At 33.1% G+C, this 242966-nt stretch overlaps 16 protein-coding genes and 1 long non-coding RNA gene across 23 annotated transcripts; 9 read left to right on the plus strand and 8 right to left on the minus strand.

Annotated features, from left to right (window-relative positions):
* The first annotated feature begins 19608 nt into the window (after positions 1-19608).
* On the plus strand, positions 19609-20595 carry LOC149484075 (uncharacterized). Its single transcript, XM_089701547.1, has one exon. It carries the CDS (start codon positions 19696-19698, stop codon positions 20494-20496), a length of 801 nt encoding a protein of 266 aa, XP_089557673.1. The 5' UTR covers positions 19609-19695; the 3' UTR covers positions 20497-20595.
* A 2168-nt stretch (positions 20596-22763) lies between these two features.
* LOC149484076 (uncharacterized) lies at positions 22764-23805 on the minus strand. The gene has a single exon (XM_089701546.1). It carries the CDS (start codon positions 23712-23714, stop codon positions 22854-22856), a length of 861 nt encoding a protein of 286 aa, XP_089557672.1. The 5' UTR covers positions 23715-23805; the 3' UTR covers positions 22764-22853.
* A 2706-nt stretch (positions 23806-26511) lies between these two features.
* On the minus strand, positions 26512-27206 carry LOC149484077 (uncharacterized). The gene has a single exon (XM_089702054.1). The coding sequence runs from the start codon at positions 27130-27132 to the stop codon at positions 26572-26574; it is 561 nt and encodes a 186-aa protein (XP_089558180.1). The 5' UTR covers positions 27133-27206; the 3' UTR covers positions 26512-26571.
* Positions 27207-34953: 7747 nt separating this feature from the next.
* Positions 34954-42204, plus strand: LOC149484078 (uncharacterized). Its single transcript, XM_089701550.1, is given in 7 exon segments — positions 34954-35114; positions 36123-36476; positions 36564-37739; positions 37969-38330; positions 39483-39972; positions 41004-41296; positions 41418-42204. Coding segments are annotated over 6 exon segments (3282 nt in total). The 5' UTR covers positions 34954-35114; positions 36123-36125; the 3' UTR covers positions 42028-42204.
* Positions 42205-42417: 213 nt separating this feature from the next.
* On the plus strand, positions 42418-46282 carry LOC149484079 (IQ domain-containing protein K-like). The gene is made up of 5 exons (XM_089701551.1): positions 42418-43023; positions 43902-44041; positions 44387-44481; positions 44884-45013; positions 46163-46282. Exons 1-5 carry the CDS (start codon positions 42774-42776, stop codon positions 46253-46255), a joined length of 708 nt encoding a protein of 235 aa, XP_089557677.1. The 5' UTR covers positions 42418-42773; the 3' UTR covers positions 46256-46282.
* Positions 46277-47993, minus strand: mRpS34 (mitochondrial ribosomal protein S34). Its single transcript, XM_089701548.1, has 3 exons — positions 47674-47993; positions 47352-47600; positions 46277-46775 (listed from the first exon to the last, which is right to left on the minus strand). Exons 1-3 carry the CDS (start codon positions 47854-47856, stop codon positions 46617-46619), a joined length of 591 nt encoding a protein of 196 aa, XP_089557674.1. The 5' UTR covers positions 47857-47993; the 3' UTR covers positions 46277-46616.
* A 4345-nt stretch (positions 47994-52338) lies between these two features.
* On the minus strand, positions 52339-112669 carry Pdk1 (Phosphoinositide-dependent kinase 1). Of its 2 annotated transcripts, XM_089701581.1 has the most exons (6): positions 112438-112669; positions 109761-109844; positions 55588-55846; positions 54527-55477; positions 53994-54271; positions 52339-53897 (listed from the first exon to the last, which is right to left on the minus strand). In XM_089701581.1, the coding sequence occupies exons 3-6, from the start codon at positions 55769-55771 to the stop codon at positions 53793-53795; spliced, it is 1518 nt and encodes a 505-aa protein (XP_089557707.1). In that variant the 5' UTR covers positions 55772-55846; positions 109761-109844; positions 112438-112669; the 3' UTR covers positions 52339-53792. The 2 variants fall into 2 exon arrangements, with proteins under 2 accessions (XP_089557707.1, XP_089557706.1); XM_089701580.1 differs by lacking the exons at positions 109761-109844; positions 112438-112669 and adding an exon at positions 57478-57927.
* On the plus strand, positions 60228-63786 carry LOC149484082 (uncharacterized). Its single transcript, XM_089701609.1, has 2 exons — positions 60228-60454; positions 61825-63786. The coding sequence occupies exons 1-2, from the start codon at positions 60363-60365 to the stop codon at positions 62255-62257; spliced, it is 525 nt and encodes a 174-aa protein (XP_089557735.1). The 5' UTR covers positions 60228-60362; the 3' UTR covers positions 62258-63786.
* Positions 87379-88568, plus strand: LOC149484083 (uncharacterized). The gene is made up of 3 exons (XR_016316450.1): positions 87379-87632; positions 87759-87820; positions 87895-88568. It is a non-coding gene; the product is annotated as an uncharacterized LOC149484083 (long non-coding RNA).
* Positions 112670-115009: 2340 nt separating the features above from the next.
* Positions 115010-123757, minus strand: LOC149484084 (uncharacterized). 3 transcript variants are annotated; one of them, XM_089701552.1, is made up of 7 exons: positions 123630-123757; positions 123450-123547; positions 119814-121269; positions 119491-119719; positions 119075-119233; positions 118512-118994; positions 115010-118172 (listed from the first exon to the last, which is right to left on the minus strand). In XM_089701552.1, exons 2-7 carry the CDS (start codon positions 123482-123484, stop codon positions 118042-118044), a joined length of 2493 nt encoding a protein of 830 aa, XP_089557678.1. In that variant the 5' UTR covers positions 123485-123547; positions 123630-123757; the 3' UTR covers positions 115010-118041. The 3 variants fall into 3 exon arrangements, with proteins under 3 accessions (XP_089557678.1, XP_089557679.1, XP_089557680.1); XM_089701553.1 differs by having other exon boundaries at positions 123626-123733; XM_089701554.1 differs by lacking the exon at positions 115010-118172 and adding an exon at positions 118240-118280 and having other exon boundaries at positions 118470-118994.
* Positions 123758-125685: 1928 nt separating this feature from the next.
* On the plus strand, positions 125686-138849 carry anchor (integral membrane protein GPR155 homolog anchor). 3 transcript variants are annotated; one of them, XR_016316377.1, is made up of 16 exons: positions 125686-125866; positions 126301-126401; positions 126684-126973; positions 127060-127361; positions 127456-127577; positions 127765-127930; positions 130693-130920; positions 131141-131293; positions 132276-132447; positions 133591-133749; positions 135242-135377; positions 135957-136140; positions 137115-137290; positions 137552-137677; positions 137968-138475; positions 138518-138849. XR_016316377.1 is itself a non-coding variant. In XM_089701555.1 (15 exons), exons 2-15 carry the CDS (start codon positions 126313-126315, stop codon positions 138158-138160), a joined length of 2496 nt encoding a protein of 831 aa, XP_089557681.1. In that variant the 5' UTR covers positions 125686-125866; positions 126301-126312; the 3' UTR covers positions 138161-138849. The 3 variants fall into 3 exon arrangements, 2 of the variants coding, with proteins under 2 accessions (XP_089557681.1, XP_089557682.1); XM_089701555.1 differs by having other exon boundaries at positions 137968-138849; XM_089701556.1 differs by having other exon boundaries at positions 135960-136140; positions 137968-138849.
* A 3389-nt stretch (positions 138850-142238) lies between these two features.
* On the minus strand, positions 142239-143511 carry Polr3H (RNA polymerase III subunit H). Its single transcript, XM_089702056.1, has 4 exons — positions 143340-143511; positions 143076-143259; positions 142770-142910; positions 142239-142465 (listed from the first exon to the last, which is right to left on the minus strand). Exons 1-4 carry the CDS (start codon positions 143448-143450, stop codon positions 142257-142259), a joined length of 645 nt encoding a protein of 214 aa, XP_089558182.1. The 5' UTR covers positions 143451-143511; the 3' UTR covers positions 142239-142256.
* A 3589-nt stretch (positions 143512-147100) lies between these two features.
* LOC149484087 (ecto-NOX disulfide-thiol exchanger 2-like) lies at positions 147101-156235 on the plus strand. The gene is made up of 10 exons (XM_089701576.1): positions 147101-147295; positions 147372-147506; positions 147633-148252; positions 148448-148675; positions 148796-148979; positions 150083-150189; positions 150791-150913; positions 150995-151141; positions 151651-151788; positions 155960-156235. Exons 1-10 carry the CDS (start codon positions 147289-147291, stop codon positions 156140-156142), a joined length of 1872 nt encoding a protein of 623 aa, XP_089557702.1. The 5' UTR covers positions 147101-147288; the 3' UTR covers positions 156143-156235.
* A 132-nt stretch (positions 156236-156367) lies between these two features.
* Dnai2 (dynein, axonemal, intermediate chain 2) lies at positions 156368-160551 on the minus strand. The gene is made up of 11 exons (XM_089701912.1): positions 160337-160551; positions 159832-159979; positions 159394-159646; positions 158987-159096; positions 158592-158743; positions 158275-158409; positions 158124-158205; positions 157851-158029; positions 157328-157460; positions 156980-157084; positions 156368-156745 (listed from the first exon to the last, which is right to left on the minus strand). Exons 1-11 carry the CDS (start codon positions 160549-160551, stop codon positions 156542-156544), a joined length of 1716 nt encoding a protein of 571 aa, XP_089558038.1. The 3' UTR covers positions 156368-156541.
* A 284-nt stretch (positions 160552-160835) lies between these two features.
* hdm (meiosis specific with OB domains hold'em) lies at positions 160836-164114 on the minus strand. Its single transcript, XM_089702057.1, has 9 exons — positions 163761-164114; positions 163623-163684; positions 163332-163485; positions 163148-163228; positions 162777-162870; positions 162156-162322; positions 161510-161669; positions 161299-161401; positions 160836-161028 (listed from the first exon to the last, which is right to left on the minus strand). The coding sequence occupies exons 1-9, from the start codon at positions 164005-164007 to the stop codon at positions 160870-160872; spliced, it is 1227 nt and encodes a 408-aa protein (XP_089558183.1). The 5' UTR covers positions 164008-164114; the 3' UTR covers positions 160836-160869.
* A 1363-nt stretch (positions 164115-165477) lies between these two features.
* On the plus strand, positions 165478-167973 carry PolD2 (DNA polymerase delta subunit 2). Of its 2 annotated transcripts, none has more exons than XM_089701557.1 (8): positions 165478-166070; positions 166165-166286; positions 166437-166530; positions 166643-166794; positions 167050-167226; positions 167315-167386; positions 167481-167717; positions 167801-167973. In XM_089701557.1, exons 1-8 carry the CDS (start codon positions 165715-165717, stop codon positions 167911-167913), a joined length of 1323 nt encoding a protein of 440 aa, XP_089557683.1. In that variant the 5' UTR covers positions 165478-165714; the 3' UTR covers positions 167914-167973. The 2 variants fall into 2 exon arrangements, with proteins under 2 accessions (XP_089557683.1, XP_089557684.1); XM_089701558.1 differs by having other exon boundaries at positions 167481-167529.
* Positions 167974-168838: 865 nt separating this feature from the next.
* Positions 168839-198492, plus strand: crc (bZIP transcription factor crc). Its single transcript, XM_089701559.1, has 5 exons — positions 168839-168998; positions 172104-172203; positions 174245-174369; positions 186867-187037; positions 197295-198492. The coding sequence occupies exons 3-5, from the start codon at positions 174264-174266 to the stop codon at positions 198023-198025; spliced, it is 1008 nt and encodes a 335-aa protein (XP_089557685.1). The 5' UTR covers positions 168839-168998; positions 172104-172203; positions 174245-174263; the 3' UTR covers positions 198026-198492.
* Positions 198493-242966: the final 44474 nt, after the last annotated feature.

A 242966-nucleotide genomic window follows, 5' to 3' on the forward strand; every position in this document is an offset into this window, starting at 1 on the left:
AGTTATGTGGTTATACTAGATATAGTATTTTAATATTATCTGTGTGGAATATAGATTTGTCAATTTATTGCACGCCTCATAAGCGAAGCGTTGAGGTGGGTACTACTGTCACTTCGCGCAAAACATCTGATTTTTCAAACTTAAAATGTCTTTATGTATCATATACATTGCACTTGTAAGATAATACATACACACACATATTAAGAAAAAACACTATTTTTAACGTTCATGATATTTTTGATGTCATTTTTGTTATTTAAACTAGTTAAAAAACAGTTTAAAAAAGTTCTGTCTTGGACGTCCGTGTGTCTGTATGTGCGGATCCTTTTTCTTGTTAACACGATAGCGACCGAAATACTTTACTAATCGAGTCTTTTTTTTTTCTCTTACGCTTGAGTATGCTCAGGAATCAAGAACCCTTTCATTTTTCAGGGTCTGATTCGATGTGGTTTAATTGTTATTAAATAAACAAAAATAATAATTAATAAATATTTATTAAAAAAAAATTATGAGGCGTGCACTTTTGGATTTTCCAAATTATTCTTCTAATTTTTTCTGAATCTGAATTAAGTCATTCTTATCCCTCTCTTTCACGTTCACATAATTGTCCATCACTTTTTAGTGCATTTACACATTCGTCACTGGACGAAAGAATACCCGAGTCGGAAGGCGAATAGCGAGTGCACTTCATTACACGATACACACATATGCGTGTCCGTTATTCGCCTCGCTATTGCATGTGTCAATGTGTGTGCATGTGTAATGCGGTAAAGAAAATAAAATACATATTAATGATATCTATTATTCGCTTTAACGTGAATGGCCTATACCTAATCGTTTACTCGTTAAGAATCCCTCTCAAATCCCATATTATATGTATTTTGATCAGAAAGCAATAAACCTTTTACTTTACAACCCCAAAAGCAATTGCTTATTCACAAAAACTCGAAGCACCGCAGCTGCAAAGGTCGGTCACCGAACTTTGTAATAAGACACTAGTCCTTGTATAGCCGACCTACATTATTTCGCCAAATTAGATAGATGATTCTGAGACTTTGACATATTACTTGGGGGTCCCGTGAAAAATTAATAAACTACAGCCAATTTTCTAATTGTACTTCTTTAGTTATAACGCGTGGACTTATTGTTTATACACTTTTGAGGTTTAAACGTAAATCTTAGAGAGAGCATGGACTTGCAGAGCTTTAATTAACCTTGATATGACATATTTGCACTGTGACTTGTCACTATATAACTATAAAGTGTTTATTTTTTTATTTTAAATTGAAAGAGATAAAAAATTATTGTTACTACGGTCTACAACCCCTCACAAGTCACAACCTAGCGAATCAAGAAAATCGATTTAATTGGATGCGTTTGAATTTAATTTTAAATTTAATATGTAATTCCATATGAAAGATGTAAAAAGCCTATCGTTTACAGGCGGATAAAACAAGGCCTTGTTTTATTCTTCAAAGAATTCATTCCATTTCGAAATTCCACATTATCCAGAAATCTTTCTCAGTTTTAGTCACGTGCTTGTAGAATTACGAAATGGAGAATTTACTATTATTTTAATATCACGCGGACAAACGCCTGACTCAAATGAACTTGAGACATGAAATTTTGAGACTCGCGAAAAATAATATTAAACTCTAGACATAGGTATGGAATACGCGGTTTTAGCATACTTACAAGGTCTAATTTAATAGATACGCAATGTACTGATTTATTACCATTTTTGGGATACCAAGAAATTCGAAAATTTGTAGATGCACAATAATTTCAGATAGGTATACCTATCTTATTATAGTATACTAGCAAACCGGGCGAACTCCGTTTCTCCACCAGAGACACCTTTTCTTTGCTATAAACCTCACGCAGCCCGAGACCTTTCCAATGAATGCAAAACCGTGGAAATCGGTTCATGCATTCTAGAGTTATAGCGTCAAATTTTAAACCAGAAGGTTTTTACCATTTTAAAACTTTTTATGTAATAAAACGTTTACTTTAAATGTAATAAAACGCAATCACAGTTACAATTCATTTATATCTTGTCCAACAACAATATATATATTTAATCACGTTACAAGAGTTATTTTCCTTGCGCTTTAATATGAAACATTTAAAATATTTACAATATATTTATATTCATTCTATTTGTAAGTATAGTTAGTAGTAGTTCTATATTTTATAAGTATGATCGCCTCCTTGGTACAGTGATTGCGTAGTACCGAGGGGTCCTGGCCCCTGGGTATATAATATATATACTTGTATATTATTATAATATTATCTGTGGTACTGTAACAATAACGTATGCATTTTTTATATTGTAAAAAAAGAGTAGGTAAGTATTCTTATTAATCGAAACCTTTTGTTTCATTTCAATTGTGTGTAATAAAATAAATAAAGAACTTAAGGACTTAGGTACTCAATCCTTTATTTAACCAAGTGCTCATTTGGCTTTAGGTATTATTAATTAAAAATAAGCAGAGAAGTCAACAAAGAAGCACAGTAGTGAAACCTTTGTCGTTTATTTCCTTGATATACCAGTGCACGTATGTAGACCATTCGTTAATATATAATTCAAAATATCCATATTCATACAAAGTATACTTAAAAATAATATACGCAACTTAAATATGTATATAGTATTAAGTACAAATATTTTGTACTTATTTGGAATCTCTCAATCCTTAGACAATATCGCAGTTTGGTGGAAAGTAAAACTAGGTATATCAAATTAGGTGTACAAAAACATTACGGTAATCAAGAAAATTAATTTTACTATGCACAATTATATAAACTTCAAGTAATTAAATTATTTCTCCTTCATGTTTTACCATCATTGATAAAAAAAAATAAACTTTAAAGATTGAGTAGGTATATAAAGCTTCGTATATTAGAAGCTTCTTCCTTCTTCCAGTTTATGACAATATTACAATTATTTAGCATTTTTATTAGAACTTACAAGAGAAACAACGCAATTCCTCAATCGGGTCACAAAGGTTATTGACTTTGTTTATAAAATTTAACGTCATCTAATTTAGGTACTGTGTACTTGAATGTTCTTGATTGTATGGATGAGTAGAATGCTTTTAGTGGCAGATTTAGCAGTAGAATTTCCGAGAAATGTTGTTGTGTTTTGGAAGAAAGTAAACTGACTGTAATATCCTATATCCCTAACTCTTCCAACTTTGTACAAAGCTTCATTCAAAAGTTCCTATTATTAGTACCCACTACCTACAACTGAAAATCTAATTGACCACAGATGTGTAAATCCGTCAATAACACCTTTAAACCCACGCACCAGTTGTTGTTGTTGTTATATAAACCATTGTTAACTACTTCTATTTCTGTACTCCTTTACTATCAGCACTTGAGCGCTGTAACAACCACGTAAATTATGAAGGCGCGAAATCCAAAGTTCAAAAAAATCCCAGTGTTGCCAATCTTGGTCCGGATTCATATATTTAACATAGTGGAAGTTAAGATTTTTTTATCTCGGCTAAATTTGATCTTTAATAAATTTTCAATTACATAATACATTTCAATGTAAATAAATAAATAAATAAATAATTCCTTTATTTAACAAGACAGGATTATTACAATATGGTGTATTAATTCACAATATTAATTAATTTAATAATTTGATATTAATATTATTATGAGATCATTGTTTCCCGCACTAGGCGAAGCCTGTCCTGCGGGACCAAAAAACGATTAACAATATAATATAATTTATAACAGAGCGGCATGTTAGTTATAACATAGTTAGTACGTTAGTTATACATAACATAGTAGTATGTTAGTTATACATAAATGCATTATATTCAAAAAAGCCTATGATATTACATTTGCAAATAATTATCTTCTACATATACGTCATTAGGTACATATATTAACCAGAAATCGCAAACTACCAGTAGCTATGTTCAATTTCCATTTAAATAAATAACATACACGCGTAAAGACTGGCTTAATAAATTAAAAAAAAGTTAAACTGATTATTATTTCCGCTATTGAATTACGCCAAAGTATTTCAAGGTTATCGGCCACTTATAAGGTAACAAAAACTAGTGCAAAAACTAACTTTATCATAAAATAACACGCAAATAACTTCCTTCAAATGTACTTTAACAATAACGAGAATCAATATTCTCATAATTATAAAAAAAAATTGATCGTAAAAGTAAATTAAGCTTAAACTTTTATACATAGAGTAGAATGTCATTCGATTTACGGCGTAGAGTATTAATTATTATGTAAAGAAAAAGAACATAATGTATAATATTATTTCTGTACCTTGTTGTTCTGCAAGATTTAAAAATATAAGTAATCATATTTGTAAAACTCGAAGTTGTAAAAAGTAAAATTTCGAAGAGTTTTCAATCAATATTCGATTGTTTGAATTGTGTTTTATGAACTCATGTTCACAGTCCTAGCTCTATAATAGAGTCCACCTTTGAAATAATAATAATTAATAATATTATACCTAAGTAATAAGAATAATGGGTAGCAGATGGAAGGGAAACAGTATCAGTAATTACCTATACATAATATAGGCAAGTCGTTTTTTCGTAAAATTTTGAGAAGGGCTGTTCTAAATGTTATCGTAAGCAGGTGGTAATATTTAATGTATATTATTATATGTAGTAAGTCTTTAAGGAATTTCCAGAACAAACCTTATGTTTATTTGACGCGGGAAGTAAATTGATAAATAAGCAGTTCGGTCAGACAGTTGTAGGTTGCCTTGATCTAGTAAAACTAGTTTCTGGACCCGGTATTATATACTTAAACATTTTCTCTAGTAAAATATTTTATACATATGTATTATTCGAAAGGTTTCATTGTTATAATAACTGTTATTTATTTTTAAAGTGTTCCTCAGTGTATAGTATAAAACAAATCGCTTCCCGCTGTGTCTAGTTTTATAGAAAGCTTGCATATACATATATGTAATAGGGTCTATATAATGAGGTGATTTTTAACTATTGTTTTTCGTTTAATACTATTGTTAACATTAAATCGTATCTATAAATATATTTTTTTACAATTATAGTCATCTAAAAATGTCTACGTAAAAGAAAACGTAGTAAATATATGAACTAATTTCACAATACTAGATAAGACATAGTAACTATAAAAACTGTATAATATAGAGGTTAAAATACCGACTAACTATGAACGTGGGTATTAAAATTTAGAATTGAATGGCTAAGCCAATTCAGTATGTGTCCATTAAACAAGCGAGAAGCTATAAACTTAAAACTTAAATTTAATAATTATAATATGTTTGTATGAAATATATTTTATAATGGTTTTACAACAACGTTTGAATAAATAACGTTTATTAAAGTGAAACTTTTATTACATCGTCTCAAACTTTTTGGTCCGTGTAGCGCATGTCGCGTGTATCGCGGCTGCCGAGTAGGTATACCTACTCGGCAGCCGACCATCGCGCGACTTGCGCTACACAAAGCAGTGTTCGGAACCGTTCGAACAGTTTCACTTTTACCGTGGTTTCATAAAACCACACAACATTTTTAGCATAGAAAATTAATCGTTTTTGAAAATTTTATCTGAAGGCTTCTTGTAATTGTTACTTCTTTAAGATGCAAATTGCAAATTGCAATGAATAATAAATTATAATTTTGCATTTAACACGCACCCAAGAGAGAATAGACGAATAAACTTACTATAAATAATAGCTAAAACATCTTTACTTATGTATTATAATTTTTGAAAATCACTAGTAAATTACGTAACTAAAAATAAAAAAATGTCGGACTGCTTTGTTAATTACTACCTGTTATAATAAGTGATCAAAAAATAAAGAGAAAGAAGTGTCGAAAAGGTAACTAAGTTGAATGATAACGTATCTCTAAATTATTTATCTAAATAACAATAACATTATAGTAAGTGTCATTCTCATTATGAAATGTTTTAAATGTATCAGAAATATTATATTTTAATGTCGTTGAAGTCTAAAATATATCGTGATGCTTATAAACACAATCACATCACATCTCATTTCATAATTTAGTCTGATTTACAGTTACAGTACAATTAATGTTTTCAATTCCATTCAAAAAAATAATAAATGTTAAAAATCGTAAACATATGAATAAGTCTCTACGTGAAAGGAAGTCAATGTGATATTATTGACATCAATCAAATAATATCAGTTCATTCCCCTATCGTTGAGACTTGAGACATGATAAATAAAATACGAAACCAATATTGTTTTTCATGTAAATGCGTTTTTCTTTTGTTTCCCATTTTTACCAAGATACAAGTAGATACTGTAAATAAAATAAAAAATTGAATAAATAAATAGAGTAGCTGTGTGACTTCGTCCGCGAGAAATTATAAAAATAGCCCAAGCTACTCTTTATTGCATCAGTTTATAATTCAAAATCCTAAAGTTCCATAGAGTAAACAGACAAAAATTGTAAAAAAAAATTACATAGAGACATTTCATATTTATTTACTTACCTTTGTCTCTGTAGTTTTAAACAAGGAAATTTTTACTAAATTCACAATAAACATACCGTGCCATAATAAATAAATAAAAAAATACGTAGGTATTTATGTAGTAAAAAACGCACTAGAGAATCTATGCATAGAGTTGAGTATTATGAGATGTGCTTTATTTAACACATAAAATTACATCATATTTTTACGTAGATAATGAAAGTTAAGATTTTATTTTTATAACCATATAACTATTTGTGTATATCTATACTAAGTACTATTTTATATAATTCGTATAATCGCTTTTTTCACAGCTCCAAAATTACATGGCTACCGAATATTAGTCATGCATTTTGGGAACTATTTATAGTAAATTGATATGATTATATAAATCTCCACATTTAGATTTGTTTACATAGATATTACATAGATATTGTATAATAAGCTTATTAGCGGAATAGATATGGACACTTTCCGTCTCATACATTGAAATTCGTACGCCAATTATTATTTTAAAATATTTTCTTTCATGCTATGATCTTTGCCATAATTATATACACTTTTCATTATACGTATTCAGCTACATAATAATATAATTATAGCATTTAGTTAAATAATTAATACAATGTTGCTTGTTCTATTGAAGTTAGTCAGTTAAACACTAGATGGCGTTGTTTGATTTGAATGAACATTATTTATTGGAATGCTCTCGTAGGTAGCTGCATATCTGATTGTTCTAATTTGCCTAGTTCGTGGCATTGTGACTTTGTCTTAGCTAATACTAACCTTATATAAATACCTAATAAAATGACGAAAAAGGGAACTCGTATTTGTATTTTGCACTACGAGAATTTATTCATCTCTACCAGATGTCCATGATATTGACAAATGTGGAAAAGTTCATGGTGTGCTTTAATCAGAATTAATATTGTGTTATTAAGATTTTATATCATTACTTATTGTGTATATATAATATTAAATATATAAATACATAATTATTAAAGCCTCGTTTATATTGGCAAATAAGGATGTTCTCACAATGAATCATTTAATCCTAAAATACTCAGGTCTGTTGCAACTTTGCTTGGAATGCTCTCGTAGGTAGCTGCATATCTGATTGTTCTAATTTGCCTAGTTCGTGGCATTGTGACTTTGTCCAGCTAATACTAACCTAATATAAATACCTAATAATCACGACTCGTATGGTAAAAGGCACATTATAATGTATTTTCCGTAAATGAGTTCGCGTCAAGTGTACCGTTTCCTAGTTAGGCATAAACCATGTGAATAATATTTGTATTACAATAATATCACCTGTGTGATTAGGTATGTATATTAAATTAATTGGTATATACTTTTACATATCATTATAATTCGTTTCGTTTCGTTTTACATATCATTATAATTCATCATATTAATGTCGAAAAAAATGCATGACGAATAAATTGTTCAAATACTGTATTCCATAATGATGTTCCAAGGATGTTCTTTTTAAATTTTTCAATATCTCATTTTTTTAATTAACTCAATGACGTTAAATGTGTTAATTTTGTAACATACGAATAATGTGGCCTGGTGAAAATAATCAAATGATTGCATCAAAAGGAACAATCAAGATTAGGTAACTTATACCTTGACCTTCATTACAGTGTTTAATGTTTAATCATATGCAATCAAGAAACTTTATCTAAGCCATATTTTTTAAATAAGCATAAAGTTTAGATACAGGATATATAAAAAAACCACCTCTTCGCAATTTTCTTATCCTTCTGGGACAAACAGGAACGCTCGCTGAAAATTAATCTTCCTATAATAATATAAGAATAGTTCCTTTCCTGTTTTTTTTACTTATAATAGAATTTTATATGTTAGTCGTTGATGTTGAAATAAATATAATAAAAATGTCTAATTTTTCATTGAATAGGATAGCACAATACAAAAATATTTTAATTTGGACATAACCACATTGTTTTATTATCTTATATTTGGTATGTAGATAACAAGGATGAAATAAAATAACTTTCCAGAGTATAAAAATGATATTATTTCTTAATTTTTCGGGCATGGAAATAATATATGTAATAAATAAATAATACTTAATAGTAATAAATAATACTTATGTTCACGTTCTACCGGAAAACGGTCGTATATTTCATATTATACCGCTTCCTTTCCTATATTTAGGATGAGATAGTAGTAATATAAGCTAGATAGAATGAGGTTGAGAAATTTTTTTTAATAATAACTTCCTTCTGATCAAGTAATTTTTATAATCATATAAACTGAACATTGAGATTTTAAAGAAATATACCGGTAGAACCTCCTCCTTTTTTTGAAGTCGGTTATATTGATAATTTAATTTGTTAAATTGTATTCTCTCTATTTAGATTCTTGTTATTAATAAACAATCAACTTTATATTCAAGGTTTCAGTGTCTAAACATATTTCTACATAGTTTACGTCCATAAAAAGGAAAACAAATTGTCTGTTTACTTTGATCTTTCTATTTGACATCCAGGCCAATGAACCCCGTAATATATTATGCGGGTACAGTAGGAAATTTCGTGAGACAGGGCTTAGGTGAGACATATAGGGATTTCCGAGATCAGCATACGTAATGTAGTGTAAATGTGCTTTTATCTTGCGGGAATTAATGTACCGATAAAACTAGTTGGTACTTAAATACTTACGTAGCCTGTACGTTAATGAAAAAAGCCGTACTAATTTTAGGATTTTTTCAAACTTTAACTCAAACTATTATTTATTTAACATTTACCACTGATTCGGAAAGCATTATCTATGGATATAAACTGAAAATAAACTCCATCAGCTATATAATAAGCTCTTTTTAAATACTATCCATACTACTACATAATAATTAAAATATAAACAAGATGCTTCGTTCATTAGTTGCCAATAATTTATGAATGTAACTTTTCCTTAACCAAATGTCATCCAAAATAATGCACCAGATAGAATCTAGCAATCCAATTCATATGTTTTAAACAATACATTAGCCACCGCTCACCTTATAATTTTGGGTAAGGCAACACACATCCATTAAAGTTTAACTGTATACCAAAAGTACACTTACGCGTGAGCATTTATATTTCATTGTGCGCCTGTATCACGCTCTCAGGCTATTTCGTGATAACATAAAGATTGAAGCACTAAAACAATTGCAACACAGATCTAGGTCATTCAGATATGTGCAGTCTCCTTCGACTTGAAATGTATCTCTCATAGACATCAGACCTTTCTTTTATATCTATAAATCGAAGTGTATGTGGATTTTTATATGGCACGGCTTTATTATGATAGATTGTTATTTTATTAGTAGATACTTATTCGAAGAAAGTACTATGTTGTAATATGTATATCAATTAATTATTTAAATTAATAAAAAATACTCTTTTGAATCTTTAAAATGTATTAAACCTAATTATTTATAAAATAAGGTTATTTAATAGTTACATTTTGTTAATAGCCCTTATAAATTAAAAATAACGGCTTCATTAAAGCTGAGACTCATTTGAATTTGAACGTTGGTTTTTATTACACTATCGAGGTGCAATCATTGGACACTTTAAAATAAAGTTCAGCCATAATTATCCCTCCATCAAATTTAACTAGAATGGTATGAAATAGGTAACTATTAACTACTATTATATGTAATAATAGATACGAATGCAAATTAAGTGAATTGTACATTACTGGCCGATGTCGAATCAAGCTCTGTCCTCTAAGGACGATAACTGGTTCTTTGACCAACACTTTCAGTTTAGACTTACTAAAACTATTTATTAATGTGTTTCCAGGTATATAACAATAAAAAAAACCATTGTTAATTAAACAGAATTTTTTAAAATTGCAGACTATTAATTGTAGAAAAATCTAGGACGATTACAAAAAATTACGTTACACTCGGCCAAATTTTCACAACATATGCGTTGGAGGTGTTTCGAATATCACAAAAATGTCACGTAGTTGGCTTCACAACCATAGATAAGACTTTGGCTCCAACCCAGACAACCTACTTATTAAAATTACCCAAACTTGCGAAGACAAATTCTCTTCTACTTGAGTGACTTTATAGTTTAATACGATCTTGAAAGAACATAACTTTACAGTGGATTAGTATAATACAACCAAATAATCTGAAAGTTATAAATTCCGAGTAAGTTATTTGGACCAAATACCTGTCTCGTCCCATCCTTCGCTTGAAGATAATTTGATAATATAACTGCGTAAAGAGTAGGAAATTTTGAAAATGCTTTTTTTTCTTAGTATAATATTTCTTACCGACCTGTTAATTTTCAGTCTATAAGCGTGAGACTGAATCCATGAACTAGGTCAACGGGAATAGTAAGGATAATTAGTATGTATATGATGTGTTTTGAAAGAGAATGTGACAACAAGACAAAATATTTTTTCATAATTAATTGCAACGATGAGAAATGTCGCAAAATCGATCTTGAGAACTCATACGCGTTTTAAAACCTAAGCAAAAAAATGTGTAATTACACTTCAAATATAACGAAAAAACTTTATGATCAGTATGTATAACAACGTGTTAATAGGATGGGGCTGTAAATTTAAATTAAGATTTAATCAAAATAGCAATTTAACACATCGTAATTTTTTATTGCTAATAACGTAATCGTTCTAGGTAACGTTTGCTCTACAAACTGGGTGTGTGGGTCAAAAACAAAATGCTTAATCTTGACACATTAATTGTATTTCGCATTGCCTAACCTGGAGAATATAAATAATGAAAATTATTTTGTTATACTCTGCTATTATGTAAAATAACTAAATGTTTCTGAACGTATTAAGAAAAATTTCAGGAAAGGCGTATCTAATGTTTTCATAAAGACTATATTCCCAAAAATAAACTCTACCTGTCAATACATCAAAGAGTTTTAGTCTGACTCCGTGAGATAGGTATGCTAGACTTAGAATAAATATACTTCATTTATTATGTTATTTAAAACTTCAACTAATTAATGATGTGATGTGCAAGCTTCTAAATTAATGAATTCGTATAGGCAAGAGCATTAGCTATTTTTTTGCTAAATCGAATTATAATATAATTTAATTATTATTTTTATTTAATTGTTATTCGTACGTATATTTCATCGCAAAATTGTTAACATCTGTGGCAAAAGTAAAAACAAGTAGGTGTAGGTAATAATCTATAGATAATAATTACAGAAAAAACATTCAATAATAATTTATTTTTTGCCATATATATGCATTCTCACGCATAAAACTTGATTAATATCCTTAGTTCACCATTTATGTCAAGTAATTAAATAACAACGGGTAACCTTAGAATTCATTTCATTGGATTCATATCACAAAAGAAACTTGTATTGCTTCAAATTAATCATTAATGGTGAATTACTTTCAAATAAAACTTCAAATCTCTTGTCCTACTATGCTATGCTATGCTACTAATATTATAAGCTAGCTTTCCGCCCGCGGCTTCGCCTTCTTTGTCTAAAACATAATAAATTATATAAACCTTCCTCTTGAATCACTCTATCTATTAAAAAGTTTGTGAGGATAGATGTATGTGTATGTATGTTTATTACTCTTTCTCGCAAATATTACTGAACCGATTAAAATAAAATTAAGCACATATGAAGAGGGTAACTCGGATTAACACATAGGATAGGTTTTATCCCGGAAATCCCACGGGAACGGGAACTACGCGGGTTTTTCTTTAATAACGCGGGTGAAGCCACGGGCGGAAAGCTAGTCATGAATAAAAACACAAAATATGTTATGTAATAAGTACATAAAACTAGGGGAGATAATTGCATCAATCAAATAGGTTTTATTGAAACCAAGTTCAAAGTAATTCCTTTCAAATGCTGAACGCTAATCACACAATTCATGCTTAAATCATTTACAAATTAAAGTTATTCATGTTATTTCATAACTTTCACAAACGTAGGTAATTCTTAGAATTTGATGAATACTCTATTAAACATTAGGTACACACATTTTTTTACTCATAAATCGTACAGTGTCCAAAAATAGCAATTGGTAACGTCGGAGATAAAATGAAGAATATTGGTTTTTATTTTAATTGTAAAGTAAAAAAAATATCCAATTTTTTTTTCAAAATAAGTAAGTTAAATAATAGCTATTTTTTTCCACAACTAATTTATTCAATAAATAAATTTACTAGTGCACTACTAATCAGTGTATCATGTTTCAAATTAGTTGAACGTATTTCCAGTGTTTAAGCTCGCATTATACGCCATGCTTTTATAACACAGCACTCACTTGTGCCAATGTCACGTATTGTAATAATTATAGCAAGGCCACGTAACATTCTAACTTCTATACAACGAACCTTCGATCCATTCGACCGTAATAATAATCGACAAATAAATTAACGTGGAACTTATTAAGTGGATATCTCTTCATATAATATCAATACGCTTCCAACATTGGGAACTTTTACGAAAACTGGAACGTGTAAGGTATTATAATATAATGTTGTAATAATTATAACATAATGTTTATGTATCTTTGTTTACTTGCAAAAAATACGAGTAAAGTGAATCTCACTATATTCTAGGAATTTGTTATTTCTATCTTACGTTCTAATTTTAATCATTAAGCTTGCTAAAAGCTGCATATAAAGTGGTTGCTATGAATCTAATTTTGACATAGGTCAGATCTGAAACTAGGCCAAGTCACGATGAAGATGTAGCACCCTCGGTCAATAACCTTAAAACCTTTATAGAAGGTAAAACTTTACACAACATTCGAGTTGATCTCTTTTAATAATTAGGAAAACTCAACATACAAGTTTTTACAGTGGGAAAATATTTTTCCCTTAAAAACACTTCTGGATTTGATGAAACTATGACTGGAATATAATGAAATAAAATTAAAAACGTAGGTATTGTACTTTTATTCAAGTAAAGATAGCAAATATTTTTTAATTTACGCCATCAGTATTAGCCTTAGGTACATTAATATCTACTGTTTATTTTTCTCTATTGATTCTAAAGTCATATCTTTTTGTTTCTCGTATGTTTTTTCTTCAAATTGCAGGCTATTCTATGTACCGTATTACGTTGTAATAATGCATATGCAATTAATTGATTAGCATAATATGACGTAACATTCACCTCACACTACAAATTACTTACACGTAGGTTACATGTAATTATTATGAATCATAAGTCTCTGTCACTGCTGCTTTTTTTCTTGAAATATAACACTACCGTAAATGGAAACTGCCCTTTTAAATGTATTTTTATAATACATTTGAATAAATAAATATTAATGTGACACACTAACAATAAAATAACACGTAAATAACTAAAGAGCGGATATTTTACATGTACGGTGTTACAATTTAAATATCGCATTCGTAAAACTGACCTTAAACATAGAGGTTATTTTTAGGAAAGGCAGTAGATAGCGCTTTATTTATAGCAATATTTGTTTTAAATAGGTTATTTTTAAACGCAGAGACAATGAAAGAGGTATTCTTTCCATTTCAGAGATCTTGTTACAGATCTTTTAAACTTAGCAAAAATATGTAGATAAGTGAAAAAAAATTCATACTAATATTATAAAGCTGAGGAGTTTGTTTGTTTGTTTGAACGCGCTAATCTCAGGAACTGCTAGTCCGATTTGAAAAATTCTTTCGGTTTAAGATAGCCAATTTATCGAGGAAGACTATAGGCTTTAAATCATCACGCTAAGACCAATTGTGAGCGGATAAAGAGCGGAGCAATGCGGGAAAAACAGCGGGGCACACCTAGTTCTTGATAATTGCAACCGTATCGTAGTTGCTTATAGCTGTGACGAAATATCAGGAAACATGCTTTAGAGTTTAGAATAAAACCTGTTATTAAGCTTTATACAACTGCTATAAGGCTCTTTTCGATTTTGCATTGAATGTTTAGGAGGCGGAATTCGACACAATTGTTGATATATTTTATCCCACTTTAGTGTACTTATCGTAAAACTGTTATTCGCGACTACAAAAACAATCTTTAGATAAACTACTGTAGTGTTTATCGAGTAATTTAGACAATACTTGCATCAAACTTGCAATTTCTACGAACCATGAGCATGTTTGACTTGGCACCTAGGAATACTAATTATTGACAAAATACCTCTCCCACACTTAATTATTGTTTCCAATATGAAGCAGCCAACGCATTTGTAACCATCCGTCATAAGCATCGCCCGCTTTGTCTAAAGCCTAATAAATTATATACTAAAACCTTCCCCTATAATCACTCTATCTTTAAAAAAACTGGATCAAAATCCGTTACGTAGTTTTAAATATTTCAGCATACATACACAGAAAGCGACTTTGTTTTATATGTACTAGCTATGTAGTGATGCTAATTTTCACTTTTAGTCTTCAGAGCGTGGGTCCGAACTAGTCTTATGTACGTAGCTACATCATCAATGCTAAGTTTTAGAATTATAGTTTTGTTAGCATTGTAGTTGTATCAGCATTCAGCTATGTACATTTACCGGGAGACCTATGTACAATTTAAAGATTTATAAACAGACTGTAACTCTTCCTAGAACATGTCTTTATGGGAGGGTCACGTCGTTTTGTTAATTAACTATTGAAACAAAAAAAGTTTTATTGCAGTGGCTCAAGATCTGTTGCTAAATGCTAAAAATAACACACTTTACAAAATAAACGTTCAAGTAGTAAAAAATTAAATGAGAAGTTTTATACAGAAATTAAAGTATATAAATAAATACATATATAATAAATACATTGTACATACTTTTTGGTAGCAAATATATAAAACATAACTAGATAATTATTCTATGCAGATTAGTCCTTTCATGTATTACAGATTATATTCTAAAGCTTTGTTACAATAGGTAGATTTAGATACAGGTCAACGTACTGATCTGAGTTCATCAATTTACCTTAAGGTAATGTATACACAATCTTTCTTAGACAAAACCGTCCCAACTTTACCGAAAGGAAATGTCTCCCAGAAAGCCTTTGATACTTTATCTCCGCATCAAACAAAGGTTAAAAATTGATGAAAAGCAATTTACATAGCGAGCGTTGAACTCATCTGACAATCTCCATTACAGAACAATGCAGAAATAGGAAATTAAAGTCTTTAAAACTGTTGTCAAAAACACAATACGTATCTGAACATCGCAAATCCTCGTTGTTCTCATTTCTCAATCTATATTTGGAAGTCAATCTTTTATTCATTTTAGTAATCGGAGCAAGGCTTGTACTTTTACCACGCGAAGCCATATACAGCATACAAAGGAATTAAATAGACCTCTGTTAAGAATAAATTGACCTGGTTTAGCCAAAACTGTGCTTTTGTTACATTTTATTATTCAAGCCACTTCCTTGATTGAAGAAATTATATATGTTATTAAGAACAACATAAAAAATTACACAATTGAGTATTTGAATTAAAAATTTTTTTGTGATAAATGGAAAGATTATATATTAGTTTTATAGCAAAACTGTTTTTATTTTTATTTTTTTGCAATAATTCAAAAGTTATTTCAAAATAAAAATTAGTCTTTGAATCCAGTACCGAAGACACGTCGGCAACTCCCGAAGCGTCACCCAAGCGCGTGTGACGTCATAATGTTAATTTTCACTCATTGCAGTTGATAGAACAATAAATATAGTTTGAAATACTTAACAGGATAATAAGGTAAATTTATGAAATTATTGTATTGTTACCGGGTTTTTATAAGTATACAAAATTTAAATTAAATCCGTCGGTTTATAGTGGGTCTAAATCGAATCGAAAGGAGAATTGGTTACATACAAACATATGTTTTAAGCTGATCCTGGCGATCCTTATCAGGATAAATTTATGATATTATTGTATTGTCATCGGACCTTGATAAGTGTTCAAAATTTGAACAAAATCCGTCGGTTTTAAGTGGGTCAAAATCGAGTCGAAACTTCGAAAGGATTCTGTTACATACAAACATACAGGTGAAGCTAATAAAAGCGTGTTAATACAGTGTTTTGATCTATTTAATTTTGTTGTCATTATTAAATTACATATTAAATATATTAATTGTTAATTATATTACTTAAATTTATATTAAAAATGGCGAACCTCAAAAGTTATCGTTTTGTACCATTATGTACGAATACTACAAAGGCAACTCCTGACAAAAATCGGTGATCATAAATATATCAACATCTATTCTTGATGATTCTTATTTTTTTCGTAACTAACTAACTAATTCGGAACCAACTAACAAATCGTATTTTAGCAATAAACTTTCAATATTATTGTCTAGTCACGTGTAATAGCCGTAAACGGTACTGCATAGCTATAACATTATGACGTCACAACTGTGGTGACCAGTCATGGCGCGTTTGTAGTCACGTGATTCTAATTCAAATTTCATCAATTTTTAATTGCTTATAATTAACGGAAAAAAATTTTTTTGAAGTTATTTGTATTAAATATCAATATTATTAATAATAAAGTTTCAAAATACATAAAAAAAATCAATATTTTTTTTTAATTCAAATACTCAATTGTTTCTGTTTGAAACTTTGAGACTAAAAGACTTTAAGACTTTGCTAAGAATGTTTGAGACGATTTTTTTTCTGCTTTATTGTCTATTTCAAATTCTATCCATATTTTATTTTATCTTTCAGTATTATACCTATTATATGTGCTGGGACACGAACGTCCTATATAGTGTTGGATTAATAAAATAATGAAGACGTTGATGATGAGAAAACACCGACGTAGATTACCTATTAATTATTATGAAATCACATTTAACTCTTGCTAAAGTTTAACAAGTTCACGGCTATAACATGAGGTATGGTGCTAAACATTTATGTGATATCAATACATCTAATAAATAATTGGTCTCGAATAAAAATTTATTAGTTTACCTTTATTTGGATATCTTAAGTTTTACGATATAAATGTGCAATCCTGCATTAAAAGCCTATAAACGATATCGACCAATAAACAATTTATCTCATAAAAAGTTATTAGTTTTAATAAATATGGTAATATTTTTTATGGTTGTAATGTTCGATAAACCATAATGATTTAAGCCTGCATCCATCAATTAGGCCATGATCTTATCGAAGGTTGTCATTTGTAGAGGATTAACATGAAAGTAATGGTACCTACTCTTTATATTTAGTAGTCTAAATAAAAAAATGTGTTATTTCTACTTTTATATGATCTTCTGAAATTAAGCCAAAATTAGTTCATAAGCGTAAAGTTCTTCCGTCTAGAGTTTTTTTATTTTTATTTTCAACATTATATTAATTGAATTCAATGTTTTACTTTAAGTCTTTAAGTCCATTCTGAGTAAAGTATGAAATTTAAACAATGCTTCGGGTCATATAACATGTAATAATTTAATGTCTGCTTTTTTGCCTTTCTGTGGCAATCACGTAAAAAACATGAAATTGATTGACTAGTTCGATATTGCAAATAACCTCGAGCTATAAATGTAAATATTACGGAACTAAAGTTCACACTACGATGTTAATGTATAAGTTTCTTATTATTATACCTGTTGTATAAGTAGTCTACTTCCTTCCTATATTATAATAGGTAATTAAAATCATATATTTAATTTCCTACAAATTTTTATTTTATAATTTTTAGCATATTTTGGCAGTTGCTATACAATTCGAGCCTTCATTTTTTACTTTTAGACTGCATGTCTAGTCGTTAACCTTCATATGCCAAAGAAATTGACTTACAAAGTACGCGATACCAGTTAATATGTAACCGAACATTGTATGAATGAATGTAAACAACATTACCATATTGTCTAGCTCAACATACGCTTGATAAACAGGTTCTCGGAAGCATGTGCCGACGTCATACAGTCGAATCCTGAACCGCCCACAATCAAATAACAAATTAAGTCCGGGTTGTGTCCGTTTTTTAAGGACATTATGAGCCTTCAGTGTACAAAAAATAATTTGGAATAATAGAAAATCATATGATTATTAGAATGATTAATCTTTAAAATGTGTGTAAATAAATAACAATGTATTTTTTATTTTAATTCTTTGTGTTTGATTTTACGATTGAAAATATATTTCGTTTGCATACATGTAGATTAAAACTATTAAAATAGGATTAGGAGTATGAGGTGTTATAGATGTCATACTCTTAATTATAGTGGTTTATTTTTATTTTTTAACCATTAATCAACAAGTGCGATAAGAAATCATTGTAATTATAATATTATTTTGTAAAATACGAGCCTAGTGTAAAATCGAAAAATAAATAATTCATTATAGCAAGATGATGGGATGTGACAGAGAGAGGGTATCTGTTTTTTTTTTTTTAATCAGAGCTTTTTTCAATTAATAATTGCAACAAATGACTAACCTATTACCTAGCATACTTTTAGTCGTAAATTATTATAAAGCTCTACATTTTAAATATGTCAGGCCTGCAAAGCCACTATTGCTTTATTATTGGTTTTGCTTTATTTAATATAACTTCATGATAATAATTAATAACTCCGTTCTAAGTACAAGTGTGTAACTATGAGTTTTTAGAATCGCAGGAATTTAACTCCGTAGGCTAGATAACAATCGCCTTACGTACCCGGAACTAAATAGTGTTATTATTCTTTATGTCACGGATACCAATAAGCTTGAGTGTCCGCGCGGCCGAAGCTTTTCTTTGTGTACCTAGACCGCTACTGTCGAACTGAACAAGGCTGCCTTTCTATTCACATTCTCCGCCGATAAACGAATTATGGGTCTGGACTGGAACTAAATTACAAAATCAGTACGAATTATGAAATAGAGTATAGTAGAATTTCGAGTTTTATTAAAGGGAAAATATATTTATGAACATTGCTTAATCAAAACAATAAAAAATACTCTAAAATTTAACAAAATATTTTGTTAACGCTAGTTACCTAAGTGATGCTATCTTCACATGCTTGAGGTCTACAACTGTTGCGCACTACATACTACGACCACGAAATTCTTTCGTTATGACCGCCACATGCAACGAGGTCACACATTTTATTGACACCTGACATTGTTCTAACATTACCGTCCAATTACCCACTGAAATCGCCTTACTTTTTAATTATATCCGGCCCGTATAAATATGGCTGAGGGCGAGTCGAATTTATCAGTCGGCCGTGCACGGTTTGAAGTGATCTACTTAGTTCGTCAGACAAACACAGACCACGTTCGCAATGCAATCGCTGGTGGTGTTCTTCGCTCTTGCCGCAGTGGCATGTGCCTCCTACGTCCCGTTGGCGCAGCCCCCGCACCACCCCGCCGTGGTGTTGGACCCTCATGGACGGCCTCTGGATACCGCCGCAGTGATCAACGCTCGTGCCATCCACCTGCAAGCTAAAGCCCTGGAGCCACATGCGGCCATTGCTGTCGCCCCCGTCGCTCACTCGTACGTGGCCCCCGTCGCCCACTCGTACGTGGCCCCTGCTGTGGTCGCCGCCCCCGCCTCCGCCGTCTCCCACCAATCCCGTGTTGATGTGCGCACCAGCCCCGCCGTCGTCTCCGTGCACGCTGCTCCCCTTGTGGCTGCTCACGGTGCCCTCGCCGCTCCTCTGTTGGGACACTCCGCCCTCGGTCTCGCCGGTCACGGACACTACCTGCACAAGCGCTCCCTCGGACACATCGCCTACAGCGCGCCCATCGCCGTCCACGCTCCCTCCGCCGTGTCCCACCAGTCCCGTGTGGACGTAGTGTCCAGCCCCGCCATCGTGTCGCACGCCGTGGCCGCTCCCGTGGTTGCCCACGCCGTCGCCGCCCCAGTTGCCATCGCTCCCGCCGCCGTCTCCCACCAGTCCCGCGTTGACGTGCGCTCCAGCCCCGCTGTGTACGCCGCCGCCCCCGTCGCCCACTCCGCCGTGTACGCCGCTGCCGCTCCCCTAGCGCACTCCGCCGTCTACGCCGCTGCCGCTCCTCTGGCGCACTCCGCTGTATACGCCGCCCCCGCCCACGCTGCTGGCCATTGGGCTCATGCCTGGTAAAAGCGAAACTGACGAACTCCTAAGCTAATGTGTATAATAATACTCAAACGATATTTATAAATTTATAAATAAAAGTAAAAAAATAATAATTTAAATATATTTGTGTGGTTTTATTATAGATAAATAATAATGTTAATTCATGTATCATATGATATTCACCGTAAACCAAAAAAAAACATTTAGGCCTGCATAGAATGAATGAAATTGCAACAATGAAATATATTTTTTTAGCAACAGAATTTGCGCTTATCCACTTTAACGAAGAATCATAACATATATTTATTATAACAGCTTTATGCCTGTGTCTTCGCCCGCTTTGTCTAAAACCTAATAAATGATATACTAAAATCATTAAAATTTTGAATAAAGAATGAGTTTTTCTGAGGTCAGGCTTATTTAATGGGATGGGAGTGTTTAATGTAAAATTTTCGATATTGCACGCCTCATAAGCGAAGCGTTGAGGTGGGTACTACTGTCACTTCGCGCAAAACATCTGATTTTTCAAACTTAAAATGTCTTTATGTATCATACATTGCACTTGTAAGATAATACATACACACACATATTAAGAAAAAACACTATTTTTAACGTTCATGATATTTTTGATGTCATTTTTGTTATTTAAACTAGTTAAAAAACAGTTTAAAAAAGTTCTGTCTTGGACGTCCGTGTGTCTGTATGTGCGGATCCTTTTTCTTGTTAACACGATAGCGACCGAAATACTTTACTAATCGAGTCTTTTTTTTTCTCTTACGCTTGAGTATGCTCAGGAATAGAACCCTTTCATTTTTCAGGGTCTAGGAAAAAGTACTTTTGATATCAGTTTAAAGTTTTTTGATATTAGTTAATGTTAGTGAAGTTAATGTAAAGGCTACCACTACAAATCCTAAGATTTTCGAGAAAACTTAAAATTTACCGTGGTAACCGTAAATTTTTTGGCTTTTACGTTAACATAGTATAATCATTTATACGTTTCACGTCGTTAATTTTTAACTGCATCATTAACTTATAATTGTCTTAAACGAATGATCAAAATTTTTAATTCATGTAAACTTTTACAAGTGATAATATGTAGAGTAACTTTTTAAACTGCTTTCGATTCAAAAGGTCGTTACTTAACTTTGTTAAGTTCATTTGCAGAATTAAATTTAACAACTGCCAGGGCAGTCTTCATTTGTAACTTAAATATTCCTTTGATTTTACATCATCGAGGTATTCATGTAGTGTGTAATAACCCTTATTAATCAAATGTAGATTGAATATAATATGATTTAAAAAATTTTCATTGAAAGTTTTAACAAATAAACTTTGCAAATAATTTTTACAACAAGAACCTCTAGACAAATGGCAGAAACATTAAAGAATAGAACCCGACCTTCGCATGTTACAGTGAAACGGAAAGTTATATCATAAACTTTTTATCATTAATTTTGACCAAAATTGTAGATCTTAAAATTATATATAAAAAGAAAATAATACTCCTTTATGTGAAAAATTACCGATAGTTCAAAAGTTATCGTCGTACGCACCTTTCCTCCTAAATCACTTGACATCTAAGATGAAAGCATCTTAGCGAAATTTTAGTGTTGTCCAGCGTTGTCTACTTTTTTTTTATATATTCAGTAGGCTCCAAAAGTATTGGCCTGATTTTTACTAATAGAAAACTACATTATTAAGAAGCAAAATAGGTTAGGCTATATTTTAAATCGTTTTGATGCTGGCCGGGTGGAGTCAGGACGACCTGCTAGTTCACCGTCTAAAGATAATATATATTTAGACTTTGTCTCTACTTTCTCTCTATCTCTCTACTCTCTACTGTCTCTCTTTAGATTTTTAAGATAAATACACGACAATTACAATTATTTTTTGGCCTTAAAAATTAAGAAGGTAACGTCAGTACATAATACAATCTCTCATGACAGATTACAAACTGATTAATATAAAATTGTAAATTTTTAAGATATGTATATTAAAAATGAATAAAGCGAATGAATAAATGCAAACGATTACTGACTTACTTGATGTTGTTGATTTTTTTGCCTTTTTTTACATTAACTTAAAAAAAGAACTGACCTCATTTATGTAAACCATTACCACCCTAAACTAATAGCTACTTTTATATCAAGCTTTATCATACTACCATTGAACAAAATCCGTTGCGACGTTGTGGCGACGTTGATCAGTAAGTTAATTCATTTTAAATTCCTAAAATAACACCAACTTAGGTACATTCAAAGTTTATATTGTAATAAAATAAAAGTCATACATGTTTTGATTTATTTTTATTTTTATATAATTTTATAAATATTGTTTGAGTATTATAACACATTAGATTAGGAGTTCGTCAGTTTTCGCTTTTACCAGGCATGAGCCCAATGGCCGGCAGCGTGGGCGGGGGCGGCGTACACAGCGGAGTGCGCCAGAGGAGCGGCAGCAGCGTAGACGGCAGAGTGCGCCAAGGGAGCGGCAGCGGCGTAGACGGTGGAGTGAGCTAGGGGAGCGGCAGCGGCGTACACGGCGGTGTGGGCGACGGGGGCGGCGGCGTACACAGCGGGGCTGGTGCGCACGTCAACGCGGGACTGGTGGGAGACGGCGGCGGGAGCGATGGCGACTGGGGCGGCGACGGCGTGGGCGACCACGGGAGCGGCCACGGCGTGCGACACAATGGCGGGGCTGGACACTACGTCCACACGGGACTGGTGGGACACGGCGGAGGGAGCGTGGACGGCGATGGGCGCGCTGTAGGCGATGTGTCCAAGGGAGCGCTTGTGCAGGTAGTGTCCGTGACCGGCGAGACCGAGGGCGGAGTGTCCCAACAGAGGAGCGGCGAGGGCACCGTGAGTAGCCACAAGGGGAGCAGCGTGCACGGAGACGACGGCGGGGCTGGTGCGCACATCAACACGGGATTGGTGGGAGACGGCGGAGGCGGGGGCGGCAACCACAGCAGGGGCCACATACGAGTGGGCGACGGGGGCCACGACGGAGTGAACGACTGGGGCCACGACGGAGTGAGCGACGGGGGCGACAGCGATGGCCGCATGTGGCTCCAGGGCTTTAGCTTGCAGGTGGATGGCACGAGCGTTGATCACTTCGGCGGTATCCAGAGGCCTTCCATGAGGGTCCAACACCACGGCGGGGTGGTGCGGGGGCTGCGCCAACGGGACGTAGGAGGCACATGCCACTGCGGCAAGGGCGAAGAACACCACCAGCGATTGCATTGCGAACGTGGTCTGTGTTTGTCTGACGAACTAAGTAGATCACTTCAAACCGAGCACGGTCGACTGATACCTTGGACTCGCTAGCAGTGGTTTTTATACAATCACCACGTAATTAAAAGGTTTTCAGCGAGTAATTGGGCGGTAGTGTTAGAACAATGTCAAATGTGAATAAAATGTATGACCTCGTTACGTATGGCGGTCATAACGAAAGAATTTCGTAGTCGTCATGTGTAGTGCGTAGTTATATTATTTATGTCTACGTGTGTGAAAATCTTAAATCAGTTAATTACTTTTTAAATTATTGTCGAGCCAATTTAATAGGCAACATTTGACGTCTATCAATTTTATCTTCATAGGGTGGTAACCTGCTTAAAAACATCGATTAAAGTGAATTAATCGATACGGACTTGAAACATTTGTCAATCGAACTTGAAACACATGTCAATAATTTATGATCATTTTTTCGATTTTTATTCCCAAGTAATCAATGCATTCGATTCTAGATGTCAGATTTCGATTTTTAGAGTAACGTCTCTGGTATTTAAAAAGAAAAAAGGTTTATTGACACAAAATTGTAGCGACGTCAGTTCTTTAAATCATAACTTGTTTATTATGTTTAGAATGGTTTATCAGTAAAATCAAATCCTAAAATTACTTGTATCGGTCATTATTATTATAAATATGTAATCGTAATTGAAAAATGTTAAGCAAATGTGCAGTTCTAACAAAACGAAATATCATGTTATTCAATGACGTCGTTACTAGGTTACGTTGTTGAATTTTGTGGAACTGTCAAATGTTGCCTATTAAAATGGCTCTACTATAACTTATATGCTACATACGAATGAATATTTAAAACATCACACAATCGGCTAAGTATCTGCATGTTCAAATATTATTCTATTTAATTACATATTTTAATTAAACATTTATATATACAATAAATTCAGGATTCAGTCCAGGATTTTTCCAGTAAACCCATCTTTAATAGATTTTTTAATAGACTACATTTATTATAAAATTGGTCTCATTCTATTATCACGCCGGTGAAAGTCGACCTATATTCGGATCTTAGACCACAATATCGATTAAACAATTTAAAAAAAAAACAGACTTTTTTTTATTTTACTTCATACATTCAGTTTCAATATTATTGGTTAATTTAAGATGTAGAGAACAAAAAAAAGTAAAAAAGTTATCACTTCTGAATATAGGAACTATCAAATAGATTAAAAAATACGTCTGAGGAAGGAATAGGTAATTAAAATAATTAATAATTTTAAGATGTAAAAAGTAATGTAAAAAGTTGAACCTAAATGTTCTATAAAATAAAAGCTCCGTTTATGCAGAGCTTTTTTTTTTTAAACAACAAATTGTTTCTGATCTTTAATTAAAAATAAATGTAAAGAAAATTATTACATAATTATGTATTATTAAAATAATAAGCTCCACAAGTTGAACCTAAGTTAAAAAACTTAAAAGCATCATAATAGATAGTGAAAGGACAAAGTCAATTGTCATATGAAAGTAAACGGCCTTGTCTCTCGACACTTTTATACTTTGTAAAATCATGAACCATATACCATATTTTAAAAAGTGCTAAATCTCGTGTTTCTTAAGGGCCCTTAGTAGGTGAAAACGGCAAAATGGACTGTTATCTATGTGCTATAATTGAAAATATTGAAGTTTTATCGCACTGAAATTTCTAATATGTTAATACATATCTGTAATCAGAACAAATGTGTGATGGGATGACTGTTTCTAAAACCCGATTGGTGATAAAATTTTGCTCGATACAAAAATCCTGAAGTTACCTCTAAAATATCATATAAATGCATGAGTAATAATTCGTATAAAATCACAAATACATAGGTATTTACCTTCTCGATTTCGTGTCTTTTTTAGATTTAGAAAATACTAAATATTTTCATTCAATTTTTGATATATATATAAAAATGAATCGCAAAATGTGTTGGTAAGCGCATAACTCGAGAACGGCTGAACCGATTTCGATAATTCTTTTTTTATTATATTCCTTGAAGTACGAGGATGGTTTTTATGTAGAGAAAACGTAAATATGTACCACGGGCGAAGCCGGGGCGGACCGCTAGTTTTTGATAAAAATGTGAATGGCACTTACGATTTTTAGTTTCGAGCACGTTGATTCTATACTAAACGCGGATCCCCTCACCCCTCACCAAAGCGAGAATAGCTGAATTTTCGCTGACCGCCTAACCCCTCTTATCCTACTAAAAAAAGGGGTGTCATGTATTCGAGACGTTTGGACAACAGTTGCAACTTATTATTACAAATCAATATTTCCTCTATATATACATTATGATATGATTTGTTTATTTCCTCGTTAACAGGAAGAATATGTAACTAATTTAATAATTAATTTTGTTTAAATTTTATTCATATTACACCTTTTGAATATATTCACAATATAATTAAATGTATTTGTAAGTATACTAAGAATAAAATATAAACTTTAATAGTTTACAAAATAAGAAAAACTTTGAAAATAGTGAATCCAGAATAAGAAAATTTGCTTAAATTTTGATTTCCTCGTAAGGGGTACTGGATAAGACCTTAAATTGAAAACTTGTCAAAACTGTTATTGAAATAAATTAGAAAAGCCTTTGAAAAACAAACATACAAAATACGTTTTATTTATTAGATTTTTTTATATTTAAACATTTACAGTGTACAATAGGTACTAGAAATTTATAAAAACGTTTATGATTATTGTTATATGTACTGTAAACGGTGTAACGAATAAATAATAAAATATGTATTGCGTTTAAAACTTTATTTCCATCATAAAAAACCGGTCGTGTGTTCATAGATCATTAAATTACCAAGTGGTGTAAACAGATGGGTACACTGAATGAGCGGTAATCACTGGAGTGCCCACCTGTTCAGTGTAAACAGTTGGAGAAGACTTCACCACCACGTGTTGGGCGACGGGCGTCAGGTAAGCGGTGTGGGCGACACTCGGCACAGACTCCACCACTGTTGGTGCTACCACAGCTTGCGTCACTTGTTGGGAAACAACAGCTGGGTAGGATTTTACATCAACACGTGACTGTTGAGATACAGCACTTCCACCGACGTAATTAGTCGTCGCTGGGACAACGCTCACTGGAGCGGATACCACAGTAGGGACTGACTTGACTACGACAGGCGATGAAACGTAAGATTTCACAACTGCGGGTGTTGATTTAACATCTACGCGGGATTGGTGGGACACAGCAGCTGGCACGCTGTATACCGGAGAAACAACAGAAACGGCAGGCTGAACTTCGGTGTAAACTGGCCCGGAGACTAGAGATGGAGATGACTTAAGAAGAACACTGTAGTGCGGTGCGGCTACGCACGCAGCAAATAAAGCACTTAACACCACCAACGATCTCATTGTGAACGAGGTCTGTGTATAAGTATTGAACAACTGTGAGAACAGTCACTGGACTAATTTCGATTGAGATGTCTCCTAATATTTATAGTAATATGCCAAAAGCATTAATTACAACTATTTAGGCACATCGGAAGCTAATGCTGACGTCCTTGATAGATGTTGTATTTTTAGTATTCTGCAAGCTAAATTAAAAATTTATATTGATTCGGAACAATTTATACAGCTTTATAAACAACAACACAAACAATGGTAAATAAAGTGTGTGAAAATATTATTTACTTAGCTTTATTGAATATTCATAACATTAGTAAGTATGTAGACAGTAGAAAATATATCAATAAAAAGTACCTATTGTGTGTTCAGTTAGAGTTGATTAGAGTATGTAACACAGCTTATGAATGGCATTGTATGTAATGTCTGGGAATTTTTCTTAATATCCTTACAGATTTTAATATTTCAATAGCACGTTATCACTTGTTAATCTTGCAGTTGCTAATAAGTGTACAAAATATTGTGAAACGTAAGCCAAATATGCGCAAACATAAGTTAATGTTTCTCAAATTTAATAATAAAAGTATCGCAATTAATGAAACTTAATGGCAATTAACGTTTAAATATTTGTATGTACGGGATTATTGCGTAAAGCAATAAAGTCACGCTTGACTATTTTCACGCAGCAAGTAATATAAATAAAGAGTAAATTATAGCTTGTTGTATAATTATAAGAACACTTGACATTTATTTATTGCTAAGAATCTAGTTTTTTAAGGGCAGTGGTTCCGAATATCCGCCATTAAATATTCAGCTGAGAATAAAATTAGGTGAATTCTCTGGTGAATTAATCTATGCTTCCATACTAATAATATAACGAGTTTGTAAGAATGCGCTATTCTCAAAAAGTACTCAACCGTTTTATAAAATTATTCCGTGGTAGTTGTATACGTAGTATATTATTATTAGTCTGTGGTGGTAGGAAGCGTGCGTGATGCCTGAGAGCTGTAGGCTATATTTGTATCACAGGCAAAGCCGGAGCGGACCGCTAGTTTATAAATTAAAATTATACAAAATATTATGTTATTGATACATGGAGACCACAGTTAATAAAGTATACTTAACTAAAATACCACGCTGAGGAAAAGTTATCCTTAAAGCCTAAATTCTTCCTTATTCAGATATGTACGTGTTTCCGTGTATGTACATATAAATAAGTCCAAACTAGCTTTTGCTCGCAGCTTTTTATAATAGCTAATACCTAAACTAAACCGTTATTGAATCCACCTGGAGACACTCAAAAAAATTCATTTTAATCGGTCCAACCATTTCGGAAGAGTAATAAAGGATAAATCCAGTTCTGCTGCATCCTCCCATAATGACCCTGAAAGAACTTAACATGTACAATGTACTTGTCATGTTCATTGTAGTTACATGTTTCGTTTCCGTATTCCGATCAAGTTTTAATAATATCGTCACCAATGTCAATGTAATCCCCGGGGGTTAATCCGACCTTTCGAAAAATCAATTTTAAATTGATTTAACACTATCATTATTAAATTATTATTTTAAGAACAGTGCCACCTATTGAACTGTTAACGTACTTCGACGCTTGTTAAAATCATTATTCGTTTTGTATAAAATAATAGTTCCAGTATGCAAAAAAGTTTCTTTTCATTTACTCTAGATGTCACTATTCTAAAACTTAATTATAAAATACCAAAGACCCAACTATTCGATTGCATTTTTAACCGACTTCAAAAAAAAGGAGGAGGTTATCAATTCGGCCGGTATGTTTTTTTTTTTTTTTTTTTTTTTTATGTATGTACACCGATTACTCCGTGGTTTCTGAACCGATTTACGTGATTCTTTTTTTGTTCGATGCGGGATGGTGTCGAATTGGTCCCATAAAAATTTTATTCGGATAGGCCCAGTAGTTTTTATTTTATGAGCATTTTTGTCTGTATTTGTAAATGTTGCAAGTGCAAGTTTGAAGTCGGTTGTTTTTAACGCAGTTATTGACTTGTTATTATTTGCAAAGTGATAGGCAATATAATAACTGAGATGAGAAAACTGTACGATTTTTTCATACAATACATTCTTGGACACATTTGATACTCATATATTATGTATGCTTGATATTCAGTATACATATTAGTCAAAACTACTGATATTATAAGATTACATAATTTTAAGATATTTACATTGATTACACTTTACAATCCAAATAGGATTTCATGGATAATAAGTAATAAAAAACTGTAGCGCTAATTATTTTATGTTAAATTCTCTCCCTCTCATACCTCTATATATTTTATAAATAATTTTCTGCGTTTTAGTTAGTTTGACTTGCTATAAATGATATAATAAATTACAAGTTTCAATACCATGTAACATTGTTACATGTAAATTGTACACGTTAGGACTTCAACTGTGTCTCTACATTAAACCTACATAGTACATTATGTAACATATGTATTTGTGATTTAAATTGTGTAGGAGTTTTACAAAAAACTTATAGTATGATATGTTAAATTTCTAGTCATTATCAAAAGTATTGGATAGTGCAGAAGCTGAATTATAAAATTCCCAACTCGGGCAAAGTTAGAAGTGGCAGCTAGTCACAAATTATGCATAATTTATATTGATTTGGACGATAACAGTAACACCTTATTTATCTATATTTCCCTTATGCTTGGGCGTCTCTTCCTCAGTCGATTTTCATCCATAAATCAAACGTGAATTTTAATAATTATTTTCATTGCATTCCGTCAATAGTCAATTACGGCCATTGTTTTGTTTATGCTCTTCTAGCTTTCGCCCACGACTTAGCTCGCATTGTTTCGCCATAATAAATTAAATAGACATCATATACATTGTTATCCTTATGTAAACTATCTTTATATTAAAGCGATGTGTACTCTACGATATGAAAGAAATTATCCAGACTGGTTATACAATCAAACTTCTATATAAAATCAATGATAAACAATCTATATTTATGCTCTATGATTAATTGACTACATTTATACATTTACACAGGAAAACTTCAAATTATGTTCCATCATTGGTATACTAAAAACTTCGTGATTAAATGACCGGTCCGGTTAAACCCGTCATTACAATCCAGGCCAGACCAGAATCCTTGACGGGAACCTTAGGGAAGCCCAGCGTTACGTGCGGCTCGCACAATCGACCAAAAGTAGGACATCGAATTAATCGGCACAGAGACATCCGAGAGTCGCATTGGTTTTCTTTTTTTTTTGATATCGACTGGATGTTTTTGTTTAATGGCACTTAGATCGTATCACAAATTAAATATATTTGTTCGTGTGTTTAGTTTTATGAAGAAAAATTTATAAAAAGGACGTAATTTTTAGATTATGGGTCTGATAAGACCAGTTAAGCAAAGGTCATATTTTATAAAAGGTAAACGAATTTGAAAAAAAAAATCTTTTAGTATCTTGTATTTCTAATTATGCACTATCGTTAAATCATATTTCTTGGTGGTATAATCGTTTAGATTGATTTCGTGTCCTTTCGAAATAAGCATAAATTTATAATTTTCTTAATAATATTTCAATCAATATGTATGAGCTACTCCGCGTCTTTCTTGTTCCACAAAAAATACTCGGCTGACCTCCGCAGCAAGTTGCAATAGGCGCAGTTCGGAAAACCCGAGGCTTAATTTGCAATAGTATTTTTCTACTAAATTATTACTACAAATAACGAATTAATTGATTAGGCAAAAGGAAAATATTCGTTATCAATTATACTTCTTAAATAAATTCCTGAAACTGATTTCACAAAAAAACCTTATAACTTATTCAAAAAATTCCTTCACTAAAGAGCTACATCATTGTTACATAATACCGCTATCCAAAATCAACTCAGCGCTCATCTTGTTTTTAATTAAGTAACGGTTCACTGAAAAAAGGAAAAGTATAGAAGAGTTGAACACTGCTTTACAATGGAGCCGTCAAAAACGTAAACTAACATGACCGCTGGATGCGGTCAGCCGTTACATAACTACGGCGTCAACGCTCTCAATCCTCGACGAACCAAAACAAATGAATATATCACATACTAAATAAGCAAAACCTTATTTGTATACTTGTATTATACAGTAAAGATGTCAATAAGCACAAACATCAGAATAGATGATGTATTTTTTGTTAGTTTACACACAATTACCTATACTGACGCAGCTTTATTTTACGAAAAAAGTATTGTTATATACATATTTATCTAAAAAATATTGTATCTAAGAGCCAGCATTTTGTATACCATGGTGCGTCTTATGGTCACTCGAACCTATTTGTTTACAAGTTCCAGCCGCCGTAAGCATACATTCTGAATAGTGAATACATACCACATGGTACATAAACTAATAACCTAATTAAGTGTACCAACTATCGACGCAGTAACTGAGCTAGTCATCATTTCGAGCAGAAAGCATGGAATGAAATGATACCTAATAATACATAATTATGCGTTGCGTAACTTCATATATGGAAGAGCGAACTACGACTATTTCCTTTATTACTAGTGTATTTATTTTGTCGTAAAGTTATAAAGCATTATTGAAACATAGTATGGGTTTGTTTAAGGGTGAAAGGTAAAAGGAACATAATGATTTATTTTTGCACTACCTAAAATTTTCGACAAATGTAGAGTGTGCAAGGTTTCAAATAGGTACATAATAATTTATCAAAGAGAAAGATGGGTGAAAAGTTTAAATGTTATTTCATATTCATCTATCTACACGATGATGTTTTGACGGTTTATATACTAATTTTTTTTCCATTTAAAGCATACAGTCAGAAAAATACAAATATGTAAGGAAAAATCAAAAATGGTATAGTTAAATGTTATTAATTTATAGTTAAATGTTAATTTGTCAATTTTAGGGAATTGTCAATTGAAGTAGGAAATAAAATAAAATTAAATTAAAATAAACGAAATAAAATCATTGGTCGTATTTAATAATTTTTCATATTTTAAAATATCAGAATATTGTTATTATTGTCCTGCATATGAACACCTACATATGACTGTACCACAATTTTGCAATGGCATCCAAAATGCGCATCACGCGCGACCTTGTGACGTCACACATTATTCATGTTTATTATTGAACAAGACCCAACTTATAACCATAAGTATTGTACAAGACTTGGTGTTAAGAGTCATGGATGGAATGGTTCAGCGAACTGTTGCGCAAGCAGCAGCGTCAGCGTGTATTGCGCCCGCGCAGGTCCGGTTTCTGTTGCACTGGAAAGCCCGTCTTGTGCAAGTCTTCTAGCGTGTAATGCCAAATAAATCCTGGTTATGACCCTATTTTTTAACTTAAGTGGAACGCATGAGACTTAATCGTGTTTGCTATTGTGATACAAAATGTTTTATTAATGCTGTAGGAATTATTTCAAAATCTATGATGAGTTGGTACACTACCACATTGCTGTCATATAAATATGTATTATGATATAAATAAGTGATTGAATTCAATTTATATTATTTATTAGCATTATGAAGTAAATGGAGTAGATTTATTTAATACTAAATATGTTTATTAAATTAATCATGTACAGTGAAGAGAAGAAGCGAAAGAATATCATGCATCTATTATATAATATAATAAAATTTTATCTTCATCTTATTAATTGTACTACATTATTTGTTTACAAACGTTAGCAATGAGTCAGTGCTACGTCTATGCTAGTTTATGACGAATAGATATTCTAATTAGGCGCACGCGTTGAACTCTTTTCTTAGCAAATACCTAAATTGTGTCGTTGTAAACATATCGATTAAACTAAATAAAAAAACTGTATGTTTAAAATAGATATCAATAAAATTTGTTTAAAATTAACCAAAACTTAATGGGTTGAATAAAATGATTGGATAATATGGTTGTTTTATTACAATAAAAATATTTTTTTCTTTTATCAAAGTGCAATCGTATTTCGTTTACCAAAATGTTATAAACAATTTAAATAACGGACATTTTAAATAAATACGATGAACGAGACAGGAATTGGAAGAAAACTATTGATATGCATCAATATATAATGTAGATATGAATTTGACATTAGGTATTTTGAAATGCTTTTTTTTAATGAAAAATAAGAACTAATAATAGGCGAAGGCTAATAAAAAGGAGGAATTAACAGTATGAGTTACATATTATATGAGATGTTTTACACATAACTATAATATTTTAATACTTATATGTTTCCTATATGATACCTATCATGTTTTTGCTATTGTTTTCGCTATTGTTTGACATCGCTCTAATTATAGATAACCTTAGAAGGAGGATTAAGTAATCAATAATGTGTTACGAATATTATGTATTCTAAACAATATGTAACTTCACCTACATATCTTATATATATTCTATCCATAGTATATAAAAGGAATTGTCATATAGAGAGAAAGTAGGCCAAGACAATTATAACCAATTAGGGTGGTACATAAAGCAACAGCTACTCAATGTATTAGATAACAATATGCTACCATTTAAGGTCTATGTTTTTAAGTTTTTATCTATATGCTATCTGCTTTATTGCATACCTTCTATGTTTATCTACTACGTCCTATATTTTAATATATATAAATCTCGTGTCACAATGTTAGACCTCAATGGACTCCTAAACCACTTAACAGATTATAATAAAATTCACACACTATGTGCAGTTCGATCCAACTTGAGAGATAGGATAGTTTAAACATGTAGGTACCACGGGCGAAGCCGGGGCGGACCACTTTATATAGGTACATGTTATTTATAACTTTAAACTAAGTAGGTGTATTTAATTGTGAATAATTAAATATCTAGAATTTAAAAGCATCTGACACAGAGTGTACATGCTATTTTCTTGTTTATAAATTTACATTCAAACTAATGTATGTTTTCGAAATTAATCATAAAAATTGGATGAGTGAATGACGGAAGTTATTAGCACATTAGAAGATGAATCTGGCACTTTACGTTTATATACATTAGTTACCTACGAACAGAGCAATCATTGTTGTTGAATAATCATTTGAAAATCAAAGTAAACTTATTATAATAAGTTAAATGACCTCAAGAGCATCAATTTCACATAATTGAACATGATTTCAATTGTCAATTGTATTTTATGATCTCTTCAAATATCTAAAGAATGTGTAAAATAAAGCGACTTATAAAGATTCCCATAAACTGGTATTAGTTTTAGATTTTTATACTGTTATTGTTTCTACTCGTATACACATTCATAATTCATATAAAGACTCATTGTACCCACTGATGTGCTTTTATTTAAAGTAAGATTATTATAGAAGGTTTAGACTAAAGTAGTTAAGTTTATTTTAGTTAATATAATTGAACAAATTTACGTCGTGAAAACTGAAATACAAAATAAAATCTCTTTTTTTACTGATTTAAATGATTCAAATCGAAAACATTATAACTCTTCAAGTACCCAAAATTCAATACAGGAATACCTAGTGTATGAAAATTTTGGCATTAAAATATGTCACTATTTTTGGGATATTTTACCACTTTAACATCTTCGAAGAAAACTTTTCCATCAAAATATGTATTCAAATTGACATCCGCTAACCTCACCTTTGTGGATATCCCTATTGCTTAACGTCTAGTCGGAACTCATGAATGAAGCAAAGGGTTGATCAATGACAACTACGTCAAGCCCCGTACCACGATGCTCCTATTGGGGTTAACGATACTCGATTGTCGAATTTAAAGTCGCAATTTGCAAAGATCAAGTCATATTTGGGCAGCAATTTATGTGTTGTGGTACAGGCCTGAGTCGATCATCTTACAAAATCGGAGCGCGTGCATCTTTGCGTTGGTCGAAGTATAAAGCGTTGTGGTGGTAGATAAAGCAGTCATTCGAACGCAAACTAAGCAACAGTGAAGGAGTGAAAACGAAGTAAAAATTAATATAAGTGTAATAATATAAAGTGATACAAAATAATAAAATGTAAGTTACAGTGTTTGTGTATAATAAAAATTAAAAATAATAGTAAAAAGATGTGTTCGTTGATTAAATAAAAATGAAATTATTTGTTTAATATTATTATCAAATAAGAGATAATTATTGTGCACATAAAAATAAAAATAATAACGGAAATAACAAAAACATCAAAATAAAAAAGATCGAATAAGTACCAAAGTGTTAAAAGTTGTGTGCGAGCGATGTCAACTTTGTTTTTTTAATTAAAGCAAAAAATGCATGTAAGCTAAATATAAAATTCGGTAGGAAAATTTAAATTAACGGATTTAAGCAATGCGCTTTCACTTTCTTAAAGACCATAACGCTGCAAGTTACAATAGCAGGATGTGTTTATTCGATGTACATAAGATAGAAAACTTTAGATAAAGTGTAGATCTTTGAAAGCAGTTCTCATAATTAACATATTATGCTTTCTTACGCTTCTAATGATTCAACAGTAGTTAATGTTTACTAGTATTAAATAATAGTTTAAGAAATATACTGCAAGGGATTACGTAAAGAATACGGAACCGCACTTTAAATTACATCACAACGATTACGAGAAATTTTAACGCATTGGCAGAGATTGGGACGTGCTACTTTTACCAATGAAGCGTGTACCGGTTTTCGTTGACATTGACACAATTTGAGCTTTCTTTCATAATACCAACATCTACTATTAGGTAGCCGTAGCTCTTGTGAAGTTTTAAATATAAACCCAGCGACATGTACAACAAAAAAGTTTTAAAAGCCTATCTTACTAAGTTGTGAGCATTTTATTATATCTATTACTTAATGTTTAGAGCACACGAGAGAGTGCTTTCGCAGAGCTGCGCTTGTCTGTACAATCGTAACGGAGCATTGACGCTATGGAAGCTTATATAATCATTGTCCGCGAAAGTAAAAGTGATTCTCCACCTACCAGTTTCGTCATCGTATTTACTTCACATGTATTATGTTTCGTAGCAAAGTCTTAATATTTCTTTTTATTTTCAGACAATGCGGTGGTTTAGTATATGTTGCGTTCTGCTATTTGCTATAGCTAGCACATCAGCTGATTGGTCATGGAATGACGAAAAGTCGGACAAAGCTATAGAAAATGAGCCTAAATCATCAGATTTGTTGGAAGGTGAAGAGATGACTCAAGCAGAAGACAAAAAATCGAATAACGACGGATCCGTGCTCGACGATATCGTCGATGAACTCGTAAACAGCAAGCAAGGAAGAAGTTTGGGTGGTTTCGATGACGTCTACAGCGATCCTACTATAAAGGAAGCATTAGATGCAGGAGACGACAGTGAAGCAAGAAACTTAATCAAAGGAAGACTTTGCACTCTGGGACTTATACAAGTAAGAAATCAGTTTTCAAATTTGTATTTATAAATCAATGATCAATAGTCGTATAAAATTCCTAATTCAATATATTTCGTTTTACAGTGTGAAGATGACGATTCACAAGAGAAACGCACTTACTTATCTCCAGATCAACTTATATACGCCCAACCCGTAGATATTAAACCTATTGGAAAACCAGTGGCTTCTATTCCAATCCGTGGACCACCTAGAGCATACGGACCAGCAAAACCAATGCCATATAGACCTTATCCTCAGAAGGTTCCACCTAAGAGGCAAGGATATCCAGGAAACCGTCCCGGTTTTTCCGAAAAATATGGAACTGCCAGTAATAGTTTCCAATTTTCTCAAAACAATGGCTCTTACGGTCAAGATTTTAACTATGTCACTAAACCTCCAAGCTATGGTAATGAAGGACCCTACTCGTTCGAAAATCCTAAGCCAATCTATAATAAAATACCCTCCACACAACAATCAAATACAAAAACTGAAGCTGTAGTTCAACAACATGTTCATCATCACTACGTTCACGATGACTCAAGCAAGGATCCTAAAGTAATTATAAAACCAGTAGCTATACCAGTAGGATCAGTTGGTCACCTTGCGTCACAGATCCATAATCAAGAATCAAGTGATATTATAACATCTTCAGGAGCTGATTTCAGTGGATTTAATAATGGTGGATTTAAACCGATGACTGGTGGTTTTGTTCAAAGTAAACCAGTATACGAAAGCGATACCATTTATGGTTCTCAGTTTGGACAAAATAACTTCAACAAAGGAAGCTCCAATATTGCGAGTCAAGGTCTCCCGAACCAGTATTCCGAGTCCGCATTTGATGATCAAAAATATGGAAATTCTTTAGGCTCATATGCTTCTCAAAACAACCAGTTTTATAAGAAAGAACTTAACGTTGGTTCCAGTAATAATGTATATAACCATGGTCCGGCAACATTTGGTCAAAATAATCAATATCAAGAAAATTATCATGCCGGTAAAGCTCAAGGCTTTGAATGTGTCTGTGTAAATTATGATCAATGTCCTAGTCAAGAAATTATTGGTCGCAGAGATGATTTATACTTACCTATTGATCCCCGTAACAAGGGCAGTGAAATATTAGCCGAAGAATCAGACAACACCAATTCAACAAGTGAAGTGTTGTCAACAACGCCTAGCCAAAACGTTACTGAAGTCAAGAGTGTCTCTAAACGCGAAGCCAAGTCTGATAAAAATGAAACACCAGCCAAAGAAATAGAGCCGGTAAGCTTTTACAAACTTAATAATTTATCAGTATAAATAATTAATCAATCTCTATATCCTGTAAACATTCTCTACCTTTTCCTATAACCATACATTACATGAGGTGAAAACTGGGGTAACAATCATTTGACTATTATAATTCATTCAAAAAACAATAAACTAAAATAGACACTGACACATAACAATATTTTCAAAAGAATATTTTTTATTCAAATCATTGTTACTGCAGCGCCTCCTTGGACTCGCTGGCTATGGCGGAAATGGTGGTAATAACAACAAACAAGTGCAGCCCACGTTTGGGGTCTCCTTTGGGTTGCCTCAGCCTTCTCACAGTTATCCTGTCAATCCTTTTAATCCAAATCCTTTACAAAACCCTTACGGACCTGCTCTAAATTCAGGTGGCATAAACCTTGGTTTACTCTCCGTAAATCCATTGTTAGCTGTACAAGTGACAAAGAACGATTACGGGGAGAAAATAGTAAAACCGTTTGTCAACTTGCACGTAACACCAAATGAACATGTCGTCAATAAACTTGGACATTTGTTTCATGAAAAAAAATTATATCTTTTAAACAAACATGAACATTATCACCATTAATAATAATAATAATAATAAACTCTTTATTGTACACCAAATAAAAACAATACAAAAGAATAACAGCAAATAGGATTATTGTACAATAGGCGGTCTTATCACTAACAAGTGATTTCTACCAGACAACCTGTGATCAAGGAAATGCTGGAAGATTATAATTTTGGAGGTGTAAAACAAAGCAAGCATTACTTTATTAAATAAGTACCTATAGATAATATAATAAATAACATATAGATAATATAAAATAAACATACATACATAATATAATAAAACATACATACATAAAAATATATATATATATATAAATATATTTAGTATGTGCGAGTTAGAAATATAAATACAAAAGACGTTACAGCGAAAGATAATAATTTTTAACCAATCTATCAAAGGAAGATATTGTTTGGGCGTGTTTTATTGTATTAGGTAAAGCATTCCAAAGGTTTATAGCACGTACTGTGAAAGAGGAATGATAGAAATCTGAATGATGAGATGGAATCAAAAGAGAGAGATTATATGCAGATCTCAACACAAGGCTATTGGAACAAAGAAATTTAAATCTCTCCTTTAGGTAGATTGGTGTTCTAACATCAAATAGAATGCAGTAAAGCAGATGAAGAATGCGTGCATTCCGGCGAAGGCGTATAGGTAACCATTTCAGTTTGGTACGGAAAGAGGATACATGATCATATTTACGCAAACCGAATATGAACCTTATGCAGAGGTTTTGAACACGTTCAAGAGCATCTAATTGATTTTCATTAAGGTCAGGATAGGCGCTGTCACAGTAATCAAGTATAGGGTGAAGCAATGATTGTACTAGCTCAACCTTAGTGGGAATTGGTAGGACATTACGTAAACGTCTAAGTGAAGCGGAAGAGCTAAAAACTTTTTTACGCAATTCCTGTAGCTGTTGTGACCAGGAAAGTGTTTGGTCCAGATATATGCCAAGGTTTTTAACAGTGGAGCTGTATGGAATAACGATCCCATCAACAGTAATCTTAGGAATACCAACCCAGTCAATTTTGTTAATGAAGTGACGACTTCCTATTATAATGGTTTGAGTTTTAACCGGGTTGATATTTAAACCATGTGTTTTGCTCCATTGGATTATTGAAGACAGGTCTTTGTTGGTTTCACGTATATAATACCCATTATAATAATCCGCATTATAACCACAATGTTCATAATCCCTACCCTCGACCACCATATCAGTTCCCACCGCACTACAACCCACATTATAGTCAGCCTCCTGTATATTCACCTCATTATTCTCACTATCCTAATCACTATGGGATAAATTCTTATAATTCGTTAAGAACCCCTTCCTCTAATGATGATTATTACGATGATGATAATGTTAATAATTACGACAATGACTACAATGAAGGCGATCATTACGGCCATGAACGGTCTGCTAATGTAAGCCAAAACATAGATAAAAATAATTATGCCAATCGCTTTGCCTATTCCCGATCCCTAAATATTCCAAATAACTCTCACGGGGCAAGCCGGGGAGAACAAACAGTCCGGTTTCCTGAAAGTCGGAAAAGAAGAGACGTAAAGACGGAAAATAATAAGCCTGAATTTATACAATAGATCAAGAGCCCACGACGGCCAGACTTTCCTTTCTTTCGGAAAGTTGAAAGTTTCTCTGTATATGTCTCCTATACAGATAAGAACGACCAGCGACTATCAAGTTTGGGTTGTGGTTACTTTGGCAGGAAACAGGTAGTGAAGGTGTATAAAATAGTACCTAACTTTCATTATAGTCTAAATGCTAAATTTTATATATGTTACTTGGGGACCTATAAAAAGACATTACCTTAAGAACCAGACAGTTTTCATGGTTCTTACATCTAGCCAGACACATTTAAAAAATAACTAACATATCATCAAATTCACATAACTACCTAAAAGCGTAACAAATATGAAATAACCCACTAAAACATTAGTTAACTATAATTATTAAAAAAATAAAAGTATAATATATAAGTAATAAAGTTATTACTTATCTTTTACGGGGGTTTATGTTGATGAAATTTCACGTATCTCGATGACACAATAAAAAAGTCATCGGGATACGTGAAATTCCATCAACATAAGTCTAAGTAAAAGATAAGTAATAACTTAATTACTTATATATTATACTTTTATTTTTTTTAATAATTATAGTTAACTAATGTTTTTAGTGGGTTATTTCATATTTGTTACGCTTTTAGGTAGTTATGTGAATTTGATGATATGTTAGTTATTTTTTAAATGTGTCTGGCTAGATGTAAGAACCATGAAAACTGTCTGGCTCTTAAGGTAATGTCTTTTTATAGGTCCCCAAGTAACATATATAAAATTTAGCTTTTCAACTATAATGAAAGTTAGGTACAATTTTATACACCCTTACTACCTGTTTCCTGCCAAAGTAACCACAACCCAGACTTGATAATCGCTAGTCGTTCTTATCTGTATCGGAGACATATACAGAGAAACTTTCAACTTTCCGAAAGAAAGGAAAGTCTGGCCGTCGTGGGCTCTTATATTACAAGAGGTAAAAACCTCCATATAAAAATTTAAAGTATTTAATAGTCCTTGGTGATTAAAATAAAGTCTCACAATGTATAATAATGTCGATAATGGAAGAAGTGTTTTTAAATTTTACATTATTTTATTTATAGCGCCAAGGATACTTCGGCCACAATCAAATTCAACAATGCAGTCAAAATCAAGTTTGCTGCCGCCGGCCTCTTCGTCCCCAAGCTTCAAATCGTGGCCAATGTGGAATTCGACACTCCCAGGGAATCAATGGCAGAATCAAAACACCTGCATATGTAGATGGAGATAGTGAATTTGGAGAATATCCATGGCAAGCGGCTATCCTCAAAAAAGATCCTAAAGAATCAGTTTACGTTTGCGGTGGTACCTTGATTGATGGTCTTCACATCATGACTGCTGCTCATTGCATTAAATCGTAAGTATTATTTTAATATCCCTTTACCTTTACGAGTTATTATGAAAATAAAACATAAATATATTTTTAAAATTGCACATCGGTACACTTTCAATTAATTGTTATTTTTTATTTATTATAGATACAAAGGATTCGATCTACGAGTGCGCCTTGGTGAATGGGACGTTAACCACGACGTAGAATTCTATCCTTATATCGAAAGGGACGTGATTTCTGTTCACGTGCATCCTCAATACTACGCCGGTACTTTAGACAACGACTTAGCAATCTTAAAATTAGATCACCCAGTTGAATGGACTAAATTCCCTCATATTAGCCCAGCATGTCTGCCAGACAAATACACAGACTTCTCAGGACAACGCTGCTGGACCACCGGATGGGGTAAAGATGCGTTTGGCTCAAATGGAAAGTACCAGAACATTCTTAAAGAGGTCGACGTGCCTGTCCTCCCTCACGGTCTGTGCCAACAGCAATTAAGACAAACACGATTAGGATACAATTATGAGTTGAACCCCGGATTTGTCTGCGCGGGAGGTGAAGAAGGCAAAGACGCTTGCAAAGGTGATGGTGGTGGTCCCCTTGTCTGTGAACGAGGAGGCACATGGCAGTTGGTGGGAGTAGTATCTTGGGGTATTGGTTGCGGCCAACCAGGTGTGCCAGGAGTATACGTCAAAGTTGCACACTATTTAGACTGGATCTCACAGATCACTGGAAAGTTTTCGCATTATTAAGTCATAATCGAATTAAGACTTTTTGATATTTATATGAATATTTAAAGGAAGGTCGTTATTTATTTAAGAATGTTAATTTATTATTTTTCTTTGAACGGTAATGTTCAGAGGTTTAAGTAAATGCTTGTGCAGTTTATTGTAATACACATTTGAATAAAAAAAAATAAACATATCAAATTATTTTTCTTATTTTTCCGCAACATATACTACATTTTTTGAATTTCATTTGTTTACATCTCTTCTAATCTGTTTTACACAAACAAACATTTTCCCAATAATATTTGCAAATGCAAGAGACATACAATATTCTTTATCGCTAATCTTTCACAGAAAACATTGTTTTAACCCTTTGAGTCCCTATTATAAATAAATATTATAATATTTTAACAGATGTAATTTGAAAAGTTATTGGTAGGAGACATCATAAAGGTTTAGGTTTGATTTTTATTTATGAAATAATTTATATCGAAAAGGCTATTTAGGACCTTTAAATTTTCTCAACAATATTTTTCATGCAAACGATGCTTTTCAAAAGATACGTGGTGCTATTTAAATTTCAAATATTGCAAAGAGTACGCATACAAAATTGAGTTGTTGTTAAACCTGTGAGTTAAACACTCAAATATCCTGAAGTGTCAATGCCATAATTTATATGACAATTATTCCATAATAAAACGACAATTGCGTTATAATTTATTTAAAAAAATAATCATAACACTCTACACTCAGTTATATAAATTGTTAAAATGGCTGGTAGAGGAACTGATCGTAAAAAAGCTAAAGATAAATCGTCAGCTAATGAAAACAGTGATAACTTAGCTGCTTTTACGTTACCCGATTCGCTACCATGCTCTGAGATTGAATTTGCTGTAATTTTAAGAAAAAACAACAGAGCTAATTGGAAAAAAATTGTAGAAGAAAGGGAAGAAGAGCTTAAAGAACTTGAACGATACAAAGAAAGTAAAACAGAACCAATACCTAAATCACCTTTTCTCAGTTAGTAAAGTTTAATTTATTTCATCAGTTACGTCTTAATAATATGAATATTCAAAGAAAATCATAAAAATGTATCTGAACAAAGACAATGATTTATGTATTTTTTCTATTCATCTCATTGTTTGCTAGGTTACGCTTAGGGCACACAGAAACTGCTACATGAAATTTAATGGTGTGTTGAATATTCACGTGTTTAGCAATTACTTTCTAGATGGTATGGTATAACAAGTACCGTAGACAAATCATAATATACAATTTCAATTTTCATATCTCTGCACAGTGTGGAAGATATGAATATAAATGAAATTCTGAAAGTGCCACATTATTGATAATTGGAGAAAAACAAAATTATAAGGCGCCTTCTAAGACACGTAGAGTAGATATTTATTCATCGGTTCAGTATTTAATATTTATTGATAGGCGATGGAATGAATTACATTCATCAATACGCTAGTTACCTACTCTTCAATAATTTATACCACGATGCACTGGTATTTATTGGCGGAAGACCGTATTATACTTTACATGAAACAGGTACCTGAGTCAGAGTATATCACAGTCGTATAAAAATTAAAAATACAAACAAAGCTCCTTTGCCGATTATAAACTACTAGCTTACCGCCCATGGCTTCGCCCGCGGTTACAAAGAAAAACCCGCGTAAATTCCGTTCCCGTGGGATTTTCAGGGTAAAACCTATCCTATGTGTTAATCCAAGTTACTCTCTATATGTGTGCTAAATTTTATTGTTCAGTACTATTTGCGTGAAAGAGTAACAAACACACATACACATTCGCATTTACACCTCACAAACTTTCGCATTTATAATATTATTACTTATTAGTAGGATAAAATAAGAAACATATTTTCGAAATTTTAGGAACGGAAAGCGATTACATTAAAAATGAAGTATTTGTCTATTTAATTCCCGCTTTGGAAGAAACGTTAAACAAGGCAAAAATGTGGGACGCATTGAGAATTCAGAAGTGCTTCTTTAATGGAATAGACCACATTGTAGAAGTATAGTACCTAACAGTTTATCTATTGATTACTAATATTTAACCAATGTTGCCAACAATTTTAAACAATTAGCCTAAAATGAACTTATAAGTACATCACATCACATTAATAATAAAACTTTGAAATCCCAGGTTTGAGAAAAAATCTCATGCTATTTTGAATTCTGAATATTGACATTGACATCGATCATTAAGCTAAGTAAATAAGTAGGTACTTCTTCCAAGCGTTTTTTTATAATAATAGGTACATTTACATATAGATGTAACATATAAATTTTACGTATAGGTAAGTAGTTGAATATAAACACATATATGTATATACATATAATAATATATCCTCTTCCAGTATTTATGGAATAACAATCCACGCTATCCAAATCGAAAAACAAGAAAAATGCATTTATTCAACATGCCATGGGTTCGAGAGTATCTTCAAAAACAGTACGTTAATTTGAAATTATGTAATAATTTATTTTGTATTTTATATCAGCGCCTTTTCATTGCAATACGCAAAAACTATCTTCATAATTTTTTCCTGCAGAGTTACAGCAAATTCAATTCATTTTCATTGAAATAATTGCTTTGTTTATTTACATAATATCATAAAAATACTTAATATAAGCTAATGCTTATATTTTAATTATATTCTAATCGCATTAATATGCAATGTAATAATATTTAGCTTCTTAGTCATCGCTTATTTTTATACACTTCTAAAAACTCTATAAGCATTTATCTGCAATAAAACTATGTGATAAATTATCTACAATATAGTCTTAGTCTAGTTCTATTGTGCGAAATAATATTATTTTATAATAAATAATCGTCCAAACTCATACTTAGCCCACGGCCGTATTATCCCAAGTCGTGGCTATGGCCTGAAGACTATGCAGCCACTCTAATACAAAAGAGTGTCCGTCAGTACTTTGTGCAAAGGGAGGAAGAAGTTCAAGAAATGAGAGAATTTTGGAAGGTGAGTTATCTTTTTAACACGTTTTTATTAGCATGACGTATGTTTGTATGTAAGCAACATGTTTGTATGTAACCCACTTCAATCGAAAGGAAAAACTTTAAGGATCAGTTAAAATACAATAATTTAATTAGTTTAAGAAAGTTTCTAAATTTTTAAACTATATTCATCATTTATTATAGCTAAAAGTATTTGTATTCATGTTATAAATTGTATATGAACAAGACACCTCTTCACTACATAGTATAAAGCAAAGTCGCTTTCTCTGTCCCTATGTCCTTATGTCCCTATGTCCCTTTGTACGCTTAAATCTTTGAAACTACGCAACGGATTTTGATGCGGTTTTTTTTAATAGATAGAGTGATTCAAGAGGAAGGTTTATATGTATAATAACATCCATTAAATAGTGGAGAAGTACTGTTATTTTTGAGGTTTCTAATGTGATGTCGTAAATAATTACATTTTTTCCGCTTACATTGCAAACGCAGGCTGAACCCTACGAGTTTTATCAAAATAATGTACTAAGTATTGTACACATTGAAAAGGTCTACAGAAAAGTCCGCGATGGTATATGTCTATCTCTTATGGATAACCCACAATAACTTTTTTTTGTCGTTTACTTTTTACGACAAATAATGGCTAATTTTCGAAGCGATTTAACCAATACAGCATTAATCCTTAACCAATTAAATACCTTGAATACATTGTTCATTTAATATAGATCTATATGGCCCTTTACACCGTATGATTTAAGTCAATATTTTCGAAGATATTACAGATTTAAAAATTGCGGGACGTAGCGTTTTATTTGCGGCGGTACCGGCCGACCGCCATTGCACCCGTGCGAAGCCGGGGCGGGTCGCTAGTGTACTATATAATGAAAAATGTATTGGGGAGGTGCCTTCACAAATACAAAATGAATGTTGATCAAGAATAGCTTGACCAATTCAACTAGTTTATTTTTTATATGTGTATTGTTACACATTTAGTATGCCAAATAATTTATGAACATTTGCATTTAGATTAAAAAATGAAATAGGTTATCAGGGACATCAGAAAGCAGAAAACTAACCTACATTACAATGTTGAATTTGGTACCATTAATTTATTTCAGTCTTTTTTAAATTCTAAATGTTTCTTTTTTTGTTTTAGAAATTGGATATGGAACACAATTTACCTGAAATGGACACTAATCCATTTTTAGCCAAGAAATTTGCTTCTTTGCAAACTTTCCACAAGAATTAGTTGTATTTAAATAAAAGACTGTTGAACTTAATGTTTTTTTATTTTAATCAACTATAACCTACTTTATAAAATATTACTTCTAGATTGTATGTGAGTAATTAATTGTTATTGTACGGATTCATTTGTTTAAAAATTTCTATACAAATTTTAGTGTAGCATAATGATTATACATGTTAGCCAAAAAGCCAATAACACTTTAAAATATAGAATTAAAAGTATGATGATATCATTAAAATTCCATTCAATTTCCATTCCATTCCATTCATACCATTTCAATTTCACTAATTACAAAAGTTTTTAAACAAAAAGAACCATATAACATCATGTACTTCTATATATCTGCTGTAAACCTCTTTGATATCTATTGGTCGAGGGGAACTCCTTCATACAGAGATGGACTAGCAGGCTTTCCCAACCCCATAGTGAACTGTACTGTTGGCTTTTCATCACCTTTGGCTATCCTCTTCACTCTGTTTGGACTCGACTTGTAGCTAAGCGGCATCACAAACTCCTTCAGTGTCTGAAATTTAAAATAAAATAGTTAAACAATAATACTATTTTTATTTTGTTTTGTTTTAATGCTTTCAAGGCTATCTATGTTCAATTTTATTATATACACTAGCAGTCCGCCCCGGCTTCGCCCGTGGTACATATTTCGCAATAAAAGGTAGCCTATGTTCTTTCTCAGGGTCTAAAGATTATATGTGCCAAATTTCATCAAAATTGGTCCAGTAGTTTATTAGCCTATTCATTACAATCAAACAAACAAAGTTTTCCTCTTTATAATATCAGTGTAGATTTTGATTTGTATGAAATATTGTCATTTTTTATAACTACTTTTCTATACATTATTATGATAAAATTAAATTTAAATAAGTTTTGCAATGATTGCAACATCTAATAATAAGTAACTACTAGACTAGAGTATAGTTCTTGCAAGATCGAACTGCACATTTCACCAATAATATATAACTTATTCATTCTCTTTTAGCTTCTATTTTAACTAAGAACCTTAAGACCTTAACCAGTATAAAATAAATTCAACAAATCATAAAGTATACATTTTAAATGTTGCAATAAAACTGACTTAACATACCTCTAATCCCTTCTTCTCATGATCTCTGACGATAAATCTTTTCATTAATGGTGGCATTTCAATACTATTGGGCAAAACAACTTCAGACATGTTGTGCTCACTGCTAGTTGACTGTAAGAATTTGCTCTCATCATCCTTAGAGACAAGTTGATAGTCAGGTTTATATGATGTACGGTAGATCTCGGCTATCTGCGGCAATTTCCTACCTCTAAATGTTTTCTCGACCCAAACACGGACTCGGCGACGTTCCTGAAACATATTATTTAAAAATCACAAAATAACCTAAATTTACTTTGCATAAATTGTTGTAAGGCCCACTTACTTCATCAGGACATGTTTCTACTTTAACAATTTTCATGTAAGTCGGTTCAGGATATCTTTGAAACATTTGACGAACTATCAGCCTTCCTACACCAAAATTTTTAAGACTTCCAACTATTTCCCACAATGTCTTGCCTTTAAAATCAGTTGTACGTCCAACATATTTCACAACCTTCGTTGTCATTGCTAGTAAACAATATATGTATACAACACTTGTTTTAAATTCTCAATGAAGCCTTTTGCTTGCTTTTTGTGATTTTATTTAATAAAATCAAGTATAAAATTGTAATTTGTACACCGAATCCAAGACTTGGACTGACTTGGACGTGACATTTGACAAGTGACAACTGACAGCCACAGATATACCACAAAATTATTGAAGAGTATAAAAAGAGTAATCGCCACGAAAGAAGTCCTGTAGGACTGGCAACATGTTAAACATTATTTATTAGGATGTTCAGAACCACAGACATAGATAGACTACGCAAGTACCGCGATCTGTATGAAAACCAAGCGTGTCATATTTTTTGTACTGACCTTGACGCGTTATGACGTCACGAGCGCTTTTTAGTGATGGTAATTTCATTTTACGCTAAATCGATTAGGACGCCACTCGCGCGGCGATTCTAGTATCGTCCTATCCCATCGAAGTAAATCGAAAGAAATCAGATCAAACTAGATCTATGTCTAAGAGGTAATTAAATAAATGAATCGTAATCGATTACTAAATCGATTCAAGACAGAAAAATGATAATTACCATAGACAGAGGAATGATAAAATAAATTTATAAACCTTTTAATATTCTAACAAGTAAACTAATGTGTTTTAGCTTTTTTTTACATATGCCCATTGAGTTACCGTGTACTACGTACTAGAGAGGCCATCGAAAGAAAGTAATGAAACTGTCAATCAATCAATCTTTATGTCCCGTTGCATCAATCCATTTGCACGCCTCATAAGCGAAGCGTTGAGGTGGGTACTACTGTCACTTCGCGCAAAACATCTGATTTTTCAAACTTAAAATGTCTTTATGTACCATACATTGCACTTGTAAGATAATACATACACACACATATTAAGAAAAAACACTATTTTTAACGTTCATGATATTTTTGATGTCATTTTTGTTATTTAAACTAGTTAAAAAACAGTTTAAAAAAGTTCTGTCTTGGACGTCCGTGTGTCTGTATGTGCGGATCCTTTTTCTTGTTAACACGATAGCGACCGAAATACTTTACTAATCGAGTCTTTTTTTTTCTCTTACGCTTGAGTATGCTCAGGAATAGTGTGTATAATGTGGTTTAATTGTTATTTAATAAACAAAAATAATAATTAATAAATATTTATTAAAAAAAATTATGAGGCGTGCACTTTTGGATTTTCCAAATTATTTTATTTTTATTTTCTTTTATGTTCGGGTTACTTGGAAAACTGAAAAAACAAACATAGTCTAAGCAATAAGGAGTTTTCTTAAAAAACTCCCAAGATGACACTTTAACTAATGGCGTCCATGTCATCATATTTATTTTTAGTACCTTTGTATTAAAATACTTAAAAGTTCTAGGTCAAGTCGTATTAAATGACAAAAAAAATCTATGCCTTTTTTTCTGAAAAATTGCTCCTTCAAATTATCATTTTTCTGTTCGATTATAAAATCGATTAGAATCGAGAACTGTTGCATCAAATGAACATCACTAACCACAAAATTGGACAGAAAAATGAGAAGACGCTATTCATTGCTTGTTATCATACGACTCGATCTTTACCGTGCCAAGTAAAAGCCGCAATGTATTCCGAATCATTTCGTATGATTTGGTATCCGTGTTTGTCACGATCGTTTTCCACAGATATTCTTTATTTGATTTTAAAATAAATAGTGCATATTCTGATTAGAAAATTACTTACCGGTGGAAGGAAACATCTCTGCTAACTCGGCCACTCACAGCTGTGGAGTTTCTACAGTTTCTAACGGCGTAATTCGGCATTTTACTTTATTCAGCTTTACGTCTTTCCTTGGCGAACTGCAAGCGCGGACTGAGTGTAGGCCAGCGTCAAGTAAGTTTCAAAATCTTAGTTTGGACACGGGAAGTACATACACTCGCTTAGTCTATCTTGATACATGTCTGTGTTCAGAACCAATGCAAACTTAGCACCACATCAATGGAATTTTGGGTCGAAAATGACCTCGATCGATAGGTCTCCGTTAGGTCCTTTAAGGTCCCACAATTTTTTCGTTAGGTCCCCATTAGTTTTTTTTTAAATATTTTTTTTGAATTTTGGGTATAAAAAAATACACTTTAGCACCCCATCCATAGAAATTTGGATCAAAAATGACCTTAATCGATAGGTCTCCGTTAGGTCCTTTAAGGTCCCACAAATTTTTCGTTAGGTCCCCTTTAGTTTTTTTATAAATTTTTTTTTTTAATTTTGGGTATAAAAAAATTACACTTTAGCACCTCAAACTCACAGCGGTAAACTCATAATAATTGTGTCCATGGCTTGTGACCGTCTTGTGACCCTTTTCTACTTAGCTTTTCTACAATACGACGGACCGTGGGCGGACCTGTCAAGTTCCACAGTTCTTGTTTCTGCCGTAGGACTTCTGTCGTGGTGAGTTGGTGATTACTTTTTATAAATGTCAATGTCAAGCATGGGCCATGGCGATTGGCGCGAAAAGATGAAAATAGACAATTACGTATTCAGAAAAACCCATAGATGCAAGTTCGGAAAACTTTTCTTCATCTAATTAGTGATTTTTATAAATTGTACCTATGCACAATTTTAATACAAAAACAGGCTACAGGACTGAAAAAGTATATGATCCATCTCTTATTACTATTTTCGAAGAAGATAAAACAGTTCGTTGATAAAACAGTCAAGACGAAGAATCAGATAAGCTATAAAATATAAATAATTATAGATTCCAAATTCTAGTCTATCTGAATATATACAATTATATCAACAAGATAGCCATTAGCTATCTCTCTGTGCTATCTCTGGTAAGTTGTTTGTCTACCAACCATATGCATTAGAAATTAAGAAACCTTATCAATACCAACTTACCTACATACTTTACCATGAATTAATGACAATAATAATTAGAATAGCAAACAATTTGATTATTCTTCTAATTATTCTGCTCTTGCACTCGCACTAGTTTTGCAGTCTCAAATAAATTTTATTTACACCATTTTTATATGGGTAAAAGTTTTGTAGTTTGTATTTGTCTGTATGTATTTATAAACGCCATGTAGAAATAGGATTTTTATAGTGTTCTTAGATAAGTATATTAAGTACTTATATTTATAGTCCGAGAAAATAAGTAAAATTAGCGGAAATAAATTGTGTAGTTTTGAAAATCGCTACAATTATTCCTTGACATGTCTATGATCTTCCTATGATCATATCGGAAGTCCTCAAGAATTAGGATCTGATTTGGATTTGATAAAAACTGGGTATTGATGTCTGTTCAGATTAAACTGATCAGTAGCTGCACAGTACACCATCAAAACCATCCACACAAGGAAGGAAGGTAAAGGAATTTGCCCCCACCTGTAGTTCCTAAAGTATTGATGGTACAAAAAAATTATAGAACATAATTTAAAGGAAATTTTATGTAGAATATTTTCCTAGAAGTAACCGTGATGCTATTTGTGCAGGATTTAGACTTATGAGCAAAAATCTAAAAAAAGGGTCCTACGGACCAGACCTTCACCCTTAGCTCACCCTCCACCCTTGAGGACTTTCAATATGATCATCTGGACATTTCAAGGAATAACTGTATCGATTTTCAAAACTATAAGTTAGTAATTTATAAATAATTCCAATTGCCAAAAAATGTGATTATATGTGTGTCATAATATGGTGGTCTGTTTGACTGCACTGAATTATTATTTCTTTTCTTATTTCATGAAGGTCAAACTATTAGTTTTGTATATACAGGGTGGAAATTTTCGATGGGCCCTGGAGGGAAAGTACTTTAAATACTGGAGATAGCAAATTTTGCTAAAAAGAAAAATTCCTTTATTTTTAAAAAGAAATAGAAGTGCATTGCAAGATTTTCGAAAATTCACTTTCTTCGACCGGGAAGAATAGACCGATTTGAAGAATAAAATGACAAATTTTATTTTTTTATAAGTAATTTTTAGTTAGTTCGATTCCCGATCGAAGCAAATAAATTTTCGAAAATCTTTGAATGTAGTTATTTTTTTTTTTAAATAAAGGAATGTTTCATTTTATCAAAATTTGCTATCTCCAGTATTTCAAGTACTTTCCCTACAGGGCCCATCAAAAATATCCAAGTGGTCCTGTATAACAAGTGGTCTGCCTGAGATTGACCTGTGGTACATATTATATAGCCAGTATATAGCCCATAGCGCTCATGTATCACATATCACATGATATAATATAAATTATAAACAAAGGTGAAATAAATTTTGAAATTGGTCCAATAGTTCTTGAGATGAGTGTGTTCAAACAAGTAAATTAACAATGTATAAGAAAAAAATATATAATGTTATAGATAATGTCTACTTTGTAAGTTTTTGCTTTCTTTTAATTTTTTATATAAATTTTAATAACAAGATAATATTCAATATTGTGTCATGTGTGTATGAAATCTCCAAAGCTCAGATTCATTTGAATAAGGACAGAAATGAAAAGACATTATATTTTAAAAATCAACTTTAATTCACTTTCTTATTCTGTTACTTGGAATTTACGCAATACAAATTTTAACTAGTATAGTTAACAGCAATTAGGTTTTAAATGCAGCTTTATTATTATTTTATGCATTAACAATGTCATGGAAAAGTTGAATTTTGTCAATAATCATTGGGTTATTGAAGAATGAGTGTCTAATAATTAATTATTACTATTTCAAGATTTGATTGGATTTCATCCAAATTATATTATTCTACTTTGGCCCAGGCAAGCTAAGGCATGTTTAATAAAATAATAATCAAAATCATCAAAGCCATGACATTGAATATATCCAATTCTTATTTAATTAAATTAAATCCAAATTAACAAGTACTCCACCATAACATAATTCTATAATTTTATTAAATTAATTATTATTGAAAATCATAAAAATCATGGTACATACTTTAACATGGTTTTAATGCCGTGGTGGCTTCATCAGTATACTTTGCAAAACAGGATTATAGTGCAAAATATGCATGAAATGCATGTTAAGATCAGCACTGGCGCTCTCAACAATAATATAATCGGAGAGCAGGCAAAACTAGACAAAAGCAGAGACCGGAGTGTTATAATTTCTAATGCTATCAGTCTCATATCCTTTGCCCAGTTTAATTATTCCTAAGAAGCTATCTTTCATTCTTTCGGTCGATTCCATTTTTATAGGTACCGCCTTTTACCATCAACAACTTAAATCTAATCAGAACAGTTGTCGTTGCTAGCATACACAACTATTAATATAGAAATCAACCAATTTCCTACAGTTACTAGTTTACTGTACAACAGTCACATTCCGTTGGCAAATAATTAAATAAATAAATAATTATTAATTTAGCTACAAATTGCCTAGTTACCAACTGGAATGGGCTTAGTGAACACGCGGGTGGCGAATAACAAGTCCATTCTTACTTGAGGCCTCAATTATGGCCCATACATTATACATTAAATCTAAAAAATTGCGATAATAATTTACGACAAATATTTACAAATCACCACTGATATCATATTTAAATAAGAAACCTAAGATATATAATTTTGATAAATTTATGATAGTCAGGATTTCTAATAGGAATCAGTCATTCAGCTTCGACACTCAAGGGTGTTTGCAAGTCATCTTCTCTTGTCCTCCTCCTTGTTCAGAGTTTCCGGCGCGGGCGAGTAATCGTACGCTTGGGAACATATGTGGCGCCGCCCGCTGTTGCGGCGCTCGCCTGCCGTGGCCGTTGCATACTTAAAGGATTGCTGCTACTTTCAGGACGCCAATCACGAACTGTTACGAAAGGTTCTCAGGATGATTTCGTGCTCGAAATGAAGGCTAGTTATATCCTAAAAGTGTGCACTCGCCGTGCGGAGAGCGAAAGGGTGCGGGCGCGCGGCCCGGCCCGGGCGCGACTCGAGGCAGCCTACACGCCTCTCTCTTAAGTCGTGTCTCGTCCATATGTGCCTATACGCACTTCGTCGATTACTCGTGTCCACTCTAAAGCGTAAGATTGTGGGTCTTCTAAATAATACGTACGATTAGGCTGTAGAAAAAAAACAAAATAGTTTAATTAAACATATTCCTATTTTATTTTATTTATTTTTTATTTTTGTAGCTCAAATTGCATTAAATAGCTTACCGTGTGAATTAAAAATATTCTAAAGTTCTTTGCCTCGACGCGTAGTTCTGAAGACCAAGGGATTTCGCCTTTTAAAACCATATTGACTGGGTCTACGTAGAAAAGTCGTGGCCCGGTAGTTAATAATAACATTCGGCGCCTTGCAAAAAGACCTTTTCTTTTTTCTATTAATCCTTGCTTTAAAATCAACTCCCCATCCACAAACTGATGCCATTTATTTTCCCGAGCCTGTACTTCGAGACGACGACGTCTTTCATCAGGGCTTATATTTAGAATACCTGCAATGATTAATAATTTCTAATATCGAAAAAAGGTATCTTATATATATAAACAGATGGATAAGGTGGGGCAATTAATTCATACATTTAAATCGTATAAGTACAGTGTTCCGATAGCATACCGGAAAGATTACATGACAATACTCATATAACGCCCATCTTTATTTAAAAACGGTAGGTAGAGAAGATTTATACGACAAATATTAAAAAAAAAGCTTTTTTATGATGAACATTCGTTTTAAAAATTATAGTTACCTCTAGAGGTTGATAGGTCAAATTCCCACAAACGTACTAATTGGTTTTTGCCTAATCCTGGTTCTAAATGATCTGGTACCGTATATTCTTCTTCGAAAGACCCTCCGGGCAAATATGGACAAATGGTTGGTGGGGTTTGTTCCCAAATGTCATCCCAGTCAATACCATCGAAAAATGGATGTTTACGAATACTTTCGTATGTGACACCTTTATCACTAGCTCCAAGTCGTTTAGTGTGATCTAAAACCAGAAGCTTTTCAACTAAGTCCTTTGCGTCAGCGGGAAACCCTTCAGGAAATTCATAATCCATTTTTAATATCTTTTGGAAAGTCAGAAATTCCGTGGAGGCTCTGAATGGAGGTAATCCTGATATCATCTGGTAAATAATACACCCCAACGCCCACAAATCAGAAGCGCGTGTATCTATTCTATTTTGTAGAAGGTCTGGGCTCACATATTGTGCTGTTCCGACAAAACTTATTTTCCTTGAACGGTCATTTGTTTGATCATCAGAATTTTCCGTAGGTTCTTCGACGTTATGATCTGTTGAATTGTATGATGGACCTCTAATCTTTTCTGGGTCGAGAATCTTAACTGTACCAAAGTCAGCTATTTGAAGATGCATATTTTCATCTAGTAATATATTTTCAGGTTTCAAATCACGATGTATAATTCCTTTAGCATGCATCTTTTCCAAGGCTAACAATAATTCAGCGGCATAGTATTTTGCTACATTTAATTCGAATGATCCTACTTTATTAATGTAATGTAAAAGTTCGCCATTTTTAGCATAAGATAAAACGAAGTACAATCTTTCATCATCTTGAAATGTGCAATATAGTTTGACAAAACCGTGAGGCACATTAAATAACATGTTCAAGGCATCTTTCTCACGTTTTATGTATTGAACTTTTTGGTGACGTACAATGTGACTCTTTTCACACACTTTAACTGAAAGAGAAAAAGAAATTAAATTTAATATTAATTGTGCATTTTTATCCATTAGTAATAAATATAAGTAACAATAGGTTTAAAATATTACCATGTTTTAAAATACTCACTTGCATACTCCTTCCCAGTGTGTATATCTTTTGCTAAGAAAACGGTACTATAGCATCCATCGCCGATAAGTTTCCCAAATATATAATCCTTAGCAGTTCGTTTCGTATGCCTGTGACACTGGCTGGAAGCATGTGTAGAAGTAGGAGTAGGCACAGGCGCAGCGGCAGCCTGGGACGCTTGCATTTTAGTTGGCGAATCGGCGACGAACTCTGTTGTGGCTATGGGTGCCCGCACCTCACTACCGGCTCGGCCGTTAGACTGTAACAAAAAATATACAGTTAAACGAGCTGACTTTGATTACTCTTGAAATAAAATTGAGGCTTCTTTGCAAATTAAAATATGAAACGTTAACGAACTCTCAGTTGAATACTACTATTTGTGAAACAATTTATTAAAAATTAACCGCCGCTTTCATTATAATTCGTGAATCCAAAATAAATATTATGAACTAAGATTATGAAAAACTGAAGCGTCAATGTTTTTTAACTGTCACACGCACAGCCCACATTCAATAAATGTGTACCGGTGACAATTGTAAACCAGTTCTTGTTTTTTCAATTTATTATAAACTTTCTACGTAACTTGTATCTACCAATGAAAAACTTTACGGGGCTCATAAGGTTTTTTTTTTGGAAACGTTTGAAAAAAAAAACGAATGAAATATAATGAATATTATTATTGCATATAATTTATGATTCAAAGAAGTATTTAGTGAATGTAACCAGCTAAATACAATTTCGTTTAAGTAAGTACATTAAGAACACTGAATGCGTGACTCATAACATCAAATACGCTAGTTAGTCTAAGTAGAAGGAAGTATGTCCCGCATTCCGTTGTGACGGTGGCAGTGAACACCGCCGCAACGGTACTCTGAGCGCATTCCCATCGTAACGCATTCCGCCGCCTTCGCGCACCTACATTGTATTTGACCTCAATCCCCCCACCATACAAATCTTTAATGATATGAACAGAAAATTTACATTATAATTCAATTAATTTATTATTTCTTAACATTTATTAAGATTACAAAAGGTGTAAAGGTTAAATTTTTATAAATAAAAAAAGGACATTTTTATTTTAATGTTTACATTATTTAGTGTCCACGCAATTTATATATTATTTTATTATTATAACATTATAATTCATAATATTACTCTACCTACTTATACTTACTTAAGTTGCGGCCACGCACGCTATGAATGAATGATAGTGTCTCAAAACAAATTATTATCTATGTTTATATTTCTCTTAAAAATATTATTATAGGATGGTAGTTACTTATGTTTGTAGATGTTATCCAATGTGTACATTTTTCTTATTTCAAATGTGCAATTAACTGCTTTTGAGAATATAAGCATTTAGAGTAAATTGAACGTAACGATTGTTTTTCAAGTAACGCCAGTAAAGTGATGAATGCGATTCTATATCATCCATAGTAGTAAACAAGGTGGTCACGCCGTCGACGCGTGAACAAACAAGTGCGATGCCATGTCAGTGCCGCGCCCGCCATCACTGTTTGCATCATACCGATCATACGCGGCGCGCTCATCGCACCGAGTACTTGCTTTTCGTTGCACATGAAACGGGCGAAAGTTCCCATCGACGCTCAGTGCTTTGGAGCGAAAGTTTTGCTAATTTTGTGTAAAATTGTATACAATATTATATCCGTATGCCACGTCATTATTGTTTCTTAAAATTATTAATGGCCTTGTAAATGAAATTTTTCTGTATCGCTCAATTTCGTTAATGTATAAAAATATGATGCATTTATCATTTTAGCATATATTGTTCTAATTAAAATTGACCCCACTCTTCAAATATTAAAATCTTTATCAAGCAATACTCAAATATTTCACCAAAAGATGCATCCATGGTGCCGCATAGCTTACCTTTGATTTGGGCGAGGATTGTTTCCCGCGTTTTGTAGAACTGACACCAAGAAGCTTAAGAATTCTGTTAGCTGCTTCCAAGAGAGTAGCACTACCCCTCGATCCCCTTTTTACTCTTATGGTCAATCCGCTCATTTCTACCCGTCGCATACGTTGTTGTATCACACCGTTTTATATCAGTTCAAAACACAATCACAGTTCATGAAGAATTAACTAGGTTATTTATTAAGTGATATTATTTATTAATTTACTAAATATACAAAGAAATAAAAAACAGGAATGCAGCAAGATAGGTACAAATAAATAAATAATAAATTGATAAATCGAGCTAACTGCACACGGACACGACCGTACGACTCGACGTCGCGTTGCAGACTAAACTAGTTAACAAACAACGTTTGACGCGAGCGAAGCATTGACTACGTCCTCCGTTCGGTAGACGGAATAACCGTGGTACGTACGGCGCGCCGCCTGTTCGTGTAATGTGGAACCCCGCTCCCCCGCTTTCAAACGTCCGCGTCATCGCAACTTGGCGCCGAGCACTATGCCCTTATCGCATTGCAAAAAAAGGGATGCATCGTTAAAATTTTATGTCATTCACCTTACCTTCCCTTAGATTGTTTACATTTTGCATTTTGCTTTGTGAAATCCATTTGTCAATGGTTGAAATTAGAATAATTATATGTGGGCCTATTTATAAATTATTACCAAGTAAATTAAGCTTTTCTATATTTATTTAATGTAAAAGTAACTATACAAATTAATTTCTACATTAAGTACATATATTATATACAAATAATCACACCAAATCACATGATGTTTTGAAAGTTATATTATCTCCATTATAATAAAATGGATGTTCGTTGAAAGAGGAAATGCAGAAGTATAGAGGTCGGCAGGGGGAGGGACGTCAATATGGATCTTTGGAACGGGAAATAGATCAATAATATCAAGATGGTGGAGCGGCTTTATTGTCACCAATGAATGTCTTTTGAATTATTTTTACGTTATCTTTAACACTAAACTTCTTCTATACCTCTATTAATTTATATTATACCTCTATTAATTTTTCTCGTAGCCATTACAATTTTAATTTAAATCTCTTTTAAATAAAAATACTGTATTGTGCCTGGTAAATTATGTCATTTAACTTGCGTTAGTTGGAAATAGGCACAAAAAAAAGAATACATATCTTTTTTATAATAGTGCAGCTGTTTGTGGCACGTGGTAAGCTCGGTGGTAGGTGTTTATACAGTGTATTATGTACTTGTCGCTTTACGGAATTCAATCCATTGAACAATTTCTAATATTTTTTTCTTTAGGAAATTAATTAAATATAATATGTAAATACGCAACTTCGGTCACGATGCTGAAAGTTATTTTGAAGAAAAGTCAACTTGTGTATTGTAACTAGGTGATAGTGAATAGTGATATTTTGTCGAATTGAATAAAAGCATATCCCCGTAAGGCATTTGGAATAGATTTTCAAAACTATTGGGTGCGTACTATTAGCATTGACTGTGTTTGTGTAGACATAGTAATTAGTAAGTAACCTCAACAAACCCATAAAATAATTCAATACAAAAACAGTATAAATCTAAAGCAATAGTGAGAATAAAAAGAAACCAACTTATAACATCTGCTTTTGTGCATAGGCCGTCAGTATACTGTACAATGTACATAAGAAGCCAGGTGTTTCGAAAGTTTTTCATCTTCCCAACCCCCGAGACCCATGGCTTCGTTCAAAAACAAAATAATAGCTTGGTGCAATGAACTCAGCACCTGGTTTAGTTTCATTTGATAAATAAATACACCTTGCAAGCTGCACCATTTTTTTGCCTGCGCCATATCAAGCAGATAAGGATTGAATGATATCATGAAAATTTTAAATATTTTTATGATTACTGAAGCAGGCGTGGCACACGTAGGTCAGTTATATGTACCTAAACCAAATGCACTCTAGATTATTCAACAGAATTTGATAGTACGCTGTACGGCTTACCATCGACATCTTTAAGATATTATGTACTTGTATATGAATATGATGGATGATTATAGATCGTGTAAATTCAATTTTGTAAATAGGTATTTATTTAATTTTATTGTATCCTTTTAAAATATAATTCAAACGTAGAGTGCATAAATTACTTGTCTAAACTTATATTTTGTTAGACGGTAGTTTTAAAATCAAGAAGCACCGACGACGTTTAGACTTTAGAGCCACATAATACTTGAGCAAACTTATAAGATATTAATATCTTGTGGCCATGATGCAGTTTATTTTTGGCGTCGTTGTAAAGCTTTTTGTATAACAAAACACTTTGATAACGTACAGTGGAACGCAGCGATAACAAACAGCAAGCGATGACAAGTTGACAAACACTTTGGCTGGCGAGTTAGCGGCTATGGTATTCAATGACGAAACTGACCTGCTTTATAAAATGTGTATTGCAATTTGCAATAAATATATTGAACCTAAATTAATTAAAAAAATAACAAAGTTCTTCTATGCACAACCAACACCTCAGTTGGATGATAATATATTTATATTATATTTTACAAAAAAGCATTCAAGATTGTGCAAACATGGGGATGTATCATGTAGTGCTCTATTATCAAATATAGTGAAAAATAATTAAAAACATTGTTTCATTTTAAAGTACTGCTGCACACTTAAGAGCCAACAAAACGAGTGAGAGAATTCAAAATTAGGTTTTCCTATTATCTATTGCTTTCACGCTATGCCTCAAGCAGGCCTCCGTCACTCGCTCAAGGTCGCGCTATAAGTGCCTACCGCACAGTAGGTCGGTACCGACCCAAGCGGCAGTTGGTTGGCACACGCGAGACTGCGCACCCGCGTCACGTTTCCCGCGCTCGCTACCAAGATGCCCGGTTATTGCGATGTGGACGGGTGTCGGAGTTCAAGAGTGAATAACAAGGAATTGTCTTTTTTTCAATTGCCTAAACAGGAACACAGGTAAAGTACTTTCTCGCTATTTTTTAATTTTAATTATTTTTTATTAGAATTAATTTTCGCTAATTTACAATCACATTTTAGTACCTATACAATGCTGACTTGGTTAGCTGAGAATAGTAATTCTTTCTTGGTAACAAATGAACAGAGCCAGCATTGTTTATGTACTGAATTGTAATTGTAACGTTTATTAAATAGGGCCCTGGCTATTTAAGGTGTATAGGTTTCCTCACGATGTTTTCCATCACCGTAAGAACTAACAACATCGGTTACAAATTGTAAATGCACCTATACCTAAGTACTATAAGTTTTTAGAAAAAAACACACTAAAGCACAAGGTCCCGGGTGCGACCATGTGGGTCTGGCAGGATTCGAACCCGAGACGTTTCGATCACAATTTACCTACTAGTTTAAGGTAGAACCGCACTTGAGCGACACTGCAGCGGAGAGGCGCTACGCGGCAGCGGCGCGACACGGCCGGAATGATATTCTTTCCATTGTTTTATATGAATTAAAACGCACTACAACGGTGCAGCAGCGGAGCTGCGCGGCGCGGCGCGGCAGAGTTGCCTCCTGGAGAATATTTTGCCGCGCTGCGCCGCGTCGCGCAGCGCCTCTGCCGCTAGTGCGATATACCTAGCGGCGGCATAGAGGCGCGGCGCGGCACGGACTCTCAGATCAACTGGAACTTTCGCGAGCGAACGATCATACATCACGATGGACAAAGAACCATTAATTAGTCTTGTGTGTAATTATCCTGAATTATATGATTTAGAAAACGAAAATTATATGAATCAGGTAAATACAAATGTATAAAATCGAACAGGGTCTTTTAAAAGCCGTGGAAAAAGTGTGTAATATTCTCCCTCTTTATATCGTTAATTTGGTATATCATGCATGTACCCGTATAGGTAGACCGATTTTCCTTTTTTTCCAGTTTTTCTGCCTCTGCATAATAAGGCTACCTCGATTACTTCTTCGCTTTTTTCGTCCATCTTATAAGTCAGATAACAAACAAATGAATCTTTTTGCCGCGCCGCGACTCTTCAGTATCGCTAAAGTGCGTTTAGAAGTTGCCGCGCCACTCCGCTGCAGCGCCGCGCCGCGCCTCGGAAGTGCGGTTCTACCTTTATTGTATTTGCGAGGACGGCATGAAAAAACCGGCCAAGTGCGAGTCGGAATCGCGCACCGAGTGTTCCATACAAGTATTTGATGTTAATTTAAATTTGATACCTTTACGCGTTCCTGAGATAAATGGTCTTGGTAGATGGACGGACAGACGGACGGATAAGTGTTACTCGCACTTGGCCGGTTTTTTTTCTTTTTGGGGTACGGAAGACGGAACCCTTTTAGCATCTTATTCCTTTTTTCAGACGAAAGAAATGGCTTGAAGTCATCGGTAGACCGGATTTACTTACTGCAAAGCATACTACTCATTTTGTTTGCTCGCTTCATTTTGATGAAACCCAGATAAAATGCAAACCACAGTTGTTGACTGATGCTGTACCCATGAAACTACTTCCGAACCAACCTAATACCTCCAAAACCAATACTAAAGGAGACCGCCGTGATGTTTCTACTCAAACAAAGGAATCGTATGCTAATATCCTATCAGCAGTAACGATCAAAGTTCCAGACAAAAAGTCTTCATGTGCACAAACTGCTTCAGAAAACAAGAACGAACCCACACAAACTTCACTCGCCCTATCTACTGATACACCAAGAAAACGAAAACTTCGCGATTCACTTAAAAGTGAAAATCAGAAAAGACGAAAGCTTGAAAGGGAATTAAATAAAATAAAGTGAATGGTAAAAAAATTTACTACGTTTTTGACGTTCCCCACCTGATCAAATGTATTAGAAACAATCTACTCACCAATAATTTTGTGATCGACGGCAAACAAATATCATGTAAATATATAGAAGATATGTTTGATAAACAAAAAGAGAAAGATTTGAAAATGATTCCAAAAGTGACGGAAAAACATATCCATCCCAATAATTTTCAAAAAATGCGAGTTAAATACGCAGCTCAAATTTTTAGCCGATCTGTTTTCGCTGCTATTAACGTTCTCGTTAAGTTTAATGTTTTACCCGAAGAAGCAAAACACACTGCAGATTTTATAGAAAAAATGAATAATATTTTTGATGTGCTTAACTCCAGTCAAGTTGCATCCACCAACAAGTATAAAAAAGCGTTCACTTCGAAACCATATCAAGTTGACACCTTAGAAGAAGCAGCGAAGATGTTTGAAAACATAAAAGCTATAGATAAAACTAAAGGAGTCAATACTACAAAAATAATCAAGACATTCAAAAATATACTGATCACCATAAGATCAATACTCATGTTGAGCCAAGATTTAGAATCAAAGGGAATCAAGTTCTTATTCACGCGAAGACTCAATCAAGACCCTCTTGAGAACTTTTTCGGAACTGTCAGGCAACAGGGTGGAAACTGTAAAAACCCTACACCAAAACAATTCATGAGAGCATTTTCTAAACTTTTTCTCAGCAATATGATGCAAACTTCCCGCTTTAGTAACTGCCAAGAGGACGTTTGCGAACTACTTCAGAAAGCAGAGACATTTTTTGAGACACCGAAACCATCGGAATGTCACTCCAGAAAACCTTCTGCAGTAGCGCTCAACGGTGATGTTGATTACCGTTTTGACTTGCCGGATAAAAACGCGTTAACGTAGCAGGATATTTACTACACAAATGTGGTAAAAAACATGACTGCGACTACTTTAATGCTCAATTAAAAGATTCACCTAATATGGATGATACCAAACTGTATATCCATTTTAAGGCGTATAAGTACGTCGAAGAATTGGAAAAAACATTTTTACTTAATTTTGACAAAGTTTTGATGAATCGGCCGGGTAGTACTTTGCTGAATGAGTTACAAAAAAATTAATTTCATTCCGCCTTGCCCTTGCTTTCCAAAAGATTATTTATTAAAATTATTCATAAGATTCAGAATTTTTACAACAGTTAAATTGAATAACCGTAAGTTCAGCGATGGTAAAAAAACATTGAACATTTCATAAAATTAAAGCACATATAATTTTTATCTGTATTGGTCTTGTGGCCGCAGATTCACCCGAATGAACCCTCTACCCGTGAACCCGTAAATCTCAGCCATATAGTCAGCAGCCCCCGAGCCACGCAGTAACAAAGAAACTCACAAACCTACCAGGCTGCTTTTTATACAGGAGACACATAGCGGGTCCACGCAGGTGAAACCGAAGGAAACAACTACTTTCAATAAGATTTCATTTTTTTTATTGTATAATGTAACAAATATAATTAAAATAAAAAATTAAGTGTTTCAGCAACTCTGTGTTTAATTTACGCGCTCGGTACAACCCGAAAAACGAAAACTTTAGTTTTCGTTTGATGACGCAATCACGCGGCGTGCGCGGGAAACTCGCTTCTCGGTGCGTGTTCGTAGAGTACATTTCTTACTGCGGCCGAGTTGCGGCGCATTTTGTAGGTAAATATAGCGTAGGTATTTTAGCTTTTGTATGGGAGTGATGTATCTGTTACAAAGTAACTATTCTCTAATCTGTGCCTCAAGCCTCCCCAGTAGAGCGCGACAGGGACAACTGGAGAAAATACCTAGAAAAATTACGCGTTAAAATTCGACGTTCCATAGTTTCCTGTTTCCTCCCCCAATACTGGACCGATTTAATTACTTTTTTCATAATTTAGTAGAGAAAAATATAGGCTATGTTCCTACGTTTTGCAAAAATTAGTTTTATGGAAAACGGAACATAACGGAAAATCTGTCCTATTTCTTACGATCCTCTTTTTTAATAATTAAGATATGACAAAAAGGAAAACGTAGGAACATGGCTAAAGTTTTCATAGATTAATAGAAAAAAATATATTGCTCTAGTGGCACAATCCAGGGAGGATTATAAACAGCGATAAATAAACATGCACCGTGCAATAAGTGTCAATTTCTTACAGCTGATAAACCGGAATAAATATTTTACATTCTCTATAGTCTATACATACATTTATGTTATTGTGGAGTTATGAACATAATATTATAATTCATTGTAATTAGGGCTGAAAAATTACTCAAGGGAATTTTCAACATTGATAAAGTATTTTATGATTCAAGAAAAAATGTAGAACTCTAAAATATGATTACGTTTTATTTTTATCTATAATTTTGTGAAACATTTTGTTAGTATTAGTATGTTTAGTAGATCGTATTTTGTAACAGCCCTAATCGTTACTAATGTCTAAAGAAATTTTATAGCTAACGCAGCTTAGTGACAACAATCATTGCACTTGCAGTAAAATATTATTTTACATACTTACATATCAACAACGTTCATGGTCGTTCATGCAGTTTTAGATTTTAAAGACACGTGTAAGTCGTGTTAATAAATAGTTAAACGTGGAAATGTAAACTAGATTTAAGCGGAATGAAACAAAATTTATGTTTTGACTTCACATTAATATATGCAGGGATTGCAATTTTTTCTTGATGACAAATAATTAATCTTCACTGACGATTATACATATAAATATTCATTAAAAAAGAACACATTTTGTTGGTCCAAAAAAGTATATGTACCTAGTAGATTGCTAGAAATAGGTATCAATTAATTAATATTGTTAAACAGGATATTCAAGCAAGAACCAAGTCAAGTGCAAGTGCAACACGCATTTTTAGTACTATGGTCTATGTTCACAGTTGAACGCATTCAATATAAAGCCATCATCAATAAATGAAAATTTATTGCAGTTTTTTATGCCAATATTTTCCGTTCGTTCCATGGAACGTAATTTATTTTAAAAGATACAAATAATGTAAAAATATTTAAGGGAAACGAATAAGGTACCGACTTAACTCTTTTAACATACTTAGATGTACTTCCTATTTTAGTATAAAATATTATTTTGGATAAAAGAAAACACTTCACAAACAAAATGAGAATAAAACCAATTATTATGGTTGTTAAAAATAAGCAACAGATTATTATTTTTATACGAGAAATAGATTGCAAAAAATATTATTGTACCGGGTTTAAACTCAAAGCCGTAAAATAAAAGCACGTGTCATGTCAATAAAATGGAGTCGCCAAGTAAAGGTTATAAGAAAATGGTCGCAAATAATAATATACATATAATGGCCTTGTGAGGGTCATTTAACTCGACGCTGAAGATATTGCTACCCACCTGCTGTAGGTACTCTGTCTTCGATCAATAATTAATATCGGTCATCATGGAAGATAGAATGGCCTTAAACTCTTTTTTTGGACTTTACATTATATGAGTTATAATTATAAAGTTTTCTCAGCTTCATTAAAAAAACTGTTTTATCATTCATTCTGTTATTAAGCATAAATAACTTTTTTCATATTTATTTATTAATTATAACATTTTTAACAATGATGACCATATGTGAAGATAAATTCAGTATATTTATTATGTATCATAAACGATGTCTCAAGACCGTATCACGTGTAAAAAGTAAAAACTGAAAAGGATCGAAGCAAGACGGTGAATGTACGAGGGCAAGTTAATAGCACATTTCATACCAACCAGAGAGTTATACGCATAAGACATTGTAAACACACATTGTATGCACTGTTTTTTGAAATAGCTAATATTTTCTTTTAATATAACCCCCAAATTGTTTTAACAGAATTTAACTACGCAATGTAGGGTGAACTCCTGATTCTAAATTTATCAAGGTCTCCTTCGAAATATTAGATTTTATTTAGTTACCTACTCACTATCCCAATTTATCGATTATCAAGGATTTTTACGGAAGTCATATCAAATTCTATTACATATAATTATAATACCATGTCATCGAAACCGAGTTGCAAGGGCTTCGATAATCCTTCCGGTTCACTTAAGTACTGCAGATGTGGCATCGTTTTTGAGCTCCAAATATTCATGTCACATTGTTGGTTGACAAATTATATCAACATAACACGTACTTAAAACTAAAAATGCAATTTCCTAAATGCAGTCACCTATTATAGACTGGGGTAGATCCCTTTAAAAATAATAAAAAGTGCAAAAAAATCGCGGTCGTGTAAAAAAAATAAACATTACCAAAGTAAATGTTCTCAGGAAATGCATACAAACAGTGTGATAATGAGCTTTTACTAAATCAGTCACACTTCTCGAACTCTATATCTTCTCTTGTATCGGCTTTTCGGTAATATTTCAAAAGAAAAAAAATTATCTGTTCTAAGTATAATATTTTACAGCATATTCAAAAGCAAAATGATGTCGATAAAAACATTTCAGGTAGCTTGAGAAGTGTGCCTGATTTAGTAAAAGCTCATTTTCACACTGTTTGTATGCATTTCCTGAGAACATTTACTATGGTAATGTTTATTTTTTTTACACCATATGAAAGTAGAGATTTCAATGAATAAAAGGCTCCCCAAGTTTTTGAAAAAAGCTGATATTTTGACGGGTGACTTTTCGATTGAAAATTAGGTTGTTTTTTTGGTATTAATCCAAAATAAGGCGAAAAAATAAATATTTTCAATCAAATAAATAACAGTGTATTTGGGACATAATAAAGTAAGTTTCCACCAAATTTCGTAGAAAAAAAATAAAATTTGATGTAGATAAAAATAAAAAACCAAAAACTTGGTTTTTTTAATTTTTCACGTAAATTTTGAGGTTATGTGAAAAAATTGTAAATATAAAAGTTGTGAGTAGATCTTTTTATTACCTACAACTTTGCCATTGAACTTTCTTCCGTAGGACTTGTAGTTTTGTCGGAAATCGAGAGAAACCATTTTTTTCTCTTAAAAGTTCCCCCCTCCCACTTCCCGAGCTCGGATTGACCGTAATTTATTTTTCCTTTTATTTTCATCATATTCCCCTCCTTTTCTAATGGGTTTCATCCGACTGCGATTTTTTTTTGTTTCAAAAATTATCTCAGACGTAACGTAACGTGCTTGTATAATTACAAATTCGGGCTAATGATCTGGTTAAAAATGTTAATACTTAGTTTTAACCTAAAATAGAAATTTTTGTGTACGCGTAAAGGTAATATGTATAAATAAAACTGATTTGTTATTATAATATTATACCTATATCATAACAATTATAACAGAAATAGAGAACGCTAATAAGCTGTCAGACATAAATCTTGCGTTAAATAGACGAACAACGTGGAAAATGTTATATATTTAGACACATTAAAGTGATTCTATTTAAAGCGTGTCTTTTAAAAATATCTAGAGAGTCGTAACTCGTAATAATTGTAGTCAGCACACAGCAGAGATGCCGCGCCGCGCTGCCACAGGCACGCAAAATTTACCCGGTATTCCGGCAAGAGGAATGTCTTGTACTTACGAACATTTATTCGCTACCCGCGCGTCTAGACGTCGAGTTTAGATTTTGCTAAATAAGGTCTTAGTGCCGACTCTTAGGATCCGAATTTCAGCCTAAGAAGCCAAATATTGTACTCATATAAAAACGGCCTCGCCGTCCTCGAAAAGTGCATTGATCTCGGGGTGCGTCCTTCTATGGCACAAAAATCGTTGCACGTGATATAGACGTCCCTTTCACATAAGGGAATAGGATAGCAGTGTGAAAGGGATAACATAAACTTAACGTAGCAGGCAGGATGCGCGTACCGTGCTTCGGCCAATACACCCAGGCGGGCGCAATGAACGGCGGCCATTAACATAGAGTACCACGCTACTTTTGGCGCCAATATTATAGATCAGTTTATTTTGATTTATTATTCTATCTAGGTCAATTAGAAAGTTTAATTTTAAATGATACTTATAATATAATCTTTGTAGATTACTAAAATTATATGTTGATTTTTTGAGCAATATACGAACTTATTTAAATTTAAATTTATTATGTTTGAGTTTGTTTTATGAGAAAGTGTTGATAAATGAATTCGATTACTCACAAAATAATGCAATAAAACCTTATTCTCATGAAATCACATATTTTAGTAGGGTAAAGAATACGCGCAAAATCTCAATAAAATGGCGGCAACCACGTGGTTCTTACACATGCCCTACGTAGTGCGCGCAACGTGCTATGAGTTGTAAACGAAAAACGCGCATATTTATTCATTCTGATAATATAGTAAAATATTTTGAACAATAGTTTATAAATAATTCTAAAATATTTGATTTTTAAATAAACATAAACATACACGGTGTGGAGTATTATGTAGCAAAGCATTTACTTGAAGCAGGTTTTAAAAATTGTTGGTAGTCCTCGAACTGAGGTACCTGGTATATATAAACCTTGATGTGTGAGTGCAAATTCCACGAAGGCTAAACCTTTTGCTGATGCGTTCAACTCTCTGCGACCGGATTGCCCGTGACGCCATTGACCGTTTCATTTGAAATTATAATAATCGAGACTTATTTTTCTTATAATATTTGTGTCAGTCAAAGGTATACAATATAATGTCGTTAAGTTCTTTTTAACTACATTTAAAGTTTTAATGTACCTACATAAAGAATTTATTTAAGCTGAAATTGTTTATTTCAAGGCATATCCCCAAAAGGCGAGGCAAAACGTGAAAAAAGCAACAACGTGCCGTGTCTGGCCACTGAACTCTACGTCGGTCAACATCAACAAAAAGCATTTGATTGAAACTGTTCCAGCAAATCACTGTTTTAACTTTTAATATTATAAATAATTAATTAAAGGCTTTGTGAAAATTGTGGATAACCGCCATGTTAACATTATAGAAATAAAATGAAACAATTATAATAACAATTACAAAAGTGATAGTTATAGTGATAATTATATCTGTGAAGTAAAGAGAACTTCCAAAAAATTTTGCTATCTATACGACATATTACCCGGAAAATTATTTGTCTTAGCTGAAGATCACCAGAGATTGAATAACACTGTAATTAAAAATCTTTAAAATTATTGTAAGCTGTATTTAAAATGAAGATATTCTGACCTCGTGCATTAAATAGGTTTAGAATAAAGACCCAGTGTGGTGTGTGATTCAAGTGTAGGGAATGCATGTCAGACGGCGCGCGCCGACGCGGACGCGGTCGTTCGCCATTGCATATATATGCCGTTGCATCGTTCGCAAAGCTACATTCCAGACATTCCATTATTTGCCCGTCTGGTTACCGCCTTAAAACTTTGAAAATGTGTATTGTAGACTTAAGCTTGTGTTAAAATGTTAAACAACTGCCGCATTTTACCTGCTCATTCAAAACATTGAGATGATTGAGAAAAACGGCATTCATAACTTGGGGTTGTTTGTTAGGGATCCATTCTTTCACGGACACGTGTTTATTTTTTACATTAGAAAGTTCTTAAAATCCCTAATAATTATATTTCGTATTCTTAATTTAAAATAATATCGTTCGGTGAAAAATACCATGCTAGATGGTCCTTTAGGTACACAATATATTTTAGCATGTTGTTGTTGGCTTTCAACTAAAGGCGAAATCTTTAAAATAATTTGGAAAATCCAAAAGTGCACGCCTCATAATTTTTTTTTAATAAATATTTATTAATTATTATTTTTGTTTATTTAATAACAATTAAACCACATCGAATCAGACCCTGAAAAATGAAAGGGTTCTATTCCTGAGCATACTCAAGCGTAAGAGAAAAAAAAAGACTCGATTAGTAAAGTATTTCGGTCGCTATCGTGTTAACAAGAAAAAGGATCCGCACATACAGACACACGGACGTCCAAGACAGAACTTTTTAAACTGTTTTTTAACTAGTTTAAATAACAAAAATGACATCAAAAATATCATGAACGTTAAAAATAGTGTTTTTTCTTAATATGTGTGTGTATGTATTATCTTACAAGTGCAATGTATGATACATAAAGACATTTTAAGTTTGAAGAATCAGATGTTTTGCGCGAAGTGACAGTAGTACCCACCTCAACGCTTCGCTTATGAGGCGTGCAATAAGGAGTACTAAATAATGTTTTCCTTGTAAAGTAAAAAAAAAAACAAAACGCGATCTGTTATATTATAGTCCTAAAGGCTAAATAAAGTACAAGTAGTGTAGCATTCGCACCTTGGTGCGGTTTGTATGTGGGTTTTTCTGTACTATAAATGGCCGAGTCCAAGGACATAGGACCGCGCCGGCCGCGGCGCGGCCGTGAGCAGTGAGCACTCATGCGCCATTACGCTCAGGTTGAGGACCCAGTCATTCACCTCATCTTGTGCGTTCCCATGTACCTGCGCCGCAAACATTTAATTGATTTCGTTTATTATTGATTGAAATATTTTATGTGATCGTTTATAAACAGTATAGCTGTGTTGTTTATACTAATAATATCTACACATGCATAATTTCCTGACAATATAACTTTTTAACTATGAAATCATTCACTCGGTCAAATCATCGCAGTGACATTGTTACGAACGTAACGCATCATACGCATTTCTTAAGCGTTACACGTGTAGACAGTGAATAAAATATATTAAATGGCTTATAAATAAAATCTAAGTATATACTATATACATATTTATACTATGTATTTAGTTTTTAGTATTGAATACTATTATAATTTTTGAAACATGCACGCATAAGCTATATTTGTAATCTGTGCAATACACACATTAGACTGTAATTGTTAGGTTGCATCTCCTAAGTCACGATGTAGGAAACCATAAAGAGCCTCGTGTAATGTGGGTGGTCCGGTGACTCATGAGGCAACGCAGGCGTGCGCGCCAATCTCAGCGCATTGTCCTCACCCAAATAAAGATACAGACAAAATCTTTTGGTAAGATAGCATTGATAATTACATCGATTCACTTAGGTACTTGTTGCTATTATCGAATTATCGTAACCTAATAAAATATTGCACAGAATATTTTCGTACTACATACATATATTGTACTAGCCGCTCCGCGCGGTTTCACCCCCGTGGTTCCTCTCCTGTTAGTCGTAGCGTGATGGTATATAGCCTATAGCCTTCCTCGATAAATGAGCTATCTAACACCGAAAGAATTTTTCAAATCGGACCAGTAGTTCCCGAGATTAGCGCGTTCAAACAAACAAACAAACAAACTCTTCAGCTTTATAATATTAGTATAGATTTCTATCATATTCTTTTGTAATAAATTCAATAACAATAAAGCAAGAGGTGACGCAAAACAGACGTACATATCAAGTGAAATTATTTTAAAGGACAAGGTGACTTTGGATTTCTACCATATTACAAAGGTGTAGTGTAGTTTTAATGCAAATAGATATTACGGATTCGTATAATTACGACATAATTGTTGTTAATTAAGCGAAAATATTGTTTTTATTATTCATTTGTCATTATTTATTGCGTATTTAAACGGATCATTAATATTAAAATTTCAACAGCTGATAATTCATAGAAATATACCTAATATTACTAGCTATTATCTGTACCGAATATTCGGTACAGCTAGATACCTATACTTTTAATTAAGTTATTATCTTTTTGCCAACCTACTTTATTTGAAAATAAAGATTCAGTGATTAAAAAATCAGAAAGCTACACTCTAAAATATTTACCACATTACACTGTACTACATTGTAGACTCAAATCATTATAATACACGGGTCCTTTGCTGACAGCTGCCGAATATGCCGAATACCGAATATAAAACGAATATTTGGCCTATCTCTAATAATATTCAAACTTTAATAATCATCTGATACTGTAAGCATCCATTTCGAGCACCAAAATAAAGTAACAATAAAAAAACCGCGCTTACGCATAATCTTGAAAAGCCCACATACTTACATATAAAATACTAAAACCTATTTAGTATTTCTCTACCTACCAAATTAGGGAACTCTGAAGAATTTTCAGAGGTTTTTTACAATCCCCACATAATATAACATACAATGCACCGGAATCCAGAGCAGCGTTCATAAAAACAATGAGCATTTTATTCAAATACGAAACTGTCATCTGAAGTCTGAACCTTTTCAGCGAAAACTTCTAATTATTATGTCTAGACAGTGAATACAAGCACCGAGGTTATTGTAACACGATCGCTTAAATGCTTTTAATCTTGTTTGAGGTTTGTAAATTAGAGAGTTCGCTCGAACTCTGAGGGTAATAAACGATGTGATCAAATGTGTATTTATTATGGAAAAATTTTGCTTTCAAGATGATACCAATGCCCTGGGCTATTGACTTATCTGTAGTCTTATGCTTTTATGTATAAAACACTAACTTTAAAAATTGACTAAACCTTTATAATTTGTATAACATTTATAAAACCATAACCTGCATGCTGTGCATGATGATATTTAAAGAATACCGATTGGATATCACAGTCCAAGATCGTTGCCGGCTCCGCTAAATACATATTTAAATTTGCCCTTGTCTGCGTCGCGTACGCCAGACATAATACCAGCGCGGTCGAACCGAGACGGATCACCTGCCGGCAACACAAACGAAAATTATATCAACAAGTAGGTATCTTGAACATGGGATATCTTTGATACATAATATAATAAAATTAATCAACCGGAACGTGAATTATACATGTTTTCGAATATCAAGTTGTTGATGAGCATGAGGTTGGACTTACGTTTAAAGATATGCAAATTCAACTTTTTGAAAATTTTAATGTTAGGTAACCTTACATAATATTTTATGAAATATCAATGAAAAAAAAACATGTTTGAATAATTATGATCAGTTTCTTAAATTTCAACCGACTACATAATTATTATTTATTTAATCTCATGTTTTTAAAACTGATAATAATCAATTGTTGGAATTTATCATTTATAGGTTTTTAATGTTTACCTAGAAGCGTAATATTAAGCGTAATGACGCCAATCGATCATTGTATGACGAATATCACTCTAATTGTACGCAAATTCAATTTCATTACATTGTTGTGTTAATACGAAATGGATTAAAATAATAATATCAAACTATATTTAAAGTAGCAACCTGCCAGTAGGTAATAATAAATGCTCATATATCCATACTTAATATTATAAATGCGAAAGTAACTCTGTCTGTCTGTCTGTTACTCAATCACGTCTTAACTACTGAACCAATTTGCATGAAATTTGGTATAGAGATATTTTGATACCCGAGAAAGGACATAGGATAGGTTTTATCCCGGAAATCCCACGGGAACGGGAAATGCGGGTTTTCTTTGAAAACGCGGGCGAAGCCGCGGGCAGAAAGCTAGTATTTTATAAGATAACTTATTTATTTATAAATTTAACCTTTAACAAAGAGCGTTCTGACTTCTGGCAAATCCTTTGGTAAACACTGTTTTCACTGCATAGTACCTATACCACTTTCATATGTGGAGATAATATTATCTAGTATCAATGTTTCTTTCATTTATGTAATTTTCCGATGTAGATATTTCAAATGATGAGTTATTAATTTTCCGACTGGAATAGATAATCTTATTCGAAAATTAAATGACAGCAAACACGGTCGTCCCAACATCCGCACAACAAACAAAAACGCGAAGTAGACTATTTTTTGCGTTATATTATTTGGTCCAGACTCCAGACGGTATTGAATTTCTACAAAGAGTTTATAAATGTGTGATTTATGTAGAAGAACCAGAAAGTCGAGCATACAAGTAGAGGTCGCGGCGTCTTGTCGCCTCGCCGTCTGCTTACCTTGGGTCACTACGCAGAGTACATCCGGCCACGTCTTTAGTCATTTAAATATCTACTATTAGTCCGGGATCCATCGCTCATTAATTTTGCAAGTGATTACTATCAAGCTAATTTTTCATGAGTAGCTTTATTTTGATGAGATGCCCAATAATTTCATGTACGAAACTCTCGATTGTGGTAGCTAACAGAGAAAACAAGGATAAAATATTTTGATTTGATGGTTCTCAAATATTAATTACTAACTGAATGTTTTTTTTTGTTCAATCTCAAGATAATTATCTAAATTATTCGAAAAAAATATTTGTCCTACAAAATCTATGGTTTGATCAAAGAGTCCCCCTTTCCAATGTGTATCGATAACGAGGTCATCATAAATGATTACTAACCAGCTGATTTTTTTATTTTCACTTATTTAATACTTATATAATTCAACAGACATATTGTCCTACAAATTGCGTAATAAATATTTGAGAACCGTCAAATCAAAAATTTTTATCCTTGTTACCTCTGTAAGCTACCACAATCGAGAGTTTCGTACATGAAATTATTGGGCATCTCATCAAAATAAAGCTACTCACGAAAAATTAGCTTGATAGTAATCACTTGCAAAATTAATGAGCGATGGATCCCGGACTATATGCATTTGTTTACACATACAACTGGTGAAAAGTGGGAGAACGTAGACGCAGTCATTACTTTCACTCGGCATTTACATCGATATAAGGCCGAACTGGTTCTCAATAGCTCACAGCATGGGAAAATACATTGTTTGTTTCTATAATCCCCCACCTAAATTTACGACCGCGTGTCTATTTAATTTACTTTAATAACTCAATAACTTTACCGCCCTATTTGCTGCCATATACGGGTTTATTGAAATCTACAAATATTAATTGAGGCCCACATTGTATCCAATTTGTCTCCTTTCCAAACCATTGTGGTATTCGTTTTGTCACTACATAGTATAAAACAAAGTCGATTTCCCTGTCCCTATGTCCATTTGTATGCTTAAATCTTTGAAACTGCGTAACGGTTTTAGTATATAATTTATTACGTATAAGACAAAGCGGGCAAAGCCGCGGGCGGTTAGCTAGTATTGAGTAAACGCGAGTTTTCTAGAGAGTAATCGACAAAATTTATGGGTGTTTTACGACATAGTTGTACTACAAAATAGTAAACGTGAAGCACGTGTAAGCCGATATGAGTAAAAGCGATGCAAGTACATAATATTGGTACCTATGTGAGCTAACACGTAAGCCATATAATATTAGAAACGGTTTCTAAAGCAACGCTTCTGGCCTTCTCATATTATATAACACTGCATTTATGTATTTCATTATTTCAAAATAGTCCTTATTATACTAATACCTATAATTTGTAACGATATAACGAAAATGCACTTTGCACTTTCATACAGACTACATCTATACTTCCTCTAATATGTATTATAAAGCTGAAGAGTTTGTTTGAACGCGCTAATCTCAAGAACTACTGGTCCGATTTGAAAAATTCTTTCGGTGTTTGATAGCCCATTTATCGAGGAAGGTTATAGACTATATTATATCATCACGCTAAGACCAACAAACGCGGGTGAAACCGCGGAGCGCAGCTAGTCCCTAATATGTTTAAATGTTTATCGTTCATTTTTTGCTGTAGGTATAAGAAATCCCATTTTTATTGACTATAAAATATAACGCGATTAATTTTGATAATACAGGTAGGTATAAGGTATAGGTACTTTTTATATTTGAAGAATATAAAATACGACGTGCAATGTCTCATAATATAAACTAGTCGATTATAGTGTGCATAAGCATAGATTAGTTGACAAATTAGTTGAATAGGCAATATAAAACAGGCAAAAACGAGTTGAATGGTTCAATAAAAAATAAAGCTTAGCAGTAGTATATAATGACGCAATAAGTTATAAAAAGTGCTCGTGGCTCGTGGAGTGCTTGCACGTGGAGTACGATGCACTGGATCTAACATTTATAGTTTCTTATCGTTGACGAGAAACAATATTTGTGAGCACGAAAAACCAATAAAATTTTCCATTGTCACCGTGAACTCGAATGAAAACAAGCACGAGGACGCAGCCATTCAGTTGCACGTGGAAATTCTGCGTTTTATAAATGTTTACAGTAAAATTTACTGCCTCAGGAAATTAAAAGCCCTAATTTCATGGCTGCACTATTGATTATACAACATTATGCAACCGATACTACACGTTGTTTATTTTTATACTTACCTAGAGTTTTCTTACCTGGTACTACCATTTTAAAGGAGGTTTAGTACAAACATAACACATCATAATTCATAATCATGCAATTAATTACTCAATAATGTTGTTTGTAAGTTACAATTAAAGATTTCTAGTTTGTATAAGATTCACTAGTTCAAAATATGAATACGAGCACAATAACATGACCTACTCGTATCACGGAAGGAAACACAATTAGAAGGTAGGAAAAGGAAGTGACAAGAGCGACGGACTACTAAGAATCGTTAAAAAATAGAGCGTAGTTTATGAAAGTAATTTATAATTGTAACTACAGTGGGACTTTGTGTGCTTCGTGGAAAGTAAAACAGATCATCAGGGCGCGCCGTCTACGAGGCTCGATTGTATTTCATTCATAATAATTACACACCTTGCTGTTTCAATTACACTTAAAAATTAAAATAATCTAAAAATACAAAATATAATTATTTTTAAACGATGCTCTTGGTAGAGTCATGAGGTCGAAAATTTTCCAAAGGTACTTATAATATGTATATTTGAATGGAATAATACTTTTTCAAGTAACTCTGCCAATAATTAAGTATGTAGTCGTATAGAACTGATTAATGAAGAGTGACAAAATATGATTCTTGCCAATTCTGTTATCATTCATGTCTCATCAGATCACAGATGAGGTAATCGTTGTAGATTGTATGTACATACAAGGTACAAGTACAATGCTAGCACATATTAAGCCAATATACATGGTTTATCTACATCTATATTGAATAACGTTATCGAAAAATACGTGTAGAATAAAAGTTTTTTCCAATTGGAATTTACTCTTTCATACATACGCACGTGATTACGTGACGCAGAATGTAAGGCCTATCAAACATTAAAATTGTAAATTGATTACAATCTTTATCACATCAGATATGTTTTCTTAACAATTCAAATGCGAATAATTTATTGCCTAAGTTATCTAAACCTACGCCTACAAATTCAAGCTTTATTGGTTATTAATTTAAAATCCAATAATAACTCAACATTGAAAACATTAAATCAATCGAATGTATGAATTGGGTTGATTTATGTCCATACACCAGCGAGATATATTGGAAACGTGCCACGATTATTTGTATTTACAACGCATTAGATTAACAAAGCGGACATATTGACAAAAGCAATTACAACTTCACACGAATTGAAATCGCGTATTGCGAGACAAATGTCGTCTCAGTCTGATGGTGTGGAATGTAAAACAAGAGTAAAGCCATCGTCTAAGAGTCGGCGCGGTCTATTGTTGGATGCACTAATGTGTCGGTGTGTCGGCGATGCACGGCCGGATCATGTTGCGGCTAAAAGTGGACACGACGCGGACGCCGGATCACCGGCCCGTGCCTACATTCACAATACAAACAAACACGACTCTCCAGTTGCAGTACTATAACGGATAGCCATTGTTCCAACGACTGATATCTACCGTTTAATATCTTACGAAAGGCAATTGCGTTCTATGTTTTACAAAACATAAGGAAGCGAAACCCCGCGCACGTCAATTAAACTTTAGACGAAAGTTGAAAGACTTCACTGGAAGTACATACAATTAAAAGTTATTAGACAAAAAACGAAAGGAATAACAACAAACTCTCATTTACAGAAAAAATGTCCATTGTTTATAATGGAAAGTTTTGATAATACGGCTATTGTAAAGTTGGCAACCTTAATGATTTTTAAATTTGCGTACATAATAGGAAGTAGGCGGCATTTAAAATTGTAAGGACGTCATAATTTTCACTCAGAAAATTGTTTACCATAAGAAAACGAACAAAATATTAAGATACAAGTCAGGAGACAGGAATGATATAAAATGTCCCAGTTATTATTGGAACTCATAATCTTGAAATGCTCGTCTGTTTAAAGCATTAATTGTAGACACTTATGAAAAATCATGATCTTGAACAGAAGAATAAAAAATCATGACTATAATACCCAGGTCGCTATAATAGAACCGTCTAGACATTGGAACATAAATTCACACATCATTAATCACAAAAGCGCAGACTTAAATTTCCTGGTAAGGAGGGTTGTTTTGTTTAGTGATTAATAACAAAGCTCTCGTCTGTTTTAAAAATAACATTTTAAAAGTGACTATAAAATAGTTTTCAGCGTCAATTTATCTGAATAATCTAAACTACAATTCACCATTTATCTACATTCAAAGATGCAGTTGTAGACGTGAGAGTTAATTTTCAAGTTTTATTAATTGTAGCTAGAATACATTTAATATCTACAAGACTTCCTATGTAGATATTAAAATGGTTGACAACCGCTGCATAGCCACTCATTTCTGTGCTTAAAATAATATTTTTGTTATTAATAGAGCTTCTATTTAAACAGTTTAATTTTCGACTAGGTCGGTTTGCAATCGAATAATGAGATGGTGGTAATGTTTACCGTTGCTCGGCCAAACGAATGAATCACGTGTGGCGTGGGCGCAATAACACCAACGACCAAATCGGTCCTGTCTTACAGTACCAGCACGATCCCATTTTAACTTGACGAACCTATAAATAATATATCATTGAGACGAAAGCAGCTGACGTCTCGTAACCCGAAAAATCGTCAAAATAACGCCTACCGTCCCTGTTTAATTACTCGTAATATTAAATATACGATATATGTAGGTTGTATGTTTCGATCGTTGATCATCGAGACAGGATAATTTTTTAGCTGAAAAATCTTTAATTATCAATGGTATAACGTTTATTTCTCCACGAAGAATATCAAAAATTATAATGACACCACCCTTAGCCAATCTTAAATTTCATTGAGTATTTTACTTTAAACATAAAATTACATCATTGATACTCGGCATTAGCGTCACCTAGTGAGGTAGTTGGCTCTGGTATGTGGCATTATAATGGAGTTGAGTTAAATATAGAGTGCATTTTATGTATGTTTATAGCGGGTCTGCCCTCGTGATCGCAGCCGGTCGCCGGCGCCGAGCCAAATCGGAGTGCTGCAGTGCGGCGTCGGCGAGGCCGCGTCATACATCCATCACATCTCTCATCATTTGCTATGAATAGAACACGGGCCTAGTGTTTCATTCCTTGAATTCCGCTCGCCGTAAACAATGCCGTCATAAACGGAGCTAAAAATTGAGATGCGCGGAGTAGGTCGCTCTCAGGTTTTTGTACGATTACAACACAGTTGCAATGTAAGACCCGATAACCTTTTATCGCAAGGCCGTGTTTATAAACATTAATCCCTGTGATTAGAGTAGGTGCATACATACAGATTTTAAGTAAAGGTCATCTATTTTAAACGATTTTCTTTATGTGTGCGATTTATTGCGTTTTATTGAAACGAATAATTCGTAATTTAATTATTTTTTCTAGCCATATAAAAATATCGAAAGAAAGAAAAGAAAAAAATATTCGAAAGTTATACGAAACAAGAATCGACCATTATTTATAAGAAAACGGTCTTAAATATTAATTTGTAATTTCAAAATCGTAACCTTTCATTAAATTCATAAGGACGTTTCTACCTATGAAAAAAAAGAACAATAATTATGAAAATTTTAAATTTTAGTTAATTACTACCTAATAATACTAGGTACATCTTCTTTTAAAAGATAGAAATAGCAGATATCAACTTAGTACCTAATACCTATATATTTATTATGATGAAAGGTAGGGCTGGTTTTATAAAAAGGATTTTGTATAAGTATTGTTTTAAACAATAAATGTGCAATATTATAAACTATACTAACTTTGTTTACACGAACTACATAATATTATAAAAATGGGGCAGCACTGTCGACAGAAGCATGTGACACAAAAAAACATGTTCCTATTTATCATAATTAAACATGTGATAATCAGTAAGCATCGTTTGAAAGAATAAAATATGAGTTAATACGAAGTTCAAATGCAACACATACTTTGCACAGGCAAATGGGTAAAAACAAATTAATAGTATTAAAGTTAATTCTAATTACACGACAGCATTCATAAAAACTTTTGACCGTATACTGCCCTTGAATACGATAATTCCAACCTATCTGTAGTGTATTTGCATTATGCATTATCTGTGGATCATAATATATGTGGGTATGTATTTGTAAAATAAATGTCAAGTCTTGATTCTATCCGGTGTACGTTATTTATTCCCTATGATTCCTTAATTCAATCTTATAAATATGTATAACATAATTGGCGACGAGGATGGCGAACGACGTTCCTACAACCAAATGAACATTGAAGAATTTAACAGTGCAGCTTGTAAGTGGAGTACATACGTGAGCCAGTTGGAATCGTGGTTCGAGATACATAATGCAAGTACACTACGCTATCATACAATTTGTCATATGTATCCAAAAAACATGTAAGCGTCATATGCGAGTCACCCGGCGCGGCGCAGGCGGCGACGCATACAACGACATACAACAGATGAGTGTCGCGTGCTAACTACATTATAATATGTACATACTACATATCCGCCCCGCATGATGTGCGCTCCTCTCTCGACTGTAAACAAGGGGCATCGTTCAGTCACTCCGAGAATATTCCGTTGGACTCTGCCACGGCACGCATCGATCTATCTATGTATCGAGTGCACCGGAAATACCCCACTGCGTTTGCATGTATCGACCATATGTTTACGGAACTTAAAACAGACCAGGCGCCAACAGCATGAGTAAATAATTCCCGGACACTTACGAGGAAAACAAATGCTCTTTTGGCTTTCGTAAATACATTGGTACCACAGAAATATATCTCGATATATTTCTGTGATTGGTACCTAAAGTTATTTGTTATTTTGTGACCTCAGTATGGTTTGGCTGGTGTCAAAAACCTGCGGCGGTCAGTCACCGACATGGTTACTTTGACCAAGGCTAACACAAATATTATTTTAATCTTAAAACTTAAGTATTAGTTATGTCATCTTAGCTCTTGCTTGGTATTAAAAAAAATTGGCAGTTTAAACAATTATAGAAAATCAGAAACTCTTTAAAGTTTTAAGTTTCTTACCTACCTCATAGACCTAGATAAGCTTAAAATAGTGAAGAATGAAAAAGTCACATTCGTCATAAGACAACAGCAGATCGCACTTTTTAACCGACTTCAAAAAAAAGGAGGAGGTTATCAATTCGGCCGGTATGTTTTTTTTTTTTTTTTTTTTATGTATGTACACCGATTACTCCGTGGTTTCTGAACCGATTTACGTGATTCTTTTTTTGTTCGATGCGGGATGGTGTCGAATTGGTCCCATAAAAATTTTATTCGGATAGGCCCAGTAGTTTTTATTTTATGAGCATTTTTGTCTGTATTTGTAAATGTTGCAAGTGCAAGTTTGAAGTCGGTTGTTTTTAACGCAGTTATTGACTTGTTCGCTTTTTGGTCCTTTTATACATTGTGCGCATTCATAATTTCGAAAACAAAGCAGAACTTGTACCTGGCTGTTAATGGCACCCACCGTGTATAATGTATCTTGTCTTAAAGGAGCTTAGCGTCACTGTTTTTCTCGTACTAAATGAACGTCATAAAGCTTTTACGAAGAAATCGTATAACTGTTTTCGATTCGCTGTGAAATTGTGATAAAGTTTTGACACAAAGATGTTTTTGACTTTCTGTTAAATCACGGGAGGCGATTAAATAACAACGTCATTTTGTTTTTGTTTTCAGTGCATAATAACAAGAATGACATGTAGCATTTGAAATCAATTGAAATATTTCCTTGAATAAGAAAATTATATGATTAATCTAAGTGTCAACAACTAAATCTATTCACCCTAATCTAATTACACATCATAATACATAACAAATATACCATTATTGTTTACGATTCTGTGAAGGCATATTATTATCATTGGTCGTTATCACACGAAAACAGATGCCGACGTAGGTAATATTATAATTCATAAGTAATGTTTTGCGTTTTAAAGCAGTAAACAAAAATATTGTGAAATTGCCGCTCAGTGCACCATAAAAATATACAAAAAGTGGCACAAAAGGCCAGGATGTTTTTAAATTAAAGCAATAATAAGGGTTATAAACAAGTTACAATAACAAGAGAATTAACTGCAACGATAACATGTTGTATCGTTCTGAAAATAACAGGTAATTACGTGACTGTCACACTGGAACATTTCATTCATGAGCATTGCAATTTTTAAAATATTTCATAAGTAAAAAAAATAACTATCATTTTACTTATGACGACGACGTGGTTGGCGCAGTGGTAAAGTAACTGCCTACTGAGCCGACGGTCCCGGGTTCGATCCCCGGTCAGGGCAAATATTTGTGTGATGAACTCAATTATTTGTTCTTGGGTCTGGGTGTTATTATCTATATATGTATTTATTAAATATTATATTTATCGTCGCCTAGTACCCACAACACAAGCCTTAATTGAGCTTACTGTGGGACTAGGTCGATTTGTGTCCTTTAATGTCCTTTAATATTTATATATTTATTTATTTACTTATAATCCCTCTATCATAATATAAAGGCCTCTCTTATTTCGCCTTCCACTGGTTTAATAAACAACTTGTTTTATTCATAAATATGCTAAATGGAGAGGCCTCTTAAAAATTGTGGAGCTTTAAATATTTAGTCTAGAAATGATGCTATTTATATTTTTATACGACAAATAACAATGGAGAGAAAGTGTTTTGATGGATTGTCCTATTGACGGTATAATTAAAATACGATACATATGTAAATACATTAATACACAACAGTTTATTTCCACGGCTTCGACTGACGGCGCCCGCTCTAAGACGTAAATAGGTTCAATGACCCCGACCTTGGCGGCGCCGCGCCGACGCAAACCGTATTGTCTTCGTTTGCTTATTATTAATTACGTCATAATATATGTAGTTGTTAATTACAAACATTCAATGTAACAGAACACTTGTGAATGTGAGGCTTATCTTATCGTGAAAATATTCATTGGTTAAACAACGACACAAAATAACCACAAACTATACGAACTTGGGGTTATTCCACATAAAAACAATCTTATTATATCAGTTAGGTAACTAATGTTACTTTAACATTGAGCCGTCATTCTATCTGAATTTTCCATGAATGAGAAATGTTACAAATATCATAACACAAACGCCGTACATAATAGCAACGAGAATAATTATTAGAGTCAACATTTACTTCAAAACACCAATGACGTCTATTAACTTGGCTTAAATATTTATTTTTACCCTAAGCAAATTACGTACAAATAACAGAATTAAAAATTAAAATATTGATTTCCTATACTATGCGGTTAGCCGCTAGAGATTGCCGAAGCTTCGTAGCTCTATTACAATAGTCGTGAGAAAATTTTAACTACACTGAAACTCGTTCCCACGGAAGATCAATGTTTTGTAGAAATCTTACAAGAACGGTGACATCATATTACTCATCAAATAATATCTCATGAAAACTAACGCATATCGTAGCCTCGTAGGTAGAGTTAGTGAGGCGTTATAAATTGGAAATAAGTAGATGGTATTTAGGTATTGTATTAAAAAATGGTTTGATAAGATAAAGACAAGCTTTGTGTTGTATTTCTGCTTATCAAAACATCAATTTTAAAACGGGGTTATGACTTATGAGAAATTGAGAAACAAGCGGTGCAATTTAAATCGATAAGTTTCTAGTGTTTTTGAATATCTAATATTTACCTATTTATATGTGTTCAAACTAAGTGTCCAAATATTTGAGACCTGCCTGTTTTTTTTTTTTTTTGAAAAAAATTTTTTTACGCTAGTCAAAAATGTGCCAACCATAAAGCTAACGCTTTTGCAGTCTCTACAATGTGACTGTCAAAACGATAATTTTGTATGGAGTGTCCGGGGTGTGACGTAAGTATAACGGATATTGAAAATAATGAAAATGATAAATTTATTTGAATTTTTAGTAATTCTCGTTACCTTATTTAACGTTAATTTCAATATGCACTTTTGTGATCGTCCTATTCTAAATAAAATGCATTGAGCAATTATTATGTTAAAATGTGCTTAAAACTTAAAAAAAAGATTTCAAATACTAAGAAGTAGGTACATTATAGATAATAATTAATAACCCTGTTCAAGAAGTAGATAGGTTTCATCGGCCATTGGATATAATACCAATTATGAGACCAAAAATTAATAAGACCATACCGAGGAAAAAGTTCCAATTCCATAAGGCAAATAATGCAAATAATTATGACGCAACAATGAGATGCATAAGAATATAAACTGGAATAAAGAGCTTTGTCCTACGGAAAACGTGTAGAATGTAGATGTCATGGTGGATAAATTTTATGATATAATTCATAGTATAAATAAAAAATGTGTCCGTGAAGTAAAGAGTCGTGGAAGTAAATATCCCCCTTCGTATTCGTTTAGACTTATAAAATTACTGAATAAAAAGCATAACTTACATAAAAGAATAAATAAATACAATAACCCTTTGGATATAACTGAATTTAAATATTTGCGAAAAGAATCAATGTTATTAACAAAAGAATGCTACACAAATTACTTAAAAAATATTGAAAACTCTATAAAGATTCTCTCTCTCTAATCTAAATAACTCTCCTAAATATGTCTGGAGACATGTTAAAAACTTGAGGAAGGGAAATCTTTCTTATCCTTCCACCCTAAGTTCCACCCTGTCACTTGGTAATGAGTCTAGTAACCCAAAGATATAATATGACCTATTTGGCAAGTATTTCTTCTCTGTCTTCAATCCTACACAACACATGGACTACAAATCTATGGTTTTATCTAATGCATCCAACGTAACTTCTGTGCTCAGTACATTCTCAATATCGGGTCATACAATAAAGAAAAGCACAACTGGCCCTGGACCCGAGCAAAGGGCCAGGACCAGACAAGGTCCCGCCCATATTTCTTTCGCGTTGTGCAGACGTGCTGTCTGTTCACCTTTCACTTATTTTTAATACTTCCCTAAATAATGGTTTGTTTCCATCAGTTTGGAAACAAGCTAGAATTGTTCCCATTTTTAAGAGTGGCAATCGTGAGTTCATTTCATATTACCACCCAATCTCCATTCTTTCTACCTTGTCAAAGGTTTATGAGTCAATGGTTTATGATTATGATGTATTCTACAAGCATCTCATAGTCTTCTTTCTGAATCCAAACATGGTTTCGTGGCTAAAAAGTCCACAAATACAAATCTTGTCTCATATGTAAGTTACCTAATTGAGGCAGTTGATCAGGGTTACCAAGTCGACGCAATTTATGCCGATTTCTCAAAGGCCTTTGACAAGGTAAACCATTCAATATTAGCACAGAAATTCGAATTACTTGGAGTGTCAGCCACTGTCTTGAATTGGTGCAAATCATATTTAGATACCAGGCCATCATCTGTTGTTCTCAATGGTTGTCAGTCAGAAAGTTATATTGAAACTTCAGGTATTCCTCAGGGCACGAATTTGGGGCCCTTATTTTTTAATGATTGGCCGGATGTATTCAAACACTTGGCCGGATGTATTCCATACCTTTTTGCAGATGATCTCAAATTAATTCGCGTAATTTATTCAGAAACGGATCAAAATTTACTTCAATTAGATCTGGAAAAATTCAATGAGTGGTGTGTTTGTAATATGATGCTCCTTAAATTGTGAAAAATACTACCGCATAAAATTCACGCGCAACCGCAAGATCATAGAGTCTTCACTACATAGTATAAAATAAAGTCGCTTTCTCTGTCCCTATGTCCCTTTGTATGCTTAAATCTTTAAAATTACGCAACGGATTTTGATGCGGTTTTTTTAATAGATCCCCGATATCCCTGCGAACTCGAACTCCAACATTTCGAACAAACTTAGGGAAGCATTCCCCAATGGTTAGACTTACCTGTGAGTATAACGTTGTCGCAGAAAAGTCTCGTGAAATTGATATATGTATTTCACAATTCACTTGCGGTATTCTGAAAGCGTATTCTTAATAATCATTGCAATGAAACATGTTGATAAGCACAAAACTATTAAAAAAAATTAAATATGTAATAATAATAGTAGTAAGCATTTGTTTTAGTAATATTAGTAAAAACATATTGAAAATTTGTTTTGGATCTACTTTGATAATTTATTATTTGTTTTTTTCCTATGTATAATTGCACAGAAGTAATTGTGCGATAAAATCTATGTTCCCTGGAATTCATTTTTTCATTAAGGTGATGAATTAATTTTTCTAACATTTACGGCCCTTTTTAAACCTTCGTAATTTTTATATTATTAAAGTTGTCGTGATGAAAATTCTTGACAAGAAAGTTCAATAGTAACACAATACGTCTACCGTTTTAGAAACATGATTCCATGATATTTTCTCGATAGAAAAAAAATACAAAGTTCTCATTGTTATTTTTTAGGGTTCCGTAGCCAAAATGGCAAAAACGGAACCCTTATAGTTTCGTCATGTCCGTCTGTCCGTCTGTCCGTCTGTCCGTCTGTCACAGCCGATTTACTCGGAAACTATAAGTACTACAGTGATGAAATTTGATGGGAATATGTGTTGTATGAACCGCTACAAAAATATGACACTAAATAGTAAAAAAAAGAATTGGGGGTGGGGCCCCCCATACATGTAACTGAGGGATGAAATTTTTTTTTTCGATGTACATACCCGTGTGGGGTATCAATGGAAAGGTCTTTTAAAATGATATAAAGTTTTCTAAAAAACATTTTTCTTAAAGTGAACGGTTTTTGAGATATCAGCTCTCAAAGTCGTAAAAAGTATGTCCCCCCCCCTCTATTTTTATAACTACGGGGTATAAAATTCTAAAAAAAATAGAGGTGATGCATGCTAATTAACTCTTTCAACGATTTTTGGTTTGATCAAAGTATCTCTTATAGTTTTTGAGATAGGTTGATTTAACTGTAATTTATTATATTTGCTGCTACGGAACCCTTTGTGCGCGAGCCCGACTCGCACTTGGCCGGTTTTATTTTTAATCTCTGGCATCTTCAAAATAACAAACGTAAAGTTACGACTTTTTGGATATTAGCTATAAAATATACAACCTATACGTCTACCGTGTTAGAATTTTGAAATATGCGATGGTTTTGAAATAAACAAGAAATACTTGAAATTAGCGCCTGACCAGCCAATATAGCGAGAGCCGCCCTGTACCTTCCTACCCCGATCGCTGCACGAGTCATTCCCGCTACGGCCGTCACACGGGGAACTTGTGCCGCTTGCGCAATCGTAAAAAAGGGTGACAACACGATAAGACAAAATGAGACAAATGGGGACAATAAAGAAAATAAGAAGAAGAAACATAAAGGTTGGAGGAAAAAGAATGCTTACAATTGGAACAAATTAATGAAGTAAGTTGGTTTTATTTTAAATTTGATGATAATTGTATTATAGACGATGTTTGATATGTACCCCTGTTTTAAGTACATAACGAATGTCTAAGATTTTTTCATTTATAGCATAAATAATCTTTTCAGAAATCCGGAATCCAGAAGGAAAATAAACCCACTGATTGTTCACAATGTGAACCCACTCCTTCGTAAGTACCTTTATTCAGTCAAAAATGTATGTTATCAACGCTCTACTGGTTTTATCGCATGATTCCATTTTTAGCAAAAAGCAACAAAGTGCAAAGAAAGAAAAAATCATGGTGAACTTAGTGGAAGTATGGTGGACGTAATATGGAATTATGGAACAGGAGCTCGTTGGAGTAGTATTATATTTTAAAAAAATACGAAAAAATTTCAAGAATTTCTTAGTAGGTGGTAGATAAGTATGTTGTATAAAGAATTTGATGTTGATATTTATTTCATTTATACTTACTACACCTGTGCGGGAAATTGCTTAGTATTAAAACAGGTTTATATTCATATTTACATAGTAATGTGAGTTTTCATTTCGAAAAATTTTGTGTAAGTATATTAAATTGAGTTCCTGGGTGATCTGGAAACACAATTGGGCCCGGAAGATGGCGCTGCAGTCACTCCTCCTAATCACATGAACCGATTTGGATGAATATTTGTGTGCACATTTCATTGTTGTGGGATGATTGATTGATTCGTTTTCACATTAGCTAATATTATGTATTTTTGTTGTTAGAAAGTAAACTTAATTTAATGTTTATAATACATTATTATTGGTATAAATAAGCCAGTGTTCGTCTCACATTGCTGTACCTGCCTACCTATCCTACCAGGGCCTAACTTTGTTCTGGCTATTTTATTTTGATTATTTGTAATGAATAATTACAATTATAATAGAGTGCAAAAAATAAATACATGCGTCAATATATTTTGTGTTTTTTTTTAAACAATTTTTTTATTTAAAAAAAAAATCATTCCGACCGCGGCTTTGCCCGCGTGGAATTAGGTTATATCGTGAATCCTGTTTTATCCCACAGAAGTGTTCAGTTCGGATAAAAAGTATCCTATGTATAAATCCAGGCAATTAGCTATATTTTATCAAAATTGGTAATGTAGTCTTGACGTGATTAAGTAACAACTAACAAAAAAATATACAAATTAACATCCAAAGTTTCGCATCAGTTTTACTGTATTAGCGATATCTTCCACTCTTGACTTTGACTGAGAAGAATTAGGGTTTATAACTTCTTTCAGAAATAGTACCTTTCATTTCTGGGCATGATGATATCTACGTCAGCATCAAATTCTATCTAAATCAATTCAGTAGTCCGCGTAATTAGGTACCATTTCATTTTTTCAGAGTAACAATATTTTTTGTTATTTTAAAGATTATTTATAACCTGTATTATTTTGTAATAAAGTAAACATTACGAAATAATAATAATTAATTATTATTAATAACGTCTAAGTAGTTGTTAAAAAGAAGATAATTTTGTGTTTATAAGCAAGAAAATAAAACCAATAAATCAACAATTAAATATATGTATAACAATATTATAACTGTATGACGACTCCATACATGTTTGTCCCGAGTCGGCCAGCGGCAGCGCGGCGAGTTTGCAAGAATGACTTCGCGCACACCCGCGTTCGCGATAGCGAGCTATAGACTCCGCCCGCCAAGCAGTGGATTTTTTTTTGTGTATCGTCTTAAACTAAAATGTGCTAACATGCAGATATTGTTATCCGTTTAAATATATTTGAACTATTCTTGTAATTTTCTATTTGTAAAGAAACATAATATATTGTTATTATACGATAAGCAATTTTAGTATTAAGAGTTGTTAAATTATATATTTTCTTTGTTGGAAATTCTAAATAAAAATAATTACGTACAATGTGACTTCAGTTGCGAGTTGCGACGAGTTATTTATTTTTTTTATTAGTTGAGATCTTGTAGAGATCGATCAAAGTCAATATTTCTTAAGCATTAACAATATTGTTATTGTAGTTATAATATTCTAAAAATAGAATTCAATTCCGATGAGTAATATCAAGCGCATAAATAGTACCGATGATTAGTTGTTGCGGGGAACTCCGAAGTGATTGTAAACATAATGTGCAATAATAAAATATGTATAAAACAATAATACTCAATTGAATACACTATAATATACAATACTTATATTTGTTCTCAAATTAAGCTCAAGATCCTTCTTTTTCTTTCAAATATAGAGGACCAAATATGAAGATATTTCTGTGAAACTGGCAACATCAAAAATCCTAATAATATAAACGCGAAAGTTTGTGAGGATGTATTGATGTTTATTATTCTTCCACTTAAAAACTACTGAATCGAGTACAATGAAATTTGATGTGTAGGTAGCTGAACACCTAGAATACGATATAGGCTATTTTCTGTCCCGGAAATCCGACAGGAACGGGAACTATGCGGGTTTTTCTTTGAAGACGCAAGCGTCGCCGCTGTCGGAAATCTAGTTTATACATAAATGTTAAGTTCATTTCAAAAAATATACCTAATATTGCACGCCTCATAAGCGAAGCGTTGAGGTGGGTACTACTGTCACTTCGCGCAAAACATCTGATTTTTCAAACTTAAAATGTCTTTATGTATCATACATTGCACTTGTAAGATAATACATACACACACATATTAAGAAAAAACACTATTTTTAACGTTCATGATATTTTTGATGTCATTTTTGTTATTTAAACTAGTTAAAAAACAGTTTAAAAAAGTTCTGTCTTGGACGTCCGTGTGTCTGTATGTGCGGATCCTTTTTCTTGTTAACACGATAGCGACCGAAATACTTTACTAATCGAGTCTTTTTTTTTCTCTTACGCTTGAGTATGCTCAGGAATAGAACCCTTTCATTTTTCAGGGTCTGATTCGATGTGGTTTAATTGTTATTAAATAAACAAAAATAATAATTAATAAATATTTATTTAAAAAAATTTATGAGGCGTGCACTTTTGGATTTTCCAAATTTTTTTATATTTAGACGTTACAATATAATCTGAATCTCCACCATAAAAGATACCGGAAAATCGACATGATTAAGCCCGACAATATTTGTTAGAACTTTTACGTATGAAAGGACTAACCGGTGATAAAAGGGTCACGGCCTGTCTAGACTGAACTACAATCTAAAGTCTAGACGTCTGAATTATTTAGGATCCAACATTCGACGGGATTTCTATGTTAAATTGTATCAAAATGTTATTAGGATAGAAAAACGGTGAAAAATCGAATGAATCCACTCGAGCTCCAGGATAGGACAACTCCAATTTGTGACCAATGAAACTGAAATATAGGTTAAACAATAACATTGTCATATGAATGCTGCAGGAATTATAAGAACAACACTTGTTTGCTTGAATGATTTGTTGTTTACGTTCTTAATGTGTAAATATAGAAGTTTCCTCAAGCATCGAGCCTGTAGGTACTATACAGCTAACAGGAAAATCGAAAAACGTATGGAGCGTTTTTGATTTTTCCTTATTATGCCCAGCAAATGCCCGTAATGAATGTTTTACCTACTTTCAATGGTATGGAAAGAGCACAAACTAAGTAAGTACTATTTATTGTCTATATGCAACTTGAAACTTTTCCTTTAACTACAACAATTTACGAGGAAAAAGTCAACACACAATAACCACATGGATTAATAATTTGACTAGCAATATGGGAATTCCAATTCGGATATGAAAATAATTATTTAATTACTCATATAATGAAGTACTGATAATTTAGGAAACTTATCAATTTATAAACGGATTCTTAAATTAATGTTGTTATTGCTGATATTATATTATGTAAAATTTGCAATGTTAGTTGAAGGTTCATTTAGTTAGGTACCTACAAATATTTTGATAAAATTGATGTGAACGTTTTGAGAAGACAATATTTTTTTTAAAAACTTCCGCGAAAATAGTATGATATATCAAGCATTCCCGTTATACAAACATTAACAAACCTTTCCAAAATTTTGCGAGGTAAAACAATAGAAAAGCGGTGTCAAATCGCGTCGCAGTGAACCAATGACGCTTTTAACTCCCCTCATGTTTAGGTCACGCCGAGCGGTACCTCGCCGCTTGTTTGTTTACAAACGAAAACGAGGGCATCTCTCTTCTTTCAAAATAGAATGACTAAGAGAGGTTGGCAAAACAACTTGCGTCACTAGCGACGACCGCGGCGGTCGTTGCGCTCGCCGCTGTCACAACTTTATTTGAATTGCTTACAACGAATTGTGATAATGCTGAAAATCATTTCTGCTTTATCCTTAAAAACCCAAAAAACAAATGTTGAGTCATGATAATGTGCGGTTTTATAGGTTAGATATAGCACACTAAATATTGTATAGAGAGACTGCTGTAGTAGGCGGAATGGATTGGTCCTAACTCCTAATCAATATTTCTATGATATTTTTATAACATAAAGCTACTACATATTTCAATATTGAGTCGGGGCAAGTAAGCAGTAAACTGCGTCAGTTTAAGTGGTTGCTAAAACTGACGCAGCTATTAACAAATTACTATGAGGATTTCAATTTTTTTTTGTTGACGGTCTGACGACGACAGATACATATATAAATTATAAAGCATAATAAAATATTTCATAAAAAATCAATTGCTGTTAACAGAAAGGTTTTGTAGAATTATATTTAGTAAATGGGTAATATGTATAAGTACTTGCATTTAAAGACAAAATGGAAAGCAATTAATTTAATTACTTGAACAACAGCATTCGAGGAAACAGCAAATGGCTAATTAATCCACTAGACATTATGTCAATCAAATACAACGGACCATAGACAAATTCATTATTACTAGAACTTCGACATAACACACACAAATTTGTTATCTGTATAAATAAAAAGCTCATATTACATAAACTAAAACAGGCCAGAGAACTGAAGAAAAAGCAAATAATGACTTTTCATATACACAAAACGTCGATTAACGTGTGATTATTACTATTTACCTTTAACTATTCGTAGAAATAGCGACAACAACAAAGTCAATATTTCATTCGCGGAATTCGCACATGGTGTAAGCTTTACAAGATCTATAAGGAGTACTTAGAATCAAATAAGGATGTCTAGAACACGCTGCACTGTAATTACATTCTGACTTATTTATAGACTTATCTTAAAGTCTGTATTTAACCTGTATCTTATAAATTTTGATCGAAATAATAAAAAAAGTCTATGACTAGATCTTAAACTGAAATCTAAACATCAATATTTTTCAATGGAACTTGGTACTGTGAATGAATGAAATAACGATATCCGAATGATGAATATAACGATATCCGGTATTATGTATTAGCGTATTATAATTTGTAATGTGGGCTAAAAGTCTAGGTTTTAACTACAAGTTAATAAAATGACGCGTTAAATTCATTCCATCCCATAAGCTTTAATAATTTGTGTACATTAAATGTTATCATAGATGTCAACTGTCAATCATTTGAATAACGTACAAAAAATGTTTAGGAAACAGATAATGTCATACGTACGTACATAAATACGTTGTGAAATGCGAAAAAAATCTAAATTAGTATATTTACGTAAACGTTAACAAAACACGGGCTGACGATGTGATATAACATCGCCTAGTATATAATCGCAAGTCATAATTACGCAATGAATAATAATTATTAATGTGTCAAGTCATTAAAGGATGAATATTGTCTACAAAATAAAAAAAGAAGTGATAATTATCAATCTATTTATCCTACCACTGCAGTTTGTATTGTAAACGTATGTGTGTACTTACTTGAAAAAACAGTGATAAGGTTTTTTACGTAAGCATTTGACGAATAATTTCTGTTATCACAAGGGTTATGGTATTTATATAACCTAAATGTATATTGTATATGTGTGCCTTACCTTGCGCAATCGAATAATTAAGAGAGGACTCATAGCCAGCTGTTTAACTTCGTACAATGTTATATATTATATTATAGACTATAATGTTTAAATTAATAGTTTCAAATAAAATAAGATTGATTTCCATATTATGGTAAACATTATAAAACGTGATGAAAATCACACACTAAAGTAGAATAGTAGCATTGTTATGTAATTTTATGTTCCATAGGCATTCATTGATATTATTTTTATTACCGCTGATAAAATTATAATAAAACGGTTTTAATATTCAGTAGAGGATAAAAACATGTTAGATAACAACATAAACAAATTTACGAAATACACACATGCGTCCCATAAGGAAAAAAAATCCTCGTGTGATAGTTTCTAATTTCTATTATATACATAACAAAAATTTTAATTACCACTCATTAATAAAAATAAATCATATATACAGAATCGCAAAAGAACGAAGATACATATAACTATGACGATTGTATATTAAGAGCTATAAATAATTACAACCATGGCCTCAGAAAACATTACCTATCCTATGGTCAAGTGAACTCATTACGCAATCATCACATGAGAAGTCGAAGAATCCGAGCGTTGGCGGCGCCACGACAATATTTCATCGTTGCACGTGCCAACGGTGTGCGTCACTATGTTCAACGTTGCTACAATAATGTTAACTCCAATAGCACAATACATTTACGTTATCGATTATTTCGCTGGCATCGTGTTTTTAAAAACATTATCTGATTCCAGTGAAACGATAACAGCGATTGCGGCTATCTAACGCCCATGTGTTTTGTACAATCTGTTTCGATATGAGGATGACATAAATAAGTGGAATTGGCGCCAAAGCTATCGGAGTGATTGGAAAACAATAATAATCTGTCATAACAATGACCGTAAGCTCCACGTTTTTGGTACGTGCTAGATCTATCGTTACTTCAGTATTCCGATAAGCAAAACCACGCAAGCATGAGTAACAACATAGTATAACAACAGAAGATAAGGTTCCGATAGAGCCAAGTTGAGAAAGTGTTTTGATACGCAAAATAAATAATAGAAGTGGGAACACAAGTATATTTAAATATCTAAACGCAAAATCATCTTTAGCTATCGAAGTTCTTACAATTTTCTATTGGGAAAATGATTGGAAAGTAAAAAAGATCTTCTGTGATAAACCCAAGTCCACTGTTAAGATCGGTTTAAGGCTTGGTCGTAAATTGAGCCAGGAAATTCTTTACAATCTAGGTCATGAGATGCACGATTGAGATTGTCTAAACATGGGCGTCCTTTATTTATTAAAGCTTAGTTGGAAAGAAAATCGCAATGATGCATACAGCACGAGATGACTCAAAATGATTCATGTTGAGCAAATAGGCGTGAATGAGCCGAGTGCGAATTTCGCCTTAAACATTACCAAAGATTCTATCTGATTTTGTTATTAACGAAATAGCTAATTTTATAAAAAATTGTTGGTAGAAAATTATATTCATGGCCGCACGCCATTTTCGCATAATGCTATATGTCTTTAAAAACGGCGCAATCGTGCCGCAAATTGACCCAGACTGTCGACCTTATGCGCAACAACCTTCGGCATTAGCGGAACCCGGCATGTAAATACAGCAATGTGCTTATATAACGCAGTGCCCGCCCGCCTACAAGACGCCCCCGTGGCCCACCGCCGGCCGCCCACAGTGCAGCTGCACTGCACCACGACCTATGCCCTTTTCGACGCCTCTACGACCCATTAAACATATAGCACTCAGATGCAATTTAATAAAAAGGCCATGCAAATTAAATGCCGCCTTACCAAGTATATGCTAACTATTACAAAACATAAACATTAAACTGTTAATCTTTGTTTTCTGCCATTATAAAATAAACATTAATATAAGAACATGTTTGCATCACTATGCAAAACAATTTAGCAAAACAACTGCACATTTTTGTACAAAAACAAATCAAGAAAAACGGTTGCTTAATTTGCCGGAGAAGTGAATAATTTTATTTTTTGTTTACAAAATTTTGTTATTGCAATTTTTTCTGCCCAATTACTATACGATTTCAGATTAGAAACTAAATATAATGCAGCTTTATTTTTTCATTTGCTTAACCATAAATATATATTTGTTAGTTGCGTTCAGTTGCAAAAGATTATGCAAAACTGTATTTAGATACCTACTGCGCAATTTTCAATAGAACGTCACGAGTCTGCTTCGTGAACCTTGACCAGTTAGCGGATGTAAGGATTCATTTTCAGTTTTTGTGACGCTATTGCTGTACAAATAAACACCAATCCATAAACAATTACCTATTTGCATAATTATTTTCAAGGAAAAGTGAAATAAATTTTTATTAATTATTGGTAAATATATATTTTTTATTGCCAAAGATTAATACATTTTTTTCCATTCTTTTTGTAGGCACATAAGAATAAGTTGCGTGGGTATGACATCAAATGCTACAAATAATGATTTCTTACGTAGAGGATTACATAACAATTTTATTAGATGTCTGAAATTTACAGTGGAAATTTTGAGAGCTATAATATATAGGTATATTTATTCAAGCCTCGTTCAACGTTTTGATGAAGTCATTAGGTACTTCCTAGGTACTTTATTTACCTACTGAACAATAATTTTACGTGCGTTGTTACTTGTTAGTTGTTACGTACGTTACGATTTCATTAGTAAATCGCTTTATTGTTACCAACAGCGTTACGTAAGTGCTTAGATTTAATAGTATAGGTATATACTATATAGTATATCTATATAATATACAATAATACATATAGATCAAGCAGCATGCTGCATGACACTACCTCTAGTACCTATATCTATAATATTAGTTGTTCTTGGAAGAAAACCAACGTTTATGTATCAAAACTCTTACGGGATGATGTACTTTATTAAACGCTAGAAAGTTCCTTATTGAGCATAGTATCTTATAGAAAATGATTTTCAAAGAGCAAGGGTAGTTTGCTTACGCACACGGTTATTTACTGCAGAATGCAAACTAGAGCTGGGTGGGACAGGGTGGCGTGGGGTGAATGCGGCGACAGGGGTGGTTGGGGTGGCTGGGTGTACTATTGACGCGACAACGCTACGTCATTTACGGCGCCACGTGGGCGATCAATAGTGACGTCGCCGAGCCTCGCCAGGGCGCGGGGCGGAGGGCGCCGCTGCGCGCGCACTACCCGCCGACCTACTTACGATTACGTTTCGACGTTTCACGTAGCTTCTACGTAATGCAATCGAAGTGCTACCCGAGAGGTCTGGGGACATTGGAACGGACGCATGCGCCTTTCGACCGTTTACCAGACGATATTCTGCAACGCGTCCTATATGTAATATCCATTCATTGCACCACATTGCATAATTTCTGCTATTGTGATATGTAGTGTTATCTATATTTTGCTTTACAGTCCGCAAATAGCGACAAAATATTTGATTAAAAATACTATAAACAATTATGTAATGTACCTTTACAAGAAAGCAAAAGGAATTATACGAGCTACCGTAAATTTCTTTAGAAAACAAGATTACGATGCATGCATAAAATTGTTGTGATTAAGTATACACGCGTATTAAAAGCGCTATTTAAGCAGTAAAATTACTACGGCAATCAAGATCGGTAGCTAGTAGCCGTGGCCTAGTTGTTTGTATGTCGCAGGCTGTCGCGCAGCTCGTCAACCTACTAACATGCCTACGCTAGACGCCTTTAAACCTGTCACCTCACTAAGCCTATGTTATTTATTGTACCTATTTATAGTTACAGCGCACTACAAAGGTTTCGTAATTAGTGATTATCTGTTAAAACACGCAATGACACATGCGCATAGATTTAGCCTGAGAACGCGCAACTGTATTTACCTTGGTTGAATGATACAATCATATGATTAAAGTTGGAATTAAATAATTTTTAATACAATCCTTAACCCCCAAATTTTATTTATTACTAAAATAAATTACTGAATATTTTTGATATGAAATCCAATGCATCCAGTCCGTGCATGGCGGGTACGTAATTTTGTTTTGGTTATAGCTGTGTACAATTTGACACAGTTTCGAAATGCTTGCATGTACTGCATAGGCCACACATTATGGTGCTGCTGCGTGCGCACATTTTGGAACCGGTTTATTTGAATCAATACTGAAGGCCCAAACAAACCGAAGCAGCGTGGGCAAGTGACCCATTTTCCGGCGACTAGGCCATCCCCACCATAACCCACCTAGATTATTTAGTTGTATCTGAATAATAATTTCTGAACTGCTTACATTTTCAAATAAATAATCAAAACTTTTCCGGTACGGTAAACTTAATCATATTATTAACAAACTGTTAAATAATAATTAATTGCACAGTATTTTGATGTTTTCTCTCAGAAAATATAAATAATATAAAGTAAATTTATGGATAAAAAGAGATTATTATGTATGCAGATTTTAAGATAGATACTATTTTTTTTTAGTAAGATTTCTGCAACGATGCTGATTATAAATACATATATGCAGTTGTCAACTGTCGCTGCAAAAATGAAAGCAATTAAAACAATATATTTTTAAAGAATTATGTTCTTTAGAACTCAAGACATCCGGAAAAAATAAGGTGACTTGTGTTGTTTTCATTCCATTTAATAAGTTCACGCTGTATGCATACATGACACAAACAATATACTCTTTGAATATATGTAATTGAATATAAACTTGCTTGTTTATAAATAATGACTACGGAACATCCTGTTTGGCTTCAGCAACAAAATGTCAACATACCCAAACAAGAAGTTTCCTCTGTATTTCCCGTATTACTCTTTGTGTAAGTGACCCCATATGAAAACCATTTAAAGTCTGTTCAACTGTGTTATCATTATAAACAAGTAAATAAATTGATCTGTCAGACTGAAACTTACTTTTCCATCAATGTTTACAGAGGAAAATCTTGCACATCTGATAGCTATTATGCAACTACCACTGTACCAATATCGAGCCAGTCATACGTAACTTTTGTCTGTTGACAAAAAATAATTTGTAACCAGGAAAATAACAATCATTAATTGCGTCTACTGTAAAATTTGCGGGTTTATAGTTTATACAAAACGCCAAACAACGATATCTATGCGAGTCAACATTGATAGCAAGGTAGTTATAGTTATATATTCTTTATTGCACACAATTTTTAATTTTACAATACAAGGATATTAGGAGCGAGTTGCGGCTTTATTGCTAAATAGCAATTTCTTCCAAGCAACCAGAACCAGCATAAAGTTTACAGTTGCAAATTAGCAAGGTAGCGCAATTAAAATGGGTAAATGGCTGATATTGAAGTAAAAGTTTGTTTAAAACTAATTTGACAGAACCCAAACAAACCATCACGGGCTGGTGACCTAAATTCCTTCAGCCGGGGGCGGAGCGGTGCAACGAATGAATCATGCATCTGCACCGACGTAAACGCTCCTCTTAAAAATTCTATTCTATTTCAGAATTATACGTCCTACTTCATCAAATTACACTATTGTTTGGTATACAATTGAACGTTCCAGTTTTTTGTTATGGTATCATGTTCCGTTGCCTTGTCTTTTATTAGAGCCGTTGTAAAGTGATATCACTAGTTCCTTGTGATACTACAATCGTAACCGTTATAGAGCAGACGATTGTCTTACGGAGAGTCTAGCATCGAATGACCCAGATTGTGATCGAATAAGCGACCACTGAACGTCGAAATTCAAAACACGCAAGCAAATTTCACAATGTAACATGTTTTCCCTTTGGCTTTTCTCCAAAGTATCTCCATTCAGTTTTTATTAATGAAAAATGAAAATATTCCCTCCATTAAAACCGAATAAGATGAGTCATAAAATTTTATTCAATAAAATTTCAAAGATATTTGCAGAATTAATGTTTTCAGTTTCAGAAATCACTTTAAAGTTAATTTAAATAATACTATTTGTATGAAATATTAATATTTATTTGTTTCTCGATTTTTAGGTAAAGGTACTAACAATACAATATCATTTTTTCTAGCAAAATAGTTCCTCGTGACCTTACAATATCCGTGAGTAAAAAGTTAGAAACAATGAGGTTAAGCGGTTGCACGGTTTTGTTACACAGGCAAGTACGAGCGATGAAAAATGCACGCTAGCGACCTTAGCCCACTTGCAACCGTCTTGGCGGCGCAGGCGCAGCCAACGAGTAAACACGATCTAAACAAAACGGTAATGAGAACACAAGCAATATTGACAGCTATTCTAGTCACTCAATTATTGACGAAATAAAAAATTCTACAAAAATATAAAAACGATTTACAGATAATAAAACATACTTCAAAGGTTACAGTTATAATAACTATGTCATCACAAGTCATTAGTAAACCGTTAAAAATAAGTTGAAATAGAATTTATATTCTCAGATACCTGCATAATATAGGACAGCCTTCGTGACGTTCAAATTCCAAATTGTTAACTTCAAACGTCACGATCATAAGATCAGATAAATTCAAAGATTCTATACATATAAGTTATTAAGTTAGAGTGTAGAATGCAATGGGCACATGACGGCCGCGTGAAACCCAGAGCCAATAGCCGGCGATCTTGTGACACGATTTCAAAACAACCGGTGTGCGCTGACAATATGTGGTAAACTGTGTTTGTTAGGTCCTAACTAGATAGCCCTTCGAATGATTAGTGACTTGATATGACGGTTCATTATTTCGATTGAGTATGTTGCGCTTATTGTTGAGATGAGGGTAGCAAGAAATATTTTAACAAATATTTCAGATAAAAAATAATTAGATTTAAAAATAAAGTGAATATACTATTATACTAGCTTTCCGCCTGCGGCTTCGCCCGCGTTTTAAAAAAAACCCGCATAGTTCCCGTTCCCGTGGGATTTCCGGGATAAAACCTAGCCTATGTCACTCAGAAATGATGTAGCTTTCCAACAGTGAAAGAATTTTTCAAATCTGCCAAGTAGTTTCGGAGCCTATTCAATTCATACAAACAAACAAACAAACAAAAAATCAAACCTTTCCTCTTTATAATATTAGTATAGATTACATCAACGGTAAAACCCTGTTTATCATTGAAATTTAAGTATAATATAACAAATATTATACCTACATATAATTTTCGGCATATCAATACAATGGTAACCTATTATATTAAAAACTCGAATTTCTATTACCCGAATCTTAAAACCCCGAAAACGGTTGTTAGAACTTTTAAAAGACAGATGTAATGAATGACAAATTTTTAAAATTCCTTTTTTAATTTCCCAGATGAATCAATTTCCAGATGCACCAAAACCAGATTTTTAAAAAGTATTTTTTTGTTTCCCGTATTCTCATAATACTAGACTACAAGCCCGCATAGGACAAAAATATGGGTCAAATGAACCACCATGGGACATATCTAGAACGATAGCAGAGCAAAAAATAATAAGATTCATCACTATGCCGTCACTTGTAAGCTGTCCAACTGAGTGCAGATGAGAATTGAAAAGTACAGGTAGACTCGGTAAATTTTGGTCATATATTTTTGTACGGCATTCTTAACCATCGATAGATCCATTAAAAATAATAAGAAACCGCTCAGTGCCGTACAAAAATGGTGGTCCACCAAGTCGGAATTTTTATTTAATTTCCGAGAGTTACCGGGGGTAAATTTGGTCATTTGACCATGTACGGCATCTGTGTCATACTATTGCTATACTGCTTTTAATCCATTATTCCGCAACGCCGTACAAAAATCATGGGGACAAGGGGAAAAAATCGAGAGTTGTAATCCCCTCTCTTTCCCCACTCCAGGGGGTCATTTGACACAACACGAAATAAATTTATTTTTAAAGTATTTTATGCATAGATAATATTTTTTCATGTGCCGTACATTTTCGTTGGTTCAAAGGGGAAAAATCTGAAAAAGAAAAAAATCCATATAACGAAATATTTGCTTTATATATTTTTATAATAAAATATAAATATACATTAATATTAAGAAGCTCGAGGTGGTTAATTATCACCTTGGAAAGTCGGAGTCAGGTGGAATGGACTCCGTTAAATTGATGAACTAATAAAAAAGCTATGAACGAAAAGATTCGAATTATATGCAATCAGTCCATGAATACAGGTAAAGTCACAAGCAAATGCTAGTAATATATACATATTCAAAATGTACAAGTAAAGCGCTTTCAAATGATACCAAACACTGCATATTTATCTTAACTTTATTTTTTTACTCTGTATGTTTTGTCCGCTAGAGGGCGCCACATTAGATTTTGTGAAACCCCATATAGCCTTTAGCTAGCTGGTCGCTGGTTATCCAGTGAACAATTCAGACGCGACGAATTAAATGTCATGTGTCGAATTCTGATAAGTAGTTTAGAAGTTACGAGGGAATAGATGAACATACATACATGACCTGTAAACAACCATAACCCTCCTTTTGCTTTGCCGTAGTTGGGTAAAAATATGTTAATGCCGTACTGTATCAAATGGCCATAAAGCACTCTTAAAATTGTAGCTTTCGTCGCTTTCATCAGCCTAAAAGATGTGGTCTGCACAAAAATGTACGGCATCGTTTTTTCCTAATTTATCTATGTTAATACTATTTAAAACAACGGATAAAGTGTAGAAAACTATTATATTTCATTAATCTACGATGTTTAAACTTTAACAAAATTTCTGGTTTTGCATTTCTCTATAACTTTTTTTAGAACGGTTTCTTTTGAACGGCAATACTATACAACAATTGAATTTTACAATATCATGTTAAAAAAAAAGTTCCCGTACAGGGTCAAATGACCTTACAGCTCTTTATATCAAGAATTCGATGAAATTAAGATGATTATTGGTATACATTTAAAAGAACAATTATTTTTTGACGGCATTGCTTTTAATAGTACTTTTGAGTGCTAGATAATGTTTTGGAACCGAAGCCGTACTTAGTCAAATGACCCCCTGGAGTGGGGAAAGAGAGGGGATTGCATCTCTCGATTTTTTCCCCTTGTCCCCATGATTTTTGTACGGCGTTGCGGAATAATGGATTAAAAGCAGTATAGCAATAGTATGACACAGATGCCGTACATGGTCAAATGACCAAATTTACCCCCGGTAACTCTCGGAAATTAAATAAAAATTCCGACTTGGTGGACCCACATTTTTGTACGGCACTGAGCGGTTTCTTATTATTTTTAATGGATCTATCGATGGTTAAGAATGCCGTACAAAAATATATGACCAAAATTTACCGAGTCTACCTGTACTTTTCAATTCTCATCTGCACTCAGTTGGACAGCTTACAAGTGACGGCATAGTGATGAATCTTATTATTTTTTGCTCTGCTATCGTTCTAGATATGTCCCATGGTGGTTCATTTGACCCATATTTTTGTCCTATGCGGGCTTGTAGTCTATACAGATCTCATTATACCAGATTCTCAGAATACTTTTTTTTGTTTCCCATCGTACCATTTTCCAAATAAACTATTGCCAAATTTTCAGCCGCCGCGGCAGCGGCCGGCGAGTGCCAGAACCGACTCGCTATTGTTTTACTTGCCCATTACAGAAAGGTTAAAGTATTAAAATCTATTCAGAAGGTTAGGTTAGGTTCGTGCTGCGTCCCCCTGGAAGGATTACGTTTTGTTGGATATCATTTATTTGAATTTCAAAAATCTGGACATTGTTTGCCTAGATATCAATTAACTGTATTTCAAAAATTTGTGTTTTAAAAATCTGGCTTTGGTGCATATATGTATATGGATTACGATCATCTGGATTTTGTGCATTTAGATTTCGTATGTCTGGAACTCATTCGTCTGGATTGTAAAACGTCGTACAAATAAAGAAATGGGCAAATGAAATTCGGAGTTGCGATTATATGGCAAACAAAACTTCGAAATTTTAAAATTCGGGGTTATGAAAAAATGTCCAAACGTTTTCTGGATTATGATATTCGGAATATTAAAATTCGAGATTAAGATAGGTAACCCAATACAATGCATACCTACAATAGAAACTACTAACATGTAAAACTCTAGTGAAAGTGTGCATGCTAAATCCGATAATATGAGAATTTCACATACGGAAGTGAGAAAAAATACAGATAGATAAACTGTGGGACGTTCCCGTGGAGTTTCCTTTGTTGTTTACTTAATAATATCTTATATGGCAGCGTGTGAATGTTAGAATTATCTCACGACGTGAATACTCCGTCAATGCAGTTTACAGTTGGTACTAGAGTCGGCATGTGAGTGACAGCGCGCCGACCTTGCCGCGGCCTTTTGAATTGAGCAACGTCAACAAGTAACAAAAACATGTTAAATGTACTATTAGCATTGAAACAAACAAAACAAACGAATACAATCAAAAAGCCATCACAAACAGGAAATTGAAGCGCCATCGCTTATGCAAGGTGAAACGTTACACGGAAAATCATACGTAAAAATAAACAAATAGTAATATTAATAGTATAGTGTATGTAGAGAAATCATCATTTGCTTAAAATTTTATAAAAATATGACCAACTACGAAAAAACTACAATTTCTTCTTGTAATGCTTGTTCAAAGTCCTAAAAATAACGTTGATCCATTTGATCAAAACAAATCATTACAGTTGGTATTCACAAATTAATTTATAATTTTTAAAAACATTAACATTCCCAAATATTTAGTACATATCTAATAGGCTATTCAAAACCAATTTGATATGCATTAACCTTTCGATAAAAACAAAGGGGTTTTACCTTTCGCTGCAAACTATTTATATCTAACAACATCCGTCATTGGAATAAAAATAGATAATCATGTTTACAAATCCGCATTACGATGACAAAGTAAAAACGCAAGTGCGATAATGTATTCAGATTTCGACGACTCATTTGCGGATAAAGAGGCGAGAATGCCTTGAGTATTTATTTACGTTATTATTTATTGAATTTTTAAATACAGATAGCGACAAGAGCGGACTAAAGCGCGAGTCGTAGTCGAAGTTGATTGTGCAATCGTTGTTTTGCAAATCTCCGCCTCTGACAAGGCTGTCGACACGAAGCCAACGCGTGCGGGCTGGAGAGAACATTGGATCCTGTTCACAATGTACTTTGTCTATCAGCTAGACATTCCATTTGCAGCAATACATTATTTAAGTTACTGTTATTTGAACACTATAATAATTGACACACGATAAGTTTAACATTATAAAATAACGATGATAAAGATTTTGTACTTTTTGTATAACATTTGCTTATCATATAAAAATATAGCGACAAATAATACTATCCGTTAAAAATATTTATTTGTTAGGTTTTCTAAGATCAAAAGTAACTAAGAATATCTCATTAACTAAAGAAATAAAAGACGTGTGTACTAGGTTTCTGACGGTACACGTTTCAGTTTAGTTAACAAAAATGTAACCTTAAGTAGGTTACATTTTTGTTATATCATCATAAATGAAGTCTGCAATAAAAACAACAGCATTAACGATATATATTAGGTAATTGTTTTGACTCCGGTCGAGTTTGTCTATGTTGATCCAGTTATAAACAACTAAGAGCGCTATGTTTTCACTGCTGATAGACAAACACGACCCAGAGGTGTGTAACAATGAAGTAACAGCTCTCCGCCGTCAAAACACCTTGCGCAACGCACTCGCATTCCGAGAGCCCTCGATGCTCGGTGTCACTACTCCACTTAGCTTTCATTTTCTATAAATAAAACGACCAATGTTTTTCTGTAATAAAATATCTATCTGGCGGATTGAATTTCAGACTGAACTTTGAGCCAGACTTAGCAATCTAACAATCTCGAACGATGATTAGGAACGTAGAATGTTATCTCGTCAATACGATTGCAAAAATTATTAGTTTAGATAATGTTGCCTGTAGATATTGAGGAACCATACTTTGTATCTGTTCATGTTAACAACGGAATCCATAAGAATACGAACATTGAATTATTCAAATGTTCTATTTAAGACGAACAAGTAAAAAACCAACGGAAGGTGAGTTAAATATAGCTCGGTTTTATAGCTTCTATGATATTTTCGGTGCCTAATTACAATTTTAAATTAAATGTCTATGCCAAATCTATTCGATAAAATGTTGGCACGTCAATCTGAATCCGAGTCGTCGGCATTTCATTACGCGTCTAAAATCTTTCAGTATAGTCACATAATTTATTTAAAACGTCTCATAATAAAAACTATTTGTTACTTGTGATAATAAAACCGCTCTCTATCATGTTTTCTACAGAGACGTGGACGCTACGTGGACGTGGACGAGACGCTATTCCACCAAAAATGCAATCACTGAAGCATGCAGCATGAATGGATTGTCGACTTTCTATTTACATTTGGTTCAGAAAAGAAATTTTAAATTTCACTATGTGCTATTTATACATAAATATGACACTTTTTAGAAACTTTATTTGTAAGATTCAGAAATACTTTGGTAAAACACGAGACTTTACTTAAATAATTAAAAAATTCAAGAAACAAGGATTGGAATTCTGAAGATATTTTTTTAATGCAGAATTCTCTTGGAACTTGGAACGTTCAATTACAGTCGGCTTCCTTTGTAAACAGGCTATGTTCGCGATTATGACACCATTCCACTCCAAAACGAACGCAAAACAGTTATGTAACGTAGAAAGTTGCAATTCTCATTTACCGTAAGGCGGTATCTAGACTGTTCTGCCCACCAGAGACTAAAGAGCAGTAACAGCCCTTTTGTGATTTTTCGTTTTATTAGTGATTCTGAAAGCGGGTTTCTTAAGCTTTCTATTGAATTAACTTACTTATTTCTGAGAATATAAGAATGGTTTTTATTTAACAGTTTTCACTTACTGCAAACGAAAAAAATTAACAATTTGGCGTGATTTCCCAACTAAAATACAGTATAAATTATACTGCAGATTAAATTTTAAGGTTTCATAACTAAAATGCAGTAAGCAATATAATTTTACAGTTCTTTAGATAGTTTTATATTTCTGGAAAAAAATTAAAAAAAAAAATTAATACGCAGTAAAATTTACCGCCATACAAGCTATTTTTACTGCAAATTAAGAAAATACAATTTATTGTCACGAACTCCCAACTAAAATGCAGTAAAATCAAAGCTTGTCGCATTTTAGTTGTGAATACTTAACATTCTTTTATCATTATAAACTGACTAACACGCAGTAAAATACAGCATTACTGCAGATTAGTTTGGATAGCATAATGACACAGATATGATTATTCCTAGCTAAAGTGCAGTTAATGTTTTAAATACTGCAACTGTGAACTAGCTATTTTTCTTACTGCACTAGTAAATTGAACACTTTTTTCTTAAAAAACTAACTAAAATGCAGTATTTTTTTTACCTTACTGCATGTTAGTTGGGTTTCTTGACAAAATAACTGATCCAAACGCAGTAATAGGGCTTTTTGCTGCATTTTACTAAGTTTAAAATGGTATTTTTTACAAAAAAGGCTATGCAGTAATAGGCACCAAAAAGAATAAATGGCCATAATAAATTCAGTTATTAAGATATATTTTTTTTTATTGCTTTAACGTGTGAACCTATGCCTTTACAACCTTTCTGCATTCAAATTTTTTTGCTTATCATTCTGTTGATTTTTTAAAATCAATTCTTAACTTTAAATGCGTTTTACTCGAAATCGTGATTTTGCTGTTACTGCACTTTAGTGTATGGTGGGCAGTGTTGTGAAGACTTGCCGTCTAGCGGGTTGTTCTCGATGTTTCTCATTCGAAACAACTACCATTGCCGCGAATTGAGAAAAAACAATGTGGCAACGAAGTGGAAAAGACGTACCTAGTGTTTTTCCCTGGCTGGCGTACGCTAAATAATACTCGTTTTATAATGGCGCTTTCTTCATTAGTTTTGTGTTTGAATTCCTCGTTCAAATTTTGTTTCATATAAAGGGTCAAAATACTTTACTATAATTATAGCCGTAAGACAATATCCAAACTCATCAATTGAGTAAAATATAAATTATGGTACCTGCATTATGACAATGTGAGGAGGGAAATCCTCCTCTGAAACATTATACACATATTGAGTCCTGCATATTTTCAAATATTATTCAATACACAGAATGAGCGATGACGTTTTATCTTGTAAATCTGCATTGTCTAATAATTACGTCCTGTTTACGAGAAGAGAAGCTTTATAAAAGAAGCGGCCTCGCATCGAATGCAATTATGGCAGAGCGGCATTCATGGGCGCCGTGGTCACGTTGTGTTGTTTGTAAACACATACATGCTACATGCAACATACCGAAGGTTATTACTAGTTTCACTTTACACAGGAAATGTCACACGTACGATATCCGTTTTCACGGAACGTCTAACGATTGTACGTGATGAATTAATTATTACTTATTATCCAAAATAATTTCCTACGTTAAAAGGCACATGCAGACATTTTGTTTTGTTGAATAAGGAAGGCGCGTAAGATCATCGAAAACATAGTTGATTTGTTAATATGTACGTATAATGAGATATTTCATAAAATGTTGGCTTCATAAATCACAATTCTGAATTCGGGTATGGATACCTTGTGCTGTGTGATTTTTAACAATTGTCACAACAATACATGGCCAACTTGGCTAATTTTATAGGTCTGCTCTTGGTCTGCCGCAACAGCGTTTGCGCTCCCGTATATAATCGAAAATTCTAGAGAACTTTAAATTATTCCATTACTTTCATAAAATATATAATACTAGCGGCCCGCCCCGGCTTCGCCCGTGGTACATATGAAAAATAGATGTTGGCCGATTCTCAGACTTACCCGATATGCACAGAAAATTTCATGAGAATCGGTCCACCCGTTTCGGAGGAGTATGCAGACTAACATTGTGACACGAGAATTTTATATATAAGAAGATGAATTTTATATACATATTATGTATAAGATGTACTCTTTTATTGCAAATTTTTAAGCATAAATCTATCATTTAATGTGTATTTTTTTTTATTTTGTTGTATGTATGTACTAGAAATTCGACGCCATATAGGCATAAAATTTTATCAAAGTAAGGCTATTTAAACTTAGATTTTCTTTGAATTTTTGAATAAAAGTACTTAAAATTCCTCGAATACTTTTTAGGATATCTCAGTGTCTTTATTGTTGTATATTTTATAAGAAAACTTCTTTCTTTTAAATTCTGTGTAAACTACATGGACACGAACATCCCGCATTGAAAAAATATTTGATGTTCTCATTGTTTCTCTTAATTTATTTAAGACGCAGTTTCACAAATTTATTTATAAATACAAAATATTTCAAAGTAAACGTAATATAATGATTTATAATGAATGAGTGCGTAAAATGAAACAATGAATAGTATTTATTAGTATTATCGTGAATATTATGACTACTAGGTTAAGAATTTTAGTTGAACTCTGCCCGAGCAGATATGAACGATGCAAATAACATTTAGTATTCATTATGTTTCTTTTAATTCATTGAAATCATATTGCAATTTGCATTACAATTTGTCAACTTCTCTTCTTTTATATCGTTTCTAAAATAGCCTATAAATAAATTTTCTTTTATTATGTACCTATAAATAAATTTTCCGTTTTATAGGATACTCCCAAAAAGTTCAATATTATTTGAGATCTATAATGGTCTAGTGCGGTCTACGGATTTGTCGACGGATATCGGTCTACGGTTATAGGAGGTCTGTAAGCTTACGAGCGGCAGAAACAAAAATAAGTTTTAAGTTACATATGGTGTCTTATTTTGTAACTTGACATAAAATTAAGTAAGTATTTCAAATTAATAATTAATTTAACGAATACTTTGAATCATTACGTCTAGTCTTGATGGAACTGTATTTTATAGTTTTAGCTGAAACATGCTCGGAAATAAATTGTAAATGTAACATAACCAAAGAACAATACAATACAGACATTAAAAATATATTTATCTCGAAAATATTACAGTAAGTACCTACGTGCAAATATCTATAAATAAGTACGTGCTTTTTTATTTCCGGGTCAAATTTCGAGTAATTCATGCAGTAGAACATCAATTCCAAGTGTTCAGCGGCTGTCAAGAGTTAACACAGATCGTGCTAGAAGACGAAACAAAACACGCCATGCGCTGTAGGTATGTAACTAATGCGCAATCAAAGGAAAGTCCAGTATAAACAGCGTGATTCAGTGTTTACGAGTACAGAATGACCGAGTTACCATGTTAGGTGGTGACTCTTACCTCGTTCCGATGTCACGATCTGGGTACGTGCAATGCCTTCACCTAGTTATCACCTCCTGTAGATGCTCGGATGTCTTCTAACGCCTGCAAAAGATACTCAGTATTATCAATCATGAATGGTATTTTGAGATATTATACTCATAAAAAGCTTTCGTTTTTTAGTGGCTATGAAACTATTGTATGTACTCCGACTGACACATTCGCTGAAAATACCTACCTATGTCGTTTTACTATTTCGTGTAAATAAATATAATACCTACTTCATAGATAAAAAAAGACGTGTGGCACTCGGGGACTGCCGCGGTAAAGCTATTGCATGCTATGCCTTCAAGCCACTCCTCCGTGCCCGTCGGAGTGAGGAGCGTGAGGTTTTATTCGTTACGGAATTTCTGGATTCGGTCCCCGCGCTCAAGGCCCGCGATAGAAGCTATGCAATAGCTTAAAAAGATAGGCCTAATAGAGGTAGAAATCAACAATACTGATTTACCAAAGTTACCCAATAATATCCACCTTGGTTTAGACTTTAGTAGCGGTTTGAATACGACATACCGAGGTTCGTAATTCAATGGACTAACTTTATATCCATAGACGTATGATATTATCATGTGGTAACCGAATTTTAGTTTTGAAGTAGACGCTCCAAGTCGTCTACTAACAAGCTGGATATTTTGACATGTAAAGGCAACTTAAATACCACGAAGAATGCTCGTGACATTTATATTACCAAGTTAGCTATTGCCACTTAGTTTATATGGCGATACTTCGAAGATATGAAATATTAAAAATAATCAAGAAGCAAGATCAAATTAATTAGGTAGTTCAAGTAGACAATATCTGTAGTGACTAGTGACTAGTGTAATGTCCACTTCTAATTTAAATAAGCGAATTCAACCAGGCTCTCACCTGAAGATACCTGTCTTACGATGTTGAATGGGTAGCTGGGTAGGAAACAATAAGCTCAAATCCTATCAAAAGTCCCTGAACACATTACACAAGGACAAGGTGGGTAGGTATAAAGTATCTGGTTTTCTACTTCGTAATATATTTTTAACACTACAGTGCACGCGCCCTTTTTTTTTACATGGTTGCTCGCGTGCTCTACCATAGTAGAAAACTGTATTTGAAATATTAAAAAAATGGGTGGTCCTAAAATGATAATACTCAGGAATATTAAACTTTTAATTATTGTAACAAATAATTATAAAAAAAAAATAAAATGTTAATAGCATATAATTAAAATTAGGATCAATTATGAGATCAAGAAAATAATCAACATATTTGGCAAGTTTGAGATCAGCTCAAAAAAAAACAACTTCTAATAAGCGATGACCGACTTATTGGCCATCATCCTGACATTCAATACAGACCACAACTTGGTGATCAGGACAAATCCATCTGGTACATCGCTTACACCATTTTTTCGAGCTCGGAAGCACAGGCAAAATTTCCCATTTTTTGAGGATCATGACGTATTGGTACCTCATCTACGTGACCCAAAAGCTATTTACTTTTATCTTTTAATTGGCGGGGAAGGTTTTCGACTGTCAATCTTCTTGCCACGAGGGGTTTCACCAGCTCGTACGAAAGATCGTATAGAAAATTACGTCTCACAATTTTTTCTTGGCCTTTGTTTAGTTGGTGGATTATCAAGGCATTTATGAATCGGATGTTTTGAGATCTTGCCCGGGTTGCTAAAGGACATGTTTTACTCCAGCGTGTTCTATTTCGAGATACATAAATGTCATCACGTGTTTTGTTTTGGACAAGTTCAGAAAGAGGCGTGTCATCTTCAGATGATGTTGCATGATTTTCACTTACAGCTTCCTGCATCTGATTCCTATCTTCCTGTTCCATTGGTTGTACATATACTTCCCCATCGTCCGAGTCACTTTGGATCACTTCCTCGTCCTCTAATTCTTCGTTCAGCCATCACGTGCGCCTACAATACGGGGTCCATTTTTTCGCTAAAGCAAAGAAATATTAAATATCAAATACATCATTATACACGAAATAGTAATGCAACTGTACATAGTTAAATTTTAAAATTTAAATCATTCAATGTCTATTGATAATAATTTAAAAAAACCTAAAAAAGAAAGTTTTACTTACCTTCAGTTTTATTACACCAATACTCGCATGTACTACTATAGTAGAAGCCGAACTTTGACACGTCATAACAGGAACATGCGCTTACGTTGCAAATATGCACCATACTAATCCGTTTGGCAATTTTGTCGACTTAGCTTATCTGGGAGCTAGGGGGGGTTAGGTGTAAGAATGAATGAATGGCGATAAAATAAGTAAGTGCGTTCTACTATAGTAGAACGCGCGTGCACTGTAGTGTTAAGAACATATTGGGTCAGTAAGCGATTTCCCTAATCTTGCAGTTTAATTTGTATTCCCTAATTTTTTTCTATATCTAGGTTGTATTATTGAAATTCGATAATATTTTTAATAAATAGAAACCTTAAACTTTTGGTATTTTATAATATCTATTTTGATAAAGGAACGACATTGAATTGACAAGATTAGATTCAAGGCCGTCTGGTATATTCAGTGAAAGTTTGGTTATGTGTACTAGGATAATGTTAAACTATTCCTTATATGAATGATATAAGAAACACATGGAAATATCCACAGGTCTGTAAAATATAGATAAATTCAAATTATAACATACCATTTCAGTTTCCGTTCTGTAAATTGACCTCGTTATTTCGTTGTTACCAAATTCTTCACACACCACGTATAAAAAGACTCAACAAAGAATTATTGATCAATTTAAACCACTTTCACCTTATCAACAAAATCACAAAGCGCTTCGAAAACAAAAACAAAATTTAATAACTCCTTTAGTCATTTTTCAAAAAAAGTATTATCATTTTATCAGACAGACACAAGTCATAGACCTAAACGTCAAAAAAACAAAGCACCATTACGGTACGATTCAGTTTATACAGCGACATCTAGTTCTCACTCCATAACACTAATAATATGTAACGTTATTTTCTAAAATAACAGTAATATGAAAAAGCCTTTAGTTTACCAACTTGTTGACTGTTGAATCTGATTTACTTTAAAATGCAGCCAAATTTAATATTAAATGATGGATTAAAAATTTTTTTTTAAATGTATTTTGTAAGTTAGCGTTTATGGCGTGTGTACTTTCTTTCAACGCCATCTATGAATTGTTTAGATTACTAATTGTAAACTATCTTCACTTCTTTGTAGGTGTTTGTATTTTGTAAGCATAATCATGAAATAAGAGATGGTTCCAAGTTTAATATCTGCAAAAAAATACTAAGTACCTACTAACTTCCACTCAATTCCACTCACGATCGATACCTAGTATGGAGGATGAAAATATGTATTATTATAATTTACCATGACTGCTGTAACTATTCCCCAATTAAATGAAATGAATAAAATAGAACAAGAATTTGCACTGCAGGAATGACTGCAGGCTACATGTGCGTCTTCCATTGAGCTTTGTTTCTAATAACGTCCCGATCTCGATAAAGTAAAGTACAGTGCGACACAAAAGAGATGAAAATAAATGAGGGCGCCACCGTCGCTCATATAGCAACACTGATACTGCGACGCAAGCGATCTTGATACTATAGAATAAAAATCCAAAAATCTATATAATATAATCTAAAATAAATACCGCGATTTAAACCGTTATAATTGTTTCATTGTAGCAATAGTGTAATTTAAGACAAAAATACATTAGTATTTTAATTGACCTACCTAGGTCAAATTTTACTTAAATGTATTTGGAATTAGTTATTTTATAAAAATCGGTCAAGTGTTTAGACTGCAGAGGCGCACATAGAATCAAACATACAAACAAACAAGCAAACATGCAGCTCAAACACATTACCCTCTTTCTGGGTCCGTCGGGTAGAAAAAAACAAGGCGATTTGAAAACCACATATTTTTATTTTTATTTGTAGATAAATTTTGTACATTAATATAATTCATCAAAATCTAAATATTCTACTCCTTCAAAGGACTGATCATCACTCTGTTTCGAAGTACTGGCAAGAGGGTACGGGGCATCTTCAGTATCTGTAAATATGATACAGTAAATATGTTTTTTTTTCTTATGGTTTGATTGATTAATAGATAGATAGCTGTATGAAAACAGTTATCACTATACTATGTAGTAAAATCTAAACTAGGTACTTTATTTGAGGCTGGTTGGATTGGATATAAGTTCTTGACTCAAATTGTGCTGGTCGCACTATAAAAACTAGTTTTTGTTTACATACAAATAACCTCAAATTAAATTGCGAAAACGTAATAATCGCCATACATACATACATTAAACACTCGTTACTAATGGAATATTCTATTTTACGTAGTACTGAGCAAAAATTAATGGAATCTCACCGGTATATTCGGCTGTACGTTTGTAAACGTTTTCCAAATCAGTCAATAAATTTCCAGCTTGAAATTCGGACAAACACCGAATAAAAACTTTATACACCACATCACGGACACCGCTACGTTTAACCTTTTTCATGATGTCTCCTTTTTTATTTAAATTTCTTGTTCTAAATAACAATTTTATCTCAATAATTCTCCACTTCACGAAAAAAACAACAAATTTTTATTCAACTTGACAGCTACATTGCCAATTCAGGGTTGCCAGGTAATGAAAAACGAATTAGTTCCAAAATAATTAATTTCATCTCTTTTATGTCGTACTATAATGCTAGTAATGATTAAATGCGTGAATCCAATGTTGATGTTGCGTTCTGCGTTGTTTAAAGCCTCACCAAATACAATTTGACTAATAATATACTTTTTGTGTGGTTATTGAATGGTGTGAGCATCGCGACCGACGGAAGCGAGACTGTATCGCGTTTGATTCACATATTAAATTGAAGAATGAAGCGTGGTTATCGGTTAGCTTCGCGACTGTATGGGATACCGGTGCGGAATCAGACAGCATCGATGCAAAGGCAAAAAAAAATTGATTTATTGTCATAATTAACTAAACTACACAGTTTTAACCACATCGTGTATGATAGAATATTCAACACGAATAAAAAAATATTATAATTCGAATTGGTTGCCGATATTAGCGCTCGTTTAATTCGGTTCACAATTATATTTTTTTAATAATTCAAGGAAACTAGGTATCAACTAGGTAGCTTATATATACCTATCTTTAGATTGGTGTTGATAATACAATATGGGTTATTAGGACTTCGGAGCAGTTTGAAAAAAATAAAAATACCAAATTTAATACATCAATTTATTAATCGGAATTTTAATACTGTATTACATAGAAGAAATGCACTTCTTAGAAACATTCAGAAGACCTCCCTTTGGGACAGTTTTATACGGAGCCTCTCTCCATTTTAACATACATACAATCGAGTTTGAATAAATACAAACTATGTACTTTTATAATGAATAATATTTATGAAGATCTGCATTGCCACATACTTAAAAATCTATTTATATTTTTGACAAACCGTAATTTGGAAAATAAATTCTTAAATATTTTGTATAGTTTAGCATGTACTACTATATGCCTATGAGATAATCTGGTTGATTAAATAAAATTTTGCAAATAAACAACAAATAATAAAACCTTTTCCATAACGTTAGTTTGTTGCTGCCACAAATTTGTCAACAACATCATCACAACAAAAAAGTGGGATTCACTTATGAAAAGAAATACCTACAAATTCAAGTCGGTGACTGCTTAGAAAGATGTTTTGACACATATCCAACATAGTGAATAATAAATTTTGGAAAAAACACACAGCACGAGAAAACTACCAATATAAATACAGACATCTTAATTCATTCAGTCAAAAGTGGAACGAGTATAAAATATTCAAATAGAAATAATCATAATCAGTCTTGTTTAGAGAAAAGTTTAATCAACGCGACGAAAGTGTTTAATAAACGCGCCTTGATAATAATATTAATTATCATCACACAATACAATATGTCAGATATGATGTCATTCCTTCTCTTGGACGTAACTAGTATATAAATTGCCTGTTAAGCTACTTAGTGTTATTATCACAGTTGTTTAGTAGAGGTGGGTACAGTACTTTGTACATATTTAAATACAGGAGCTCCCCCTGCAAATCCGTGACCATACTCGACATGACACGCTTGCCGATATTATACGCAACTATCTACTCTAGCCCGGCCGTCCTACTTCGAATAAATTATCTTTGTATAACAACTTTCACAAAACTAACGACAGTTCAGGCTAGAAGAATCATCTTTTAGATGAAAATATGCATAATTATACTCTATCATTGCAGTCTTTCTCTTATAATGTACATAAAAATTAAACCTCGTATCTGACATGTCCTATACGAGACCCACGTATTGTTCACCCCATACAAGTTTTTACCCGCGCGTCATAAACATACATCATCCATCATCCGAGATGCAGTCTAGAATGGGATTTCGAGATAATAACTATTACGTCCCTTTTGAACTGGTACAATTTTGTCACCTCAAGATAAAACGTGAAACTAAACTGAATAACAATAAAATATTAAACCTTACACCTATCATATAATACATCTGTGAATGACCTGAAAGCTTTGTAGTCACAAACATTCTTCATGAAATTCGCTCAAATAGTCAAAAAATATATTTTTTGTATAGTAAAACACTTTCCATACGGATGTGTTCTTATGTATTAACAATTGACAAACGAAACGATAGGTTATAGGATACAGTAATGAAATATCACAGATTTTTACCTCTTTGGACAGTAACGGGCTTCTAGAACAATTCACAATAAATACCTGCTTTATTTTGTACCAATTGACCTCTTTCCGCAGCCCTTAGAACCCCTTTACGTACAAAGAAACTCCAGTAAATAACTACTGATGTAATGTGTGAAATACAATTACAAAAATAATCGAAAAACAAATCTGACGAAATCACTTATTTGTCTAAGAAACGAATTGTAACCGTAGTTCGATTATTCGTATTAACGATCAAAATATTAATCTTCCTAAGTTAAATGCATGTATTTACATTTCTAACTTTGTTGAATGTCATAGGAGGAATTTAAAATTCAAAACCCTAATGTCTATGCTGTCTTCATAGACTCATACTTCTAGGCATAATACTCAATATAAGATCTAATTTTCGTAAAAAATAATGTTGACTCATAATGTGAGCAATATCACATTATATTACAAAAGAAAATATATGTCTTTATCTGGCAATACAGATGGTCTCGGTTGTATCAAAAGCATTTCAATTTTCTTATACTAAGTTGTCCCCCATTTTCACTGGATAAGATCATCATTAACAATAAAGTAATAATTTATATAAAATATTCAGATACTATATCAGCATTTGAAAACCTTCCCTAGAATTTCACACATCTTCTATATGTTTCGTGCATTTCGTACATCATACAGACATTTAAAACGAAAGGCACCCAGGGATACATAAGAGGGTACCAACACCGACTACTCTAACAAATAGTGATTTTTAAAATCTAAAGGTGGTAATGACTTACTGCTCATTTAATCCACCATAATTATGTGGACCATTTTTTGTTAGTCACAAAGCACAGTTGCTGGCCTAAATGATTTGTATATAGGTAAATTATAATTAAATTAATATAATATCCGTAACAGTTACTTTGAGTCTAATTTATTGGCAATTTTAATTAGGCAAGGTATGGTATGTCAAATATGAATATTTTCAAGCATTTTTACAATGTGACTAACAAAAAATTATCCCTAAAACTAACACACTTATTGTATATTTAGTAATTGAAATCGATCTGAAAGATAATTCACAAAAACATTTAGTTTACAATATCCAAGTATGTAATTGTCTCTCTCAAAAAAAAAACCAATCATCTTTTTTGTCAAAAATAGAACAAGCCATACAAATAAATGTGAATTGCAAGCTTTCAATCAGATCTAAAAAATTGTTAATTATTTTTAAATGACAATAATAAAAAAAAAAACACCTCCCAAATTTGAAATCTAACTGTTACAACTAAGTACGAATCAATCAAGTTTTAACAGCATTCATTAGAGACACCCAACTATCATGAAAAATATATGATATGATAAACAAATTAAAGTGCGCAACCTATAATTAAATTTAGGATCGCCAGAACCTTTTACACCTAACACAATTTTAAAATTAACTCTTCTTTGATTTAAATTAAATACAAAACTAAATAAAAACTTCCGTTTGTAAACATGGAATTTCATGTAAACTACTTTAAAATATATTTTCTGGCAAACCCATAGGATTGTTATGTTTATTGTTGAACAGGAGCAGCATATAGCAGAGGGCCTGGGGGTAGGTGTGGGTAGGGCACTCCGGCGCCGACCGCAGCTTGGTAGCCGCAGGGGCCTCCTCCACCGACACCGCCGCCGTAGAACTTGCCTCCTAGAAAAAATAAATGTCAATACAAATGAAAATTAACAAAATAATTATACAATGTAACATTGTCTAATAATGTGTGCGTGTACTAATGTTCACACATAAGAAGTGAAACTTCTTTATGACCTTATTTTTCAAAAAATTAATTTACTATATGAAACTTTACATAAATACGTCGAATCCCGCGTGGTAGGGATGAGAAAAAGATGGCGCGTAACGGAAAAATGTCACGATTAACGAAAAAATGTTATACTAAATTTTTTTCCAACCCCGATAAAGAAGTTTCACTTCAAAGATGTGAACAAAATAAAAGAACGAAAAAATTGTCTCTATAAGAAATCATACCAAGCATTTCCTGATGATGAGGATGCATTTGTGGATAGTGAGCGGTAGCAGCAAAGTGAGGAGGAGGTGATCCATAGGAGGAGCCCGATCCACTGGACTTGTTGCCGCTGTTGTTATTGTTGCGATATTGTTGGCCATTGTTACGCTGGTTGTTGTATGGGCGTTGTTGACCATACCCATTTTGGTTGTTGTATGCATTCTGATAACCATTGTTATAACCGCCCTGGTATGTCCCCATCGAGTCAAATACATTGGGACTCGGGAATGGTACTGGTTTCTGGTAATTGTTTTGTCTGTAGCCTTGATTATTCTGGTTCTGGTTTGAGAAGCGTGGTGGTTGTTGTGTAAAGTTTTGTGCCTGGAAAGTATTCTGTCCGTCATCACTGGATCCATTGGCCATCTTGTTATTCCACTGGTTGCTCTTTTGGCGTGGTGAGCTTGATCCACTGTTGTTTTCCTTACGCTGTTGCCAACGGTTGCGACCTGATAGTAAAGTAATAATGTAAATATCATGATCATTGTTTTTTATATAAAAATAATTGAAATCTCAAGTGCTTTTTTACCAGAGCTATTGTTGTTGGTTCTTGCCATTTCATTCAATTTAGCAGGTGGATTTTGTCCAGTTTCCCGGAGCACTCCCACGAGAGCGCGAGCTTGACGGGCATCTCCACTTGTGAAGTAAGTGTAAGCTGTACCAGACTGCTGGCAACGTCCTGTGCGACCTGTTACAAAAATTAATGTGAATTTCAATTAATATGTAAGGCATACATTAATAAAATAATTATTTATTACTAGGGGTCCGCCCCGGCTTCGCCCGTGGTACATGTTTATGTTTTCTCTACATAAGAACCATCCTCGTACTTCAAGGAATATAATAAAAAAAGAATTATCGAAATCGGTTCAGCCGTTCTCGAGTTATGCGCTTACCAACACATTTTGAGATTCATTTTTATATATAAAGATTTAAAAGATATATTACCAATTCTATGAATATAATCTTCAGAGGAATTAGGGTAATCAAAGTTGACAACAAATTTGACATCTTCCACATCTAATCCACGTGCAGCTACATCAGTGGCAATAAGTATGGTTGTAGCTCCATTACGGAATTCTGTGAGAACAGCATCTCGTTCTGGTTGCGACTTGTCCCCATGGATGGCCAAAGCTTTATGCCCGTTACGACGCACGGCACGCGCAATATCATCAACCTAAAACATAATTAAAATTTGTATTTTTTAATTTTTAATTTGTTTAGAAGTTCTCAAACATCACATCTCATATTATAATGTAAATGAAACTTACCTTCTTTTTGGTCTCTACAAACACAATGACTTTATTGTCTTTTTCAGATGCAATCTCTTTCAGTAGGTTACTGAGCTTCATTTCCTTCTCATGTTCTTCACATACTTCAATGATTTGCTTTATGTTGTTGTTGGCAGACAGGTTAAGAGATCCAATGTTGACTTTAATGTAGTCAGTTAAGAAATCTTCAGCCAAAGCTTGAATCTCTTTTGGCCAGGTTGCAGACCACATCAAAACTTGACGATCAGGGCGGATTTGTTCAATGATTTTACGGATTTGAGGTTCAAAACCCATGTCTAACATCCTGTCAGCTTCATCAAGGACCAAATAAGTGCAACGGCGCAAGTTGGTTGTGCCCCTTTCCAAGAAATCAATCAGACGTCCTGGTGTAGCAATGACAATCTCAACACCTCTTTCTAAATCTCGAGCCTGGGGTCCCTTGGGGGAACCACCAAAGAGGCAAGTGTTTCTGATGCATCCACGGGCACTGTAAGCTTGGGCTACTGATTGAATTTGCTGCGCCAATTCACGAGTAGGGGCCAGAATGAGAGCAATGGGACCATCACCTCGCTGGATCCTCTGTTGATGAACAATATGAACTGCTGCAGGTAGCATGTATGCCAGCGTCTTACCAGATCCAGTGGATGCAATACCAACCATATCACGACCAGATAAAGCAATAGGCCATCCCTGTGCTTGGATGCCAGTAGGTTCTTCCCAACCTTGTTCCTTGATAGTGTTCAAAATATGGTCTGGGAAATTGCCTTCATCAAACTTCTGATTTGGTCTTGGCACATTATTACCACTCACAGTAATTTCCTTAGTAGCTCTGAACCTTTGGACCTCATCATCAGTACGAGATTCAACATTGGCATGTGGTTTATAGAAGTTCTTTTGAATTGTTTCAAGTTGTCCCATGTCCCATACAGGTTTAACTAATCCATCACCAGGATGTTTGGCTTTTCTGCTCTGTAACTTGCGGTCATTGAAATCTTGATTTTGTCCATTGTTGGAATTAAAAACTTTCTTTTGAATATACTGTTGCTGTTGAGCATTTGTTGGAGATCCATTCGGATTATTGTAATTTTTGGGAGCAAATCCATTCTTTTGGAAGCTATGTTGTTTAGGACCACCAAAATCATTTTTAGAGTTATAGAACTGCATATTGCTTCCAGATGCATTATCACCCTCATACTCTTTCTTTTGCATCTGATTGTTGTTATAGTTGTTTCTAGGTCTATATTCTTTTGGACCCCCAAAATCGTTCTGATTACCATTTTCATTTCTGTGGCCATTAAATTCTGGCCTTACACCATTGTAATCATTTCTGGGCCTAAAATTTTTGTTGCCCATATTATTTCTGGGGGCAAAGTTCTTAGGGCCTCCAAAGTCAGGGGGTCCATTGAAAAAAGGCATCTTACCGAATTGTTCATTCCGGTCTAAGCGAGGTCTGAAACTGAAATGTAATTTTATAGGTTTACATTTGAAATAAGAGTATTACTTGTAATACTTTATTTCAAATAATGCTTAGATTTTTCTTTTCAATATGCTTTTATTGACTTGCAACTGTGAACTGTATTAACCTTTACATCATGACCCATTTTTTTTATCCTGCTATGGATCACAAGGATTCAATAATTTTCTTATGTATACTCTGTATAAGAGCGAGAAACTTTTGTTGATTCTATCATTACATAAATTATTATTTATATAGATGTTGACTTTACTTAATTTAATAATTAAAGAACAGAATTGTTTTTATTATACAAATTTTAATATTTTTTGTTTTGATTTAGTATCAGTAAACCTTCATTATGCTATTTAAAATCCAATTTATTTGAAAAGTAATTAGGTAACAAATCCTTAATGAGATCATTATATGTGTATTTTCTTAATTTAAATCTGGTTTAAAATAAGAAAATACACTATCTACCCCAGCTTCACCCATGGTAAAAATTAATAGCCTATTGCACTCCAGGACCATGTAAACTGTAAATATGAAACAGTGAAAAAAAAATTGACTTTTCAAGTAAATATTGGTAATGTTCGAATAAAAAAACTCTTCAAATGTAAACAACTTCAACATTCAATGCACACAGCAATAATAAAACATTACTTGGAATATTTTTCAAGACTGGGTACAAGTATTAAAATAATTTGGAAAATCCAAAAGTGCACGCCTCATATTTTTTTTTTAATAAATATTTATTAATTATTATTTTTGTTTATTTAATAACAATTAAACCACATCGAATCAGACCCTGAAAAATGAAAGGGTTCTATTCCTGAGCATACTCAAGCGTAAGAGAAAAAAAAAGACTTGATTAGTAAAGTATTTCGGTCGCTATCGTGTTAACAAGAAAAAGGATCCGCACATACAGACACACGGACGTCCAAGACAGAACTTTTTTAAACTGTTTTTTAACTAGTTTAAATAACAAAAATGACATCAAAAATATCATGAACGTTAAAAATAGTGTTTTTTCTTAATATGTGTGTGTATGTATTATCTTAAGCCGGGTATCCACTTAGGTTCGCCGTGGATTGCGAACAATGTGTGCTCCGCGATCGTGAACGTGTATAGTGTACACACTTAGGCTGCAACATTAGTGCTCCTGTCGGAGCGCTAAATTCCGCGCTCCGGTCTCCAATAGACACACGACAGACGGTCGGTGCAAACATGCCGCCTCCAGAATTAGTAAGAAGTGCAGCTTATATTTTGATACATTATATTGTGATGGAATACAAACAACCTCCTCAATTTTGGCAAGGTAATATGAATAAGGGAAGAAGAAATAATGAAATAATGCATCTATTCATCATTTCATCGGACCACTCCATGTTCGCGAACTTAACAAACACACGCTCGCGTCCACGAACAAACTGCGCTCCCCTTTGAGTTCGCGCAAAAAACCGCTTCCGGAGCGCTCCGCCGTGCTCCGATCGTGCTCCAGTCGCGCTCCGCGATCACGACGTATCCATTATGTTTGGTTTGCGGAGCGGGCGCGTTCGCAAACCACGGCGAACCTAAGTGGATACCCGGCTTTACAAGTGCAATGTATGATACATAAAGACATTTTAAGTTTGAAAAATCAGATGTTTTGCGCGAAGTGACAGTAGTACCCACCTCAACGCTTCGCTTATGAGGCGTGCAATAATTTTTGAGAATAAGTTAAATCCGAAAAATGTCTAGATTAATAAGTAGCTAATAATGTAATCAAATTGCGATGCTATAATTAATGTAGGTATATAAGGTTGTATATCCTCTTTATGTAGCTTCAACTATACTCTATACAGTACAAGTAGACTCGATATAACACTAGTTATACGCAATCGACGCGTATGAAGGTCAATAATATCGCGCATGCTTAATAAGATCCACAAGTATAAAAAAAAACTAATAAATTTTACAGAGAATTTCTATTGATTTCAAAGACAGTTTATATAACCAATACAATGGTGATTTCTAGAATTAGTTTTAAGCTTGACTATACGTATTGAATAACATTTTTCTATCCTCCATTTAATCAGCTGGACAAATTGCATTTCACAAAATGGCCGCTGCCTCAACCTATTCTAACATATTAAAACAATCACTTTCTAAGTCAATAAATAATATGAGCAAAATTAACTTACATTGGATGTTGATTATGAAAGCTGTTGTACTGCATTTTGAAGCTTTTATAGACCTCAGGAAAGATGTTTTATACGTGGTGGTGTAGGATGGAAAGTATCTGAAATTCACTCAAATTAGAATACTACAAGAAACTAATATTCTAAATGATAATATTTACTCAAAATTAGACTTAAACTTACCTCTCAAATGAGAGAATTTAGATATTTAATAAATTTGTCATTCACCAGAATCCACCTTACAGACCCGGCGAACGAACAACTCGATAATGAAAATATGGCGGACCTTCACCGGAAACGGCGGAAAGAGAAAAACGGAAACAGTTAAATGTATTGCTACTATTAAAAATAATGGAGGTTTCTGCGAGGTTTCATAATTAAAATGGTTTCATTGTAATTTCATTTCATTTTAATATAACGTTTTGCAATTGCAACTAAATGTGTGGCTTCTTTTCGTAATGTAAATCTATACTAATATTATAAAGAGGAAAGGTTTGTGTGTATGTATGTATGGTTTTCACGCATAAATTACTGGACCGATTTTGATGAAATTTGGCACAGATAATCTTTAGACCCTGAGAAAGAATATAGGCTACCTTTTATTGCGAAATATGTACCACGGGCGAAGCCGGGGTGGACCGCTAGTTATTTATAACATTATAGACTGTTCTGTGATTATAGATGAAAGATGTCGTCACCAATGCAAATTTAGCACCCCATCAATGGAATTTTGGGTCGAAAATGACCTTAATTGATAGGTCTCCGTTAGGCTCGGAGCCGTTAGGTCCTTTATGGTCCCAGTTTCTTTTTTGTTATAAGAATATTTTTTTTAATTATAATACCCGGGCGAGCCCGGGCGTGATCAACAAAAGATACCAAAACCAAAAATATAGTTTATATCTTTTTAAGGTTTATATAATTTCCGTAATCATGTTCAAGCCAAAGGTTCAAGCTAAACTCAAAAAACCGGCCAAGTGCGAGTCGGGCTCGCGCACAAAGGGTTCCGTAGCAGCAAATAAAATAAATTACAGTTAAATCAACCTATCTCAAAAACTATAAGAGATACTTTGATCAAACCAAAAATCGTTGAAAGAGTTAATTAGCATGCATCACCTCTATTTTTTTTAGAATTTTATACCCCGTAGTTATAAAAATAGAGGGGGGGGGACATACTTTTTACGACTTTGAGAGCTGATATCTCAAAAACCGTTCACTTTAAGAAAAATGTTTTTTAGAAAACTTTATATCATTTTAAAAGACCTTTCCATTGATACCCCACACGGGTATGTACATCGAAAAAAAAAATTTCATCCCTCAGTTACATGTATGGGGGGCCCCACCCCCAATTCTTTTTTTTACTATTTAGTGTCATATTTTTGTAGCGGTTCATACAACACATATTCCCATCAAATTTCATCACTGTAGTACTTATAGTTTCCGAGTAAATCGGCTGTGACAGACGGACAGACGGACAGACGGACAGACGGACATGACGAAACTATAAGGGTTCCGTTTTTGCCATTTTGGCTACGGAACCCTAAAAGTACTGCATGTCCCCGTTTTCCAATTACAGCACTTAAGAGCGCATTATGCGACATAATGCTTAACGTTGAATGTTCCAACTACAGCAACGCTTCGCACAATCGAGCACTAGAAAAAGTAATGCGCGTGAATTGATGCGTGCAATCGATTTATCGTTAGTAGGTAATTATTAATTGTTGGAAAAAATTTTAAACTTTTATTACATCGTTCAAACTTTTTGGTCTTGGCAGTGTTCGGAACCGTTCGAACAGTTTCACTTTTACCGTGGTTTCATAAAACCACACAACAATTTTTTTCAACACTGAACTTAGCGCAACCTGCTGGTGCGTTTCATGTTCTAACTAAGCATCAGCATAATTCGGCATTGTGCGGCACTGAGTCGCATTATGCTCTGTAATTGGAAAACAGCCTGTGTGACTGCATAGATTTAGATATTTCAAATTTGGTACAGATACAGAGAGACCTGAGGAAACGACATAGGATAGGAAATCTCGGAAATCCCATGCGAACGGCCAACGGGAACTATGCGGGTTTTTCTTTGACTGCGGGTGAAGCCCTAGCGGAAAGCTAACTTGTCAAATATGAAAAGAACAAACACTGGCAAAAAGTCTTCGCCCCGTCTTCGCCCATTGCCATCATTCAGAAAAAAAATAAGTGTCAATTTCTAAAATGACTTATGACAATATAAAAATAAAATCAGTGTCAGTGTCATTAGTTTGGTCATTAGCGCAGCGATATGCGATTTGTATGTATTTATTGAATTCTGTGGTTTCGTTCATCATGAAAAGGCATTATTGATTTTGTATCGATAAACAGAAATACGGTAATTAATTTAGGGGTAATACCGTCGAATTTTAAAAAACGTGTTCAAAAAGAAGGTAAGTTAATATGCATTCTCATTATATTTCAAATTACAAAACAAAAAAAGGTACTGAAATACTATCATTCATATATTAATATAACCATGAATTAAAATAAAAGTTTACAATTTTTTAATTTATTTTTTACTTCAATGTAGGTACATATACGGAACATTCAATGAATTTGTTTATTTAAGTGATACATAATACTCTTTAACTACTTTGATAAATTATGCGTTAAATTAATGATTTCGATAATAACTATTAAAGGATTGCAAAAAAGAATTTTTTTTTCATATACGATTCATGTTTTTAATTGAATTTCAATGAAAGAAATGGTTGAAATATGTTATGAAATAATGACGCCGCGCCGTAAATAAAAATCTCATAATTAGCATCATTTTTTATATGAATTATTTGATCTAATCCAAATAATTCTTTATTGTCAACAGTAAAAGTGCAAGATGGACACAGTAACTCCAGTACTTATGGATCCAGTAACTGATTATTTGTATCCGGCTCTATTTCAGTGTTTTACAATTATCTTATGCGGGTATGTAAACTATATGTATTTCTTAAATTTTATTTTTATACAAACATTATTTTTGCTTTTATGATTTTGCTTCTATAGTCTTAATTATCAATTAGAAACTTTCTTCAAGAACCATTCTGAATATAAAAAAATCCACATCAAAATCATAGCATAGTTGCATAGTTTTAAAGATCTTAGCGTACATGAGGACAGATAGATAAAGGGAAGTTTATTTTATACAGTGTAGTGTATATAAATATAGCAAAGGAATATTATTAATATCCATGCATAATTTTTTCACAGATATGTGGCAGGAAGACTTAATTTAGTCTCGAAATCTGAATCAAAAGGGATTGCAACATTTGTGGGAACATTTGCACTTCCATCATTAATATTTTTATCCCTAGCACGTCTAGATTTCAGTACTGTTAATTGGACTTTTCTCATAGCAATATTATTGGCAAAGAGCATTGTCTTCTTTGGTGTGATGATAGTTACGATTTTAGTGTCAAAACCTGCTAATTTAGGACAGGCTGGCATTTTTTCTATTTTCTGCACACAAAGTAATGATTTTGCTTTGGGTTATCCTATAAGTAAGTATACATCCAAAGAAATTAGTGTTTATCAACATTTTATACATTTTTGTCAAACATTATAATTTATTAAAAAATTATTTCAGTAAATGCTATATATGAAAAAACACATCCAGAATATTCTCTCTATTTGTATTTAATGGCTCCCATATCCTTGGCAATTTTAAATCCAATTGCTTTTGTTTTGATGGAAATTAATAAGCAAAGGGAGATAGAAAGATCTGCCCCAGATCCTGCGCAACGAAAGGAAATAAGTAAACCAAAGATGTTGTTACAAATTTTTAAAGGCATTGTGTATAATCCAGTGTTGGTGATGACTGTTTTGGGTATAGCGGGAAACATTATCTTTAAGCATAAACTGTCCATCTATATTGAAGGATTATTAGATGTAAGTTTGATTTTTTTTTCTATTAAATAATATCTGCATCAATATTGTGCAAAAATCAATATTTAAAATATGCATAATCATGTTATTTTTTTAGGTTTTTGGACAATCTTTCTCAGCAGCTGCTCTTTTCCTTTTGGGGTTACGTATGGTTGGTCAAATTACAAGGTTGAAGGGTGGAGCACTAGTCCTCCCTTGCGTTTTAATCATGGTGAAGTTGTAAGTTCCATAACTTTTATTATTGTTCTTAACAAAACTATATTTATGGGTAAAGAGAGGTCGCGAGAATTATAATAAAATACCTAATAAAAAAAGTATAGATACAGAAAGTAATTTTCATATCACAGCTTTACTAACTTCCATGAAATTTTATTTCAAGCAACTAAATTTTCCTGAATAATTTCAGAATCATTCTACCAGTAGTGATGCGAGAGTGTGTGAGTGGTTTACAAGCTGGTACTAATGAAAGTGATACACAATCACTTGCAACTTACGCATTTTTATATGGCACTATACCCACTGCACCGGCTGTGTTTGTTTTCTCAAATTTGTACCAATTGGAAATCGATTTGGTAAGTATTGTTGAGATAATTTTATTAATATTTATGATAATTAAAGACATGTTGACGTGAGGCTAATCTGTTTTGTCATTTTGCTTTTTGTTAAATGTTAATTGTAATAATTAGCTATAATATAAACAATTTAAGAATATCCATTATCCATAGTGATAATAACCTACATAGTTATATGAAAGTTTATTTTTAAGAAAACTACAATTTCCTAAATAGCATTTTATAAGACCTAAAACTTGGTACACTCACTGATTAACCCATTGAGCCCCGGACGGCCAGATCCGACCGCGACACAATAGATTTTGGTGTCTGTGATTCCAGGGCCTGATGGATTAAAATATGCTTATATTCAACCATTCAGTAAAACTATTTTCAGCCCCAAAAATCCCCCTTTCCACCTTACGGCATTCGCGTCTTATCCGGATCGCGTCTTATCCGGATCCGGATAAAAAATACCCTATGTGGTAATCAAGATTAAAATCGATCTCTGTGTAAAATTTCATCTAGATCGATCGCCGTTATTAATGAAAAAGTAACAAACATTCACATAATATACATAATAAAACGATGTTACATAAATTGCTATATCAATATGTCAATGGACAGTTACACAAGTTTTTTATTCACGTAGGTATATCTTGTTTATAATAACCTTGATCACATTCTAAACTCTTTATCTTGAGTCGACCAGTTTTTCAATTACATGCTAATGATATACATCCGCCCAGTTAATTAATGCAATATTTTTTCTGTATCCAATATTATTTGGAAATTGTTGAATCCCACTTGCATTAATTACAACCTGCGTAATATTATTTAACTGCTTCCAAATTAAAAAATATGTCAAATAAAACGATGAAAAGACATTTGGCCTTTGCTTTGTTGTCTAACTTTTTTGTGAGTACCAATGATTATCATTAACCTTAGTCTAGATTTAACGTCAAGTATACAAACTGTATCTGTTATATATAAACTAGCTTTCGCCCGCGGCTTCGCCCGCGTTGCCAAAGAAATACCCGTTCCCGTAGGATTTCCAGGATAAAACCTATCCTATGTCCTTTCTCGGTTATCAAAATATCTCTATACCAAATTTCATGCAAATTGGTTCAGTAGTTAAGGCGTGATTGAGTAACAGACAGACAGACAGAGTTACTTTCGCATTTATAATATTAGTATGGATGAATCGCAAAATGTGTTGGTAAGCGCATAACTCGAGAATGGCTGAACCGATTTCGATAATTCTTTTTTTATTATATTCCTTGAAGTACGAGGATGGTTCTTATGTAGAGAAAACGTAAATATGTACCACGGGCGAAGCCGGGGCGGACCGCTAGTTTGAAAGAAATATGCCAAAATGTATTAAATAGTTAGACGGGATTTTCCGCGTCGTAATTCGACCGTAACGAAAACTTATTCAAGCAGAACAATTTTCTTCAATTGATTATAATATGTATCGATACATTTCCCGAATGTAACCCAATATAGCTGCTCGAGAGAAAAATGTATGATTTAAAATGGGTTCAAATCATTGCCAGAATATCAATATAAATATATATATAAATATATATAATATGTATATACAAAATTTTAAAGTATATAATTACAGACTAGGAGACAATAATCAGCTTTGCGAATTTTGTATAGATAATAACAGTGTTTTTTTTAATTACCTCATGATAATATATCAAATCGAATCGAAGCGAAAATCGAAATCGATATGATGAGAATAAATTCACACTACACAAGTAAAAATGTATTTGATATCTATATTACAGTTTTAAACAGACTTTTTTAATCTTATTTATGTTATGATAGGTATCTTAATTGTTTAATACTGTTCATCAAATGAGAATACATAAGTTATAAAAAATATAACCTGCATACAAAATATGCCCAAAAATGTAACCCTAACTGGCAGTCAGGTAAAAACAAGCTAATTAATTCCTAATAACTAATATCCTGCCGCTTAACTTATTATAAATCGCACGTTGTGTTTGCCAAAATAAATTTAAAATCCCCCATAAGGGCGTTTGTCCACTACAAGGAATTTTACGGTCCGGCATTCCGATTTTTTACGGTCCGGTATGGCACGCAATTAATCTTAATACTAGCTTGTGCACTATACGTAATTTTACTGTCCGACATTTTACTTTTCCCTATTCCGGATGGTTTGTTGTATCTACGAGTCGCTGTAGGTATAATTGTTTTCGAATGCCCACTTGCTTGGATTTTACTGTTTTCACTGCATATGCCAATTAAAAGCAAGCTCTTGTTTTACTTTCTTTTAGTTGGCAATGAGATTTGAGAAGTCGGTATTGTTATTTTATATACATTGACCAAGCATTGACCTATAATTATTATCTAAGTAAGTGTTGGTAAGTTAAAGTTCAAGTGCAAGCTTTAGCTCCTCGTCACCGATTAAAATAAATAAGTGAAACACGCATTTTAAATCTCTTACGGAACTTTACTTTTTATTATAACGAAATAATATAATATTTCACCTTCTATATTTTTTACTCGTTTCTTGTAAAATGCAAAAACAATCATTTATGATAGCATTATACCGCCAAACTTCCTTGAACTGTACCGCACTGATCCGAGTTAAGACGGACAGGTGCACAAGCAATTCATCGGTTTTTTCGTGCCAAACCGGACCGTAAAAAATCGGAATGCCGGACAGTAAAATTCCTTGTAGTGCACAAGCGCCCTAACTATATACCTTCAAGAGTGATAAATATACAATTCTTTTTTTTTTCTTTTAGATGGCTTCATCAATGGTTATTTGTACGTTTTTATCAGCGCCAATAACCTTCTTATCGGCCGAGATGATATCTATAAACAACGACTATGCGGACCAGATCAAACAATTCGGCTTCGATCTCTCCATAGTAGCACTGATTGCCGCATTATGGGTGCTTCTTGTATTCACTGTCACTAAGAAGTTTAAGAGAATGCCACATAGATTGACACTGTGCTTGAATTTAACACAGGTAATTATTCAATGTACAATCGGTCTTTACCGATCACTTTCGGCACTAACATCTTTATGTTAGAGCCGAAAATGTAAAGGGTGGAAGTTTTATATGAGCTCTGGAGGAAAATGTACTTATAGTTAGATACTAGCGAACTTTGCTTTATTTTTATAAGAAAAATAGAATTGCATTTAAAGATTTTCGAAAATTCATATTTTATTTTTATTATGTCTTTCAGATACTCCTTGCTATAAGCGTAATATGGGGTGGCCCTCTTAACACGTTCACTCCATCATTGAGCACTACCATCCAGCAATCTCTACAAATGTTTAGCGTTTATTCATGTCTGCTGTGGACTTCAATGTTATCCGTTGGCTTATTTATGCTAGAGGTTAGTTATGTTTATAATAATTAATTAAGTTTCACAGGTCGAAAACATCTTTGAAATACCAATACTAAAATTTATTGTTACTTCAGAGATGTTTTCGATCATACTAGCCAGAGTAGAAGTGAATTTACAGGTGAAATATAAATTTACGTGATAAATATTCATATATGTACCTTTGTTTTTGAAGAGATGCATAAACTATGAACCTTTCTTTAAATTCTCATTGAATGCTAACAATTAACAAAACTTTTATAAAATATCATAACTTCAATATATGTATGTATTATGTTTGGTATGTTCTTGATAATGAACGTAATTGATATACACTACATTGACAGTTCATATTCAATGTTTCATATTATCATGTTATCAGTTAGGTATTTAATTAATATAGAAATTATCAGTAATTTATATCAAATAGATTAAACCAATTTTTGTTCAGTTCAAAATTTCCTCAAACAATACAGGTGTCCTATTTTATAAACCGACTGTTCTCAATGGAAATTAAGTTCTGCATACGCTGATTATGTAAAAAATAATTAAACAACAGAACTACGTAAAAAAATGATCTCATTTTTCTTAAATTATGTGTTCAACTTCGCTCAGTCGGCAATCGACCTCTTGTCTTTATTGTAACGAAAACATAACGTATTAAGTATGTTTTTGTAACAATAAAGATTTTGTGTATTTTATGTGTCAAACGTTAGAGCGCGAGCACGCTTGCACGCACGCACGCATTATTATATGTACAATATTGACTTGTTAGATTATAATAATACTAGCGGTTCGCCCCGGTTTCGCACGTGGTACCTACATGTTTACGTTTTTTTTTCATAAAAACTATCCTATCTCTCAAGTTGGATCGAACTGCACATGGTGTGCGAATTTTATTATAATCGGTTCAGTGGTTTAGGAGTCCATTGAAGACAAACATTGTGACACGAGATTTATATATATTAAGAATATTCTACAATTATGTGTCCAGAGCCGCGGGCCATGTTTCGTGGTAACTCTCTGGCCGGTACTGGCGTTCGTGGCGTGGGGCGCTCCCGCAGTGATGGTGGCGGCGCTGGTGCTCACCAAGCAGGCCGGCAGCGGCATCAACGCGGACGCCTGTGACGCGATCCGACTTAGCGTGCTGTTCTTCTGTTTAACGGGTATGGTTTTATATAAAAAAAAAAGACGGGTTGCACTCCGGGAGTGCCGGCAGAAGTGAAAACTTGATTATTAACGTTCAGCATGTTTGATATTTTGGAATGGTATCCGTCTTACGCATGGAATATAAGGGCTAAAAAAAAATCCGTCTTACGCTTTTTCGATCAGGCCACGTGTCCTGACGCGAGTTTAAGATTTTATACCCAACGCCGCTAAAGAAGTTTTCACTTCAAAAAACATTGAGATAATATTACTACGTATGGAGGAGACACCACGAACAAAATCTGTGCGCCATTTTTTTGCTCTAACTAAGTTTTAAAAATTATTATCTAGTGGAAAAGTTATGTTAGTCACTTTTCCGTATTATTTGTGCAATATCGTAACACACACGAAGGCATATTTGATGCGTTTCATTTTAAAACAAATAAAAAATGAGCGTGCAGTTAAGCCATGGCTTATGTTGAGCGGAACATAAGTGATGTGGGCGGTGTCGTCTCCATGTGTATATCTCAATGAAAAAAAATGGAATTTTGTGACAATAACGTGATTGCAATTATTAACTGTCAACGATTGTACTACCTATGTATATGCAATTTAAAGAATTAATTTCAACTTAATAGCTACAAGAATTAAAGATATTTCATGTTCAACCAAAGGTACAATTAAAATATACCGGCTGAAATGAAAACCTCCTTTTTTTGAAGTCGGTTAAAAACGGACGACATAATTAATTCACATCATTGGGCTATGCTTTTTTACCTATTTCTATTGTTCATTTGTACTCAAATAAGCATAACTACACCACTATAAAGAACGATTTTGTACACATTGAGGTATTATTACTTGAGAGGGCACCACGAACAAAATCTGTGCGCGGCGCACGCCGCACGGCGGCGCGCGGGGCGGCTAGTGAGTCATACACTTTGTAGATATTCTGCCTCTTATTTCTTATAAATTAAAGCCAATCAATGTAACAAATAAATATTGTTTATCTTATTAAAAAAATATGAATAAACTTATCAATTAAAACCAATCAATGTAACAAAAAAAAATGAGTTTGAGGCGATTGACTCTAAGGGAAAGCTTCTAGCTTTCCGTTCCACTCTTGTATGCACATAGAATATTCTAGAACCTCCCCCTTCCAGTGAGCACGGGCTGCCTCATCTTGTACGTGAGGTTCCGTCGCCGCAGCGCTCAGTTCGCGAGCCTCTCCTCCGAGTCGCCGGAGGTATCACCCAATGAGTCATCGAGCCTTGTGGATAACGCTGAGCCCACTTCGCACACGCAATCCTTGTCCACTTATGGTGAGTTTTTGGCTATTTTATAATTATCTTAATATAAATAAATCTCGTGTCACAATGTTTGTCCTCAATGGACTCCTAAACCACTTAACCGATTATAATAAAATTCGCACACCATGTAAGTACAGTTTGATCCAACTTGAGAGATAGGATAGTTTAAACATGTAGGTACCACGGGCGAAGCCGGGTCGGACCGCTAGTTTTAAAATATAAATAAATAACAACAGTGTATATGTAAAGACGTTTTATAAAACACATAAATGCAATTATTGTTTTGATTTGTGTTCACGACAGAACAATTCTATATCGTTGGAAACTAAAAACTTAACTAAAGAGTCTCATAGAAAATATTAAATGGGTCACAGATAGCAGTAAGGGCGCGTTCCCACTATGTCGTAACGACTAATTTATCGTTCGACGACTGTCGTCTCTACCTGTTCCCATTATAACGATTGTTTGTCGTCAACATTTTTTATCGTTTAGCGACTGTCGTATCTAGCTGTTCCCATTGGATCGCGACGACATTTTATCGTTTCCTGGCAGTCGCTTTGTCGTTTACACATCATCAGCAAGCTACAAATCTAGTCGCCTCTGCGTTCGCTTGGTGATTACTAGTGCGTTTACTCTCCTGAGTTCAATGGACGTCATAGAGTTGCCGTCCACGATTTTTTATCGTTTTACGACTGTCGTGCTTGCCGTTCCCACTGTCACGACAAAGTGTCGTCACTGCAAAAAACTGTCGTAGACGACAGTAAATTGTGTCGTTCTAAATGTGAACACCTCCATTTAAACATATAAGCCACGACACTTAAAACTACACGATTATCTGTCGTCACGACACGGTGGGAACGCGCCCTTACAAGGAGATGGCATTCGATTTTGAAAATCACATACTAATTCGTAGAAATTTTAAATCTTTAAATGAATAAATAAACGGCTATATGTTAATCTTGTATCAATTATTAATTTTATCATTGTTATGCATATTCAGGCATGGAAGATCAAGGTATTTTATATTCGGTCTGTAAATTATCATCCAGCTTGTTCTTAATATCATTAGAAATAAAGACATCATCCCGACTTTTTTCGCCGAAGATCTTATTGAAGTGAAACTTCTTTATCAGGGTTGGAAAAAAATTTAGTGTAACATTTTTCCGTTACGCGCCATTTTTGTCTTATCCCTACCACGCGTGATTGACGTATTTCTGTAAAGTTGCATATAGTAAATTATTTTTTGAAAAATAAGGTCATAAAGAAGTTTCACTTCTTACGTGTGTACACTAGTACACGCACACATTTTTTTTATAATCATTATTCTTTCATTCTCATTTTCCATTATTGTAATAACTTACGTATTGATAAAAACAATGAATAATATTCAACAATTCACATTCTTCTATCGGCTTGTTGCTCACAAATATCATGTTTTCTGCTATATATACATTTGCACGAAAATGTAATACAAAGTTTATTGTAATAAAATTAATATTTATAGGTTGTTATGGAGCGATAACTGCTTCACCATCGCCCAGTAAGAACCCCAACTGCTGTACGAACGATCCTAACTGCGAAAATGGTAATGTTAGTGTGAACCAAGGGCAGGATATTGAAGACCTCGTCACCAACAATAAGTAAGTTTAACTATGTACTCTTAATATTTACGAATTAGAAGTTTTAGCGCCGTAAAAAGTAGCCTATATCCCTTTCTAGTCATCTTTAAAATTCATCAGGGGAATCCCTGTCCCATTGATATACTTTCTTTCATAAATTTAAAGAGCAAAACAAGACAAGTATAATACATAATAAAAAAAACACAACGTGTTTATTAATTTATGGTGATTTTTATTCACAAGTAATGCATTCGATTCTAAATGTCAGATTTCGATTTTTAGAGTAACGTCTCTCGTATTTAAAAAGAAAAAAGGTTTATTGAAACAATATTGTAGCGACGTCAGTTCTTTAAACCAGAAATTGTTTATTATGTTTAAAATGGTTTATCAGTAAAATCAAATCTTAAAATTACTTGTATAGGACATTATTATTATAAATATGTAATCGTAATTGAAAAAAGTTAAGCAAACGTGCAGTTCTAACAAATCGAAATATCATGTAATTCTATGTCGTCGTTACTAGGTTCGGTGTTGAATTTTGTTGAACTGTCAAATGTTGCCTATTAAAATGGCTACTATAGTAATCATGAAATTTTCCAGCAGGGATTGCGCGTGTCCATCCCACAAGACTTGCAGTACTGGCGCTAGTTGCCAATACTTGAACGAACTGGAGCAAGCCGCTAGCTCGTTGGGGCTTGTGCCGCCCGAACAGAGCCGGGGCCGCGGGGCGCAGCTACTCAAACATACTGTGCTCATCATTATATACAGTCTTATGATGTTTATCGTAAGTTACTTGACTTTATTCAACATCAAATCGACAAACGTAGTTCTGACGCCAGTTGCCAATACCTTAACGAACTGGAGCAAGCCGCTAGCTCATTGTGCAATTAATCACTATTTGCACTTACATATTTTTTCTTATCAATTTGCAATACACATTTTATTAAAGGAAGAAATATAATTTGTATGATATTGCACGCCTCATAAGCGAAGCGTTGAGGTGGGTACTACTGTCACTTCGCGCAAAACATCTGATTTTTCAAACTTAAAATGTCTTTATGTATCATACATTGCACTTGTAAGATAATACATACACACACATATTAAGAAAAAACACTATTTTTAACGTTCATGATATTTTTGATGTCATTTTTGTTATTTAAACTAGTTAAAAAACAGTTTAAAAAAGTTCTGTCTTGGACGTCCGTGTGTCTGTATGTGCGGATCCTTTTTCTTGTTAACACGATAGCGACCGAAATACTTTACTAATCGAGTCTTTTTTTTTCTCTTACGCTTGAGTATGCTCAGGAATAGAACCCTTTCATTTTCAGGGTCTGATTCGATGTGGTTTAATTGTTATTAAATAAACAAAAATAATAATTAATAAATATTTATTAAAAAAAAATTATGAGGCGTGCACTTTTGGATTTTCCAAATTATTTTTTTTTCAACATCCGAAATATAATATTTTTTCCTACTTCTCTTGATTTAGCCAATGAATGCTCGTCTATGCGTATGATTGTTCACTTTATGAATGTAAATTAATATGTTATTCAGTTAAAAAAAATGTTGTGTGGTTTTATGAAACCACGGTAAAAGTGAAACTTGGGCACAAAATTATCGTATTTGTACGATAATTATCGTACGGTTCGACCGTCACGCGACATGCGCTACACAGACCAAAAAGTTTGAGACGATGTAATAAAAGTTTCACTTTAAAATGATTTAATTCACCATTATGTATTTTTTGTATATCAGGGAGTAACATTTACAAGCTGGCGCGTTATGCGTAAAGACGAATCGGGCGTGTTCATCGAGATACAGTTCCTCGATACGGCCGCAGTTTACGGACAAGCGCTGATCATGTTCGTACTCTTTGGACTCGACCCTGAGGAGATTTTCATACCTGCGGTTAGATTTTTCAAAAAGAAATGGTGAGTTTTATTAAGATACATTTTCGCTAACGAAGGGCATTACATATTTATAAGAAATATTGTAGTGTAATATAAAATTTTAGGTAAAGCTTCTAGGGGCCAAATGTTAACAAGAAAACATTGCTCGAATCATTTATTACATTTTATTTTACTTTCTATCTTAAAACTGTCAACAAACAATTTGCTTTTTAAATTGAAGAATATTTCCGTATAATATCTTGTCCCAAAACTAGTATGAAAGTAATTATATTTATTTTATAGGCACGGTGCTGATATAGTTGTTTTACCGCCGGTAGAAGAGCTAAGCTTTGAAACAAGGCATGTTTGCGACCAATTCATCACTCACCATCTCGATCGTTGTAAGGATGCTATTGCCAAAGATACCAGGTACGTAATGCAATGAATAAGAAGTTTCATTCCTCAAAAGAGCAATAATTTTTTTTTCAAAACTACAATTCTACTATGAACGCTTATAAATTGTCCGAAGCAAAACTATGCCTACACACCAGGCAGAGTTTTCTAATTTTACTGCCACGATTAACGGTGTCATTTTAACGAATGTTTTATAGAATATAATATGCCACTTCCTCATTTTTTGGCAACTTGATACTTATATTACGCTAATAATATATAAATTAGGTACATCAAAATATGTTATAAAATAATATATTGTTCAGGTGGCGCATGCGCACATACCGCGGGGTATTTCGCGGTTCCTGCCTAGTCCGCTGGCTGATATCCTGCGGCCTCGCGACCGACGAACAACACGCGGTAACATATGGCAGACATTTACTTGACGGACGCCTCATATCGCACATAAACAACGCGCACCACTTCACCAACTCGCCGCTGTTGTATAACTTCGCGTAGTTCCCGCAAGAGGTAATAGATGGCGCTGTAACCAAACGACCCCAGCATTGAAAATTTAGATAATAGATGTCGCTGTTACCAAATGACGCCGTCGTATTAAATTTTTTTATAATAGATGGCGCTGTTATCAAATGACGCCGTCGTATTAAATTTGGATAATAGATGGCGCTGTAACCAAACGACCAGGCGTTGTTAGTCCGTAGTCATAGTAACCGTTTAATAGTTCCAAGTTCGTTTGTTCTTTTAACAATACAAGCGGATAAATAATAAATAGTTCGGTAGTAGTTTTTGTTAACATAATGAATTGAAATAATAGTTATTCATCCAGATCATAATTTGAAATTAAATTGAAAATAGATTGCTAGTGAACTGTATATTCTCTTAAATTGTTCTACAAAAACAGATATGTGTACCAAAATTTTAAACATTATTTGTGGGAAAATATTCTAGGAATAAAATGAACAATTTCACAAATATATTTTTGGTGCTTTATCTGGGTTTTGTAAATTTTAACTCAAGTATAAGATTCATAGGTAGTATGCGTGCATAGTTTTAAAGTCGGTCTTGCCATTAGATAAAATAATATATTTGCCGTTTTGTTCGTTGGTATGATATGTATTTTTTGTTATATTCAAATTATTTATATCTATTTGAATTAAAATATAATTAATTGAAATTGTCCCATTACTACTAATTAGAGGTCCGCGCCGCAGTCCAAAAGCCCAGCGGCGGCGCGCCGGGTGCGGCACCCGGCGCGGCGCGGCGCCGCCGGCGTGGGCTAGTTAGTTTAATAAAAAAAATATTTTTATTAAAATCAAGTAGCTTAACTATTTAGTGATGAACATGATAATTATAAACATTGCCAATAATTTTATTGGCAATGTTATGTCAGAGCAAGCAAAGGAGCAGGTGGGCCACCTGATGTTAAGTGGTCACCACCGCCCATAAACACCTGTAACACTGTGTTACAGGTGCTTTGCCGGCCTTTTATGGACAAATAAGCTCTTTTCTTGAAGGCCCCAATGTCGTAGTTGTTCGGGAACACCGCAGGTGGCAAATCGTTCCATAGTTTCACCGTACGCGGAAGGAAGTTGCGGGTGAAGCGGACAGTGGTGCGGATGGAACTGGTTTTTACGGCGTGTGGTCCAGTGGTGGAACTGTGCGGCTGGTAAAAGGTGGAACAATTCCTCAGAGCACTCCCCATAGTAGATTCTGTACAGTATACAGAGAGACGCAACGTCTCTTCGCACTGACAGTGGATCGAGCCTATCGGAAAGCCTACGGTCATCGACAATTCGAGCTGCTCGACGTTGTATGCGGTCAAGAGGAAGGAGTTGATACTGTGGGGCTCCAGCCCAGAGATGAGAACAGTACTTCATATGCGGTCGCACCGGAGCCTTGTACAGCTGAAGTCGGTCGGCCGGCTTGAAGTACTGTCTCGATCTACTGTCTCGAGCACACCAAGTTTTTTCGAGGCTAATTTAGCCTTCGCTTCCAAATGACTGCGGAATTGAACGTCACTCGAGATTTCAACTCCGAGGATTCCGATATACTAAGGGGAGTACTTTTAAACCGATGTTCTACGACAAATGGGGTCTTTTTAGCGGTGAACGCGCAAACCTGTGTCTTTAGGGGATTGAACTCGACAAGATTAAGTTCGCCCCAATCCGAGACTTCTTGGAAAGAAGACTCGACTTCAGACACAAGTTTGTTTCGACTCTCATTGAGGCTTTCCTTTGAGGTGGGATAATCGATATATCGATATAGTACATCGATATAGTAGACATTGTCTACTATATCGATGTACTATATCGAGTAGACATTGTCTACTATATCGATGCGACGTTGCCGTGTTGTAGACAACAACGCGTGCGTGACACATGGTTCGCGCGCAAAATTTGAACTCGGCGCCAATTTTTCTGTGACCCGGCGGCGGCGGCGGCGCGCCGGGGTCTCTCGGCGGCGGCACGCCGGCGTGGCGCGGACCTCTACTACTAATGAATCGTGATATACATACATTGTATTCCATGATAGTTCAAACACTTATTTAATATAATCGAGACTAGTAAATACGTAGATATAATTCCAAAGCTTTGCTCGTTATCAGATTAAACAGCGAATTTTAGGGTTTCTCATGAACAATTTATTTATGAATAAAAATAGTATTTAAATGAATAATATGGACAAACTTGTAATAGAATAATTAATTTTTATCAGTATCTAGTCGATTTTGTCTCGAAATCGTATATCTAGTGTTGATTGATTTCTTTATAAGTATATAATATAATTCGGCCTTAGAATATTATCAATATACAATATAAAAATATTGGTACAATTTGAGGCCTTCATCAAAGTCTACAAAAATGTAATAGAATAATAACATCATAGCTCTTATGAATAAGTCAACAAAAATTTGCTTTCATTTACCACAGCAAGGTTAGTAATGTTTTGACTGAGCAAATAATGTAGCTAATATCAATCACATGTGTTTGATGAAGGTTTTTTGTGGCTAAACCAGTAACGCAATATAAGAAGGCGTGAAAACCACCGTATCAATGCAGAAAGTTAAAGATTTCTTTTAATTAGACAAAGAAGCAGTATAATAAATACATAACATGCATGTAATTCGTATTATCGTTTAAGAGTTAGGTTTTTTTAAGCGCCGCCTATTTTGTATTTACAAAAGCTAATTTTTCGCTTCATAAGTTGTTTTTGTGCACATGTAATCAGGTGGGTAGATATATCATTTTATTCTTTTACATACATATTCAATATTTTTATAACACAGCTTTATGAAAGACTTTCGTATTTGTAAAATTAATCTAAATTCTTTGACAATATCTCTCATATCAAAATTAATACCTCTCTAATGAAGTCTCTTTAAATTTGTTATTTTTATAAGTATTAAGACAGCTGGCTCGACAAGCGTTGGAAGGAAAAAAGGGATTGTAATAAACCATTTAAGGTGTCCACTCTAAATAAAATTAGAAATACTTAATGGTGAATAAAATAAGAAATAATTTTTCTTTATAATCTATTAACCTTATTTGTCTGATACTTTCCTTGTTCTCCTAGTTACACAATATGTGGTACTTAGTTAATTAAATGGAACGGGTTCTGAAACCAATTTAAGTAATTATAATTTAATTTATTAATTTATACAGATTATATTTTATTGTGGTACCTACACCCTTCGATGTTTTTAGTTCAAGTGTAAAAAAATTACAATGTTTCTTTGTAAGTTCTAGGATACGAATTGATGAGACGCGATAATCTTAAATTTTATTACTAATTTAATTATATTTATTTTTATAAAAAGTTTAATGTCACAAAATATGATTAACTGAAAACTTAAGGAGACTGATACAATGTTAAAATGAAAACAAAGCTCTTGGTGCTGAAAGGAAGTATTTTTTTATTAATTTACTATTTTTTTTTAACTGTATTCATGGAAAGGAAATACATATACGATAATGTGAAAATTTTATTGCCTTTCCAGGCGTTTCACTGATAAAGACATTAGTTTTATATATCGCATTTCATAAGTTCCTTACTTATGTTATGTTTTTATGTTGACATAGGTGTATAAGCACAAGTGATCTCTGTAGAACTCATGAAAGCACTGCATCTTTATTTTTTATTGATTTTTTTGCATCACTGCTTAGTTTTAAGGTAAGTAGCACATGGGTTCCATAATAGACACAATAATTGAAAATTTTAAATCATGCATCAGACAAATTGTGAATTGCATGTGATATGAAATGGCTGTTATATTTTGTGCTTATTATGTATTTGGTGTCTACAAAATTGTTATTATTAGCAAAATTTGCTGATCATTTTAACTGTATAACTATATTAGTTTTTGAATTGAGTATATTGTAATCATTGTTGTCTATTTATGAAGGTATACATATATGTTATAAAAAATGTAATAAATGGTATTGTAGCAAGTGCCATCGTGTTTTCTTTAGCCTTCCTTCAGGATTCCCTTCCAACGAATAATATAATATCAAAGTGACTGAAACTATAGTTTTTCTCATAAAATAATAAATTATTAGTTCAAAATAAAACCAACAACTAAAGATTAAGTACTTTATTAATCATTTTCTTGTTCTTCCTCATGATCATCAGCATCATCTTGTTCTGGAGCTTCCCACCAGGTGAGCAAGCCAAGGCCAGGCTCGTTAATTCCTCCAATTAGTCTATATGGTGCCGTGGTTTGTACTGCACATTCAGAGCCTGGTGGCCCATTTGGTAAACTTTCTTCAAAGGCTTCACTTGTCACTCTAAACCTTATTGATTCGCCTGATATCATGCAATTTGGAAAAAATAATATTTATATTTATGACATCTTGTTTTGGGTAAATTGAAAGAAAGCTATCTATACTAATATTATAAAGAGGAAAGGTTTATTTGTATGTATGTATGTATGGTTTTCACTTTTCACGCATAAACTACTGGAGCGATTTTGATGAAATTTGGCACAGATAACCTTTAGACCCTGAGAAAGAACATAGGCTACGTTTTAATGCGAAATATGTACCACGGGCGAAGCCGGGGCGGACTGCTAGTCTTTCAATAAGTTTCACAAATGTCAAAGTATTTTTACCTGAATCCATAAATAAGTCATGTTTCTCTCCATCTTCTTTAGGATATTCCCAAACCCAAGCTTGATCTGTTTCATCAAATCTAGATGGATGTTGAAGTGCATTTACTGGTATTAAAATGTCATCAAAGAATCCCATTGTTACTGAAATCAACATTTATTCAGTTTTATTTATTTATAAATTTTATTATTTGTAGTAAATCTGGGTAAATCTGGTTGTAATCTGTTTCTTGTTTACTAACAAAATCGTTGCTATAAAATTAAACAAAAAAAATAAAGATATTTTTACTCTTATAGAAACTTACACACCATGAACTCCTTCCCTGCTACAACTCCTTATTTTTCCTATTAGAATTTCTTCAACTATGGGTCTAAACACGATATACCTAAACTTAACTTCTGTATGAGAAGATCCATCTCCTGGAAATATGTATGAGTGCCCAATATGTGTTATATCAAACAGTGCTATACATAATCCTATATTTAATACTACCTGAAATTGGTTATAAAGAAAATAAGCAGGAAATTGAAAATAACAATAATGAAAGAGGTTATATTGTCAGCTTTACATACCTTATTTGCTAATTTTCTATTCAATAAAGTTGTTATAGATTCTGGTAAACTTTGATGGAAATGATCCGGAGTAACCCGGATAACATCTTTCATTTCTGATAAAACGAACATTTTAAAATGTTTGATGCGGCATTTAGTAAACAATAAAATACACCATGTTTTCTTTCTTCAATTGACATTTGGCTGTTGGCACTTGGCAGTTGGCAGACGATTTTGACATTTTTTGTCATAGTGATGGCTCTCCTCCAAAATACATCGATTAATGTACGGGAGCTAGTAACGTTTTAAAAAAAAAGTCATTTTAGTATCAAAAACCCAACTAGGGTTTTTGATATACTGTTTCTCTTGCTATTTCGGTTAGAGTCCGGGCTGTCTGGCTGGCGGTAGTGGTTGCATTTACTAGGGGTATACCTACTCGGCAGCCACCCGTCACGCGACATGCGCTACACAAAGAAGTATTCGGAACCGTTCGAACAGTTTCACTTTTACCGTGGTTTCATAAAACCACACAACATTTTTTTTTGTTGCAAGACGTTTTTTTCGTTGTTAAATATGTTCATGTTGATGGAATTTCACTTATTTCGATGACATTTTAATGATTTTGAAATAAAAAATTGCGTTTGGCACCTATGGTCCGGGAGCCAGCAGCAGATTTTATGACCAAGTTCCTCTCAAGCGGTAATTAGTAAAATGCATCAAAGTATAGTATTATGAAGCCTCGTGAACGTCAGCTGGAGCTCGGTTGGGGGGAAGAGCGGTTGTAGCCTCCCGTATCAGCTGACGGTTTTTCCACCAAGATACAGCCAGCTGACATATATATTTATCCACAGTTACATATAAGCTATCATCAGGTAAATTTTTGTTTGAGAGGAAATAACGGAAAATAAATTTTTCTTTAAATTTAACTTTCATGTTCGAGACACCAGCTGACGTATAATACACCATGTTGTAACCAGCTGACTATTTTTTTTCGTTGAGATATTGGGTTAGCTACAATTTGACAAATTTTTAGCTGAGAGGAAATGAATGAGTGAATGTATTTTTTTTCCTATGTGCGTGGGAAGCTACAACCGCTCACCCCCCCAACCAAGCGCCAGCTGACGTTCACGAGGCTTTATAATACTATACTCTCATGCGTCTGACGAATTATCTCTTGAGAGGAAATAGTTAACCAAATTTGCACCTGGCTCCCTAACCACTATTTAACAACGAAAAAAACGTCTTGCAATAAAAAAATTATGTCTGGTGGATCTGCCTAAAGGCAAAAGATTAAAAATTACGCGTTAATAAATGACTTTAAATTACGGATATTTTCCTGTGCAGCTAAGATGCGCACTAATAAACGCAACCACTGCGGCCAGCCAGACAGCCCGGACTCTAACCCAAATAGGAAGAGGAACAGTATATCAAAGAACCAACTATACTAAAATTCTCTCTTGTCAACGTTGCTAGCTCCTATACGATAATGAACACGAAAACCCCAAGCGCATTATGTGTTTTTAGACCCGAAAAAGTTTCATTCTTGTTTTATTGGAAACTAGCTTTCCACCCGCAGCTTCGCCCGCGGAGTCAAAGAAAAACCCGCATAGTTCCCGTTCCCGTGGGATTTCCGGGATAAAACCTATCCTATTTCCCGGGGTAAATAGTAGCCTTTCTATTCCTTTCTCGGGAATAGAAAGGCTATTCCTTTCTCGGGTATCAAAATATGCAAATTGGTTCAGTAGTTAAGGCGTGATTGAGTAACAGACAGACAGACAGAGTTACTTTCGCATTTATAATATTAGTATGGATATCTAAGGAGCTTCTCTTTTTAAATGCACGAGTTCTTCGTGATTAGAATGCAGTATTTTTGTCACATGTGGCCTCAGTTCAAGGCTTCTTTTGGTACTAAACAGAGCTTCTACTAACGCCTGTATATAATATAAAAAAAATAAAAACGAAAATCAGTAAAAATTACAATACTTTCGCCTTTCGCCTCTATCGACAATATCGAAAATTTCAAAAAAGGATAATTTGCGCCTGTAATCACTACATATATTAGCAACATAATAAATTATCTAATGTATCTATTTTTTTTATACGAATTTATTTAGCTCAGTCGGCCGCGAAAATTCCAATATTTTAAATATTTTTTTAAAAATCGTGTTTTTGAAATAAAACTCTGGGTGTTCTACTCGTGCATTTAAAAAAAGAAGCTCCTAATAGCATCTACAGACGCTCCGATTTGGTTGGTGCCAACCATATCGGAACCGACAAGGCAACCATTCCAACATTGCTACAGATTGTCCGACGGTTGGCCTTCCAGCTGTCAGTTGACCATAGAGTAATATGTCAGTTGACCATAGTACGAAGAGAATGGGCTAAATTCTACTATAGAAATAGAGAAAATTACAGTCTTAGCGGCTCTTACAACTTATTTTTTAAGGTTTTTAATGTAGCCGCACTGTCAATTTTTTTTAATACTTCTAACATAATAAAATACGCTTGATTTCTGGCATCTCTATTTGCGTAATCTTTGTTACTTAAGTCCCACAAACAGGGAAAGTCTTTATATAGTTCCAGCAATTTTATTAATATGTCACGTTCGGTGACCGTAACTCCCTCGGCGTTCATGTTGACGTCCTACACCGGCGGCGTTGCGAATGTGAATGAGCCAATTACCTATATTACTCTATGGAATGAGCCGATTTGGTCGGAACAAAGCTTCCAGACGTTCCAATTTGGTTGGATCGGATAGGAAGTTGGTTTGGTCGGTATCGCCGGCGCATCCGACCACGTCAAACCAAAATTAAAGCATCTACAGACGCTCCGATTTGGTTGGTGCCAACCATCCGACCACGACCAAATCGGAAAGTGTAGAGAGCGGTCGGTCCGACATAATTATTATACTGGTTTGACGTGGTCGGATGCGCCAGCAATACCGACCAAACCAACTTCCTATCCGATCCAACCAAATTGGAACGTTTGGAAGCTTTGTTCCGACCAAATCGGCTCATTCCATAGAGTAATATAGGTAATTGGCTCATTCACATTTGCAACGCCGCCGGTGTAGGACGTCAACATGAACGCCGAGGGAGTTACGGTCACCGAACGTGACATATTAATAAAATTACTGGAACTATATAAAGACTTTCCCTTTTTGTGGGACTTAAGTAACAAAGATTACGCAAATAGAGATGCCAGAAATCAAGCGTATTTTATTATGTTAGAAGTATTAAAAAAATGACAGTGCGGCTACATTAAAAACCTTAAAAAATAAGTTATAAGAACCGCATATGACTGTAATTTTCTCTATTTCTATAGTAGAATTTAGCCCATTCTCTTCGTACTATGGTCAACTGACATATTACTCTATGGTCAACTGACAGTTGGAAGGCCAACCGTCGGACAATCTGTAGCAATGTTGGAATGGTTGCCATGTCGGTTCCAATATGGTTGGCACCAACCAAATCGGAGCGTCTGTAGATGCTATTAATAATAATTATGTCGGACCGACCGCTCTCTACACTTTCCGATTTGGTCGTGGTCGGATGGTTGGCACCAACCAAATCGGAGCGTCTGTAGATGCTGTTAGATATTTCCAATAGAACAAGAATGAAACTTTTTCGGGCCTAGAAGCTCAGCGTCCGCGCCTTCCTTTTAACACAGCCTTTTAAAATTTCTGACATCTGTGCAAGTGTGCGGGGCTAGATCTGTGGTGAGGGGCAACCGGCAGGGTGCGACCATAGATTACCTTGGCATCTTTGTGATCTTTGGCTTTCATTCATTCATTGACCATTGTGCTTTCAATTTTCATTGTTATCACAATTCTGTGATCAAAACTGTTTTTCGCCGCTGTCTGTTGATATAATAATTAGATCATTATCTAGAATTACATAGTAAAACGTGATACGTTTCCTGTTTACAGTTTAATTGTGGAAACTTATTCTTAATATACCTATTATAAATAATGTCAGGTAAGTAAAAATATTTGTTAAAATGATTTCGATTTACAACTGTACCAATTTTTTTCTTTATATTTTATCCTTCCAGGTAGAAGAGATAGATCACGGTCACCTAATAGGATAAATCATAATGGTCGCAACAAAGATAGTAATCAAGATGCAAAAAATGTAGATATGTCGAACGTTATGAATCCCATGATGATGCCAAATATGTATACCCAAGGTACTAGTTCTTACTAATCATTCCATTTGCTTATTGAAAAAAAAATGTTTTCTATAATGACATGAAATGTATAATAATAATCATTATCATCTCAATTAATCCTTATATATTGGTATTTTACTGTAGGTAACATGATGATGGGTGGAATGTTCAATATGATGATGCCTAATGCCATGATGGCGGGTGGCATGATGCCCACAACCGGAATGGAAATGATGACAAATGCAGGAATGGAAATGATGCCCCAACAAACTATGGATATGCAGGCTATGGCAACACCAGCTATTAGTAACACGGCCGCAAATATGGATATGAGCATGATGGGCGGAGTCATGATGGATCCCACAATGATGGCCATGTATCCTAATATGGGTCCAGAAGCTATGCAGGAAAAGAAAGAAATTACACTCAAGCATTGCAAGTTAACACCACCCGAGCCTGGTGCACCTCAACCACCTAAGAGAGGTCGACCTCCTGGGTGCAGAACAATCTTTGTTGGTGGGCTGCCTGATAAAATACGCGAAAGCACAGTAAGAGATATATTTGAACGCTACGGTAGAATCCAGATATTGCGTTTGTCAAAGAAAAACTTTTGTCACATTCGGTTTGATAGAGAAAGTTGTGTGGATGCAGCAATGGTGATATCTGGTTATCGCATCAAGTTATTGAGTAAAGATAAAGATGACAAGGAAGATGATGATGACTCTCACGCAACAAATGGGTGGCTGCATGTTGATTATGCATTGGTAAGTATTATTTGCAGTCTTTTTAAGTAACAATTTTACAACATTGTATCTAGTTTGCTGTAAAGCTTTGGAACAACATTGATTGTTATTAATTTTTTTCTTATCATTAAATTTTGTAATGTAATCTAATGTAATCTTATTATTCAAATTCAAGTGTTGTTTCATGTATTCATTGTAAATTTTGAATTATTTTAGAGTCGAGATGATCAGAATGAATATGAAAGACGTCAGCGTCAGGCTCTGAGGATGCAGCAGCAGCAAATGCAGCAGCTGACGGCACAACAAGAGGCAATTGCTAATAGTCGTTCTATAAACTACCCTCGATCACCGTCGCCACTGAGGATTCAACCATTTTCAAATGCAGCTATAGTGCAATTGGCAGAGAAAATTAAAAGTGAAGAACAGTTTTCTGCAACTTTACCTGTAAGATTTAGTTTTATTGTAATGGATATTCATTCTAGAAAATCAATCAATTTACGAAATTTACTAAACTTTCATTTTTTTATTGTGTAAGCATTTCAATTTTCAAACGTAATTTTGCAGACACTAGTCTCCTGGCTGGAACGCGGTGAATGCTCCAAGAAAAATTCAAACCAGTTCTACTCAATGTTGCAAGCTACGAATTCGCATATTCGTCGGCTCTTCAATGAGAAAATGCAAGCCGAAGAAGAACTTACTGAATGTAAAGAAAGGGTTAAGAATCATATACAACTTGTCATCGAACAACGTAAGTCTTTATCTATTGCAGTTATATTTGTCTCTCTCTTTACCCAATGGTCAATGAACTCAGTCCGTCTCCTCCCAATTTTATAATGATATTTTACAGTCAACAGTGATAAAATTAATGGAAAGGTAAGAACCAATGGGATTTGTGAATATATAATTTTATGTCATCTGTTTTGTGTAATACTTGGTGAGAACAGTAATGTTTTAAAGTGATGACATTAAATTAAATATTCACATGGAACTGCTCAAGTCTCTCAATGAGTTAAAAATGAAGTGCATTATGATATATAAGAGTTATTCAATTTGTATAAGCCACATTGGTCAATCACTGTATATAACAACACTTTTTTAAAGTAAATAATTATAATGGCGGGTGTAGACAGTAGAACCAATGTTACATTTAGCATAACTCTTATATTGTAAAATAGGCAAGAATATCCAAACATCATTTTCTGAAAATGAAGTTAATAATCTTATCTGCCCTATGTTGTAAAATCTCAAATCTGTATATCAAAAACTACTTTAACTCTAAACCTCTCATGTGCTGACACCTTCAGGCCAGCGTTAATGCTCTCAACATGTTACTATGAAAATGGTTTACGACAATATAATGTGTAAGTTATTGAGCTTTGACATGAATAAATTGTGTCAAGTTAATTTATGTAGCATGTCAGACTATTTGAGGACTATCTCAGATCACAGTTAACCATACCAAAAGATAACAACTTGCAAAAATAAAATATATGTATTTAAGCCTTTGAAATTCCAGTTCATGTTTTTATCATTAAATCAATGTTTAACATGTATTTCATGATAAACAATAGTTATTTGCATTTAGTTTTGGTAATTTGAATAACGCAAAAAATGGTTGTCTTTTGGTGCGGTGAGCTATGTCTCGGACACATTGCTCTGTGTCGGCGCCATTGGGTCCACGGGCATCAGTGAGACAGTGCAGTAGGCGAGTAGGCGAGTAGGCGTGTAGGTAGTGGTAGAGGCGGTGTGTGTGAGCAAAGTGGACGCCGAGTCTGGGCCGCCGGTCGCGTTCGCCACGGTACGTTTCTCGGGCGTGCTACAATGCTGCTAACATGTTTTTGTGAACCTCAGTCGAACAGGTGGCGAAAGTGTTTAACGCGGCCACTCACCAGCGCGTGTGGGACCATTTCACGAAACCACAGCGTAAAAACATCGAGACATGGCAAAAAATGACACAGGTATGTTGGCCGATACGATACGAGGTTCGGACACGTTGTGTTTTTATTCACATATGTGGTACAATTTGACACTTATCATTCATTATGTTCCGTATTTGTGCATGAGACATGTAACTTTATCAAGTTTAATGTGTACATAATCATGAAAACTGAAAGCGATATTTATTGTAAAGTTTTTTTACCCAAGAGGATGGACGGTAAGTTTACTGGAAATGGTTCAAGAAAAGTATACACCAGACGAAAATATTTATTTGATATTTATTCATATTAATATGCCCTTTTAGAGGGCATCCTTTAGCCAATTAGTTACTATTTAATCTTTTATATCTGTAAACTTCTTTTCAAATTTCGTTATCTTTTTTCATATCAGATAGTTTTACCATTTATATTTTGAGCTTTGGAAATTTAAAATCCCTTTCATATTGACAACGAAAATTGTTTTATTTTTTACTCAACAAAAATTATAACTGCATACTGACATTTACATGAACACCTGCCTGCTTTTATGCCTTAACTCTTGCTATTATGTAGCAAAAAGTTAGCATATTAAGCTAAGGTTTGACAATGTGCATGGCAAATATTACAAAAGTTATTTTTTTAGGAATTTCATGCTCTTAAAGAGGAATTTAATGAAAAATTCTATGGAGAAGAAAATGAATACAACGGATATTCAAACAGAAGTTTATATCCTGACATTAACAATGAAGAAATACAGCAACTTAAGGTACTGTTTCAGTTCTGCATAATACCTTAATTTTAATTTTTTTTTAAACCTATATTTTAAATAGGTACTAATCTTTTACAGAAAGAAAACGAAAGTCTGCAGTTCCAACTAGAAGCATACAAAAATGAAGTAGATGTGATAAAAGCTGATGCACAAAAAGAAATGGAGAAATTTAAAGCTCAATTTATTGCGAGACAAGCCTTGAAGGGAACCTTTGCTGAGAAAAATGTAATTATTTCTTTAATAGTTCATTTGTAGCACGTCATGTAATATCTTGGTATTATAAGCCATTTAAAATAATTTTTTTTAAGTTTTTTTCTCTATGGAAATGTTTAAGTTTTCACCATTTAATCAAGGCACTCGTGTTTAAAACTTAGAATTTGCCATTAGTTACAAATTATATTCCCTGACTTCATATGTTACGACTATAACTATCTAAAAATGAAATATTAAGAAATTCTATTCTTACAGACAGGCAGACATTTTTATTGCGAAATATATAAATTTTTTAAAGAAACATATATGAAAACAATGTTGTGTGGTTTTATGAAACCACGGTAAAAGTGAAACTTAGGCACAAAATTATCGTATTTGTACGATAATGACTCCGAACACTGCTTTATACCTACTCGGCAGCCGACCGTCACGCGACATGCGCTACACAGACTAAAAAGTTTGAGACGATGTAATGAAAGTTTCACTTTTATAATCTCAATAAATTTACTACATTATTGCAGCCACCCTTACCATCGCCGGTAGTAAAGCCGCCTCCTCCGCCGCCGCTACCTGAAGATGTTGAGGCTAAAGTCAAACCTGATGTCGATGCGGTGTGCGGTGAAGCGAAACTTATTGGTGTTATGTCGGCGTTTTTGCAGGTATATATCTTAATATATATAAATCTCGTGTCACAATGTTTGTCCTCAATGGACTCCTAAACCACTTAACCGATTATAATAAAATTCGCACCAACGCAGTTCGATCCAACTTGAGAGATAGGATAGTTTAAACATGTAGGTACCACGGGCGAAGCCGGGGCGGACCGCTAGTATAGGTTAGAAGTGTATTTCAATTAATTATATAAAAATAATTGATTTTTTTATATCACAAATTTTTGATAATATTATTTCTTTTTGTGCTTATCTTCAGAAGGCAATTTTTTGTGCATGTAGCCAAGGCACAAAAATTGGATTAATTATCGTATTTAGATTTTTTCTTGTCGCTCATCTTTTAAAATTATTACAACTATATAATCGTAATCGAGCTATATTTTTCTATTGTAGTTATTGGCAAAGTAAATATCAAAAATAAACATTTACATTTAATAATTACCAAGGCTAAATAGTTTCATTTCACTAATTATCTATACTTATAATAAATCTGTAGAGAGGCCAATTCTGTACATGAAATATATTTAAAAAAAAACTATGAAGGGGTGATAAGGGATCGCTACTGATGCCAAAAATGCAATCAGTAAAATTTTTGTCTGTCTAACTCAAACTCAAACTCAAACTCAAACATTTATTTATTCAATTAGACTTCTTAAAGAAGCACTTTTGAAACGTCATTACATATTTTAAAATTTACCACCGATTCGGAAAGCAGTATCTACGGAGAAGAACCGGCAAGAAACTCCATAGTTGCTCTTTTAAATCATGTCAGTTTTACAATTTTACAAAATACATATGTAACAACATATAAGTATTGTAATAACATGCCAAAGAACTGTCCTGTGGTTTTTACGCGACAACCCTCCATGGGTTTTTATCGTCCATATATTCCTGAATACTGTAGTACGCTCTCTGAACTAGTACATTTTTTATATAAGTTTTAAATTTAGAACTACTAAACTCTTTAATATTATGAGGAATTCTATTGTAAAAGCGTATACCTTGACCCATAAATGAATTTTTAACTTTAGCTAATCGGAAAAATGGCATTTCAATTCTATTTCTGTTCCTTGTGCCATAACAGTGTCTATCTCCTACTCTTGTGTGTAAGTCGGCGTTTTTGTGTACATGCAAAATATTATTAAATATATACTGTGATGGTACAGTAAGGATACCAGTATTCTTAAAGAGATCTCTTAGTGAGTCCCGAGCACGTAAATTATATATAGAACGAATGGCTCTTTTCTGTAAGATAAATATAGTTTCTATATCTGCTGCCCTGCCCCATAGTAGAATTCCATAGGACATAATACTATAAAAGTAGCTGAAATAAACCAATCTAGCTGTATCTTCATCGGTGAGATGCCTTACCTTTCGGACTGCATATGCTGCTGAACTGAGCTTACCTGCAGCGGTGTTGACATGGGCTCCCCACTGTAGTTTCTCGTCCAATGTTAACCCAAGAAATACAGTCGATTCTGTAGGGTGTAATACCTCCCCGTTCAAGGTAATATTTCTGCTTAACTTTTTAACGTTTGGTAGTAAAAATTCAACACAAGTTGTTTTTTTGGCATTTAATAATAAATTATTAGCAGTAAACCAGTCGGATATGTGTAAAAGAGCACTGTTCACTTCGTCAACATTTGGGTCATGCCTATCCACATTAAATATTAATGAGGTATCATCTGCAAACAGAACTATTTCACACCTATCCTGTAAATAATAAGGTAGATCATTGATATATACCAAGAACAAGAAGGGTCCTAAAATAGATCCCTGTGGAACGCCAATGTTAATTGACGCACCGCTAGAACGTTCTCCATTAACAACTACAGTTTGTATCCTATCATGCAGGTATGAGGCTATGAGGTTCTGAGCTTGTCCTTTAATCCCATAGTGATTAAGTTTACGCAATAAGGTACAATGTTCAACGCAGTCAAATGCCTTGGAGAGGTCACAAAATATCCCCAAAGCATTTTTTGAGTTTTCCCATGCCTTATATATATGTGTTAGTAGTGCAACTCCAGCATCTGTGGTTGAGCGCCCCTTTGTGAAACCAAACTGTTTGGTGTGCAGCAAATTATTAGATGCAAAGTGACTAGTCAATTGGTTTAATATTAACTTTTCGAATACCTTACTTAATGTTGGTAAAATCGAGATAGGTCTATAGTTGTTACAGTCTTCTTGATCGCCTTTCTTAAATAGAGGTATAACTTTACTAAGCTTTAATAAATTAGGAAATGTACCATAGTCACAACACTTATTAAATATAAAAGCTAAATTGTTCGCAATATTTTCTATTATATTATTAACTAAATTTACGGACATTCCCCAAAGATCACAAGTATTTTTTAAATTTAGTGTCTTAAAGGCTGTAACAATATCATTAGCAGTTACGTGTCGCAATTCAAATAATGTGCTGCACCCCGCAACATGGTCCCTCAAAAAGGTCTCTGCAAGTGCTGAAGACGAATTTAAATTATTAGTAATGCTAGCAGGGACACTACTAAAGAAATCTTCGAATGCAAGCGCAACATCAGCATTTTTTTCAATAACCATGCCATTATTAACAAGTTTTATGGTATTACTTGATTTGCTTTTACCCATTTCACCATTAATAATAGACCAAACTGTTTTAACTTTATTATCGGAGTCGCGTATTTTATCTCTGATATACAAACGCTTCGCAGTAAAACAAACAATTTTAAAAGTTTTTGAGTAATTTCTAACATAACTAAGAAAAGATGGGTCTTTATTATATTGCTTCATACCATATAACTCATAAAGAACGATCCTACACCTATGTATGCTAGGTGTCGCCCATTTACTAAATGGTAAATCCTTGGTAATATTTAAAGATTTAACTTTAAATATTTTTTCAAATTCATTATGCACTAAATTAAAAAGATTTTTAAACATTTCACAAGGATTATTATGACAGGATTGATCATTCAGTTCGGGCAGGCTTTTATTAATATTATCTCTAAATTTATTAATGCCTTTTTTAGTTATAGGCCTAACATTAATTCTTTTAAATTCAGGTAAACAATCCCATTCAAAAACTACTTTCTGGCCACAGTGATCCGAAGTGAGTGTATTGAGAATATTTTTCTCTAAACAGTTGCAGTCGCAGTATATATTATCAATACAGGTTGCAGAAGTAGGTGTAATTCGTGTGGGTTCATTAAAAAGTTTATACAGATTAAATGACTGAAACAAATTAACAATTCGTGTTGCCGTTTGTGTTTGTAAAAGTATATCAATATTAAAATCACCACATACTATAACTTTTTTTTTACTCCTACTTAAACGCTTTAATATTTCTTCCATGACTGTCTCAAACATATTATAGTCACTGGAAGGGGGTCTATAAACGCAAACAATAATATAACGCTCCAGCTCCACACAGGACAGTTCAATGGTCCGTTCTACAGAAAGGCTAACAATGTCAGTTCGTTCCTTGCATTTTAAACTATTGTGTACAAAAATAAGAGAACCTCCATGAATAGCGTTTGTTCTAAAGTATATACTTTTTAATTTATAATTATCAATATTTATTAACAACTGACATTGTTTAAGCCAATGTTCTGTTACACAAAATATTTTAATTCTATTATGATTTAAAAATAATTCTATTTCTAATAATTTGCTAGCCAAGCCTTGAATATTTTGATGCACAATAGAAAAAGACTGCTTAGCTGAAGTCTAGTCTGTCTGTCTGTCTGTCTGTCTGTCTGTATATTCGCTATAGAAACAGAAACTACACGACGGATTTTAACCAAATTTGGCACAATTATTCTTCATACTCCTGGGCAGGTTATAGTAAAAGAATCATGTAAATCGGTGTAGAAACACCAAAGTTATACATGAAATACGCTATAAGTCATCGCGCGTGAATACAGAATCATGCCATAAGGATTATTTTTGTGTATCAGTTGCCGCGTTCGACGCGCTTCGCGGCGGGAGCTATAAAAAGGCGGCGGGTCTGCACCCGTTTCGCGTTGTCACGGCATCACGTGTGAACGGCTGAACCGATTTCGATAATTCTTTTCTATTATATTCCTTGAAGTACGAGGATGGTTCTTATGTAGAGAAAACGTAAATATGTTCCACGGGCGAAGCCGGGGCGGACCGCTAGTTTTAAATAAAATTCCTTCAGGTACATCCGCAAGGCGCGAGTCTAGACTACGTAGTATCGTACGTACGAGCGATGTTCCCGCAAATATCTCAAGCGACGATACACAATGTTCTTCAGAAGTTTGTAGAAGTTTTCCAAAAAACTACAAGTGGGGTTGGCGCGAATATCGAACATAGATGGAAGTTTGTAGCTTTTGAGGATTAATATATCGATTATCGAGAAAAGACGTCTTTAATATCATGTTTAGCTTTAAGATGCCGATCAATTTAGGTTATTGGAATAAATATCGTGACTGTATTTTGGTTTTTTATTTATATTCTTATACTTATCCTTTTTATCTTGCACTTATTTGGCTATACGGGCGGAAGGGCTAATGGAATCTGACTTAGTTGAAGTTAAGAAGTAAAAAGTAAAAATCATTTTCCTTTAACTTTTTATTTAACTACTTAAATAATAAGAATCATTTTAAGTGTGCTCTAAGTATTCAGTCCTTATTTATAGACAAATTGTAAGGACAAGTAATTGGTAGGAGTAGACACATTAATACTTTTGACATCAAAATATACTTCTTTTTTTTGCATTTTATTATATTTTACAAAATAACTAAGGAAAGTTCTTCTGCTGTGCCTGTAGATCCTTCACTGTTTGCATATATTCAGTAGTTGCTTCTTCCAAATCTCTATCATTAACAGCAGGATCATTTTCAATGACTTGTGGTCCGACATCACGGTCCTGACGCATTTTGAGTCTTAACTCGCGCATGCGAGCTTCAAGTATGCGTTCGCGTTTGTTCTCGCGTTCTAGTATCTGAAAAAGAATTATAAACTACATAAATACATAGTAAACAAAGTTATTGTTTAAACATGATAGTAACTACGAACTTATATAAAAAATGTATATAATATGTGTTGCTCCATAGTGTAAATTTTATTCACCCCAGTAATAACTATAAGTAAGCTTCGTTCAATTACTTTGGTGAATGGTGATAACATTGCGAAAACATAGTAGAAACATAAACAGCATAAACTTCATAAGACTTACATGCGTAAGAAGCTGCTTGTCATTTTTGTCGGCCGTTCCCAGGTTTTGCGAAAGTTCAGCCAGGTATATTGTGCCTTTGCTGCTACCACACGCTACTAGAAGGCCCTATAATAAAATAATATATGATAATACATATTATTTGACTGCTAAGTAAACCGGTACCTAGGTAATTATGAAAATGTTAAATTATTTAAAACAGTAAGAAATTTTCTAGAAGGTACCCAAGTATAGGTTTTTCTGTAAAATTTAATTATTTTAAACCATTTCAAACTCGTGGTACTTCGTAAGCTATATCCACAGCTAAAATCCTAAGACAATATAATATGAAAATTAAATCAAAAATCTCACAGCTTCATGAGGTCGTACTCTAAGCAAGGGTTCGTCACAGAGTTGCGCTGTGACTATGGGCGCACTGCGTCGGCGGAGGAGATCCCAACATGAGAGACAACCGTCCCATTGAGTCACCAGCATTAGGGAAAACCTTGAAAACATTAATATGATTATTTTCATAAGTATAGAAAAACAACGGCTTTGACTCTACAGTCCGGAGTCCCTACTCGATATACCTATATAGGTAGATAATACATACCTATTAACGTTTGTTGTGTGCATTTCTATTGCTGAATGAGCTTAGTTGATGTCTAGTTTAAAACGAATATCTAGTAGACAGTATGCAATGCCGAAAATACTTAGGTTTTACAAACAAACCGTTTCAGTGCCTATCTACTTTTGTACAATGTACCTAGTAATTATTTTGTATACGAATAACGAAAGGTAAAGATATATAGATTATCTGATTATAGAGCATAGAGATAAGTAATTATGTATATGGAAATTAAAAAGGATACTAATTTTTTCTCATATTATATACCTTACGGGATTCCAAGCACCATCAGTAAGCTTTGTGCCATGTGAGTACGTCCACAGAATGGACGATTCTCGACAGTCTTCGCTCCACACTCTGGCTGTCCAGTCACCAACCGTCAAAAAGTTCTTTAAAAATGTCGGATTTCTTTGAAGCGCATATACTGGTCCTAAATGAGCTTCATACTAAAATAGAGTTAATTAAATTAATATAAAAATCAGAGAATACTGCACTATTTCAATATATGGCCATTTATTGCATTAACTACTAGGTAGTTACTTTTGAGGGTAGTTTTTCCAGCGGCGTTTTGCCCTTACGGTTGCCTCCAATCACTAAACCCGTTTCAGTTCCGACCATAAACCTGAAATATGATAATTATTTATAATAATACTTTACGATTTTATGTAAAAACATTACAATAAATACTTACCTCGTTGGAATAGTAGGTTCATATTCTAGAGCAGATATTCCTAGAGCTTTATCGACGCTTTGAGTGTCTGACTGTTGTTTTACGAGATCTATTATCATCGAATCTGTTGGTTCATTCATACTACGTATGTCCCACCTACATAAATAACATAAATTTAATAATATAATCTGATATAATGAGAAATGTTTAGTACCTACATATAAATAACGTACATTTCCGGTTATTAAATTACCTAATACTTTTCGAAACGAACGAAAAAAAATATTTATAAATACTATATTTCTGTATTGTATTGGCCATAATCGAAATTTGTGTACCATTTAACAACCCCGTCGGGAGATGCAGAAAAGAATTCGGCTCCAGTTTTCGAATGAACAAAGAGAACGTTTCGCACCAATTCTCTATGGGCCACATGCGGAGGACACATTGCAAACGGTTCACCGCCTTTGCGCATATCCCAGCAACCTACCTGTACGAAATTACCTTACATTTTCACTGATGTTAGAAAAAGTTTTATATATTTTTTTTAATAAAGAGATAATAAATATTATTTCACTAAAAGGAAGCTACATTATATAGGTGCTTCAGTGACTGCTATATTTTATTTTTATGCTGGTTTAACCGGTCGGAGTCGGGATGAACAGATAGTGTAAAAAATGATGAAGAAAAGCTTCAAATTCGCTCTATATACCTACCATGATAATTATATTACCTGTCCATTTAGCATACCCCCAACCAGAATATGCTGATCTCGGGGATTATACTGAAGGTCTAGTAGCGGTTGTGGAGGTTTAATTATGAGATCTGGAGCATTCGCATTTTCTAAAAACGCAAAATATCTTAATTACAATTACACTTACTAAACAACTAACTACCTGGTTATAATGATAGAAGTAATAAATAGGATTACCGAACTGTCATTATTTTCTACCTAAAATATAATTATTTACTAAATATATCTTGAACTACCATTAATTACTAAAAGCAATATTTAAGAGAAGAGCATGCCTAAGTATTACGAGTAGATAGTACAAATTTTCATAAGCTCTACAATGGCTCTACACTTTCTGAATAAAGCTTAAAATAAAATTATTCTAATTTAAATGAAATACAGCCAACCGATATCCCAAATATACGAAAACTGTAGACTTCTGTTATTCCTCATGAAATCGATATCTGCATGAGCAGAAGCTAGACGGGCTCCTTCAGCTTGCCACGATAGAGACCTTACAGGCCTTCTTGTTCCTGGTTCTCTATACACATTGACTGTGTGACAACTGCTACGTTCCACTGGTGGTATGGAAGGTAACTCTGAATAATACGTTTGATACATGTCCACTGCGTTGTTCTGTAGAATGTTGTGTTCCATACTCTAGAAAGTTATAAAAGTTTGAGGATTTTACCGTTCCATTTCGAAACGGTATTTCAATCATTTTTCACATTTCTATACGATGCAGGAAAACTAACATAGCTTGCTATTATTCATCTAATCGAATCATAAATCAGGAATAGGTACTTATGTAATTGCAACAAGCTAATACATATTAAAATTCTTACATGGCCAAGATGCATAACTGCATGAATATATGCATCATCCTTTTCTATTTTACGGCGGTATCTCTGTGCCGCTTCTGGGTCATTCATATTGATGTCCTTTGGCCATCCACCTTCCACATGATTTATACCTGAACTCGTATATTCTGCACTACAATAACATAGTATAATGAGTGCCAGTCTTGTCTATACTAATATTATAAAGCTGAAGAGTTAGTTAGTTTGTTTGTTTGAACGCGCTTATCTCAGGAGCTATGGTCCGATTTGAAAAATTATTATCATTACGCTAAGACCAAGAGGAGCCTCCGCTCCTCGTCCTCGACGTGGCTCCCCACGTGGGTGAAACCGCCAAGCGCAGCTAGTAATAGATAAGGTTAACTACAAGTTCATTTATTTGACTGTAATTTCTATACTTTCTGGGACCTTGCGTTGATCTTACGTAACTAATACAAAAGCAACAAAACAAAAACCGGCTAGGTATTTAAAACAGAAGAGTGTCATTATTTACCGTACAGAATTCACCCAATGTTCAGACATAGTCCCCGTATTTTGTATAGCCACATCAACCGGATTCCTAAGAATATAATTTTTGTAAAATGCCGGATTATTTGGTATGCTGACACACATTTCGGGTCCATGGTCTTCGAATAATGTCTGTCTTCCAAACTCTTTTCGACGTTTTGTGTATTCATACACTAATTCGTTCTTTTCTTGTTTTTCCATAATTTAAGGTACTTTTAACGGTACAACTTAGCTTGGTGAAAAGTTAAATCAATTGCCTTGGTTACCAAATGAGGGGCAGGTTTAGTTAGGATTGTGGGAAAAATTATCGGAATGGAACTAGAGCATTTTATGGATATGTTTTAGGTACTTTGTTAAAGTTCATCAACATTTTTTTTTCTTAAATTAGTTATCTTTATTCATACTTACACATTATCTATTAATAATATTCCGAGAAAGAAAACAAAGATTTATTTTTACAAAAAATTTATTAAAATTTGAAACAATATTTATCGTTACTATTTCTTCCGATTAGAATAATTAATACAATGGAATAGGGTCAGCTGGTGAAGCCCGTCTTAAACTGAGCACCATCACTCGAGGTGGTGTTATTGCTAACTTTGCGATACATTGTTCTAGAAGCAGTCTCCAACGAATTGCGGTTCGGTCATCTTGCGACAAGTTTTTCAATTGATCGACCTGAAATTCAAACTTAATCAGTATTATATTATGTGTTATATTAATTAATACGATAATCTAACTCGTCTCTAGAATTATAAAAATACAAAAAAATATAGAGACATTAATAACTAATACAATTCTTTTGGAAAATTCCGAATTTGCGCTATAATTTTAAACAATATAATATACAATGAAGCATTGTAAATAAAGAAATAGTATTGTTCGAATGCCGCAGTAAAGTACAGTATAAGGAACAAGTCATATAGTGAACAAAAAATCTAATTTTACCGTATATCCAAAAGTATCTCCGACAACGTTTATAGGCAATCTAGCCGAGATTTCCCCCGTATGATCCGTAAATTTTACTCTTATATCTTCTATATTAGTATTCCTAGAAAAATTAGATACATATTCAAATATTACAATAATTATATACATCATATTGTTTCAAAATACCCGTATCTAGAAAAAAAAAACAAATTTTAGAGTGTAACATTACGTCGATGCAAAAAGTTCTTCCAAATCAAGATGCGTTAATAGGCCATGAATTGTAGCACAAAAGGGAGTTCCTGTTATTAGTCTATCCCGTATTTGTGCTACGGACGCTGAACAGGGTCTTTCCCCACTCCAAGCCGCCCATGCTGCTGCTTCTCCACCATCTATATTTTATAATTGACATAGTTATACATATGTAAATTAAATAAATCACAATTATAGACTAATAATTTGGTCTGAAAATATATCAGAAAAATAAAACTAATTAATTACTGGACACAGCTTAGACAGTAGTGATAGGACACAAGTGCGTGCATGCACGTACATTTATGTACGCATTTCTAGATTCATGAAAAATTTCGTTTCAGTTTTCAAAACCGATATTGGAGCTCTAGGTTGTGAAAATTATCTCATTTAGGTTTTACACCTATCAGCAATGCTTTATAAATTGCATGTAGGACGTACTTTATAGAATAGTCTGACAGCACACAGAACGCTGATCTCCTACTTGACCCTAAAGAAAATTGATCAGTATGATGCATCAGATCATAATGATGCATAATGCATCTGCCCGATACACACACACCCCGTTTAAAGAATATTTTCTAACAAAATAAAATGAAATATAAACATAATATTTGAATACTAACTACTAGCTTGGTTGCTGATATACAGTCTCAGTGCTTCAGCCTCAGGCGTGTGAGGTTGGTGCGTGACAACTGTACGAGAACAACATTGTACGCGAAGTGACCTACGCCAAGAAACGCGAGCGTCGGCTATAAATAGCACGCTATCTAGCACGCGCCAATCTTCCGCCCTAGAAGTATTGATTTTATCGAAAAAATGAAAAATGGTATAAAAAAATAGGTTTCCAGATTCACAAACTTAAGAATTTGATATTTCAATGTGAATTTCTATAAAAAAACAGTAAATTATCGGAAAGCTGTTCTATGAATTTAAATAATAAATTGCATTAGTTGAAATTACATACAAGAACTTTTAAAACTTATTAGAGTCATTTAAAATTATCTTTGCTATCAAAAATCTTCTCACTCGGAAAGTCGTAACTCGTATATGAGAATAAAATGGAAAATTGTATGGAAAACCAACTAAATACTTTCATAAAAATTATATCGCGAGAATTTTATAAAATAGGTATAAAGGGTATAATTTATATTAATATTATAGTTTTGTCTCTTTGATAATATTATGTTTGTAAGTGTTGAAGAAATAAATTAAAAATTGTGTATTTCCGAGTTTTCTTCACAGACCTTTGTATTGTATCAATTTCGAACATGTCTAGTAAAACTGAGGCTGGTGTTGTATTATCAATTATTTCCACTGCTCTTACTGTCATGTCTGTGCCTGAAAAATAAATCTTATATATAAAAATGAATCGCAAAATGTGTTGGTAAGCGCATAAAATTGCGAACGGCTGAACCGATTTCGATAATTCTTTTTTTATTATATTCCTTTAAGTAGGTACGAGGATGGACTTATGTAGAGAAAACGTAAATATTATGTACCACGGGCGAAGCCGGGGCGGACCGCTAGTATTAAATACAAATAGCCTTTAGAATATTTTACTACTACATAAGTACATGATTAAGATATTATTGTATAATAAAAGGCAATTAGTTACCCATTTTTGTTTTTATAGTTTTTGGCGGTTGAATACTTTTTACCACCACTAGTAGATCAATGTACACGTTATCAGTTTGTTCTGAAACATAAAAATGAATTGTTAATATATGATTTACAATATATAAATAAACATTTCTTTACAATGTCATTGAATTAGATAATAAGAGAAATAAGAAATATACCAGTAAATTTTAAAACTTCAGCCAAACCACAATAACCAGCACACGGCTTCGTTGGTATATGAAGTAAAGGTAAATAAAATGAAAAAGTGTCTCCACCAAATATATTGACGTCGGATGTACCCTCATTTAGAGACAAATAAAATGGAGAAGTCACCTATAAAACAAATTTAACTAAGTACATATATATATTTTAAAATAACGCTGTTTAAACTGTTAGGTAAGTGTGAAAGTCTATCTGATATTTAAAGAATTGTAACAAGAAATAGAAACCAGGAAAAAATATTGTTTAACCTGTGGCCTATAAGCTTCATTTTCACCTCCTTTAGTACATATCTTTGGTGATGTTATTTCTACTATAGAAATAAAGTTCAATAATTAGTAAAAACCTTTTCAATATTTGACAAAGATTCAAACACAATGAGTACATACCAACATCGCCCACTAAAAATCTCTCATAAAATGTTATTACGAAATATTCTGAACCCCAAACATCAACATTAATAGTGTCGACATCTGAATCTCTTAAAGTAAAAGACATAACGCCTCGTAAAACACCATTTTGCTTTTTTGCACCAATAGTTCTCGGACTATTTTTAGCAATAATTATCCCGACTATCAAAGCATTTTTTATATTGATATTTAAATTATTCAGACATATTTTTTGCACACCAGACATATTTCAGAAAGTATGTATGATATCCACAATGATATCAGTTTATTAAGAAAATAAAACAAAACACATCTGTTTTTAGTAGTAAATATTAAATTATGATAGAAATTAGAACCTCATTTGAATTTTAGCGCCACTTGAAGACTATATACAATAAAAATTTTATTGCCAGTATGAATAATATATATTACATTGCCAGTAATCGAAACCAGAATAAACAAAGCACCTGGAGAAAATTGGCATGAAATGCCGTTATTTTTTAATATAGGTAAACCAGAATCTGATGGCAATTAGGGAAATCAAAATTTTGAGTGTGCAACCCTAGGGAAAATGGACTGAACGATCTTGATACAGTTTATTTTTTATTTTGTCCTCAATATAATTAGTCACATTACATAAGTGGACAATAATGTACTTAATAATGAGATATCCACTTAATATTAAGTAGGTTTTTTTCGAAGATTTTGTACTCACATGTATAATATACATATTACTTTTAAACAGGTAATACATACTATTATTTACACATACCTATATATGTATATTCATTATCATTATGCCATATGAAAATATCGATGTAATGATAATGTAGATCAAAACTAGACTGCTTATAATTTTTTAAAAAATAAAGTAAGAATAAAATAAAATACAACTATGTTTATTTTCGTAAGTAATAACAGATACACACATTATAAAATTGACTTGGACAGCTTGGTCTTGACGAATAGCCGTATTGGAAACTCCTGTAATAAGTTTTCATATAATTATATTATAATCAACAAACAAATATTATAGTTACCTACATTTAATATTTTTTAATTTAAAGTATCAAAACGGGTAAGTCCAGTTTACCAATAAAATCTTCAAAATTGAAAATTGTGGTATGTTTGACCCTTCTTCATCGAATATTTTTCTTTACACATTATAAACAAGACCTCTTGCTTCTGATCGCAGCGGCTTTTTCGACATTGTCGAAGATTTTTTAGACAAAATCCTAAAAATTATTCATCAACTGCAAAGAAGACAAATAATTTGACAACCAATTTGATAGTTGTCAAATAAGTTGCCACATGAAAATCTTTTATTTCTTAAATATAAATATGCCATCAGATTCTGGTAGACCTATAACAACGATGAAATGATTTTTATGGAATAATATTGGTGTATGATCCTAATGCGGCCAATGGAATACATATAATATTTAGACGATTAGGCTATCCACAAAGATTGATTGTTTTTCAACGGAATCAAATACAATATAAGGAGTGAGTTTAAATGAAAAAATTGCAAGAAAAAGCATGTTATATTTTTTTAAGTTAATGATTGATTTTACAGACTTAATTTTGCGGGACTTGGCGAGAATGTCCATCTTTAGATTCTTTTAATGAAATGGCAACTACCATCATTTTGTTCCTAACTTCCACAGCTAACTTCAGTTCTATTATTGATGTGAATAGAAATGTCAAAAGAGTCAAAAATATTTTAGCGGTTATACGTGAAGCATGAAACAAGTAATCTAATAATATAAAGAAAGAATATACAATAAACTCAAGGCCCGCGATAGAAGCTATGCAATAGCTTAAAAATCAAGAGGATATGTTTGTAATGAATATGCAATAACGTAGATTTTGTTGGGTATCTGTTACGTGTATTGTGTAGCGAGAAAATTAATTAATTAACCTGACTTATCACTTAGCTCAGTTTGTCTTCAATATGTTGTTTAAAATAAAATCTAGTATCGATAATGAAATCGATCTGAAGCCAGTGTCTATTGAGAGACAGAATATTGATTATAAGGATTGTTCTAAACGTTTCTATGAAGTATCCAGAGATTTCACTAAGCAATACGCACATATATATTCAGCGAGATTGAATGCATTTAGAGACATCCTAAACCCATTAATACTTAAAAAATGGTCTAATACGTATAAAGTTTTGAAACTTTGTGACTTACGTGAGAAAGGAGAACCCTGTGTAATAATTGGTACACTTTTCAAACTTCAAGAACTTAAGCCTAGTATCTTGAAGGAACTTTCAGATCAGCTGGAAATTATTCCGCAGCCAACAAGGTACATATTATAACTTGATTATGAATGATAAATATTAATTTACATATATTTTAATATTAATAGAGTTTTCATAATTGTTTTAAAATTTTCACAGGACTCATTTTGTACATGATTCAGACACTTTAGTATTAGAAGATGAGCTTCAAAGAATTAAATTATCTGGAGACGTCATTAATGTGAATGAAGTAGTTACTGGAGTAGTTGTTGCTGTACTAGGTAAGCCTATATGTTGAATTTATTACTCTAACTTACTCCTGAAATTCCAGAAAAGAAATAATAAATACCTACTTTCTCCCAACATAGTATTATTATTTTTTTATATTTAATATCAAAGTTTATTTTACTAAATGAGTCAACATTTCTTAGGTTCTGAAGATGAGGATGGAATTTTTTCTGTAAAAGATGTATGTTGGGCTGGCTGCAACATACAAAAACCTTTGCCACAATTGAGTACTGACAAGTAAGTATAACAAGGTTAAAATAACTTAATTTGTCCTTTTAATTTTATGAATACTATGAATATATTGTAAGTCCAAATAAAAATAATGTAATAAAAATGAAATTATTTCTAGGTACATAGTGCTCATGTCTGGCTTGAACCTGGCTTCAAAATCTGCAGATCATCTTTTCTCACTTAATCTTTTCTTGGAATGGCTGTCTGGTTTTTGTGGATCAACTGAATATCAAGAAGAAGTTTCTAAAATCGGAAGAGTCATAATTGCAGGTACGAAGCCTGCTCCCAGATAGAAATATTGTTGCTGGGTATTTTCATTCATTTATTTTCTAGTATTTTATAAAGTGTTGTAATGTTTTTAGTGTAAGCTAAATTAAATGTGGATGCATCCCTTCTTTTTCTCTATTTAGTACTGGATTCATTATGAAGTATAGTGTATATTCACGATAAATTAATTTATAAAAATAAGTTACTTTTTGCTTTGTGATTAAGACTAAGAAAAAAATTGATAAAAATATCTTACAGGTGGAATATATGCCAATCATTCAAATGAAAGTAGCCTAAATGAGGCTGATGTGATTGCTGCGTCAGGAGACGTAGATTCATTCTGTGCTGCCATCAGTTCTGTTGCACCTTTGGACCTCATGCCTGGCTGTAAGGATCCCGCTGGAATAATGCTTCCACAAAAACCATTCCATTATTGTAAGCATTTTCTTTATTTCAAAGATTTTATGAGAATTAAATAAATTATTTGAATTTAACAAATGTTTTGATTTTGTTTTTTTTTCAGGTTTATTCCCAAAGGCGACAGAATATAAATCATTTAATCGAGTTTCTAACCCTTATGAATGTGATATTGGTGGTAAGAAATATAAGTAATTATTGTATAAATCATAAAACATAATATTATGACTGATGGAAAATTTTATTTTTTAATACAAATTATTTACTTCTAGGTTTCCCTTGCTTAGGAACTTCTGGGGAGCCAATAAAAGATATAATCAGGTATAGCCAATTGGAGAATAGAATAGAAATCATGAAGAAGACATTATTATGGAGGCACATGGCCCCCACATGCCCTGATACCGTTCCATGCACCCCATGCTTAGATATAGACCCTTTTACAATTTATAACTGTCCAGCAATATATTTTAGTGGCAATGGACATGAGTTTTTAACTGACTTATATACTGGTAAATATTGCATTTATTTGATATAAATGTAATTGAAACTACCTCCTTTTTAAAACAAAAATAAAAATTTATAATTTTTTCAGGCGAAGATGGCCAAAAAGTGCGGCTAATCAGTATTCCGGATTTTTGTGAGACAAAAACGGTGGCTATTTTGAATTTGGCAAATCTTGAATGTTATAGCATGACCTTTGCATAAATCTTATATGGAGTATGGACCTAAATGTTTCTTTTAATTATTTTTTCAATAAATATTATGAAATAATAAAATCTTTTATTGTGACTTAATAATAATATAACTTGTATATTATAAACATATAACATTCAATCTTGGATTCCAATATACATAAAAAAAATATATTTTATTTATGTTGAATTTATCACTTACTAGCTGTGCCCCGCAGTTTTATCCGCACTGCTCCGCTACTGTGGGTCTGAGCGTGATGATATATATAGCCTATAGCCTTCCTCGATAAATGTGCTATCTAACACCGAAATAATTTTTCAAATCGGACTAGTAGTTCCTGATATTAGCGCGTTCAAACAAACAAACTCTTCAACTTTATAATATCAAGTATAGATGTATGGCTCAAGAACAAGGCTAGAAGCAATTTTGCATTAAAACCACAGAATATCACTAAAACCTAGTACATACATATGTTACAAAATCAACCCCTACAAACATAGATGAATAGTTTTTATTTAGCTTGGTTACGTGGTTACATCACATAGCTCAAAAATGACTTCAGAATTTCAACAGAATAGTAGAAGCAGTAGAAGTATTATATAGTTAATAGTATATATTAAATGCATATGTCCGTATGGATTGAGTGATGAGTCGCTTAGTTTGGGACGTAAAAAGTGATAAGAAATTGCTGCTTAGTTTTTTTGTATGATACAAGTGTGTAACATATGTACAATACAATATGCATTGTAATGAAAATTGGCATCATACTTCTTGAGAATTTATTTTTATTAACATTTTAAATAATTGGTTTATTATTCAATACCTCATATTATAAAATTTAGTTATTAATTATTAAAAAAAATCGTAAGTTCATAATAAATCAAATAAAGAAATATTTTATCTGCGGTTTTTGACGCTTTCATGACATTTTGATATTATTTTGCGTACTCTGTATCTTTCTATTGCTCATCATGGAACACAACTAGAAAGACGTATTGTTTGTTACTTCTTGTGCAAATAGTGCCTAAAGATGGGTTTCTAAGTTTTAACAAACGTTTGCACACCTGCGTGTGCCTTCACAAGTTATCAAAAATGTTGTAAGTACTAAAATTTAATATATAATATCTTTCCAGCAACTTTGTTAATTGCATGGTATGGTTCTCCGTACACAGCGACAGCAATCCACATTCCATTAAATGTAGCTTTCACAGTTTCGTTGCGTCTATCACATAGGTAATTATTACTGACGTAAACATATAACTACTATACTGACTGTTTTTTAAACTACGTACGATATTGAGTAAGATCATATCGATGAATTTCCTTTTGTTTTGTGTGGTTTCGCGGCTAAAATTCTATTTCACGATGTGATTAAATTTATTTGTGTACTTTTTCTAATTCAATTTAGATTTAATGTATTAAGTACTTTGAATGAAATCGATAGCATCTTATCAAACAAACAATCTGTAAGCGAAATAATAATATGAGTCATCATTTCGATAAAATTGTTAATAGTCATGGGATCATCTCTATTTTGCTAAATTTATAACGATACTCTTATAAATATGTATACTGATCAACAAATTATAAGAATAATTCAATTTCTTAAAAATACTACATTGCAAAATATTTTGCAATGTTCATGTACCTAGGTACCTACTGCAAGTTCTTATTGAAAAGGTTTGCCAAGCTCAGCATAGGTAGGTATAATTACAAATATACATATTTGGTAAATTATTATTTTAATTATATATTTTTTACCTATTTAATCTCTCACTTATTATGATTTGATTCAAGAATTTTGAAACAAAATCATTGAAGATTTTACAAAGTCATCTGTAACATTACATATAGTACATTCATATTATAAACTTTATCCTCTTGCTATTTATAATTGGGTTTTAATGACCATTGTCTTGTTCATCTGTACATTTCTATGAATTGTTTGCCGTTTTCCTCATATACTTAGGTATTGTAGTAATGAGTATTGAGGATTCGACTGTGTGTATTTTCTGTAAATACTGCCTATATTTATTAATAAGTGTAAACTGTAAAGATTTTTTTTATTTGAAATAATATGTTTTTTAGAAATATAAAGTCATATTTGAACACATTGATCAGGTAATAAAATAATGAACATAAGTTTTATTTAATACTGACATTCAAAGTATGTTATTACATAATAAAAATGTTTTATAAATTTTTATTACTGTGTCTGCATAAAAAAGAACTTTAAAGTTAAGTTTAATAGTGTATGGTGTTGTTATGAATCTTAATACTCAGCGAAGTATCATAAAATATGTATATAATTTATAAGCAAACTATTACTGGTATTATAGTATGTAGTTATTAAAAAAAAATTATGAAAGTACCAGTATTAATTTTGCACACCTTGATTATGATTTTGATTTAACTGACAAGTTCCCTCTTCAATCCAAATATATTTCAATGAATAATAACAAGTCTACGTTTTCGACTTATTCATTTAATGTAATATATAGTAAACTATACTTTAATATACAAGAATCTGTAGTTCAATATTTGTCTCATTTTCAAAAATGTCTGACATTTTATTAAGCTTTGAGATATGTACTTGGTTTAAGCTATCAACAGTAGTTTTTGTTTAGCTAAGAGTAATCTATAAAATCCATATATTTATCTCACATGACCTCAGAATTCAATTATGTGAGTCTGCAGTCTTATCAATACAAATGATTATGTAAAGGAAGTTGTTTCTGGATATGTCTATTCAATCTTAATTGCGTGTTTATTTTGACTATGTCGAAGAAAAATTACTGTCCTATTCAAATTGTTACAATTTTTTTTATAAAATAACATAAATCTTATGCTATTCATTTTTGAAATCAATAAGTGCAACAAAAAACCAAGTGTTGTGACTAGAACATTGCTCCATTTAAGTTTTGTACATTTAAGAATTGGGCTATTTTTAGCCAGTTTAGCAAGTATGAAAATATATTGGTTCAAGAAGTTGGTATTAAAAAGGCGTGTGCTGGTGGCAGTGTGGTATTTACCAGTTTATTCTTGTAGTTTCTTTTTCATCTAATTAATATACATTTGGAATTAATAATTTTTCAATGGATGTTGATGTTATGATTATGACTTAACCAACATTTTCTATATACAACTAGCGGTCCGCCCCGGCTTCGCCCGTGGTACATATTTATGTTTTCTCTACATAAGAACCATCCTGGTACTTCAAGGAATATAATAAAAAAAGAATTATCGAAATCGGTCCACCCGTTCTCGAGTTATGCGCTTACCAACACATTTTGCGATTCATTTTTATATATACAATAACAAAGTGGGCCTCAGCCCTCAATTTATATTTTGAAGTTGATTGAAATATAATTACTATGCCTAGTTTGTAAACACATTCAAGTTATAATTGAAAAAAAAAAAAAAAACTAAGTATCAATGTATTGATAATTGATATTCTTTCTCTTCATTTTTTGTCAAGATTTCAATTGTTTTATATAAGATTTTTGTATTTTTGTAATAAAATAATTTTGCTATCTTACATTTATCACTAATTAACAATTGTTAATCTTCTCTATATGCGGTACTTCTTAAGAAACAATTGTCGTTTTTATGCATTATGTTAAGATATAAGTAAAAATTTGTAGCAATGAATAAAATTTGTATATAAACATATTTTCAAGAGAAGAATCTCTATGAAATTTAAAATGGTTGACTAAAAAAACGTTGATATTTTATTTTATGTAAAGTGATACCTTATCTTTTTAGATTGTGAGTTTGAATATAAATATACATTGATATATTGGAGTAGTCCTAATCTGTGTATCTATTGTGGCTATTACATAAAAATAAATGTTTCTTTGAAACAATAATTAGTAATTACATTGTATGCTTTTATGATTTACACATACAATTTGTCATTAATGCTACATGCTTGCAAACCCTGGATTATAAGGGTCATGCATCCATCACTATAAATACTTATTCACACATCATAGTACTGAAATATAATATTTTTAGTATGATTCTTTAGAGCACATGAGATTGCCATGTATAGCAGCTGTTGACATCTCTCAAGAAGGTTTTAAAATTTACAATGTTTTAAAAGATACTTCATATTATATATTCTATATTATCATTCTATTCATTGCAAAGAAATGTTTCTAATATACTTAACTCATGAAATTTATGTTTTCTTTTTTTAGTGCCAAAATGGCGTCTCCACAGGACAGCTTTGTCCCTTACCTGCAAATACCATCACCACTCAAGGACCTCGATCTATCTCGACCTTTACTTATATCCCTGGTAAGATACAAATATATCTAATTTATGTAGTGATAAACTATCTAAAAATCAACTTTGGTACTATGTATTTTTGTATGCTATCAATTTACTATTTATTTCAATGATGGGGAGGACTTAATTTACATTTTTTTTAACATTAGTAGAATGTCTGATCAATTATATTCTTTAAATATGTTTATGTATATTGCATACAATTGTTATATGTATTGATAGGTATATTACCTACTTATATCTGAAAATTTAACTTAACTGATGTAACCATCTAGTTATATAGTTAGGTACTTACCAATCAATTTTTATTGTACAATTGTGATGATTGATCCATGTAAATTTAAATAGTAGCTCAATTATTACTTCCAAGAATCCATTGATACACTTATGTCAACTGTATATTTCAAGAATAAACATATGCAAATATCTCATGTGCCTAATATTCCATTGAAAAGTTACATTTGGGGTTGCATTTTTTAGAGGACGCAATTTTATTTTTTTGATGTGTAGGGGGGTTCAGTGTGAAGCTATCACCAAGTTTGTGGGGTCGCCACCCTTGTCCCACGGCCGCCATCTTGAAAATAGCGGTTGATATGGTTTTTACGATATATCTCTTTAACTATTTATTTGATAAAAAAAATTGTTAACATTTTTTGTTGCAAATTAAATTCTCTACAACTTTGGTCCAGTAACTTTTTGTCGTAGAACTATAAATAAAAAAGTTATAAGCGAAAATGTTCAGAAATTAGAGATATTTATATTTTTCAATAAAACTTTTTTTTATCATTTTACGAAGAAATGATATCAGACCATTATTGTAGATTGTTTTTTGAGGAACAACTTTTATATACAACATTTTTTCATTAAGTAAATAGCTAAGATTTTACAGCGCTCCGAAGTGAGTACTATTTTTCAGTACTCTTAACTATACAGTATACATATATTATGTGTGTACTAATAATAATTTGTCATCAGTAATTGTTTTTAATATTTTTAATAATTAATAATTAATTTTGCAATATTATTAATAATTAATTATTGACTGAACTGACCTGAAGTCTGGAAGCGCGTTTTTTTTACGTCGAAAAGCAGGGCTGAAATGTTCTGCAGTGTGCTTCCATTGTTCTGGAGTCTGGGAAAAGAGCCAATAACCATTATATGTATAGTTAGGAGTACTGAAAAATAGTACTCACTTCAGAGCGCTGTAAAACCTTAGCTATTGACGTAATGAAAAAATGTTGTATATAAAAGTTGTTCCTCGAAAAACAATCTACAAAAATGGTCTGATATCATTTCTTCGTAAATTGATAAAAAAAAGTTTTATTGAAAAATATAAAAAGCTCTAATTTCTGAACGTTTTCGCTTATAACTTTTTTATTTATAGTTCTACGACAAAAAGTTACAGAACAAAAGTTGTAGAAAATTTAATTTGCAACAAATAATGCTAACAATTTTTTTTATCAGATAAATAGTTTAAGAGATATATCGTAAAAACCATTTCAACCGCTATTTTCAAGATGGCGGCCGTGGGACAAGGGTGGCAGCCCCACAAACTTGGTTTTAGCTACTCACTGACCCCCCCTACACATCAAAAACATAAAATTGCGTCCTCTAAAAACTGCAAGGTTAGGCCTAAAAAATGTAACATTTCAATGGAGTATAAATTATTTATTCTTTTCATCTCTAAATATTTGAATATGGTATCTGCGTTTTGGCCTTTAAAAATCTTCTATCTATAATTAGTAGCCTTAACAATCATAAGATGGTACATTCAAAATTATTGTTGGAATTAGATTTTGTGAAAGTTATATAATAAACAACTGTATTAAAAATATATTTTGATTAATTCAAATTCTTTATTAATTTTGAGAAATTTAATGTCAGATTCTAGTTGCTAATTCATTTATATAATACTAGGGCAATATAACATTTTAGATGCTGTGAGATTTACAAATATTTGCATTGAAGGCAGCAATATGACGCGTTGATTATTTATATCAAGTTACCTGATAATACAATGTTATTAAAACAACTATTTAAAACGTTTCAGAATTCAAACATCTGCAAGGATGAGTGCAAATCAATGGGATTGGTCGCTGGCTTCGGCCGACGGCCTGCTAACATCTAATGAACGATCTTTGCTGCTCGAAGTCGACCTATTAAATACCGATGAAGGTTGGTACTAGTAATATATATTGCAATTACCCAATGACCTTTTAATTGGGCAATTGTGGTTTATTTTGAAGTAAAGTTATAATGCAAAAACATGTACCTTAACTTTAAAGTATCCAAAAAATACCCTGCACATTTTGACACATTTTATTTCACATAAAACACAACATTATAAGATGTAGACAATAAAAAAAAACTATAGTGTTGTCTTCGTACCAATACTCGGCCGACTTCTATCTTAATTATATCTACGTAACATATCGAATATGCGTGGGCGCATATGCATCTAATTTTAATTTTAACTTAAATCGGACATCACTCAAAGTATTAAATACAATACAATTAACCGTAAAGTTTACCACACCAACAGTTACGTTATAGTCGAGCCAATTTAATAGGCAACATTTGACGTCTATCAATTTTGTCTTCGAAGAGAGGTAACCTGCTTAAAAACATCGATTAAAGTGAATTAATCGATACGGACTTGAAACATTTGTCAATCGAACTTGAAACATATTTATTAATTTATGGTGATTTTTATTCACAAGTTATCAATGCATTCGATTCTAGATGTCAGATTTCGAATTTTAGAGTAACGTCTCTGGTATTTAAAAAGAAAAAAAGGTAAGTGACACAAAATTGTAGCGACGTCAGTTCTTTAATTCAGAAATTGTTTATTATGTTTAGAATGGTTTATCAGTAAAATGAAATCTTAAAATTACTTGTATCGGTCATTATTATTATAAATATGTAATCGTAATTGACAAAAGTTAAGAAAATGTGCAGTTCTAACAAAACGAAATATCATGTTATTCTATGTCGTCGTTACTAGGTTACATTGTTGAATTTTGTTAAACTGTCAAATGTTGCCTATTAAAATGGCTCTACTATAGTTTATGTCGATCTTTAGATCGAGCACGTATGGGTTAAATAGATGACGCAATATGATGAGTTTATATTAAAAAAAAAATGCCACTAGTCTATATTTGGCTCCAAAATACGCCTGTAAATGATGCAATTTATGTCATTAGCCTAATAATGAAATTTATTTCATTCATTCCTTTTCCTTACCCTATCTAGTGCTTTTTGTATTACCCTCATCAATCCTTTTCTTAACCTGTATCCCGTAGGATATAACTTTGTAAATATGGCAATCCAACTCCCTTGAATACTCATGGGCGACCCTTAACAACATAAAAAAAGTTTTAATGTACTACAACATTTTTTTCATTCCTATTCCAAAAATACGACTTTTAAAACACAAATATTCTACGTTTGACCATTAATTTAAGAGTGTCTCTATAAGTCTATACCAAAATGTTATCGTTTGGGACAACGTATCGTAATATTAGTAAAGATAAATTAAAAAAGAAATAAATGCTATTTCAATTTAAATGAAACCAGGCATCTACTTGCTGAAGATGAAATTTTTCATCTGGAAATGTTGCATTTAAAAGTCAATTTAAGATTAGTACCTACATTTTATGTGGATCTTTCTAATTTAATTTAAAATATTTTTACATTTGTTTGTACTATATTCGTAGTCAAAAGTAATTTATATAAAAAGCATAGACTTATCATCTAATAAAATCGTAGGAAAATCAAATTTGCACATTGAATATTTAAAAGAATACTTGGCGTGATCTACAATCGATATCGAAGCCAAAAATATAGTTTTAAGATTTTATGTCTGTTTGTCTGTTTGTATGTCTGGGCTAAACTTTTAAAGTACTGCATGTATTTACTTCAAAATTTGTAGGAATATTACCAACAGGTCGGGTCAAAAATCAACATAATATATCACCTCCATACAGTGGCGTGCACTTTATAAAGACATAATATAGACACTGCCTGCCCTACCAAACTCAGATAATATTTATAATTATTTATTTAATTATTACCCAAGAATGAAAATCGCAGTGTTGTTTTATTTCATTAATTACGTCATGTGGTACGATACAAAATATTTCAATTATATTTCAGATCCATCTATCGGTATTTTGGTCGCATTATTATCGCATTTCTATAGTTCACAGAGCTACTATGCATGCGCTGCACTAGCGTCGCCACGGGACTCGGTACGTCACGGGACGGCAAAGGCAAACTATTCTAAGTTTTTATATGTGTGCTTTGCGTCTCTATACTTATTTTATACGTGTGCCTATTGCACAAGATATTTACTTGCACAGGGAATTTATATCTGTACAAATAACATTTTATACATAATTAACATATCCATATGACCCATGTTTTTTTATATTAATTATATAATAGGTCAAACAATTAATCGTCGTATTTGCTCATTGAATATATATTATTTTATAGTGTCTTTTATTTATGATCCCATACCTAAGAAACAGATCACGTTATCAACCAATTATGATAAATGGAATGTATTATATAGTGAATGTTTTCATTTATATGATGAATACAGAGAGTGCTATTACTGTAACATTCCTGTTTGATGCTATCTATACTATCTCTACTATCTCTACTAATATTATAAAGAGGAAAGGTTTGTAATTATGTATGTATGTATGGTTTTCACGCATAAACTATTGGACCGATTTCAAAAATTCTTTCACCATTAGAAAGCTGCATCTTCACTGAGCAACATAGGCTATATTGCATTTTCAAAAAAATTAGAGATCCTTACCAAAAATGCAATAATGTAACCCAAGGTGTATAAAATTCCTTAATAAAAATTCTGTCATCGCGTGTGCTGCGGAATCTATTCCTTGAAGTACGAGGATGGTTCTTATGAAAAAAAAACCTAAACATGTAGGAACCACGGGCGAAGCCGGGGCGGACCGCTAGTAAACATTAAATATGAATTATAACAATTAAATTGCTACTACTATTTAAACTTGAACCAAAGTAATAAGAATAGAAGTCCTAGCTGATTATGGTAATCTTGATTCTTGAATGTGGAGATGGCAAGTACATTGAACAAGATAAAAAGTAAAACAACTAAAACCCAACTACGACAAAAAACGACGCTGAAAAAGTATAAAACAAAAGTTAAATTGATGAACTAATAAAGAAGCTATGAACGAAAAGATGTGAATTATATGCAATCAGCCCATGAATACAGGTAAAGTCACAAGCAAATGCTAGTAATATATATATATTCAAAATGTGCAAGTAAAAAGCTTTCAAATGATACCAAACACGGCATATTTATCTTAACTTTATTTTTTTACTCTGTATGTTTTGTCCGCTAGAGGGCGCCACATTAGATTTTGTGAAACCACATATAGCCTATAACCAGCGGACAATTAAGACGCTTCTAATGATATGTCATTTGTCGAATTCTGATAAGTAGTTTAGAAGTTACGAGGGAACAGATGAACATACATACATACATACATACATACATATATACATACATACATACATACATACATACATACATACATACATAGCCTGTCAAAATCATAACCCTCCTTTTGCTTTGCCGTAGTCGGGTAATAAAATAGTGATAATTTCACAGAGTTACATGAGAATGGGCAAGGAGTTCAAGATTTTAGTGTGTGTATCACAGTCATGGGTCTTATTGAATTATTCTTAATTTTATATAATTTGTTACTAGTTTCTAGTATTCCCTGGAAATAAGAGGTCATATTGACTGGAAATAAAAGGTCATAATACGGCTCCAGTAGTGATGCATAGCGCCACAGATACAGCTACAGGCTATGGATACATATATTTTGACTGACCAGTTGGCTTGGTTGGTAGTGGCCCTGCCTTCGTGATCGATTTTTTTTCTATTCTTTAAAATTTAATAATCACAGATTCAAACACAATGAAATGCAAAAATAGTGTGGTAGCGATTGCGAGCCAAAATAGGACTCTTTAATTTCCGAAAAATTACTCTGTTGTGGTTGTAAAATATATTTTGTCATAATAATTTTAGTTACAATTCGAAGCTTTACATAAACAATTTTCAACTACATATTATAGTAGCCGGAAATTTTCAACATTTTTCATTGCTGTCCCGCTTATATTATATGGTTCTTCGTTCAATCTTTTACTATCCAATGCAAAAATATTGTTGCAATTCGAATTCTAACCCACAATTTCAAAATATTTTTTTTATCGATTAGCGCCTTCCACTAAATATATCCTTTAATCTTATATGATACTTACACTAGATTTTCGCCCGCGGCTTTGCCCGCGTTTTCAAAGAATAGCCCGCATAGCTTCCATTTCTGTGGGATTTCCAGGATAAAAAACCTATTCTGGGTCTTCAGCTACATACATACCAAATTTCATTGTAATCGGTTAAGTAGTATTTGCGCGATAGAGTTTTAAACACCCATCCATCGCTCCTCACAAACTTTCGCATTTATAGTATTAGTAGGATATGACTAGAAGTTTATAAAATTTAATATTTTTTTTTAATAATGAAGTTGTAGTTTTTGTTTCTTGTGTGCTTAGATTTTTTTAAATTAATAATCTGATGGAGATATTAATTACAAATAAGCGTCCTTGACTTTTCTTGTATTTCAAGGTATTTTTACACATAAGTTTATTATAATGATATAAAATACATAATAAATAAATAATATCCGGTTTTAATTCCGCTTGGTATATCATATCCGGATATATTATAACAGTCTATTTTATCGATCTATAGATTTTTCTTGCTATGAAGATAATAATATTTAGGTTAATAAAAATACGACATATAAATAGTCTAATATGGAGATGGAAGCAGCATTCTAGTATATTATATGTCATTACGTGACAGTGCCCATTAAAAAAAAATTAAATAGCCGCACCATTTTCCTATGTCCATACACCCTTAATCCATTCTTTAGGGCGCGGGCACACGATGCGTTGCGGCGCCGCACCGCAAAGATTTCACCGTGTCAGTGGGCACACGAGCGGTGCGGCGCCGTAATGTTGTTATGTCGCAGCGGCGTCGTAGCAGCGTTGCACAGCGTGTCCTTCCTTGTGATGCAAAACAACTGAGCGGTGCCGCTCCGACGTCGCACCGCATTCACCCCTCCCCGCCTCGTCTTGGTGGTGGCGGTGGTGCGGCGCCGGAGCGGTGTCGCTGCGTCGTCTTACATAGAAATATCTGTGGCGTGTCACACGATGCGCTCCGGCGCCGCACCGGACTTGTAACCACCAAGACGAGGCGGGGAGGGGTGAATGCGGTGCGACGTCGGAGCGGCACCGCTCAGTTGTTTTGCGTCACAAGGAAGGACACGCTGTGCAACCCTGCTACGACGCCGCTGCGACAGAACAACGTTACGGCGCCGCACCACTCGTGTGCCCACTGACACGGTGAAATCTTTGCGGTGCGGCGCCGCAACGCATCGTGTGCCCGCGCCCTTAGACATGAGCATGATTTAAAGACGTGTTTGGAAACAAATTTACACAATTCTATGATTACTCCAAAGCATCCAATTATTATAGCCCAATGGATGAAGCAGGCGTCTGAATGCTACTTCGACATTGATACGCTACTTCGAGCATTGGAACCTTTAAATGGATCCATCTTTCCGAAAAGAATTATTTGCCTATCCTCACGAGCAGTGGTTTTTCCTGGTCGAGCCTTTCGAGGCACTTAATCAGAAGTACCATGCTTTTTTAAATAAACTACATATTAGGCCGGGAGATACTGACACAAAATTTCGTGTCATGTGTAACAGGATGGCGGTTCTACTGGGGTCTAAGTACGCAATGACAAAAAGAAAAATGATGGTCAGAACGCTGGTACCGGCGGACAAGTCGCGTGGGCGTTCGTCGAACTCTTCGGATAAATAGCGAAAGTCAAATGATTTGTAACACAAATTTTATAATTTACCGATAGCCCACAAAAAAGATGTAGGCGGTAGTGTCATGCCATACTTTTCCGGTGTGTCCTTACAGCCCGACATACCGCCGCGAATGCGTTGATTAAAAAAAAAAAACAATTCAACCATTTGTACCAGGCTAACTTTTGCACAGGTAATCATCATCGTACAGCTATTTACGAAAATCGCCATGCCATACTTGTCGGACGATTCCAAAAGGCACCATACCGCCGAACTTCTGCAAATAATTTTTTTTTCGCCAAACGATCTTACTTTTACCCATTTATACTGCAAAACAAATGATTTTTCAGAAACTTTTAGATGGAATGTTAAAAAAACGGTGCAAATATTTGTAGAAGAAAAAAATATTGAAGGCATATCAACAAGTTTTGACTTTGGAACACTTGAACCATTCTTTTTCTATTTTGTTGTCCAGACTGAAAATACTCGGAAATCAGACTTGACTTAAGGTTGTTTAATTTTATTAATTTAATAAGCTAACGTTTGATTAAAATTAAGCAATTTCTTATAAAACTTGATAAACGGGTGTTCTATTACAATTGATATAAGTAATGCTTAATCTCTAATATGTTAATAAATAAATGTAAAATAAATTTGATGACTACTTCATCATGTTATGTGTTTCTAATTAAACGTCCACCCCTGTATAATTGATAACCTCCTCCTCTTTTTTTAATGTTGGTTAAATATCAAAAAGGTAACAGCCCTAGAGCTTCATCAGTGCTTACGTCATCACACTCATCACAGGGGCTTAGTTTCCTAACTGTTTGTATTAGTATATTATTTTCTTTTGTATATTTACAAACGTGTAGGAGTTTTCTGATGAAATAAGACGATAGCTAACAATCATTCGTTAAAAATCTAATTTTAACACGTTCAAGATTATAGTCGTTTATTTTAAAGTTAGGTTATGTCTACGTCGTTATCTTATCAACTTAAATATAATAAACCTTACTTTACATTTATATCCACTCATATATATACAATGTTGGCTTTATTTGAATACTTCCGAAATTATTCCATTTGTTTTACCAGATAATTTTTGCTCTGTAAATAAGAAAATACATATCATTATTATTATATACATATCATCATCATCATTATTATTTTTGATTTCGTTGATAATGAAAGCCTGCCTGAAATATTATGCATAATGGTTTTATGGTGCTCTAAAATTTAAAAACGCATTGACAACCTTATTTAGCTTAGATGATTTGCTAACCCTTATTTAGCTTAGTAGTATTGTTATTCTATTTTATGAAACTATTAACTACTAGATTTCCGCCCGCGGCTTCGCCCGCGTTTGCAAAGGAAAACCCGCATAGTTCCCGTTCCCGTGGGATTTCCGGGATAAAAACTATCCTATGTGTTAATCCAAGTTACCCTCTATATATGTGTGCTAAATTTCATTGTAATCGGTTCAGTAGTTTTTACGTGAAAGAGTAACAAACATCCATACATCCATACATCCATACATCCTTACAAACTTTCGCCTTTATAATATATTATTAATTATTAATATTATTAACTATTATAATTTATTTATTTATTTATGGAACACACAACAATAAATACACATTACATTATACAGGGTGTCCCAAAAAGTAGTGATGAACGATAGCTGGGAGGTAGAGGACCAAGAGGGCTATCCGAATCACCCCCATGTGTGTTATGCGATTTTTTGTATTTTCGGAGTTATTACATTTTTTTCAATTTTTCATCTATCGCCAAGTACGATGAGATTTTTATTTATGGTGACGTGAATTATTGCGCTAGATGCTTGATTTTTTTTGTGTGCTAAGCTGAAAGATAGGTCAATTCAGTATAGTAACATTTACTATCGTTAGATCTTCGAATGGAATAAAAAAAAAAGAATTAAATGCCAAGGAAGATAAAATTACCCAGTATGTTCATAACTTCAAGGGCCCATAAAAAAATAAAGTCACATGAAAAAGGTTTTCCATTTGGCTTTTAAAAACTTGCTCTATCGATCAGGTAGCTACCCTAAAAATTTCATTTTATTATTCTGAAGGCTTCAATCGAAAAATTGAAATCTAAATGTGGTAAGTGGAAAATTTTTATTAACATGATGATCATTAAAACCAATAAATAGGTGTTAAATTACCAGAATTTTTTTAAAATAGCCCCGCTGTTGCTGAATGCAAGTGCGACATCACCGTAAAAAGTTGTCTTTTTAAAGTCTGAATGCTCTTTTATCATTTTTAATGGTTTCTTCTGCAACTATGAATTTCCGGGTTATTTCGTCCAAATTGTGGCATTCTCTCAAGTGGCCGAGGTCTTTTTAGTATCCCCATTAAAACAAATCAATGGGGTTAAGGTCGAGGGACTGTGGAGGCCAGGCTTTAAAGCAGGCATCACCGACGCATGCGCAGGCTGCAACGACCAATCCATCTTTCAGAGTATTTTTGCCCTTTAGCCTGGCCTCCACGGTCTCCGGACATAAACCCTATTGAATTTTTTCCGTGGGAATACTACAAAGACGAGAGACTTCCACAATTTGGACGAAATAACCCGGAAATTCATAGTTGCAGAAGAAACCATTTAAAATGATAAAAGAGCATTCAGACATTAAAAAGACAACTTTTTACGGTGATGTCGCACTTGCATTGAGCAACAGCGGGGCTATTTTAAAAAAATTCTGGTAATTTAACACCTATTTATTGGTTTTAATGATCATCATGTTAATAAAAATTTTCCACTTACCACATTTAGATTTCAATTTTTCGATTGAAGCCTTCAGAATAATAAAATGAAATTTTTAGGGTAGCTACCTGATTGATAGAGCAAGTTTTTAAAAGCCAAATGGAAAACCTTTTTTATGTGATTTTATTTTTTTATGGGCCCTTGAAGTTATGAACATACTGGGTAATTTTATCTTCCTTGGCATTTAATTCTTTTTTTTATTCCTTTCGAAGATCTAACGATAGTAAATGTTACCATACTGAATTGGCCTATCTTTCAGCTTAGCACACAAAAGAAATCAAGCATCTAGCGCAATAATTCACGTCACCATAAATAAAAATCTCATCGTACTCGGCGATAGATGAAAAATTGAAAAAAATGTAATAACTCCGAAAATACGAAAAATCGCATAACACACATGGGGGTGATTCGGATAGCCCTCTTGGTCCTCTACCTCCCAGCTATCGTTCATCACTACTTTTTGGGACACCCTGTATATAGGATGACATTATCTAATTACATAATTGTATCTTATGTATTTATCAATTATAGGTGTACACAACATTCACATTAATAACACTTATACAATTAAACATAATAGAAAGAAAAACATAATCAATATACTAAATTTTTATATGCTACTGGAAAAACTGTGAATAATTTGATGCTTATACTGTGCGAGGGATCCGAAAAATATATCAAGATCTGGTAAGAGCATTATTTGTTGGTTATAAGTAGCACACATTCTCGATAATGGAGCATGTTTGCCTAGGTTAGTTTTGCAAACTGGAACACAAAAAAGGTGTTTTACCGGTTTTCTGGGAAGGCGATACGGTATCTGAAAAGCGATGTTAGAAATAATGTCCTCGCAGACAACAGCACCGTTTACACATTTATGGAGAAATAGTAAATCGTGTAATTTGCGACGGTCACGACGAAATCATTTTAAAAAAATCTAAGCGTTCACCATATGGGCAGCGATGTGATATACCTCGAGAGGTAAAAGCCAAGTGTCTCGTAAAAGAACGCTGAATAGATTGAATTTACAGTACAGATTAAGTAAAATATATCACACTATGTATATCACAACAGGATAGTTTCCTATAATAGCTAAAGACATAATGTAAACTGTTATGCATAAAACGTGCAAGCCAAGCACAACTAATTACGTGTCGGTTTGATTTGATAACAGTGTTAGACATAATATCTTTAATTTTCAATAGTAATGCGCATTCTATAATATGCGTTGTTATAAAATTAATAAACTTTGATTGCTCTGCATCTGCTCTCGTGTAGGCGATTGCTTGGCCCCCCACGAACTCACCTCATGACTGATAACTCTGGGGTCAATAATTGTCATCTTATCCTATCATATCGGCGTACTTGGCACGTCAGTGGTAGAGTTATGTAACAGTAACTTTATGGCTAGGAGAACTACGCCTAAGCATTCTCAGAATTAGCAAAAGTAGGGACGATCATTGAAGTGAATTTAAATTAAACTAGGATGGAAGGACACGGAGTTACGATTATATCATCATCATCAGCCCATATATGTTCCCACTGCTGGGACACGGGCGAGGGTTATATGTTAGTGTTTTCTTTCACTGTTTAGAACAGTGGTGATGTAATAACATGCGAAGATGAATTTAAAATTAATTTATTTCCTGCATGGTCGCCTGGTCTCGATCCCCAGACTTATCGATTTGAAATCCGAGCTCCTCACCACTGAACACATACATCCTTCTAACATAACAGATGTATAGATTAAATATGTATATGATATTTACTCGAAGCAATTATTGTTATTTAAATAATTACTAAGCACTAGTGTTAAACAATTTAATACCTAGTACAGAATAGCACCTAGTAAAAATTGATAGTTATATTTTATTTATAAACCATTAAAGAAAATTATGAAATATTTTTGTTTATTTAATAATTCGTACCAATTTTCTTCTAACGCTCTTTAACTATTATCTTAACTGCAAGTGTAATTTTTTTCTTCTGTTTTGTATAAGTAACAAACTCGTTACAATCCCACGTTTCTGAAAATCACGTCGTCGTTGTAAAATATTTATGGTGCCCAATAATATAGTAAATATATCTAATAAGATCACTACTAGCATTTATTTCCGGTGTTTCTATGATAAGCGGGCATTATTCTCGGTACCTAATAACCCAGTTAATTTCAAAGGTGTGTTTTATTTTCATTTTCATAAATACATAAATGTGAACCTGCCTCTGTAACTATGTTTAATTAAGAGATAGCGTTAAAATCTGTGATAACTTGCCTAATATACATCGTAGTTCCTCAAATATTCCACAACAGTATTTATGTAACGATCTCGTGTAAATATGATAAACTATCACGCAGGTTGTCGTTAAATTCGAATGCTCGGAGCTAGGTTGCTATGCTGAAAGCGTGGGTGTGTCTTGATAATCATTTGCTCTCCGTGTGATTGGCCGAATATTGTTTATATTTAAGGCAAAGACGTCATAGTTTCTTTGAAAACATTCATATTTGTTTGGACCTCTGCTCATGTTTTCGAATCGATATCTCTAGAGTTAAATGTTTTCCACTGGTTATCTTGTCACCAATGCAATGGAAATAAAGATGGGCAATAAATAACTCCTTGTTTGTGTCGCTTTGGAAGCTTTATTACTGATATAATTCTATTTATTATGAACTTATTTTATTGAGTAGTCTTTCATCGCATATTTTTCAATATTAGGACTATCCTCCTTTGTTTAATTTTGCACGTAATCCCTTGCAAATTTCAGTTAGCTGTAGACTGATCTTGTGAGCTTCTTAGTAATAAAGTCTGTTGTATACTTTATCTCTGAATCTATAATAATTTTGGGCAAATTGATTATTACTGATTATACCTATAACTATCAGATTTTTATCAGATGGGACGATGGTGGGAGGTACAAAAAATAACAAATAACAAGTTTGAGTGCAACATTTTAAAATTCGTTATATTTTTTTCAATCATCAAATCTGATAACATTAATTAATTAAGATAATTCTGAATGCTAATGGACCAAGTTCTGTTTTTCTTTTTTTTTAATTAAAATATTTATTTAATTTTTGAAAAAAAAAATAGATATATTATCGAGAATAGATAATATTTATTATATACTTGTTTGTCCAGCATCTCTAATTTAGTAATAACAATTGAAGATAATTTGTAAGCTGTAGATATATTGACATTATCAAATAACATTTTGAACATCGCGACATCTGGGCGTTACTTTGACGTAATATCGTGCGACAGATATCTTTCATATATATATTGACGTATTCGGTTCTCTCGTTGTATTTTGTACACTACTTATCTAAGCTCCTTACCTTGAAGCTTCTCCGATATATTCATTGAGGTTGCACTTATTGTTCTACATTAGTCTTCTATCAAGTGTTGATTCATTTGGTTGTTTGTTTAGCTGTCTATATTAAATATTTATGCCAAAAATGTGTTGTTTAAGAAGTAACGGCATGTGTCATTTGTGCAGGGATTTCCAGTTATCACTGTTGCAAAGTAAGGTTTAATTTTTTTTTTGCATTTTTTTTTATTTAAAAATAATTATTATATATATGTATTATATCATGCTATCAATTTAAATTAATATTTATTTTTAATGGAATTGAATGTATTATAACTTTAATATAATAAGGAAAAATATTTTACATCATAGATCATTCTATCAACAACATGTGTGTTAATATAATTTATTACTCTGAGATATAGTCATAATTTATTTATTTCATCTGATGCAGTCTTAACCGGTGGTAAATAAAATTAATTTGAATGTACTTTGACAATTCCTAAGCCCTAAAAGAAGTAAAGTCAAATAAATATTTAAGTTTTCAGTTGGAAATATGGCACCAAAGCACAAAGCGAACCCTTATATAAGTATAACATAAAATATCATTAGAGTGTTATCTAACAATAGATTTTGTTCCGGCAGATCTGCTCAAGAACTTTTCCGGCGCTGGTACGAAGGTCGGCCTCGGCGGCTACGCGGTGCACGACGAGTTCTCCAACTCGCTGTACCCGCCGTCGCCGCAGGAGAGCAAGCCCAGCCGGGCGGAGCTAGCCAACGACCTCCTGCAGCAGCTGGAAACTCAATGCAAGCAAGGTACGTTACGTGTCAAAATTCGAAATTCGAATTTTGGCTTGTTTTCTTTTTTTTTCTTTAGCTTTTTATTCGGCCAGGTTTTTGAATTGATGTGCCATGGGATGTGGTTTGCGTTTGAGCAATGGCCTTTTTGATGATATATCATCTACGGATGCAGTGTTATTTAGGGATAATATTCTGCTGTAGATTTTCCAACGTCTGTGTAGCATTTAGGGTAGATTATTGAACTACATATTTTGAAACTAGAGCTTACATTACAATTTGTATGACCAAAAATAAGAATTAAAATACCAAATAGTAAAGATATTTAAAAGAAAGTACGTTTCTGTTTCAATAAAAGCAGTATTTCATGTGTGTACTTACTAATACTACATCGTGTAACGTGACATACGCATTCTTAATAGCATTCTGGTTAAAACTGGCAACGTTCAGTCAAAAGAAGTAACTAATCCCTTAGTAAAGTGCATGAGAGACTAGTCTCACTTGTATAACTTGTGAGAACTAGATATCGTTACCTACTTTAAAATTTAGTGACAGAACGAATAAAATATAAAAATGTAGGTAATTGAAGTAATTGCACCTCTTTTATGCACTAATTCGGCATTTTATACTTGTACGACTGTACGTATCGACTTGTACAAATTAAAATGTTATGTTTCAAGGCTAGCCGACTTTTCGAATTATATTTTATAAGTACATAGTTGAAATAAAAATAATGCAACATCAACAATTATACACGATTTACAATACCGTGTACGATTTTATTTAACTGATAAATAATTTGTAGATGAGATTTTCTTGATCAAGTCTGTTGCAAATATTATTTTTATGCTTTCCTTAGATTGTCACTTCATAAGTAGTTAATGCCATTAAATGTTCTACAAGAAATTTAATCATGCATATTTAATTGAAAATTTTAAAGAGTTACTCTAACTCCGACAGCTCTCCGTTTATTACATAGTTTTTATTTCTAATACCATTCAGCGGCTCATGCTTGTAAAAATTGGGTATAAAGACGGAATTGCTTTCGGTTCCTCTATTATAACTACAAATATTGGAAAATTGTTGGAAATTATAATGAGACACGTTTTGCTACAGTCACAAATTTAATAGGGATTCATTCATGTCTGATTTATTTATATGGTGATTAAATATGTTGGTGAATCGAAATGAAGCAAACGAAGCTGTGGGTTATTAGTTTATTACTATCCTACATTCACACAATATTATAACTAGTTATTTTGAGTTACGGGGAATATCTGGAAAGGCATATTGTACTTAGTATTACTACTATCGATCTATAACTATTAATTACCTTATATTTCACACAATATTATCGCTACATTATTTAAGGTGCGGAATTTTCTGGAAATGCATTCATTACTTCACTTCGTATTTATTCACTTATTCTGTTTAATATTTGCATCTTTATTCAATAAAGTATGGAGGATTTTTCCCCTAAACCTTCAATAGTGAAATACAGATTAAATTAAAATGTATTTCGTTAATTGATTAATTTACTTTGACAATAATTTCATAGCGATACGCACATATACGTAGTTTTTTTTATTTCTATTCTTAAAGTCAGCTTCCGTCGGATTCCTAGGTTCTATTGCATTCTTCAGTGGCGGCTAAATGGTGAGGACCTCGAACTTCAAATCTTATCTTTTTGAACTCGGGGGTTCGAGACCAGGCAAGCGTGCAGGATATAAATTGATTTTTCAATTTTATTCGCGCAAGTTTATAACATAACTACTGCTTCAACGGTGAAAGAAAACATCGTGAAGAAACCGACATGTCGAAGAATCAAAAAGTTCGACGACATGTGATATCTGCCAATCCGCACTTGGCAAGCGTGGTGGATTACTTACTGCCTATTCTCTTTGTATTGGAAACATAACGGACTGAAGATGAACTGCATTCTTAAATAAAAGCGGCAGCACTTCAAATAATTTTCTTTCGAAATATTAAAAACATATATTTCTTTAAAAAGTGATCGCGATGTAGCGTTTAAAGCAAATGTGAAACGTCCGGGTAGGTATTTATGTCTTCATTAGAAGCGTTTAAATCCTGAAAATAATTATCCTCGTATAAATGTATGAAATATTAATGTATTATCAAGAAAATTACTCGTAATTGCAAACGTTTTAAGACAGTATTGTGGGTTGGGCTTTATTTCTCCATAGTTGCTAAATATAAATATTTCAAACATTCCAAAGAGCCTAACGATATTTAATATATAATGTTTAATTCTATATTTTTGTTGTTTTTGTTACGTCGTACCTCAATAGAGATTCCGCAAGTGCATCACGCTTTTAAAAAAATGTATTTGTAATTTTAAATAATATGAAGGGAACAAGTATCAAAAAACGGAGGGAACTTTAAAATGCTAATAATAATCATTCTTCTCTATTCTATGTCGTATATATTCTATAACATATAGTCAAAGAGTTTGGAAAGTCCAAAAGTGCACGACCTATAATGCTCATTCCTTCGCCGAAAAGAAGATTTTAGTTTTTCGTTGATAGCTATTAAACGGTACTTAATAACATCACCATTTTCAATACCAATCTCCGCATAGTAGATCTACAGCTAATAAAATATAATGCCATTAAATTAATTAAGTTTTACACAAGTTATCGTGTCCACCGTTTTTTTATAAAGCTGTTACTTAGGCACCGGTTCAAAAATCTGTATTTTCTATTTCTCTGGTTCTTGTATATGTATATCTTAGTGAAAAATTGGTACAAACTTATTGCTTAAACGATGATTGGCATGAAATACAATCCCGCGGTTATGTCACTTACTGTTATTAACAAAAACTATTCTTAAGACTTAATAAATCGTTATACATATTAACTTTGGTCGCATGATGACTGAAGCATTTTTTTTCAATAAATTTGATGACACGAATTAACTAAAATAGATTTTAACATTGCTGAAGATAACTGGCCCAAAAATTATTACAGATGACATTAAAGGAACGTTTTGGATGGTACGATTTAAATTCTTAAAATTGCAGAATTTAAACTAATTGGAATTACAAATAAAAAATAAAAAAATCTTCATGTTAGATGAAGAGATGAGAGAGATACCCACACAAAATAAAATAAAAATAATAATTATCGTATAAAAAAGTGTTGTAAAGATTATTTTGTAAAATGAACAATAAAAAAGATAATATATTTAATTCAGAATCGACAAGTTCTATTTTGCATACACAATATTGCACTGTTGTAAAAACTAATTTCAACTGGTTTGAAAATGATTAATCATTGAGATAAATCCGAGTCACCCAATAAACTGCAATGAAATTAATTTATGTAGGTAATATCTCGTATTAGCCAGTGTGCTCCGGTTTGTAAATGTAAATTATCTAAAAAAGACACACCCCTGCTGATCACACATTTGTACCGTGGCATGTGTGATCTTGTAATAGAATTATCTTTTTATTATCGCTTATGTGAATAACTTTAATGAGCGCTTTTTATATTTTATATCGTAAAATAGTTGCTTATAATAATTACTGCTGTAAATTTGGATAATTGAAGTGAAAACTTCTTTAGTGGCGTTGAGCACTTTTTCTGTAATGGGTATAAAATCTTAAACTCGCGTCAGGACACGTGACCTGATCGAAAAAGCGTAAGACGGATGGCTATCAAGTTTTCACTTCTGCCGGCAATCCCGGAGTGCAACCCGTCTTTTTTTGGAAGGGTGTCGGTAATGTAAATAAATGATAATTTTTCTAATAGTATTGAATATCATCACCGCCGTATAGTCTTTAGATGCATACTTTGTGCATACTGCCTTTTCCTATCAGGCCCCTTTAAAATGATTTACTTTTATTATTTCTAAAATAAAGATAACAGCAATGTATTTTTAACTAAACATATATGTACCTACTACAATTTTATACAATGACGTGATTAAATATTTGTTTGATCTTTGTTCTAAATCATATGCTTGTTTTATTTTCTTTACAATTTAAATAGGTACTATTTCAAGAAAACACACAATCTCTATCTGATGAGCGTATGAACTCTAATTATTATAATTATTAGTTTACTGTCAGTACAAATTTAAAATTTCCACGAGTTCTGCGTAATTGTCTTTATCAGTAGCATGATGACGGAAAATATTTGACCTTATAAAAATAGTATTTGTTGATAAAAGAGATATTAAGAACAACTGAACATAAGATTCAATAATGATTATGATTTGATGAGTTAAGCTCAGTCGTCATTAAAATTCGGTACGCGTATCGATTTGGAATTTATACTCTTTAAAGTTTAAACACAGCTTTAAACGTATCATATTGTTTTAATTCATGGAATATTTAACGAAAAACGTAATGCAATGACTCTTTTAAATCCTATATATATATATACACTTAAGAAAATGACAACGTTATTTTTTATACATATAAAACATGTAATGTACAAATTATGAAAATGTGTTATGTATATTATATGTATTACTTTGTAGTCGAAGGCCTAATAAGTAGAAAGTTGATTTGAAATAACCAGTGTTTAAGTACAACTTAATGTTTCAACACAAACAATGTTCACTGGGTTAAGATATTGTATTTTTAAATTGTGTTTATTACATAGGCTAAATTTTAAGACTGTGTGAGAAAAAAAAGAGTGTGTGTACTTATGTACACGCGTTAGAAGTTATACTTCTTTGGCGTATGGAAAAAATTCTAAAATATACAACTTGAACATAGTTATCAATTTTCATACCACCTAGAACTAACTTCATGCTGTTAAATTTAGGTGTCGGTGTGCGCGCGCATCGTAAAAATTCACTCTCATCATTTTTCTCCATCGCGCCAAAAGAAGTATAACTTCAATAACTAATTCTCTTATTTGAGAAAAACCTTTTTATTTATATTTTTAATGCCTACACAAATGTAGGTAAGTGAAAGAACAAGAAATAAAACTGGTAACAACTTGATTTTCGGCATTGGAAAGTTACATATTCCTTTCTTGAAGCGCACACTTCCATTTAAAATACCTTATTAAATATTTAGAATGGTTGAAGTTTAAGATTGTTGGAAACCAAACGCAATGTACTATAACTTTGATACAAACCCTCGAATTCAAGATACTAATATAATTATGATTTGTTATCTTGCCTGAGATCGGAATTAGTTATAGCTATTAAAACGTATTTTATTTATGTTTAGCCAATGTCCCAAGGTGTCCGTTCATTAAATGGCGATTTAACTACTTTCTCTTAGTAAACTATGTCCTTTTAGGACTTATATTATTTCCCATTAAATTTTTAATGGATTGCATACGTAGATTTCAGCATCCTTACAAACTTTCGCAATGGATGATGATAGATGAAATAGACTTTAAAATATTGAATTTCTAAATCTACGTGTATTTAGGAATAATTAGTTTATGGGCTCTTCAAGTTGATAATTGATATGACAAATCATTGTAACTTGAAACGTGATCGTAAATATAAGACATTGTTTAGGTAATTGAAATGCAAAGCCTGCTGCAGCAGCGTGAAGTTGCAGAGTTGTAATTTCTTTTCGCTGGGCGCGAGAACGTGTGCGAGCGAGGGGAAAGGAGCGGAGGTCCGACGTTGACATTGCACGCGCGCGCGCACTCAGTAGTGGCGTGAATCGCGGCGCGTTTGCTGGTTGCTATATCCGTGACAATAAATTCGATTCGAGGAGAACATTTCGGGCGCTCGCGCTCGGCTCGCGACCTATGCCTGCCGCCGCCCATGAGCCGCTTGGACGCCGTTAGAATGAAGTACCACTATCGCTGCATTTGGAATAAGGAGATAGTGTTCAACTCACAGAAACTTGTTAAAAGACGTTAGGTGATTGTGTCTGATGCACTGAACGTTCACGACGACTACTGCTCGCAACACGAGGATTTCAGATTCTGCAATAGCACTGCCTATATAATCGTAGAATTATCGTTAGAGTATTCTAGCAGTAAGAATATTTATAAAGGACAAGTATTCGTAAAAATATTGGACTGCGTGATGGCACTTGCAGATCTGTATGCCGGTACGTGTTTTGTAGGTGTTTAAATATATTATGTTCAATGCTAGATTCAGTTGTCTTGATTCTTTTCATGGAATGTTTTTGTGACGAAGCAATTATATCAAGGCCTTCACGCTCTAATTCTTCTTGTGTGTTCAAGAACAAAAGGCGAAGATAATGATCAGATTTTAATTGATTTATACAATGCCCTAATATCCCAAGCCCATGTCTTTAAACTTTCGTTTTGATATCAATTCGAGGTAACTTGATAGAGGTCAGCCAATACACTGTCAGCGGAAAACTTATTCTTGTTTTCATGTTTATATCTGCTATGCTATCACACATGTTTTGCTTTAACGTTTAGGTCACACTTCGATATCTAACATTCTGTTATTTATGTGCACTAGATCGCACAGGAGCATGTTTTATTAAGGCTCACTAGTGTGAAGGTTTATCGTCGTACAAATAAACATAACGAGTAACTTGCCACTCATTCTGTAAACATGTTATCTAGAAGCGAACATAGTTTATATTTATAGCCCCATTTATTATTGCTTATTGACACAAGTTTGAATATACATATTTTGCATAGTATAAAAGCAAATCGTATGATTGCACGCGTGCACATTACCGTCGCTGCATTCACGTGGCCAACGATTGTGGTACAAGTAGGAGCAGTGTGCGGGGTGTCGTGTATCTGCATGCCTCACACACACACACCATATAATAAAGTTTATGCAGCGCGCTGGTTTTACGAAACCTGTATATTATGCATTCTCTGAAATATTTGGGAAAGACTTGGAAGGAAATATAGGTATATAGCTTGGCGATACTCCCTGGTATCGGTGCCTAGAGGTTGTTTGGGATTAATTTTTCCACATTTGCGTCGCAGGTCGCTGTTAACTGATAAACCAGTTCGCTTACAAGGCGACCTCGATCGCCACTCGCCCAATAATTAAAGCGACTTATTGCCCACTTGTTTCCATTCTTGCGCATTGATATTGATTGCTTGAAGGAGGCTTGTTTACTTCTATTTGTAACATTTAATGCCTTAAAACTTCTTGAAACTTTTGAGCTTACGTTGAACTTCTTCATAAATAAACTTAAGTGGTACATCATTATGAACACTTAATGATTGATGACTCTTAATAACGGTTCATTATACCTTATAAAATATTTTTGCTATGATTTTCGTTGTAAAAGAATAAACCAACCATTTTGACATGGTGACTAGATAGATCTCTTAAATTTTTTACTGACGAGATCATGTTACTGTTAGACGTAGGCAATAATTTGGTGTCTGCCTAAAATATAATTACATAAATTATCATATATGAGCTTATAGCGCTCGGACTACTGCGCGATTAAACAAATCTTCAAAAGTAGGTTCATTGACCCATTCTAAGAGTATCGTACATTAACACTGATTGCAGAACTTTGATCATATCTATCTTGAACTTTTTAACCCTTGTTTCTAAATTTTACATTTGCGTATTGAAGCTATTGTGCTTTAAACGTTGTTCTTATATCTTGGCAACCTGATAATGATTTAAAAGTAGAAGATGTATCCAGAAATATCTGAGGGCATGGACGCACACCCGATAAGTTTATCGTAGTTGTTTGTTGTCAAGTTAATTTCAACCTCTGGGTAACTGTTGTTTTAAACATGCGTCGTTATTAAAAAATAAAAGGGAATTTCCCCTATATTTTTTCCTTATTATACATACTAATTCTTGGGACATTTTATGGCTATGATAACGAGTTTTTATGAACATTCCTTAGATAATTTATTTTAACGAAGTAAATAATATTTTTACTTGTGGGGGATTTTTAGATGTTTAGATGTAATTTATCATGAAAAACCAGCGGATTATTAGCAATTTAGCAGAAGTTGGCACTGTATTTCAAATAAATCCCATTCCTTTGAAAAAGTATAAGGATTCTTGTAAAGTTACTTAATTTTGTATACACATTGTTTTCGTATTGTTACACTTAAGTGTGTATTTGCAGTCTTTAACTGTTTTGTAATTAATTACAAAACAGTTAAAGACTGCAAATACAAAATTGATACCACAATTTATATTGCCACTTTAGGGAATTTCTATACGTGTGAAGATGAGGTAATGTTATATTGTGGTTTATTTCTAAATCCATAACATTACTTATCCTTTGTAAGGGGAAGATAGCTATGATTACACACTTATATCTTCTATTATGCCTATGACAGTGACACTCGGCATTAGTATTTGTTACACGTGTTACTTTAAAGCATTCTACTTTTTTCTACTTTAAGTACATTTGTATCTTTGTCGTAGCGTTCTCAGATTCCACCATGTGCGCAATATTCTTAATAGATAAGAGCATTATATAACATAAAATAATAGATAAAATGCACCAGATAATATAAAATCATAAATCATTTTTCATTCAAGTAAACCGAGATGAGCTTTGAGCTTTTCGAAAGCACTACTTAGACTACTAAGACTACTAAGTACAAGTAGGTACTTTCGATTACAAGCGGACTTTGAAGTAAAACTTTAGACTCATTTTAATGTTCTTATTTCTTGTAGATAACTATTCGTTTACTTTCTTGTTTCACTATTGATTGTTATAATTAGCGTCTACTTTATTTATGCTTATGTTCTTGATGATTTTAAATAATCGCTTATAATCTGTTTCTCTCAGCATATCATTAAACATAACGGAAGAGTTGTTACAATTATTTCGTATTGAACTTTATCTGGGTCAGTGAAATCGTGTTATCATTATGTTAAAATAGTTGGAATGGAGTGGTCGACGAATGATCAGCGCTACATAGTGTCAATTAGAATCAATTGAATATTGTGTGTAGTTGGGATGTCGAAGATGTCGATTCACAATCGATTCAATGCGTCTGAGACTGATAGGAAATTTCGCGATTGAGTAACCAATCAGACGTTAATAATGAAACAAAGGCTCTTACCCATTTATTTGCTTTAAATGCACGATAAAGAAAATGAACATAATTTTAACTCTAAAATATTACAATATTATTTTGATTGCAGCTTATCGTGTCTCTCATTTTAATACATTTTGAATTAAAATCTAAACGTCATACATTGGATCACAAATAGTTATTCTTTGATAGAAGTTTTTTTGCAAACTTACTATGTTTGCTCATTAATTTAAAATGTTTGCAAATTAACATGAATTCATTAGCAAATAAAAAAAAACACGTTATTTGGTTTTTAAAATTTATTTTAATTTACATATGCCTTAATTTTGTAGTGATGATATCTTCTGTTTGTTTTCTTAAATAATAAGATAAAAACCTTCGAATGATATAAAAAAGATTTAACAGTAATTCCGTAAAATCGCACAACAACCATTGAAATTGATAAATATTATTGTCGAAATATATTCCACATGAGATGGTCATGGTATTTTGTTAGGTTAAGTTAGGTAAATTTTTAAAACTACAAACTTTTACTCACGTATTGCTCTCAAATAATAATTGAGTTATTGTCATTTTATTTGATTATATGTATTAATTTTAACGAAGAACGCAGACTAGGTTTTGTCATAATCAGTCCAGTATGAAATATGTTACAAACACTTGTGTTTAAATTATTATAAAATAATTAAATTGAACCGAATTTCAAATTGTGAAATAAAAAAATAATATTCCTACTAGGGATGTAACGATACCGATACCGATACCGATATATCGGCCGATATAATCGGCAAGCCGATATATCGGTATCGCCGATAATAAAACAACCGATACCGATATCAAACAATTCAAAAAACCGCGCCCAATGAACGATGCGGGAGGCCGCCCGCGCGTGCGCACTTTGTTTTCTGAAAAAACTCTACCAAAAGTAAACTTTTATTAGGTACTGATTGTATGTGTATTACTTAAAGTTTAACTGACTTTGTAAAATAATAATACTAAAATATATGGTTTTGTTGTTTTTTGATTTGGCATTTTTATTAAAAAGAATACGATTAACAGTTGAGTCTCTGTTAAATGTTGGTAACTTTTTATGCATAATTCACTATTTATTTTTCTACCAAGCCATCGATATCGGTATCGGTATCGGTATCGCCGATACATTACTACAAATATCGGTATCGGTATCGTATCGGCAAAATCATGTATCGTTACATCCCTAATTCCTACGCTATATTCACAATTTCCCTGTAAATATACGTGATACGAATTTACAAATTGTGGCAATATTCTAACAGATTCTTCTCTATTTCAGAAAACATATTTTCCAACTGGCTGGAAGAGAAGGTGGACCTCCCGATCTTCGAAAACATCTCGCAAGTACCGGAGCGCGTGGAGGTACCGCAGGTCGCGCCCGTCGCGGGCGTCCCGTACGCGCCGCAAGCCGGCCCGCAGCCGACCGAGGAGCTCCTGCGCGAGTTCGAGACCGTCTACGGCGCCGTCGAGCTGACGCACCTCACGCCCCCGCAGAGCCCGCCCGGCCCCGCCACCCAGCTGCTGCTCAGCTACGCCCAGCACGCGCAGGGCGCCGCGCCCGCCCTCGCCCCGCCGGAGCCCTGGCCCGCCGCGGCCGCGCCGGCGATCCTCCCGGACTACGACTGCGACTCGCAAGCGCTCGAGGAGCTGGTGCGGCTGCGCGCGGCGCAGCTGACGTCGCCGCAGCCGTCGGGCGCCAGCTCCAGCGGCTCGCCGCCGTCGTCGCCGCGCTCGTGCTCCACGGACGACGAGTGGGCCTCCTCCCGCCCCAAGCCCTACTCGCGCAACGCCGACGACCGCCGCTCGCGCAAGAAGGAGCAGAACAAGAACGCCGCGACGCGCTACCGCCAGAAGAAGAAGGCCGAAATCGAAGTTCTGCTCAACGAGGAGCAGAACCTGAGGCAGCACCACGCGGTCCTCGGCGACAAATGCGCGGACCTCCAGCGCGAGATTCGCTACCTCAAGGGCCTCATGCGCGACCTGTTTAGGGCCAAAGGTCTCATAAAATAAATCACCCTCTCGGTTCGCCCACTTAAGCGAAAGAATTTAACCTGTTTCACCGCCGACGAGCGGCTAGAGATTTACAGTTCCAAAAGAAGAAATGGAGTTCTTTATTTCGGATGTTATGTTTAAGTTTATTTTCTAGTTATGCTAGATAAGTTTTAAGTTTTTACAGATATAATTTTTTAATAAACTTCGAGCAGCACTTGTCATTCATATTATTAGTCGAGGGATAACATCTAAACCATGTAACATCTTAGTAATCGCAGGTGGCGCCATTATCACCATATTTCTTTATTTAGAGGATAGGTTGCATTCATTGTTATGAAAGCATAGTTTATTAAAATTTTACTTAACATTTTCGTTTCCATCAAATATTAATGTTTTACGTTTCAATTTATTTCGTGAATCTAATATTTTTTATGTATTTTATTGTACATGTTTTCATACAATATATGGAATGCGACGGCGGAAAATGTTGTTTTATTTTATTTTTCCAAACCAAAACCACTTAAACCTAAAAGGTTTTTAAATATATAATATACAATTTAATTGCTTAATTTATTTATTAATTCTTTATTGCGCTTAAAAAGAGTAATGAAAACATTTAAAGATAGAAGAATTTAATACAATTTTTCATATACAACTATACATAAATGCGATCAAATCACCAACAATCTACAATGTAGATTGTTGGTGATTTCTACATTATATAGCACTCGTGTATGCACCTAATATTACGCGGAACAAATACGTGCATAATTCAATCGCCTTATCATAAACAGGAATGTTAATATACCAAGCAATACCTGCTACGGCCTTGGTTATAACTTCAATTAATATTTATGAAGGATAGGGAACTTGGTGTTTCGTGATCTATTGTACTGCAGTAAGAACAATAATTATATTTTGAATAATTCCATTATTTCATATTTGATCGCTGCATAATGCAAGACTTATTTCTATAATTCACAGCATAGTAAATAGCATTTTTTATAACTGAGAGCATTTTAAATCGTAATAAGAAACCAAGGCTATATGAATAGTGCAGAATATTTATTACGCACGAGTACCCTCGTTTTTGGCTTATTTAATGAGGTCATTCAATATATTTTTTCAACTTCTAAGTCAGTAAATCGAGAAGGACATCTCTATCATTACTATTACATAAAAATGCTATTAATTAGGCTTTTAATAAATAAAAATTATTTAGGATATGAAAATAATAGATGTTTTCGACAACGTACCGTTGAAGTTCAATTGATTTCGAGTTGCTATACCTATATTATATTATATAGCAAATCTATATAGTATGCACTATAAGGTAAGTAGGTAGTACAAGTTCGGCGATCTATTGAAAAATTATATAATATCCTCGCCCCACTCGAACTCTGAACATACACAGAAGTAGGAACACTCATCTATCTATATGTCCGGTGCTTATAAGTGTATTTAAAAGTTGAAGTTGGTCTTTATTTTGTCACGAGTTCAGTCACGTTTATACCGTTGAAGTTACCTTTTCAGTAGGTTGGACCTATTTATTGATATAGTGAATTAATTAAAAGAGGTGGTGCTTACTCGTTGAGGCAGTCACATTATGTTACATTAGTTGTAAATAAGGCTGTAGGCGTGGGAGTCAGATAAGACGCAGTTTTCTCGCGTCATTTTGAGCATTTTTCATTGGCGGTCTTATTTTTAGTATGGAGCCTTTGTCCACCAATCCTCGACTATTCCACATTATTTAATTTGTTCGTACCAGTTGAAATAAACTCAGTTTCAAAATATTAGTCTTATATCTTCAAATATTATTCTATAACATAATAAAATATTTTACTGAACTTATAATAATAATCACGTTACAAAGTCTTTATAAATTGACACCAAAATAAACTAATAAAATTGTAACAAAGGATGAGAAAAGGTCAATACGTGGGTGTCAGTATAAAGAGAGATATAAATAAAATATTCATCTTTTTATATCCATGAAAATAGTTTATAAGACTTTCGTCTGTAAGCAAATTTTGTACTTGTAAGGTAATGATCTCTCCTTTCGTAGCAAAGCTGATGAAAACTTCACTACACTCATAAGTCTTGCCTTTGCTTTAATCCTGTGGGACACACTTACCCATCACTTTACGTCTGGAATGTTCCACCCTAATGTTCTGAATGTGTTATTGGCGCTCCGGAATTTTCATGGATGCCATGAAGGTTGAATAAATGAGTCGCTGTTATTTTTCAATTTTAGCTTATAAGTAGGTAAGTAACATAATATCAACATTATTCACATGAAACTTACACAAAATAATTGGCAGATAAGTTTTCATAGGAGAAAGTTTTCAAATAAAGCACTGAAGTAAAACATAAGGTTTCTAGGAAAATAATAAATTATTATTAATTATCTATATATGCCTACTTATAATTTAAGTTAAATGTAAAAGGACAGAGATACCTATAATGAAAAATCTTTCAATGAATACAGTTAGTTTAGTCGTTTATTAGTTGCATCTAAGTGACATATCACACTAGCGGATTGCGAGCGGTTTCAAAGCGGAGCGGGTGCGCAACGAATACGTTGCGGTTGCGCAGCGAATTCGTTGCGGACGCGTGGCAGATGCGCAACGTTTACGTCGCAGTCATGTACACTCATTAACAAAATGGAATCCGTGCTGGTTGTTACTTATAACTTGTGATAGTATAATAATTATGAGATCATTATTTTTTACGAGTTTCATAACATGTTAATGTTTAGGGTATTGTTTTATCTATTAAATCTTGGTCGAAATGCAATCAGATAACTTAATTGCTCATTAAGAAAGTTCATTAGTGAAATAAATGTTAAAGCTCCTTAACTAAAACAGGGCTATCTTATTATTAGATAAATAGCAGTGAATAGAAAATTTTATCAAGCAACCAGCAACTCACTATCACTTTGCTCATAATTAGGTTCACAAAATCTCTTTATAACATACGTTGCTATGGGAGAGATTATACTGGTCAGTCGTTACATACTTTTGGAATGTATGGTACATTCTAAAAGTCCTAGTAATTCAATTTTATAGCACCTTTTTTTAACAACTCCAGTTGTTATTACATCTTTAGTTAACTGTTAAGTAAGTGCATTTCCACAGTACGGTTAAAAAATTGAGTGCTACAGAAACGATGGAAATATTGAATGGAAGTTAGGCAAGGCGGAAGGGCTGGCTTTTGTGCGAGAGTATACAAAATGACGCGTCCGCAACGAATTCGCTGCGCAACCGCGGCGTGTTCGTTGCGCGCCCGCAACGTATTCGTTGCGCACCCGCTCCGCTTTGAAACCGCTCGCAATCCGCTAGTGTGATATGGCACTAAATTATATTATACATATTATACCTATATCGGCTATATCTACTGAGAGGGCGAAGTAATGATTCTGAGAATTGATTCAGTTGAAAGATACTTCAAATCTACTATCTACTCTGCTACTACTGTTTAAAGTCTACTATGGAAAGTTATGTGATAGTACAGAATACCTCGTCTTCAATTGGAGTATAAAATTATTTTCTTCATTGTATTTATTGACATTTCAAACCTTGTAGAAATAAATTGTTTTAAATTTCTTGGAGTTTGTTAAGATCAATGTTTAACTTGGAAAACAAATTGAATTACAAGATTTTGGATGAACTGGGAATATATTTCCAGAGTCAGAGACCCTTTAGATACCTATCCTAATAGTCCTTATATCCTAGTGTCCTACTGATATTATAAATGCGAAACTTTGTGAGGAAGGCTGGACATAGATTTGTTGAATTTTTACGTGAAAACCACTAAACATATTTTTATGATACTTGGTAGTGATATAGCTTATGAAAAAAATAACACATGAGCTATAGAAATGCTTACATTTCTCCGCGGGTTCGTTCGTGGTTAAAACTGCGCGGCACAGCTAGTTTACCATAAATGTGATGCATGCATTCGAAGCTATCTATGCTGTAGTCTAGGTAGGCAAGGCAGGTAAGGCAAAAATCTACATAACGTCACAAATAATAAAACAGTAGCTAGCTTCTTATCATTCTTGCGTAGAATTAGAGTGATTTTTGTATTTTGTTATTTGTTTATTTTGTATTAAGCAGAGATATTATGAAAACGTTTATTTCCCAGAAACCTCTGTAGATTGTAGATAGAAGGCCAGCCAAATGTAAGAATAATGCGTCTTCCGTTAATCATCATCTTTTATCATGTTTAGGTTCTTTTACTTATATTATTATATTCCATTATCATCTATAGAAAATAAAATATATTTTTCCTGTTTATTTGTTCCATTATAATTGAATCTGATATCAAAATAACGTTTTTTGAAGTAGGTACCTACCAACTTGAATACCTAAACACGAACATAATCTGTAAAACTCTGAGCCTTTCAGTTTTACCGGCCAAATCATTGAAATGACTAAATCGATTTTGATAGGACTTTCACTGTTAGTTATTTGGGAAAATTATAAGCTGCTCTTTATCCCGGAATCCGACGGGAACGGGATTAGCCCGGGGAAAACCTCGTCTTATCTCCTCCTCCCATGCAAACGAACGCAGGCACAGCTACCTATAGTTTGACATAGGAAGCGAAATGTAATAATTGAACTTGACTTGATATCTGATCTTAAGTGACAAATTAGGAAAAAAATACTTGCTACATCAATTTGCATGCTGTTTAATATACCTACAACGACTAATGATACTGCAATTAATTATAGAGTTGATATATATTATTCACAAAATATCTTTCATGTGTCATGTTCACACACAAATCGCTCTCCGTAATCCAGTTTCTTCCAACTCCTTTCTGTAATTCCCTTTCCCTATTGTTAACTATGCAAATTTTCTTCTTCACTTTAGATCCAACATTACGACGAAGAAGGCAACATTAATGTGATGCAGGACACTAACCGCTTACCTACCAAGCGAGATAGAGACCTAGAGTAAGACATTGGAATGAAATAACCGGGTCCGTTGAAAATTACCTCATGAAAATTATAATTAGTTGAAGTATAATTAGTTGATTCGAGATCAAGATTACTTAAGTCCATATCGCATTAAAACGAAAACGATATTTCACGATCAAGTTTTTATTTATTTCTAAAAAAAAAAACTTAATAAAATGTTATGCAAGTAAACAAACATATGTTTAGCATTTATGTGTGAAAACAAGATATCTATCTACAAATTAATCGCTATAGCTTCATCATTATTATCACATATGGATATTCTAGATAATATATTTATCTGTTTAATAAAAGATGCAACAACAAAATTGAAAATATATTCTGTTCTAACATTTTAAGGATATTATATATCTTTATGATAGGTTATTTTAAATTTAAGTTTTTTTTATGTATTTTTTACATAATGAGGCCTAGGTATGTAATAATACATGTTCAATTTATACATATAGGTAGGTATATAACTAATTGATTGACATGTAAAATGATCAATGAACAGTCCATGTTGGCGAAAAGACGTGCTCTAAGCTTAATTGCGTGGATTAACGTAAACTCCATCAATCGGTGCACGGTTACCACGACTTAAGTTTTTCATTAACCTCTACAGGTTAACATTGAGCTTACGTATTTTTATTTAGAATTCTTGAAAAAAGAACAGTATATATCGCTTGATTGGAATATTGTTTTAATAGGGCATCATTTTTCAAAATATTTATTTTAATTATCCTCTGAGTTCAATACATATTCTATTCAGACTCTTCTTACTTAGATTTGCATTTCTTTTAGGCAATTCATTGTTATTTATAGTTAAATATTTTCAAAAATATATTGTCTAATTTATTTTTAACCAACTAAATGCCGAAAGAGAATTTTCGTATCTAATTGTTGTAGATTAGAAACATAACTTGGCGTGGTCTGCACTCTGCATAAATAATATAGGTACATTGTTTCACGGAAAATATACCTACATTTTCGTCAGTTTAGGTGTGATAAATCTATGTTATTTGTACATAATCACATATTGATATTATCTTCGAGGATATATTATCATGACATTCTTAAGTTTAAATAAAATAAGATAACGCTATCTTAATTAAGTCTGTTTGTCTGACGACTTCTCAACTTGAGAATTTCGTTACGATTGACGTGTTCATTAAACTTCTATACATCATTCTAAGCATAACCTAAATACTAATCACCAGTTTCGATATTAAAATTGAGAATATACAGTTTGAATGTTAGCATACCCGCACTTAAATACAAAGGCGTTGGAACTTATTCTCACTACACTACTTACCTACTGAAATTACACGCATTACATTAAAACACAAAAATTCTGTTCAAATAGCTTATATTATTATTTAATATACATATGTTATGCAAGATGTTATGTTATGTTATGTTTTGTTGAACTGACACAATTGTATATATTTATTTTACCAATGACTTGCACATCTAGAAAGAGATTCATATATCTACTAGGTAATTACCTACTCCCATAAAACTAAATCAAATTAATTGGCATGTACTTACATCAATTGTTTTCTTTATTAATAATATTAACGATATAGGTATGTGTTATTCGACAGTGGTTTATTAGGTATCAGGTCTCTTTATTTTCATGACAATAAGTGTAATACATATCACTGCTCATAAAACAGAATTATTGCCAATGCGTTTTATGACCTATTAGGACCTATAGGCTCTATTGAGTGCGTTTAGTAGGCACTAGCCTGTTTAAGTAGTGTTTATAAGAACTGTAAATACGACATGCATAAAAGTATACAACACATCACGGTCTTTCTTTGATCGATCTTGGTTCCAGTCTACATTTCTTGTCAAGTTTATTTATCGTAGGCTCTATCAAACAAAAGCCTGGGTGCTCTTCTTTTAAAGTATTTTTATTTTATGACACCCATCCATATAAAAGCGTCTCATTTTACCTGTTTAATAAATAATTGTTATTGTAAATGTTAAGTAAGTGATTTTAATATAATTTTTATAAAGTATATTAGTTGGATCGTAACTACGTAGAATAACGAATATGAATATGTAATTATCACATTTAAAATAGCTTTTGAGAGACTCATTATAATGTAATTCAACCCGAGTTTTAATGAGTGTGTAATTAAAACGAAACAAGACATGCAAGTGGGTTTTGTCTCAAAACTAATATTCTACGTTCTCAATCCTGAATAATACGGTCTATTCATATAAATAGAGTTAAATTAATTTATGACTGAATCCGGGCGTCAGGGATTTGCTCCGGGTCAAAGTTGTATGTTTGTTGTAGGTTTCTAGCAAGTTTTAAGTACTAATTTAAGACGACTCTTGATCTTTGATTCAGGAATTAAATGAGCTCGTTGAGCTACAGGATTAAGAGAAATTATGTGACAATTTTTAATATAATAAAACACAGCATACAGATTATACTAACAGTAAAGAAGAAAAGCCTAAAAGCTGTATAGGATTCGAAATATATATTATTCTTCTCTCTTATTGAAATTCTTGTATTGAAAATTTATTTATCATGAAGAAATTACAAAATCTAATGTGATCCAATTTAAGCAGATTTGGCTGTCTCTTTGTGCTGGAAAATGCCAATTACACAAAAATAAATTACATACCTACACGAAAATATATCGGTATCATTTTTTGTGTAATGAGCAAATACGTTTCACAATATAAATTTATATTTCTTTGGTTGCTATCTTGTTTGTAAGATATTACTAGATGTTAATCCATTCAAAGAAAATTACGTGCCTATAATAATGCAATGCAACCAGATACAGCTTTATATTTTTGCCTCTTAGACAACAAAGGAAATACGTTTTATAAGTCCTATTCAAGAAAATTTTCCTACTTCGTAATTGAAGAAAATAAGTTGGAAAACCAAGTCAGCCTTAAGCCGTTCAATCAATTCTATTTATAAAACAACTCATCCAGTTGGCCAATTTGTATTTATATTCCCGATAGAGGCGATATCTCCAGAGCTCAATTCCTGTGAACGTTACGATTGAAGAACGAGTATCGGAAAATCTTTATAAGGCAAAATATCGCATGTGATTTTTCAAAGATCAATTCGATTGCTGCAGGGCTTTATACGCGTAACTTCATACGACATAATTATTGCTTCGATGATTGTGTTGTGTAGGTAACTTATTCGATTATTTCGTTTCAAAGCAAATAAGGTCTGTATGTGTAATATGGATATTGTTATTTGTTGTTTTTCTTACCTTATGAGGGTCACAAATACATACATAAACATTAGTTTATGTATTATTCATAACATGAAATGTTATATTAGTATTCATTATTAATTTATTTTTTATTATCAGCAATGTTATTTGTTCTTAGCTAATTTTTTTTCAACTTATTGATGAACTTATATTATTTTTTGATCATCCATCCATCCTAATATCAAGTTATTTTTTCTAAATCATTGAAATCACGCGTGTGAACAATTTTGATTAACAAATACGAAGCATTTGTATTCCATTATAACCCGGGGTGAAGCCATGCCGAGCTACTAATACTCAAATATGTTGCGATCGGCATCGAAATTCTTTGTTGCTCTAGTTCTAGTGGGGTTGGATCAAACGTACGAATTGGGTTAATCTCGCTGCTAGGATTATACCAGATTTTGACAAAAGATTTATTTGAAATTGTACTAAATTAACTACCTATATATTGTCACTCAATGCCATCTGATCATGGATAATTATCACTCTCAGGGCAAATTTAAGATTCGTGTATACATCTGGAGAAGTAAATCACACGCTTTGGACAGAAACTAAGTTTAGCAAGTTTTGGATTCGTAAGAAGATTTTCTGGACCAATTTTTCTTTGTTTATCGTCACTGCAGCTTTTTTGAAGGAATAGAAACCAACCAAACGCTATTATCTAGATTCATTCAAACATTCTTAAATTATTAATTTCATTCAAAGCTTGGATAAATATCACCAATTCTTCAATTATCATCAGCCATATTCCATTGTTATGGTTTGTTTTGAATCTCTCTTTCATTGTTTTAAACAAAGTTATTGTGGTCATCGTCAACCTTAATTCGTAAATTTAATTTCCACAGATGTCAAAGTTTAACTACTAGGTGAAAAGACTTAAACTTTTATAGAGCCTCCAGCTGAGTGGCAGATTAAATGTGATTGGTCCTTTCTTTCTTCTGCTCATATTATCTGTATCTAATGCGAGAGATTGCTCGATTATTATAAATCGAGTTAACTCATCCATTGTACATTATCAGAATCAATGTTACATTATACATTCTTTTATCTATAAATATCTAGATATTACTTATATTTATATGTGCGAACCTGCATCAATTATAAGTTTTATGTAATTTTGACTTTATAAATGAATGATTTTGTATGCGAGCGGCTATACCAATAACTTGTTGTTTGTATTCTGTTCGTCTGCGCTTTCCAACTATATAACCATTGCCTCTACCCCCTCTGTCCTACTTATTTAGAAGTCAAGGTCTTTTACTATGGGTCATCAAAATATTATTAGACTAAGTTTATTTTCCATTATAGGCTAAATCTATTTTGCAGTTCACTTCAAGACTTCGCTTTACAACATTCTATGTCCCAATTGAAAGCTCAGGTTTTAGTAGAGTAATTTAGTAACTACCAATTATAATACTACGCATTAAAATCGTAGATTTTTAAATCGGAAGGTATATATTTTAGTATAGGTATTAGGTATCCCGGCAAGGGGCCTTAGACAAAGTAACAATTACAAAACGATAACGAAGTTAGAAATCGCAAAAATGTATGGGATTGACATTAGATAGACCACGTGATCTAACGCGGCGTATGTCAATCCCATACATTTTTGCCTTTTCTAACTTCGTTATCGTTTTGTAATTGTTACTTTGTCTACTGGGCAAGGTAAGGACGCTGCGAAGTGAAGGACCCGTGATATTGGTGAGCGGATGCCGGGTGGGGTCGGCAGGGCGGGCGCGGGGGTCGGGTAAGGGGTGCGGGCGGGAGGGTGCGCAGGGCGGCGGGTGAAGTAACAAGTGAAGCGGCCCGGGGAGCAACAGTCTGCCGCAGCCCGGCCACGCGGCCTCACCCGCTACGCTAAGCGTCGCGCTACAGCCCGGATCGCGCTCCTCGCGTAAGTAGAGCCTTATTGCTTGCCCGCACTCCGAGCCCAGCTCAACCGCGCGGTCGCAAACGCGCCTCCGCCTGGCGAAGTCTGCGCGCGCCCGCAGCGGACGGTGGCGGCCGTAAGCGGGCCTTGATGGATGTCAGCTATCAGTACAGTGATATACCTGTTGAATGAATGTCGGGATATAAGATAACGTCTTAATTATTTCTCCATTTTGTCCAATGTAACGACATGAGATTGGACAAAAGACAAGCTCTGCGAGTAATTGTATATCACGCGTTTGCAAACTGTTTTAATATGTTACACTCATAATATTGTGATCCAGTATAGCGGACATCATCACCTCACCTTTTATCATTGACTGCCAATAAATTAAGTCCTTTAAACGGTTCTTTTCCACGAGTTAAAACATATATGTAATTATTTGCTACTCTGTTGTTACTGACTGTAAATCATTCATCATATAAATTATGCGAAAAGCTCATCTACTTTAGCATCATTGTTAAATTCAATGATGTTACTAGTGTGTGGCATTGTTATTCCCAAATGTCCATTCGGTTCGCAACGCTTTGCATAGTTAATTAAAATAGAGTTATTGGCCAATTAGTCTCAAATACAAAGCCAAACAGTAAATACTAAATACTAATCCGTATTAAAACTGTATTCCGATTTTGCGTTAGTTTAGGAACTTTCAATCTCTATAGTATGTACAGAAAATGGTTATATTGAATAACAACTTTAATTTGGGCAATCTACCTAAAAATTTTAAAGATATAATGGCGGTAGATGTAATCTTATTAAAATTTTAGAGAAAAACTGAGAGTATCCAAATCTGGACAGTCTTAATGCGATTTCTCTAGTAGGTAAATGACGTTACAAATTTAAGGATAATTTGATGAATTGAACAAATAAGTATGAAAAATGTTTAGTGAACACATTTACCTGATGTACTTTATAAAATTTTCATAATAAATAACTTTTAACTACATTAATTGAGGAAACCTTTGATAATAATCAACTCCAAAAAGTTTATTGTCGACAATTACAAATTGATGCTGAACTTTGTTTAATAAACATAACATCGTCTCTCTTCGGATATTTTATTGTTCACTACAGAGTTGTTTGACGCGATTCTAAATCAAGTTAAATCAACTGTTATAAATATGTATTCAATGTAAAGATCAATTGAGGGGGAGAATTTGCAAATACCTTTCTGTTTTTCTATCATATATGCTCCGTGTGTGATGTTCCAATTTAGGAAATAAACAAGAAAATCTTTTGTATGAATGTCATCTCCGATCAACTGACATTAACATGTTTATCTTTCGAACGGAATGCACAGACGAAATGTATTAAAATTTCTCAAATATATGCTTAGAGACATTTTAACCTTGTCTACGTTAGTGCGACTTTTATTCAGGGATATAATTTTTTAAATGTAGAGTCTCTAACTCTACTACAAATATCAACGAAACCTCTTTTGAATAGGTTATTATTTTTTTGTATATTTGATTTTATTGTGTTTGTAAACGATTATTAAAACTAATATAAACAGAGATACTCTTCAATACACGTTGGTTCAGTTATAAATTTACATTTCAGGTCAGTGCAGTGCAATTCTCATAAATATTTTTTCTGTCTATGAAATATTTCGCAAAGCGCGTTATTAATTTAATTATGACGGCGTTCCTAGTAAAAGGAATTTAATATCGACGGACTTTATGGTGCTGATGAACGCATCCAGCCTGCCTCGCGCCGATTTTATTTCATTACCTCAGTTTACGAATAAATGAAGTTTTAACACGCCAGAATTTATAATACATTCATGGAAAGTACTGTTTATTTTCGTTTAATTGAAGCAGAGTGCTGTTTTATTTTCCTATTGTGTAAATAAATTCTATATTTTTGCAACAAATTAAATGAAAATTCAATAGATGTGATAGAGCCTTATACGTATTTTGTTTAGGAAGTGCATTCTACTTACGCTATAAAGAATAAATATCGCTACATGAAGTATAATAATAGAATCACTCATTTTTTGTATTTTTGTTAAGAGCCAGAACAAATAGAATCAAAGAAAGGATTGCTAGCTAAACAGACAACGTTCCTAAACAAAGAAGAAAATGTTTTCCATCAAATTTCAATGTGTTGAGAATTATGTATAGGGGATTTGATAGATCGATCAATCGAATGCGAACTGAACGTAACTATACTTTTGGTTTAAATAAAAACTTATTTGGAAAGATTCAAAGATACCAAAATCGTGGCTTACTCCATGGTGTGACGGTATTGCAAATTTTACTCTCAACGCGCCTAAAGAAGTTTCATCTTAATTATTTTAATTTGAATTATATACAGTATACAGTTAATTAATAGCTATTTAATGCAAGTTAATTCCACACAATTCTAAGTAAATCTTTCCCATTACCGCAAATACTGTGACATCTTCTATGCATGGCAGTTTCTTCTATTTCAGAACTCATTTATACCCTTTGTCCATTAGTCGGATCTGAAAAGAATGTGCCGACGAATTATATAGTTCCCTGAAAAAAAAAACACTTTAAAAGTTACATTGTTACGTTTCACGGTCCATAAAGTGCACTCGGCAACAGTTATTTATTATAAAAAATTGCGTTGATGCTTAACTAAATGGAAAACGTTGTTTTAAGAAAAATTTAATGTATTTTACAAAATACCTTTGTTTGATAGCGTATGTATCATACTTTTCCCGTTTGCCGTATTACGTTGACTCATGGAAAGTTTATAATAGATGGATGCACTTGCTTTCATTCGAACGTGAAACTCGGAAATTTTCTAACTACAGTGACTTACGAGATGGACGCGTTTATAGTTTATACGTTCGCTCCAATTGAGTTTCAATTTGTACTAAAGGAAATATGATTGTACTGAAAATTTACTTAAGAAGCTAAATGTCGAATATAATGCACTTTCAAAATAAGACATCAGTAGTGCATCTTCCATATTATATACAAAATTGAATCGAAGTAGGGTTTCATTGCGGATAGCTATTTCGTTGGCACATATATAGTGTGTAGGTATGGTGACTTCTTACTTTATGGATGTTTTTTGAATGATTGTATCTACCTATATTTTATTTTGTAAATGTGCTTGCTCGAAGGAAGCTTCGACCAGAAACTCTATTATATTTATTTATCTTATTTTTACATTTCCAAAGGAAAGAAAAATCCAAAGGAAAATGCAATTGAAATTAATTAATTGAAATAAACAATACATTTTTATGCGTAGGTACACAGTATTGAAAGTTACCAACCAAACAGCGTGGGAGTTTATCGGAAAGCACTGCATTTACAAATGAAGACCAATAATCCGGACGATTCAAAGGCTTGTTCATCATCGCAATTGGATTGCGATCGTTTATCACTCCGTATCACCGCACACAGCGTGCCGAGTGAACCGGGGCCCGTGAAACGTAGCTCGTTGTTTTTGCCTTCTGCATATTCATTATGACATGACAATGCAAAACGGGTCATGCTTATCCGGCATCAATCTGGTCCCAATAATTTGTTAGGGTCGTCCACTTGGCCTGATAAAGGTTTAAGTGGCAGGAATTATGATAACAAAAACCGGCATTTTAACACATCAGCTTAATAGCATTAAAAGTCTTCATCATTTGTCGCACCCTTTGCTTTTGATATTCTGGCGGATTACTTGATAAGCGGGGAAAGGGTGCGTGCGTATTTTGTTCGGTGATTTTTTAAGCGTTTTTACACGATTGATCTGTCTAAATTTGTGTGTGTTAACATTGTTTTGTATTTCCATTGCGTGTTAAGTTATTTACAGATGTAATTGGAGTCACCTTCAAACTCCCTTAAATTAAATTCACATTGTGACAAGTTGACAGTTTAATACCTAATCTCAAGCTGCAACTGTAGCCACAAGGGAAATTACAGTTTCTTTGGTAAATAGTTGTGTGAGCAAATTGTTTTGACAATATTGGACTCCACCATATTATACATTTCCGTTGCATCTTGAAATTGAATTCTGTTTTACTTACATGTCATATTCCAAAGTATCTAATAATATTCTATCACAATTTTTGATATAATAAAGTGGTAGTAGTATACCTACTTATGAATTCTTTGAATTTAACGATAATTTTTCATTTCTTGATAATAAATTTCCACCTTCACCTGAAATATGTACTTTCATCATAAATGTTTAATAATTTTCTCATTAACAAAACTTAAAAGTCTTTAATATACATAGGTACATAATAAATGAATTAGTAGAAGCTAAGTGCGGAGTTTAGTTTAAACTTTAGAGACATGTTAATGTTTTGAGGCTAGAAGTATAGAGATAGTGCTTTCCACATATTTAATATCTAAATACAAGAAGTAATCATTGAATTTTTAATAAATTACATAATATCTACTTCATCATTACCAACGAAACTTATTTCTATAAAACTCGCTGCCCCGGCAGACATTGTTCTGCCCTACCTATTTCTTATTTTTTGTGTTTTCTCTTTCTTCCTTAAGAAGCTTCCTTGTGGCTTAACAAAAACGTATAAAAATAGCCAAATTAGTCGAACCGTTCTCATGTTCTACGCTTATCAACACATTTGGCAACTTTTTTTTATCATATACATAGATGCTTTTTCAGACTTTTAAGTCATAATATAAGGTCTATCTTAAACATCTCTGTATAATATTCAACCAGTAACTGCAGAGTACATATTTGGTAACAATTGTCCTGAAGCTTCAACGTATATAATACCCACATTGTCAAGATGAGTTCCATCTTCATATATTAGTATTAAATGGTCAACTAACATTTAGAATATTTGGATCTTAAAAAAGCAAACACACAATATACCTACATTGTTCCAAATATTTTTATCCAAAACATTTTGTCTTTGTTAAAAACTGAACTAAAGCTGCCTATAATTGTAGGTGAATGTTTCTAGCCATTTTACAACCGACGTCAACTTTCTTCGTTCTCGCTATAAATTAGCCAGCATATTGCTAATGTCCGGGGTCGACAATAAAAGATAAGGGCCACGTCTCGTGACGGCGCAGACAATAAAATCGGCTTATCGGTAGGGAGCTGCCGGATAACTAGTATTTAAAATTTTCAACGTTCTATTGTCGTTGACTGTGTTCTTCCATTCATTTGACTGTTATTAACATTTTACTTGGATTGAATAGTTTAATTATTATATACTTTTCATCCTGAACTCGCGAATACTGTTTGACGTGACAACGTCTTATAATTCGATAGAGCCGGTTGCACGCACGAAAAAACATGACTCATGCGGCGTTACCTCGCTCTGAGGCGTTCCATGTAAGGCTTGAAGTGCAAGCGAGAGCGGGCAACGAGCGACAAAGAAGCAGAATCGGACGTTGTCACGTTCAACTATCGTCAGTAAACTTTACAGACAATCAATTTTTTTTATCGGTAGTTGGATGTTGCCACTGCTTATACTTGGTATAAAAATGAAAAAAAAAAACAATGAATTCATTATAGGTACTCGGTAGGCCGTCGGTCGGTAGATAGGTCCTACTAGCAAATAGTACCTATACATACGTAGTATATTACATATTATTAGTCTGTGCCTATACCTAGAGTACTTAGTAACTATAATAAAACGTCAGAGTTTTTATAGATTGTAGTAAACGTAAAACAAATAATATGTACCTAATATATAGGTTAAACTAATTCATAAATGTATTTGTGTTTTGTGAACACTGAACATACAGCATTACGGTGCTTTGCCGCCACCAAGAAAAAGTGACTCTATTCTAGAGCAGTGTCGATGCAATAATAATCTTCGACACATTAAAAAAATATTTGTTTCAAAATTTAATAGTACGATTATTTAGGGAATATATTTCAAAATGTCGTTAAGTCGTCAGTATATATGTACATTATACAGTTCACCTTAATGAGCTGCGCTTGCTTGAAGTTCTCCATTCTACCAGTGCTTGAGATTTCTAGTTTGTTCTTAAACAATTCGTTAGCGTTGCTCATTTGAAAACGACTCAAACTAGACTAAATTAAATCAAAATTATGCAAAAATAAACTTAAAGCCAAAGGTTAATTAAATACCTATAATAATTAGATAATATGAGATAAAGGTGAATTATTGAGCACTGAATTGATAAGATGTTTGTTGTTTAGTCTTTTCGGATGTCTGGCGATATGGTATGATATGTATCGCGCGATGAAATCGTATGATTTATGTATTGCTGTGGTCATATATGCAGCATATAGTACAATATAGGTTATTGAGAGGAGCGTATATAAGACACTCTTAAACGAAACTCGTCTACCAGTTACACCAATTTGAAAGATATTGAACGCAATGTGTCAAATGTTTGTAATTGTTAATCCCTATGTATCCAAATTTTTGTGTGCACTTGTCTTAGACCAGATACATTAAAAAAAAACATTTCTATTACTAGGCTATTTATATTAATGTTTTCGTACATTTTACTAATTTCCAAAATAATCATAAATTCATCACAAAAGTAAATAGCGTAGTTTCCTAAAACTTTGACACGCCAATTAGGACTCAGTATAAAGCAAACACGAAGTTATTTCAGTTTCTAGATTGTATTGACTTTTTCATACTACATTAGTTATGCAATGCGCAGTATAACAGAATACGGCGAGTATTATAAACCAGCAATTTCTGAGACTTGTTTGTTCGAGTTTCAGTAAAGTTGAATCAGTTACATTGTCTATTTGAACAGGTAACCTTTTAATGAAGAAGGTTTTAATAATAATAATAATATATGTAGTACAGAAGAGCTTAAAGTTGTGTAGAATATTAATTGAATTAAATCAATTAGAGCTTTAGAATAAGACGTATTATTAGTTTATGGTACCTATATTCTGTGATATTTTATTATTTATATTATCTGTGATATTATTTAACGAATTATTTAACGAAAAAAAATAGGTAGGTAGGTATATAATGTGCTAAGTCTGACTGACTAACTTTTTAATATATTCTATTGTTGATAATTTCACATAAATGTAACGATAATTTAATCTGACATTTTGTTATCTTATCTTATTGATAATTAAGTGGCAGTCCACTTTTTTGTGTAAAATAAATTTGCATGTTGTTTTTATGACTAATACATTTGTAAACATGGTATAATAGATGTCACATGAATATTAATGTAACATGTTATATCCCATGTTTACAAGAAAATAAACAAAATTTTATTACTTTTTATACTTTCTAAATAAAAAAGTTAAAGTACCTATTAAGTAAAAATTTGAGGGACTCTACATGGTGAATGTAGACTTGGGACTATAGAATCGATGCCTATATGAATGCGGGCAATATTGATTAGAAACTTTCTTTATCTATACGTATTTGCTTAAACTAAGGCTTTTAATGTTTAGTACAACATAATATGAAAAAAGAAATAAAAAGAATTCTACAGTGGGAGGTCAAATCTCTAGAAGAAATTTCTTTATTTAGCTAAAATATAATAACTTTTAACACTAACACTTACTTTTTCTGATTATATATATCTACATCAGTATCTATAAAAATATCGGTTGCCTGTAGCGTGACAGACTCTGCGATAATAATATCAAAACAATTTCCAATTCCAACTACAGTTTACCATAATTACGAGCTTTATGTCGTGCACATTACTGAAAACTGGGTCACATATCTTTCGCTCAACAAAATCGTAATATTTTGATACAATACACACGTAAAGTATATTTGGGAGGTATAACAATCGAATCGTTAGTGTAAGTTGCCCCGCCCAGTCGTTGGCGCGGCCCGTTGTCGATGATCAGCAGATTTTTATCGCTTTCATTCAAATGGAAAAATGTTTTTCTCCTTTATTGCCTCCGATAGCCCCAATCTGATACTCTTGTTTTGTAATTTAAATCGGTAGCTATCCCTATTGACTTTTAAATCCATTTTTGCGATATTGAGATTTAGTTGGCTCTCTGAATTCTAACAATTTCTCGAAACTCGATAAGTAATCCAATAATAATGGTGCCTATTTCTTCGGATGTTAATCTTTACATTAAAGACTAATGTAAAATTTTACGTTTAATTGAATTATGATTGTACGCTAAATAATGAGTTATTTGAATATTAATAATTCCACTAAATTCACCCAAATCTACAACAGTTTCAATTGAAAATAGGCACATAATCATCATTCAACACGTTTTATGTTTTAAGAGACATGTAAAAGATATGTAAAATATAAAAAAGGCAAACAAAAATCAACTTGTAAATGTAGAGCACATTGGATTCAATCAAAAGCTGTTCAGATCTGAATCTACAAAATAATATGAAGTTCTTGGTAGCCTTAGTCGGAACTCAAAATCTTTTTTACTGCAATAAAAAGGGTTTTATCGGTGTTGGGTCAGCAAAGTGTATGTAAATGAGAACTCTGGGGTTTCGGAGATAGAAATAAAGGGGAATAGGCGCCTTGGGCAAGGTAATTCTTAACATTATAGTAACGTATCCACAACAGCTGTAAATCTAAAGATACGATTACTATTAGATTCACGATTTACGTATGCGTCGAATCATAAATTTAGTTTAATGTAACATAAAAAGAAAATATACTGGGAGGATCAGGTATTGTTTCTAGTTATATACCTATTATGAATTCTTAGAAGTGTATACGATATGAGAATCATGTTTAAACAGAGAGGGGTATTTACCGAATGGAATATGTTATGATATTATTTCAACTTTTCCGATGGAAGTAATATTTATTTTATTGTATTTACATAAATATTCGTTTTAGGTAGGTAAAATATAGGTAAATTTTTAAACACATGGTACTGTAAATAATGTGTATAATGGATATTAAAGTAATATCATCACTACAAACAGCGATGTTGAAACTGATATGAATAGTTTTACAATGTAGGTACAGTAATGCCAGCTACGCTTTGCGACGCGTAATGTTTGCGGTCGGTTATTCATTGTTTTGACAATTGAAAACACATTTCCATTTGACGCTTATACACAAACACTGTTTAAATATATGTATGTACACACCCTTTGAAAACGCTAATTAAAACTGCTTCTGTGTTTCGGCTCGTTAGCGACAAAATCTTCATTTGGGATCTTGTTTAAAGAGAATTCATGAGGTTCATTTAAACTACAAGCACAAGACCGTATTTACATTATTCAATTGTGTTACGTTTTAAAATTGAGCGTTAACTTCGTTTTTGTCGAAGTTTAATTCTGTTTATAAAATTGATGAGTTTATTAATAAATGACAGTAGAATTTGCTGAACACGTAAACACAAGTAGATAAACCAGTTTTACAGATATAATAAAACAAGGTCATATCAGATTTCAGTATTTTGTATGTAGATCGTTGCAACGAAAATATTATAATCTTTGAAAATTTCATGATGCTGTTTGGGGTTATATATCCTCCTTAACTCACATTTTCTCTGAGGAGGCACTACAAATGTGAGCCCTAAATATCCGTAGCCCTCTGTCTTACCCGTTTGTCTGACTCTGAATCACAATTTCATGATAGGTGTATATTAGAATATTGGTTATATAGTTTGTTAATTATCTTAAACAAACATTTTCAAAAACACTATATTGAATTACCGTAAATGAAAAACGAAAAAAAAAAAATGAAAATTACCTATGGATACCTTCAGCTACATTTTCTATTAGTAACTCTAATGAGAAGGCATGATAACCGGATAAAAGTTCTGTGATCTCCGTTTTAAACATAATAATATATTAAAAAAAGGGCTGATTGGATTTCACCACAGGATTTCACATATTATTATGGTTCAATTTATTTATTTATTAACATTAAAACTACTTAATATAGAATGCAATCTCTAGTTAATGTTAAATTTGACTGGCTCTAATTTAATATCCAGTCTCTTCCAGGAAATAGAGGATTTACAAGTTTAAATCCACCGTAGCAGAAGTTCGGTAAACTCATAAAATATTATAATGCGCTCTCACTCACACAGTTATTGGAAATTCGTTTTGATTGAAAAGACCTCGGACGCGAGAGAACCTGCACATTTTTGCCTGAACAAATTGGACGTTCATATTGCATAGTGGTGTGGCCAGGAGGTATCGATTTGTTGAAGTAACGTGTTTGTAAGCCCTGGGCGTAGCGAGCGCGGCTAGCCAATAATTGCAAAAGCGGATGTTCCCATATTATGTTGCTTTTATCTGCATATTTAGAATTATGTATGTAATTTATTATAATTTATACAAAATCTGAATGATCATATTATCATATTAAATGCAATACACATGTTATATGCAAATTAGTACAGCATTTAACAGCAATTATTTTTATCAATGTTTTTGGGCAGAAATTCTTAGATAACTTTTTATATGTGTAGATTAAAATTTAAATGTGATGTAAATATACTGATCATCGAGGAATTGATTTGATTATGATAATAATTATAATACAAAAATAAATTCCTTGAGCCGATTATGTCAGTCTCTCACTGACTACTTTTAAAAGTGTTAACGAAATTTAGCACAACGTTCTTTATCCTCTGCAGTTGCGGTACGGCTATATTAATTAAATTATAAAAATAAAACAAGGAGATAAAGGTATTTATTTTTATCGTGTTCGTAACATCGCTCAGTGTTCTAACAGTCCCCGTGTTCGAAGTTAGCCCTGCGGCGCTTTTAACTTTGACACGTCTAGTAATAAAGGAACAATATAAAATAATGACAAATATAAATAACATAGAATAAAAACTCATTAAACCAGTTCACGATGTAACAATCGCGTAAATCTCGTACAATACAATTATGGAACACTTGTTCACTTTATTGTTCAACGCTTGTTACATAATTTTATAGAACATTCAGGGAAAATTTGAATGAATAATAATATAATTATTAGAAATTCAAAATTTATTTTGCCGTGAGCTTTGACCATTTGCGACCAAACAATTTCCCAATAAAATATTATTGCATTGAATATTCAATGAGTATTCAACTCATATCACCAGCATGCTGATATTTTTCGGAATTAGAAGAAAGTTTACGAAACTACTTAATATGGGCAGGTTTATCCCGAATGTGATGATTTTTTTTGTTAATTATTTCACTTACTATCTTCTTTCGTTCTAGGATGTGCTGGGCTCGTTCATTATACTATCGTAAATCCTAAAGTAGAGCTTTATTAAATGACATATAAGATACTTATATGCTTGTTTTTTTTAGGTAATCAACAGTACGCAGTGAAAGGCGTGGTAATAGCTGGTAAGTAGATCATATTATAAATTTAAAACACATAAATTTTCTTGATTTTAATCCTAATTAGAACTGCAGTCAACAGTCGCTTTAACATTAATTTTCTAAAAAATTGTTTTGAAGGTATTTTTTAACTTTCCGCAGAGTATTTTAGAATCAGGGATGAAGTAATTATTGTAATTATATTATATAAACATAAGGCAGTAAGATACACCTTACCAACATAATATCTGGCCATCCATCATGCAACTCATCAAGGCTCGCGCTCTCGAAAGGGATAAAAGGGTCTCTCAAATATACGAGAGATATTATAATATTAACTTTAGCCGTACCCTTACATTTTCACCTTTATGAATGGAAATATCTTCTGATCTGGGTAAATGTGTTACGTAATTCTAATGTATAAATTTGAGTACTAAATTAGTTTTGTTATGTGGATAATTATTATTTTTTTAATCGAAATACACATAAATAGTAAGTATGTACTTACTTGAATGTGATATAATCGCGGCGTTCGTTTGCAACACTCGGCAAGTGCATTTAATATTCATCAAAATATAATTATAAGCACATGGTGTTTTCTCACTATTTTCAGATTCTAAATCTGGTTTTCTAGGAATGAACCTACCAGTCCCACGGTTTTAGAAATGCCCTACCCTATTTCCAGACATATTCGCATCCGTTCCAATATAAAAGAAATTCGGGCAATTTTCTTAAATCGATTGTCACTTCTTTTTATGGACGTTTAATCTGCGTAATCTAGCCAGCCGAAAGTTGAGCCATTCTTTCTTAATTTATGTTACGTTGCTACGTTGCGACTCGGTTACATATAGCACTGGGCTTCGTTTTATGTCTCTATCGGCCCTTTGTGAGCTTAACCGTAACTTGATCCCGCCACATGTATTAATCTTTCTTAGCTGTGAGATAAAATGTTTGTTTACTATGATAATCATTTTATATGATTATGTAAATGCATGATTAACATAACCTGTTTTGTATATTACAAATAATTGACTGTATTAATTTAGATTTTAGAGAAGTAATATTGAAGTGATTTTGATTGTGTATTATCTAAGGCTTCGTTAAATTACAACTTAAATTATTACAATGGACCCCTTTATTGGAAGCAGGAAATGTTTACTCCATCAGGGCCAACGATCTGCATATACAAATCTAATTAAGAGTTGTACGTCTTTGCAATTGAGACAGAAAATGAACTTAATATTGTTTCGCACAGAACCTTAAAAAGCTTTGTGACAAATGCGCCAATACAAACATATCTCACGTAAGAATTAGAAAAGAAATAAAGCCCATGACTAAGAAAATTGCTTTTAAGAAATTTATATTAAGAACGTTTCGTTCATCAAATCCCATTAAAACTTTTTCCATTAAACATCTTGCTTTAGTAAAAATGCTTTCATCTAACAGCAAAGTTCAAATGGTATACGATTTCAGCTTAATTGCAAAATAGCTTGATACTTTTAATCGGCTTTCATAATGTTTGAATTAGATACAAGAGCTTTAATCTATTAGTCGAACTTCCTTTTATTCCGTTTTTGTCTGAGCTCAAACAAAATTTTAAGTAATTTAAGGCCTTTATTGAATTATCCTTTATACTGAAACAACATCGTTTGCGAATTCATTAAACATTTCAATATTATCGACTTACAAATATCAAACATTTTTCATTATAAGTTATAATTAAAATTTGGCTTTCTCGGCGGCTATTTTAGAATATTGTATTGAATATTCTAATGGGTAATACCCTAAAAGACAGACTGCATGTGTGATGTGATACATCAGGCAGGCTCCAAAGATAACAGTTACCCTTTTGTGAGGTTATAATTAATAAAGAGCTTTATAAATTATGTAAATGCAGGCTGGAACACGTGCCCGAATCATTAAAATTTGACGCCACACCGGCCCTGACACAGGATTTTGTTTCCATAAAGACAAAAACGTGAACACCCGGGAAGAAGAAGTTTTTAAATATAATTTACGTTTTTGCGCGGACTGTACGTCGGATTTGTGAAAATTTATAAAGTCCTCAGTTCAACGTTGTCCTCTTTCCCCTTTTGTAACAAAAACGGAGGGAAGTTTGTAAGGTACTTTGATTTAATATCTTTTCTTATCGGTGGACACATTCAATCCTTTTAAAAATAGTTTGGGAGGGAATTCTCTTTCTCGTTATTGTGTTTACTGTATATTGTGTTCATTGTAGGTATGAAGTAAACATCTGTGTCAGGATATTTTCTATGTGGTAAAGTCGGTTAAACAATTTTTATTGACCTTCAGAGCAGGCTCATAAAACAAATATATATGTAATTGGATGGAAATAATGTTCCTAGAGGTAAATGGAACATAGGTAAAATAAATGAGGTACGGATCACAAAAGACCAACTACCGGAAATCCAACAAAAACTGAGACGTTTACAAGAAAGGTCTTAAAGTCACTCGTATATTTGTCTTTGTATTGTTCGCAGTCGAAAGTTGATATTTGTCTTAAGGATTTGTTTAAAGTTAGTTTTGAATGAACTAAGTAAAAATTTACTTGAATAAATTAGACGAACAAGGCAAGGTATTATTTAGAACATTTATTCTGAAATGGCAGAAAAGTCTGTAATTTATTTGCTATAGGTACACTTAAAGTTAAAAAGTAGTACGGAGTAATAAATATGTAGGTATTACATAAAGGGGTTTCGATTCAATGAATTATAAATTTCAACTTAAGCCTCGAAGCGTGCCCGGACAATTAAATGGATTGTGATCAATTGTGTATTGGACAGTTTAACATGTAAAAATTACCAGCTAGCTTCATGAAAGTCATATAAATAAGTAATTTATTACTGTATAAATATATGTTTGAAATGGGTGAACACAATACATACACAACTACGTGAATGTAATAAATAAATACTAAATAGTAACAATAATAATAATTTTCACGAGCATAATGTATGAATATGAAAGTTCAATACAAAAAGCTATTAACGTAAAAAGTAATAACGTATATAAAATTTTATACGAAACTTCTTTGCGTCTAGCTGATATCGATCTAAACGACTGCAAAATGAAACATGCATTAACAATATCGGTGAAAAAATTGCGAGCGCGCTATGGCGTTTCCAACTTAATATGAGCGTGTAAAATTTTAAGAGCTTGTTGCTAGTGTAAATTTAACTGCACTTAAGCTTAATGGACGTATTTTTGCAGCGGTTAACAAATTGCATGCTTCCCATCAGCGCGGGTCGCCAGCAACAAACATCGGTCGTGAGAACTCGGTCATGGCCGCCTTTACATTTCTCTGAACACCTCGACATGAAGCTTTTATACATTTTGCAAAGATTTAATGCTCTTTCAAACACTTATGTATTATTTTAGTGTCCATTATAGTTCTATTTTAACATTGCACAGTCTCCAGGGCGCGTCTCTACACAGGTAATTATGAAAAAAATATAAAGCAAAAAATTATTGGTTTTCAATTATTTATTCTTAGTAAATTCTTTTGCCTATAACTTAATAAATTAAGGGCCGATTTTTCAATGCTTGGATAAAACTTATTCGTCGAATAATGTATAAAACTACCATTTTAAAAACGTATTCTAATACCCTGTATTTGACAGTTAACGTGATATTTTAATATTATCGTGTAATACTTTAATGGACGGATAAGTTTTATCCAAGCATTGAAAAATCGGCCCTTAATTCATTAATTTATTTCATGGGTATGTATTATCCTAGCATCGATATAACTTTTTACCAGTATTTTTATAATACTATCTGTACTGTTACTATCAGTCCCGTTATCTGTTTGTTCCTTTCATTTTCAAGTTTGAATAGCTAAGCGATTTCTATGATTCTATTTATCAGTAAAACGAATCGATGTGATTGGAAATTTGTATAGGGAACGGCTGTCTCAAGATAACGAGAAGTGGATCTAATAAAAACGTTATAATGTAATTTTTATTAAATATATTCTTAGTAGAATGTTGAAAAAATATATTCTTAGTAGAATGTTGTGAAATTCTCTAAGGATTAGCTAATATGTAAAAATGTCTTACTTGTATAGGAGATAAAATACATTTTCCAGATCGATTGTATACCATCTTGTTCCCAAATGACCGGATTCGCCCACTGCACATAAACAAAACAGCATAAATAAAATATTCAGAGGGAAGTTAGTGTAAACGCGGAGGTTGTGAGTGGCGGCCATTACGGTTCCGTCGGTCGAACTTGAGGTCCTTACGAGAGTCATCTTTTATTTAGAGAGCGTTTCATTTCCCTTCCTATTCCACTAATAAGATATAATTTTATTTTTTACGTTCGCAAATTAGGAAATGAAGAAAAATGTTCCATTTTATGTCTGTGTGGATTTTGGCAGCGCGGGCGCTCGACGATTATCCTACTTATTGCCTACTGTACAAAATTATTTCATATTTTCTTTATTAAAAGTTGTATTTTTGTTTAATTTACTAATTGACCACAAGGCATATTCTTGAAAAGTTGGCTATTTATGGAACTTTCCCTCTATCTTTGGAACTTGTGCCAAAATTATTTGTTACTGTGCAACTTTGTTATTAATGTACAGAAAATATTAGTCGCAATTATAGTGCACAAGAAAAATTATTATGTAATAAGTTAGATACCGTTCGCAAGAAGATGAATAAAACACCAATCAAGGCCCAAGGGTAGTTTTTGTTTATAATATGTACCATATATAACTATTTGAACACAGTCCGATTAATAGCAGCTTATTATAACTTTACTCGTAGTTACCTAATGAAAAAGAAAATAAACATGTAAAAGTAGTGTATGAAATGTGAATTCTTTCATTAAATTGTTGTACCAGAGGGTTGGCATTTACTTTTATTATATATTTTTTTTAATAGTTATATAAACAATTAAAACTGATCACGTAATAAAATGGTGCTGCTTATAAGCAGCACCGCATTAACGTTATAACGTTAATGCGATTACTTATTCTTGCGTTAAAATATAGCTCAGGTGAGAAATTAAGTATGCTTCAATGAAAACCGCTTCCGTTCTTGCAGTGCATGCTTCACAACAGCTTTGTTTAATATCGTTTAAATGCGTATAATGATGTCGTCTTCGGCAGGGTCTAAATGAATAATATAACACTTTTCAGCACAAGCTTCTTAGTTAATTAATGTTGCGCGTCATAAAATTTTGCGCAACATTTTGGGAGTTTCACGTTTTTGTTTAAATTAATCATACAGCCTCCTAATCGTCAGCTGTTTCTCATCACTAACATCCATCTGACTAAGCAAGTCAGGAACATTTTCCCAAAGCATAAAATTGCAATTTATGTATATAAATATTTTATCAATGTTTTTGATAGCTAATTATATTGAGGAGTTTGAAGATCTTATTAGTAAAATATAATGTTCCAGAATAAAAGCAATGAGCTGTGTTCTTTATTTAAGCGTAGACAAGGGACTCTATTATTCACGTTTTGTAGGTTATTTACGGCCGTATCACAGCAAAGCACCGTCCATTGATGTTATGGTCCGCGTAGCTCGTAGCACCGTCGTAGCGCTCGTAATATGAATAAGATTGTGTCTTCGTAGCAAATTGTGATGTGACGTGTGCGGTTGATATTAATTTTATTCGTATGCTTCGTTGTTGTGTATGAAATGAATCTTCCATTTTACCCGAGTAACTCAATCAGTTTTAATTGAAATAATCTTATTTGGGGAGGTCTTATACAAAATAAATTGACATAAATTAACAGAAAATGTTAGTAAAAATGGTCTTTTATAAAATTGTTATTATCATAATCATAAGCTTGTATTTTGTTCCTTTTGCAATAACGTTGGCTTTCTATGATTGTTTACTACCCATTGTATTTTGATTGAAAACAAACCCAATGTATAATATTATAATATTTATTTTGTCATGGAAAAACTATTTCCTAATATGAAAAGGTCCATGTACTGTTTTATTTTTATGCGCCATTCGTCCGTGGCTTGTATTCTTAATATGCAAGGGTTATTCTCTTGTGGGCTCAAATATTGCGGAACAAACGTCGCTTTATTTGTCACCTTTTGTCGAATTTATTGCCTAATATTGTTCGTAAGAGTTTATTTATAGGGGTACAACTTGGTATTGTTTTGTACTATGGGGCTAACAATTCTAAATTTAACTCCAAATGAAAACATATAGAATTGTATTAAGCATACACACTGCAGTGGGTGGATAATTAAAAAAAGGTTTTGTATAAAATGGTATGAAAATCGAAAACTTAAAGGTACTTCTTCAAATTAATTACAGTAAACATTTTGAGAGTAAGAATCAAAGTGAGAAACAAATAAGACATTTAAAAAGAGAGCGAATTATTTTTTCTAGCATCTATTCAAATATTTAGAGACTTAATTATGCGTACGTAATAATAAATGTACTCTAGCTTTGCAACTAGTATTATATTGCGTATATTACTGTGAATACCAGCAGATCGCCAGTTTCATCTGTTGATTACAGTTCCCGGGGTGTCATGTAACAAATTCCAAACAATAGTAAGATTGCTAATGGTGTTTGCGAAAGAGATGCGGCCATAATCTGATCACAATAGAAACTAGGTAACTGTTTGTCGAGTAAATTGCGGCGAGAACCTTTGATGGGCGATGCCGTTTAATTTACGTCATATTGGCAAAACTCTAACTAACTTTCAGAGGTCTTCCTTTGAGAACTCGGAGCATGTATTGAAATGTGGTCGAAGCTAACAGAAGTGCGGGCTTAATTATTTGGGATGAATAGCGCTACGAATGACATCTGTGCAGACGGCACACAAACCTCAAAGGATTTGGTCATTCGCGTGTGGTCGAACTTAGTGACCTTTCCCTTTGAATATCTTTTTATTTTCGGTATATTTCTATAAATATGGTTGTTGTAATATAATATAATAGCATATAGAAGATATTGAAGTATACCGCCACTCGACCAGCATACAAATGAATTTTCTATTCGTAGAAATGGCTCTCTATATTTTACTTTTGCAAAGGACAAAGGTCGTTGGACGTTTCTAATTCATTTTGCATGTTTTGTAAATAATTTTATGCAAGCTAGGGTTTTGTGAAATTTATAAAATCGAGGTGATTTGGGTTGTGGCGTACTCGTGTCAGAGGGCGAGATTCGAATGATCTGTGTCACTGGCTTTTATTATAATTTATACGAGAACAATGAAACGCATGGAGCTGATTTTAATACATGTTTCACTGATATTTCTCTTTTCTTTAATAATAATACTAATTTCTATACTAATAGAATAATCTTCCATAAAATTGTGAGAATTGTATTTATGATTTCGCACCAAGTTAAGAGAACTAATCAATAGAACATTTTGTGATTTTACACGTTTACCTTAACTCTGCATTTCTTTTGAAATTACAAGGCGCTCAGCCATCTCTGACAGGTACATGCATTGCTTTTATTTGCAGTGAGATTTTCTAAAAATAAAGCCTTTCAATGCAAGTTCAAAGAACATAATACTCAAAGCGTTTCTTCCATCATAAAGTGCAAAATGCAAGCAAAGCTCTTTTCAACCCACGTAATCATATTAACGACAAACTTGAAATGGTGCTACTTTGTATTAAGTAGTCAACGCCTTAATATAATATTCTATTTCAAGACTTGTTTATTAGTGATTCTGCTGAAGATGTTTCTCTCTGACGTTAAAAATAGAAAACCAGTTAATGATCTATCGACTCCGTAAGATTCATTGGAATCTCTTGATCCCACGTTTTATTAATTTTCCTTTGTTGATACCTGGAAAATTTATATTCCATTTATATTTACGCAAAATTATACAAAAATATCAGCCATAATTGAACAGTCTTTTAGATACTATAAGAATAACAATCATGATTTAAATATATAAAAAAATAGTCACACTTTAATGTTTGAATTGAACTCAATATTGATGTATATTATTACAAAGTAAACAATATCATTGCGGTAAATATTGTCCTTGCTGACAGGAATCTTACAAACTTGGTTGTTAACAAACAGACAGAGATTAAAACTTCGAAAGCTTAAAAAGATTAAGTAAACAGTAATATCTAAATTTCATCTTTGACTACAGGGACTTTTTATAGTATACTTTTGTCTAAATGCCACTATTATTTAAAAGCTTTACAAGCTGAATATACAAAAACAATGTAATTCAGACAAAACAATATGAAGGTAAGTAGGTATTTGAATTCTGTAAAGATATAAAAAAACGTACCATTTTCTAAACGATACAAAAATGAACCTCTATTTCAGAATTGAACGTTTAGAAATTACACATAAATGAATAATGAAGTGCGCATTAAAATGAAATGAATACAAATAAACATTGACTGAAAAGTCAATATGTGTTTTAAAATTATAATGCATTTTCAATAGCACTCCTATACGTATAGCATAAACGCCAACTCATTCCGATGAATGCAATCAATATCGTTAGTCGTATTGTCAGTAACTCGGCTCGGCTATGGTTTACTGCCGGTCATTACTTGTGGCAATTATTGTTTATCTGAAAGCAATTAACCGCTGCACGCGATACAAAAGTGCTCAGCGGTCATAACAACCAATATGGAAGCTCTCGAACGGGTTTATCGTGCTATTTATTTATATTGAGATCAATAATACGTTCTATTGGTAATGGTAGCCGTATAGTATCAGAGGCTTTATTCTATTTGTTCGGGGCTGTAAAATTATATATTATGTGTGTAAGCACATGTATCATATTCCTAATTAGCTACGTAGATACCTACTCTAAAATAATTTCATCTGTTTAACAACGCATACTGAGCTTCAGTAATAAAAGATACCAATACCAACTATAAATGGAAACCTTTATAAACTCTTTTTAATATATATTATTGATGATATTTGAAAATATGCTTTGAATTGTAAACCTTCATCTTCCTTTAACTTCATTTAGCTAATACAGGTCTGTCCTCCCTTGAGAGAATTTTGACAATAATTTATGGGACCGTACTAGACGTTGTAATAAAAAAGGTCGGACAGAACGTAATAACTTATTAACGTCTTGCGTAATGCAAACAAATTTCTGAATTTTCATAAAAGACAAGTGATCATCAATCTACGTTATTCACGCTACCTGAGAAGATTCCGAGAAGGCTTCGTGTAAATCTGGAGCAGGTGTAAACAATACCAGCCGTAATGACAAACGCTGATACTGAAAGTGAAAGAAAAACAGAATAACTTTTTGAAGTTAATAGATAATTGACCGGAGTTATTATTCTAAAGAACACCATTTTCTTTATAGATATTCAACTGTTGTTTCCATAGTTTTTGAATATAACATGGATCATTCACAAAACCTGTTTTAGGGCCTAAAGCGTTTTAATTGTCTTCTTTATTTTTCTTTCTAAATTGCTTTAGTTATAATAACAGAACCATTAAAATACTACCTTAACGTAGGTAATTATGAAGAAAATAAACTGTTGTAACTATTAATCTAAAAGATTGATGTTACCCTTGGCACTTTCTTGGCAAATTACCTTCCGTTCGTTTTTCAGGAAAGCCACTGAATATAGCAGTGCATTTGTACATTTTTAAATGTATTTAATACATTTAAAAATGTTAAATGTGTTAGTAATGTATTTTTAAATGTACGCCGGAATAAGCATAATTAAAGTTGAAACCTTGTTTAAACATTTTTCCAAGTATGTTCAGTGTTCACGTGAAATATTATTTTATAATTTGCGAACAAGAAACAGTTTAATGTTTAATTAATTAAAACAATAATTTATGTTAACATTTTGCGCTCAGAATCTTTTGATGTTAATTAAAATAAGGTACCTTGAAGTTAAAGTAAACTATTATTGGTGGCGGGAAGAGTTAGCTAATTAATGTAAGTAAAGCGATTGCCAGGGGCAGGAGAACAGCAAATTTTCCTTTTACAAGCCCGGAGCATTGCGGTAAAATTTACGACATCCTTTTTCTATATTTCATTAAAAGTTCTTAAGTCGGTGGATTACACTTTTCACTTTCTAAGTAATTGGATACTTGCCGTAAAAATATGCGTACGAATTTTTCTTAAACGGATGTCATTTGAATTCAGACAAAGAAGTTTTGGGGTTAAGACCGTTTCATCGTAGGTTTAGGGGACGCATGGATTTGCGAACAGAAGGGCTCAAGTTTCGATTGAAAAGATGTTTCAGTTCGGGTTGGCGTTAGGTACAAAGGATATTTGGGGAAATAGGAAGTCGAAAATTGTTAAAATTTTCTTATTATTTATGATAAAAAAGCAATTAAGCGATGTCATATTTCACGTAGATGTATCCGCTTCATTAATATAAATAAGATTCGTAACAACGTCATAGTGAAAACATAGGAAAAAAATATTGTTTTTGTTTTCAATAAAATTTTCAGCTGCTTTGGTGGTAGAGTGCGCGTATTGCAATGAGTTAGTTTTTGTGTTGACCATGTGTTGACATTTAATATTTATACGTCATATTAATTTTATAGATTTTGAAAGTGAGAAAGATACCTAAATTCATCTACTTTGTAATACAATCTTCATCAAAATAGTTTCGTAATATATGTGGTTAATATATGCGAGCATAAGATAGTTTCCATTAGCAATGAATATATCACAGCTCGCATTAAACGGCGTTAATCCTAGGAGGTCGAACAAGGAAGCAATAACGGTTTCTCCCTTAAATCTTCCCAAATTGAGCTCGCAGTTCTGTAAGACGGTTAAAATTTAAGAACTCCTTAAATTCACTTGCCGGGCGTAAGTACTGATTTACATTTTATTTACGTCTCCAAAACTTTTCTTCACGTCATCGCAACCTATTTCGTATGCTACAAAGGCAAAATTATTTATTCAAGGCGAATTTAAATTTCTCAAACATCCTGTCTAATTTTATATAAATTTTATATTACCGAGTCTTTTGTATTTGTAATTTAATTTAATATATTCAAAAGGTTCTTGTTTAAGTACTCTTGGGACGGATATTAATGAACTTAGAAGATTAATTTGGATTTCAATGAGATTCAACAGCCGATTGAATAAATTGCCAAAAGATTAAAGCGAATTATCGGAAATATTTTCCTAATAATGATAGTCGGCCATAACGTCAGTCATTTTATTGGAAGCCTCATTAAAAAGACGAAATCAAAGTAATGGTATAGAAAAAAGCCTAAGAAAACTTTTCTAACCGGGAAATAAAGTCACGTTTAAATGTGTAGGTATTAATTATCTATATTAATATTTAATTCCAATTTAATGAATATTATTGAAACAATGAAACAATTCCTTACTTCATTATATTCATTGTAGTGAAATTGATATTGCATTATATTCCCTTTTTAATGCCGTAATTGTTATGCCAAAAGGTCAGAGTGATTAATAATGGACCATAAATTGATTTTGTGATGGGAAATTTTATTTTCGCTTAATATTTGCGTACACGTTATGGAAATACTCACTGATTCAATTCCAGGAAAATAATTTATAGACAGTAGACGTGTTATCGTATATTTTTTATGTCACTTCAATTACTTAACATCTTTTGTTTAGCATATTCAACATGAAATGACTCAACTAAAATAATGTTAAGTAAAAAATATCTTAAATTTAATTTAAGCAATTTTAATAACATTGGCACGTAATCTAAGCCGGGGATTCTACGTAATTGATGCTCATCCCGTATTCAAAGGTCAAAAGGCACATATAAGCGATCGTGTATGTAAACTAAGCCTCATCACTTTTATGAAAATGTTTCTTTATAATTGCTTTGAAAAACTCGGCAAGATTGCCTTCAGTTGCTTTATTGGACAAATATTTGCGATTGATACATCATAACTTAATGGACGTTTGTAAAATCTTATTTAGAGACTGAAATATAATTAATGTCATGCCGTTCAATCTTACTAACTAAACTACTACTTTATACGTAAATAACTAACTGTTACATGTACCTACACGTATCTACATTATAATCACTGTACTTTTTTTTAGTAAATATGTAGTAGGATGAAAGATATAATAATTAGTAAGGTTAAATTACTTATTTTATTAGCGTGTAGCGCCAACATTCCAACTTCAATATTACAATAACTCAAAACATCAGTCTATTTGTCTAACTAATATAGTTAAATATGATAAGTAAACCCAATAATTACTATGTATTTTAATGTCTATACATACGTATAAAATTTTAATGTATCGGTGATTGATTTTTATCGTAAGTATATCTACATTGGAAATACACATCATATTTTGAAACCAGCATATAAATAGGTCGGTTGCGTCAATTTGGATAGTTTCATACAATTACGGCACACAATGCATTCACTAATGGATTTTATAAACTATTATTACTCTTACAATATTTTTATAAATTTATTTTCGATAATGTAAGTACCTACCAACATTGTTAGTACTAAAACACGATTAACGAATCACACATCTCTATATTATATCATCTCCACAAACTGCATTTAAAAAAACAACAGAGTTTTATGTACACCCATACATTATTGCAAGCTTTAATCGTGACTTGTAAACGAATAAATTTTCATTAACTGGAGCCAAGCATTGCTTTATACGGGAATATTTAACTAAACTCATTAAAGAGTGCTTTGTAATAAAGCGGAAAATGTTTCTTTAGCCAGAATTTGTACGATGTCAGCGAAGACGAATTAGCATCATGTATCACAATAGTGAGGGAAAGGGTAATTTCGCTTACCGATTTGACGATTTTACGCGTTTTCCGTGTTGTAATTGGAGTATGTACCCTTAGTTTATTGGGTCGGTTGGGGCGGCGTTTTATTACTAATAGCCCTTTAACAATTAACTTAACGGTCCGCTTATCTGAAAATTAGTTACATAATTTAGATTTGATCCTGATCTGACTTCCTACGTAATGTTAATTGTAATGTTTTTGGAGTTTGGAATAAAATATAATTATCTGTTTTACCTTATAGATATAGAATAATTTGCTAACTAACTTTAGCATGAACATGTATGAAATATAGTATAATTGGTGATAATAATTTTATCCTCGTTATTCTTTGATTATTTTATATAATAATTACCTAATACATTTTAACCAAAAAGTGAGTTCGTAACTGCAATCGTACAAATGAAAATTTGTGATTTCCAGTTCAGATGATCCAATTAAATATTTGAGCTTAATTGCAAATAGCATTCATATTTATTACAACAATCATAATCATCAGCTACATAATTTTAAATAATTGGAACTACCCTCGCAATTAAGTGTCTCAAATAATTTTCATGATATTCGCTATAATGGCTGGCGTCCACTAGGCGGATCGGGCCGGGCCGCATCGCAACGCAAAAATACGCCGGCCTATGTTTTGTATGAAACATCGTCCATTAGCGACGGATCGGGCCGGGGCGGGCCGCAACGCATTGGCGGATATCGCTTCGCAGGCGGATTTCTGCCGGCCGCGGCGGTGCGCTGCAGCCCGGCCCGCCCCGACCCGTCTAGTGGACGCAGGCAGGCGGATGTGAGCGGCGAGCGTCTGTTAGATAAAATCCGCCTAGGCGATCCGCCGCGCCCCGTACAGGTGGACGCAGGAGCAAACAGCGCGTCCATTAGAGACGGCCCGTTGCGATGCGGCCCGGCCCGATCCGCCTGTAATGGACGCCTAACATAATACCTAATTATTTTATTGAAAATACAGCTTTTATATAACGTCCTCGAGTGTAGGTAATATTACACAGACAATGTGATTTTATGAAGGTTTATGCTCTGCAGACCATTTATTTATAATAATAGAGGCATTTTGAAGCCGGCACTCGAATCTCGCGCTCAAGTGTGCGTGAGTTGCGGACAGCCGTCGGAACGAATGCTCTCACAGCAAAACTGTTCATTTTGATAACTCCGATATTTTATACACTCGCCCAATATGAATTGGTAGAATAAATGATTCTATAAATCTTGGCAAGTGGATAAGAAATAAAAATAGAAGTAAGTATATGACTTCAATCGTTTCTTCGATTACAATAGGTATAATTTTTGTATTACTTGTTCACAAATAGGACTAACGTAAAAGTATATTACGATAATGATTTGTGTATAAAAGTATATCATGAGAATGAATACATTTCAATCTCGCATCTTTTTAAGAATGGTACCTATTGATACATCAGACCCGTCAAAATGATACCTTTCAAAGGCTCCATTTAAAAATTGCTTTGAGCGCATTGTAGAGCCATCACAAACCACTCAAAACAAAAGAATGAGACACGGTATGCGTTTCATTCTTCGGGGTCGAAATAGTAAAGAAATTCTTCACTTTAAATAATGTTGTAAGTAGTCAGAAGTAACAATACAATCTGCAGTGTATATTTTATTAACCATTCTTAAAGCAGATTAACTTAACAGATGTAGCCGAGAGACGTTGAAAGCACACAAATATTGTTGATGTCTAATCTACGTCAGCATCAGTTATAACAATGGGCCTGACAATGACGTAATCCCTTCTTCAGGCGATAAGCAAGTTCATTTTCGCCTTTGAGTTGAAATCGCATAAGTTTCGTGGCTATTATTAAAAGGGACTTTACATGTCGTCTACATACCTTCTAGTTGCCTACTAGTTATAATTACTGACTTTTTAAACATTCTATTATATTCTACGATTCTACTATTTAAATACCAATTTGCAGGAGCTGGGTCTAATGACGTGCAACCTGACAATAGAGGCGTAATAACTAGTCAAACTATCGATAAAAATTTATTTCTGTAATTATACTTTTATCAATTAAATTATAATCCAGGAAATATTAATGCAATGTCATCTGTACATTCATTATTTTTTATGTTTGTGATGTATATTTTGATATGAGTTTGTTTTAATAAGTCTACTCTTTCGACACCATATTCTCGATATAATATAATAGATATGTATATGAAGAGTAGCGAGATTTCGACTGGGCTATATGACCGCGAAGGGTCAATTTGTATCCGTATTTACGGTGAAGATTCTCGAAATCCAGTGACCTGTCACCTCCCTTCTCTCCAATAACATAAGGAAAAGTATTGTTTATTGTTCTAAACGAAAAAAATACTTTCCTCCTTCGTATTGTATTTTGTTTATATGAGAAAGAAAACAATTGGCATTGTGTGGATCGAATATAAAATTTGGCGAAGCCGGTTGGCATGGCGTGTACAAAGCTAAATGATAACTTATGTCGATTAATTTGTGGGTAGTAATCACGTCCTAGTTAAACAAATAATAACTTTAGTAATATTAAGATAGGTCTCAGTTACCTACTATAAGTAGGTATAGTTATCTACTATAAGTAGGTATACTACATAAATACAAATATATGCATACATTGTAGCTATAATTTAAAAAATACCAGAATTTTTCTGTTTTAAATTGAATTTTAAATGCAATTTTAAACTAAACTCTCACGGGGCAGTCACTTAACATTATTCCACATTCACTGTAAATACAGACAACGTTGAGTGTTTTCTCTTTATACATTTTTATTGAAAAGAGTCCAAAGCAATGAGAGCAGCGTTTCGAGAGTACAACATTTTCCCAATAATGAAATGTTGAACGCAGATATAGTTGAATACAATTTATTCAATACCGCTTTGTTTTGGAATGACAATAATAAGATTCATGCGTATATTCTTTTGAAAATACTTTTGGACAAAACCTTTATACTTAAAGTGAGTCTTTAGAGGAATTTAACTGATTATAAAATTCGAGAATAATCATTACGCTATCATGTTTTAATGGTCGACCATTTTGAAATTTGTCGTACAAAACGTATAACATATTGGAAATTGATCACATTATTTGCAATTTGTGGTTGTTATCCACTTGGAGATGCAATTGAGTGAAGTTTCTCTATACTTGAACTTTAGCAGGGAATACTTATACGAAGCCCTTGAACTCTGATAGTAATTCCTATGGAGGAAAAGATGTGTAATAATGTAGGTATTTTATCAGTACGACAATGCCAGATAGAACAGTTTAGTAATGTTGTCTTGAGCTTTGATTTGATGTGGGCGGTTTCGGCTATCGTCTGGCAATACATCAACCTATAAGAATTGGTCCTTTATGTATTAGATTTCGTTGTACGACAGAAAGAAAATAAAATATGAGTAATGGACTTAAATTATTTTGCTTATAATTTAAGTCCATTTGGAATCATAATTCCAAACCTACACTTTGATTTATTAACACCGTTATAAATGCCTTGACTCTAATTATTTACGTCAGTCAATTTTAAGAGTTTAAGTCGTATGAATCCAAAAAAGTTCAAATAAATTATATAAATAACAACTAAAAATGAGATATATTTATCAATATTATACGTCAGATCAAATGTACAACATAATAAGGGCATATCACCTTTCAATAAGGAAAACATTGCGTGGGTTACTGGGTACGGTTAATAATAGAAATATATTTTCAGGTATGTTTTACACCTAATAAGCTGTATGAAAATACCTTCTACATTGACATGTCTTTATGTACCTACCAATTTCTCTGGAAATTTATGTTAGAAGATCTGCAAATAACAATCAGTTACCTGTTGACATAATTTACTTTATATTGCCTATGTATAATGATAGTAGGCTGAAATTGTTTGTTAGCTGAGAAAGTTCTTTTATACCTACGTCCACATCGTTAAAGAACTTTCTTTTCGCATTGCTAATAGATGCTCCTACCTTTTATTACAAATATTTAATTCATGTCACGAATATCATTGTCAATGTAGATGGATAATGGATGGAATCTTTGGACTTTTCTCACAATATTCTATATATTTTAAATAACATTTGCTGAATAGTAATAACAAAGTTAATTTAATATACACCTACTATATACTTAATTCTTAATTGAAGGTCGAACCGTGGCTACCCATTTTTGATTAAATAGTAACCATTAAGGAGGTGAAATAAATGGCATAAGTTTATTTGGTGAACTTTTGCACAACGTGACGTGCATGTAAGAGAAGCCTCACAAAGTCACAAACTGTATACAAATAAATATTAACTCAACAAAAGGAATCCATGTTTTGTATCACAAAGTAATGGCATTTAATTAATTAGGTAGATACTAATTTTAAGATATAATCTATAAGTGACATTCTACCTATAAGAGTAAATATTTTTTTACAAAGAAATAGAAATATAATTTTTCAGAAGCCATATACTTTCAGAGTTGAAATTTGAAAATGAAATTGGTATGTTTCAAAAGCTGAAGAGCGAGGAAAACTTTATTCTCGCCGGCGAAGTCGAAACAAAGGACATTCATGTTGACGTAATTAGCACGAAATACCTAACTGGTGATACCTGCTTGTAACAAAACTTTTATCAAATTGAATAATTTCAATTTCACATTTTTCGTGATGAAGACGCATATAATTATATAATATGCGTATTAAACATCTGTTTTTGACAAATAATGAAATCCAGTCAGAGACAAATAAAATTGAATATAATAAAAATGTGCTGTTATCTTATGAAATACTAGCACAGTATTACAATATGTATTAGAAAATACATATATTGTAATACTGTGATACTAGCTTTCCGCCCGCGGCTTCGCCCGCTTTGTTTAAAACCTAATAAATGATATACTAAAACCTCCCTCTTGAATCACTCTATCTTTAAAAAAAATCCGTTGCTTAGTTTTAAAGATTTAAGCATACGTAGGGACATAGGGACAGAGAAAGCGACTTTGTTTTATAGTATAGCATAGCTTATTATTAGTATAGCTTAAACTGGCGTTGTCGAACAACAAACATATAAGTACCTACGATCTTTATTTATATTATGAAAAAAACTTTTCTCTTATTTACATTCATATTCAAATTAAGTAAATCTGCACTTAGATATAATAAAATGGCGTGGATTATTGGGTTGTTACGTGCATGTGTTCTGGATAATAAATACTAGGTTATTCAACATCCAGGCAATGTTAGGACAAAAAGTTTTATTTGCATAATTGATGCTAAGCTAGACTGAACTAAAGAGGCAAAGCAGAGGCTCCATTTTGAAGTTGCTTATGAATGCAAACTGCGAACATGTTCCGATATTAATTTATTCACTGTTACTTAGCAACATTATTATTTGAGTACAGAGTTCGTTAGCAAGGAAATGATTGTTAATTGACTTTTGATGTAAATAATAAGTACGCCAATTAGACTTTTTCATTGTATGCTATGTGTATTTTTGTTTATCATTATTATAGGTATTACTTGTATCTCGTTTTTGTATAAAAAAAATAGGTGGGATTCCTCAAGCGAAAAGGAGAAAAACCTACGACTATCACACGCAATGTTGTTAATAAGTTGTAGGTTACATAATATGTATAATATTATCACAGTATTACAAAGGAAATATGGTAATACTGTGATATTATTATGTGTAGCAAAAAAAGAAAATGGCAATCAATTACGCTATTCATAATTTTTGTCGCTACGCAAAATAATGTGTAAGAAAAGGAAATGTTAAAAATTAACAATTCATACTTGATATTATATCAACAAGTGTACGTTAAAATTAAAAAAAATGATATAACTTATACGGTAGACCGTACCGTGATAGTCAAGCAAAGAGCTCGGATATCTCAATCTTAAATGTAAGCACAATTTTTAGGTATTTACCCAAAAAGCGATAAATCATTATTTAAATGGGTAACGTACAACAATTGTGTTCATAAGAAGCCATTATTCTAGAAGGACTTGCCGATTAACCAAACCGCGTATCTGAACCGCGCATATTCACATCTGGAGCAAGGCTTATGCTTGACAGATCCCATTTAATTAACTTGTTACCCTCCTGTCACTTCTGCTTGTCACCTATAATCTCATGGCAATACAAATTGAATTATAATCGTACTACAAACATACGCCTAAATATTTTAGTGACGCGTGTATGACACCCTTGAAATTATCTAGTTCCGTGCCATCGAGCCACTCATATACTGTTAATAAGCTGTTAATAATGAAATTTTGTATGATTATTAATCTGACACTTGTTAACAACGTTAATAAATCCAAATATTATCTCAAAAATACAAATAATATGTACAATATATACAAATGGACATTTGATGCTAATGTAACATTATTATTCGTTTAAATTGAGGCACTTTAGCAGTAAAGAGGTTTAAGTTAACACAAATTATAATATACGCAAGTCACAAGTGAAGTCGCAGTCATTATTTGTATCTTTTATAAAGAAGAAGCAAACTTCTGCATATAAAATATAAGTCGTGAAAGTTTATTTTTAAGTTTGCATATACTGTTCAAAGATAAATAAGTTTACGAAGTCTTGGGTTGCTGTATAAAACTATATTTAAAATAACAAAGAAACTGGTATTTACATTTTACAAGAATAATGTTTAAATACGAAGTCATTCAATACTCTCGTTTTACTCTATAAATAATTGTTATGCATGAATACTTATTCAAATTGATTTCGTTCAAAAGTCAAAGATAAAATGAAGTTGAAGGAACATTTACGGATTTACGGATGTCGCCTGAATTTGATGATACTGTAGGTGTCACAGACTTCAGGGACCTTGTTTTAAACACCTGAAAGCAATTTTGGCTGCCGGAGTTACCTACATCTAAATATAAATACATGCATACATAATAATACATTTAAAACATACAATTCGCTTTATCAATATGTTGCGTTGATTGTAGCTTCATGAATGAGAAGGTTTCCATCTAATTTGCAGTCTACAGAAGCTGCCAGTGATGCCCGGAAATTATTCTTTACGCGTCGCTCAGTCGCTCTCTAATATCGGGAAAAGTCTTGTTTATACCCCACTAAAGCCAAGTCGCTTTTATTTTATGCATACCGCTCCTGTATTCCCATTACAGAGCGTTTTTAATCTCCTTTATAAAATATATTATTCCGAGAGACTCTACCAATATGTTTTTTATCTTTTCTTTCAGATCGTGACTGCTTAGTTAAATATGACCGCATTACGATGGCTACGATTATTTAAATAATAATGTAAGGGTAACTGTTTAATAAAATATTGAAAACCATTAATTAATGCGCAATTACGACTTGAATTGTATCTTTTTTTAATTTTCTATTCCCTGTTCATAAATATTTATTCTACAAATTACTGTTTATTTAGATGTAACGTTAATTTGAAAAAGAAAACATGATGCATAATTTTATAACAATTATAAAGGAAAAGAAAGAGATCATTTTAAGAATTTTCTGAAAGTAACAGGTTACTAGATTGTGACACATTTCAGTAAATGTTTTACGCCTTCAGATGTAAGACCCGTGGCCAGTAAAGTACTTAGCAAGACTTGTAAGAAATCTACGTTATTTCTCTCCTCGCAGTGAGATTTATTGTGACTTGTAAAGAAATTCTTTCTTGTTAACAACTCGGTGGCATCCTCGTATAAAATAGTTTCCCGTGTTTTCTATTTTGTGTAAACACTACATCTTTTATCTAAAAATATACGACAAAGCTCTGTTGTCTACGTGCAGTTTACCTACTCCTGAACTCTTTCAAAAAGTGTATTTAAATTATGATTGAAAAATTATAGAATGAATCGTTTATTTTATATTAATTTCGCTCACTGGGCTTCATCAGCTGCTGACATTAATGAACCCGTCTGATATCTGTCAACAGCCTCATTAAGGGTTTATTAGAAATTGATACTCGAGTTATGAGAGATAATCCATTTGTGATTTGAAAGCTCAGTCAACCAACTATATTATTAAACAGTAAACTCATCAGAATGAGTTTCTAACTTCCGAATACTAGGAGATTGTCAAACACAGGTGAATTTGGACAGAATTCAATTGGATAGTGCTGATCGTTGTTTTAGTTTCAAAAGCTTATTTTCATATTTGTTAGGATACAATTTGCTTGAAGAAATTGGATTTCAATGATCGATTTATCTAGAAACCAAAGCATTTGCTGCTTTAGTTTACGAGACCTACAGTGTAAATTTTATCAATATTATTAATCACGTAGTAGCTACTCGGAAATACATTTTTAGTTAAACTGAGGATTATAACTAGTTATTATATTTCTAGGAAATTATGATATTATATATGTATATCAAATAATATTCCCAGTCTCTGTGAATTCCTTTGTATGTGAGATAAAAGGAAACTTAACTTTTATGTAAGCACTCATGCACTGCGAATATGTTTATATTATATTTATTTAAGTATGTTTTTGTATGCAAATAGCATTGAGTGTTTATTTTTCAAGATAAAACGTTTAGTTTTCTAAGAGCATTTTATTCGGAATTTCTAAACATATGAGGAGGTACTTTATATCCATAATCCAATATGAATATGATTGCAATGGAGTAATGTAACACATATTTTTTATAGAAGGTTTAATGTATTAAAGGCAAAGGTACGTATTATATAGGTATGAAGTATTTTTATGTGGGATTTTATGAGGGTATCTTACAAATAGCAATTAGGTACCTTTTATTTATACAGTAGTATAGGTATTGTGTAGGTAGGTACATAAGAATATAATTTTATTTATAATAATATTCTGTAATTTAAGGTAGAATATGAACATAAAAACTGCAATGCTTATGATCGTTTTAATAAAATAGATTGCAATGTATTTATAACTAGCCTACGTAGGTGTTTGATGACGTCACGAGTGACTGGGTTGAAATATCAGCTACATCGCAACAAATTGACGTAATATTCAGCAATCCAGCAAACGATTCAACCGGCAAAATTGGGAGTGCAGAAACAAATATTATTCCGAGAAATAACTCGGTTTACGTACTTTATAAACTTGGAACGAAATACTCTTTTATTACTGGTTGTAGGTATAATATGCAAAATAAATATTTCTAATATTATAGTTATTCAAGCAACTTGGCTGGTGTTTCTAAATAAATTTAAAAGAACTAGCAATTCGTATTTTTCTTCGACGATCATATAATTGACAACTAAGAATCCACTTTGATTTTTTTGGTAGACAAGTTTTATATAGGTATCTAGTTACTTATTTCTCTTCTTATTTCACCACGTAGGAAGATACGTGGTCTTTTGGAATGTTTATGTGGGAGACAGGTTCAACACGCAAAGCCCCGTAGGAAAATTTTAATTTGTAATTTCTAATATTTGCGGTTTAATTTCAGTTTCATAATATCATTATACAATTACGAAACTGAAATTATAGCGCTATTTTTAAAATACATATAGGTACATATCCAATTCCTTTCAGCACACATAAAATACTAAGTAACAAGTTAATTGAGAATAACTTTGGAAAGATGAAGCGTTGGAGCTCCGTCTTTAGTATGCAAATACAGTTTCAACCGTATTACGGTCGATGGAAACATAACAGCGGTATCGCTACACCGATTTTATTTTCGTGTTGTGCTTTGAGCTTTGTTAGGAAAAGGAAAACGTCTCAAATTGCCTCATGAACAGTGCGTTTCGTGTAACGCCTTCCCGGCGCGATAAACAGCCAATTTGAGTGGGGAGATTCAAGACTACACGCCTTTGAACTTGAATATAAAGGGCTGTGTTTAATGAAGTCATTTATACCCTTCTTCTAATAGAGCGCGCTCACAAACAGTCACTTAGTTAATTGAATATTGCAGCTTAAATGTGGCAATCCGTCATTTCGGCGGTACAAATTTTATTTTATTAAGTTGAAACGTTAAGGGATTATGTCAAACGTTAGTATTATCATTTTGTTTGAGGTGAACCCTATGTTTTGTTAGAAGAACACGAGATGTCTTCATTGTACTAATTACATGTTGACTTGGGCCTTTAGGGCATTTGGGACTTTGTAGCAATTGAAAATATAAAATACGAATAAAAGTGTTGTTTAATTTGTTTGTAAACAAAATAAATTGAGTACAACATTGTATTTTTCCTTTTCTTGGTAGGTACATAATTGCGCTAAAATATGTATAAATTAAAATTATATATGTCTTGGAAAGGTTATATATACCAATATATTGGGTCAGATATTAGGTACGGTACCTATCTACACATTTACGACAGAAAAGAGGCATATTAAATGGTTCTTTCTGACGCCAGAAATGTCTATCAAGTAAAAGATATCACGTGCTATTCTGCTTTGTGCTGTCTATCACAAGACTCCCAAGTGGATTGATGCGTCATGCCAATTTAGATGATATTTGACTTCTTTGACTAGTGAAAGCTTTATAAGACTAGAGAAATTGTACCGGATCTTATGCAGAAATGCTAGATATACGACAAAGAATGTAAATCTCAAGTGCCTGTAAAGTGTCAATATTTTTAGTATAGGTAACGACATTGATCGGTACCTAAACGCATCGATTTCTATATGACTTGTTTCTCGGTCAACACTTTAATGGTTATTACGGTGCGATATTTTAAGGATTCCTTTATGGAAAATATGGTAACTGTAGATAGGTACACAGTACAGTTCAATTATATTCTCTTAATTTTTGAAGTGAAAACTTCTTTAGCGGCGTTGAGCACTTTTTCTGTAATGGGTATAAAATCTTAAACTCGCGTCAGGACACGTGACCTGATCGAAAAAGCGTAAGACGGATACCATTCCAAAATATCAAACATGCTCAACGTTAATAATCAAGTTTTCACTT

The sequence above is a fragment of the Colias philodice genome, chromosome 12 (assembly GCF_061535455.1).
Source record: "Colias philodice isolate Cphi_HAF_F1 chromosome 12, ilColPhil1 Martin Lab GWU primary, whole genome shotgun sequence".
In the NCBI taxonomy this organism is placed as follows: domain Eukaryota; kingdom Metazoa; phylum Arthropoda; class Insecta; order Lepidoptera; family Pieridae; genus Colias; species Colias philodice.

Bases quoted from the DNA above. Each gene is read 5' to 3' on its own strand.
- anchor (XM_089701555.1), top strand. From the start codon at position 126,313: ATGGACACAGTAACTCCAGTACTTATGGATCCAGTAACTGATTATTTG. The intron at 127,362-127,455 runs GTAAGTTTGATT...TTATTTTTTTAG, and splicing joins ATATTGAAGGATTATTAGAT to GTTTTTGGACAATCTTTCTC. The intron at 130,921-131,140 runs GTAATTATTCAA...TATGTCTTTCAG, and splicing joins TGTGCTTGAATTTAACACAG to ATACTCCTTGCTATAAGCGT.
- Pdk1 (XM_089701580.1), bottom strand. From the start codon at position 57,627: ATGCGACGGGTAGAAATGAGCGGATTGACCATAAGAGTAAAAAGGGGA. The intron at 55,847-57,477 runs GTAAGCTATGCG...TTTTTGTTACAG, and splicing joins AATCCTCGCCCAAATCAAAG to TCTAACGGCCGAGCCGGTAG. The intron at 55,478-55,587 runs GTGAGTATTTTA...TTTCTCTTTCAG, and splicing joins CACTGGGAAGGAGTATGCAA to TTAAAGTGTGTGAAAAGAGT.
- crc (XM_089701559.1), top strand. From the start codon at position 174,264: ATGAGTGCAAATCAATGGGATTGGTCGCTGGCTTCGGCCGACGGCCTG. The intron at 174,370-186,866 runs GTTGGTACTAGT...TTGTTCCGGCAG, and splicing joins CCTATTAAATACCGATGAAG to ATCTGCTCAAGAACTTTTCC. The intron at 187,038-197,294 runs GTACGTTACGTG...TCTCTATTTCAG, and splicing joins GGAAACTCAATGCAAGCAAG to AAAACATATTTTCCAACTGG.
- LOC149484079 (XM_089701551.1), top strand. From the start codon at position 42,774: ATGGCTGGTAGAGGAACTGATCGTAAAAAAGCTAAAGATAAATCGTCA. The intron at 43,024-43,901 runs GTTAGTAAAGTT...TCGAAATTTTAG, and splicing joins ACCTAAATCACCTTTTCTCA to GAACGGAAAGCGATTACATT. The intron at 45,014-46,162 runs GTGAGTTATCTT...TTTTTGTTTTAG, and splicing joins AAATGAGAGAATTTTGGAAG to AAATTGGATATGGAACACAA.
- Dnai2 (XM_089701912.1), bottom strand. From the start codon at position 160,551: ATGGAAAAACAAGAAAAGAACGAATTAGTGTATGAATACACAAAACGT. The intron at 159,980-160,336 runs GTAAATAATGAC...ATGTTATTGTAG, and splicing joins CATTGGGTGAATTCTGTACG to TGCAGAATATACGAGTTCAG. The intron at 158,410-158,591 runs GTACACAAATTT...TTATTTATGTAG, and splicing joins CCCGACGGGGTTGTTAAATG to GTGGGACATACGTAGTATGA.
- LOC149484077 (XM_089702054.1), bottom strand. From the start codon at position 27,132: ATGAGATCGTTGGTGGTGTTAAGTGCTTTATTTGCTGCGTGCGTAGCC.
- hdm (XM_089702057.1), bottom strand. From the start codon at position 164,007: ATGTCTGGTGTGCAAAAAATATGTCTGAATAATTTAAATATCAATATA. The intron at 161,402-161,509 runs GTAATGTTACAC...TAATTTTTCTAG, and splicing joins GAAGAACTTTTTGCATCGAC to GAATACTAATATAGAAGATA. The intron at 161,029-161,298 runs GTAAAATTAGAT...TTTGAATTTCAG, and splicing joins GAGATACTTTTGGATATACG to GTCGATCAATTGAAAAACTT.
- Polr3H (XM_089702056.1), bottom strand. From the start codon at position 143,450: ATGTTCGTTTTATCAGAAATGAAAGATGTTATCCGGGTTACTCCGGAT. The intron at 143,260-143,339 runs GTATGTAAAGCT...AACCAATTTCAG, and splicing joins ATAGAAAATTAGCAAATAAG to GTAGTATTAAATATAGGATT. The intron at 142,911-143,075 runs GTGTGTAAGTTT...TGTTGATTTCAG, and splicing joins TAGCAGGGAAGGAGTTCATG to TAACAATGGGATTCTTTGAT.
- LOC149484075 (XM_089701547.1), top strand. From the start codon at position 19,696: ATGCAATCGCTGGTGGTGTTCTTCGCTCTTGCCGCAGTGGCATGTGCC.
- PolD2 (XM_089701557.1), top strand. From the start codon at position 165,715: ATGTTGTTTAAAATAAAATCTAGTATCGATAATGAAATCGATCTGAAG. The intron at 166,531-166,642 runs GTAAGTATAACA...AATTATTTCTAG, and splicing joins CCACAATTGAGTACTGACAA to GTACATAGTGCTCATGTCTG. The intron at 166,795-167,049 runs GTACGAAGCCTG...AATATCTTACAG, and splicing joins CGGAAGAGTCATAATTGCAG to GTGGAATATATGCCAATCAT.
- LOC149484076 (XM_089701546.1), bottom strand. From the start codon at position 23,714: ATGCAATCGCTGGTGGTGTTCTTCGCCCTTGCCGCAGTGGCATGTGCC.
- LOC149484084 (XM_089701552.1), bottom strand. From the start codon at position 123,484: ATGCAGTACAACAGCTTTCATAATCAACATCCAAT. The intron at 119,720-119,813 runs GTAAGTTTCATT...ATTATGTTTTAG, and splicing joins TTGTAGAGACCAAAAAGAAG to GTTGATGATATTGCGCGTGC. The intron at 118,173-118,511 runs GTATGATTTCTT...TATTTTTTCTAG, and splicing joins TCATCATCAGGAAATGCTTG to GAGGCAAGTTCTACGGCGGC.
- LOC149484087 (XM_089701576.1), top strand. The intron at 147,507-147,632 runs GTACTAGTTCTT...ATTTTACTGTAG, and splicing joins GCCAAATATGTATACCCAAG to GTAACATGATGATGGGTGGA. The intron at 150,190-150,790 runs GTATGTTGGCCG...TTATTTTTTTAG, and splicing joins CATGGCAAAAAATGACACAG to GAATTTCATGCTCTTAAAGA.
- mRpS34 (XM_089701548.1), bottom strand. From the start codon at position 47,856: ATGACAACGAAGGTTGTGAAATATGTTGGACGTACAACTGATTTTAAA. The intron at 47,601-47,673 runs GTAAGTGGGCCT...AATATGTTTCAG, and splicing joins TAGAAACATGTCCTGATGAA to GAACGTCGCCGAGTCCGTGT. The intron at 46,776-47,351 runs GTATGTTAAGTC...TTTAAATTTCAG, and splicing joins ATGAGAAGAAGGGATTAGAG to ACACTGAAGGAGTTTGTGAT.
- LOC149484082 (XM_089701609.1), top strand. From the start codon at position 60,363: ATGCCCGGTTATTGCGATGTGGACGGGTGTCGGAGTTCAAGAGTGAAT. The intron at 60,455-61,824 runs GTAAAGTACTTT...TCCTTTTTTCAG, and splicing joins TTGCCTAAACAGGAACACAG to ACGAAAGAAATGGCTTGAAG.